Source organism: Polyergus mexicanus, unplaced genomic scaffold, assembly GCF_030449975.1.
Source record: "Polyergus mexicanus isolate NDT 795.1 unplaced genomic scaffold, iyPolMexi1.0 SCAF_7, whole genome shotgun sequence".
Classification (NCBI taxonomy): Eukaryota; Metazoa; Arthropoda; class Insecta; order Hymenoptera; family Formicidae; genus Polyergus; species Polyergus mexicanus.
The window spans coordinates 526,098-780,381 of NW_027223327.1; the positions used below are offsets into that span (position 1 = coordinate 526,098).

The 254,284-nt window shown below is 36.0% G+C and overlaps 36 protein-coding genes and 2 long non-coding RNA genes across 68 annotated transcripts in view; 19 read left to right on the forward strand and 19 right to left on the reverse strand.

Annotated features, from left to right (window-relative positions):
- LOC138934757 (dihydrolipoyllysine-residue acetyltransferase component of pyruvate dehydrogenase complex) overlaps positions 1–537 on the forward strand; it is a 3,184-nt gene extending 2,647 nt beyond the window's left edge. Inside the window, exons 10-11 of the mRNA XM_070298810.1 lie at positions 31–131; positions 207–537. Of these exons, the coding sequence (XP_070154911.1) occupies positions 31–131; positions 207–382 (277 nt within the window). The 3' untranslated portion in view covers positions 383–537. The remainder of the gene's footprint in view (positions 1–30; positions 132–206) is intronic.
- A 658-nt stretch (positions 538–1,195) lies between these two features.
- Pak3 (p21 (RAC1) activated kinase 3) lies at positions 1,196–4,878 on the reverse strand. Its single transcript, XM_070298811.1, has 2 exons — positions 4,819–4,878; positions 1,196–4,718 (listed from the first exon to the last, which is right to left on the reverse strand). Coding segments are annotated over exons 1-2 (1,554 nt in total). The 5' UTR covers positions 4,821–4,878; the 3' UTR covers positions 1,196–3,166.
- A 3,130-nt stretch (positions 4,879–8,008) lies between these two features.
- On the forward strand, positions 8,009–13,212 carry Bcat (Branched chain amino acid transaminase). Its single transcript, XM_070298875.1, has 7 exons — positions 8,009–8,512; positions 9,645–9,752; positions 9,838–10,047; positions 10,648–10,878; positions 11,988–12,294; positions 12,426–12,580; positions 12,684–13,212. The coding sequence occupies exons 1-7, from the start codon at positions 8,492–8,494 to the stop codon at positions 12,873–12,875; spliced, it is 1,224 nt and encodes a 407-aa protein (XP_070154976.1). The 5' UTR covers positions 8,009–8,491; the 3' UTR covers positions 12,876–13,212.
- A 926-nt stretch (positions 13,213–14,138) lies between these two features.
- LOC138935082 (elongation factor-like GTPase 1) lies at positions 14,139–44,955 on the forward strand. Of its 2 annotated transcripts, none has more exons than XM_070299427.1 (6): positions 14,139–14,625; positions 14,901–17,423; positions 17,691–17,813; positions 17,897–18,045; positions 43,488–43,675; positions 43,962–44,955. In XM_070299427.1, exons 2-6 carry the CDS (start codon positions 14,908–14,910, stop codon positions 44,148–44,150), a joined length of 3,165 nt encoding a protein of 1,054 aa, XP_070155528.1. In that variant the 5' UTR covers positions 14,139–14,625; positions 14,901–14,907; the 3' UTR covers positions 44,151–44,955. The 2 variants fall into 2 exon arrangements, with proteins under 2 accessions (XP_070155528.1, XP_070155529.1); XM_070299428.1 differs by lacking the exon at positions 14,139–14,625 and having other exon boundaries at positions 15,342–15,510; positions 15,612–17,423; positions 43,962–44,949.
- Dsx-c73a (doublesex cognate 73A) lies at positions 18,788–32,854 on the reverse strand. Its single transcript, XM_070299430.1, has 6 exons — positions 32,661–32,854; positions 28,767–29,502; positions 20,685–20,939; positions 19,694–19,844; positions 19,230–19,352; positions 18,788–19,136 (listed from the first exon to the last, which is right to left on the reverse strand). The coding sequence occupies exons 2-6, from the start codon at positions 29,382–29,384 to the stop codon at positions 19,054–19,056; spliced, it is 1,230 nt and encodes a 409-aa protein (XP_070155531.1). The 5' UTR covers positions 29,385–29,502; positions 32,661–32,854; the 3' UTR covers positions 18,788–19,053.
- Positions 35,972–42,088, reverse strand: Aos (protein argos). The gene is made up of 4 exons (XM_070299432.1): positions 41,401–42,088; positions 37,600–37,820; positions 37,220–37,391; positions 35,972–37,038 (listed from the first exon to the last, which is right to left on the reverse strand). Exons 1-4 carry the CDS (start codon positions 41,656–41,658, stop codon positions 36,793–36,795), a joined length of 897 nt encoding a protein of 298 aa, XP_070155533.1. The 5' UTR covers positions 41,659–42,088; the 3' UTR covers positions 35,972–36,792.
- LOC138935084 (serum response factor-binding protein 1) lies at positions 44,417–46,353 on the reverse strand. The gene is made up of 2 exons (XM_070299431.1): positions 46,110–46,353; positions 44,417–45,991 (listed from the first exon to the last, which is right to left on the reverse strand). Exons 1-2 carry the CDS (start codon positions 46,134–46,136, stop codon positions 44,810–44,812), a joined length of 1,209 nt encoding a protein of 402 aa, XP_070155532.1. The 5' UTR covers positions 46,137–46,353; the 3' UTR covers positions 44,417–44,809.
- A 289-nt stretch (positions 46,354–46,642) lies between these two features.
- Prosalpha6 (Proteasome alpha6 subunit) lies at positions 46,643–49,047 on the forward strand. The gene is made up of 5 exons (XM_070299251.1): positions 46,643–46,781; positions 47,301–47,551; positions 47,721–47,880; positions 47,974–48,183; positions 48,330–49,047. Exons 1-5 carry the CDS (start codon positions 46,779–46,781, stop codon positions 48,537–48,539), a joined length of 834 nt encoding a protein of 277 aa, XP_070155352.1. The 5' UTR covers positions 46,643–46,778; the 3' UTR covers positions 48,540–49,047.
- On the reverse strand, positions 48,658–51,161 carry Las (lipoyl synthase, mitochondrial). Its single transcript, XM_070299249.1, has 6 exons — positions 50,970–51,161; positions 50,525–50,836; positions 50,189–50,345; positions 50,045–50,102; positions 49,779–49,934; positions 48,658–49,620 (listed from the first exon to the last, which is right to left on the reverse strand). The coding sequence occupies exons 1-6, from the start codon at positions 51,030–51,032 to the stop codon at positions 49,254–49,256; spliced, it is 1,113 nt and encodes a 370-aa protein (XP_070155350.1). The 5' UTR covers positions 51,033–51,161; the 3' UTR covers positions 48,658–49,253.
- A 195-nt stretch (positions 51,162–51,356) lies between these two features.
- On the forward strand, positions 51,357–54,447 carry Usp12-46 (Ubiquitin-specific protease 12/46). The gene is made up of 8 exons (XM_070299250.1): positions 51,357–51,743; positions 52,289–52,369; positions 52,500–52,716; positions 52,790–52,870; positions 52,943–53,238; positions 53,317–53,454; positions 53,652–53,795; positions 53,888–54,447. Exons 1-8 carry the CDS (start codon positions 51,741–51,743, stop codon positions 53,993–53,995), a joined length of 1,068 nt encoding a protein of 355 aa, XP_070155351.1. The 5' UTR covers positions 51,357–51,740; the 3' UTR covers positions 53,996–54,447.
- A 180-nt stretch (positions 54,448–54,627) lies between these two features.
- Positions 54,628–55,832, reverse strand: Rpl21 (ribosomal protein L21). 2 transcript variants are annotated; one of them, XM_070299253.1, is made up of 2 exons: positions 55,612–55,832; positions 54,628–55,157 (listed from the first exon to the last, which is right to left on the reverse strand). In XM_070299253.1, the coding sequence occupies exon 2, from the start codon at positions 55,141–55,143 to the stop codon at positions 54,664–54,666; it is 480 nt and encodes a 159-aa protein (XP_070155354.1). In that variant the 5' UTR covers positions 55,144–55,157; positions 55,612–55,832; the 3' UTR covers positions 54,628–54,663. The 2 variants fall into 2 exon arrangements, with proteins under 2 accessions (XP_070155354.1, XP_070155353.1); XM_070299252.1 differs by having other exon boundaries at positions 55,599–55,822.
- Positions 55,833–56,037: 205 nt separating this feature from the next.
- Positions 56,038–61,158, forward strand: LOC138935013 (sterol regulatory element-binding protein 2-like). 2 transcript variants are annotated; one of them, XM_070299245.1, is made up of 8 exons: positions 56,038–56,365; positions 56,882–57,427; positions 57,585–57,802; positions 57,877–58,267; positions 58,346–59,275; positions 59,462–59,766; positions 60,362–60,523; positions 60,670–61,158. In XM_070299245.1, the coding sequence occupies exons 1-8, from the start codon at positions 56,266–56,268 to the stop codon at positions 61,021–61,023; spliced, it is 3,006 nt and encodes a 1,001-aa protein (XP_070155346.1). In that variant the 5' UTR covers positions 56,038–56,265; the 3' UTR covers positions 61,024–61,158. The 2 variants fall into 2 exon arrangements, with proteins under 2 accessions (XP_070155346.1, XP_070155345.1); XM_070299244.1 differs by having other exon boundaries at positions 56,049–56,365; positions 57,573–57,802.
- A 1,437-nt stretch (positions 61,159–62,595) lies between these two features.
- LOC138935015 (lymphoid-specific helicase) lies at positions 62,596–66,179 on the forward strand. The gene is made up of 7 exons (XM_070299248.1): positions 62,596–62,815; positions 63,273–63,613; positions 63,705–64,300; positions 64,441–65,093; positions 65,248–65,642; positions 65,741–65,999; positions 66,095–66,179. Exons 1-7 carry the CDS (start codon positions 62,743–62,745, stop codon positions 66,145–66,147), a joined length of 2,370 nt encoding a protein of 789 aa, XP_070155349.1. The 5' UTR covers positions 62,596–62,742; the 3' UTR covers positions 66,148–66,179.
- Positions 66,180–66,240: 61 nt separating this feature from the next.
- On the reverse strand, positions 66,241–70,595 carry LOC138935014 (SANT and BTB domain regulator of class switch recombination). Its single transcript, XM_070299246.1, has 10 exons — positions 70,411–70,595; positions 70,068–70,297; positions 69,000–69,783; positions 68,455–68,835; positions 68,053–68,319; positions 67,678–67,972; positions 67,291–67,519; positions 66,941–67,202; positions 66,699–66,883; positions 66,241–66,616 (listed from the first exon to the last, which is right to left on the reverse strand). The coding sequence occupies exons 2-10, from the start codon at positions 70,156–70,158 to the stop codon at positions 66,507–66,509; spliced, it is 2,604 nt and encodes an 867-aa protein (XP_070155347.1). The 5' UTR covers positions 70,159–70,297; positions 70,411–70,595; the 3' UTR covers positions 66,241–66,506.
- Positions 70,596–71,123: 528 nt separating this feature from the next.
- Ift52 (intraflagellar transport 52) lies at positions 71,124–73,469 on the reverse strand. The gene is made up of 6 exons (XM_070298702.1): positions 73,143–73,469; positions 72,790–73,007; positions 72,579–72,687; positions 72,231–72,513; positions 71,861–72,109; positions 71,124–71,762 (listed from the first exon to the last, which is right to left on the reverse strand). The coding sequence occupies exons 1-6, from the start codon at positions 73,271–73,273 to the stop codon at positions 71,496–71,498; spliced, it is 1,257 nt and encodes a 418-aa protein (XP_070154803.1). The 5' UTR covers positions 73,274–73,469; the 3' UTR covers positions 71,124–71,495.
- Positions 73,470–73,795: 326 nt separating this feature from the next.
- LOC138934808 (serine/arginine-rich splicing factor 7) lies at positions 73,796–77,579 on the forward strand. 3 transcript variants are annotated; one of them, XR_011447185.1, is made up of 4 exons: positions 73,796–74,084; positions 74,346–74,725; positions 75,383–76,020; positions 76,653–76,742. XR_011447185.1 is itself a non-coding variant. In XM_070298896.1 (4 exons), the coding sequence occupies exons 1-3, from the start codon at positions 74,076–74,078 to the stop codon at positions 76,870–76,872; spliced, it is 609 nt and encodes a 202-aa protein (XP_070154997.1). In that variant the 5' UTR covers positions 73,804–74,075; the 3' UTR covers positions 76,873–76,876; positions 76,949–77,579. The 3 variants fall into 3 exon arrangements, 2 of the variants coding, with proteins under 2 accessions (XP_070154998.1, XP_070154997.1); XM_070298896.1 differs by lacking the exon at positions 75,383–76,020 and adding an exon at positions 76,949–77,579 and having other exon boundaries at positions 73,804–74,084; positions 76,653–76,876; XM_070298897.1 differs by having other exon boundaries at positions 75,383–76,743.
- A 333-nt stretch (positions 77,580–77,912) lies between these two features.
- On the forward strand, positions 77,913–81,568 carry LOC138935000 (serine/threonine-protein phosphatase 6 regulatory ankyrin repeat subunit C). Of its 2 annotated transcripts, XM_070299221.1 has the most exons (4): positions 77,913–78,297; positions 78,446–79,398; positions 79,850–80,190; positions 80,371–81,568. In XM_070299221.1, exons 2-4 carry the CDS (start codon positions 78,527–78,529, stop codon positions 80,931–80,933), a joined length of 1,776 nt encoding a protein of 591 aa, XP_070155322.1. In that variant the 5' UTR covers positions 77,913–78,297; positions 78,446–78,526; the 3' UTR covers positions 80,934–81,568. The 2 variants fall into 2 exon arrangements, with proteins under 2 accessions (XP_070155322.1, XP_070155321.1); XM_070299220.1 differs by having other exon boundaries at positions 77,913–79,398.
- A 3,849-nt stretch (positions 81,569–85,417) lies between these two features.
- LOC138935002 (fibroblast growth factor receptor substrate 3) lies at positions 85,418–88,852 on the reverse strand. The gene is made up of 4 exons (XM_070299222.1): positions 88,599–88,852; positions 88,030–88,328; positions 87,567–87,937; positions 85,418–87,490 (listed from the first exon to the last, which is right to left on the reverse strand). The coding sequence occupies exons 2-4, from the start codon at positions 88,315–88,317 to the stop codon at positions 86,749–86,751; spliced, it is 1,401 nt and encodes a 466-aa protein (XP_070155323.1). The 5' UTR covers positions 88,318–88,328; positions 88,599–88,852; the 3' UTR covers positions 85,418–86,748.
- Positions 88,610–90,362, forward strand: LOC138935005 (uncharacterized). Its single transcript, XR_011447202.1, has 4 exons — positions 88,610–88,811; positions 89,042–89,122; positions 89,652–89,959; positions 90,266–90,362. It is a non-coding gene; the product is annotated as an uncharacterized lncRNA (long non-coding RNA).
- A 715-nt stretch (positions 90,363–91,077) lies between these two features.
- Positions 91,078–105,367, forward strand: Syt1 (synaptotagmin 1). Of its 4 annotated transcripts, XM_070299224.1 has the most exons (11): positions 91,078–91,507; positions 95,240–95,373; positions 96,021–96,141; positions 96,370–96,492; positions 96,935–97,080; positions 97,162–97,260; positions 97,690–97,884; positions 98,078–98,254; positions 98,462–98,713; positions 98,880–99,096; positions 99,428–105,367. In XM_070299224.1, the coding sequence occupies exons 3-10, from the start codon at positions 96,024–96,026 to the stop codon at positions 99,072–99,074; spliced, it is 1,305 nt and encodes a 434-aa protein (XP_070155325.1). In that variant the 5' UTR covers positions 91,078–91,507; positions 95,240–95,373; positions 96,021–96,023; the 3' UTR covers positions 99,075–99,096; positions 99,428–105,367. The 4 variants fall into 4 exon arrangements, with proteins under 4 accessions (XP_070155325.1, XP_070155328.1, XP_070155324.1 ...); XM_070299227.1 differs by lacking the exon at positions 95,240–95,373 and having other exon boundaries at positions 91,080–91,507; positions 97,168–97,260; XM_070299223.1 differs by lacking the exon at positions 95,240–95,373 and having other exon boundaries at positions 91,082–91,507.
- A 1,687-nt stretch (positions 105,368–107,054) lies between these two features.
- LOC138935004 (pancreatic lipase-related protein 2) lies at positions 107,055–111,082 on the reverse strand. Its single transcript, XM_070299228.1, is given in 7 exon segments — positions 107,055–107,257; positions 107,465–107,633; positions 107,851–108,042; positions 108,375–108,629; positions 109,074–109,222; positions 109,627–109,738; positions 110,911–111,082. Coding segments are annotated over 7 exon segments (1,164 nt in total). The 3' UTR covers positions 107,055–107,142.
- Positions 111,083–118,668: 7,586 nt separating this feature from the next.
- Vglut (Vesicular glutamate transporter) lies at positions 118,669–126,446 on the reverse strand. 2 transcript variants are annotated; one of them, XM_070298766.1, is made up of 9 exons: positions 126,284–126,446; positions 123,753–123,885; positions 123,252–123,472; positions 122,704–123,020; positions 122,179–122,353; positions 121,790–122,088; positions 121,266–121,646; positions 120,864–121,073; positions 118,669–120,644 (listed from the first exon to the last, which is right to left on the reverse strand). In XM_070298766.1, the coding sequence occupies exons 2-9, from the start codon at positions 123,824–123,826 to the stop codon at positions 120,396–120,398; spliced, it is 1,926 nt and encodes a 641-aa protein (XP_070154867.1). In that variant the 5' UTR covers positions 123,827–123,885; positions 126,284–126,446; the 3' UTR covers positions 118,669–120,395. The 2 variants fall into 2 exon arrangements, with proteins under 2 accessions (XP_070154867.1, XP_070154868.1); XM_070298767.1 differs by lacking the exon at positions 126,284–126,446 and having other exon boundaries at positions 123,753–124,058.
- A 1,863-nt stretch (positions 126,447–128,309) lies between these two features.
- Positions 128,310–132,359, reverse strand: LOC138934900 (uncharacterized; the record flags this gene model as incomplete). Its single annotated transcript, XM_070299049.1, is given in 3 exon segments — positions 128,310–129,275; positions 129,345–131,661; positions 131,887–132,359. Coding segments are annotated over 3 exon segments (3,756 nt in total), but the record flags the coding sequence as incomplete, so codon positions are not given.
- Positions 132,360–136,507: 4,148 nt separating this feature from the next.
- Positions 136,508–139,189, forward strand: 7b2 (Secretogranin_V domain-containing protein 7B2). Its single transcript, XM_070298405.1, has 5 exons — positions 136,508–136,664; positions 136,964–137,057; positions 137,458–137,818; positions 138,099–138,280; positions 138,408–139,189. The coding sequence occupies exons 2-5, from the start codon at positions 136,980–136,982 to the stop codon at positions 138,477–138,479; spliced, it is 693 nt and encodes a 230-aa protein (XP_070154506.1). The 5' UTR covers positions 136,508–136,664; positions 136,964–136,979; the 3' UTR covers positions 138,480–139,189.
- Positions 139,190–139,517: 328 nt separating this feature from the next.
- Positions 139,518–141,129, reverse strand: Trf (TBP-related factor). The gene is made up of 5 exons (XM_070298700.1): positions 140,734–141,129; positions 140,561–140,667; positions 140,212–140,455; positions 139,926–140,124; positions 139,518–139,805 (listed from the first exon to the last, which is right to left on the reverse strand). Exons 1-5 carry the CDS (start codon positions 140,830–140,832, stop codon positions 139,729–139,731), a joined length of 726 nt encoding a protein of 241 aa, XP_070154801.1. The 5' UTR covers positions 140,833–141,129; the 3' UTR covers positions 139,518–139,728.
- LOC138934694 (uncharacterized) lies at positions 140,740–145,215 on the forward strand. Of its 3 annotated transcripts, XR_011447168.1 has the most exons (6): positions 140,740–141,211; positions 141,612–141,843; positions 142,060–142,271; positions 143,192–143,393; positions 143,509–144,241; positions 144,320–145,215. It is a non-coding gene; the product is annotated as an uncharacterized lncRNA (long non-coding RNA). The 3 variants fall into 3 exon arrangements; XR_011447167.1 differs by lacking the exon at positions 142,060–142,271; XR_011447169.1 differs by lacking the exon at positions 142,060–142,271 and having other exon boundaries at positions 143,549–144,241.
- On the reverse strand, positions 141,927–143,363 carry LOC138934693 (uncharacterized). Its single transcript, XM_070298701.1, has 4 exons — positions 143,283–143,363; positions 142,412–142,626; positions 142,229–142,323; positions 141,927–142,150 (listed from the first exon to the last, which is right to left on the reverse strand). The coding sequence occupies exons 2-4, from the start codon at positions 142,607–142,609 to the stop codon at positions 142,024–142,026; spliced, it is 420 nt and encodes a 139-aa protein (XP_070154802.1). The 5' UTR covers positions 142,610–142,626; positions 143,283–143,363; the 3' UTR covers positions 141,927–142,023.
- LOC138934691 (chymotrypsin-1-like) lies at positions 143,146–145,386 on the reverse strand. Its single transcript, XM_070298699.1, has 4 exons — positions 144,420–145,386; positions 143,952–144,259; positions 143,600–143,851; positions 143,146–143,443 (listed from the first exon to the last, which is right to left on the reverse strand). The coding sequence occupies exons 1-4, from the start codon at positions 144,463–144,465 to the stop codon at positions 143,309–143,311; spliced, it is 741 nt and encodes a 246-aa protein (XP_070154800.1). The 5' UTR covers positions 144,466–145,386; the 3' UTR covers positions 143,146–143,308.
- A 3,548-nt stretch (positions 145,387–148,934) lies between these two features.
- Oaf (out at first) lies at positions 148,935–153,037 on the forward strand. Of its 2 annotated transcripts, XM_070298398.1 has the most exons (5): positions 148,935–149,185; positions 149,438–149,551; positions 149,635–149,953; positions 150,046–150,285; positions 151,616–153,037. In XM_070298398.1, exons 1-5 carry the CDS (start codon positions 149,090–149,092, stop codon positions 151,636–151,638), a joined length of 792 nt encoding a protein of 263 aa, XP_070154499.1. In that variant the 5' UTR covers positions 148,935–149,089; the 3' UTR covers positions 151,639–153,037. The 2 variants fall into 2 exon arrangements, with proteins under 2 accessions (XP_070154499.1, XP_070154500.1); XM_070298399.1 differs by lacking the exon at positions 151,616–153,037 and having other exon boundaries at positions 149,080–149,185; positions 150,046–150,656.
- Positions 153,038–153,768: 731 nt separating this feature from the next.
- Positions 153,769–195,490, reverse strand: LOC138934959 (putative transcription factor SOX-15). Of its 12 annotated transcripts, none has more exons than XM_070299132.1 (11): positions 195,409–195,490; positions 194,564–194,778; positions 187,830–187,958; positions 176,707–177,169; positions 169,979–170,171; positions 168,765–169,038; positions 157,220–157,442; positions 156,602–156,798; positions 156,204–156,418; positions 155,697–156,003; positions 153,769–155,290 (listed from the first exon to the last, which is right to left on the reverse strand). In XM_070299132.1, exons 4-11 carry the CDS (start codon positions 176,877–176,879, stop codon positions 154,737–154,739), a joined length of 2,136 nt encoding a protein of 711 aa, XP_070155233.1. In that variant the 5' UTR covers positions 176,880–177,169; positions 187,830–187,958; positions 194,564–194,778; positions 195,409–195,490; the 3' UTR covers positions 153,769–154,736. The 12 variants fall into 12 exon arrangements, 10 of the variants coding, with proteins under 10 accessions (XP_070155233.1, XP_070155236.1, XP_070155234.1 ...); XM_070299135.1 differs by having other exon boundaries at positions 187,826–187,958; XM_070299133.1 differs by lacking the exon at positions 195,409–195,490 and adding an exon at positions 194,849–194,942.
- Positions 195,491–199,481: 3,991 nt separating this feature from the next.
- On the reverse strand, positions 199,482–202,477 carry Gclm (Glutamate-cysteine ligase modifier subunit). 2 transcript variants are annotated; one of them, XM_070299148.1, is made up of 6 exons: positions 202,108–202,477; positions 201,867–201,929; positions 201,648–201,765; positions 201,380–201,579; positions 201,168–201,282; positions 199,482–200,012 (listed from the first exon to the last, which is right to left on the reverse strand). In XM_070299148.1, exons 1-6 carry the CDS (start codon positions 202,195–202,197, stop codon positions 199,960–199,962), a joined length of 639 nt encoding a protein of 212 aa, XP_070155249.1. In that variant the 5' UTR covers positions 202,198–202,477; the 3' UTR covers positions 199,482–199,959. The 2 variants fall into 2 exon arrangements, with proteins under 2 accessions (XP_070155249.1, XP_070155248.1); XM_070299147.1 differs by lacking the exon at positions 199,482–200,012 and adding an exon at positions 200,021–201,090.
- A 703-nt stretch (positions 202,478–203,180) lies between these two features.
- On the forward strand, positions 203,181–204,051 carry LOC138934965 (transmembrane protein 14C). The gene is made up of 3 exons (XM_070299149.1): positions 203,181–203,426; positions 203,585–203,774; positions 203,848–204,051. The coding sequence occupies exons 1-3, from the start codon at positions 203,351–203,353 to the stop codon at positions 203,906–203,908; spliced, it is 327 nt and encodes a 108-aa protein (XP_070155250.1). The 5' UTR covers positions 203,181–203,350; the 3' UTR covers positions 203,909–204,051.
- Positions 204,052–204,757: 706 nt separating this feature from the next.
- LOC138934963 (calnexin) lies at positions 204,758–210,631 on the forward strand. Of its 2 annotated transcripts, none has more exons than XM_070299146.1 (8): positions 204,758–205,096; positions 205,453–205,708; positions 205,828–206,123; positions 206,348–207,007; positions 207,095–207,235; positions 207,943–208,062; positions 208,281–208,478; positions 208,628–210,520. In XM_070299146.1, exons 2-8 carry the CDS (start codon positions 205,462–205,464, stop codon positions 208,682–208,684), a joined length of 1,719 nt encoding a protein of 572 aa, XP_070155247.1. In that variant the 5' UTR covers positions 204,758–205,096; positions 205,453–205,461; the 3' UTR covers positions 208,685–210,520. The 2 variants fall into 2 exon arrangements, with proteins under 2 accessions (XP_070155247.1, XP_070155245.1); XM_070299144.1 differs by lacking the exon at positions 204,758–205,096 and adding an exon at positions 205,153–205,211 and having other exon boundaries at positions 208,628–210,631.
- Positions 209,723–214,076, reverse strand: Mtmr6 (Myotubularin related protein 6). 2 transcript variants are annotated; one of them, XM_070299143.1, is made up of 13 exons: positions 213,792–214,076; positions 213,419–213,532; positions 213,164–213,326; positions 212,817–212,974; positions 212,613–212,738; positions 212,409–212,543; positions 211,979–212,111; positions 211,650–211,876; positions 211,168–211,418; positions 210,930–211,073; positions 210,719–210,845; positions 210,361–210,612; positions 209,723–210,287 (listed from the first exon to the last, which is right to left on the reverse strand). In XM_070299143.1, the coding sequence occupies exons 1-13, from the start codon at positions 213,813–213,815 to the stop codon at positions 210,144–210,146; spliced, it is 1,998 nt and encodes a 665-aa protein (XP_070155244.1). In that variant the 5' UTR covers positions 213,816–214,076; the 3' UTR covers positions 209,723–210,143. The 2 variants fall into 2 exon arrangements, with proteins under 2 accessions (XP_070155244.1, XP_070155243.1); XM_070299142.1 differs by having other exon boundaries at positions 213,419–213,550.
- A 958-nt stretch (positions 214,077–215,034) lies between these two features.
- Ric8a (ric8 guanine nucleotide exchange factor A) lies at positions 215,035–220,715 on the forward strand. 3 transcript variants are annotated; one of them, XR_011447220.1, is made up of 11 exons: positions 215,035–215,321; positions 215,572–215,711; positions 216,158–216,270; positions 216,452–216,747; positions 216,830–216,996; positions 217,086–217,335; positions 217,637–217,781; positions 217,882–218,029; positions 218,106–218,225; positions 218,465–218,689; positions 219,969–220,715. XR_011447220.1 is itself a non-coding variant. In XM_070299619.1 (10 exons), exons 1-10 carry the CDS (start codon positions 215,229–215,231, stop codon positions 218,589–218,591), a joined length of 1,599 nt encoding a protein of 532 aa, XP_070155720.1. In that variant the 5' UTR covers positions 215,035–215,228; the 3' UTR covers positions 218,592–218,850. The 3 variants fall into 3 exon arrangements, 2 of the variants coding, with proteins under 2 accessions (XP_070155720.1, XP_070155721.1); XM_070299619.1 differs by lacking the exon at positions 219,969–220,715 and having other exon boundaries at positions 218,465–218,850; XM_070299620.1 differs by lacking the exon at positions 219,969–220,715 and having other exon boundaries at positions 215,037–215,321; positions 216,701–216,747; positions 218,465–218,848.
- A 760-nt stretch (positions 220,716–221,475) lies between these two features.
- LOC138935191 (B-box type zinc finger protein ncl-1) lies at positions 221,476–231,396 on the reverse strand. The gene is made up of 9 exons (XM_070299618.1): positions 229,710–231,396; positions 228,826–229,157; positions 228,501–228,705; positions 227,912–228,419; positions 227,350–227,520; positions 226,956–227,209; positions 226,497–226,854; positions 226,153–226,385; positions 221,476–225,861 (listed from the first exon to the last, which is right to left on the reverse strand). The coding sequence occupies exons 1-9, from the start codon at positions 230,394–230,396 to the stop codon at positions 225,757–225,759; spliced, it is 2,853 nt and encodes a 950-aa protein (XP_070155719.1). The 5' UTR covers positions 230,397–231,396; the 3' UTR covers positions 221,476–225,756.
- A 1,217-nt stretch (positions 231,397–232,613) lies between these two features.
- Positions 232,614–234,528, forward strand: LOC138934623 (FGFR1 oncogene partner 2 homolog). 2 transcript variants are annotated; one of them, XM_070298577.1, is made up of 5 exons: positions 232,614–232,629; positions 232,736–232,940; positions 233,498–233,632; positions 233,729–233,980; positions 234,064–234,523. In XM_070298577.1, exons 3-5 carry the CDS (start codon positions 233,498–233,500, stop codon positions 234,292–234,294), a joined length of 618 nt encoding a protein of 205 aa, XP_070154678.1. In that variant the 5' UTR covers positions 232,614–232,629; positions 232,736–232,940; the 3' UTR covers positions 234,295–234,523. The 2 variants fall into 2 exon arrangements, with proteins under 2 accessions (XP_070154678.1, XP_070154679.1); XM_070298578.1 differs by lacking the exons at positions 232,614–232,629; positions 232,736–232,940 and adding an exon at positions 233,434–233,464 and having other exon boundaries at positions 233,529–233,632; positions 234,064–234,528.
- Positions 234,529–251,157: 16,629 nt separating this feature from the next.
- Positions 251,158–254,284, forward strand: part of LOC138934553 (chondroadherin) — a 12,070-nt gene continuing 8,943 nt past the window's right edge. The window contains exons 1-2 of the mRNA XM_070298434.1: positions 251,158–252,230; positions 252,391–252,476. Of these exons, the coding sequence (XP_070154535.1) occupies positions 251,168–252,230; positions 252,391–252,476 (1,149 nt within the window). The 5' untranslated portion in view covers positions 251,158–251,167. The remainder of the gene's footprint in view (positions 252,231–252,390; positions 252,477–254,284) is intronic.

Sequence of the window (254,284 nt, forward strand, 5' to 3'; positions counted from 1 at the left end):
TTATGCTAATATATAAATTTTATTATACAGAATTTCAAATTTGGGAATGTTTGGTATTAAGGAATTTTCAGCCATTATAAATCCTCCGCAAACTGCTATTCTTGCTGTAGGTTCGGTACATGAAGAGCTAGGTAATTTTTTTACGAAAAGTATTTTGTGTGCAGCGTTCTTTTTCTCTTGTAACTAATAATTGTAACATCTTGCAGACTCTTCATTAGCAAAGATAACAAAAATGACAACCCAATTATCTTACGATAGACGAGTAATTGATGAGGATCAAGCAGCTAATTTTCTGGCTATTGTAAAAGCAATGTTGGAAGATCCAACTTTTCTAGTAGCTGGAAAGACACAAGCATTGAGGTATAAACGTGATACATATTAATTATTTTTAATAAAACAATTGAAAGTGTTTTATTGCAAAAACAGCTTGTTCTCTTGCTTATAACAAGAGAATTAAATATCATTGTTTTTATGTAATAATGCTACTGTGCTTTTTAAAACATAGAGATTTGGAAAAAACCTCAGTATTAATTTATATTATTGCATAATGTATATAATTGTTGGCTGTTTTTGAAATAAACATAGAAAAAAATAGTCAATATCAGTTGTATTTTTCGGATATATTGTTAAATATAAAAAATTCGATTTATATGAAAACATATTGCAAATAATATTATTTATTGCTGTTATCAAACTTTATGACTCAAGAATATAATTTATACATTTATACTGCCAAAGAAAAATATTAAGGACAGTTAATATTTTATATATAAACATAGTCTCACATTTATGATGTTTATTAATTATTAGTAGTAAAAATAAATTAAAAGTTAAATTAAAAATTAATTTTTCTTATGAGATTGTCAAAACATTCATATTTTACAGTCCAACAATAGTTAAATTACTTGAGATTAATATCAAAAGGTTTGAATGATAGAGAATAAGAATCTTTATTTTTTATCTTCTGTATTTAGATCTTTGTAAATAATTAGAGCATTATGTAAAAGTTCTTTCTATCTTTTGTAAATATCTGCAAATTATTATATCTCTATGAGATATAACACATGTGGAAACCATATAAATATGTACACAATACATTTTTTCTCAGTCGTATCATAAAATATAAATATCTTTATTATATAATTACATTATAAACGTTTAAAAAGTTTATATTCAGAAATTCTTAAAAAATTTATTGGGTAAACCACATGTATCTGTTTTCATTATATAATACATATATATATAATTAAATGACTCATTTGTATATATAATGTAATAAATCTGATGAATAGAATTATATTCGAGTAGCTTAAAGATATATATATGAATAAAAGCCATAAATTTACGTGTTGTAAATAAAATATTTATTACTTAGAATACGTGATATTTTTCACCAGTATATCGGTAAATATTAATCTTTTTCCCTAATACATAAATCAATAATATAGCATGAATTTTGTACAAATATTTAATTTTTGTTATATATAACTATAATTGATTATAATATTTTTATATGTGTCTGTTTGTACACTAGTTAAAATCGTATGTGTTTGTTTGATAAGGCACACAAATGTTACTCAGAATACTCTATAATACATCCTTCGCATTTCATTTTGGCCTTTGAAATACTTTTCTCGAAATCTATGAGAGTATAAATCCTACAAAAATTTAAAAAAGTCGATAATGCATTCCTTATTGAAAATTGTGCAAATGATTACAATACTTTTTAAATATATTCGTTTATATGCATGTTATTTTTTAATGCTCCATGATTGACAAATAATCCTTGGCCAGCTTATATTATATAACATGTAGCAATTGTACTTCAAACTGTTGTCTCACAATTGGATATTTTCAGTATTTGATAATTTATCTTAATATAATTTTTACGATATTACTTGTATGGGGTATAGAGCACAAAAAGTATAGTATGACTTAACTTTCTTGCTTATCACAGTCGTGATTTTATATATACTTGATATTACTGCTCAAATTTTTTTTATCTTAAATATCTAAACATTCATTCTTTAGAATAATCCCATTACATACATAGGTATTGCATTACAAATCTTTTTTTTTATAGAACATTAATCTATATACATATCAATTATAAAATAGCTATATGAATATGATATTTAGTTGAGCAATATTGCGCTCTTACATAAAAGTTTTCAAAAATAATATATGTTATAAAAGAGTGGAAGTAAAATCTTATAAAATTATGTATTATTGCAATAATCTTAAAAGGGATGCATTGTACAATGCTTGCTGCGTCACACTCGATTTATAATACTTAATTTTAGACATTTGTCTTATGATATTAAATAAGAGGTTGCTCAATTTCATACTTAGAACTTTTAAAAATGATTTCATACGTGATCAATAATGATTTCTCGATATAAACATGTTCGATTCTGCTGTTTTTTTTCTTTAACAGCTAAAAGTTTAATATTTTATTTGCCGACAGCAGAGATTATATAACTGATTCTAATATTGTCTTCCTTGATACATATATTTTTTTCTGTGATACATATAGTATTTCTATTCCCACAGTGATCTATATAAGTACAGTTTTAAGAAAAAAATTATAAAATCCTGTTATATATCTTTTTTTTATGACAATGCTATAAAGATACAGTATATAAAAATGTATATATTCCTTTCATCTCTCAAAAATGATACAAAAATTGTATTCTATCCACAATCGTTTACAATTAAAATATTCTGTTGCTATTATTGTTTTGATAAGTATTGCATTTGAATAATAACATATAGTGCATTAGTATATTATTGAGCGAAATACTTGAATAAAAGCCTAAATTACAATAAATTGTATTGCACATAATAAGATAAACTCTTTAGAAATTAAAATTGGAAATAAATATATCCGCATACTATTTTGCCACAATAATTATAAGTAAATAAGAATAACTAATTGGATTTTTTGTGAATAAAATAATCTTAAAATGACTATTAAAAGTGCACTGTACGCTTTGGTTTCTAAACCAGCATAGTAAAAATAACAGGCAGTCAAATAAGCTTAAAATTAATAATTAAAATCGAATAATAATCATGAAATACCTTCTTTTTAGCCTTCAATATAATATAAAGAATGACGGAGCATGAGACAGTATTACGAATACAACTTGGAATTCTGTAGAAATATTTAATGGAACGCTTTCTGGAGAATTTTCTGCGCCGCACGAATCAATGGAGTAAGTGTGGATAATTCCGCGCAGTTTTCTAAGAATGGATGAGAAAGTAACTCATCGGCGGTTGCTCTTTCATCGACTTCTACAGCGAGGCACCTCTCTAGAAAATTTTGGAACGTTGAACCGAGATTATCCCATCTTGGAATGGATGGTTTACCAATGGCAGCGATCAAATATAATGCTCTCAATGGTGTTTCTTTCATGTAAGGTGGTTCTCCTTCTATCATTTCTATAGCCATTATGCCTAGCGACCAGATATCCACTTTCTTGCCGTACTGTTTTCTCGTAACTACTTCTGGCGCCATCCAGTATGGAGTACCGACCATAGTCTGTCGTTTTTCATCACCGTCAATATTAGCACAAAAACCAAAATCTGTAACTTTCACCGCACCGTTCATTCCCAATAGCACATTATCCGATTTAATATCCCTGTGAATAATACCTCTAGTGTGCAGGAAGCTTATCGCTTTAAGGACTTCTCTGCAAACGGCTGCAATTTGAACTTCCTTCATCACGGTCTCAGTGACCACATCTGTGAGCGGTCCACCTTCCAGTAATTCCATAACTACCCAAAGATGTTCGTCGACGAGATAGGCATCGAGAAAATTCACCAGGTTTGGATGATGAAACTCCTTGAGAATTTTGATCTCGGTTAATATCAATTCTTTTTTTGGCTGCTTGGACAAATCTATATCCTTTATGGCTACTTTCCGATTGTGTTGAAGATCGGTAGCTATGAACACAGTGCCCGAAGCACCGGCACCCACCTCTTTAGTTCTTTCAAAACGCAAATGAGGATCCCCGCGTTGACAGATAGCCCTGAGTTCCTCGTATATCTGTTCGTCACTGAGTCTCACACCAATACACTCGGTTTTCCTACGCAGAATGGGGCTCTCCTCGATTCTGCTCGATGTAATATCTCTCTCTGATGATAAATCGTCATCTATCTGATACGTATTCAAATCTTCCAGTATCTCGGTGAGTGTTTTCTCCACTCGATCGTTACACTTGCGCGGCGCCGGTTTTGGCGGTGGTTTCGGCGGTTTGTTGACTTTTGGCGGCAACACGGGTAACCTCTGCGCTTGACCGCCCGTAGATTGTCTCTCGGAGATCAAGCCGTCATCGGAGCCATCCGATTGATACTTCTTGGTCAGGATATTGTCGATTTCCTGCGACTCTTCCTCGATCAAGTCCTGCGTGACGAATGGCTTGAAAACTTCTTGATCTTGCGGTTTTCGCTTGATCGAATAGTTGTAAAACTTGATCGCCTGAAGCGCGGCATCGGGATGCTCGTCCTGCTCCGACTTGGAGATTTGCGTGTTGAGTAAACGTATCCACGGGTCCGGCAGACCCTCCAGCTGACCGGTCTCAGCATTCTTGCTCACGTGGAACTTGTGCGAGACGTTGGTTGGAAAACCGATCTCCGTGACTACGGTGTCAACTTGACAGCTCTTCTTTTTCGAGAAAAGCTTCGTCAGGCTGAGACTCATCTTCAGATTTCCCCCCCTGAAAATAAGAAAAAGGAGAGAGAAGATACGGATGATTCGCGAGCTCAATTTACTAGTATAGATAATAGACTAGTGCTAACTAATCTCGTATCGCTAACATCGCGAATTTTCACGCCCGATCGCACACTGACAGACAGGACGCAGGACGAACATTCTTCAGTATTGCCAGTATGCCAGTTCGATGATTTCTCGTATCACCAGTCAGCAAACGTGCGATGAGCGATAACTCTAGTTGGTATCGCGAGAAAAGTCGATTACTCGCTGCGTATTCGATAGTTTGAATCGTAGCGTATAAGGATACACACACATCTCTGCTATGTATCTTAAACACACGTACACACGTACAAAGTAACATCTATAATACATCTTTATATAATATAGATACATTAGATATCTATATTTTTATAATATATCTTTATATATCAAATACAATTTTATATCTTACAGACATTCACATGTCTATCTCGATCATGTGCGAGAATGTTTCAAATTAACATGGGCCAAAAGGTAAGAATAAAGAAAGAAAATTATTATCGCGTAAATGTAAATTTTTTTATCAGTTAATCATTATATTCGATCAACGACTATTGTCTGTTCTTGTTTAAAAATGTTTAGAAACGAGAATCGTTCGTGGGTAATCGAATAACTTATAATTTGCTAAAATCTAGAATAAATTTGCATATAAATACGCACGTGTGTCCATTAATAATGTTACGTACATGTATGTATTCAAACACGACAAAAGTTTATTCAATTAATTCTTTCTTTTGCGTATCTCGACATTACACATTAAAATATGTTAATTTGCGATTTATTTTAATATATTATTCTGTGACAATGTTTAATTCACTCAGGAAATAATACGTAATCTCCATCTTTTTTTATGAACTCCGCATTATATTGTAGATATAATATAAAATAATCAAAAACTCGAATGAATTGCGAAGGCAGAATTATATATTATCTGCGTATAAACGCATCTTACAAACTTGAACTTTTTTTTTTCTATCATTTTTATAATAAATAGAGAAAATAATGTTGAAAGTTTTGTCATTAACAGACATGTTAAGCGTTTTTGTAATTGTACTTCAAATTAGTTTGTAAAGAAAATTAAATTTTTAACTTAGTCATTATAGATACATCATAATTAATAGTGATTAAATTAGACGAAGAAGCTTCGTGGATGCAACGTTTCGCGAATTTCTATAATCTGTAGTGGAAAAATTGCATTCCGTATTGACGCAGTCGCTGAAATAGAAATTATCTCGTGTACGTTACACGAGATTTGTTAATCGACACAGAACGCAACAATAATTTTCTTTCTTTATTCTTACCTTTTGGCCTATGTTAATCTGAACGTTCTCTGACATTAAGCACTACGCGATTCGCAGTGACGTAGAATAGATCATTGGCGTATGCATATATGTTTCCTGTTACTTATCATAACTAGTGTTTAAACGAAATAATGGATAAAATACATATCACACAGAATGAATGATGTCGTTTGTCTATGAACTGATTTTTGACAGGATGAATATGAAAAAAAAAAAAAAAATGTCAAACTCCAATATATCGGAGCCATCTTTAAATATCTTAATTATATGAATCGGATATATTATATTATTCATAATCTCGCCTTCATTTATTTGTTAATATTTTCTTTACTTATTACTACTTTTGCTCAATCTATATAATATTTAGTTATTATATTCCAGAAGATAAAAAAGCACGCCAGATGCATGTTACTGCAAGCAACTAGTCCCACTTTCTTTTTAATTCGTCTTCATTCTTGTTTTATCTTCGCTTTATTCATTATATCATTCGACAGAAATAAAGAGAAAATAAGATGAGGGAGACCTATCTCTTAAAATAATAAATACGCAATAACGTGCATTGGAATATATAGTTTGTCAAAATAATATTTGATAATTCAGCTGCCACATTTTAGAGTTTATTTATGTGTTCTTTCTCTCTCTCTCTCTCTCTCTCTCTCTCTTTAATTATTTAGAGTTTTTAATATATTTTTTAAATAAAATTATAAAGAAATTGGAAGAAGCTTATACGCATTTAAAAGCAGATATTTTAAATTACAATCTAATGAATTGCATTTTATACAATATTATATGGATATGTGAATACAAATATGAGAATGCATAAGAATTGAAAATATGTGACGTAATGGGCGAACGCATCTTTAATTTATTATGCATTATGTTATTCGCATGATATAATCACAATGCAATTGTGCGTCTCGCAGCTCTCGTTATATATTTTGTTAATTTATATATTTTTTATTTTTGTCAATTCTACATAAATAAAGATTAACGAATTTTTGTATCTATGAAAGTTAAATATGTCTCATGTTTAATTCAGATGGAATAAGAAATAGTAATTGTAACATGTCTAAAATAGTCGTGTAATTCATATTTAAAACGCAATAACGCAAAACGCACAATAACGTTTTATTTATTTATTTATTTATTTTTTTTTTGGCTTGAAGTTGATAAGTCTTAACTCTCTGCGCGACTATTTATCTTCTTCTTGCAAATGCATACTCTTGTATCATTTATTGATAGTGATTAATTAGAGGAATTAACGTATCGTTGTGTTCTTTCTTCTTTGCCTTTTTTTTCTTTTTTTTTTTTTTACTCGTCATCAAACTTGTTCTTTCCAAATTGAAAATGAAAGTATGCTGAATGTATTTGAAGCAAAGTCGTCAACAGCGTATTTCAATCGTCGTTACATACGTATGGACGACGATGTTACGTTGCGAAAGATAGAAATAGGATCAACAATCAGCAATTTAGCATACGACATATCATTACTAAAATATACTACACCGTCAACTTCTTAGAAAAATTATAATAAAATGGGATATATTGCGTCGGTCCTACGGACCACGCCTTCGTAAATATATATCCGTGCATTTTTGAAGAATCTTACGACAGCTTATTAATAATAACACGCATGTTGCTCCTCCTCCTCCGCTTATCGAAGGGAGCTAGCCGATTATCAACATGTTTTTAATGCCCCGTTCGTGCGCGAGTGAGCTTGTGCCCTGACGCAATTTTTCCTCCCCTTTGCTATGATCGCGCGATGCCGCTGTTAATGCAACATCTCCTTCTCCATCCATTTAAAATTGTTCCATTTTGCCCCCACTCATCATTAAAGACCATCGACAAGCGTAGTGATTCGATTAGGAAGAAAAAGAGGAAGCTGATTCTCTCCTTCCATCTATCTATTGCCCCCTCTTGTGCGCTTCGTTAATAAATAAAATATTAACCAGCACTTAATTCGAGCATGCCGTATTGTGATCAAGCTGCCGAATCAACAATCAGTGAACGAACAAACGAGCGAGCGAGCGAGCATTCTACACGAATAGAAAAAAATACTTATTTTTTTATTCGGCAACATCTCATAATCACTGTAACAATGCAATTCATCAAATTTAACAATACTTCAAGAGACCCGAGCTTTTTCAGTTTTTGATCGAAACCTCTCCACTTTTCTCATCGCTCGTCAACGTTCACTCACCGTGAAAACTAGTGACTTAACATAGACGATATACGGCTTATTTCATTTCCTAATCTCTTTTGGACGAGATCTTCGTCTGGGATATGCGTGCCTAAAAAACGCGCGTGAAGAAACTCGAGTTTTCGTCCACGTAGAATGAGCTGCGAGGATACTTAGGGCAGCATAAACGAACAGCAACGATTGTGCATTTCCTGTTGATCGTCTTTCTACACACGTCCGTCAGATATTCAAATCAATATGGTTCATCTACGGCGCAAAGTAAGCAATATACCTTTACAATTATGTATATTTATCCCTCAACGAGATCGTCGCCTCGAAAGATTTTTCATGGCAATGCGACGCGATCCGTTTAAAAAAAAAGGAAAAAAAATGAAATTTCTCGATCAAACAAGATTTTTAACAAAAAATATTAATATTATTTCGTAAAATGAGAAATTAACACAAAGATTATTCTTTTTCTGCATATATTTTTCTCGACCTTCCTTCGCATTGTGTCTTTTTTACAAATTTTATTTTTAAACATATAAGCTAGATTTATGTAATAAACCTTGCATTTTTGCAATTGTCACGCAACACTACTCGTGCTCTTCGTTCTAATTCCAATTTAACAGTAAATATCTGTCTTATTTAAATTAATTAGACTTCTTATATACGCGAGAGTTACGCGCGCGCTGAATTAAAATAATTAAATATATAAAATACATATTATAGATAGATTATTTATATTATATTATTATATATTTTCTTTCATATTTTGCATTAATTTATATTAATATGCTTGCGTCTTCTTCGTTGCGTAATAAATCATATCATCAATGAAATATATAGATCTAAACACTTGTTACGAAATACCTGTTTTCAGCATGATAACGAAATAGTGACATCAGTTTCTGTTGAAATAAATTTGTTCGATAACAATTTAATCTAATTAGCGAAAGCAAGCAGTTTATTAGAAATTAAAAAAAAAATCAAACAACAATTTTATATTTTTATACATCTAGTCGAATATTAACTTAATTTGTAATTTAAAGGCGATTATATTAAGTGATACTTGCAAGATTTTATTAACAAGAATAAAATTATTAATTTTTTATCGTTTGATACATGAAAAAAAAAAAAAGATTAGATTAAAAACAACAAATTACATATTGGAACTTTGCTATATTAGCCCCTTACTAGATGAATTGATCATCGATTAAGAGTTAAAGTTAAACATTGATCAAAGTTGCTTCAACACAAATATGCAATATTTAGCTGTTATTTATATCGATAAATACGTAAAATTTCAATATCTTTGAATATTGTTTAGAATTTCTGATTTCTCGAAATCGTTTATGCATCTGTTCATCATAGATATAAATTAATGTATGTTTATTGTATATTCATATAGATTTTATCTTTTGGAAATTTCGTTAATCAGCTGCAACAAAATGTAAAGTGGAGCTCTTCCTTAAAAACTAAAGATAAAAATTCTGTACAACCACAACGTTCTTTCAAGGTATTTATTTTTCACTATAATAATATTTGAACAGTTTATATGTAGTACATATGAGAGTAAAAATATAATTTTTGTATATTTGCAGTATGCAGACTTATCAGTTCATCTTGCCGGTCTAGATCAATTAAATCCTAAACCTGATGTTAAAGAACTTTTATTTGGCAAATATTTTACCGACCACATGCTTAAAATACATTATTACGAAAGCATGAATGGTTGGCAAACGCCAGAAATTATGCCTTTTGGAAACATAACTCTTCATCCGGCTGCAAAAGTATTTCATTATGCCATAGAGGTATATACATAATTTTATATATTTGATTTTATTATATTATAGATAATTGTGTAAGATTAAAAAAATTTTATCTTTGATAGATTTCTTTTATTTTAACGAAAAAAATATTGCTTATCTAATTAAAGAAAAAGAGGAATTGGCATCTATTTTTCCTTTATAATTTATATAGTATATAATTTAATAGCTGTGTATGTGTGTTTATAATATCAATGGTGAATTTCTAATTTTAATAACGTTTGTTGTTGACCCTTTTAGTAGGAAGCATGATTTATAAAATAATATTATCTTTACTGTGTTGTATTGTATACGTGTAATCGAGGCTGATAAGCTTTCTTTTATCAGATAAAATTACAATGAAGAAATATATCTTGAAATATCCTTTATCAAAAATATTCAAGCGATCAAATCAAATCATGATTCTGAAGACTATTGTGTTACCATCTTTGTACTACTAGACTCAAAATCTAAAAAAATGTGTTTAAAATTGTAAGATATATATATATAAATTATTAGACTTGTACTGATATCAGAGAGAAGAAAAACTCTTGTTATATATGCTTTAGTTTGGCAATAGTAATACATGTATAAATCTTTCTTCAGTTATTTGAAGGTATGAAAGCTTATAGAGGTGTTGATGGCAAAATAAGATTGTTTAGACCAGAGCTAAATATGGAGAGAATGAATAATTCAGCAGCGAGAATTGGTCTGCCCCCTTTCAATGGTGAAGAATTAATTAAGTGCATTAGCAGATTGATTAGTATAGATCAAGAATGGGTGCCACATTCTACTGCCTCTAGTCTTTACATTCGTCCTACGTTTATAGGTATTGATGTAAGTACCATTTTGTATTTTATTATGGACGTTTGAGAGAGAGAGAGAGAGAGAGAGAGAGAAAGAATAATAAAAAGTAACATGAAATACTATATAACGTATTCTGTTATAGTATTTAAAATTTAAATTTGCGTTATATCTACGTCATATTTTACAATATATAATGTAATGCATATTTGTTTGTACATTAAATACCAAATAAACGGTATCACTTATGTCACATACGTCATCACGACGTTTGCTATATGTACATGAGAATAATCATTAGGTCTTGAGAAATACCTAATGATAACACTTGATAAATCAATCTTTTGTTGACGCGTGCTCACATATATATTTATATATATATATATACGATCGTGTTTATATAGATATAGTTTTGAGTTATTATAAGTATATTTAATATATACACACACGAGAATTTTTTCTATCTTTTTTTTTTTTTTTTGATAGCTTTGATGTAACAAACGTAATTTTTATGTATTAATCATAATTATCATATGCGTGTTTTAGAGTTTTTATCATATGTATATGCAATTGAGACTAGTTACTTTTTATTATTATTATTAAAATAATATATCATATGAATAACTATATATGGCAGTAATTTCACATGCAAAATCTTTTTGTTTTTCAATTTTAAACGTTCTGACGGAAAAATAAGTTGCCTCAGAATATTTGTGTTGAATTTTATGCTTAGATAACATCCAGAGAAACTCCTTCTCTTTTTGTTATCTATCATAGACTATAAATAAATGATGTCTAAGTTATCTACTGTATATTAACGATTTTCTTGAAGCATGATATTATTTAATGAAATTAATGCTGATGCAATAATTTTATGTTTATATAACAGCTGATGCAATATTGTAATTAATCTCATATCTTATACGAATATATAACTATATATTTATATATAAAATAGTACACACAAAAATATAATTTTGAAATAATAATAAAAAATTTGTAACGTTATATATTTATATTAAAATATTTAAAAAATATACATTTTAATAAAAACACTTTTGATTATATAATAAAAATTATTTATAATTCTAAATTTTTTCATAATCTAGCTTAAACATACATATTTTATGTTCCTTTAACAGCCTACACTTGGAGTTGTAGCCTCGGACTCGGCTTTACTGTATGTTATCATGTCTCCAGTCGGATCTTACTTTAAAATCACAAAGCAGCGAGGGATTTCCCTACTTGCGGATCCTAGATATACAAGAGCATGGCCAGGCGGTTGCGGTAATTCTAAATTAGGCAGCAATTACGGACCTACGATTCATGTGCAACGGGAAGCAAATGAAAAGGGCTTACACCAAGTACTTTGGCTATACGGAGAAAATCATGAACTCACAGAAATCGGCGCTATGAACATTTTTATAGTTTACATAAATGATAACGGAGGTAAAAAGCGTTTCTTTGCGATCTGTATGTGTGTATTATAAAACACTTGTTTATAGAAAAATTGTCGACGAATTATTTTAACAATACAATCTTCAATTATTATTTCTAACATCTTTTTTTATTTCTTACAGAAAGAGAATTGCTCACACCATCCTTAAATGGCTTAATCTTACCCGGAATTGTGAGACATTCGCTTCTAAGTATAGCAAGACAATGGAACCAATTTAAAGTTTCGGAGAGATCTATCACCATGAAAGAAATTATACGATTACTTTCAGAGAACAGAGTAAGATTTACACGCATATATGTAGCTTGTTATTTTTTTTATATTGTATATATATAATGATCTTATATTGTTCATTTTAATCATTCCTTTTTTTTTCGCATAGCTGTTGGAAATTTTTGGAGCAGGCACAGCAGGCATAATCAGTCCCGTATCTCGTATTGAATTTCTGGAACAAGAGTTGCATATACCGACGATGAATCAATCTGAACCAATTTATCAAATGCTTAGAGAACATTTACTGGATATACAATACGGTGTTATACCTAAACATCCATGGAGTTTAATCGTCAAATAAAGTACAAACGACAAAAAAATTGCATGCGAAATTATTTGATTTTTTCGAACTATATATTGAACATTATATTTATAAAACATATAGCATCTTTATAATTATGATGCGCAGAATGTGAGTTAAATTATAATATTTATTTATATTTACGAAATATTATATATCGCGTACGCTTCTATAAAGAAAGCCTTCTATGCCTTCTATTTCTACTTTGAATTTATGTTGTGTGTTTAAAACTCTTTATTTGACTTACTACATTGTAAAAAAAATGTGTTATCTTTTTCTACAAAAGATAATTGCATGTAAATTTTATACATAATGTTAACTATTATATATAGATACATAGAAACATATATTTATATACAGATTTATTCGCATTTTTGTGTATATCTTCAATATATATGTTTTTAGTATAATTTTATTATCTTTCTTTTTTTTGTGTTTATATATATATATACATATATGTGTGTGTTAGCATACATCTTGATCGGTTACAAGCACTCGCATTGGCCGATGCTTACAATTAGAGATTTTTATTACCTTAAACTCTATTGATCAATCGCAGGGTTCTGCGTCCAATCGGAACATGAGCAAATAGATGTTACTCATCTATTTATACTATGTCTATGGTTATAGAAAAATATATCTCCCGCTCAATGTAGAGCTTCTTTGCGACTGCCACCCCGTATATTATACAAACGCAAATGGTCTGGAACAAAAGTTGGTTGAATTATTTCCATCGCTTGCGGTAAGCGAAAAATCTTTTTTCCTCCCCTTCTTTTATCTGTGAATAATATCGATGCGAATGACACATGTCCGTCTGATTTCTCCTCGTATCATGTATATTAAACAGATAGTATTGCGGATAAAATTATAATATTACAATCTTTCGCAGCTTTTTTCACAAGCTGCGCTTTATTTCTCGATGTTTACTACGTTTCTTTTGTCAGACATCTAAAGTCATTGAATTATATAGATATTATATAATTCGATATTTGATATAATTATAGATTATTTTTTGAATTATATATATATATATATATAGGTGTTCCATTTAAAATGTCAACATTTTGTTATTATCGTAATTATATGATGATAATATGATAATATATATTATAAAGCGTTTATAATTGCAAAAATATAATGTACTGATATGATCGTTTCAAATATTAGAAAATTCAAAATTATTATTCTATCACGCGCAATGTGAATCGCACGTTCTCTCTGCGCGTGCGCATTCTAAAGCAATATGGCCGTGCTCAGCTGCGAATTTAGCTGCATTTAGCGGATATTACTCATTACTCGTTTGAGATTCGTGTGAGGTACGAGCTTAAAAGTCGTATCTGATCAAAGACGCGGATCGTTAGCGCATATTATCTCACAGAGAATCGATCACACGAGGAAACACGCAACGCGAAACGAGCGGGAAATTACGGCGCAGTCACATTGATGCGCACCTAACCTCTCGCAAGTGTCAATCACGTTTTCTGTCCCAGCGAGCCGCTGCTCGAGCGTGTCGCGCTCGCACATCGACGAAAAGAAGAGATCCCGCACGTGCTTGTACGCACGTTCTTGTTCCCCGTGTGTGTTCTATCGCGCCGATAACCGATGTCCGCTGGCATGTTCCGCGCGACGAAAGCGAGGCCATTCAATCTGCGATACATCCTCGCGTTCAACGAACCTTACGCACTTTGTTGGAGACAGAATAGAGTGAAATAGTGTTTACTGCAACTGCATACGTGAATGTGCGATCGAGGTTCGAGATTAACTTATTTTTTATAGATATAGTTTATATATCCCCTATTGTATTTATATTATACGTGTGCGACACACTCGCCCATTGTTCATTGTTATCACAATCTGCTACTATTCGACATTGCACATAATATAAAAGCATATATATATATATATATATATATATATATGTATACATATATATATACATATATATGTATGTATATATACATGTATACATATTTGTATTATATATACACTGCTCAACGTTTCGCATTTTCCTATTATTCTATCTAGCTTAACGATGCGCTTTATCAGTGTTGAGAAACTGAGCGAAATTCAGAATGATGCTACACGTATCAGGAACATATGTATACTGGCACATGTCGATCATGGGAAAACAACCCTAGCAGATTCTCTCGTTGCGAGTAATGGCATTATTTCCAACAAATTGGCTGGCAAGCTTCGATATTTGGATAGTAGACCAGATGAGCAGATACGTGGAATCACAATGAAATCCAGTTCCATAACGCTGTGTCACGTACACAATGAAACAGATCATATAATAAATCTAATCGACTCTCCAGGACACGTAGATTTCTCCTTTGAAGTTTCAACAGCAGTTCGACTCTCCGATGGAGCTTTTATCGTGGTCGATGTAGTGGAAAGTGTATGCCCTCAGACACGCAGCGCCTTATCTATATCATATGTCGAGGGTTTAAAACCTATTTTAGTACTTAATAAAATTGACAGACTCATTATAGAAATGAAATTGACACCATTAGATGCCTATGTTCGTTTGACACAGGTTTTAGAGCAAGTAAATGCCATTATGGGTGAGTTATTTGCAAGCGATGTTATGGAGCGTGAAGAACGAGAGGAAACAGTTACAGTTACATCAAATAAGGTAAACGAAAGAGATTTAGCTGATTGGCAGTCGGTACTAGAAGAGATAGACGACTCAAATTTATATTTTTCTCCTGAACAAGGAAATGTTCTTTTTGCTAGTGCAATAGATGGCTGGGGATTTGGTATAAAGGAATTTGCTAAAATTTATTCCAACAAATTAGGATTTAGCGAGAAGATCTTGCGTAGAACATTATGGGGAGATTTTTATATAAATAACAAAACAAAACGAATCATGAAAGGAGCTCAAGAGAAAGCCAAAAAGCCGCTTTTTGTACAATTTATTTTGGATAATATCTGGGTGTTGTATGAGACCGTAGTGATACGAAGAGACAAGGATAAATTGCCAACTATGGCTCAAAAGTTAAATATCAAATTAACAACGCGAGACTTGAGACATACAGATCCGAAAGCGCAATTACAAGCACTTTTCTCGCAGTGGCTTCCTCTGGCAAAGACTTGTCTTGATATGGTATGCGAGAAGGTGCCAGCGCCATGTAACTTAACCGATGAGAAAATTGAACGATTGATAAGTGGAAACAACGACTTCTCTGCTGTACCTCTTGAAACGCAGCGACTTAAAACAGCATTCTTATCGTGCGATCCATCTCCGGAAGTACCGATTATTGTATTTATATCAAAAATGTTTCCAGTGGAAAGAGACATGCTACCTGAAAATAGACCGAAATCTTTAACATCAGAAGAATTGGCACAAAGAAGAGAAATTGTTCGACAGAAGCATGCGGAACAACTGGAGCAAAAAAGTATTACCGAGAATCATCAGAAAAATACATACAATTCGGTTGTCTCTCATAAAGACATGAAACAGGAGGATGTGACTGATGATAATTCGGACGGCGCATTAGTAGCCTTCGCTAGAATATATTCGGGAATTATCAAGAACGGAGACGAAGTATTTGTTTTAGGACCGAAACATAATCCCAACGTTGCCCTGGAACGCGAAAAGGCGGGCGAAAAAGTGGATACGTCACTTGTGCTCAAAGATTTGAAACCCGGAAGACATATCACGAAGGTGACAGTAAGTAAATTGTACATTCTCATGGGAAGAGAGCTCGAAGCTGTGAGCAAAGTTCCAGCAGGTAATGTCTTCGGAATCGGCGGCCTCGAAGAACATGTACTAAAGAGTGCGACACTTTCAACTACGATCGCTTGTCCTTCTTTCACGGAGTTAACTTCGCTCGCGGTTCCCATTCTACGAGTAGCTCTTGAACCGAAGCATCCGAATGACTTGCCCAAGCTTATCAATGGCTTAAAATTGTTGAATCAGGCGGACGCTTGCGCCATTGTTCACATGCAAGAGAGCGGTGAGATTGTTTTGAGCACTGCTGGTGAGGTTCACTTGGAGAGATGTTTGGAAGATCTCAAATTGCGATACGCAAAAGTCGATATTAACGTATCGGATCCAATTGTGCCATTCCGCGAGACTATAGTGCCGCCTCCGAAACTCGATAGGGTCAACGAAACGATCGAGAAGAAAGTGGAAGAAGGAAAACTCGAAATTTGGACATCAAATCGGCAGTGTTACTTCGAGATAGACGCAAAGCCTCTTCCAGAAAACGTAACGAAATTATTAGAGAAGAATACTAATTTGATAAAACTGTTGGATAGTTATTGCAATAAAGGCGTAGAAAGAAATGGAGAACGCGAGAATTTTTCTGGTGAAAATCAACCGAATGAAAGATCTATGTCCGATAAAAAGCAGAAAGAAGCGAAAATCTTTAAGAACAGCTTGGAGGCAGCTTTTCTCGAAGCAGGATGGAAGGATAATATATTAGATAAAATATGGTCGTTTGGGCCTCGAAAATGTGGACCGAATATCCTATTGAACGAGACCGACTATAAGCAAAAGAAATACTGGGAGCAGCAAGCAACAAACGACGATTCTCGAACGATGTAAGTATTCTTTAAATATATTTTTAATTCTTTAAAAGTATTTTCAACGCAACATTTTTTTATTTTTATTAGAATGGATAAATCTTTAAAATCGTTACAATAAAAAAGTAGTAATTTACTGTGCAATATACGTATAGCCAATAATATTTTGACGATATACATATAATGCATAAATATTAGATAAGACAAACTTTGACTATTCTCTCCTTTGTTGCTGAGATTTGTTTCAAGTAATAATAATATGTGTTGGGGTTGCAATTATTTCAGATACGACAGCAGCTTAGTTAATGGATTTCAATTCGCCACTTTAGCTGGTCCCTTATGCGAGGAGCCTATGATGGGCGTCTGCTTCCTTTTGAAAAAATGGGAAATTTTTGACACTCCACAAAGGTAAATATGCATCGATAATTTTAAAACAAGATTTATAATGGACATTATATTCGCGTGGCTAACATTTATGCATAATGTTACAGCGATTCTGGTGGTCAAAGCCAAGGACATCTAAGCGTTCAGCTAATGTCGGCATGTAAAGAGGCTTGTCGACGGATTTTTAGCCTGCGGCATCCTCGATTGATGACAGCAACATACAGTTGCAGCGTTTTAGTCAACTCCGATGTTCTCGGTGAGTAATAATATGCGATATTACACCGATAAGAATCCGTCTTGTATATGGTTTTATGTATTCGTATAACCTCATTCGAAAGTACATGTTTCTCCGATTTTCTTTTAAGTCATGCAGAGCATGACTAACATGTTGTCATACAAATATATGCGCATTAATGTTTTTCTCTTATCTACGAGAGACGGATTATTGTCATAGTGAATCGAATTTGAATTAGGAATACAGGCGGAATAATATTTGATATATTTTTATGATTGTCTTATTTGATAATGAGAGAGAGAGAGAGAGAGAGAAACAGAATGAAGATGTTTTCTAGACACAAGAATGCATATGTTTTCTATGACAGAAACTCAGGTACCATATATTTCTATCTTTTTTGTTAAATAATGCGCCATTAAACAGTTCTTTACATTGTTACGGAAAGCAAAGCCATTCGTCTTCTTTGTCGTATCGTTAATCAATTTGTCGGAGTTGTGTATCGTATATAATTAATCGCGACAACTCTCATATTACGAACATCTCATATGAATGTAGAAATCATAGTATAATGAATAATAAATACAATGAATAATTAAGTGAAGATGATAATACAAATCACATAGGCGATTTCATCCTACCGTATCTACTAATTCTCGCGCGGGCACACTGGTGTATAAGTATTTGCAAAGTTTTTAATTAAATTAATTACAAAATTAATTTTTTGTATATTTTATTCATTCTTATAATCATCATTATGCGCAAAAATAAAATTATTCGTATATTTAACAAAAAATTACAAAATACATAGAATAGAATTAATAAATAATTAGTATGAATTATATCATTTTTTGCATCCAGGTGCCCCCGTTCGGAAATTAAAAAAGCGTAAGAGTACTAAGAGGAAAACGGAAAGGGAATGTAGAATTCGAGCGAGGAATAGCTCGAAGAATTATAAATATAGTAGCGTTATTAATTAACGTGTAAATTCGTCGATGGCAGAATATGGGACGGAACGTTGCATCGTGTTTGCTATTCCCATAAAGACGGCGTTGTCATCAGCTGTCGCACCTTGTGCCAAGGGAAACGTGGTTTCTCTTCGTTCTCTATGTGACCTAATAAGAGATCGAAATGATATCAATTGCAAAATTTATATCTCGGATAAAGCCTCAAAGTATAATATTATATAACGTTTAGAATGTACATACTTGAGATGCTGCGCGAATATCGCAACGGTCGTCCTCTTCTGTTTCCCTGCACGCACATCATCCCGTATACTCGAATGCCCGGAACGCTAGCATAAGTCGGTTGATCGTGACTCATAGGTCCTTCTACAAAAGAACACAAGATGTAAAAGCATAAAAAATTACACGTGAATTAGTAACTTTTCTTCTTTGTGAATTTTAAAAAAGTTTGGTAGCTATGTATTTCTATTATAATGAAATTATTCATTAGAATTAATTATAATAATTTACGAAAATGTAAGAAAGACTCTCTCTCTCTCTCTCTCTCTCTTTCTTTCTCTCTCTCTCTTTCTTTCTTTCTTTCTTTCTTGCTTTTTATATCATTTTAAATCTACGTATCAATTCTTAATTATGAGATCCATTGAACTTTCTTCAATATTGAAATTGTAAATTAATTAAGCGGAATTTTTGGAATGATTCTCACTTACCGAGTATGTTTGTATCGGGACATCGGCATATCACGAGATAATGGGACTTTCCCGTACGCACGTTCTGCAGCGCCAGTAGAGACCAGTCTCTCGACGCTCTGCATTCTCGCATCTCGGCAACCGGCTCGCACGTTTTTACTAAGGTCAAGGCCTGAAAAGAGTACGAAGGCAATGAGCGTCATCGTTTTACGAGTCTTTCTTAATCAGATATATACCGTGTGTGTTTGTGTTATATATATATATATATATATATATATATATATATAATCCCGTTGGAAAATAAATATGCATTACATAGCGTTATAATGAACAATTTAAGGAGATGAAAATCGAAAATATTATCGCGAATGCGATCGATATGTTTGGAGATAATCATTAATTATGGATTATTTCTCGTAAAAATATTGCTAAGATCTTTCTTTATCGCAAAATTAAGATATATGTTAAATTTTATGGTATGTTATAGTAATAAAATTACAGTGATATTGAAATTGGATGAAAGTCATGTACGTGAAAGCAAGGTCGAAAGCAAGGGACTATCGTATCGAATAATTAAACTCGTTTCTCGGATTTCTGCGATAACTGTCTTTTCGAGCGATGATTCTTCGGTGTGCAAGTCACGGTTAAAACACGAACGAAAGTGAACGAGTTTTTTTCTCGCGGCGGGAAACTCGTGTTTAAGATCATCCGAGCCGAGTCGGTCATACCGGGAATGGCGTCTTGTATAGATACCGTTTCCGTGACAACTCGATGTCTTAAGTACTACAAAAATACATAATATTAAAATTATTAATAATTGATTAAGTAATATTACAATTATTAACAATAGTTTTATAAAATCATGCCTTTATCAAAACGCGCAAGTGATGTCGGATTCTCGAGTCTCTATCCCTCGTAGTAAAAAATCGACGATATTATAGAACAGCTGAGAGAGATGGTCTTCTTTTCGATTTTCTCGATCGCCAAAGAGAGTCGGAAAGTTTTCACAAACCTTGGTTCGCGGATCGGTCACCAACTCGGTCGTGTGTAGATCGTCGCTGTCCAAGGACGCGCTGCACGGATCACGGTGTCGTCCGGGACAGGCGCAAAGCGGCTGCGTAAAGTTTAATCTGACGTAAACGGCGTTGCACACTTGCTGGACCGCGCACTCCGGCAGCAGGTAGATATGCTGATTGTGCGGATAGTAGTGATACCTGGTCGGTTCCTTAAGCGCCGCGCTGGCCCCCTCCGGCAGTCGTACCCCTGTCTTCGAAAAAGATTGCGTACTTTGGCAGCGTCATGTAATCACGCCGTAATAACATATCGCGCGATTAAGAGATGTCCGGATCCGATTTTTCCGAGCTACAGCTAATTACAGGGTTTCTTCTCTTTAAAAGGTATCGAATTCTTTCGTCGATTGATACGACTGTTATCGGGTTCGCGTTCGTTTAATTCTTTCGTTTATATGTTTGAATTACGAATGGATGCGATTTCGAGATATTTTCTAAATATAATTTCCTTTTATAATAATAGATTCTCTAGCCAATTTTGAGATTTTTTTTTTCCTTTTTTTTTTTCTTCTTTCTTGCAATTAGGGAAAAGGCATCGATAACTTTCGAGTTACAAACGATTGAAAAAAAAGGACTTCTCACAAACTTTGTTCAAAAGATTAAAATTACATTCTTTAATTTCAAGGATAATTTATTTTAATAAAATTTTAATGTTCAAGGCTTAAATACAAAATATATGACAGAATTGAAAACTTGCATATAATGACTTTTTTCGATATTTTTGCAAGGGAAAATCGATTTTAAATTGGTGAGAGAATCTGCTATTAAAAGGTAGAAAGACTTACAATTAGTCTGATTATGAAAATGCTCTTATTTCAATTGTGTCATTACATTTGAATCAAATCAATACATCGTTACCGTAGCATGATTCCGCGGTAAACGAGATTGTATGTGGTATACAGTGCTTCATTAGCAATGTTTCTGTATTACATAGACGATTATGCGGCATCTTTTCACTTTTGCAATTCACACTTTTCCTTTACTGTTTCACGAACAATTGACGCGACATATGTAGATTATTAAAAGGAAACTTAACTTTTATTCCGATATCGATCCAATTTCGTGAAATGTCAAGATTATTAAAAGAACACGTGTATTGTCAAAGAATTAGGCGTCAATATTGGATGCATCATAAAAATTTCTCACTTGTTAAAAAAGAAACACATTGTCAATCGCGAAATGATTAGCTTGTAAAATGGCAAATCAGTTTCTCGTGAAATATAAATGTTGGATATCTATTTCGGAAGAACACCGTCTGTACGTATCGATCGCGTGATGAAAATTGTTAGTAGAGAAAGGAAGCGAGCTACGGAGAGGAATAAGATGAGGCAAAAAAGAAAACGGACGGAATTCTCGGAGTGAGAGAAAAGAGAGGCCGGACAGACAGGTAGAACGCTTGGCAAATCAATGGGGGTACACCGGTACAGAGGATGGTTCGTACGGATATCCATCGCCGATCAACTTCCTGGAACGTGAGACTATGCTCGAGAAGCGATAGCCTTCCTCGCCTTTGCCTGGTCTCGCTTTTTCTTTACTGTGTATCATTTATCTCATTTACTGCACTCGAGTCACAATCATCTCGTTCGATCTCGTTTCTTAAAAAAGCTCCAGGTCCAGAAGAGAACGACGATATAAATAGCTTTACTCGCTTTATCGTGAATTTTGTTACAAACTATGGGAAGCTATCAGGTTTTCTTTTTAAATTAATATTAATGTAATTCTCAAAAATTATTAAACACCGGTTGAGAGAGAAATTATAGGAAACGATTAACCCTAACTTCTTCTGTATATTTTAGAAATATATAAAGAAGTAAAATGCTCGCGAGAGAGGGTGGGAACGCAAAGAATGCGACTGTTAATTGTCATAATTTTAGCCCAGAAAAATCTGTAACGAATAAAAAAAAATCAGGTATTCTCCCCTCTTTTCCCCCCGATCCTGCGAATTTCGATCTTGATCGCGGTTCTGTTATAAACGATCGGTTTAGTATATGAATGTAGGAAAAATGAGGACGGTTCGCGGAAAAATACTGGCAAAACTCTGAAGCTCGTTTCAACGAGGAATCCTCGACTTACTTGGTGAACTTTGCCTGTGTTTCTTTCATTTCCGACCATGTTGACCGTGCGACATAAATCGCGCCGATCGTAATCGACGGTGGTGATCGGCCCAAGTTCATCCGACTTTGTATCTCTTATTCTCCGGTATCGAGTTGACTTGACCCCAGAGAGGCGTAAAAGCGTCCGACTTTAAAAATAATGTCATCGCGTGCTGTATATAATCCACCACACGTAGCACTCGGGCTACGAAACGCTCGTTTATAAAGCGGTCGTTGACCGAAACGCGATCGCATTCCCTCGAGTTCTCCGGGGTCACTCTTTACGCCGGGTTTACTCCGTGCGATTTCCTTGGAATTTTGCGATACTCCGTTTTCTTTTTTTCATCATCTCGCTTCTTCACTCGTATTTCCGTACTTCGGTATTTACTCGTAGGAAAGTTCACTTGCGTTCGTTCGAAAACATCACGGTTTTGATAAGCGATGAAATGAGAAAGATAAGTCTGAATGGCAAAGCCAGGTGAAAGAAATAACGACGATCAAAGAGATAGATGATACGATCAAAATTGCGGTAACTTTATGAAAAAAAAATATTTTCTTTGATAATTAATTAATAGCTAATATAGTTATACATAATATGATAATTGTCTATAAATTATTGAAATGATTGACAAAAAGAAAATACAAATATAAAAACACAATAAAGTTGTTTAAAGTGACGAAAAAGTTCCATAATAGAAAATAATCACATCGTTAAAATTATTATTCGAATACTACACTTGTATCTTTCTTTCTTTCTTTCTTTCTCTTTGATGGTGTTCACTTCTCTTTTCTACGTCGTAGAAGACGCTCATAAATAAAACTTTGTCGACGAATCGCGGTGAGTATTAAAACGGAACCGCTAATTGATTTGCCGTCTTTGTTCTGCCTAAATACAGAATCACTATCCATGGACAAATATATAACACGAAGTAGCACAGAGTGAATCGATTAAAGCTAGACGCGAATAGGTCGTGGTAAATTGTCCGTAGCGATACCGGCCTCTATCCTGTCATCGCCCCTTATCCTTATCTTTTTCTTCCTCGTCGCTCTTTTCTTTTATTCTTCTTCGCATTTTCTTTTCGTCTCGACATCGTCACGTTCCACTACCGATATTAGCACCGGCTGATCCGTTTGCGTCACGACCGTGAACGCTCGCCCTCCTTTCGCCGTTTGTAGATTCGTCCAATACATCTTAAGATGCAAGGTGCATCGATGATCCTCGCAATATTATTCGGACATGCTTGTCTCAGCGAGCGTGAAGGAAATGGATTTTTCAAGCAGGAAAAATAATTGGTCGAGATAATCGATGAATTATAATGTGAGGAACGAATTAAGACCGATTGAGATCAATCGCGTGAATTCGCGTCATAATGAAATCTTTAATTTGGCGATTTTTTTTTTTTTTTGCGCGCGAGGAAAATAAAGAAGAATTATTATACACACATTGCCGCATAACACGTTATTGTTTTGATACACTGTCATATTGTTATCATTCGTACGGCGAAGCTCGAGCCGGTCGGCAGCGGCACGTGTCGCTCCGTTTGTCATCGCATTATGTTTCGAAAAACGTACGATCAATTATTACAATTTGCGATTAACATTTTTTTTTCCTCCCATAGTCGGGTCGTATACATGTATATAAATTTTTTTTTTTTTGTTTGTATTTATATAAATAATTTTTAAATAAAATTGTATGTGTGCGTACAAGGATATAAATTCAATAAATCAATTGAGTAAATTAAAAAAAAAACTATATTTCTGATACTCTAATTCCACATTATTCTCATGTTGCAGTTGCATTTACTATATTGAAAGAAAAAGATTCTTAATGAGGTTATCGCGAAAGTGTCGAGAAATCTGGTTAGGATTACGGTTGTAAATATATCTCAAGGTATACAGTTGTGTGTAATTCGCAATGTTCGTAATTGAAACATCATTCGTTTAAGAATTAGATGGTCATTATCTGACAAGTTTAATTTCTGCGGTTGTAAGTCTCGGATATCGTAATATTCGTCGTGACGAATCCTCGCGGATGCCACGCGTTTCCGAGAGATTCTTACAATACAATTATTAACCTTAGTGGAAAAGAACCCAACGGTTCGTTTACCGTTGCGCTCTTTTCATGGTTGTTTTTGTTAGATTAAGCGTCTGTGTGTGTGTGTGTGTGTGTGTGTAGAAACGCCATCACCTATCCAGTACTATTATTAATCGCGCACGAAACGGCAACTATCATTGCTTCAATTGTCACATAGATGAAGATTTTTTTATATTTCTTTATATTTTATGAAATGAATGGTGGGGAAGGAGTAGTATGCGAAATTTTCGTAAGAATGTGACACATTTCCGTCATCTATTTTGCTTGCTTCAATTAAACACATGTTTTTCTCCAACGAGAAATCTTTAAATATAAAATTATTTTTTTCCTTTCATGAAATGTGTGCGAAACTAATAAATATCAGATATTTTGAATGTAAACTGCGGCAAAAATATCATCGTCGAATGGTATTCTTATCAGAGAGAGAGAGAGAGAGAGAGAGAGAAAGGGGGAGGGGGGGGGAGAATTTTTAATCGCGAGATATTAAAAAAATATGAAAATATATATTAAAAGGACAGAAAAATATTTAAAAAATAAAAAAAAAATAATGGGGCGAATTTAATATTATCCCTATTATTCTTCAATTCGATCATCTTCTAATTTTGCGATTATTCATTTCGTCATCGCGCTCGGAAAAACTGTGTTAGAGCAACAAGTCCGTTACGCGCGTAACTCGGAAGCGTGCGTAGCGAGGGCAAAATTCCTATTCGGGACCGTTAGTGAAGTTCTCTATTTCTATCTCGCTCGTGCTATCGTACGCTAATGCGGCGCGAGCCGTCGACGTTGAAAGGCCGGTCGTAAGTATCGGCGGGATACGCTCGCAATATCCCGATACGGAACAGTAAACAGATCCAGCATCTCTGAAATGCTATTCGTAAGATAGAAATTGACGATTTTGTTACGAGGGAGGAGGGGGGGGGGATCCTTATTTAAGGATCCGTTTTAAAGCGAATCCGCGATCTAGAGAGGTAATAAATTCGTATTATATTTTATAGGAAGCGTTATTATTCTCGGATCTTAATAGGCTCTCGTTATTTTTTTCAAACTAATTACGCAGATATATAATCTGATATCGCCCTCCTAAAAACACTTGGAAAGTTCCATAATAACGCACATTTTATAACTCGCAGCATAATATTTTGTACATGGAAACTTTTATCGCGTGTGCAAGATGTTTCATCCTTGGCATTTTATACCGCTAGCCAGGGGTAACATCAACCAGGTGTTTGTCTTCGATAGAAGATTCAGATTAAGCAAGACACTTGGCTCGTTTTAACGCGTGTTACCTCGATCATTTTTCATTAAGAAGAAAGTATTTACGATAACAATAATCGCGAATAATGAATTCATAAAAGAAAATATAACAGACGGAACGAAAATCGGGGTTATAACGCAGTAAACTGAAGAATTTAACCGCACGTGTTCAAGACACACGATTGTTACCTTTAGTTTAGACATGCGTGACTAATGCATGCGTGTACATTGTAATAATGGTCTCTCTGACCAAGCGTGCTTCCTTTTTACGATACTGTATAAATGATCGAAGAGACTTGTCTTTGAAGAAATATGTCATGGAATTAGCATTAACTTCGCATTAAAAAAATGCGCTCCTCGCTTTTTCCCCACCCCTATAAAAAGAAAAAAAAAAATTACAATATTTCCGCCCCAGTGACGATATCCAATTCCCATACGCTAGAAATCGGTATTCGTCGACGGTACGTTGCACGCGAACAATTCCCAGCGATTTTCCATTCGATATTGAATGAATGGTGCGACTCGTATCACCTCAACAAACCCCTCATTACAGGTGGAATCCTTCTTCCTCCGCGCACATTGTATGTTTATTCGTACCAGTTTACCGCAAAACTTTACCGCGTGCCAATTAAGTCGAAGTCTCAAATCGGCCGGTTTTCACCGACGTCAGTTAATTTTATAATCGCGATTCATAAATATTGTACTTGTCCGTTTTTTTCTTCAGTATCGGTAACTGCCTATATACATGTAGAGGAAGCGAGTTCAATTAATCATGGGTAATTAAAGCGTTAATAAATTAAACCGGTTAATCGAATTTTCTCTTCCCGTTTCTTCTATCGTATTATAAGTATAAGAGAAGTGGTTGCGATTTATGAGCAGAAAAGAATCAACGAAATAAAAGTTAATTAAATTGACTTTTGATTAGATTTATATTAAATTTAATGTTGAAAATACTTTGCTTTGTTCGAAAATAAAATATATTCCGATGCGATGAAAGAAATGTAACGTGTGACGCGTTGTAAATGTATTTGTACAATTCGAGATAGCGTTTCTTTGCGCGATGTATATCCTTTTTCTTTTACGCTTTCGGCAAGGCGGTGTAACGTATAGACAAATAATTCCCATTAGCCGAGTTATTATCTATCCAATTTGCCGTCATTTGTGCGGTTATTATAGATACGTTAGAATACTTAATCGTTATCAATGTGATCCCCCGCTCCGTTATGCGCGCGGCGTATTTACCGTATTCCATGGAAGAAAATCATCCGCTCGTAATCAAGAAACGCGTTATATTCATTCGCTTATTTGATCGCAAATGACTGAACGGTGTATGACTTTCGTATACATCATCGGTATATATCGCCGTTATCTCGAAAGAAACGAGAGGAAGAAAGAGAGAGGAAAATCATGTAAATTAGAGCCAATTGCTTTACCGAGCAGAAAAAAAATTTCTCCCTTCGGTTATAAAAGATTCGCCCGAGATGACCCGATTGCCTGATCGCCTCCTCTTGCTTCATCGCGAACGAAGAAGCGAAGCAACGTACGTATGGTATACGATGTACACACGATTAACTTGGATAATTACGACGTATCCCGGGCGCCCAAGTATCTCGTATCTCGTATCGTACTCGAATACCGATTTACTTTCTCGTTTTTGTCATTTCGCACGTGCACCCATCTACTCGTTCACTCGCGTCACTTGCAGCACGTAGAGCTGCATATTCTCTACATACGGAAGAGAGATACGTACGAAGAGGTGCATACGCTACTTTCTCGGTCGACCTATATGCGATTTTTTTCCTCAAACCCCATACGATCCTCCACGATGGCTGTATAACTCGAATCTGGGTGCCTTTCTATCGCGCATCATCGGATACACGCTTTTCTGCGCTCCTTTAAAGTAGGGGAAGCGATATGGGATTTTTCTATTAAAATAGAAAAAAGAAAAAAGGTAAAATTTGTTTAGCTTACGTTAAATCCAATACCTTTGACAATATCTAGGATGTTATCTTATATTCTGTTTCTTATCTCTTCTCGATCTAATTGAAATTTAATTTGTAAGCTGTAATATATTCACTCCGTGAAACGCGAATGAACAACAACGAAAGCATTTCTACGTTGGGTTTTACATCGTTATTTTCTCGCAAGACTTGTTCATTTATCTCCCGAATGATTTCTGATTTTCTTAGTGAAATTCGCCAAGTTGCGAATGACACGCTACTTCAATCTTTAACGCGTTAAACCGTATGAAACGTCGTTGACGTTTCGAAAATCATTGCGTCGCATTGCGTTTCGGTCTATACGTCGCGGAACGAACGCGTGTAAGGACAAAATTTCTGCGTGAAATTTTGTAAACTTATTGTTAGTACGCTGGTGCGAGATCGACTAATGTACGATATAATTCAATTGAAATTCGATATCCTGTTGGCGGTTCTCCGTCAAATAATTACAAGCGGGAATTTGTGCCGGGATAGTTGAAAACGGCGGTTTTCGAGACAAAAGCGAATAATACGAGGCACACGACTGCAGCCGGATAGACGGAACAGTCGAAGAGCCCGGTCATTCAGGATTAATGCACTTACCTCGCTCGTGTAATTTGTCGTCAGCTTGATTTGCGGTCTAATCTTGCCGGGCGACTCTCGCGTTTCCTTGGCCGATGTTAAAGGTACGGTCGTCGTGACATCGGCGACAGCGGAGACTGCTGATTTTCTCAACGACAACACCGTGGCCGCGGTGTGTTGAGTGGGCGAGATTATTCTCGGCGATGTTTCGGTGAAGGCGGGATTCGAGCCTGGGTTCTGCGGGTCACCGGAGATGGTCGCGAGGCTCGCCGAGATCGTCGTCGTCGTCGTCGTCGTCGTCGATGTCGTTGCGATTGGCGTTGGCAAGATCGTCGGCAGCTTAAGCATCGTCGTGGCGGATGTTACGGCGGTTGCCGTTGCCGTTGTCGCGATCGAGGAAGGCGACGATGAATGTAACGTCGCGTTCCTTACGGTGTACGGTAGCGTCGCGTTGCCTGTAATCGGTCTCGAGACCGCCGTCGTCGCGGTGATTACCGAAGCGTTCTTGACAGGTGTGATCGGCGTGGTCTTCTTTCCTTTAACCGAATCGTCGGGTCGACCACCCTTCGATGATGACGCCGGCACGGCCGACGCTATCATCAGCAGTGCGAAGAAAACGCAACATTGGACGGTCCGCATTCTTGACTCTCGATATTACGGGAATAAATTGCTTCCGCTAACGTATGTTCCTTTTTCCCTCCGAAAGTAATCCCTCTTATCGTAAGAGCTAACGAGGTTTCCTAATATCGCTTAGAACCTGCGAATAATAAAGGAATCATACGTTAATAACTTATCGAGATGCATATGGTGTTCGTGTCTTTAGGAATTGTCTTTCCTACGCTATATTTGAAAACTAAAAATATTTTAAAGGCAAATAAAGAGAACGCGTGACGCGACATTTTCACGTTTCAGCTTTCTTATTTGCGTGTCGAATCTTTTTGTATTAAATTACATTTTTATTTCGCATTTAAAAAATCATCACTCTCACTTTTCCGTTTCGATGTCGTCGAATGAGGAAAAGGATTATAGATCGCATATCTCTGCGGTTTCTACAGATTATGTGATGCGATAATATAAAACGTAACACACATCTACCATTACTCGTTATCCAAGGCAATATTTATTGTCTTAACAGGTGGAATACTCTCTCTCTCTCTCTCTCTCTCTCTCATAATTAATTAATTAATTTGCATATGTGCAAAATTTATATTTTACGAAATACGGAAATTGGTCCAAATATCAAGTTTATCTCGAGAGAGAGAGAGACGATAGTTTTATCGAAATGTTGCAATCTAATCGCGATATAATGGATCGTGTTTAGCTTCCATGGAATGTATACAAAATATTCTGCAATTGTAGCATCTTTTCTTTCACCTGTTCTTTAATGACTTCAACGCATTTATCGCGTGACTTTTATTTTCGATTTCCATTTAAATAAGCCGATTATTTCTCTCGCTCTGGAAAAATGATTTATGTCGACACGTAGAAATTAGACGCGGACGAGGAAATATAACGGGGGAGAAAGAGAGAAACGCGCGCATTCGTTTTGCTCGTCTTTCTGAACGTTCACGCATTGGTCCATGGCGAGCTGACCACTTCTTATCCGCTTCCCGACCTACGTATTTTCCTTTCACGTGCTCGATCCTGTCTTTCGCTGCAGCGATTATCGCACGTTTGCCATACGACACTCCGGTGAAATTGGGTCATTCGGTATAAACACCGCCTCAATACGAGCCGTTATCTCGTTGCATTTGCAAGGCCGTATCAAACCGCGCGCGCGCGCTCCGAGCATCATACGTTTGACATTACGCATCATTAGAATATATCTACGTAATATGCATATGTATCTCGTGCTGAATATACGATAGAGAAATATTTAACGGAAGTGAGAACGCGACAAGGAATGAGATACGCATCGTTTCGACCGAGATGACTATTCGCGTAACGACGTGATAAACGTGATACTGATTAAATATAATCGATGAGCTTGAAAAGCCTATCGCGTATATAAATTACGTCGATGCATTCCTCTACCGGACGTAATATAAACCCGGAATGAATTTTTATTGCACAAATATGTCTAGATTTATTTCCAATGAATAACATTATTTATCGCACGTGAGAAATTATCTTCTATTTCTCCGACCCGCGCCTTCCGCTATAACGTTCCCTTCCGTCACAGGGTGAACCGCACGATGTTTCTAACGAACAATGAGTTTCCGCGCTTAAACCGCAAACGAAGCTCTTAAATGTCCGCGACATCGGGTATGTTTACGCGAACAATATAGTAATTAGATTATTTTCTTAATGGAGGGCGGCGAAAGAAACGGTCTAAGAGAGGTCTAAGAGGAGGCGAACGGGTGACGAGAACACAAAAGAGACGGTGAATTCACGGTCGTACGTTTACACGTGTCACGATAGTACGACTCGCGAGAGAGAAAATAAAACTTAAAATTGTACAATGTTAATATGTACATATTCGAAAGTTTTGACGTATTTAAAAGAGAAAAAGTCATTTCTATCCAATTGACGATTTGATTTATATTCGATACCGCATTGGACGCGAGCGGTGAATAATTTCGCCGCTTAATCGAATAACGAGCATTAATTCTCTCGTCGGAGTAAAGGGAAGGAAATTTGTCGGATTAATGAGACTGAAAGGAAAGCCGGGTCGAAAGTGCGCGATTAGTGCTGGATATAAGTAAGTCCGAGAGGATCTCGTAAAATTCTTTTCGCGTTCGCGTTTGCGTTTTATGTTCGCGCAGTTCAAGAGACGCGACGAGAAACAAAGGAAAACAGATCCGCGACGATTCGCCGACGACGACGACGTTACTGTCTAACGGATCTTTGATTTAAATTAGCTTAACGTGTTATGGTCCTTTCCCTTGTCCTCGTGGTTCATTGTAACGTAGTTACATCATTCGCCACAGTGAGATCGCGAATGATCGTGATATGAAAGAAACGTACGTCACATGTTAAGCTTTCTTCGAAATAATTCGAAAGACCGGCTTATACGCAATTAGCTGTGTTGATTTATTCTTAGAAATATAAAGTTGAAAGAGTAAGCCGAGAAACCAGTGTCTATCGCTAATGTCAAAGTAAAATGAGATTTATTTCTCGAGAGAGTATACTTTGTTTCGCAGATGATTCGGTCATAATAATGTATCATCCGCTCGTCCTCTAAAGAGCAAGGAGGCTAAAGAACAATATTTCTCGAAGGTTCTTCGAGACATTTTCGTATTTGAGATAAGACATTCAATGGAGAATACATCCACTGCCCCGATTCGTATCGGTAGTGCTGGTTGTTGGACATGTTCCATAGATTATAACGGAAATACGAAGAGCGAAGAGGCGATCGGAGAATGTATTGCTTCTTCTAAAAAAATATCTATCTAGTTTACGTGGCGGAATTATCGATGTCGAATGAATATCATAAATTATATCATTCGCAAATAGAGCAAATAAAAAAAAAGACATTATTTGTTCTCCATTCCTTTTCAATTATATTAATTCGCATATTCCACAATGTTGCGCGAATTTATCGCATTGATACGATAGTAAATATCATTTATAGAAATAATACTTAGCGTCGTGGTGCGATCATCCCTTCGTATCTATAAAAAAAATAAAACGATAGCAATTGTTTTATTATCAAAGTGCAATAAATTAATAAATACCAATAAACATTATATAATAATAATATAAAATGATAGATATTCTAATATATTGACTTTTATAGAAACTAGAGGAAAATAAAAAGAGTATTATAAATTTATACGGATATATAATGAATAATATGTATTCGTTTTCAAAATGATGAGTAGACGTCAATTCTCGAACAATACCAAGTATGACGTGTCGTCGTCTCGTGCGCGCGCGTGTATTAATATTTAAATTGAAAATATGATTTCGTACCTCGTGCAGCGCGTAAAGACGGACTGACCCTCGACCTTGACTTTCGTCCTCGCTTCGCTTCGACCGCGACCTCGGTAGCGATCTCGACCGCGATCCCTGATAGGAAAGAAGGAAGTTGTACTCCACTCGACAAGCCGGTAGAGACCAATCGGTTTTACAACATCCAGCGTCTGCGATCGATCTAGCACCTGCTTGTCTCTCGGTCGATTCCCTCTTAAGAAATTGTTCGCACTATAACAATCGAATACGCGGGATATTCTGGACCGAACCGACACCCAAGATCGCGATGACAGTTCTAGTACTCGATAGCGCCCGTGTTCACCCGCTCTCCCGCCTCCCTCGTTATTTCGTGATGAGCTGTGCCCTGGCTGCTATCGTGAGTTTCTGCGCAGAGGCTGCGGTGAGATGTGAGGATGAAGGAAACTCGCGAGATGTAAGATTGTTTCGGGGTTTGCGCCCGACTGTGGCCTCGCGTAGGACGCTCCGTGCCTATGAGTCCCCGCTAGTCCCACTTACCAACCAACCAGAAACTGCTCGGGTATACTCGGCAATCCTAAGCTGTGCATCTCCACCAATCCACCTTCCACTTCTTCCTCCGCTTTGCGTCTTGTTCACTTCGCATATACATAGGGTTCGCGCACGTCCGAGATTTACTTGTGCTTTTCGTTCTTTCGGCGCAATGAAAGAGACGAGCGAACGAGTTTCGCAGCTGGAACCAATTGATTTCGCTAAGAATCTTTAATCAACCGCGAATACATCTTATGATAGACTGTTGATTGATTTTAATAAATTATCAGAGAGAGGTTTCTTTTTTTTTTTTTTTTTTGTTTCTGCTAGTTGGAGAAATTAATATCTAGATAAAAATTATTCTTAAATAGCTGTCGATTATTTCGCCTATTTGATCTGAAAAAAGTCTAGATTATTATACTGAGATTTATTGCTGTGCTACAACTAAAATCGCGCGTATCTCTTCACCTTACGAATTATACGCGAAAGAGCAAACCTCGCGATTGTTACTTCCCGTCTTGTCGACGGGCTCTCGCTTTATCGCGACTTTTTGATCGTAGACATGGTCGAGTAGCACATTGAGTACATGGCCTTTCTCCAAAGATCGAATGCGTATTCTTCTCGACTTGGCGATGCATCTCGGTGAAAGTCTGCGGCTATCTATTATATATTAGACATGAGATTGATTTGACATAAACGCTAATCATTGTCTGCGGTGCAACGTGAGGGAGCTATTCGGTTACAATTTGCGCGTTGTTCCTCCTGAAGCAATAACAGCAACGAGAAAGGCAAGAAATGAGATACTCGACACGAGATACCGATATCGATTGTATTCTATTGGGGACATGGCACCCAGCCGACCACTGGGAATCGGAAAAACTCATCTGTTCTTTACGGTCTAATTTTTTTACGCTCGAGCGCGGTCTTTGAAAAGAGGAAGAAATAATGTAAAGAATTCTAAAAAGTGTGTCGACGAACAGCTTCAATCATGCGACGACGTGTTTTTCGTGCGAGGATTTCGACACGAGGAGACGTAAAATTCTGCACAGAAAAGTTTGACTAATAATATTTCCTTTAACGTCCATCCAAATGGGAGAGTTGTGAAAACGCGCGATGTCCGAATAAGTTTTCACCCGAAGAAAAATTCTCTTCATATTCATGAGAGAATTCGCTTTCTAAAATTTATACAGGTCTCAACGATAATGCTCATCCGTATATATACGATGGCGTGATTATGGTATAAACGCGCAACTTTTACGGCAATTATCGCGAGTGATATATAATCACTGTGTATTACGAACGATCGGGTAATTAGCGAGCAACTCATGGAAATTTATACGAAGATGCGATCAATTATTTTCATGGCAATTAATCATTGAAGAATATTTGAACGGACGGTACTTTTCTATTATGTTGTCGATTTTTATCTCAACTTTAATTTCACGTTAAATTAATCCCTTCACCCTTGACTGCTTTTCTCTTCAAATTTATTGAAGAGATGAAAAAAAAATATGCATCAAGCTACTCGCGCGCGGCATCTCACGCACATTTATAATAAAAGATAAGAAATGAATAGCTAATTTCAAAAAATATAATTTTGCAAAAAAGTCTTATTTCAAATCTCGTAATACAAATATATTCTGACAATATATTCAATAGTTGAACCTGCGGATAAAAAAGGATTATTTTTTTATCTATTATACGGATATTTAAAGAAAGGGTGCTGTGTGCGATAGATCAAGCAGTCTTTCCATTTAAACGTGTATCGCTGATGCCGAGTGATTTTGACCGATTGTCTGTCTAAACGAATCTTAAAAGTACATTTGTGTACGCTGGGCAAGAAAAGGCGATTCGATGATTCAAAGCAGTGAAGCGCAATGCGGCGGTAACGGTGTCGTGCAGATGGTAACGTGCGACTAGAGCATCCGCGGCTGATGGACCGTAACGTTCTCACAGATAACTCGTGGCTTCCGATGGCGTTCATTCGCGTTCTGGTTATGTCTAAGTTATCCGAAGATAACTCGATGGAGAATGAGAGAGCAGTTTGTATATCGAGTAGGGAGAACGGCATTTCTTTGGAAAGTAACCGATATTTAAATTTATACATTTATAATAGCGCGTTTATATAATAATATTCTCAAGCGTTGCTTTCCCGACAGATATACACTTTTTTTTTTTTTTTAATTATTATTATTGCGCAGTATACATTTTGAAAAAAAAAAAAGAGATAATAATATGACAAAGATTCTAATATAGTTTAATTAGTACCACTATTATAATACAATATATATATACACACACACAATTTTTTACATAATAGAAATTATATAAAAAATTAGAATAATGCCAGATATATCGCGATGTTATTATACCGTTTATTATATTGTATATATAGTATACAGTAATTGATTGTGTGTGTGTGTGAAATAAAAAGTTACGTAAGCTTTTATCAAGATAGTACTGTCTAAACCACTTCGGTTGTGTTTTATATCAAAATATTTAATTGTTTCTAATCAGGAATATTTTATTAAAATACACATGATTATTTATCGTTGAAAGCATTATCACAATCCTCTTTATCGACTCGCGGCGCAGATTGTAAATTCTACGATCAAAGATCGATAAATCTCTCGCTTCTCTTTATCATATATACATATAATATATTTTGCAAACTTTTCAAAGATTTATAAATTTTATTACAAAATTATCGTTAAATCTCCTCGTTTGTTTAACATAAAATATATGAAAAGAAAGATATCTCGGGAAGGGAAAGGAAAGCTGAAGAAAGTAAAGCACAATATTGTCATATTTTTTATTAAGTTAAAGTAAAATAACAAATGTAACATCGAGAGAGTCTCATCCGAATCGTCTTACAATGCTCCCCCCCCCCTCTCTCTCTCTCTCTCTCTCTCTCTCTACCATGTACAAATATACTCCTCGAATGGCATTTCGAGCATATCGGAGACAGATATATATACAAGTTATATCGACTACAGTGATATTTAACTGCGATGTTTGTGTAATATTCTGCAAAGGGATATACAAAGTGGATAGATAGCGCTAAAATGGAAAAACTCATTGTTGCTACAAGAGATGTACAATAACACGATCAAGTTATTAATGAGAATAAAGCGAGAAAGATCCAAATATTATATTATACAAAATTGTATATGTGGCACGGGCAATTTTCTTATCTCTATATACTTTTGTACATACTTTTTACATTTAATATTTTTTGCCAACGCGCCATTAAAGATGCTACATGGCACGGCATTGTACGGTTAATGATACACGATCCAAGTTGACAAATATATCAATTTTCTGTCGTCGAGGCTTTCGGTGTCGTGTCGATGAACAAATTGGAGCGCGCTTTATTCGCAAGGAAGAGATGCCGCAAAGATTTTTAGATTATTATTGATATTATTGGGGATAGCGTCGATACGACAATTGGCTAAATATGTTTGATTAACGTGCTTTTAAAAGAACACTAATACAATCATGATGCCATTCTTTACGAAAACGTGTAATTTAATTGCGATACTGTAACGTCACGCGTGGCAAAAATCCCGAATCATCGACACCACCGATACATTGTTGAGCGAAGGTACATGGATTCTACGATTCTCTAGATACCGTAGGTCGCTTTATCGAAGCTGTGGGCTGGTATGCAGTAACCGCTGTAGGTCTTGATTTCTAAGACACCGGCGTAGGATCTCGCCGGTGAGGAGCCAGGATCCGTGTGTCGTCGCGGGCATCTGTGTCCTCGGGGACATTGGCAAAGTGGCGAGGCGTTCACCTCCTCGAGTTGCGAATTACGCCTCTTACGTACGGTAAATAGACGACAGGGCTCTTTATGCTGGCATCGTAATCTCTGAATCAAAACAAAGTACTTCTTTTAAAAGCAAGTTAATTTTTCTATTATATTAATTAACGTAGATATCTCGAAAATACACCTTTTCGACTTTAACAAAATTTTAGAAATTGCGTTTCTCGAAATAAACGCGAAATTTTTCTTTCTATTTTTGCCGCGATATCTCGCATCGCTGACTTACGCTTTGAGGTGAGCAAGCGAAGGCGTAGATAAAGCCTTGATTTCCATCCGGTGATCTATGAGGTTGCCTACGAACTAGATACGGCACACTACCTGGCCGACATCGGCAATGAACTCGTTGTACAGTCGCGTTTGCTGGGCCTCCTCCGGGTGCTAGGGTCCACGTAATGTCTCTGCAGTAAAAAAAAAAAATATATATATATATATATTTACTTGTCATTACGAAGAAAGAACGTTAAGTTGCATATTTACAGGTGTTTTTAAATTGAAAAATTAATTTTTTATAAAAATGTATAAAATAAAAACAAAATGTCAGGTACAATGGAGTAAAAAGAATTACGAGGAACGAACGAGGAGAATGCGCGACGTGATCAAACTAACTTGAAGTAACGACAGATAGGAAGTCGTTTCACGGGTTCACAGAGCTTGTAGCGGCGCGTTTTATCGATGATGGTGTGTCCGTCGTCCTCGTGAAGACTGCTGGGGCAAGCACGGCCATTCGGACAACGACATTGTCTCTCGACCCACGGTGCACCATATAAATCCACCTTGCTACATACCTCGCTCCGGTCCTCGCACTCCGGTAATTCCTTCTCGCTGTCCTGCGCAAACAAACAGATAATTCGCGTCATGAATAAAGAAAGCGATTGATCGTTTTCGCAAAAAATCGCAAAGTGCTTTTTCCAATCGTGCGAAAAATTCTCGAATCGGTAAAGATACCGATTGAATGAACCGAAAAATCTCTATGTGCGTGTCTCCCGGAAATGTATTATCACGATTGATCGTATACGCGTCTCGATAAATGATAACGGAATTATTATTAGAAGGGCGATTAAGATCGCAGTGATTGTCTGAACGTGTGTCGCGCTATGGGACACGGCTAATGAAATAAATGGGGACGATTGCGCACAGACTCGTAACTAAAATATATCCGCTCTTTCCTGCGCCGGCGATACAAAGTCTGCTGTAACTGGACTATTTAGATGTTGCCAGTCCATTCATTGAGGCAATCGCGTACGTCCTGTTCAGCCTATCGTCATCGACGACATCAACTACCGTAAGGCGAGATATCTGTGTCGAAGTATACGCGTCAAATTTTTCGCCCGATTCCATCTCTGCGATTATTCCATTTGACATTCGAACCGCTCGATAAAAAAAAAAAAACACCCTCATTATTCGCGATGAGACTATTAGAACGATATCGAAGATAATTTTATTTACGTTATTGAATTTGGAAATTGATTCTCTTCCAGTTAATCGATTCATCGTCTTCCACGTCTTCCCGGATATATTACGGTTTCATAAGAGGAAGAAGAAAAAAAGAAAAGAAAAGCGAAAAGTCACGCGCATTTTCGGTTTAACGCGATACATTTATCGAAGTGTGCGATAGTGCTCGAGCAAAAGTAGTTGAGCAACGTGCCATTCAACGAAGAAAAGGTTCGAGGAAATGGCCTTCCGCCGTTTTACCGTCGACTGTGAGCATTCGACTTTTTGCCACGACCATCCTCCCGTTCATCACGTTTGTCTTTTTGTGGCTTCTACTACTTTACTATTGCTACTACTATTACTACGATCATCTCCGTCACGATACAACGGATCGCACGAGCAGCTTTTTACGAGGAAAATGCTCCTTGATCTCGTTCGCTTGGATTATCCGTTCGCGCTAAAGCTTCTAGCCTACATCCGCGAATAGCGTCAAGCGACAAACTACGCGATGGTCGAATAAAATTTTTCCATTTGCTCGCGAGATATTCCTTCGCCAATTTTTCTTTGCCGTCGTAGAAATAATTTTTTTTTTCCCCACGTTATAGCATTTTGTCTAATAAACTTATAATAGAAAATATTTTTTAAAGGCGTAAATCTTTTAACATATAAAATAAGATATATAGATAATGAATTTATTTGGACTCGATGCGTTAATTTTTTTAAATCATCTCTATTCAAATGCGCTTGATTTATCTATCGAGAGGCAGGTAAATTTGATTTGTCGAAAAAGAGATGAAATCTGCAGGATATTTTAAAAGCGCGCCTATATAATCCATCTTAATGCATTCCGCCTTACTCGGATTTCAAGCGAGCTTCCGATCGTTAATCGCATTTCCCGTATACGACGCATTTTCTACGCATCTCTTTATCCTACTTCCGTCGGTCCCAAGAGCGAAAGAAAAGACGAGCGTAACGAAAGGCGAAGGAAGTTTTCGAAGCTGATATAGCGGAACCGGCGGGGATTCACACATACAGAGCGGTGGTAAACTAAAATGGGATAATAGAAGGACCGGAAGGGCGCCGTAAACCATCCGGAAGTTCTCACGCGTCTCTCGCTTCTCGCACGGCCGCAATGAAAATGACACCTGGCACTCGGGATGGACATGGACATACCACACGAAGGCAAAGGAGGAGAAAGAGACGGAGGTGGAGAAAGAGCGGGAGACGGTGGTCGCCTAGAGGTACCGCCGCGCGAGGACGACGAGAAGAGAAGGAGGGCGCGCGCGAGACGAGGTGGAAGCTACGGAACAAAAAAGAGAAGAGAAGAGAGGCAGGAGACGCACGACGACGACGCAGGGAATCTGGTCGGATGGATGGATGGATGGATGGATGGATGGATGACGTTAGTAAAAAGATCGCTCGTTCATCGTACCGTACAGCTATACCGGATGTTTCTAAGAGAGAAATCTCGAAAATCTCGTGCCGATCGAAGATGTGATAATGAAACCGGATGCATGATATAATTCGATATAGGATAATTAATCGTTGCAAAATCGCGATTCGTATCGTTCCGTGGCATACCAAGAGACAATTATAATACGGAGTGAATCGTACGATCGTAAAGAATTTATCGCGCAAAAATAAATCGAAAGCGTAGACTCGAATTTTTTTCGCACGAGATTTCATTTTCGAGAAAATTATTAACTTTGAAAAGTTGATTCATGTTTCAATAATCTCTCTAGCTTATCTTTGCATAAGAAATCACTTTCTTTTCCGTTCGCTACGTTCTCCGACCAATCCTGTAGTATACGATTTATTTATTAATGGAGCGATCTGCGGAAAAGGGCTACTCTCCGCTCAAATCGCGCCTCTTCTAATTTATCCGGATAAGTTAAAAAGTAAGATGTATAATTAGCGATGAAGAGAGAGAGAGAGAGAAAGGAACAACAAATACAGAGAGAATACAATTAAAGGAGAGAAAAATTTTCAAGCGCCAACATGCCAAGTGATTCTTATAGGATAACGACAAACCGGCGCGAAAGCCGCATGACTTTTGTCCGATATAAAGAGAGTACATAGAATCTTTTTTCTCCTCTCAATGTATGCAAGCGCGCGCGCGCGCGCACATAGACGCGCGTACTCTCGGCCCACGTGCGGAACGTACGTATTTACGATATGTCGTACTTGGGTGTTGCGCTTTATCCCCGCGCGTGTAAACCTACGTACCCCGTACATGCATACACGCGCGTACGGGCGAGATACGTAGGTGTTTACAGCTACGACAGCAACAGGTTCGAGCATCGAGTGGGCGCCGCTCTTTGCTAACGGCCACGTTTCCCTTTCCCCGCGATACTTCCTGCGCGCCCGTAAGCGGACGATTTAGCTTCAAATCCTCGGAATGCTACCCGAGAGAATATATGAACTCGCATACGTGTACGTTCTTACGGGCACGTGTTGTTAAATTTTCTGAAAATGCGAAGGAATGCGCCGCTTGTGTCGAAGAAAAACAATGGAAGATCGAGGGCAACTCGAAATTCGATGAAATTTAAGAGAATAAATAACGCGAAATATATACCTTTGCCGCGACGTGTGTTTTGCCTAATCAATGCAAGACTCATTAATATTTAATCGCTTTGTAGACGATAATTTATTCGCAAAACTTGACGAATAGTAATGCGCGATTCTAACAGAGTAAAATTGACTTAAAGAGACGCTAACGTATTCCATGTAAACGTCTAATGTACGTTCTTCATTAATTGAAAAAAATTAATTGGAAGAAGAATACGCGAAGGTAGCGATAAAGGGGACATTATATACAATAAATATAAATCCCGTTATCGGTCTCACATACTCTTTAATTTAACTGATAATATATATCCACACTTCCGTAACAAACTTATCTAGAGATAAATTATTAATATATAATTTAGGAAGATTAGAGAATCGAAAAAAAAATTATATCGTTAAGTGCCTTACCCCGACTTGGTAGAGCACCCTGGGCTCCTCATGCGTCAATCTGTGCCTTCTATTACGATTGATAAGATCGATCTCAAGCGTTGTATCGTCGAATTCTTGCAATTCGGCGAGATATTTGCTCTCGTCGAAGAGTAAATACTCGTTTAGGTAATCGTCGTGTTCGATCCTCTCGAGGAACTCGCATTTGCTCCGATGAACGATGCCGACGATGATGGTCAGCAGGATGTACAGCAGGTGCCGTATCTCTTTGCCAGTCATCTTGTCTCGCGAGAGACGAGAGTCGAATTCTTCTCAATAAAAAAAAAAAAAAAATCCCACCGATCGCTCGTTTGTGTCTTTCTTTCTTTCTTTCGTTCGTTCGTTCGTTCGGAGGGAAATTTATCGCGTTTTACTCGTGATTGGAAAACGGATCGGAGATGAGATAAAAAGGTTTTTATTTGCGCGATGTGGCGTTTGAAATGAGCGAGGAGGAGGAGAGAATCGAGGAAATATTCATAGTAAAAATATTCGCAGTAGAATAATCATAGAGATAGATTTATAGATATTATTAGAGCTCGTATAAACGTTGATATAATTCGCTACTATTCGAAGTGCATTTTTGCGACTCTCATACTTGAATTTTTACAAGTCGGTTATCGAGAAAGAGAGAGAGAGAGAGAGAGAGAGAGAGAGAGAAGGGCCTTTCCCCGATGATTTCGCGATCGAGGGATATTAAAAAATAAGAAAGAATCTTTTGGATAAAAGATCGCGAGAAATGGGGCAACGCGCAATTGGAATCTTCTTTCTCGAATATTTGTCGATGCTTCCTTCTCTAGAGTTATTTCAGCCGTTACAATTCGTCAACGCAAACGTCACGTGTCTCTGTTTACCGTGACTCGAAAATTCTCTCTTATCTTTCTCTTACGTTCCACCACCGTTCGATTTCTAGAAACATGAAAGATCGGTGCCCCGTGGCAATCTCCTGTGATCCTCCTATGGACCGATAGAGCGTGTCGCGCACTCTCACTGAATTTTCCAATCGTTGCTCGAAATTATATTCGTCGTGTTTATCGATCGATGCATCTATCGTGTCCAAGCGAGACTCCTTTCCATGGGATTCTTACGTGTCCTCCTCGGGAATGAAACGAGTAAAACGATCGCCGAGGTCGAGTGAAACGGAACGTCGGACGAGATCGACCTATGCGCGAAGGTATGCCGTCCGCTCGACTGGACTCTTAAAAGCCAGAAGTAAAGCATGAATGGACCCCCACCTCTTTTCCTTCGCCCTTCTCCCTTCTCTACCCTCCTTCTCTTCTCATTCTTGACTGCCTCTATCCCCTTCCCCCTCCCCATTCTTTCTCTTGCTCTTACGTCATCCCCACTACTACTCTCTATCCGGGGGCCTCTCTATCTCTCCTCTCCGAACGTTTTCATCGTCGCCGTTTTCTTGGGACGTGTCGTCGTTGCCGCGTTTGTCCTTGTATCGCATCCTCTCTTCTACGACGCTCCCCGGTCCCCGGCAACGTATCAGCGTTTTACTTTTTTTTCCAGAGTCGAGTTTGCATTCTCGCGCGCGCGCGCGGTCTGTTTTGCCGCAATTTACTACGCCCCGCGTAACTTTTTTATGCATCGGTGTCCGTGGTTTCCTTTCCTCTTCCCTCAAGTAAGCCAGTTTTTCATCCACGATTCCCTCCCTTTCTCTTTACGCGTATTCGATCAATCTTTAATCATCAAATCCATTCCTTTCTTGCAATTCCAAACATTTCTCATTTCGCATCTATGTATCTTTTCGATACGATAAATCATTCATTCTAGGAGTAAACTATATCGAATATGTTACCGAAAATTATCATTACGTTTCGATACATTTTTATTCACGACGGTTTATCGCTCGAGATCTTTATTCAGGTATTTGCGATCCCTTTGTATCTTTGTATTCTTGAAAAATAGGCTTAAACGAAAATATCTTGTACAAATGTAACAGCGATAATAGCATAAGTTTTGGCTTGAATTATCGTTATTTGGTCGATATTAGAGACTATTCATTACGATATCGTTCGTCCTGAGAAATCGAAGATAAAAATTTACGATGATTATTCTTGTTGCAGGAAAATTGTACGCCGTATTCGGTAAGAGGCAAGGTCGCATTGTATTTACGGAAAGTGCTTACGGCTTTGGTGGACAATTCAGAGTTTTGGCCACCCTACCGGTTCTGGAAAGTTTCCACCTTGCGAGAGAACTGCGGACGCAAACGTCTGGATTGGCCAGTCCGCAACTAGTTTTTAGTCATTGGGAGGTACATAAAAGCTGTCGAGTGTATCTTTTGTATCTACCGCGTCTCATCTTGTTACGTAGTAAAATGTTCTTGGGAAAAAAAAAAGTGGAAATATATAGAATTTTGACGTCCTTTTTTCAAATATTTTGTTATCTTTAATCATTATTTAAAAAAAAAATAAATAAATAAATAATAAAAGGTCGAAATTTTTAGTTTGAAGTCGAAGAGAGATGTTCTTCTTTCCTTTTTTTTTTCTAATTTTCTAATTTGTATTAACACTAATCATTTAAATATTTCTGCGATACAGGTTATCGAGCAGGATCCTTACTGGGTGCCATCTACGGAGGAAGAATATCTCCATTTCGGCGAGAAAGCGGACAGCGATAATCGAGCTAAATGCTACATGGACACAGTTCGTCGAAGGAAAGGCTTGTCTGTAGATTCCCAGTTAGTTCCGCACGCCGAGAAACAACGCACTCTTTCGAAGAACAAGTGATGTGAAATTTCTTTGCGTGATTATCACGTTCGGAAAATGCATTTACTCTAAATTTTCTGCTCGTGGAGACTCGATTATCTTATTATATTCATTAAATTTTCTATCTGTGGAGGTATATAATTAGAGTGCGTATGTACATGAGAAGGAAAGAATAATGTTTACTTCTCTTCCTTCATTATACATTGTAAAGATTAAATATTAATTAGCTAAGCAATGTTAAATTTTGTTAATGAGAGAAGAAAATTAGATATTAAACCGAATATCTTCTTTATTTAATTGCTTAAATTCATATTTTATTCGCCTTTATTCGTTTGACTAAATATTATTTCCAAATACATTGTTACATCCATAACATATTTTGCATAATGCAGGATATGTTGAATGAAAATGTATATCGACTCGCACAACTGTATCTTGTATAACAAACATTATAAATTATTTATAAAGTAAAAAAAAAACATCTTGATATCATAGAACGTTTGCATAAATTACATTAAATAAATGTATATATGTAAACATTTGTGTCAAAATAATGACAAACATATATCATAAATTCGCAATGTACTCTCGATACAAAGTCCTTGGTCAGTTCTTTAAAGTTTTTTTGTTATTATAATTTTACAGAATTGTTACTATTATAAATTATTACAGATGTTAATCTAATCATCGGTAAATACAATTTTTTTTCCTTGAAATTGTTGGCTCATGACTTTCTGCTCTTTTCTTTTAGCCAACCAAGAGGGATGCAAATCAGTATCTTTTTCTTTGTTATTGACATCATTTGAATTACTCTTATTTATACTCTTATTAATTTTGTCGGATGCTCTATTATTTAATCGCTTAACAGAAGGTTGTTTATCTTGATATCTTTTATGGAAATTTGAATCGTTTTTGTACTTTATATTTTGCTTTTTAGCTCCGTTACTTGACTGGAATGTTTTTACTCGTGTATTATGTTTGTCAGATTTTACATATGATGTCGAGGCACTAATACTACTCGTGTGAGAATCTTGATTATCCCCTGTAATGAAAAAATCATCATATATTTTTGCTTGTTCAATTGTGGAATCTGGAGACATTTTGATAGACATCTCCACATTTTTGCTAGATTCTTGTTCCTCTAAGAGTTGGGTAAATTTTTTCACAGTAGCTTCTTTTGTAACACTACATGATTTAATTACATTTAATTGCTTATGTACAACTGTATCGTCCAATGTATCATCTTCTAACTTTGACACTTTGTCTTTTTTCAGGAGTCTATTATCTTCATTCAATGATTTCTCGCATTCATCCAAATTATTAGCGGCTTCAAGTAATTCGGTATTGCATGTTTCTTCATTTTTAGATTTATATTGGGACTGTGTAATGTTTTTATAAGAATTAAATTTTTGTTGCTCTGAATTTTCATTCTGAGACTGAGGATTTTCTTTTAAAGACTTTTTAGTTTTTGCAACACCTTTATTCTTTAACTTAACATTTTTCTTCTTTTCTTCTACTAAATATCTTTTACAGTCTGGGAACTTCTGCTTAAATTGCATTAGTCTTCTGTACAAAGTTTTATAATGTACAACTCTTGCTATTACACGATCGTTATGACTTAAAGACTCATCTTGTAACATTGTAGTCAAATCTCTTTCATTTATAATACCAAACTTGGAAATATCATCGTCTTTAATTCCTTTCAACGCATAAATTTCAGCGATAAGTTTATCAGCTTTCTTTTTACATTTGTCCTGTTGCGTTTCATTTCCGTGTCTGTTTCGTAAGAGTTTAGCTTCTCTGATAAGCTTATTCACTACGCAAACTCGTGCTTGACGAACCGTATGTCGTAGCAGAACAATCTAAAAATATTACAAGAATGAATTACGAAATGAATAATACATCTCTGTAGCAATGACAATTGTAGACGGATCATGCGCGCTTTATTTATTCATATTATAAATCATATATATATCTCACCTCGTTATTTATTTCAACCTTTGCCATTTTGAGTTAAGAAAACAAATTTCTCTACAGCGAAAATCACTTAATGATTATTTAGCGTAAGAGTAAGTATCTAAATAAGTATTGAGCCTTTTCTTTTCTTCTTACGGATATCTATCTCTTCAATATCACATTTCCAAATAAATAATTAATTACAACCTCAAAAAAATTGTTTCAGAAACTCCTCTCAAAGAGTCTACAAGACTACAAGCAACTACAAGAAAGATGGAAACCATGATGTTAAGAAACCTCCCAACCTCCGTCGATCTGGCATGAATTACGTATTTTTTATATGGGAGCGTTCCATTTGATCAAGTTGCGATTGACCACAGTCATTCACAGCGATTGGTGCTTGGAGTTTTCCATTAGACCAGATCAGCCAATCAGAAGATGCTGTGTTGAATTGGCCAATTGACGACGTGGATGCTACTCTTTCATGCGCATATCCAAACGAACCATCACATTATCGTTCTTCATGAACATGAGTCAATAGTGACAGGACGTATCTATAGTTATAATGCTGGATGACTGTTGATTTACGAAAGCCAAGCCGCGAGTATTCTGGAATTGTGTGAAATAATTTTGCAACTAATATTGCTCTCTTATTATCTGCATCCTCACGATTAAGAGAAACGGCTTATAAAAATGGTAGGTACCTGATTGATTTCCATTTTTAATAGATCTTATATATATTTAATTATATTGTAAAGAAAACTTATATAAATCTTAAAGTCTTGTAATTGTGTGGTTATGTATGAATTTATGTCAATAAAAATGAATAGAAATAATAATAATTAAAGATATGGAACTTTTTTCTGTAATTCTTATTTTAATAATCAAAAAACGAGAGTATTACATGTACGCTTTTATTTTATTTTATTGATATTAAAAAGATGAATAAAAGAAAAGAAGCTAAATATCAAGCAATAGATCATACAAATATAAAATAAAATAAACATTCTTATAGTAAGAGAAAAACAAATGTTGTAGGCTGTGTTTGGAAATTGCTGCCAGCATCCTTATTTGACACTTGATGAACATTAAGAATGACAATATGCTGGCAATATTGCCATGAATTCCAGAATACACAGTTATAATATAATATTCAATCAATTTGTGAAATTATTTAAATAAAACCTATAAATTTATTAACACTATATTTTTTAGTTTCGTAATCAGTATGACAGCGATGTAACAGTATGGAGTCCGCAAGGACGTCTACATCAAGTGGAATATGCCATGGAAGCTGTAAAATTGGGATCAGCCACTGTAGGTCTCAAAAATAAAACACATGCTGTTCTTATTGCATTGAAAAGAGCAACGTCGGAATTATCGGCTCACCAGAAAAAGATCATACCGATAGACAAGCATATGGGGATTAGTATCTCGGGTTTAACTGCTGATGCAAGAATATTAAGGTACTATCTACTATTTATTATTTATTTTGCTTACTAATTCTTGTCAAATCTTTTTGTTATATAATATACGAGGCATACAATAGGAAAAGATTTGCTCTTTTAATACTTCTTTGGTCATATATATTTTGTTATCTCACAATTTACAATAATAAATTGTTGTTGTTTATAGCCGTTATATGCGAACCGAATGCTTGAATTATAAATATGCTCATGACGATACATTACCTGTGAGTCGCTTAATCACATCTCTGGGAAATAAAATGCAGACATGCACGCAGAGATACGACAGACGCCCGTTCGGTGTCGGTTTACTCGTGGCAGGATACGATGTAAGAATTTATTGAAGATTATATTAATGTTTGCACAATTTATACATTATATGCCAAATATGATGTTTCTCTAATGATAATTATTCTTAACAGGATCAAGGCCCACATATATATCAGACATGTCCATCGGCGAATTATTTCGATTGTAAAGCAATGGCTATAGGATCTCGCTCTCAAAGTGCAAGAACGTACTTGGAGAAACATCTGAATGAATTTTTATCGTGCGATCTTGACGAGTTAGTAAAGCATGGCCTTAGAGCGTTACGCGACACTTTACCTAATGAAGTTGATCTATCGGTGAAGGTAAACTTCTCGCCTAGTTTCTAATGTAAATCTTTTAATATATTGCAAAACTTGTAAATAATCTATAATAAGCAACTTTAATCTTGCCAATATTACTTTTATATATATATATATATATGTCAAATCTCGCTAATTATACGTTTCAGAACGTATCCATTGGGATAGTAGGAAAGGATTATGATTTCACGATTCTCGATGAAGCCACGACAGCCACCTATTTGTCTCAAATCGAAGGAGATGACAAACGCGGAAGACCTGCAGAGCAGGTAGTGCAAGATGATAGACCTCCGCAAGATCCGCCTGCCGATGAAGCTCCGCAAGATCCTCAAGTAGCCATTGCCATGGATACAGATTAAACAATAATATAAAAATTAAACACAATATATACAAAATTTATCCTATACAATTTATATATAAAAATTAAAGCTCATTTTATGCTTAAATATCTGTGTTTTGTAACAATAATTAATCCGATAAAATATTTATTATCAGTCTATTTACATAGTAAAATATGTTTTAAATCAGTCTACGATTAAATTAAGATATGATTTTTTTTTCATGATGTAGCTTTTGTCCTGAGTATCAAGCATTTTACTTTTTCCTTAAAGCGGAAACGTGAAGAGTGAAAAATATTATCATTGAAATTAATGGCAAAATTTTTCACTTTTCACGGTTTCGCTCTAGGAAAAAAGTTACATGATTGATACCCTGGATTAACGTCCTGACAGATATACATAGTATTCGCTTCAGTATCGTATCCTTGTACATACATTGAAGTTGTCTTCAATTGCTAATTACATTCGTTTTTCTATTACACATATTTACAATATAAATAATTAATAAATTAATTAAATAAGAATTTAGCACATTTACAATTAATCGTAAATATTCAATTTTATAATTTTTACAAATTATATACAAGAAAAATAAGAGAAAACTCTATTAAATTATATATATAAAAATCCAAAGCTATATACATATTTACTAAAACATTATATAATCGAATGCCATAAGAAAAAAGACAATTTAAACTTATTTTTTACACGACTATATTTTATATTCTTTTTTCACTATGCAGTTTGGTCATTTATCTGTTGCATCTTCCGTTTTTTCAATATATTTGTTAAGAAATATTCTCCAGCTTTATATGATGACCGCACTAATGGACCGCTAGCGGTATACAAGAAACCTAATTGATTTCCTGCACTTTCCCATGCTTTAAATCTCTCGGGCGTTACATATTCGATGACCTTTAAATGCCTTTTAGTGGGCTGCATGTATTGTCCCAATGTTAGAGCATCCACACCAACATCTCTTAAGTCCCGCATTGCTTGTTCAATTTCCTCATCGGTCTCACCAAGGCCCAACATTATCGATGATTTTGTGATTAAATCGGGATTAAACTTTTTAGCCGCTTTTAATACGGCCAGTGATTGCCTATACATAGTAAATAATAGATATTTTTTTATTTGATTTAATGAATGGGTATAATATTAATAAATACACTTATGAAATTATACATTATATATAATACAATACTTTTATGTATACTATATTATTGTATTATATGTAATAATAAATTACAGTGAATATACCTATATTGAGCGCGTCTATCTCGAACGAAGGGAGTTAGACGCTCCACAGTTTCGATATTATGTGCGAACACATCTAGATTGGAATTTACAATCGTAGCGACGCAATTTTCGTTCCCTCTAAAGTCTGGCACCAGGCACTCTACTAGAATATTACTCCTGTACAAAGAAATGAATAAAATATATTTACAATATGATACCTAAGCACAAGCCACTTTTTTATTTTACACAAGCTAATATTAAAAAAATAGAAACGACAGGTAAATTACCTCTTTTTTATCTCCTTAACAGTGGATGCGATATGACTGGCCCCACCATCCTTTAAATCTAAAATAATTAATATGCATTAAATGACCTTATAATAATATAATTTAAATATGCAATTTAGAGAAAGGCCTATGTAACCAACTAACCATCACGATCCACAGATGTTAGAACAATATAGTCCATACCCCAGTCTGTTATCGCGCTAGCGGTATTGATCGGTTCTTCTGCATCTAATGGTGGTGGTGTTCGTGCAGTTTTAACGGAACAGAAACGACAACCACGAGTACATGTGTCTCCCATTAACTAAATAATCAATTATTTTATCTTTAATAAGATTTTTCTTCATTTCATATAAGTTTAAAATTTATTTGATGTTATTCATATTAAAGTAATTCAATCTGTATATTATATTATTATTTTGGGATAATTCAAATTCTCTCGAAACTTTTCAACCATGAAAGTTAAACATTTATCATACAAACCATGATGGTAGCAGTCGCTGTACCATGAGTACCTCCACCCCAACATTCTCCAATATTTGGACATCTGGCTTCCTCGCAGACCGTGCTCAACCGTAATTGTCTTAATTGTGCTTTTATTTTACTATAACTTTTGCCTATAGGTATTTCTGTTTTCAACCATGGTGGTAGCCTCAGTCGTCCTGATTCACCCTTTTCCAATTTTAACTTTCCATTGTACTCTTCAACAGTATCTTTTAGAAAGTCCTCGAATTGTGGACCATCTTCTAGCTTTTTTGAAAATGTTGTATTGCTTTCAGTCGAAGCCCGTGCACACTGTAATAAGGCATTTTTATATATTAGATGCAAACTCTTACATAACTCTATATTGCGACAAATAATAAGAATTATAGAAATATTAACTTTACTGTAATCTTTTCATAAATAAAGACAAATCGTTAAAATTTACCGTCAGATGAAAGTGACAGCTGACAGGGCACTTTGGATTCGCGATGCCGAATATTCGTAACATCTTTGATATAAATTTTGAAACGATTTATCAGAGCTCAAGCTCAGAAACAATCAGTTGATATCCATGTGTTTTGATACAATAGGTCATAGGTCACGAATTATTCCATTTAACTTAACCTTGATAAACCTGCTTTCAGAATTGCGTTAAAAAATCCACTCATAGGAATAGAGTAGCATATTGACCAATAGGGACTTTACTTCTGATTGGTTAATCAAATATGACGACTAGATTTTTGAACGCAACCTTCAAGTTGTCAATGAACACGGACGTATCTAGCTCATTCGAAAACTTTATGACATAATCAGACAGAGAGCAGTGGGTAGGGGTAGGTGAGGGTGGTGCGTTTTGAGTGCTGAATAGTTTGCGGAGAGAGGTGCGAGGTGCGGTGTGGGATAAGTCTGTTTCGGCTAATTCATCGTATCGCGAGAACGAAAGCGCGGAGTGCGAACCTCGCACGATCAGCTGGATCATTCGTCGTCGAATCGTCAAAATAATCTGAAATAATCGCGCGACGACGTTTTTCCACGGCCGACACGTGGAACGCGGGGAATCAGGAAAGCGCTGTGTCGCGACGATATCTCATCCCTATGGAAATGCTCTAGCTAAAGAAAAGATTCTGCATCCGTCGATATACGATGGAGTTTATGCCACTGCTCAAGTCCGTGCTAAGTGCTTGTCAGTGTCACGCTCGAGTTACTGTATCATAAAATGGTAAGTATATATGGTATCACACATACACATTTATGTTCATGCATATACGGAGTCTTGAAAAATGATGTTTGGAAAAATAATCTCTGAAAACAAAGATATACGAATCTGTTCGATAACTTTAAACACTTATTATCAGTTCCTATACGTATGCACATTCCTGCAATTGTGCATCTTTTTACGACCAATGTCACGATCAATGTGCATATCAAAAGCTTATATATTGTATTATTTTATATAAAATAAAGGTACAAAATTAGTGAATTGCATGTTAATGTTTATATGTTTAATTATAATTATTTCTACAAGATTTTTTTCAACAAGCTGCATTATATTGATATACATATATCGTATAATAATTTTATATGTTGTCGTATTTCATAAAGTTATATTTTATTATTATATTTTGTTGTTTATATATATATATATATTGTACAAGAAATTATTCTAATGAAAAATTATCTAATTTATATAAATTTAATATTGTGATAACATTATATATGTGTTACAAATAATAAATAATATATTATCTTTATCTACAATTTTAGGGTGCAAACATCTCACAATTAGAAAGAGATATTGGCTCTGATCAGTTTCCACCCAACGAACATTATTTTGGTTTAGTCAATGTAAGTGTAATATTTTATCTAATGAAACTATATATGTAATATTCGAAAACTAAAGATTCATAAGCCTATTATAAACCTATTTAATTTATACTATAAACTTTATTCAACATAATAAAATTTATTCTTGCAGTTTGGCAATACTTGTTACAGTAACTCAGTGTTGCAAGCTTTATATTTTTGTCGGCCGTTTAGAGAAAAAGTTTTAGAATACAAAGCTAGAAATAAGCGAACTAAAGAGACACTATTAACATGCCTAGCAGACCTATTTTACAGTATTGCAACACAAAAGAAAAAAGTAGGTTCTATAGCACCAAAAAAGTTTATTGCCAGATTGAGAAAAGAGAAAGGTTAGTATACAGCATTATTATGGATAAATTTATATTTTATAGTAAATGATGTAATTCTAACATCTCTTTTCAGAGGAATTTGATAATTACATGCAACAAGATGCGCACGAGTTCTTAAACTTTCTCATAAATCATATAAATGAAATTATTCTAGGTAAGCATTTTATTTTTTTTTAGTAGCATTTATATAGTGCATCTTACTTATGATTATTATTTTGTGTATTAGCGGAGAGAACTCAGAACAAGCCGGCCGGAGGAAAGTGTGGGGCAGGAGATGCTGCTGGTTCGCCACCGGAACCTACGTGGGTTCACGAGATATTCCAAGGAATATTGACCTCGGAAACACGCTGCCTTAACTGTGAGACTGTTTCTAGCAAAGATGAGGACTTCTTTGATCTACAAGTTGATGTAGATCAAAACACTTCGATCACGCACTGCCTCCGATGTTTCTCCAATACAGAGACCCTGTGTAGCGACAACAAATTCAAATGTGATCACTGTAGTAGTTATCAGGAAGCTCAGGTATTAACCATACAGTATTCTATTCGTTATCGCCTTTTGAATAAATTATTTATCAGAAATAATTGTTTTGATTTATAGAAACGAATGAGAGTCAAGAAACTACCTATGATCCTAGCATTGCATCTAAAGAGATTTAAATATGTGGAACAGTATAATCGTCACATAAAAGTATCTCACAGAGTAGTTTTTCCATTGGAACTCAGACTTTTCAATACTGTAAGTATCTTGTTTTATAAAATATCTTAAAATCCAAATCTTAGTAATATATATGATTATTGCATACATACATGTGTATGTAATATAATAATCACAAAGATATTCAGAAATAAAAATTCTTGTCACGTGTTTCTCTTAAAGACAATAATATATAATTATTTGATGTTATTAGCAATATGTAATTGTTTTAATTACAGAGTGATGATGCTGTAAACCCAGATCGTTTGTATGATTTGGTGGCAGTTGTGATACATTGTGGAAGTGGGCCTAACCGAGGGCATTATATTTCTATAGTTAAAAGCCATGGATTCTGGTTGCTCTTTGACGATGATATGGTCGATGTAAGTTTTTTAATTTTTAATGTATCTTATGTAATTAGATATTACCAAAATACATTTAGAACAAAAAAAAATAGACATCCTTATATTTACAGAAAATTGATGCATCAACTATAGAAGATTTTTATGGACTTACGTCAGATATTCAAAAGAGCTCTGAAACTGGTTACATTCTGTTCTATCAATCGCGTGATTGTAGTTAAAGTTTAATATAAATAGCAATTGTGAAGTTAAGCATACTCCTGCTAATTTTCGTATTGTAACAAAGTGCGCGGTGAATATGAATGTTCTAATGGTATATTAGATTATTTATGAGAATGATATATGATTGTTTGATTATGGTTTGGCTCCTAGAATATAAATAAGAAGAGATGCGATATAGAATTTCATAATTTATCTAAATTTTATAGAAAATTTTTGGTTTGTATAAACCACATTGATTATTTCAGAAAAATTGGGAGCAGTTTATGTGTAATACTTTATATATTTATTTATAATGTATGTCCGAAAACTAGTCCATCTTTGGAAGAGAATGAATAATTTACATTATTACAATAACTTGTGTCCAGATATAGAGAGAAACGTTGGAAGCACTATCAGATTCTATACAAATGTAAAGAAAATATGACTGAGAATAAAAATATTGTTATCAGAACATGTATTTCATTTGTTACAGATTATACGGAATGATATATTTATAGTCTGAGATTGAAACAAGATCAGATTTAAAAGCAGCATATTAATATTTCATGATATTTGTTCTTCAAAGATAGAGCATTAATTATTCAAACTCTTTTTAAGCAATGTTATGTGATGGTAATATGAGAATAATAGATTTTTATTTTAAAAATTTTATAGTTTATTCAATATTTTAAGCAATAAATTCATATGGAACTGGTGCGAGTAAGATGGGCGCTTCACGTCCCGATACAATATGTGCTTTAGACGGTTCGGCCGGCTGTCGTTTGAGCTGAACGCGAACATTTTTCTCCTTTGCCTCTTTCCTGAGTCTCTCGTTCTCTTTGACGCGCTTGAGGAAGTCATCTCTGCACTTTGAATGGCTCAGATGTTCGATGCGAACATTAATCCTCTTGGCAATGATACGTCCACGCACTCTCTTGTTCACGATGACTCCCAGGGCGTGCGCAGTCACGTTGAACACGCGACCGGTTTTGCCGTGATAGACTTTATACGGCATACCCTTTTGTACAGCACCGTTTCCCTTAATATCGACAATATCGCCGACTTTATACGTTTTCATATACGTGGATAAGGGAATGGTTCCATGTTTACGGAACTTGCGGGAGAACAAGTCCCTCGTGCCACGTCTGTAACCTTTCGAGTTAGTCATGACAATGTGTCAATCTGTAATAGAAAATTGTACATAACTATTAAGGATTAAAAATATTATATCTCATCTTTCTCTCTCTCTCTCTTTTTAGGGTATCTTATACAGAACTTAACCTAAATGTTTTTGAAATTTTTCAGACGAATAAAGTGAACGTAACGTTACATTTCAAGTTCCGTGTGATATCAGATTCTTAATTATAATCTTAATTGTATTATTTTTACTATTATTCAAAGGATCTCTGCATGCAATATGTAACATACAACGCAAAATATGCACGTGGCTTGCGTGTAAAATAAATTAAATGAAATTTGACATTTTGCATTTTCCGGCCAAGTTGATGAGGTTGCCGTATATCAGTGAACGAGAATATATATTTATTTTCGACGTACAGCGAGAAATTATATTTTAACTTGGTCCAAATCTTAAAAAATCTTTAAATATTGACAAAAACTTACATAGAGAACTCACGTTCTGACGTCGCCACGAAAGAAGAGACTTGAGAGATACGATGAGATATGCGATATATGTTTCGATTTTCGATAAGCCGGAATCAATATTTCGCAACGAGATATCGATAAAAAATCCGTAGCTCACGTACGTTCTTGAAGAATCATAGTCTATGATTATATACTTGAGCGCACGGATCTGTTCTTTATAACTGAACTGACTGCACTAGTTCAGAGGTTATCTTTCTCCTTCCAATGTGGAGAGAAAAAGAAAAAAAATTTTAGATCACCTATTGTATTTATCACTGACTTATCACTTTTTTCGCCTCTCTATTAAACAAAACCGACAAACAACACTGGAAAAATGAACGACATTATTGTCATTTTTTTTGTAAATTGACAAATTGAACAGATTCTTGTATTTTCAATCCTGTCAACAAAATGCCGTGGAGGTGGAGGCGTCGATTTTACGAGTTTATTAGTATCGCGCGCGATGACGCAACATCATCCGATCTGTAGCGGCGCTTGGATTGGCTACGCGATGATCATACGATCGTTTATAATTTTTAGTTATTGCGTTTGACATATCGGTGTTGCGCTCGCACGAGCTATCTATCGTTCTTGGATTTATTCGATGTGAGACAAAATATTTAAAAATCTGACTACGCAGGGTACAATGGCAGACCCAGGTGGATGGGCGCCGGCCCAAGACAATGATTTCTCCAATTTCCAATCGAATGACAGCTTCAATTTGAATGAAGTCACTGGCATCGATGGTAGGTCTCGTCAGCAATATATTTTCTTGTTGAGCATTTTTTGTTAAGATCCCAGAGATATACAATACTAACGAGAAAAGTTTTGTAACATTTATTATTTTATTAGGCAGGTATTATTTTGCCTGATTGTTACATGCATCATTTGTACTTTATCTATCATAATACTGTATACAGCTGTACAAAAATAACAAAAAATGATAGAAAATAATTGATCTTTAATTAACAATTATTTGTGTTCTATGAACTTATATGTATACTATATAAACTTATTCACTCAAGTGCTTTAAAAATAAAGTTTTTTATATTTTATATTATCATAATTGATGTATATTTTTTTGCTTTATTATATATATATATATATATATATATATATATATATATATATATATAAGCAATTAAAACTAAAAAGAATTGACAATATATAATTCATAACAAAAACTGGCATTTAGTATTAAATATTTACAAATATTTTATTATATCGTCTGATTATAATAATTATCTATTAATATATTGCAGATCTTTTAACAAATTGCGAAAATGAGTTACTGAAAAATGAGCTTTTTAGTGATGAGGCTCTACTTTCTGAGCTGGAAGATCCTATATCAGTGGATGGAAATACATTTGATTTCTTAAATGTCAACAATGATGAGTTTAAGGATTTTAAAGACTTTAAAGACCCAGCTATCCTTGAATCACCAAGTACAAATGTTATAGTAACGCAACAAGCAGTGACGGATAGTAATCAACCTGTTGCTTATATGCAGCAAGATATTACATCAATACCGCAAAATAGATCACAGAGAATATCAGTGGCTTCAACAACACCTACAGTATTTAGTTCACAATATGCGATACCACAAAATGTGAATTTTAATGTTCAATCTCCAAATGTTGTAACATTGGCCCCGGTTGCCCAACAACGGCAGCTACTTCTACCAGCTAAATTGATAAAATCAGAATCTCTTGTGTATTCTAAAAATGGACAGACTATTACATCGACCCCCGTTCCACATCAGATACATACTCTTGTAAATACTGCAAATGGAGCAGTGTTAACTACCGGTAAGAAAAACTAGATAAGCTTATTTTCAAAATATTTATAATCTAGCTTAAACATAATTATTATTATACAAAGATATGAAAAATATATATAGTTATACAATTTTATACAATGCATTGATATATATTTAATTGTGTTCTATTTAAGGGATTCCTGTAGTACTGGACACTGACAAAGTACAAATTAATCGTCTAAACACAACTACACATGTGGGTGTACCAAGAGTGAGAGAAGTGAAACGCAGTGCTCACAATGCTATTGAGCGACGTTATAGGACATCGATCAACGATAAGATAATTGAATTGAAGAACATTATAGTTGGTGTCGATGCCAAATTAAACAAATCAGCGATTTTACGAAAAACTATCGACTACATCAGGAAAGGATAATTAATTTTATCTTACACGTATATTGATGATGAACTTTCTAATTATTTTTCCTGTACAATTGTAGATATTTGCAAAACATGAACGCAAAGTTAAAAACCGAGAATATGTCGCTGAAAATGACCGCTCAACGACAAAATCTTCGCGATCTGTTAGTGTGCGGGCAACTTACGCCTCCGCGATCAGATTCGAGCGAGCCGTCTTTGTCACCTGCACCCGCACCAATGTCACCGCCTTCTCCGTCATCGGTAAAAGATGATTCGGATATTCTACAAAATCTTCATTCCGTGTCCAGTTCTGGAGGCATGAGAGATCACACCCGATTGACGTTATGCGGATTTATGCTGCTCTTCTTAGCATTCAATCCTCTTGGTATTCTCATGAACAATGTAGGAAAATTCAATTATGATTATTTAAACACGAGATTGGATGGACGGACGATACTCAATTATCAAGGTACACAAGTAAAGATTATATTTTATTTTACTTTAATGAATTTATTATCGCTAATATTTTCTCTTTTTTGATTACCAGATCAACCAGAATCAGACAAACAGTTGTGGAGCAATGTTATTATCTGGTTCATCAATCTGATACTTCTGGCGGGTGGTCTCTGTAGACTGTTGCTATACGGTGATCCCGTTTTTCCTACCGGCAGCAAGATCTTCCTTGAATTACGTCGTTGGAGACGTCAGGCCGAATTTAATATATCCAAACATGAGTACAATCAGGCGTATCGAGATTTACATCAATGGTTGCAATACTTTGGTCGATCTTTTCCGTTATCGCGCACAGAAATTTATCTCGCGACCACATGGCATATAGTGAGGCAAATTCTTCATAAATTATGGCTGGGAAGATGGGTCACGCTGATCGGCAAGTGGTTCTCGGAGAAATCGGAACGGGAACAAGCGGAAATGTCCGTAGAAATAGCAGTTGTCTATCAACACATGCTCTGCCTGCGTCTGTCCGAAGGTACGAAAGATTCGACACTGTATCTCGCTTTATGCGCCGTCAATTATGCTGAGGTCGCCGGCGAGAGTATGCCGAAGCCACTACTTGCGGAAATATATGTGAACGCCGCGTTATGCTTGAAACAATCTCTCTTCCCATACATACACAAATATTATCTGGGCAAAGCGCGTGTCTTGTTGTCCTCATGTGCCGTTCCTCCGAAATTAAAGTGGATCATGATTGATGAAGGTGCGAGATTCTTGGCATCCCAAAAGTGGCAATACAAGAAACAGTCCGACAGCGAATTCACATCGCAAAGCAGTCGAGCGGATCCGCTATCGTACGCAGCCCGCGCCTACAGAAATCATCTAATTGAGCAGTGCTTGCGTTTATTGACCGGTATGGTCGGAGAATGTCACGCGTCCACCGTACTCGAATTGGGACGAATCATCATGGCTTCTGCAGAAGTGGACGCCTGTTTCCCATCTATTGACAAAATCAGTGTAGCAAGTACGAGAGAATATTATTTAAAATTTTTAAAAATTTTATATATAAATGATATATTTTTATGTTGTATTTATATGTATAAAGTTGATACTTTCCAAATTAAAAATTTGATAGGAGATAAAGATGAACTATTTTTTTTTTTAGCATATTAACTTGTATATCATTTCTTCTTTTTTATAATTTTTATAGCGTGCGAAGATGAGATTGGATTATGGTGGGGAGCAGTGATTTGCGCTACCGCGAGTTGGAGATTAGGAGAGGAAGATTCAAAGGCATGGAATATCGTGGAGAGTAAATTTCCTTATGAAAGAAATTTCCAAATCAGCGATAATAGCAGCAGCAGTCCATTACCACATGCTGTACTCAATGTTCTACAGGCAGCAAAACATTCTACAAAGATGGCTTCTATGCATTTCATTGATCAGGCAGGATTACTGCTCGAACAGTCTATGGTGTACTATCATTGCAAGGAGCAATCATCGCAGCAAGTCTTGGTAAATTATCAAATTAATTGTGGTAGATTTTAATTCACGAATAATTACTTTATCAACAATATTAAACATGTGATATTAGTCTATTTCAAGTTGAAATAGCAAAATTAAATGTAATGGCAGAATTATTGGTCGCGAAACTTTATATTTGCGAATGTCTCTTTGTGTAACAGAATCTATAGAAAAAAATTATATTAATATTGGCTATGCATTTTTGTTTAAAAGAGATCAATATATATTTGTATACAGAAGTGATTGCGAATATTTCGAGAGTTTCATCATTGATTGAACATTAGAGATATTTAAAATATTTATATTTCTTTTAAAGGTTTTTTTTTTCTTTTTTTTTTCCCCCAAGTATAATCTGTGCTATCGTTTATCTGTTACAAGAGTGCATTGTAGTTGCATTGCATGAAATATAACTATGCAATACTCCTGCAGTGCAACTCCTGTGGCAGGTTGCAGCACCATGTACAATAGTTTAATATCTACCTGTGATTCATATGTGTGTGTGTGTGTGTGTGTGTGTGTGTATGAATGTACCTTTTATAATGAGACTCTGCCCTATGCTAATCTCTGTTATGCTTTCTCTTTTCAGTTTACTCAATTATGGATTTGTGACTGGCTTCTTGAAATACGCACAACATTGTGGCAAGACTTGAATCAAGATGCAGAGTTGGAAAAATCTGTCGCGAATATATCTCTTGCGGGATTCCAACGTGACTTGGCATGCCTGAGACAACTGTGTCAACATATCCCAGTAAGTGTAAATTCTTATATATGTTCTTATATATATTCTATATGTTTGTTTTCAGTGAAATTGATACAATGTTATAATAAAATAAAATTTGTTATACATACGCATAATTATCTAAGATACATATAGAAAATATTATCTATTTTTAGTCTGTATTAGCAAGAGTGTTTCTGTATGAAGCTACAGCACGCATTATGGCTGGGGCGACACCGATAAAGACTCAGATTTTGCTGGATCGGAGTCTGCATCATAGAAACTCGCGTTCCTCGATTATATGCGGCAAGGATCGATCACAGGAGCAGAACAATGGCGAGCGGGAGCATGCCGTCGCGTTATGTTTAGCATGCAGACATTTGCCAACGCTACTGTTAGCTTCGCCGGGAGAACGCGCCGGTATGCTCGCGGAAGCCGCCAAAACGCTTGAGCGAATAGGGGACAGGAAACGTCTTCAGGAATGTTACAAATTAATGCGACAGTTAGGCTCAGCGATTACTGTTAATTAACGCATCAATGCTTTACGAATTTACGCGTATATATTATGTATAAAATATTACATATCATTTCTAGTATTTATATAAATATTAATTTATGCACATATGTATACAAATATAATTTTATTATTGTGCTTCTTTATCTTATATCATTATTTTCTTATACTCTTATTTTTTTAAAATACATCTTATCTATTCTCTTTAGCTTTTGTTTTCATTCGTGAGTAATTGATTAATTACAATTCTCTGTGTATATGTAATTAAATTAATATTTATTATATTAACTGCAGAGAAAAAAAGGATTATTAAAAAATATAAATTTCTCTAAAAAAAATATGTATTAATGATAAAAACAATGTGAAGCAATATATTAAAATAATTATAAATTTATAGGTTTTCTCGATTTAATTATTAGATTGTATAAATCGCATAGATCTATGGATTGATATAAATTCCTTATAGCTATAGCCTGCGGTCAAAAAAACATTAGAGATGTCGAAGTGTTTGATTGACCAATCAGAATAAAAAGATTAGAAGATTTCTTTATCCTGATTGGTTAATGCAATACTTTGAAACATTTGTAGCGTCCACTGAACTATGTACCATACTGAAACCCGCACGGCTCTGCTGATTGGCGGCCAGAAATGTGGGACTGCGAGAGTTGTCACTTCTCAGACCTGTTCTTGTCTAACTACGTCGACCACGTGACCAATGTACTATCCATTCTAAAACCATTATCATAATTTGATGTGCAATTTTTTAAGATACACTTTACCATTTTTCATATTTATTTTAATTCTCTGCTTCTTAACATTTTCAACCATCTAGCATAGAAATAAATATTTGCGTGGTATTAAAGATCGCATGTGATTTGGTGCGATTGCGTGGCAGGACGATGTTTTCAATTATGATAGTTCACGGTAAAAAGAGACAGCTCTGAAAAGCTGCAGCTATCCTTTAGTGGCCGCGGTAGTAGTGGTGGGGGTATAGCCATCGCGTTCCAGACTGGATGACTGCAACATATTGGAACTTCCAGTATGGTATATAGTTCAATGGTAGCGTCTTCCCGACCGCAACTATAAAGCGGCGTCTACAATAGAGATTTTAAGCCCTAAGTCTTAGGAAATTGACTAATTACAGTCGAATATTCTTCTCATACTTGACTGTGATTTGTCAATTTCTTAAGGCTTAGGGCTTAAAATCTCTATTGTAGACGCCGCATAAGGCTATGATCGGGAAGATGGTCGTTACAAATGCTTCGAAGCGTTTGATTGACCAATCAGGACAAAAAGAGTAAATATTTCTTTATTCTGATTGGTCAATGCAATACTTCGAAGCATTTCTAGCGTTTTCTCGACCGCAGCCTAAGTAATAAATCTATGGTAGAAACAATTGCAAATCAATATGAAAACAGTAAAAAACTAAGCTTCGAAGCGTTTGATTGACCAATCAGGACAAAAGGAATAAAGATTTCTTTATTCTGATTGGTTAATGCAATGCTTCGAAGCATCTCTAGCGTCTTCTCGACCGCAGTCTAAGCATCCATTTTTTTCTTATATATTATTGGCGGCAATTTATCGTACAACTGTCTTTTGTATTTATACAATCCGCTCATGCTTTCAATCACGCATGCAACCGCTGTTCTTGTTAACCGTTCTTAACATTTCGAACAAAGTTTTGTTTTACTTTGAAGGAGAAACTGATCTTTAATTATCTTATATCATTACAATAATGGAAGTCGATCTTTCTGTTGACGATAATTTGAATATGATTGATCCTGGATGTTCTTCAACTTCCTTCGCAGGTAAATTTATTTTATTTATCGATATAGAAAATGCGAACATTATGTGTGATATATTCATAAATATATAGCATTTTTTTAAATAACTTTTGCTTAAAACTGTTGAGACATACGTGCTTTTAGCAAGAAATCTACATTGCTTTTTTTTTGCTGAAATATGTTAATATAGTGTTTCTCAATTATAAAATCATTTCTCGCTCTGATTAGAGCAGAATTGCCACTTATTATTGAATTTCGATTTGTTAAACGAACAAGAATCGCGAATTTTATCTAGTTTTATTAATCAAAATAATTTATAAAATTTTTTTCTATTTTGCTCTCATTTTTATATACTTTTATTTTGCTGGAATAGTTCCTAGCTAACAATGATTGCAAACAATTATTTTATAAATAGAAAACATTGTATATGTATATTTTATTTTAAAATATAATTGGATATTTTTATTTTCTCTTATATAAGATACATCAATCATCAATAATGTCAAGTTTAATAATACACCATTAGAAGAAGAAAAGGCAAAAGGAAGAAAAAGACACTACAATGAGATTGAAGTTGAAAGAAAACAACTTATGGAAGAAGAATATAATCGTGAAATACATGAACAAAGATACAAGCGATTGATGAACTTGTTGAACAAAAGTAAATTTTATTCTTCTTTTCTAGTAAATAAAATTAAAAAAGGAAAGGATGTTAAGAAGAAAGGGAAACCTATTATTAATAATGAAAATGTACCACCATCGAATAAGAAAACAAACAGGCTCGATGTAGAAAACTATAATATACAAGAATATATATCTCCAGTAAGTAATGAAAAAAAATTCTAATTTTTATCACAATTTGTAATATTATTTAAGTATAAGAGGATTTATAATTTGATCAAATTATATACAGATCAGGAAACAAATGCAGGCTAAAAAGAAGCAAACAAATCTAAGTCAAGAAGATATAAAAGCAGAACTGCTATCTGCAGATTCAGATATTGAAACAGAACCATCTACTATACAAAACACTGCTATTTTACCAAAATATTTTTGTGGCGAATTATATGATTATCAGCAAGTGGGTTTGGAATGGTTAAAGGTGCTTTATGAGAATGCCTTGAATGGGATTCTAGCTGATGAAATGGGGCTTGGAAAAACAATACAAGTGATAGCTTTGATATGTCATCTTATAGAGAAGAAACAAACAGGACCTTACTTGATAATTGCACCCCTCTCCACTATACCGAATTGGCTGTTGGAATTTAAGAGATTCGCTCCTGACATACCAATTGTGTTATTCTATGGTACACGAACTGAAAGAGAAGCTATTCGTATAAAAATTAAAGATAAACACCATGTTACAAATGGTTATAAAACACAACCTGTTGTAATTACTACCTACGAAGTGCCATTACAGGAAAGTAGATTTCTTCAGTCTCAAAAATGGAGATATATCATAATAGATGAAGGACAGAGAATCAAAAATTATAACTGTATGCTAATCAAGTATGTTGATTGCTTAATTAATTACAAATATCAACATTTATAAGTTATTTCTAAAATTAATATACAAATTCAGAATAATAGTTTTAATTACAAATATTTTATTTTTTTATTTTAAAATTAAGATAAATGAATTTTTTTAGGACCTTGAAAACGATGCAATCTATGAATAGACTAATACTGACTGGAACTCCACTTCAAAATAATTTATCTGAACTATGGTCCCTTTTAAACTTTTTGTTACCGGAAATCTTTGATGATTTAGCTGTATTTGAATCATGGTTCGATGTTAAAGAACTCGAGCAGGAAGGCGCCGAAAAATTTTTGAAGCAAGAAGAAGAGAAACATGTATTATCATCGTTGCGCCAAATTTTGAATCCGTTTATGTTAAGACGAATAAAAGCTGAGGTTCATTTGGATATTCCTCCTAAGAAGGAAGTAGTAGTCTATGCACCGCTCACGGAATTACAACACGATCTTTACAAAGCAGTATTAAATTATGATTTAGAAACATTGAGCAAAATTGAGAAATCGGATCCGATTATACAGACTTCAGATGGTAAAAAATCGAAAAGACGGGCTTTCTTGAGAAGTAAATACGGATCTGCCAATGATAATTTCGAAAATGAAATGTCACCAAGTACTTCGTTACAAGACCTTGATACTAGCTCTAATACAGATGAGTGGAAAGCAATGAAACCTATGGACCAAAAAAAATTGTCAATATGGAAACAGTATACTGATGTTACAGAGCGTAACAGGGATTTTCTTGTTCGTATTCAATTTCAAAATAGAAGTAAGTTATCATTATAATATGTTTCATTCATATTTTTATACATCATTTATTTCATTATTTTAATTTATGTTATATATATATAACGTATATATAACAATATATAAAAAAAAATATATATATATATATTATATATTGTTATATGTACATATTTTAGTATCGATGTATAAGAAGATTGTAAATCATCCATATTTGGTTCACTGCCCATTGGATTCAATTGGTTTGCCGAAAATCGACGATGATTTGATCAGATCCTCCGGCAAGCTTTTAGTGTTAGACGCTATGCTGGCGAAACTTAAAGCGCGGGGTCATAAAGTTCTGTTGTTTTCGACAATGACCATGATTTTGGATATGATTGAAGATTATCTTTCATTACGAAATTATAATTATGTAAGATTAGATGGTAAAATTAAAATCGAAGAGAGAAAAGAAAATATTCAAACTTTCAACAATGATCCAAATATGTTTATGTTTCTTATATCTACTCGAGCTGGTGGAGTTGGATTAAATTTGGCGAGTGCCGATACTGTTATTATATACGACAGTGACTGGGTGAGTTAATAATCTCGCTGTTATTCTTTTTTTTTTTTTTTTTTTTCCATGTCCATATTTATATTTGATTCGCGCTCGCAAATTTTAAACGCTTACAGAATCCCCAAGCGGATATACAAGCTATGGCACGATGTCATAGAATAGGGCAAACGAAACCTGTGGTTGTCTATAGGCTGTGCACTAAGGGAACAGTTGATGAAACGATTCTCAAACGTTCCGAGGCTAAACGTGTTTTAGAAAAAATAGTTATTTCAAAAGAATGGCGTGGCATAAATATTTTTAATAAAGATGTTTTATTAAAACTGAAACAACTAATGGAATCTAAGGAATATAAAGTTATTACTTCTGAAAATGAAGGTAAGTGTTCTTTTCACCACATAATATACACATTGTTCAAGTAATATGTATGTAAAGAGTTATACCAAGATTAATAAATCAATTTCTTTTTGTAGTGTTTACAGAACTACAGTTGAACAAATTATTAGATAGAAGTGATATGAATTAATAAACAACCCTTACATAAGATTCAGGAATAAATCAAGAACATATACAATATAATTACAAATTAGATTGTTAGATAAGCAAATGTTTATTCCATAAATACAGTATTGAATATATTTTTGCAGTAATAAAATTTTACAATGGATCTTTAATAATGACAAATGATAAAGATGCATATTTATTTTTTTATAAAAACTATTCAATTTTCTAATGTATTTAAATTAAATATATTTATTAAACAATGGCATTTATAATATTGTGGCAGTGTCTTTTCCTTCTCTTTACGTTCAATCACAACAAAATAATTTTTTCAACATATTCCAGATATATCAGATGAATTATTTAATCTTGTGCATATATAAATCAAGACTTGTTTGATTTCATGCGAGTCTTCCCTATTAAAGGGTTCTTATATTTATAAGATTGAGTTAACTGTTCGCGGAATTCAGCTTCTAGTTTTATATATGTTCCACCTATTTTTCAGATATCAAGTATTATTTCTGTGATATTATTTCATTTTTACTGAATATATAATTATGTACATGAAAAACATACCAATAGGTTGCTTAGTTTTATAATTGTGTTGTTGCTTGCTGTAAGATTTTGACAGCAAATTCTCTGTCATCGTTCTCTTTGTCAGAAGAATTATCATTTGCGCTGCAGCTCTTTCCTCAAAATCTCTCTGATTATCTTGATTATGTCTTACGTTTAAATTGCCGCTCCAACATCTATTGTTGTTTCTAAAAGATCATAAAGTGATTTTGCGTTATAAAAATATTATCAATACGATTTCTTACTTCTGATTATGTATCGTTTTATTCATTGGTTTTAAGGTGCATAATGTGTTGAATTCTTCGCTATAATACGATTCGTCGTCTATACTGCTATCTTCGTATACAGTTCCGTCGTCGTCTTCGTCGTCCTCGTCCGTAAACGAAGAAGCGGAAGACAAAACATCGGTTGTAGTTGTGGAAATCTGTCGACGAAGTTTCTGTAAAGACTTCTGCGAATCTTGCGTTTCAAATAATCGGCGGAATCCCGAACTTCCCCAAATTTTTCCTGTTTTTGAAAGAAATAAAATTTGCGTATGTATTATAATAATTTATAAGAGATAAAAGAAGACAGAATTCTTTCGAAAACAATTTACCGAGCAAACCAAGTTTCGGTCTCGGTGGCACGAGTTCTATGCCATTCCACCACATTATATCCTTGCATACTAATTTGCTTGGACGAAGAGACGGATCGCGTGTCACCAATCGTATAATCTTTTCCGGGAAAAAGAGCTGGGGCGGTTCGATAGTTATTACTTCTCTATTCGCTGTCAAAATATTTAAAATATTTAATTCTTTCTCGCTCTTTATATCTGGTACATGTTCCTAAAACAAATATATAAAAGCATATAAAAATAAGAATCTTATGTAAGCTATATTTGTATATATACATTACGCGATCCTATATAATTAATAATAATATTTAATATATAAAAGAAATTTTTTTTTTAAATTTATAAAATATATAATATATTGATACCAACTTTGTACCTACATCCGCCTTGACTAGATAAAACTTCGAATCTATAGGCACGTTGACTGCAGCACGGATATCTTCCTAGAGGAAAAGGCGTAGGCCTCTGTTGCTCATTCACGAAGAATTGTGCAGATTCTGGGTGATAACAGCACCAGTCGATCTGATGTATTGAGAAGTACAAATTACACTGCTGGCAAAACAAGAAATGGCAATCTCCCCACAATCTCCAATAAACTTTGCGCCAGGAGCGTAACTCTGATCGTAAGGTAATGATGTAATCATTCAATGTCCAAGTCAGATCTCTAAAATAATGAGATATTTTCCATTTTTCCATTTTTGTAATAATATTTATATTGTAAAGTACTGTATATGTCATATGTACCTTACATGTTTGCTGCGTATAGTTCCCTTGTTATCAATTTTTATTGCGCTTGGAACGCAAGGCACAAAATCGGAAATCGATTGTATAACATTCCTACTGCATTTTCCACATTTAAATAGCATAGCCAATGAACTGTAATGCCCTTTTTTATTATCCGGAGAAGTTTCTACTAGTGACACGATCAATTTGCAGAACAAACGACTCTGAATTTTATCTTTTTTGTCTTTTAACATTTCAACATCCTCATTTGTAAATAATTCAGCCAATCTGTTAATAATCGTAAATGTCAATAAAATAGTGGGAAAGAAAAGATTTTAATAGCTACTTATTATTGTTTGCCATATGGTCAGAATATAATCAAAACTATAATTAAAATTACGACGAAAATAATGAAATACATGCCTTGTAAGAAGATTATCATCTAGACATGACAGGATTGTCGACGTCTTTAAAATATCTGACATGTTGTCGTGGCAATATTGAAGACAATTTTCCAAAAGTGGCTCCATTTGCAGAAAGCAGGCAGATACCATAATCGGAATGACATTACTCGCCTCTAGAAGTGGCCATTCAGACTTTTTTATGATGTCCTTTTTTACCCATCTCATTAACCAGTCAAAAATAACGACATCACAATGTACTGATATGTCTATCTCATCAAGTTTCTGCCCTGCTGTGACGTCAGCAAAATAACACATTTTTTGTATAAGAAGTTTTTGTGGACATCGAAAGTTTTTTTTGATATTCTTATCTTCATCGCATACATGAATTTCCACGTCGTTCCTAAGATATACAATATGATAAATATAATGATAATATTATCATAAACGATAATATACACATAAAACATTTATGCAAAAAAATGTTACTGTACGGTGTATTTTTTTGTTCAATTTGTATATATTTTGTATATATTTATTATATATTGTCACTCAAAACACACTTACTCCAATGATTTCTTATTTATCTTATTTTTCTCCTTCTCTCGTTCTTTATGAATTGTGATTGTTGCTTTATTCTCAATTACATTACCCAATGAAGAGTTTTTTTTAACATCTGTGACAACAGTAGATTTTTTAATAACAGGCTGCGATAGGGACGATTTTGGTAGCATGTATGGTAAAACAGAGTCCAATAATCCTTCGTGCAAAATATCTCTTAGACTTTCCTTCATGACTTTCGCTAAGCCATGTTCACTTTCTTCTGAATGCTCCTTAAATTGTAAAACTTTCCTCTTTTCATTGAAGGTTTGACAACTTTTTAACAACTGATTTACTTCTCTGATATTATCTCCTGTTTCTAAACATCTAGAAATACTTTCTGCATTATTAGATTCCTGTGTAAAATCATCCTTATTGCATGCCTCATAAATGGTATTACAGGAGATTGTAGAAGATTGTGAGCTTATCGTACTATTTGATATAGACGAACTTGCTTCTTTACTACTTGTTGTTTGTAGCAATAACTTCTGTACAGAATCATTGTGTTTGTATTGTTGTTCTTGAATATTGAGATTACAATTGTCATTGGTTACTTTATTATCTTCATGTGTTTTTAAATCTAAACTAATCTTTGTTAATTCTTGCCAATCAATTTCACTATTAGCACTCAGTATTGTAGCCAAACCTTCACAACTGTCGTTAACTTGGTACGCAGTTCTCATAAATTCGAAGAATGCTCCAATCGTTAATTTCGAGTGCTTTTCTTCTTGGAGATTTCGTAATCTTTCAGCTAAATTCAAAGTTCTATTATTACTATCATCCACAATTTTTTGTATCATAATTATGATACAGTTTGACCCATTTTTGTGCGATTATTAATCGATTCAGTGTGTCAAGCTCCTGTGTAATCTGATATATCCAATTTACTCTATTAATATAGTTCAAACATAGCAACAAAAAAATTGTGCTAGTGCCACTAGATGCAGAAATCATTGAAATACTTCAAAATAAAAGTGTAGCATCCGGTACCTAATTTTGGTGCAATCTAGCAGTCTACCGGTGATTTATATCTACCTTCATTAGTTGTTGAAACACATGATCTTAACACTGCATGAGCATTTAAAGCTACATTATTAGTTACATTATTAATTTCATGTGACTCCATGATTCTCCTTTTAAATGAAAGAATATTTGCATTGCAATTTAATTTTTGCACTTATAAAGGTATTATTCTCTCGTATTATATGTAACATCGAAATATTTTACACAGATTACATCGTATAACTCCGATCTGCAATGTATAACTGTAAAGTTTATAAAAATTGTTGCAAGAATTTTAATGTAAGAGGGTAACGATTCATTTAAACAATTATATCGTTGCGCAAAAGTTATATATATAGATAGTAAAAATTCTCACTTTACGTTTTCGAAATACATCATTTGGCATCTTTGACGAACCATTCAGTTACGGAATGCTTATCTTTTAATGATAGAATTATTTAATGAGATATATTTATACTATGTTATCACACAGCATGATTATTGTGGCAGAGAAATTATTGGTGATGTAAGAATTGACAACGTCGCAAAACAGCTGATTTGATCTGGAAAAATCACATGCATCTGATTGCGTCCGATATATATATGTATATATATACGTAATAAAATGCCAGTGGTATTATTGTATAATAATAAAAATGACTGTGTGCGCATGTACAAAATATAGCGTAACAGCGGAAGCGATTGCGTCCAATACCCGATATGTATATATATGATAATAAAATACCTGTGTATATATATATATATATTAATAACAAAAATAATTGCGCGCGCGCATGTGTGTGATGCTAAATGTAGTAGAACAGCGAAAGCGATATTAATATATGCATATAGTGTTCAATGCATTACGTAACGAGAATATCTCTATTTTACACGTATTGCGATATCCGATGAATTAATGTATACTTTTCAAGATTTTTTCTAGCGCGCGCTATTCTGATTTCTAAATAATTTTATTTTAAAAACTTCAAAAAATGATATTTTAAAAATTTCAACTTTATTTTCTTTTATTATTTACATATAGTGAAAATTACTATCTAAATTTATCTAAATTTACTATCTAATTAATTGATCTTACAACTTATCTCTCAATTTTCATAAATGATCGCTGTACAATTTATAAACCTAAGGAAAAAAAATGATATAAATATATATAGAATATGTTGGTATATATATATATCGGCACATTGTCACAAATTGTCATCAACTGATAATTGCTACAAATATTATATCAAATTATATTTGATAATTGATTCAAATTTTCTATGTATCGATACTGTGTTGATAAAATTTTCTATGTCGATAAATGTCGCTAGATAAAAAAAAAATGGAACAGTAGAAAATTTAAATAAAACGCAATAATTTCTTCCGATAAACATTTACTTTTAATAGATTGTCTTATAAAATCAGTGATAATCTCTAATATTTTTCTGTATAATAATTTCAATCGTGCATCGCTTTGTAACTGCAGATTTTTTGAAAAATGAAATTCAATACTTCTTTAGCAGTATTGAAATTGTTTATCCTTATTATAATACTTCCAAATTCTCTGATATAATGATCTAGTTCCTTATCGTTCGATAAATCTTTCGTCGACATATATTTGTTAGTAAGCTGTGAGAGTCTCAAAAAATCAGAACTGAAAGCTTCATTTAGATCAAAGAGTTCCAAAGCAGGTGGCGATAATTCTTGAAAACTCGGGGGAAATACCTACACAGGATAAGTTCAAAGTTATATACATAATAATTATATGTGATAATATATTAGAAATAGAGATAAATTTTTTGAGCACAAGATGCAATGCTTACTGATGCTTGTGTGGGAGGTAAGGGTGCCTCAAAATGAGGTGGGATTAATGTAAGTGATTCATGTTTCACCCCCAAAGCTTCATATGCTTTTATGCAAGCTGGAATCATATTCAAATTTATGGAATAAAAATGCTGCTTAAATAACTTTGTATACTCGCGAGGAATATCGATATTATCCAAGTCTTGCGTGCAAACTTTTGGATTATTTGCCTGTTGTGTTATATCTGGTACAAAGTTGTATTCCCAAAACTACATAAAAATACATACATAAAAATACATTTTGTTAATTGCATTTTATAGATTTTTTAAATTTTAATATAGCAAACTTTATTCTTTAAATTATATTAATTTATAACTAAAATAAACTTACTTCTATATCATCTGTGTGATGATCCACTATCCCTGTGATATCCAACTCAAAAAAATCAAAAATTATTTCACGCAAAGCATCATTATTCTCTTTTTCTATATAAGTATCTGCTAGCAGTTTAGATGAACCTAATACAACCAATTTGCCACCAGTTGTTTTTACACAATGATAGGCACAAATGGGTCTGTTCATTGGAATAGCAATTGATCCACTGGACAAAACGACGACAGATGGTTGGACTACATTTAAAGTAGCACCATAAGGATACAAAAATTTCATACCACTGAAACAATTATATATTTAAAAAAGTTGGTAAAAAATATGGAATATTAAAACATTATGTCTTACATGTACTCATCATGATTCTTTAAAAATATAGACTTGTTTGACAAGCCTTGGCATATTAGAGATTCCTTAGGATGCATTGTTTGACTGTAACTCATTCGAGCTACGCTATCTGGAATTAGAAAAATGAAAAATTGTGAGTTTATATTTATATATATATATATAGGAAGTTTTAATGAAATAATTTTTTTTTCTTTTTAAAGATTGTACGTACCATTATTTACCATAATACCGAATTCTTCTAACAAAAAATTGATATTTGTATTGGATTTATTTTCGCCACCTTCTCCAAGTGTAACAAGAACATTACCACCAGAATTCAAAAAGCTTCTAATGGAATTCATTTCAAGCTCAGTAAATTTACCTAATGGTCCTGGCAATATTAGAATCTTGACATTTGCCAATAATTCTTGCGATATCACTTCATTGTTTCTGAAATATATACATTTTTAGGTATAAATTTGTTTTCACTATTAATGAAAATTTCTAAAATATTGATATGTAATGAAATTAATATGAATATATGTAAACAGCTGTGAGAATTTTTTTTGGCAAAGTCTCACTTACTCTACAAATTTCCACTTTGCTTTCAATTTTCGTTGAAGTACTTTGAACTCGTCGTTCAATTTTCTTTCATTTTTCGATACGTCAAAAATAACAATGTTATCAGTTTTATCGCCACTTCCGAAAATCGACATTATAAAATTATTATTATTATTATTATATAAATCGATTTAATAAATTATTTATGTAATATAATACAGCACACACAATTCGACATTACATTATTACATTATATTACATTCAACAACTGTCACAATATATATTACTGTCAAAATATTCCATTTGTGTTATTGCTATGACAACCGTAGTAACATCAAACATATATTCAATTATAATCGGTAATTATTAATGATTTAATTATTTATCATATTCATTGATATTTTTGTAACAGTAAAATAATTTCTGTAATATTTTTTTATCAGAAAACATTCTGATAGTTTTTTATTTCTGATTGTTTCGCGCTATTGCATCTTTGTTATGATAATATGCAGGATGTAATGTCGATAATATCAATACTCTTCAATTTCGTTTAATAATCACGAAATTTTTCTCGTTAGTGTTTCATTGGTAACTAAAAGATGTCGTTGGTGTGATATTCCTTTAAAAAAAAGAAAAAGATCACTTTATACATGACATCAAAATCAAGTCCTTTTCTGTGATTGGTCCGACAAATTAAAACACGTAGCGAAGTATCGCTTGGTATTGGTGGACATCATCGTAAATATCGTATGGTGGAAATGCTATTGAAAAATTGGTTCTATGAAAAGCGGTTTCTCTAATCAATTCGTAATTTGTTTCTCGAATCGATATGATGTACATGAAGAGGTGAGAAGCCATCGCGCTAATCACGGAACGATCACATATTTTCCAAAAAATACAGTATAGTTTCAGCTCCATAGTTCTTTATATTTACGAATAATCTACGAACCGAGCAAAATGAGCAAGGTATACAAATACAAATGAATTATGTCGTCGATAGCTTAATGTTTTAAATTAACGAAACGTTATTGTTTTATTTACAAACGATTGACTTATCTATATTTAAATATTTCTTATCTTAAAAAAAAAATTTAATATGAAATATATTTACACACATACACACAAGTTCCTCTTTTCTCCTCTTATGCTTTTATCCATCTTATTTATTAGTATCTTGCTTTTAACTGTTTTTGTTCAAATCTTACATATATATATGTGTGTGTCTAGATGTCACGTTATCCCTCCGATGGCAAAGTCTATGTGGGAGATTTGGGAAGTAGCGCTAGTAAGCAAGAATTGGAGGATGCATTTTCCTATTATGGATCTTTACAAAATGTCTGGGTTGCCAGAAATCCTCCTGGATTTGCCTTTGTTGAATTTGAGGATCCTAGAGATGCAGAGGATGCAGTAAGAGGACTGGACGGTCGTACTTTATGCGGAAGACGCGTTCGTGTAGAATTGTCGAACGGAAAGAAATTGAGAGATAGAGGCTCCTTCAGGAGAGGCAGTGGAAGACCCTTTCATCCGGAAGATAAATGTTATGAATGTGGTGAAAGGGGCCATTACGCTAGAGATTGTCATCGTCACAGGATTTCTCGTAGAAGAAGGTAAGTTTTCTAAAAATTTTTTATTAAATAGAGTTAATAATTATTTCTTATTCATAATTTCTATATATAAAAACAGTTTTTAAATTATACATATATTAAATTTATATATATCATGTTTAAAAGATTGTATATTGAATTGTTTATATTTTATACATAAGTTTTTACCTTTGTACACGCACTATGAGGACTTAACTTGTTGGATGAAAAAGGATCATAGAATAATTACAGAAAGATATACATTTATATCTTGCTATATGAGCCAAAGTACAGGTTCAAACTTACAATTGCTTCAAAGATATAATTTTACATAAATCATTAATCGTATTTAGATTAAGTATTTAAAACATGTAATTAATTATTTGACATTTAATAATTAGGAGAAGCATAAAAGCACTGCTATATTTAATATATCTCCAATAAGATGGTCTATATTGTTACACATAAGACATATTTGATCAAATGACTGTCAAAGTATCGCATTTATTGTGTAAATGTTGCATTATAGTTGTACAAAAAGATTGTGTAGGTTGTCTTATTTGTTCAATAGCGATTATAAGTCATTCAGATGATCAATGATTAAGAGAAAAAAAATTATTCCTACAAACATAAAGAAACTGTTTGTAAGGCGGCAAACATAATACTACCCATTATTTATAGGAGTTGCGGCTGAACATGCGGCACACGCATGAGAAATGTGTGTTGCCGCCCGACATTGTCGCGCGAGATTCGCCTTGGGTTCACGTGTTCGTGACACACACATCGCGCGTCGTAGTTACAGCGTAGAGCACCCCACCTACTTTGGGTTTCCCTCTGCACATCTCTGCGAGCGAGAAAGCGCGGCAGAATCATGGGGGCCGGATATGTGTGACGGCTACTAGTTCTGCGCACTACTACGATACCGCTGACCACTGACCATCACTGATCTAGATCGAGAGTTTACGCACGTCGACGTTCTTCGTTCAGCTATCTGTGATTTCTGCCTAGTCGTCGTTGTCGTCGTCGTCGTCATCATTGATCATCATCGTCGTCGTCGTCGTCATCATTGTCATCATCATCGTCGTCATCGTCGTTGTCATCGTCGTCGTCCTCGTAATGATACCTAATGACCGCTGAGAGACAAACTTTCAGTGTTTCCATCTCTAGCCACTTTTCATCTCCGTTCATCTCCGAACCTCTCGTGATTTCATCTGCATAAAAGCGCTTGTCCGCTCTCCTTTCCCGGCATAGCCATCGCAATCTACGATTATCTACTATAAGTACAGCCCGGGGAACAGGATGGTACATAAGTAGAACCAGTCAAGTATATATTCTACACATGGATTAATGTATACAGTGATGCAGAGTGAATTTTGAAAGCGCGTAATGAAGAAATTTGTGTTACATTATTATGGATAAGCTTGCATGATTAAAATTAGTTGTATACATTTATGGAAATGGTTGGGCAGAGAGTTATCCAACAAAGATTGAGCAGAAATTTCGTCGATATATTTTAAAGACTAGATCCTGATAAGTAAAACTAACAGTTTTTATCTATTAAAGCTCGGATAATTTTACTATTTGTTATATATACACTAATGTATATCTTTATTTAACAAAAAACTTGTATGATATCGAGATATTTCAATATTTATAAGAATATTTTTTAGACTTTTATATATATATATATGTAGATGCATGTGTGTATATACATATTAAAGGTTTAACAGAAACAGATTTTACCATGTTGGCGAAATCGGAATGCGCGCAATTAATAGTTTTGGAGATAGCACATGCTATATAAAAGTCTAATCTCGAGTTATAAAGACAGTAGTAAAATTACCATATTTTATGTTTCATGCTAGTGTTTCGTAATGGTAGGATAGGCAAAGATATACGCGCACATTGGTCATTTTACTCAAACATTTATTCATCGTGGCTTTTACTTTAGGTGTTCCCGCTCGCGATCAAGATCACGATCGCGCTCGCATTCACGTTCCCGTTCGAGATCCCGTAGTAATCGTTCGCGCTCGCGTTCATCACGGCGCAGCCGATCCCGCAGCAAGAGTGCCAGTACCAGAGATAAATATCGTAACAAGAAACGCAAGTCTGTTTCCAAAGATCGAACCAAGTCAAAATCTCGATCGGGCTCTAGGTCGCGAAGCAGGTAAACGAGTGAGTATCACAAATATATCGTTTGTAATCGTTAAATCGAATGATAATATATTGTGAGTATTTTTGTTTTAGTGGAGATATGATTTAAAATCGACGCGCTTTCAACGGACTCTCCCCTTTGATTTAATTGGAAAGCTGCGATATATGTCTTTAATTTATATCACACACACACACACACACACACATTTAGCGCATACAGAAGTTACCTGTTTTCGGAATATGGATATATAAATGACTGAAAAATTATTTTGTACACAAGAAAGAAGGCACATATTACTATATTGTTCCTACTGCGGTTTTCTTCGCTCTGTGTTCATCGCTCGTTTTTAAGTTTCTTGTAAACCAGTGTTCAATAAAGGGGTAACTTTTCAGACATGCGTACGCTTATACATTGAATACTTTGCCTATACGTTCGATTAATATCTCGCCGAAATCCCAAGTTTCCACACTATACAAGTACATGTATAGTTTAAGCTCCTCCTTTTTCTACCCCCTGGGTTCGCATGTACATCTGTGTGTTTGATCGCGATCACAACTCGGCGTCGCCGAGAGTTTCCTTCTCTCTTGAAATTTTTTTGCGTTATCATTACTCGACAGAAGGCAGAGCGAGTTAATAGGCGTAGCATCAACGGCTACGATTTAATTTGCGAGCGCATCACGTTGCGCTTCGAAGAATTGCATTAACGAATAACCGGTAAAAAAGATTAAATATAGTTTCATTTTTTTATTGATAAAAATATGCTATAATATTTTTACTACTTCTATATTTTTAGGTTTGTATTGTCAAATTTCGTTGCCATATATATATATATATATATATATATATATATATATATATATAGAGAGAGAGAGAGAGAGAGAGAGAGAGAGAGAGAAAGTGTGTACTAAATATTATTTAAAATCGTAATGCAGAAGAAGAGAATGTATGCGCAAAATATATATATCAAATTGAATGACTATATTTTATTAAGTAAGCACTTTTAGCGTAATTTTGATAATTATTCTTACTTAATATAAATTATTACTTAATAATAATTATTATTATAACAATAAGAATGTAATCGAAAATTTGATTTTATTAATATTGTTTTCAGCTTTAGAACAAATGCAATTCAATCATTTTATACAACCACAGAAATATGAATATGAATCGGCGATACGATATTCATCAGCGTGATCGGCCTAAATTCCAATGGTTCGGCACCTATGGCTTTGCCAGAGGATTAAAAAGCCGGTGAAGTGGGGCAAGCAACGAATGAAGGCGAAACGCGCTACACTGAACGCAAAATACTGAATGTAGTGCGGAGAGGAAGCAAAGAGAGTTAGAAGAAGAAGAGAAGGAGGAGGAAAAAGAAGGGATGAAGTCGGTGCAAGCATCGATGGAGTCTCTTGTTCTTTAGCGAGGAGTTAGTAAAACGCCGGTAACGTTTGCTTCGATTCTGTTCGATCAGTCTGTTTTGTTCATACTACGTTTCTTTTATAACATACGGGATTTTACTGTACGACGAATGCGCGCTATATCGCGTAGCGTAGTTTAACTTTGATCTGCGAAAGCTAAGTGTTTCGCAGGCTAATTACGTCCACTCGCTGTATCGTCCCGCATCGAGCCAATTGCACGAGCACGAATAATCGAGATCAATTAAGCACGCGATGACTTCCGCGTATGAGGCGACGACAGAACAGCAGAAGACGATGACTTTGCGCGGCTCCGCGAAAGCTCACTTCGACGGTCGAGAGCTAGACAACCCGGACAATTTTGTCGTTGATATGGAGGAGACGTTATCGTCGTCGTCACGACGAGCCAGTCTCACAACAGGTAATTCCTCTTTCGAGGAATTCGCAGTGAAAGTTAATGTTTTGCCCGGTGAATCATTTCAAGAGGATTTGAGCGCGCTCGACGAAGATGCACAAAGGATGACGGAAAATGTGTGCAAGAAAGAGGGTAAAAATGAAAAAAGTATTGATACTTCGCGAATGAATAGAGCCAGGAACGAGTTGATCTTCAAAGATAATGAGAAACATGAGGAGGAGGATTCGGTTTTGAATTTATCAGTGAATAATAGCACCGCGACGGAAAACTCATCCACGTGTCATGCGAAAAAGGACGGACCCGACGACGGAATCGAGAACCAAGAGAAATTCAAGAATCAGAAACAAAGAAATAGGAGCGTGCTGGAGATTGAAGTACAAGAACGACATATGACATACGACAGTAATGCTTGTATCGGAGATAAGTCCCGAGATTTCACGGCGGGAGATATACGAGCTTGTTACGAGAAAGTGGCGGAACTTCGTCTGGATACGAAGGCCGAGATGCAGGATGAGAGGACTGAAAGGGAGATTATTATCGGTCGCCAGGACAGCGATTCGTTCTACGATGCCGTGCGATCGGGAGACGTTAAGCGCGTCTCGGCGTTGATCGCCAGCGGCTGCGTGCAAAACCTGGATGAACCGGATTGGAACGTGTCGGGTGATCCACCCCTATTGATGGCGGCAACGAATCATTGTTTGCCTGTGCTCAGGTAGATTTTTCAATCTTGTTTTCGAAAAAGAATTTAGCCGGTTATCGCGGCCTTTCCAATGGACTTGTTTAAGATAACGTTGTATTACTTTACGTAATTATCTCCTTCCCAAAGTTTGCATCAATTTAAAGACTATATGAATCATTCACGAGTCATCGTGTAGCTTTCTTCTCTCATATCCAAAAGTCCATTCATTATAAACTCATAAATTAATCTAAATATCACTATTATTTAAATTCAAAATTAATCTAATTATTATATTATTATACTACTTTATTTTTGCGTAAATTATTGCAATGTATTATTAGATGTAATTATATTTTATTATTATTTTTTTACGTGCTATTATACACTATTAAAATGTTTTACTATATTAATTAATAGTAGTAATAATAAAATATGCGCGATTAATGATATATTATATCTTTTTTTATCGTCGTATATATCACAGAACGCTGTTGACGAACGGATGCGATCCAGCTGTGCGTTCGCCGCGTGGTGAGACGGCGCTTCATAGAGTGATCCTGAACGGCGGGCCAGGCAATGTATTGAAATTCGTGGAGGATCTCTTGAGGCATGGCTGTCCGCCAGGCGTCAAAGAGGCCGGCGGTGGGTCGACAGCGTTGCACATGCTCTCTCGTCAACTGGCACACGCACCGCTGAAGTCCCACCATCACGATTTCGACGCCGCCTTGAAGACATTGGAATTGTTGGCGAAAGCGGGACCCATCAATGCCAAGGATCACCAAGGTCGAAGCGCCCTGCACATCTTAACATCTTCGACCGTCTTCGGTACGATTAAGATAATATTAGTGTTTATATAAAATTTATTTGTCGCTTAGGTGCGCATCCTTCGAATCGCATTTTCATCGATAACTCGATAAACGTATTTTTATTCTTTGCGTATTTTTTCTACGTAATTTTCTATGTAATTTTTACGAAAGATTTTTAATGACGCACGATTATGCGCAGATAACAATTGCAAGACCGACATCGAGTCGGTGATCGGAACACTCCTGACTGCCGGGGCGGACACCGCGTTGAAGAATGATCGCGGCGAGACGGCGTTGCACGAGAGTCTGGAGTGCGGCACGTTGAACACGGCGACGTTGTTGATGCCGCGCACGCCGACGGGCATTGTATCGCGATATGGTGAAACCCCGCTGCATATAGCTGCGCGAAAGAACCATGTCGACATGGTGATGTGGCTACTGGAGCACGGTGAAGATCCTGGGACGCAAGATGCAGGCGGTAACACGCCGTTACATCTCGCATCGGCGAGAGGATTTCATCGGACAGTGTCGCTGTTAGTCACCTCGCCCTTGGCTCAATTGGAGAGAGCCAACGTCGAGGGTCTGACAGCGCTACAGGTTGCCGCTGAGAGCGGATTTGTCAACGCCGTTAAGGTGTTGCTCAAGGCCGGCGCCGATCCCAGTCAAACCATGCGCTATTGCGCGACGATCCTGCGCCGTCATCCCGACATCTCAGTTCTTATAGACTACGAATTGACCAGACGTCGACAGCTTGCCGCCTGATCGCGTGCCCCCACCTTATGATTTTCACCTCTGCTGGTATTCAGTAATCGCTTCAAATTACTAGAGATTACTATGTACAAAATTGTAATTGTCATACACTTGTTATTGCTCAGTATCGCGATATGTATCGCGGATTTGAAATTATACGTGCAATCGTAAGCATAATATAAAATCCTGTTGCCATATAAATCCCAGTTATAGATTAAAGTGCAACTTAATTTTGAAAAGACTGCGATACGAGAGAGATTTACTATTTAAAATATATAAAACACCGGAATATTATGTGCACAGGTATACATTTTTATATCGTTGTTGTCGTCTTAATTTCAAGACATCATATTATTATTACATTTAACATTTCAATTACGTTTACATTGTCGAATTATTTGAAGAGGGATTAATAAAATGACATAGTTTTTTTTATAACATTAGTGTATATTTTATAAATCCATACAATCTGTAAAATAAAGCGCGGAAATGAATAAATCGGGAGCATGTCTATATATACAGCTATATAAGTGTAAACATATTTTATATAAACCATTTTCCTCAAAGTATCACGTGATGTCTGGAAGGCTGTGTTAGAGTTATAACATAAATATTATATAATAATCTCTCTCTCGTACACAATGTACATATAATGTATAATTTACTATACTTTGCTACATTAAAACGTCAAGAAGACACTGTATAAAAATAAATACGTCTTCCCTCTATTTCATATAGGCTTCTTCCTATTACATGCACATAGAATAGAATAGAAATGAATTTACAAATTCTTTTTTGATGCACATCTATTATAAAATGTTTTACAGCTGACATTTTAATTTACGTACATTTTGCACTGTCGATCTTAGATCTCTTTGTGTATTGCACAAAAAAGAAGAAAAAGTTCACGAAGACAATATTTGCCAATCGTTCGTGTAAAATATTATATTAATTCGCGAAATATATATATATATATATATATATATATATATATATATATATATATACATATTTAACAAATCAATATTAAAAACATATTTCAATAAATGCATTCGTTACGAACGTATGCATTTTAAAGAAAATCGGAAAATGTGTGCTAGCATACGTAATACTGCCGCATAATAAATTCTGAGACATCTTGCCCACTTTTCGTGGCTGCTACTGATAAAAAGCTCTTTCTTATGATATCATTACATGTAATTATGGTACGCGCATTTAGTGTAGCATATACAATTCATACATCTATATACACACACAAACACACATTCTTCGATAAAAATTCAATTCGATGTATCTGTCTATAATACAGCTGTTATATTGCATATTCAAGATTGACATTATCATCGTTATCGGCCATGTTTATTTTAAGAAGCTCCGTAAGTAGCACAAGAGAGAGCATATATATATATATATATATATATATATATATAAAGGTTTTCTTGTGCTATATGCGAGTATTTAAAAAAAAAATATATATATATATATATATATATATATAAACTAACCTGAAGAAACATATATGTATAAACAAGTCTGAATATATATATTACAGCTTTAAACTTTGAACATCATTATAAAAGAGGTTTATACTTTTTTTGGCACATTCTACTTGTATATTTATATAACAATCCACAACGGGATTGTATTTACATAACAATCCCATAAAAATGCTCAATACGCATGTTTATCTTTTCGATAACACTTTCTTTCATTTTACAGCAGTTTTTTAAATCATAGTTCTTAAATTTTCAAAAATTTTAACCTTATTAAATCACTATAATGCATAATAATAATCTGGCACGAGAAAAACATGAATTGCATTATCAAAACTCATGTATGGCGCCACAAACATGGCTATAAGAATATTATTGTAACAATAGAACTCGATTATATATTCTGTATCATTTAAGATATCTTAAACCATACATTCTTAAAGACAGATTCTTTGGATAAATAATTGTACATTTTTTAAATGTAAACGTATACATCTCTCTCTCTCTCTCTCTCTCTCTCTCTCTCTCTCTCTCTCTCTCTCTATGGTATTTATGGTATTTTAATGTATTTGAGCACTGATGATAATTTTGTTAGAATTATAGGCCATGCTAAAAATGTTGCGGTATACATTTATAAAAACTAAAATACACGAATTAATGCATATTTAATAATTTAGAAAAAGAATATTTTTTTTACAGTTGAGGCCTTTGTATTAGATTTGTTGTGTTTGTAATATTCTACATAGAGAACAAAAATCTTATCTATGCCAAGCACATTGCATATTGTTACTTATCGTATGTTTCCTAAATTAACATTAATTGTTCTAACTTTCTCTTCAATGTGCACGCATATATTATACAAATTATATTACATAGAATTTTCTGGCGACACTATACTACAATATTTGTTAAAGATGAGCATTATCTATACAGGTATTTCATCATGTAATATTTTAATATATTTCATTTGTATATTCTAAAAATTAGTTAGAATCCGAAAATATCTCCTAATGAAGATATCGTCGTCACAATATTTGCGAAGTTACAAAAATATTGATAAAAATTAGGATATCTGTCGAATTTGAAATTTTGTGATCTTAACATTTTGCCCATCTTTGATATTTATTATAAACTGATTTATAGGCCTGAATTCTTTTTGCTCTGTATTAAAATGGAGACTTTCATGTAATAATATATTTAATATATATATATATTAAATATATTATTACATGAAATAAATTAATAAATTTTATATATTACTTTGATACGCATGTATATCCAACAGAATTTTTTTATATCCTCTATCAACAATATTTCTAAAACGTCTCTCTCTATATAAGGCCAATTTATTCATTTTCTGTATAAAATTATTGAACGTTAAAGCCAGAGAGATCTCATATTAACTTATTCACTACCAATTTTTAATCAATTTATAAATTTATGTAGAATCTTCAAAAAATATCCTATTTACAAAATTTTATTTATCGCGGAAAATCATAAAACAGATCGTTCAACATTATTGCTCAAAACCGCTCGTTTATTCTTCGTTGCATTAAAAAATATTTAAAATTGTACATTAATGAGAGATGTACTTTTTCTACGGTTGTTTTTAAAGTATTCTTTTCCTGAATTTATTAATCTTCCTCTTTATGTATCATTTAATTCAGTTTTTTATCAATTAATTAAGTTAAAAGTATTCATTCGTATTTTTTGAAAATATTCGTAGCATTGAAAAATTTTACATACACGCACACACACACATAAATAATATTAATGCAATAGAAAATAAATAAGATATTCAGGGTAATGTTGTTAAGTTTTTCAAAATTATGCATTGTAAATATTATCACATTTAATTATTTGATATATATTGGTTTTTTTTTATATCAATCAATTATTTTTTAAGCGATAAACTGCGAAAGTACTACATTTTGTTTGTTAAGTATTTATATATGGCAGTGAATACGTTAATATTATCAAACAATGCGTATTTTTCAAATTTTTATTTTTATGTACGATATCATTGTCTTTGATCCAAAAGTTCGAAAATGTACTAATTCTGTTCTACAATTATTAAGAGAATCTTATTAATAAATATCTAAAAAAATTGTGTTTATTTCGATATCATTATCATTTATATCTTTTCTCTGCGACATAAGCATTTTTTAATAATTTTTTGATAAATTATAAAATAAATAACAGGAAATTTTGTATAATAAAAGAATGATCTATTTCTATATCAAGTAAACAATCCCCAAAGTAAGCGAACAAGATTAGAACAAGGAAGGCAGAGAAGAATCTTCATCTTTGTTGTGGATTCGCGTCATTTAGGAATGCAGATTTCTTTGATATTCTTACGGATAATATTAAATTTAAATGCATAATAAATTGGGTCATAATAAAGAAAACAAATATTGAAAACACTGATTTTAAATGTCGAGTGTAAAGAGAACGTAAACTATATAAATCTCGAGAGAAATAATCCACATATGATTGCACGCGTGGCGCTCAACATACAGGAAAATTCGTAATCGAATGGATCATATATATATATATTACGATAAATAAAAGTAGAGGGAAATCCTACCCATAATGCAGGAGAGAATGTACATAATAAATTAGTTATTCTTTTCTATATAAATAGAGAATAGCCAAAAGAAAATAGGCACTATATATTTGCAAAAAATTAATTATATGTCCGTCTACGTAAATTTGATATTATTCCTTTTTCGATTATTTCAGGATTTTGTTGCTCTTACGGCAAACAATTCTTTATTGTCGCTACGACTTAAAGAAATTCTTTTACATAAAAAAATATATGCGATATAGAGGCAATCTAACGCAACATATTTTAAAAGGAATAGATAGGAGTAATATATCCCGTACATTAAATAAAATATTTTTTCATAAAATAAAATTTGTTATTTCTATGATTTAATTCAATCGACACAATTGAATTATCGGAAATAATGGTTCACCGACTAAATTTTTTCTAACGAGAGAGAGAGAGAGAGAGAGAGAGAGAGAACTGGAATGCAATTTATTTATTTAAAAAAATAAAAGTCTAATATGTTTTTTTGCAATTATTTCTACGTATCTTTTAACACACGCGATTATAATTATATTCCTATGTGTGCGTGTGTGTGTCAAAAAATATTTTATGACTGATAAACAGACTCATACTTGATTCGATTATATCTGTTTCCTATACATACATTTTTGGTTTAACATAAAACATGTAAATATATATATATATAATGTATTTGGTTTAAATTTCACTTTTTATAATAAACTGTAAATATAATAGATAACAATATACATATCTATAAAAAAATTAATGATTATTATATCCATAAAAGATGTATGCTTATTTACATCTTGGATGTGTATTGCAGCGTTTTATTACAGCAGATTAAGAGTTTTATCAGAAGAAAAAGTTGGTAAATCAACTTGAATTATTAATATCTTAGTGGATAAATAATGCTAAATACATCGCGTATATAAATTTTTACTATATATGAAAATATATATAATCTTTGGAACATAATAAATTCCTGCATCAACTATTTTTAATATCATTAATTGTTTGCATCACAAATATATCAAACTTAAATAAATATGACACTCGCAATTTTATTTTAAGTGATTACTTTGTTACAGAAATATTCATATTATAAATTTACACTTTTTTGTTATTAGTTATCTTCGCGCGATGGATACAATAACTAATTAATGACAGCAATCACTTAAAATTAACCATTATATTATGATTCCCGTTATCTCAGTGAAACTCATATATATTTTCTTTACGTATATTTTCATACCACATTGTATCTCCATTACGATCATTTGAGCCATATTAATCTCTACAATATTTACAGAAAAAAATTAGGGCACTTTAGCTTTCAATTCCTCCAACATTAGTTTGTAAAATACTAAATGTAAAAAATCTGTGTGTGAAGTACTAAAAACTTATCTATATGTGTCATATATATAAAAACATTTTTTCTCTATGCTGCCTTAGTCCAACTTGGAAAAAAAGACTTATTATTTATGAATACTGTTGCTCTGATAAAATGCACTGAAAATTTGTATACAAATCCATACGCTAGAAATATATCTTGTGGTATATCAACTATACTGTATGTAGCCTCCAATATGCTAAGAAATGTCGAAAGTTTAAAGCGTAACGAGTTCATTAAATGAGTAATTAAAATGAGTTTAATGACTTTCAGAAGCTTATAGTGAAACTAAGTCGATTTTCTCCAATTTCTTTTTTTTCAAAACAGCGAGGAACACGATACACTGTCTCATTATAAGAAATATAAAATATGTCACTCACTTATTGACGAATTGTGCTTGTACGCAGTCGTCACCAGGTCGTCTATTGTGGAATTGTGACGAGTCTTCCTCGAGCCCTCGTTATCGTGATTGGGATTGACAGAGTGCGAGAGAGCGACCGTTTTTTCGAAGTCTATTGTAACATAGCCTACCTGCGGTTTGTTTGGAGATTCGGGAGGAGATGGCGGCGAATTCGCGTTGTTATCGGACGTACCAGGTGAATCTCTCGTATCCAGATCCAAGACCGCATAATTCATTTCCCTAATCGGACATTCCGTTGGCGTGGAGGGAACTAAGGGCGATTTTTCGTTTATCGAAGTGCCAGAGAATCTCTTCTTCAAAATTTGAATCTCGCTCGCCTCCAAATTGTAGTAACAATGCTTGGAGATTTCCTCGACATCCGGTTGCAAGACGGGTAATGGAGGCGGACGTGCCCTGATAGCGATCTTTTCTATGTGATCTTGTCCAGGACTTACATTAATATATGCATGTTGAGATCCGCTTAGGTTATTCTCTTCCTTGAATTGATACGTTTCGGAAGTACTGTGCGTCGGTGAGATACGATTGCAGATGGTTTCGCTGCAGATGTCTATATTCATGTGAGGCGCTTTAATCGGTAACGGCGATGCTGGGTCACAGTTGGTAGTTTCTACACTAGGCTGAACAGATATCAATTCTGTTTCTGCGAGTCCATTTTTAAATATCATATTCTCGACAGCAGTAATCTGTGGTGATCTATGACAATAAAAATAAAATGTTAGTACTACGTTAGATATTGTGTTTTATTCAATCGATTTAATGATTGCACTACCTTGGTACTGCTCTTCCAAGGTTCTTGTTATTGTTGTGTTCTGTAAGGCCAGATGACAATACTTCTTCATTGATGTAAGAGGACGGATGAGGCTGAGAAATCGGTGGCGGAGGCGGCAGCATAGGAGGTGGCGAGGGTGATCCCACAGTCCCCTGGGGTGATATAGGACCGCTGCTGCTTCCGACACTGCTCAATCTTCCGATACCGTTTTGTTGACTATGACTAATTCTAGAATCCATGCAACTGTTACTTCTATTAGATGATATTGGATCTAAGTAATTAGGCTCTACTGCCACTCTTGGTACTGCTGGAGTAGGATGCGATGCAATTGAAAGGTCTCTCGACAGTGCGTCATCTCCATTTTTGGATACCTATTAATAAATAAATAAAAAATATATTTTTTTAAATATATATATATATATAATATTAATATTAGAGAAGAAAAGGTTATGTTCACACAAACCTGAATTTTCGTTTGTACAAGATTAAACAAATCTCTCGCCTTCCTACATTTGAAGGCATATATGCCTTCACCTGTAGGACAACGTCTACCAGACTCAAAACTAAAGAGTTCCGAATCATACCCATAGCGCCGTAAACAGCGCAGTGGCCATATAGTCGGCTGCTTGCTATCCTGGTGGAATATTATGTCTATCTCAGTGATCTCCAAACGTCCACGAGCAATGGGTTTACTTTGGTCATTAACGTTCGTCACTTGAAAAACGTTCGTCCTACTATTGATGCAACCCATCCTTCGTTTATCTAAACAAAAAGATCACAATAATCTGTAAAATTTATATAGATTCGTTAACATTACGCATCACAGGAAGCATCGGCATGACGAAACGAATAGAAAAAATAAAATACAAAGGTCTCCGATCCTTATTTATCTCGCATATTGTCTGATTACAATGATTTAGAGCTATTACCAAGAAATAAAAGAAGAACAAAATCAGACATGTGGAGTAATAAAATACAATTCTCGCCTCGTGTGTCATCGATGCGCGCGCGATCAATTAGACATATACACACCAAATGCGACATAGCCAAAACGAAACGATAGAAGATCCGTCTTCCGACAAGTGCGTAATCGCCGACCGCGTATACCCGCACGTCAGCGCGGCTATGCCATTTCACCATAGTATCGAGGACCGCTCGAGAGATCAATGTACAAAATGTACGACGAGATTAACGATGAGGACTGCGTCAAATTTGTCATCGTTCCAGGCGACGAAGTGTATATAGGTAGGCACGTTTCAATTACAAATTACACAAATATTTGATAAGCTTGGAGAGGGGACGGAGACGTGGAAGGGGAAAGACGACCGCTTAGGGCGCTTGGGGCGAGACGGACACCTCGAAATTATCTCGGCGCGCCATCATCCGGAAATTCGAGACACTTCGCTGAGCTCTAGAGATTATATACCGACAGTTTGAGTATAATCGATAACGCAGTTTCTCTCTGTTTTATCCAGGGATCTAGGACCGTTATACTCGCGTTGTTGCGATCTTTTTCATCATGGCGCCTGGCGGGAGATCACGGATTTGAGGAGCACGTATGTAATATCGTATTTTATATAATATATAAGGCAATATATGTTGTATATAGTTTGCACAGGCTATAATTTTTGATTACTTGATGATTGTGTTATTAATACATACGGATATCTTCAAATTATATGTGTATCTAGAATGAAAACCAAGATGTTTCATCTGGAATCTCCCGCGCGCTTTTTATTCACTTATCGTCTAAAAGTCTAAAATGCAATATAAACCATATTTAGAGAGTATTATGTCGATCAAAATATTAATTAAAATTTCTCGATGAATGAATGTCGATGGATTAATTAATAAATGAAACTAATAATTCCAATTAACGGAATATCTGCCGCCATCATAAGATTGAGAAAGTTGATATTTTGTATTATATATATATATATATATATATATATATATATATATATATATATATATATATATGTTTCTCGCAATAACTTTGCGTCATCTATTGCGATCAGATTTCTGTATATAAACAGATAACGTACAAATGCAAGTTATACTCATTTTAGCTCGTTACTATTTCAGACAAAAGGATTTACATAGACGTTACGAAGCTTTATATAGCAGCCTCTTCCACTCGGCTACGTGAGAGAGAGAGAGAGAGAGAGAGAGAGAAAGAGAGAGAGTGGAATAAAATTACGGATCGATTTCCTTCCAATCGCAATGTTTTATCTCTCGAAAAGAATCGTCGCCCATTCGCATGAGTTCTAGATTATATTAGTCTGTGATCGATATATCGCCATTAAAATCGCTATTTCGAGATTCGATACAATGTACAATGTATTATTAACATTAAAATGGCGTTCGGATACGGATCGCCGCGCGACCTATAAGTAAGTAAGAATCGTCAACTTTTATTGTTCAATAATAATGTTTAATAACATAGTAGAGAATAACAGAGATATTCGGATACTCAAGTTCCTTTTGACGAAAATTAAAAGAGCCAATTTGTTAATTATTTATTATACTTGATGGATAAAAATTGAGAAACTTTCGCCAACAATATTGCAAATTACACTTATTATAGCTATTTCGTTGGACTACATCTGTGTGTATAATTATTTTTGAAATTTCTTATTTATATTTTTTCTCAGAAAGTTATTCTTTATTATTATTTTTGATTTTATTTTCATTTTTAGCTCAAGAATACAACTTGATGTACCGTAAATATCGGAGGATCTCTATCGCAATAAATACAATAGATTCGGGAATGTGTCAAATTAGGGTGCGTTTCTTGCAAGTTTTATACACAGAGAGCTATACTTTTTTTCTGTTTTACACAACACACACACACGCACACAAAAATAATGTTTCCCTTTCGATATATCCTCTATTGAGAAAAGACCGATTCCTAATATACTCAAAAATGTTATTTTTTCGCTTATACAACTTTATTTATCAAAGATGAGAGAGCTCCTTTACATATTCTCGGATTCAAAATAAATATTAAAATAGGTGTATTCGAATATCTTTCATAATTACGAATACACGTCGAATTTCTGAAGAGAATTAAATGTTATAGTTGCGTCATGAATCTTGCGTAAGAGCGTCAAACGCGTTTAAATGAAAGACGTCTATTGGGAGAAAGAGTGATCTCTTAATTATTAATTTCATTATAATCAACTGTTCGTGTGAATTGTTCTTCAAACGCTTTTTGCTCTTTTACGTTTTTTACCGTTAAGCTGAAGAGAAACTAATGAACCGTTAATTAAAGTCGGTAGATTGTGACGTCACCGATAAGCATCATCGTCATTACCGGAAAACGGCGAGAATTTTTCGAAAAGGAAGGATATCATTCTACGTATCGAACGTCCGCGCGCACCGATGACGCCGATCGGCGCTCGTTCCTCGGCGTCGTCGTTGTCGGAGCCAGAAGTACGGACTGCGGGGACGGGGGTGATAAAACGACGCAGAACGTCGGCTCCAAACGGCGCGTCGAGACGCCGCCGCCGGAAAACGTAACGTGTTTTATCGATTTACGTTGGGCGGCCATGTTCGCGCGTTCACCACCACTAGTCAGGCGCACTCGGCACGTCGTCGTCGCCGTCCTCGTCGTCGTCGTCGACGAGTGATCGTCGTGGCAAGATAGATTTTCATCCCCTTTAATCGTTCATCGCTATCGTTCGCGGACGACGTAGCGTGCGATGCATCTGTAAAACATTGGGAGAGTGATAAAATCTGTCCCGCACGTTTTTTTCGCCACTATTGTTCGAGCTTTCGAACACGAGAAATCCGTCAAGTAGTTACAGCCGAGTCGAGGCCGCCGTCGAGTAACGCCCAGGGGTGGAAATAGCTCGAAGAAAGAAGAGAGATAGAGATAGAGATAGAGAGAGAGAGAGAGAGAGGGTGCATATAGAACCCATTGAAACAGCTTCCCTATCGTGAGTACCATTCTAAACGAATCAAAGCCCGTCCATTTCTCCAGTTCACCAGTCCGCGACGAATATAAAATTAGCAATCGATCACCCTTCGCGAAGATACAATCGAAAACGTACTCTTGCCGATCGTCTCGGTTCACGGAAATGCGTATAAAGTCTTTAATTATTACATTATTACAATTATTATATATTGCTTTTTCGGCAAGATTTGTGCCGAGGGTAGTGATACAAATTTCGAAAAGTAAACTATACAGGAGGGTAAACATTTCAGTCGAAGCGATATAATTGTTTCCTTTCGGAAATAGTCTACTAGACAATTTCCTTCTGTTCTCGTCGTCTTTTTAGATTCTGATTACTTTTGTTAACTGCACATTGCGTGTATTTTTCACACGCAATCTTTTTCTTTCCGGCTTGAAAATATCAAAGAAAATTGGGGATGGTTTGAACAAATTATAGCAATCGATGAAACTGTTTAAAGCTCTCTCAGAGTTAGAAGGGAGAAAAATGTTAAGAATATAAGACCCGTCATGAATATAATTATAGATAAATAGATAGAAGATAAGATAGAAGAATCTATTATATGATTCTCGGACGTTTCTTGACGGATTTAATTATTATTGATATTTGTAATAATAGCGCGCACACGATAATTCGCAGGTGATTAGAAAGGATAGAAAAATCTGATTTATTGTTAACAAAAAATGAAATTAACATATTTTTGCTAACATAACTTTTAACTAACATAATTTTCATAATGGGTCAAATACAAATTATAAAGACTTATAAAATTCCATCAATGTACAAGTAGATGAGTATCGCGTTTGAAAAAATTGCGGATTTTAATCTGAATTTTTATTTTTTAGTATATTTTATAATATATATCTTCTTTAAATTTATATTAAAAATATTACTCCGTAAAATATAAAATAAAACCGTGTTTTTTCGCGGGATACAAAATAAAATATGTAAAATTCTTTTTATTCGCAATTTTCTCTGCAATATTCACGACATGTTAAGCATTGACGTTAAATCGCAATTTTTTCAAGTACGAGATTTTCCAATCTTCAAGAACACAGAGTGCCGGTGAATTTCGGCAAAGATACTGTACTCATTAACAGACCCGCGCTAATTGCTACGATAGCCAAAATAATTAGGCTACTGTTTCGACGGGATAATTAGCGATTTTTAAATATCGATATGTATTCGTGCTGTGAGTGTCATAGTATGCGAATGTCATAGTATTCGCGTACATACATATACGTTACGTTTGACGGAAGATCCTTTCTCCCCTCTCCGCAAACAACATTTTTGCTCATGCTACAGCAGTCATGGGAGGATGTTCATTCATGAAAAGGGCGTTAGATACTCTAAGAACGATCGTGCTGTAGCCGTCCTTGAGAAGGATATAGGCCAGTCGATAGTCGAATGACCGTTATCTTTTAAAGAGGGAAGATACCATTGACATCCGATTTTTTTATATTTCGATAGTTTTATATTTTAAATATTTCTACATTCCTAAGATAATAATTGATGAAATTAGCTGCGTAAATTTTTCGAAATTGTTATTTTAACATTACTTTGAACGTAAAAGGATACTTTTGTATCTAACTTCTTACAACTCGCGCGCATATTGTACGTTGCATGAGTTGCGTGAGTACTCTTAATCACATTTGCATATGTGTGAGAAAACATTTGAGTCGAGAGAGATCTGCGCACTTGAGTAAATTTCTGTCATACACTCAAATGTCATTTTTGTTGGAACTTCGTTCTATTGACATTCCTCATTATATGACCGCGTTAAATGCATCCGCACACTCATAATTGTTTGCGAAATTACACGGCACTCTTGCAATAAATTGCAACGTGCATTTTTCCAACGGTTTAAATGCCTGTCAGGTTTGTGTGACAGATGTCCCAACTACGTGACTATTATGTCAGTAGCTAACGGAAAATTTTTGTCGAGATGTCCACGCGCGAAGACGAGAGGAGAAAGTGACTTCCGTGTACCATCATGTAAAAGGATCGCTATCAAATGGATTCCGGTTATTTCGAGAAAATGATGCACACGTGGCATAAAAGAAAATAATACAAATTTCAAGCTTATCGCGTTATATATATATATAAAAATTTACATCGTCAACAAATGCAAATAAAAATTATTATATATCTGTTTTAAAGATTTATGGAATAATATAATGTAATTCTTTCTTACATATTTTATATATATATATACATGATATGACTTTGTATATTATATTAGTTTTTAGTAAGTTATCTTGTTGGAATAAAATTGATTTAAGAACGCAAAGGGGTTGCAGACGATATCAGTCGATCTACTTATCAGTAGCAAGTTGTATTGATTCGCACTTTAAATGTTCGCTCATTTACGCACACGCGCGCATCTATGGGGCCGTTTAGACACTCGTCCCCGATACGCCAATTAATGCATAGCAAGGCTTGTTCGGCTAATCATAAGAACTTAGGATAGGCACTTTTACCTAGTCTGATGATAGGTTGAATACAGTTTATAAATGGTACAGAACTGTAGAGGGTCTTCGATTATTTTGATCAAAGGGTTTCGTCGGTGTCATTCAAGCTTTCGCAAAAAAATCTCTGTGTTAAAAAAATTTGTATATATATATACATTTTTAATATATATATATATATGTTAGGTACACAAAGAGCAAACAATATGCTATTGATAGCGACAAAAGTCTCCGGAAAAAATAAATTTTATATTTGTTCGAAAGAGAATTTCAACTATGAAATAAGTAGCGAAAATATTTTAATCTTTTCGCAGCGCTGGGTTTGAATGTACAATGCGATAAATTAATCCTTTACGCCTGAAATAATTTTTAATATCATTTAATAGCAGATCTGCGCGTCTGAATGCAGGCAAGATAGAAAGATAGCTCGAATCTTTGTACCGTTAATTGAAATTATCTATAGCAATTTTGCAAGAATATAGACGCAATTTCCGATGACGAATAAATGAACAATTAAGAAAAATTGATGATTTTGCAATCAGACGTATGATGCCAAATATGAAATATTTATTTTGAATTTATAATGACGGCTTCTTTAACTAATATATCGAGATATTTTTAATATTTTTAATATTTATCTCTCTCTTGAAATTTTCCTCGAGAAAAAATGTTTATCTGAGCGCGCTCTTCAAAGAGCTATCGACTTTTATCAAGACAGACACAGGTAGCATCTTACGAGCCTGTTGTATCTGGGATAAGTAATCCTATCAAGAGTTATCGATCCTGTACCTGTACACCTATTGTGTTTGTGCAGTCAATTGTTTATAAAAAGTGTAGGAACAAAACGTATGTTTAAATTATAATTATATTCTTGCAAATTAATTACGTATTTTTTTCTTTGTTGCATAAATCGATCTCTCCCTTCTTAATATTCTATGCATATTAAAATTAAAACATAAAGATAAAGTTATCGAAGAATAATTTAATATGAAACCTTTCATATTACTATTCGGACTCAAGTTCCACCTCGTGCTGATTTATCTTTCTCGTTTTTTTTTTACTTCTTGCTTCTTTCTCATATATAAGTCTATCTTCTCCCACTCGTCGTATCTTCTTCCATCTCATCTCTTTTTATTTCTTACGTCGTTTAGTTATAGAGTGAGCCCATAAACTCCCACGCGCTGTTCGATAATACATCGTCGTGCGTAACAACGTATCGCCTATGTACATCACACTTGTTCGCTTTCAGCGACCTGTCTCAGCAACCTTTTCGAGCAATTGTTCTCTGTCGTTGCGAGAATCGAGGCGCTAAGGTAACAAAGCTGTCGCCGAGGTTTTGTCAGAAATTGCGCGACAATTCCTGGATCATAAGAGGAAGCTCTGGTAATGGAAATTAATCGAAGATTCTCGTCTCTCGTATAAAAAAATAGCTAGCACATAATGTCACGTTCCTTTAAATAATTTCTTCTTTGAAAAAGCCTCATTACGCCAAGGCCGATATCATTGTAACGGGAGTTCTTTAGTGACTTTAGCGATTTTATGAATGGCTACTGTATTTACGCTACAATGCTATTTTCTACTTTCTGAGAAATAGCACTCTGATGCCATAAAATATCTCTATGACGTCGTACAGGAGTATCGTATTGCGTGCTCGTTAATAACGTACGCTGACTTATACAGAGGCGAGTTTTAAAGTGAGATACGCATGCGGCTTCAACCACCGGAAACGCGCTTGTAGATTACGAAATCGCCAGCAATGTCCGTTGTTAGTTGCATGTTTTATCGTCGTGTATTATATACATTATGTCGCATCACGTCGAATATTCATTAGATCCATCTGTCATAAAAAAAGATAGACGATTGAACTTTATATATATATATATATATATATATAAATTATCTTATTCCGAAATTATTATTAGTTATCGAACGCGCAGGCATCGTTATTGGAAAAAAATTATTGCGTTTAACATTTAAAGCGAATTGCCTCGCCAACTCTGTGGATTTATAATAATATCTTCCTGACGCAGAAAATGCCATCGTTGGTCAAAAGAGACGTGAACGCCGCTGAGGCGCGCAACGAGGAAGTTAGCGATGCCGGTATCACCGAGTCCAACATTATTTTCACTACAGAAATTGAAGAAAGGGCTGGTAAGTATTATCGTAATCTTTAATTTTATTTTTCTTTGAAGAATAATCATCGCTTCCAAATTTCTGTTCTTATCTGTCGCGGAATTAAAATTTAATTGTTATCTATTAACAATCATATATGATGGACTTGGCGGAGTATTCCTTAAAAAACGCGCGTATATTCTATATAATTGATCTTTGTTTTCATTAATTTAATATTAATTTAAATTCGCGCTGTGTTGCTTTTAGGAACAGATGAAGCCATTACCGAAAGTACGACGAAATCATTGAAGACTAAAATGATGGAATTAGAGGAAAACATCGCGCATGATATGGGAATACCTCCTTGGGGTCTTGTTGCTATTTTAATAGGTAAAAAAGCGCATGCCCCGTGCATGACACATACACATTCACAAAGCCGGCTTCTAATCTCAATCAATCGAGAATAATCGATCCTCATTACCTGTGAACGAAAGATTAGTCTATAACTGATTTTTCTGCGAAACAACGTTAAATATCGAACAAAATAATGCATTACATTCAGTCATGCAGTCATTTAATTTAAATATAGTATCATGCATAAAGATTAAATATTTTATTTTTTTTTACATATCTTTTATACATTTTATTCTAAAAATATTGCACAACTATGTTTTCTTTTCTCTGTGTGATATATATATATATATATATATAAATTTCTTCCTTTTAAATAAATTTCAGATATAATATGCAACTACGTGTAGGTATGCACATGTCAAAAATCTATACTGACATATTATAATAATACTTATTTACATTTTTCTCTCCTATGTAGGAGTAGGCGTAATCGTTCTCGGAATTTGCTTCTGCTGTATACGAAGATGCTGTCGCAAGAGACGCTCCAAAGATGGCAAGAAGGGATTGAAGGGCGCAGTAGATCTAAAGTCCGTGCAGCTTCTGGGCAGCACGTACAAAGACAAGGTATGTATTCGGTGTGCCGTGACTTCATGTAGATGTTAGAGATACATTCTACACTCGTGGAATCCACTTCGATATGCGAAGGTACAGCCGGATATGGAAGAATTGACGGACAATGCCGAGGAACCGGACGAAGCTGAAAGTAAGCAGAGCGAAGTTAAACTCGGAAAACTACAATACAAGGTACAGACTGTTATTTATCGCATTTTTTATTTTTCTATTTTATTTTATCTATTATTTTATTTCATTTGATATACAATATAACCGCTTTTCATAGTTTATTTCTTTTCCCCCTTTATCTTTCTCAATTGTTATAAATGGAAAATCAAATCAACAAATTTTTTTAAATTAAACTAAATTCACATCGAGAAAATTATGTCAAAGAAATTAATGCCATATCTCTAATATTGATTTTTATTAGTATATCATACCAATATGTTTTTTATCACGAGACTTGTATTTCATATGACAAATAATCCACATCTTTTTATTTTATTATTAATACAGCTATTTTTAATTTTATTTATTTTTAACATTATTATCTTTATATATATAATACATATATGCAATGTAACGTGGACACTTTAAAAAATGGAACGTGCTTGGTTTCAGCTCGAATACGATTTTAATTCAAACAGTCTCGCCGTGACAGTAATCCAGGCTGAAGAATTGCCGGCATTGGACATGGGCGGCACATCAGATCCATACGTAAAAGTATATTTATTGCCAGATAAGAAGAAAAAGTTCGAGACAAAAGTTCATAGAAAAACGCTGAATCCGGTCTTCAACGAGACTTTCACCTTTAAGGTCAGTCAAGAATTAATAATATTCCTGATAAAAAATAATAAAAAATAATCAATTAACTATATAATTAATCTGGAATGCAATCTTTAGACAGTTTCGAATTTTTATTTCTTTTTTCATGTTCTAAATGCAAATGTGTGCGAAAGCACAATTTACTGCGATGTTATTGTTATTGACAAACGTACTTGTATCGTAGAGCGTCCCTTATGCCGATGCCATGAACAAGACTCTAGTCTTCGCTATCTTCGACTTCGATAGATTTTCGAAACACGATCAAATCGGAGAAGTTAAAGTGCCGCTCTGCCAAATCGACTTGGCGCAGACGATCGAGGAGTGGAGAGAACTACAGAGTGTTGAAGGCGAGGGTGGACAGGTGAGTCGATAAAATTGTAATACACTATATATTGTATAATAACAATGAGAATGAAAAATACAATATTAAATTAAATTAAATTAAATTAAATTTTGTATTCCTTTGTGAGAATAGGATAAATCTTAAATATAAGAATTAAAAATTTGACATATTTTTATGATCTATTAAAAATATTCATCAAAGATTTTTTTTTTTTGTTAATTGCAGGATAACAAGTTGGGAGACATATGCTTCTCATTGAGATACGTACCAACGGCAGGAAAACTCACGGTAGTCATTCTGGAAGCCAAGAACCTGAAAAAGATGGATGTTGGTGGCCTCTCGGATCCTTATGTTAAAATCGCGTTGATGCAGAATGGAAAAAGATTGAAGAAGAAGAAAACGTCGATCAAGAAGTGCACTCTTAATCCGTATTACAACGAATCATTCACCTTTGAAGTACCTTTTGAGCAGATACAGGTAGAAAAAATATATTTGATCATTATTTTATAACATTTTTAAAAATATTTATTTATGCCAATTCATAAGTCAGTGACAGTTTATTTATTGAAATATTAAGTGATAATAATATGTGATTATTAATTTTAATGATTGCGACACTACGTGATTCCGTACGACATTCCAGAAAGTACAACTTGTCGTCACTGTAGTCGATTACGATCGCATCGGCACATCAGAACCGATCGGAAAGGTGGTCCTGGGATATAATGCGAGCGGAACGGAATTGAGACACTGGTCTGACATGCTAGCGTCTCCCAGGCGCCCGATCGCCCAATGGCATACGCTAAAAGACCCCGAAGACGGAGATAAGAAGGATTAAGATCGTTGACTTTTCAGTTAAGGTATGGCATTCAATATCAACACAAAATTGAATACGCAGAATGTTTCAAAATAGATCAAAATTCCAATTTTACTTTTAATTTTTCGACTAATTTAAAATGAATTTTTCCTTAATTACGATTTTACAACATTAATAGATTCTGAAAAATTAAATTTAGAATTAAAATAAAGATTGATTAAGATTAAATTTCAGTCACATTAAGAACGGGGATTTTTTGAACATCCTGCATAATCAACGTCAGCAATTTTCTTTGCCTTTATCTTGCTTACTCGAAGATCTAGAAAAGTTTTGTAATAAGGATTCTGTCTCTGAAAGCGGCTCTCTCTTTACAGGATAATTGATTGGAAAAAGGGTACGGAAAAGAATAGGTGAGATGTAGGGGATGGGGAGAAAGAGGGGGAGGAAAGGGAGGAAAAAAGAGAAAGCGAATAAATCCAAAGAGAGAGAGAGAGAGAGAGAGAACAAATACATACTTAATAGATATTAATACATACTTAATAGATATTAATAATACTTAATTAAATAATAAAAATACCAACCATGAAGGATTTAACATTAAAATAATATTCCCATGTGGAGAGTGTAGTGTCTTGTGTATATATATATACGTATGTATATCTATAATATACTTCTCTCTGTAGATGTAACGTTGAATGATTTCAAGTAACGCGCAGCGTCCTTTTTGAGCTATTGATTGAACAGAAACGAAAATGTTGAATATTTACAAAAAAAAAAAAAAAAAAATATATATATATATATATATATATATATATATATATAATATATATCCCCGAAAAAATATCCACGTCATTAGATATCCCGCAGATAGGCTTCCATCTTGGTTCGGCCGATCGGCGCAAATTTCCGTCATAAACTTTCTCTATAAATGCGTCGTTCAAGTTATAAATATTATATATAACTATTTCGGTTGTATCGTCCGTAAAGGTAGTGGCATAATTTTCTTCCAAGCGAAGAAACATGTAGCAAAAGTGGTGTGAACGTTCACAGTTGTGTGCGAAATAATAATGATGGATGTGTGTGTGTGTGTGTGTGTGTGATGATAACATCGAATTCGTAAAAGACCCTGAAATATGGATTATGATTGCTAATTAAGGGACTTGGTAAAAGAAAGTGTTGTACAAAGTAATAAATGTTGGCACGAGGCAAAACTATAATTGAATTAACATAAAATCATTTTTTTCGAAATTTTGGGCAATTGTAAAATTATTTCTTTTGATAAAAATAATTATGGTATATATATTTGTATAAATTTTTTTTTAAATTTATCTTCTTTCTCATTCTTTTGCACCGTTCCTCTTCCTTTTTACGAAGGCCTTTAATTAAAAATTGCCACTGGCCATCACATCTTACGCATTTTCGCAATCCATCGCGTCATCTTGAGCCACTTCAAAGAGAATCGAGATCGCGTCGTGCACTGAACTCTCTCGTGCGCTCGAAAGGTCACAGCGTGGCTCAGTGAACGTGCATAAGCTTTGCTCAGGGACGGTGGACGTTTCCATATCGATCTTCGAGTAAAACGACACCCCGGCATATTTTCGTGCAAACAGGCAATGCTTGAATCGGCGATATACAACCCCGTGTGCTATAGTTAGACTACTCTCGCCACTCATTATGCGCCACTTGTACGGAGAACGATCCACGATACGAAATAAAGCACGCGAGTAGAATTATCTTTCGATTTTTAAGGTGATCAAAAAGTAATTTTTCAATTTTTCTTATTGAATAAGAAAAATATGAAAAATATAAATTTTTTTAATAATATTTTGACACATTATATATATATATATATATATATATATATATATATATATATATATATAATTTACATTCTATTATCTTATTATTAACACATTATTAACTGTTATTGTTTTATTCCTATTATGATTACTCGTATATTCATTGCATAAAACATTTTCAAAAATAAAGAGATGCAACTCTGATGAATTGATTCGAATGTCGGATGCAGATCTCAAATCTAGGAAAGTTCTCGTTGTAGAAATTCATTGAGATTGTAACGTTTCACATTTACCATTTCCTTCGAGATCATGCCCGGTTTTTGTAGAAGAAGAATCGTATCGTATATCGCAATTGTACGGTGTCTTTTCGCGCGTGACTATACGCAATTTTCTACTCGCTGTCATCCATCCATCGCTCGTAATCCGTGATATATGACGGACGTGCGCATCTGCATGCAACTGTGTAAAATATATACATATATATTCATATATACACACACACACATATATATATATATATATATATATATATTATATTATATGCATAATATACATTATATTGCGAGTTATATATTATCTGCAAATATTGTTATCGTTTTTTAGTCGTAAATCGCGAACGGGCCTATTCATCTCGACTTAATCCGCATCCATTAATCATTCATAACATCGTCGAGCGTGTTGGATATCACAGATATCCGAGGATATCTATGTGGGGAATTACGATCAGTGTGAAATACAGACGCACGGGAAACGGGGAAGTTGAAAGGATTGTACAAGCATCGCGGTATGATAAAAATATGGAGCAAAATTTTATAATAATATTAATTGCAGACATTCCAATGTTTACACGAATATAAGTTTGTTGGCCATTGAACAGGCCATTTCTGCGCAAAATATAGCTTGTTCGTTTTTGCGACAAATTTTTGAATCGCGAAGAATACTTATCGATACGAGTTCGATGCGATTGGTCAAAGTCGTTAATATTAAAAAGGAATGCCTTCGTTTCTCTCTCTCTCTCTCTATGGTCTCTCTCTCTTTCTCGTCCGATTGAATTGAAAATCTAATTTCTTTTATAAATATACATATGTACATCAGCTGTGAGTCCTTTCAGAGATTACGATTCCTCGCTGTTTGTCAGTTTTCACTCTGTTCGATTATATTGTATATTATTAGCTAATGCAATTTTAGTTTTAACGCCCCCTCCGAGAGAGAAGTTATATATATATATATATATATATATATATATATATATATGATATATCAAGTTCTAGTCACAATATAAGAATATATGGTAACATCTGATAATGATATACTTGAGGCAATCATCAATCTCGCAAACAGGTCTGCTTTTCTTTCAGCTATTTTTGCAAATTACAAGAATTATGTAAAATCTTTTAATGTATATTACAAAAATACCTTAATCAAGTAGATATTAACTCTCTCTTTCTTTCTACAACTATAAAATATATTTCATTAGCAATTTTTTTACTTTATCTCTTTATCTATATATATATATGAAATATATATTTATTTTCTGTTATAATATAAACGATTTATTGTCGCTTTTATATATTTTCTTGTAACAAATATATAATAGAATTTCAGAATCTTTCAGAATTCTTGTAATCAAATTCTTTTTAAAATTTTTATAATAGTTGCACTATTTTCTTAATCGCGCAATAGAAAAAATGTGATCACCTCAAGTATAACGATATGGATGATCTCTCGATAATATATAATGATAAATATATAATAATAATCATAATAATGTTAATGGTTAGCGAGAATGGAGACTATTTGGCGATATCTATTGATTTTAGCTTTGTATCGTAGCGTTTACTCGATATGTAAGATTATATAATTACGCGTTACATATATATATCGTTATAACAAATGAAGATTAAAGTAATTTATTATAGAATGAAATTCTCTTATACGCGGGAAGGAAGAGGAAGGGGGATACGCTATTAAAAAGGTATCCTCGGAGTCCTTTTCCCGTATCTCTCAACTCTCAATGTTTCGAAATTAATTCGGTGATATATGCATCTGTATATTTATCCTAATTAACGAGAGTTGTGTTACGGAAATCCAAGTTTATCTTCATCAGCATTTACTTCCGGAAGCGTAACGCGATGAGAATTCACGTCAAGATGATTTTAAAATATTAATTATTTAAACATTTTTTTTTGCACTTTTTGTATAATTTATATGTTTAAATAGATCTTAAAATAATTACATCCCTAGCGAGGATTGTTAAATCGTCACTTTTTTTCACTCTCAATCATTTAGTTTTATATCTTTGGTGAGATTTTTGCAGTTTTAACGATACGATACGTCTTGTTCTCATCGCTACGTTTCGATTCGAAGCATAAGATCGAGTGAGAAAACTGGAAATTCACGCGTGTAATAGGCCGCTAATATTATCAGCCGTTTGAAAGGATATTTTCACTTTGCGAATTATAATCGCCAGAGGTTGCTTCTCGTCAGCGATCGGAATCCAAGCAACACAACGCATTAATTATCACAACGCGCATTATTTAGGAACCCATTAATCTGATCGCCGAGTGATTAGAGAGAGAGAGAGAGAGAGAGAGAGAGAGAGAGGGGGTAGAGTGTAGAATAACGGTGTGTAAAGCGTCTTTTAGTCTCGTAGCATGTCTTGTAGTAGGCCTTGAAAGAGAATTTCTCCCCCGTACTTTTCACCTTCGAGAATGCAATCGTCACAGGTCAATCGCGCGATATTCGCGACGATTGCGAGATCATGATCGTGAAAGACCTCCCTTAATTGCGCGTTACTCGGGTTTGGTTCTATCGTTTATCCAGGACCAATTATCGAATTAAACGATAATGTATCGGTATATATAGCATGTGAGATGGCACGCTATTACTCAGCAGCATTGTACTTAAAATACTTTAACGAGAATTCGCGAATTAACATATATTGTTGAAAAATGATTGAATGGCGTCGACTGGGTACAACAACTGCAGTATTAATTTATCCGATCGATGATTGCGAAATCGTCAATCCGTCATTACGAAAGAGAGGGAGATAAAAGAGAAAACGGGGAAAGAAAATTGTAACCTTTTTTCACATCGGTCCCTGATCCGAAAGTATCGAATTCTTTTTTTCGCGAAAAAATAAATGTCTTCTTTCAATTTTACTACTATTATTATTAATATGATCGGGTGTGTCTTTCCCCTTCATTCGCGAAGTAATCGTATTAGAAAATGATTTTCACCATTGACGACCTGGTCGGCGCCATCGATCGCGAGTTAAAAATTTAGCTAGAGATAGATCCGTTCTCTTCGGCTGCGTTTCTTTTTGCACTTTCCGTATTTGAAATAAGACAGATCTTATATTCATGTTACACAAAGAGGGGATTAAAAGAGAGAGAGAGAGAGAGAGAGAGAGAGAGAGAGAGAGAGACAACAAGCGTGCTGTCGAAGAGAACGGAATTGGTATAAGGAGAACCATGTACGTCCTATATGTACAATGTCGCCCGCTATTGACACCATTGATATCGATTATCTCATCCCATCTACCATTTACGAGTAACATATTTAATTAGAGGCAGTAAAATAAAACGCGTCGATTGTCGCGATTGAAATAATAGAAGGTAAATGTAATACGCGCACCGTGATATAATAGATTGTACGTGTGAATATTGTGGATCGTGCAGAGGGAAAGTTGCGATCTGTCCGAGCAGGCTCGTAGAGAGAACGAAACAAATATAAAGTAATGTACACACGATTGTGCACCCGAATATTATATATATATATTTAGTATATATCGCAACTCATGATACGTATAATATCGATGGAATCCCGAAATATCTCTCCTAAAAATGTATAAATCGCTTGAAGACAACATTTCGAAAATGTATACTTTTATGATTCATTGTGTATGTCTATTTCGAGAATATCATTACGAAACGTGCGATCTTCGAGAGAACGATCTGGATCGCGGATCAAGTGTGATTTTGTGAATGCATCGAATTGGAGAAAGAGAGAGAGAGAGAGAAAAAGGAAAAGAAAAGCGAATCTCTCCGCTTTTAAATATGTAATATCGATATATATTAGCATTAAATCCGTTTATGCACATTTGTATGCCGAGCAGCGGTAAACCGCATCACGAAGAAGAGATGTAAATAAAAGAGAGGAACATGCGCGCGCGCGAGAGAGAGAGAAAGTGTATTTGTGAAGCTGTAGTTTTTAGTCTGGAAATACGTCCTTGATGCAATCAGCCCGAAATTATGAGCAACGTTGCGTTTGTATCTCTCTCTAGATTTCGTCTCACACGATTACAAAAGCAATCCGAACGACGATCCGACGATGATCTGATATGACTTGCAAAATAATCAAGAACGTCTTAAAAAACCGATCAAACTGCTTTTTCTCGCTGTCAAAAGAATGTCAAGGGAAACGTAGCGATAATTTTTTTTTTACGTTATAAATCAAAATGTTATAGAGTTTAACAAGTATCTCGTGAATATAATATAATACGATATAAACCAATTTTTCAGAGGAAGAAAAGAGAATAATCGGACAGATGATTATAATTTATCGAACACGACTATCCTTAGGCCCAAGACGGTAAGACTAAAATCTGGTCGACAGGTGTGCGATTATTTTCTTTTCAAATTTATTAATCAATTTACATCGATCGTCCATGAAAGAGACTCTTACACTGACAATGAGATTAAATTTTGACGATACGGAATGAGCTGAGAAAGATCGTTACATTTTTACAGTTTACATTTCCCCCAATTGACGTTCTCTAAAATATAAGATATACGATACTTAATTTCTAATTAATATGAGATCACGTAGCATGAGAAATCTTCGAGAGGACGCTATGCTCGTCGGGCGTCGAGCGTCGAATCTCGAGATTGTAGGGCCGACACTCGAAAACTCGGATGCACCTTTGCCTATATACGTACGTACGTGTGAGTGCTAGTATGTATGTGTATAAAAGAGAGAGAGAGAGAGAGAGAGAGAGAGAAAGAGTGCAGATCGACGTCCCGAGCATCGCGATCATGGAAGGGCCATGCCTTTCCGGAGAAACATACACGAAATATCCACCTAAAAGAAAAAAAAATATCGCCGAGAGGTCATCGAGGAATCTCTGGCTTGAAACGAGAATGTATCTTGTAATCATTACATTGCATATTATATATATATATATATAATTAAGGTTTAGTGCGACACAGTGTACTGTAAATCCATAGAAGTTACTATCGTATCTCGTAATAATTATTATGTAATAAATATTGTTGTTAACATAAAAAAAAACAAGGGGCCCGTTGTTGCGAGGTGTTGCCGCACCTACGTATAAGGATATTTGTTGAAACCAAGGACAACAAGTGGGATCGTGGATATTGAATAAAGCATCTGCACGTGGTCCTTCGAGCGGTGTCTATATTATACAAAAAAATCTCTTTTACGGGAGTCAAAGGTATCTTTCCTGAATTATAGATTTAAATTATGATTACAATTACAGGTTACAAAATTAATTAATTACGTATCATTAATGATATATGATATGATGACGTAAAACGGGATTAGAGACTGATCAGAGCAAGCGTAACTCTGCGCCGGAACAAAAGATGATTGATGAAAAAATTAATCTCCCGGTTTTTAACAACAGAAACTAAAATTTATTTCCCATTATGAAATAACGTTATAAATTTTAATGAGGGACGAATTCTCAAAACAAACTCGTGCCACTTTCGATACAATCTCCGTTCATCGTTGCGTAAAACTTTTGCTCGGTGCGATTTGATCCCGATTTTTACTCTTCTCCATGATACACGATGTTTCATTGAAACGATCGGATATTGATTGAGTGATAAGTTGATCCGCCTGTTAAATACATCGTCGTCTCGTTAAAAAAAAAATTATGCGCCACTGAATAAATATAAAACGCGGTAAATGAGAAGAGCACGGTGAAAGTATTGACCGCATGAGGAAACTGTCTATTATAAGTACCGGTCGATCGGATGTCGCGAAACGCGGTCTAGGAGACGCGTAATTTCTCGCTTTTCGCGCAATATATATAATACAATCGGCGGAATATCTGTTACTTGATAAAAAAAGAGAAAGAAGGCAAGATCCTTTCGAACGATTAAATGTATAAAAAATCGCGTGCGACGTATAAAGATAAAACTTATATATCAAAGTAACATATATCTATACACACACACACATATACAATATATAACTTAACTTTGATTGATTCATGTCCAACACATATTATTCTATAATTATGTTGATCAGCTGTTTCAACAGACTCAGTACTGGCGGGAGGACGATTGCTTCCGATTTGTCCGTCGCTGGCTTTTTCCGGGCAGTCCTCGGGCGTACGGTTTGCGTGCGTTTGTTGACAGATAAAAGATGCCGCGTGCTCTGTCAAATTTTTTTATAAACGCCCGCATGAATATTTTCGTGTGATGTCAATGCGAATATTCTATTATTTTTCTTGAATATTTTTTTTTCTTTTTTTTTTTTTTTTATTTGTTGACACACATGTATTTTCAGGAATATCAAATATATCAATCTATTGCAGCAACAGCATGCAGTTTCATGGCGTAAATACGAATCTGCGCTACTTACGTATGAGGGGTATCCTCCCCCATCAGGATGTGCTCCTCTTTCTTGGGATTGCACCACCCGATCAGGTAAGAGAACAGATTTGCGCAGGGTGCCGCCCAGAATCCCTTTTTCGTCGTGATTGACTCTATGTAATACGGCGTCACCTTCGTGTGATCGCACGAGAGCGTTTCTACGAGAATAAAGAAAGGTCCATTCATATTATCGATATTTTATGCATGCACGCGCGAGAGCGAAAAAAAGAAACAGAGAGAGAGAGAGAGAGAGAGAGATTTGGATTCTTTCCCGATTATATCATTGTTTTAATTAAAGAAAGAACGAGATGTTTTTTTAATTTTCTCGTATTTCCCACCGTGATCGATTTTTTTTTTTTTTCGCTCGTTACTTACGGAGTATAGAAGAAGTGGCGCATCCGGGCTGACTCGAACCACCGTTTACGTAAAAGTCCGCGTGGCCGGTCGGCCCCCACTGGCCTAGGATGCCCGCGGCTGTATGGATCACGTCCACAAAATGGGCATCCGTTTCGTCTAAATCCATCGAGCGGTTGCCGTTCATGTAGAAAAATATCGTGGGATCGAGGCCTGCAAACAGAAAGCAGGCGCGAATCGTGAATTAGTGTCGATGCTATATAATGAATTATAGACACTCTCTCTCCGGACGTAATATCTTAGATGAATAGATATGAAAGTACGATTAAAAGATACGCATTTTTGTTCTAATTTCGCTCGTTACATTATTTTCGAGAATTTAGAATCAAAATCCAATTTTTTGGCTTTAAAGTAATTGGGAAGAATTGACACCTTGGAAAAAAATTCTCTCTGACTTTAGACTGATAAAAAGAAAAACGTGTATTAAGTCCAGAGGAGATTTAAACATTGCGGGACAGCTGATCGAGCTGCATACGAGCAATTACCCGTAATTCTTCCGAGTTTGTCATTGGGTAAATAATTTGCGATGAGTCCAGCGATATGCGCGCCCACGCTGTATCCGAGCACGTGTACATTCTCCGCCTTCGTGCCGCGCGGATGATCCCTCAGATACTTCACCAGCTGAGCGATGCACTTGGAGCAGAAATCCGGGCCCCATGAGATCTGCGAGAGACAGGGCTCGCGTACCAACGAACCGTAATCCACGATTATAATATTGTAATCGCCTCGCGCGAAATACGCTGAAATCGAATCGTGATGGTACTTTTGGCTATTTTGATCGAATGGTTGTTTTCCGCGTTTTTCCATTAACGTTTCTAATTTTCTACGTTTTAATATGTAGATAAATGATATCGTTATCATTGATATTGATGACATTTATTTTATATACAATATTTTCGCGGTTCCCTAACTACAAGATTTATTACATTGTACCCTTGTAAATTTTATGTATGAAAAATTGATTTTTCAATTATTCATTTTTGAAAACGAATCTTTTTTTTAAATGCCTAATACATTTTTAGTCATATCCTATTATTCATTAATTTTATATTATACAATTTTATATTATACATAAACAATTATTTTCTTTATATTATGAATAATACAATATTTTTTGTTGCAAAAGCTTGAAGATGAGCTACGATTTAAATATACAAGAATTTAGAGGAAACGGCTGTTCTTACCATCTCGTAAATCTGTACTGGGCGCTAAATTTCGTCCACCGCCGAAGCCGTGAATAATGATCTTCGTCGGATTGGTTTTATTGAATTTGGAATTGCGGAGAGAACTAAAATCTCGAACGTCTAATAGCAGCGGATTTTGTTGCGTTTCCCTGAAATTTACGAGGTACGTATGTATATTATAATACTTCGTATGAATGCAACTTTTCGCCGATGCAATTCACGTCCGCTACGTAAATATAGAGACGATAGTGAGAGCATTGGACGATACTATAGATGCCGGAGAAAGGTGAGTCTGAAAAGGAGGTTACTTTCAATAGAGAATGAAATGATCGTGATCTTGAAACCGAGAGTAACGTTGACTATTTCCTCGTCACGAGTCTTTTTGCTTTTCGAAACTTGGAAACAATCGATAAAATCGATACTTTACTTGAGCGTTTAAAATGTTAAATTAATCTTAAGATCAATCTTAAGATTTAAAATATCTGATTTATACATTTAAATCGTAATTTTCGTTAAATAAAAATTTAATCTTGAAAGAATAGAAAAGGGGTACCTGGTGTACAAATAAAACTCTATCTGCGGATGTGGACAGATGTAAGGTGGTTTTGCGCAGGACGTGCTGTTGAAGAGATCTTTAAGGGTTTTGTCCTGAGCCAATGCATTGTCTGGAAAAATAATTATAGATCGATCGATTTAATCTTCTTTTCCTTTTGTTTTTCAATATACGAGTGACGCTTACATTTAATCGTCGGTTAATCAATCAATCGTATAATCTGAATTACATGTCTCGTGGGTTAGAAATAATTAGATCGTTATACGAAAGTGGGTGAAGGTCCGCGTTCTAGTTAGTATTGCCGATGCTATGAAGAAACTTTAGTCTTAGAGAGATGGAAAATATTGTACTCGTACATTCCTTCATCTTTTCGCTAATTTTTAATCGAATCGTTTTTTTTTTTAACGCGAGGATAATTCTTTCCTTATGTGATAATTAATCATGAGCTTCAGGATTCATGTTGGATACGATTTTTTTTTACGATCGATACACGTGGGTAGCACTTTATGATAATTCAACAAGGAACCAGAGTTTGTTTTGCTCACATCAGTGAAATAAAACTTAATTAAAGTAAAAGTCAAACTCATCGAAAGTAAAAGTTATCGCGAATGCTACAGTTTCAGTCTCGAAGAAAGTTATATTACAAAAGCGGAATTGCTTTCCATGTTAATTTTCACACTGTTGTGCAAAACGTCTTTTACGATATAAAATGTATGTTAAAATAGTACAAATTCTGAGAAGCTAATAAATAATCAATAAGAATTAATAACAAATAGAGGAGAATTATAATTACGAGATATACTTGAAGAATAATCGAAAGATGTAAAAAATAAAAAGTGCATAGATGTCGAATAAAAAAAGCAGTTAAGACTAAGTGGACATTGATGTAAACCGGAACTGTTTGACAATATTCTTATTCGAAACATAGCTCTTTTTTTACAGCAGGAATAGAAAAGTCTTTTACCTCTAATTTAAAGTGACAAACAAGATGCCTTATCGCACTTGTAACAAAAAGCATTTTTATTTTCCGACTTACCACGTGCGTTGACTTTGTGTAGAAATATACAGGCAAAAACGGGCAGCGGAAGGAAACGGGAGAGCAAAGGGAGCTCTTATTTTATGTAAGATGCCTAGATCGCCCTCTTAGATAGAGATTGGCATCCGCAAAATCGACAACGCGCACCCACGAAAAATTGACATTCCAGAAATCGAACGTACTTATCGAAGATGAATGAATCGCGGCAATCGAGAGTATACGAGACGACCGACTACTCCGGTACTTACGATACTGCAGCAGAGCACAAGAGAGCACGAGGAGAGCGTGGTATCTCACGACACTGACCGCCATCTCCTGCGGTGATCCCGCGATTTGTCATATAACATTCAGGCACGAAAAATCACCGTACGGATGCGAATCCTGCCGCCGTGCGTATACGATTGCAAAATGCAAAGTCATCGAGGGATATATATCGCTTGTGCGCGCGGGGGGAATTTAGAAAGTGACGAGGAATAAAACTCGCACGACGGCGACGCTTTTACGGCCATATCTTACAGGCCGCTTCTCTCCCGCTTCGCATCCCGCGCGCGATGCGCAAACGCACGCACGCACGCATATGACATACGCGTGCGACGAACCGCGCTGAGTACGCACGCGAGCGTCCTATGCCGCGCGATACGCACGTGTGTATACGTACATTCTTTTTGCCGTACGAGATATACGACACATAGATTAATCTTATCCTCCTGGTAGTAGTCGCGATAAAGCAAGGACTCGCCCATCCTTTACGCATACGTATCTCTGCGGATCCTTTCTTATTAAATGAAATTTAATTTATAATTTTATTTCATAATGAATTAAATAAATATAATCATTTAATTTTTTTACTTGAAAGTTTTCGGTAATTCAGATTAAGCTTTGTTTAAAAAAAAAAAAAAAAAACTTTTAATTTTACGTAACTAAAACTTTTAATCCTTAAAATTCTCAATTACATACAATGTATTTTATTATTTTGAATTTTTTTAGACTCTATTTTTTTTTTTTTTTTTTTAAGATGTTAAAGTGGAAAAGCATTATTTGAAAAAAGAAATTCGATTTCTTTTAAGGAACGAAAATTTTGTCACATTTTACGAAAGCGCATGATTCTGTCAGAAATGTGATTTGTGCGTCTACATAATCCTTGGATGTTTCACAAATGATTACAGACATATTAGGAAATCATCTTTCCGCGTGCGTAATAGATTAATTTCACGGGATATTATTAGAGTTAATTCTCGCGTATGTGCCTCGCGGAAATGCTCTCTGCATAACTACCAAATGGTACGTTGCCATAAACAAAGCATTATGCAACATTAGAAATGATTTCGAAGCGTCTATTTAACGACTGTCGCACACAAATTACTATTGTGCTTATGACAAATTGAGAGAGATCTCTCGCGGTATTATCTCTTTCAACTGTCGCAAGCTACTTGTCTTCGTCTGCTCGACATCATAATAATATGCATATATTTTAGAATAATAATATACGGAAAGATAAGAAAAAGTACTAATCACACGTACAATTGTGTATATTTAATTCGTTAAATAAACATTACGACGGTGAGACGTGCAGAAATATATGCACAGGCATCTATATGTAAATATAATAACGTAATAAGTTGAAAAAAGATGCAAATGCGAACAAGAGTATATCTGTTTAATACCTAATTGCTTCGAGGCTAAGCAAGGATCAATAATTATCAATGAGATTTGTTTACGATAATAATGTCAGTTTTTGTGTCCGCGGATTGTGTCTTTTCTTTTTTTCAACTTGCATTTCTTCTTCTTTACGAATACGATTTGTAGGTCGATCGGTTTCCTCGGGACTGACACGATATACAAAATAAATCGCGAATCTCTGGTAATAATTGTCGCATTTATTATATCTTCCGTTAATAATACGCGCTTCGCTCAAAGATCCAGGTGGAACGAGTTTTGAAAAGATTGGCTTACGATTTATTGTCAATTTACCGCCAGAGTGTGCCTCTCGTTTTAATTACATGATACATTGAAAATTACAGTATTACATACATATTTTACATAATAATTAGCGTTGCGATAATCAGTAACAAACCAGACTGCACCGGCGTGTGATAACAATAATCTCTAACAATGCGATACATAAAATGCCTCCTAATACACGTACAGTATAGAACGAGCCGGCTAATACAAACGATCAAAATAGATTCTTTTGTCGTATTCGCACTGTTGTGTGTACAATCATCTCTCGTTTGGAAGATTATTAGAAAACACATCTCCGGAATATATAATATTATTCTCGTAAAGAGGCGAGATTATAACAATGGACAAAGTATATAGAGTTGCATAAACGACGAGAATATATCTGTCGACGATTAGAATCGACTTCGTTCTCTCGTGAGTTACAATAAGGAGGGGAAAAAAACACGCTGTCTCTGGTAGAGCTTTTTGTCTCTCTAAACATCCAAATTTGAGTTGCGCCATTTCCATAAATCTTTTGCGTCAAAATTCGCTTCCTCTAGACGAACAAGCGAAAATATCACTGAGAATCGATTAAATTTCCGTTAATTTCTTAATCGACTCTTATGGAAATCGCGTCGAAAAATGTATCTGCTATCGACGCTGAATTTGTATTTTGCTCCAGCGTAGGAAGAGCAGATTCTTTTGATTCACGCGTAATCTTAATTAAATCGATAATTCTTAACAAATGTCTGTATAAGTATACGTAGTTAACATCATATTATTGTCTGCTAAGCTTCAACGCGCAGTATTTCTTAACCAGCAAGACATACTGAAAGAAAACAATAGTCAGTACAAGACGGAAGTAACTCTTTTTCGCGAGAATGAAGTTTTTAAAGTAAAATCAGACGATTAATATTGCATTTGTAAAAGGCAATTTACACAATGCAATTATTCGTATATATCGCAACGCAATCTCTTTCGGTTAATGGCGCTATCCCTGCAATCGCATTTTTCAACAGAGAACGATGACAAATATTTCACGTGACGCAAAACAGTCTTCTCGGATCCTCGCTCGAGAATATAATCGAGAATATAACTATGAGAGTTTCCCACAAACGGAAATAGTAACAATGAGAAAGTTTACTAATCTACACTTGATACGTAATATCAAGCCATCAAAAGCTTAGTATGATAACACTTATTGATTAATACTTTCTATATTCTCGGCGTGAAATTCTCGCTCCGTTTCAAAATATTGAATAAACAACATTGCAAAGAATAAAAGATAAAAAACAGATGCTTTTAATAAAACATATATATATATATATATATATAAATAATATATAAAATAAATATCAAAATTTGACTAACTAGATATTTCTAATTAAAAATATTTTCAAAAAAAGGAATAAATGGATCATATAATCTCAATTGCCATGATTATGTAATAACATGTACGAATTTCGCGAGAATTTCGCGTCGTTTTTACAATTTAATATTATATATATATATATCTGAAACTCTCTTTTTGTCTATTTATTGTACTTACAACATATTACTTTCATTCTTCCACGAACTTTCGTCGTTATTGTCGATATAGTAATTGATACACTTTCGTAAACACGTTTAATCGAGAAATATGTAAATTAGTATTACTTTAATTACATGCCGCGCGGAGGATGTATACATACAAATATACGCGAGGTATGTATACAACATTGTGTAAGGTATATACATACACATATAAGAGTATATCGTGTGTGTATATATGTATATAAATATGTATGGTGTGTATAGAGATGTTCCATATCGTAAACTCTGTCGAATGCTCTTGTGTCCCTTTCCAGAATTATAAGTATAATGTATCTTCTTCTCCTTGCTAAAAGTTCGAGTCACGAAACTACATATCTTAAATTGATTCCGATAATGAAATATCTTTTTTAAATTACAATCGCGTTTCAAAGCTAAGAGGAACAGTAAAATATTGCATATATAATTTTTTACTTTATTCATATTCTTCGTCTTCGTGCGTCTCATGAAAAGATATTAAAAATTGTACGAGATTCGCATAGAACTGAGAGTACGAAAACGATTATCGATTGCGTACGACACATAAAATCGTACATTATTCTTATTATTCCGTATCGGAGAAAGATGATACTGAATTTACAGTACCTATATATCTTCGCAATTCAATAACGCATCGTTTTACTCGTTCCACGAATGTGTCTTTGGTATTGTCGTAAAGAGATCTGATAATATGATATTGCATGATACGAGATTAATTCCCCCGTCTTATTCTCTCCCATGTCATTGTCACTTTCGTGATACAATGAAAAATAATCTCATGCGAGCTCTTTACAAAAATATATGGAAACAGGCAGAAATGTAAATACAATCTTGAATGACTTATTATAATTTGCATCATACATTCTCTCGTGCGTTTCTCATGAAATCATCTTTTGTACTAGAAAAAGTACTCCTGACAGTAAGCATAATTTTCGAATCTCTCTTTCACGCACGAACGAAAACAAAAGGATATATATTCTTTAGTTAAGTTTCTCTTATTTTTTGCTCTATTGGAACTCGCAAAAAGCAAATATGAATCTGTAATCTTGATTACATATTGAATACATATATATATATATATATATATGTGTGTGTGTGTGTGTGTGTGTGTGTGTGTGTGTGTGTGTGTGTGTGTGTGTATATGTATATAAAGCTAATCGTCATAAAGCGGTACAGGGTGTGCCGAAAATGAAGCTCTGCTAATCCCTCTAACGTAAGCAATAATCTCGCAATCGCAACGATAGTTCGTAATGTACGTTATCGTGACGACGACTTTTTTTTTTTTTTTTTTTAGTAGATGGTATTTTGCATCTACTACTGGCATCGACACACACCCCGTGTTTAATTTATCTCTTTATTGTCGTAAATTATTATTGGAGCTATACGTATATACGTAAGTATTATAGTATCGGTATTATTGTTCGAACAGCATTAGAACTTATCCTAGGTTTCTCGTAATATAATTACGCTCTATATAGATAATATCTCGGATATCTCCCAGAAAAACAACTCTTTCTGGTTCGGTGAATGAAGTCGTGAATAACATTAGGCCAGTCACTACTTCGATATATATAATGATGAATATATCTATATATATAGAGATTCTTAACGTAACGTTATCTGTCGTACAGGACGAGTCACGATTGAAGCAAAAACACCGAATTAAAAAAAAAAAAAAATACGACAATAGAACAATAAATTAAATTTTTACATTTTACGCCTTTTGTATTCCTTATATATTTTTTTTTTGTATTCCATTACGACTCCTTTTGTAAGATTATGATAATCGTTTCGTACATATCTGGTCAGGGAAAGCGGTGCCCTGCTTTTTTTTTTTTTAAATTTTGTTTTTAAGCAGCTTGTCACTGTGAGGTTTCAGATCTGCTTTTTTCCCAATGTCCCAGCTTGACAACGAATCGTTTCTCGCTGGCGTAACAGTTGGTATATAGATGGTACACAACGTTTAGATGACTGTTATCACGCGCGTATCATTAATTTCAAGCGTGTTGCAAGTGTGCTTCCGACTTTCCATCATCCTGCGTGCCCCTTTTTTAAAACGTGGCGCGCACGGTCGATGCACTGCGCGAAAAAAATGCGCGTTGCGACATGGTCATTTTCATGTTGTCATTAATGCGAGCGTTCTAATCGTGACCCGTCATTATAAATATATCCGTCCCGCATTGTCACGAAGTGAGATTATTACCGTTGCGTGCACGGGGTGTTTGGTAATTCGTCGTGACTTACGATGAACGGGCCGATGTTCTTCCTTTGTCGAAGACTCAAACGGCTTCTCTTTCTGCTGCGAATTTGTTGAATTAAAATTACTCTTAAGCTAGAAATTAAATCTGATAATTTTCAAAGTTTCAATTAACCGAAAGAGCATGACTTGTAAAACGATTAAATGATCCTTACTTTTCTTCTGATATATAATTTAATGAAGCAAATTTTTACTTTCATTAATATCTTTCATTTGAAAGATTCATCTCAGAATTTATTTTTTATTAATTTTCTGAAAATGTTCACGTTAAAAATTTATCCTATCTTGACGGGATTGAATGTCGAAGTCTGTTCACCGAGCGCGCGAATTCTTAAACACCCCAATTCGCAAATATCCACGTAATAGAATCACACGTGATTAAACAAATAATTAAACTTTCAATCTGGTGCTCTGTTGTAACATGTGCATCAGGCTTTAGTTTAAATATTATTGTCGTACAGTGAAGCGCCCGATAATCAATACTCGTAGCGTCTTTATACCTTAATGTTTAGTAATATAATAAATTGCAATACTTCTCTTTCGTTCTTTTTTTTTTTCTAATCGAGCATTCTCGAATATATCGATCATCACACGTACATTGCTGTCATTAATATATGTATATAATATACATCTATGACATGTGTGTGATTTATATATATATATATATATATATATATATATATATATATAAGTAAATCAGTATATATATAGTTACATTTATATTAACGTACAACATAATAACGCGTATGACATATCTATATATAATCTTATTCGCCGACGAGAATGCGAGACGATACTTGCCGATATCATAAATGTCGATACGTGCATATATCATATCGGTATGTATTTTTAAAAAGGTCTCGCATAAATTGACTAATTTTGTGGATCCTCCTTGGAAGGAAAAACGGAAAATTCAGGCCACTCAATTCGTAGGCTCACATACACACGCGCACGTGGCGTTCAATACACTTGTACTACACGTCAGCACTAGACGGTTGAATCGGTTAATTGCGTCTTCGTTTTAATTTTCGTTATTATAAATATTCAAAAGTTATTTCTGTTTATTTGCAACAATTGGATAGACATAAGATACATATTTCCATAAATGTTTAATAGCATATGTAAGTGTTCCTGCTGGAAAACTGAAATAATTTTTCTCCCTACAAAGTTTTATGGTTGAAAATATATAAAAATTTAATATTTTTTAATGCTAATTTTAACGTTAATTATCCGAGTCATGATTATGTAAAAGCAAAATTTATCTAAAATTAATCGATAGATAAAGCTTTATTACTCGCGATTCTTAAAAATCTTTTGTCTCATCCCGGTTATAATGCATAGATTTACTTCTCTATTAGTTTTGTTCGTAGTTCGATATTTTCGTTAAAAACAAAAAAATATGTAGTTTTAATTTTCTACAAGAAAGGGATTATTGTCGGGTACATCGAACATTGAATATTCTGCATATAAAAAAATGAAACAATCGAAATTAGCCGTTTCGAGAGCCCATTTTTTACCACCATTCATTCGTAATATTCGACGCAATGCGCCGCATGCTTTTCAACCTGCTTCCTTGTATGTGTCCCGTTTTTACCTTTGATCACGCACATGCGTGATCATGAAGGACCTACATATATATATATATATATATAGAGTGAAAGATGTATGTATATGTATAATATACGTATGTATACGAAATACATCTAGACAATGTATAATATTTTATTTCTTTTTTTCTAAATATTTCGATCTTATTTTGATCTTTGTATATTCACTTTCGTGATTTGTCTACTTAATAGCTTATCGATACTTTCTTACGATACTTTCATTTCGTTATCACTTTCTTACGAATACTTTCATACGTTTCAAGTTATAAGCTGCTACGTGAATGTTTCCAGACTTGTCTCGGATATTAAGAAAATTCGCGCCAGATAATCAATTTAGAATCCAATTTCTGTAATCATGCGAACTCGTCAATTTTTACGATCGTCCTCCCCCTCCCCCCTCCCCCCCCCCCTTTTGCTATCTTTCAAATAATTCGCACTTTGTGTTTCTGGCGAATATTAATGGAAAATTAAGTAATAGTTCCACTTTCCCCTTGCGGTTTTTCGCGCTTTTTATGCTTACCAACTTCGCACACGCAATATCCATACATCATAAATATCCTGAGTGAATATCTCTGAATCTTTGTCAGTATGTTGCTGTTATTTGTTCGTATAAACATTTTTTTTTTTTTTTTTTTTTTTTTTTTAATTTTATCTAACTCACAGTCAATATATGTCCGAGAATTAAGAAGTATCCGAAAAATTGGATACTGTAACTCGAATATTCAAGTGAATAGATAATTTCTCCGAATATTTATGCTGTATAGATTTCCATTATTTTATTCCAAATTTAATTGTACTATATCCAAGTGTGCGTAAGATCTCGCGCGTCTTTGCGTATAATTTTAATTTCGACAAACGATTTACACGCCGTTTATTATATCGATTTCATAAACTTTCTCTCTTCTTTATTGCTATATTTCTTTGCGTAAGTAACTTAATTGTAAATCACGAAAAAATTCGAGAGAAGAGGGGAAGAAATACCTAAAAGTTTCAGCGATTGAGCTATGTCGCGCGCACCGAGATCTCTCGTGATTGCTATTTCTTTTTTCTTTTTTTTTCCCCAAACCTTGCCATTAATTATTGTCCATAGAGAAAATTATTGTCCGCAACGGTTTGAATTATTGTCGATTTTGGGACATATCTCGTCGCTAATATAAGCAGCATCTTTGCTATTAATACTTTTTATAAAAAGGACATTCGCAAATACAATATTTTGCGGATATCATATATCTTAATCTTCCTATAAATTAGGGCAATGTTTTCTTCCACTTAATATCCCATGAAAAAATTTATGTATTCCCCGCGTTTTGAGTTATTGCATTGCAACTTGCAAAGCCTGACTTGATAACTCGCTTCAGATTTTTCCAAAAAATATAAATACGGCTACTTGTACATTGCATAAGATACATTTTCAAAAATTCTGTCTGATCAGTCGTTTCTCGTTTACTTTTATTTTAAAGGAAGCATGCAAAGGTCGACGAATTAAAAATATAAAATCCTTCCTATAATAGAAGCTTCAACTAGAGAAACATCTTTAGATTCAGTTTTAGGCATAGCGAGTGACTTATTGTCGTTTTCGAAATGATAAAGTACTCCAAATTGACTATCTTATTTATCGTAAAACGCTGTAAAAAATATTGCACATCTCCAATAAAGTTTATATAAATAGCGATCGTTTGATCATCTATCGATGAATCTCGTTAATTTTACGACGTAGTCGAGATAAAATTCCTCTGGTGTCGTTACGAGTCATTCGCGTGGCCATTCATAGCATCATTCTCTGTACTCTTAGATATTACGCTCAACAGAAAAATTCGCGGATATTTTTAGCGAGAAACTTAGAAATGTGCATTTTAACATTTAACTAGCTGCACCCTGCAATTCGTAGAATCATCAAACCATTGAAACTTTATTTATATATACGGTCCTCAGACATACTGCGAGATTTGTTAAACAATTCATAATTTATATCAAACGGCAGTTCTAATTAAAATTAAATTACATTTAATAAATATATCTCACACATTTTCTTCGAATTATTATCATAATTACTAAACAGGACAAGAGACCCCTATGTTGTTATATAATATTTTAAATTCATGATTAAGCTTCTGTTTTATTTTCCTTGACAAGAAAAACAAGATGGTTACGACGACTTTTTTCTCTCGAGGGAAACAAGATTACGAATTTATGATCTTTGTAGACTTTACTTCTGCGAGTTTTGATATAATATAAAGACGCAGTATGTCCGAGCGGGATTGGCGGATTGACGGCTAATTGTAACGAATGATCTACAACCTCGGGAAAACGCAGTCTACTCTTCTCGTATCTGATTGCACTATCCGGAGGCTGACCATTCTCAATTCCATTGCTGATTATGCACGACGTCGTGCGCATAGTTGTCCGTTGCTGGCGGCTGCACGAGAGACGCGCTAACGTCGCTGGCGAACGGATTTGTCGAATGGAACGGATTGTTGCTGTTGGTCTCCGTCGAACCGTAGCTTATCACGGGAGCTTTATTGTCTTGTTGCGCGTATAAATGATTCTCAGGCGCCGGTTGCTCGTAAGTGTTCCAGTTGTCGGCGACTCCGTCCTGGGACGGTTGTTTCTGGAAAGACGGAGATAATTTTTTGATCCCGTATTCGCGAAATAGATACTCTTATTTTGAAAAAAGATAAAAAAATCTTGAATCTCTTTAAAAGAAAAGATTAATTAAAAATTTTGACGTTTCTTTAAAAATTATTTGCTGATTTTAATAAGCGATCTAAATGATTACGTTCTTTAATGACACGCGATATCTTCTGGAGATAATTGTTAACGCACTTACTATAAATTCAGATTGCATGGTTTTCGGCGGTGGTGGCACAGGCGGTTTCGTCTGTCCGAACTCGTCCATCGGATTCCAAGCTTTTTGCTCCTCTAATGTGGGATCGGCCCAGGGTTGTAACTCGCCGGAGCAGAAAATCGCATAAAACGTCACACCGAAGATGTGAACGCACGCTGCTATGATGAAAACGTTTCGCCAACTGTGCGCATCCTGCGCAGAATTTTTTTTTTATTTATTTTTTATTTTTTTCCCCTTGTAATCAATCGTTCCTTCTTCATTTTCGAAATTTAAATTTATGTTATTTAAGCGCAACCCGATATTTCCTTAATTTTAAATTCACTTTTTGATACATATCTGCCAGAAAATAAATATACAATTGAAAATTTTGTTTCTTTCCTGTACCTTTTTCTCCGTGATGTTATCCACGAAGAAAGGAACCAAGAGACCAGCGATGGTACCAATCCCGTTGGACATACCCATCAGGATGCTGGCGTATCTAGGCGCGATGTCCAAATGATTGACATTGAAACCGGAAATGGCGAAGCCGCTGCACGCGACGCCGATCGCGAGGGCAACCGTAGCCGCGGTTCCATTCTTGGACGTTGTCGCGTGTGCTACCACCAAGAAGAAAAGCGCTTCCATACCGAAACCACCGCAATTGAAAACTTTCCTGACATTCGTCGTCGACATGATGCCGCGTTTACGGAGATGATCCGCCAACAAACCGCCGCATGGTACGATCATCGTCATCAATAGATGCGGAAGCGAACCGATGACTCCAGTCTGTCGTAAAACGATTAAAGGCGAAAAATTTTATTTTTATTTAAATTTTAAAATATTATTATTTTATTAAAATTTTATTTAAAAATTATTATACGTATTCGAGAATTTATTATACAAATACGTATGTATATTATGATGCTGACCTCGACGAGCGGCATTTGGAAGGACTCGTGCATGAAACGCGGTTGAAAGAGCACCAGCAAATAGAAGTTCCACGATCTGCAGAAATTGGCAACGATGATGGCGTATACGGGCATGGAGGTGAGAAATTTTCGCCAAGGCGTTGTCGCTAAGGTAGGTACGGGCACGGCCATCTGCGATTGTCCTTGACCAAGCGAATCCTCGATGTAGCGTAACTCACGGGCCGAGATGCACGGATGTTTAGACGGCTTCTCGAACGCCAGCCACAACCAGAAACCGTACCAAATCAGACCGCAGACGCCTACAATTCATCGGGCGAAACGAAAAATTTTGTATTTTTCACCAACTGTGAAAATAAATGCGAGGATGTGAGAACGATGCGCGCCCTTACCGTAAAAGTAAAACGACGCCGTCCAGCCGAACCAGGCACTCAGGTATCCGGAAAGCGGCATACCTATCACCATCGCGGCGTACGATCCGCAAAACGCTAACGTGGCCAGACGCGATCTCTCCAGAGGCGGCGCCCAGTATTTCCAAATACCGTGGCACGCCGGATACGTAACGCCCTGCGAAGAATAAAAATACGATCGTTACTGCGTATGATTGAGGAATCGCGAGAGAATTTAAAGATTTATAATGCTTATAATTTATAATTTTATAATTTGTTTTTTATCATAATTTTATTAATTTGCTGTCTAATTTAACTAAATGCAACGTTATTGAATCACATGTTATTAAATTTTATCGATACTAGAAAATTTTTCTTAATCATCGTTGCCTCAGTCATGATTGCTAAGATAATCAATCGCGTAAAGCAGACTTTCCACGCGAAAACAAAATATTTCTTAAACGGTAGAGCATATTCTTATTATCACGTTTTATCAATTTTTCAAATCTCGATTTTTTAAATATTCACCTCCACCAGTCCTTTCATTACTTGCACGATCATGTCGACGATAGGATCCACCTTTAACGCGCCGGGTACCAGCAGATTCAAGAAGGAAGATATCGCGATAGCGGCGCCGAATATCTTATTCGCGGGATATAACGAAGCGACGAAGCCACCGGGTACCTGGGTTACCAGGTAACCCCAGAAGAAGGACGAATCAAGGGCGCTTTCTATGCCTATTGTCCAATTGAATTTGACACTGCTGTTCTCGCCCTCCGTGCTGTTCTTCATCACCAATTTGGCCATCCCCATATTACATCTCATACCGAACGAAATAACGAATCCTGAAAACAAGATTAATTAAGGTAAAGTAAGATATTTTAGAAATAAGCTTTTCGTTAGAAATGTAAAAAGGATCGAAAATATTTTACCGTCTTACATATATTCTCGATAACGTTTTATATATTTTTTTAAATTCTTAGTTTATCGCGTGAGAAGAGATTGAGATTTTTTTTATATGACGAAAAAGACGATTTAATTAATGACGAATTGTTTTGTTTATTGTTGATTCTTACCTACGCAAGCCAGCATCGCGATAGTGTACCTCTTGGAAAGGCACGGGCATTCCGGCATGCAATATGTATCGATATGACGTAACGGTGGTCTCTCCGGTTCCGGAAGTGACTCGAACGAGGCATGTCTACTATATTCCCTCTCATCCTCGAACGCCCTATTGTCCTTGCTACCCTCGTGCGGGCCTTCGAACTCCTCGTAACCGGCCTTGTTTCTTCTCAGTCTAAAGAGTCAAGAATTCTTTCAAAAGAGATTACCTTTTTTGTCGCATTCGACATTTTTAATAACTTTTATCGTTTTCGAAACGATTTGTTTTCATAATAAAAAATTGCATTCACGGCACAATATAAAAGATGTAATTAAAAGAATATTATATATAAATTAAAAATAATTGTCCAAAACGATAATTTTTCGCGATAATTATTTCTATATTATGTCAAAGCATAAAATTTTAATTTATTATAATTCTAAATACAAATATATGTGTATATATAATATGTTACCCGGATAATTTCTGCGACGCTTTCGTCTTGAAGGAGTCAAAGGCTACGAGACCCGCCGCTGCGAATCCGGACATTTTCCAATTATTGGGGTTGCTCTGGGATTTCGTACGATTGCGATGTTAATCGGCAGCCCCTACAGAATACACAGTATAACCAGAAAAAAGTTCTCTCCTATATAGTTTTATAAAAAATTCAATAATATACGCAACTACTGTAACTTTGCACAAACTAAATATATTAAATAATTCAAGTATATATTGGAACATTGTGTGGATATCGCACAAATTTGAAAAGAAATTTCTCAAAATGATATCAAGATTAAAAATTTTACAAACATATAATCCGGCAAAGTGTGAGACGCGTCAAAAATAGCTTCCGCCTCGCTACCGTATCTCGGTCATCCACAGCTCCTTTCGGAGAAGAAAGTCTGCTATATATATATATATATATATATATATATATATATATATATATATATATATAGAGAGAGAGAGAGAGAAAGAGAGAGAGAGAGAGAGAGAGAGAGAGAGAGAGAGTATCTCTACATAGAACGGCACACAGCGAGGGGAACTCTCGGGTAGGACTGTTTATTTGGAGTGGCAGTCTCTCCACCCCTAATCCCCGAACTCTCGAGGGAGCATCTTCGGAGGGTAGAAAACTGTGAGAAGAAACGTTTCGTCGGCCGTACACCGAGATCATATTTTTCACTTAGAGTCCGAGATATACACGGCGGTTAAAGTGTAAAATCTTAATCAAATCTGTCCTTAATCAAGACGTACTAGCGCGTTGAAGAAAGATACAATAATAAATGCAAATTTTGACGACTTCTTCGAGCTATGAAATCAAATAAGATAATCTAGGTTGAAATTGCAAAAGTGCACAACAATGTAAGTGCTAAAAGCAATTCATGCACTTCATATTTTCTTTCCAACGTGCAAAACTATCTCGATTACAATTAGTATTTTGTTACACATTTCTTTCTTTTTTTTCTTTTTTTCTTTTTATATCTTTAACTTTGACATATGTATTCTTCTATTTTTCTCGGCGATGCATATCCAAAAATAGCTATTTTTTGTATCTATCATTGTTGTGCGCTTCCAATTTACAATTGCAATAGTTTCGTTGTATCATCGTCATCCTTGCACGACGGAGCCTGCAAAAATCGTTACGAGGGTGCTGCGCCGATCGTAAAGAGGCGCATCGGAGGACAATGGCTCTCGGGATATTAAAACGGCACGTGACAGACAAGAGACGCAAAATGCACAGTGCGTGTTAACGAATCGGGGTGGAAAATGACAAGTATGGATACGCTGACTCAACTTAATGGACATTGAGCGACATTCGACAAACGACGTTTTCATACTCTGAGTCGCGACTTTGCATTTCCCGTTAACAGTAGCAAATTTTCAGGAGACGAATTTGAATGATATTCAAATATTAGACGCACTGCGTTTAAAGAACAGAATCGAGATGTAATTTTTTTGACAATTATGAAATGTCACGTATAAGAAAGTTAGCAGAAAATATTGCTCTTTTTTTGAGATTCTCCATAAAAGAGTCGATATACTTTTTTCGAATATCAAGAAAGTAATAAAATACTCAGAATTCCGGCATTGTGGGATAGAGATAAAGCTAATTTTCATGAATAGATGATAAATAGTATTAATAGAAGTAGGATTCTCTCTATTCGGAGAGGATCTCGATTAAAGCAGAAACTCCAATTTACAGCTAATCAGGGGAAGAATGGCGCAAACGAGCTGACTGAAACATCTCGCAGCCTCGGGCAACCTCGTGTAATTCAAGTCGAAATGTAAGGGATGCAATGAACGTTAATATACTCGCAATCATTCATTCGCACGATATCACGTATCTAAAAATTACACAATCGACGTCACTGAAATGTTTCGTCAGATTCTCTAGCAATTCTACGCTTTCCACATCACAAAACACACATCAGATATGAATCACTCTCGAAAAGCGAATACGAATAAGATCACTACTCCTCGCGATCTATCTCGCTGAATTTCTTGGATAAAAAGTTTTTACTTAAAATAAACATGTTAAGAAGGAACCCTTCGATTATGCCATCAGGGAAAAAGGTACGAATATGATATAAATAATTTTATTATCACTTTTTTTTTAAATTCCATTTGATTCCAGAATCACAGAATCTTTCTCGAGATTCTTGCTCAAATTAAAATGGATGGACTGAAAAAAACCGAATAAAACAATTTAAACATCTTCAGTTCTTTCAGAATTTAAATAAAATTATCATTACTTTGCGATTTTCACTCGTACCGAATTCTCAAGATCACTTTCGAATGTTTCTCACCATAGGAGAGAGAAATAATATTAACAACACTTAGATAGAGGTTTCTCGTTCCATCTCTCTCGAAAGATCATGTACGTTCCCCATTTTGCTCGCAAGCAAAATGGAATCGGCACTCGGAATTTTTTTTTTTTTTTAATGTTTGAAGAGAATAATCGAGAAAGCCGGGAAAATGCGATGAGAGAATTCGCGGCACACTCACCAATAATTAAGTCCAGACGCGATTACGAACGGATTGGGTGACAGTAGCGCGGGGTACGCGACGGAGAACGTCGTCGACGTCGCCTGACGTCGTCGTCGTCGTCGTCGTCGTCGTCGTCGTCGTCGTCGTCGTCGTCGACGTCGTCGTCGTCGTCGTCGTCGCCGCCGCCGTCGCCGCCGCCGTCGACGGTGGTGGCGGCGACGGCGTCGGCGTCGGCGTCGCTGGCAACGAAGTTGACTTTCACATCACGGCGTCAGCGCATCCCGGAGCGACGATGCGATTGGATCGCAGGGTGCGACGCATCTATATCACTGGCCAATTGCCGACATTTACAACCCCCTTTAGATTGACCCCAGGCGGGGCTTCCCGGCTGCACCCCCGGGGCCAAAAGTTTTGCAACAACAAAACGGCACCGGAAATAAGCGATCGTAACGGCGTTAAGGTATTAAAACAGGATAACACGCGCGTACGTTACTTTAAGTCTCAGTGCTCAAACCTTCTTCCCCCGAGAGACTTGATAATCGAACGGGGCTATTAGAGGGGGTTGGATTTGGTTTCTAATTTGTAAAGGGGATGAGAACGGAGTGTCATATTTGCACACTTTGCCTAAAAGCTTGAGACATGCCTGTGATTGTAAGACAAAAGGTCATAAAGATTAATATAATTTAACATTAATTAAAAAATTAATATTCTAAAAAAATACCCAATTTTAATTTCGATTTTAAATTCTACAACCAATGTGTAATCGACTTTTTATAATTAAATTCTCGAATTATAAGCGATTAAACGTATGTGGAGATTTTTCAGTAAACTGAAGTTTTTTCAGTTATAATTACATGATATATTTTTTATAAAAGAGTTTGGTGTGTCAAATTTTTAAAACTGGAATTGCTACGGCATCCGTCATTATTCCAATCATTTCATATCATTCAATATTGTCGTACAATAAAGTCGCGAAATTAAAAAGAAGAAAGCAACTATATTAGCGATACAAATTTCCTGTTAGATTCAATAATTAAATCTTATTGTTAAATAGATTATCAACTCTAAACAGGTGTAAATATCTGTCATTAAAGCAAATATCAATGATTCTGTTATATCGTAGATTTTAATTATTTTATTCCATCCGATTGTACGAATTGAAAAGATGCTAAAAATTCAGAAATGACCGTATCGATAGTAGAGAATTCTCCCCCAAACTCCGTAGCAGACTTGCATTGTTACAAACAGAGAGGAATCGGCGGGAGGGGGGAGGGGGGAGGGGGGAGGGGGGAGGGGAGATAGACACTCTTTCCGGTGGTTGCCAGGAAATATCGATCTGTCCGGAGGGACGGGATGCTGTATTCTCAATGGCTGGTATAATACTTTATCTTCTCTTTCGGCGTCGCGGTGCGTCCTAAATAACTCGGATTTCACTATCATCCTGAAGTGCCAACGAACGCCTCTGCGGGAATACAGATTAATTCATAAAGCAGAATTGATTTGTCAAGGAGCTTGTAGCGCTTGAACAATTCTAACGGGGAACAAAACGAATATTTTCTTTCGCCTCTTTTAAAAAAATGTTCCGAGGACTTGAATTTTATTTGCAATGTTCGCGCTTTCTAGCCAGGAGGATTTCGCTTAATTTGATTTCCGGTTTAAAATCTTGAGGGGTTCGAAACGATGATATAACTTTTCTTCATTTCGAGACCTTGAACAATATTTCGTCATCTCGGTCAAGTTCGAAATATTGCGCCATATAGAAACAATATAATAAAATCGGCGCCAAATCCACAGACACTTTCTCCCGTGTAATCTTCACAGATTTATCTTTTGTAAAAGTAAAAAAAATGATAAGAGAATAAATGTAACATATTTAAAGAATATTTAAGAGAAATGTTACTATTATTATTTTCTCTATCTCTATAAAAAGATAGATCCATGGAAAAATATATTGAGCAAGATTTCTAGACAATTCTCTCTAGCATCGATTATAAAACGCTATTAATGTCTCGAGAATGTTTTATTACGCGATGTATTAACAATATTATTTCACAGCATTGCGCGTCGACACGAAATCATCGCTTCGATCAAACTTTTTCGTAGATCGCAACCGGGCACTCGACATCGTGTCGACTTTGTAAAAATCGTCGTTGGATTGAAGCGTCTTTATCAACGCTCGTTTGACACTCCTGCAGAGTTGGACGTATCGCAACAAGTGTAACTTGAAGTCCAAATCGAGATCATCCGCGTAATCGTTGCAGATGTCGGTTAAAATCCCGAAGACGCGTTTCTTACGTAGACGATCATAGTCGGAACGATCTGCGTCCTTCTGCCAATTCTTGCCCGAAGATGCAAATCCCCTCGTGTTTCTCGCCCTCGATCTGCCAGATCGAGATTGCTTACGCTCGTTTCTAACTCTCCCTTGCCGAGTGTACGACAATGACTCTCCGAAAGATTCGTTGCTAGAATATTTAATCGGTACTTCTCTCTGCGTCCTTTCACGTCGTTCGCATGCACGTCGCGCCTTCTTCCATCGATCTTGATTACGTATCCCTTCATAGACACGTTTATCGTCACGTGTGTCTTTTCGCTGTTTGCACGTGTAACGTTCGCGATTTTTCGAATTGTTTCCGGATATTTTTGCTGCTCGCGATGAAATTATTATACTTGTCCCATAATTTTTAAAGTCGCAAGAATTTCGGCTTTTTACGATATTTCGCTCGATCTTTTCCTTTTTGTTGCATCGATCGCTTCTGCTCAATACATATCTTTCCATATCCTCGACTATTGTAGGAGTCAACGAATCGTCGTAAGTAGTTTTGATCGAGCGAAAAGTTGACAAAGTCTCACTGCCACCGATCAATCGATCGCGAAACTTTATCTCACCTTTGCTCGCTTGTTTACATCGATTTCTGCGGATTGACAGAATCACGTTCGAAGACTCACACGATGAAAGAGTACAGCTGTGTCCGCAGCAATTACAAATTGAGCACGAAGTAATGCTGTAACCCTGCAAAAGATAAATGGAACAAAAATTTTGAATCATTAATTTTTTTCCCTAAGAAGTATATATATATACCTGTCTGACGCATCTTCCGCTTGTCATCCCTCTCGTAGTATCTTCGGACGATTGTTCGTTCTTCCAAAAGCTTCTCGATGCATTCGTCGTTTTGTTTCCATCGTTGAATAATATTTTTCTTAGTTTCGCGTGAATCAGACGCTTTATTCTACCGACAGACCTGTCGACGGACTCGCGAAATTTCGTCATCACGAGTATCGCTTGCGGTCGTACTTTGGCAGAATCATAATCATTATCTTTACGTGATGCTGTTCCATACTTGATCGTAGTGAAAGAAGTTACGCTGCGAAAATCATTCGATGAGCTTACGCAAAATTTTGAAAGTCTTGCGGATTTGTGAGATTTTTCAAATTCTTCTCGCCTGTCGCTCGCGGTAAATTTACTCGTCGAGCGAGAGCTGTGCGACGTATTGGATGTTCCGCGAAGATATTCTTCCGTAGAAATATCGAGAGATTTTCCCGATGGTTTAATAAAATCTCTTGTTTTGTCGAAAACTCTTTTATTGCGAAGAATCTCATGTCCTTTCCTCGGAACGATCAGAGCGGAAGGATTCACCACGCGGATCTCGTCACGTGTCTTCGTAGATGTGCTTCCATCGTCACCGGATGCCAACCGAATTACGGCTCGAGGATAACTCACGTTCACACTTATGCCTTTCGATGACACTCGTAATCTGGGCGTTTGAACGGAAACCGCCAACGAGTCCTTGTTCTCGGATGATACCTTCGGCTTGAAACAATACGCGCTCCAAGATTTCGTCGCATCAAGATCATCTTGAGATGAAATATTATCGACGACCCTGATGTCTATAAAATCGTCTTCACGACTCGAGGAACAGCTCGAGTCGTATCCAATTTCTGTCTTCACCGAATTTAACGAGCCATCGTCCTCCGATCGTTTATCGATTGCTTTGATATCATTGTCCAAGAAACGATTGCAATTCAATTCCACCAATTGTTTGTCGCGCTCGGAATTTTGTACGAATGACACGATACTACACGTATTAATGTCGCAATCTTCGTCTCTCAAATTTGATTTTTCATCCGGCGAACGAGAACGATCGTGTTGCGAGAAATTGTCCGAATCTTTGTTGCTACGAATACTCTTCGTCTCGTGGTTCGTTTCGATGAGATTTTCAGACGATAAGCACACGCGACTCACGCCGTCGATCAATCTCGTAATTGTAATTGAATTCTCCGCATCCTTTTCACGATCGATTTCTATCGAATCCGAGATATTCCGACACTTTCTATTTATTTCCTCCGAGTTATCAACGTGCGATCTTACATCACATATTTCTTCGGCAATGTTTTCGCGAGATTTGTTACAGCAGAAGGTCGTAAGATCTCGAACACGCTTGGGAACACATTCCGTAATCGTGCATGTAATTGCTTCTTTATTTTCCTTTTCAGTCTCGTATCGTGACATATTTATTGTGTCATTTACGTTTCGATCCGATGAACAGCATGTGTCATTCAACTCTTGACTTTCTTCATCGATACGCGCGAGTGTATCAATATCGTCATCGTTGCATCGTTTACAACACTTTGATTCTTTTGCATCCGTATTCAATTTTGATTTGCGAGTCGAGATGGCCGAATTCCGTAGAATCGTACGTCTACGAACATTCTGACATATCGGTATCCTGGCGACGAATAAGCATTTATTGACGTTACCGCTTTTCAATCTGAAGCGTATATATCCGGGATATATCTCACAATTCAGATACAACGTCCTCGTGAACTTGACGTCTAATTTACCGAGAATATCGTTGAGACACGAGCAGACGTTGTACACGCTGATTAGAAATTTTCGCTTCATCACTATAAAGCAAGATTCGGTCAAAGACGGATCGGCCTCGAAGATTCGCCCGATCAAATCGCTCGGCTTGCAAGGTAAGGCCAAGTGAGTGACGATAAATCCGGAAAGTGTCGGGCAGCTGTAATCCTCTGGATACATCTTACGGACGATCATCTTTAATCTCTTATCTAAGCTCCGTATCTTCGCGGATTCGGCATTGCAAGGTTCCTCGTTGACAGATTCGACCATCTTATCATCATTTTGCGATATCGTTGCATTGCGTATAAAATCGTCTCCTGTTTGCCATCGATGAAAATCATGATTCGCGTCGACGATCTGCCGATACGTCGTCGGTTGACAATCCGATGTCGTCGGTTGCTCGATGTTTTTCTCACGATAAGGATTGGGCGTCGCTAATTCGATAGCTTTTATACATCTGGCCGGCCTTTTCGCATCGCAGGACGATATCGTCACGTCGCTCGAATTCGCGTTACAATCCATCGCGGTATCGGGATTCCTATGTAAATGAAGCTCGACGTAATTTCTTTTTTTTTTTTTTTTTTTTTTTTTTTGGCATGATAATAAGCGAAGAATAATATTTCGAACGCTCGTTTCATTTTGACGTAGGCAAATAACTTTTCAATTAAATTAGAATTTTATTATAAAGACTAATGCAAATAGTCAGGACAGCCGTGTCGACAGATGCACGTGATTTTTTTAAATTATAGCGATTCACACATACGTGATGTAATCGTGGCCCGCTCGATAATACTTCTTCTCGTTGACAAAGTTCCATACGTTCAGACTTCGCAAGATATTGTCCTCGATTCCTAGCGCGTCAAGTTCGCGGCAAATTTTATTCAATCTATAATGCAGAGTAATAGAATCCAGGAAGCTGGTAACCAGGTTGTCTTTCACTACGCGTTTGACGGTACTTCTTATCGCTTCTTCCATCGTCCCGATATCGTATTCGGCCGCTTTAATTAAAGGATCTCTCCAAGTGGTTATCGCATCGACGAATTTCTTGAAATATGGAAATTGCATTGCCCATCGAGAATCCCTCCTGTACACGAACTCTTCTAACAAGGAATGGATTCTGTATTCCAGACTGGGTACGAAGAGCTCTCGAATCTTGTCGAGATAAGGTCCGTATGTTTCTAAATCGAATGCCGCGCTTCGACTTGTATATTCGCATAAATTTATCTAAAATATAAGCGAGACGTGAGAGAAAAGTTTTATATTTAAGAATTATATTTTCCTTCTGTGATGATTTTAATTTTTATTACAGCAAAAGAGCACTATATTTTACGATTTAACGCGAAAAAGATAAAATACTAAATTTTATGTCTCATCATATATTTATTGTTTAATTATTTAATTTAAGTAATTGAATTGATTATATAAACAATATTTTATTACCGATAATGTTTGTTCGTTCCTAAATGATACATATAATTGGTCGTCTGTCATGATAAGAGATTAAAATTTTGCACACGATTATAATATATATATTAAAATTTTATAACAATTTTCTATACATATATATATATATATCTTAAACAGTCTCTGGATATTGCCTATACAATAGGCATTCTAAATAATGAACAACAAATATATGTACAACCTCTAGAAATGTCACTAGCAATTCCTTCTTGTGATATCTTGAAGATAGGTTTGATAAAAAATTATGTCAGCTGATTGAATTCCTTTCCTATATTCACGGTTTTATATATCCGTTTGTATGGATATAACATATTTTTTTTTTTCGTGCAATAAACAAGACATTTCGTATTTCTAATATCGTATAATAATGTCCTCAATACGCGCGCTGGACTCTTATATCATTTTTAAGACCGGCTGACGCAATTATACGAGACAATTTGCCCTGTATATTCCCTTCAGTTAAACTGCTTAACTTCGTTATTACCGCACGACTCGCTAAATATGCTAATATGCTTGCTATTAGAAACGGCACACAGTATATATGTATTAAAACCCTTAAAATAGAAGAAAGAAAATATATATATATACAAAGCGAAAAAAAATTGCACCGAGTCAACTTTTAGTAAAGTTAATGTAAATCTTACGAACAAATCTACAATTTGGGTGGCTCTAAAAATCAAAGATTAAAAAATTTGATTTTTTTTTTTTTATAATAAAATAACGACAATATATATATATATATTTTTTATTTTTTTAAATAAAATGAGCTTTATATTATCCCTCTACGATAAAAAGGCAATCTGTACTTTCTCTCTCTCTCTCTCTCTCCCTCCCTTTCTCTCGCAAGCCGCGCATTCGACATCCCATATTATCCGCGATAAGAGTACGCGATGCGCGACGCGCGTTGATATCGGTGGCACCCCCGCGCGCGCCGGGGTGACCAGCAGCGAAATATACAAAGGCTCCCTCGGGGAGCCAAGATGGGGGGAAGGGAGATGGAAATCTCGAGGAGGCGAAGGGCGCGCGACAGAGAGAGGAACGTCCGAAAATTCTGCGATATGGTGCGAGACAGCCGTAACCCATTCACATAGCGGCCCCCGGGCGGGGAGATCAATACTCGTGACGGCGAGAGAGCGTAACAACCCTACGCAGAGCCGACCACGCACGCGGCATACCGCTTTTCTTCCCCCACAGTCCCCTTCCCACAATCGCGCCGACAGAGAAATTCCGAGATGTCCCGACGCCAGAGGAACATCCTTTCTAGAATCGCGATTCGCTGCACGATATTAAGAATACTTTGTGTGGGATCGACTTTTTATCTATTCGTATATGCGATAGTAAAAAGAGAGGTAATAATAAAGTAACTTGCATGATTATTAACGCAATTGACTGTTTGTAGAGCAATTAATTGTTTGCAGGTAAATCCTTCATCTTTGACTATGCAATCAAGAATTTCATTAAATGATGACAATTGTCTCTGAATATGCAATTGCTGCAAGAGCTATTCTCGAATCGCAGAGATGTACAGAATTGCGTCAACAGAATTGCAGCTATCGCGCGCAAATGTCACCGCATGGTAGTAAATAAATCCGGAAATCTCTAAATAAAGAACATCGGAACATATCGTCGACCGGATACGTCGATAGTAGGTTCCATCATCGATCCTTCCGTACATTAAGCATGAAATATCGTGCCTACGATAAGCACGATCGGTTGGTTTTCCTACTTCCGGTTACATTATGTTATCAATCCCACGATTCGTCGTACGATATCCGATAAGCGTTATACCGTGTGTAAAAATAAAAAATGACAGCAATACGTGGTTCGTTTGCAGGCATTCCCCGGAATAATTCGACATCGAACGGATACAATCCACGCGGATATAATTCCGATTGTGTGCAGGAATCTTCGGCATCAGGACACGGAGATTTTTTTTTTCGAACCGAGGATATGTCAAGAATGTCCCGATATTCCTTCTGTCGGTTGACTGTTCGACAAATCGCCATGATACATTTGCCAATCATCGCGCTAATAAATAATGTCGTATCGCGCGCATAAACCTGGATAGAAAATGCTCGATCGACCAAAGCAAAATTGGATCGCCGGGAATTTCGGGAGAAATAAAAAAAAAAAAAAAAGATTCCGCTTTTAATTGAAGAAACGATTATTCCAAGTCACCCGATATACATATTAATTCTTATCGTTTTATCGATCATTATTCGTTAAAGAAGCGCATACTGAAATTTTTGAATAATGTGATAAGAAGGAATTTAAGAACATTTTTACAGAGGGTGTATCAACGCGATAAATATAATCAATCCGCAGAGAGGTACGAGGGAAAATTTGATTTTGAAAATTGAGTTGTCGGCACGCAATGCGCAACCGACTATAATGGACGTTTGTATGCGACCGTAACAACGAGGGAAGGATCTTTTGATCTCCCCTCTCCTTTCCCACCACCTGCGCATCGTATTTAAACCCTCCTATATATATATATATATATATATAACCGATACGCTTAATGAAAGTATCGGCTTGATAAATGACCGCTACTGTACTTGTTCACAAATTTTTTTATAAAATTTGATACTTTTTATTTTCTTCACAATTTTAAACACATGGACAAAGAAATTTTGCGATGGATACTTATATTATGAACAAGTGATCCAGCAAATATATGGTATATAACTCCGAGATTTTTTACAAACTTTGTTATTCATATTTTTATCTTCATCATTCTCTCTTCTTCGATTTGTACTTTTATTTTCTGCTACAACATCCACGAGTGAAAAGAACAAAAAAATTCCGTATCTCGTATAATTCAATATTTTATGAATTAAAGATCAGAAGGATATTTCTCTCTCTCTCTCTCCTTTTATTACTCTCAAAGTATTAATTTCAGATATTATGATTCTTCCCTGCGCATTCTCATAGTACATTGTCAAAAAATTGCTACATAAAGCAACGAGTATTCGAGTCAATTCGTGTAGCGAGTATTAGTATATATGATTAATATGCGGAGTGAAAACGTGACGTAGTTGGGGAAACGAGATTATTCCCTTTCTGGAGGGAATGTCGTTACGAGAAGAAATTATATTTTTTATGACGTTAACTCGCGCCTCATGTCCGCGTGAAACGAAACGAGCTTGTACTTTATAGCCGCGCGCGGCAGGACTTCAGGATCTACGAGAGCTGTGGCTTTTATATCGGATTATCTAAACGACGTGTTCCGCACATAAATCACATTTGCGTAACCGTCGCTCACGAGTGCCATTTAGATAAGCAAATAACAGATACGTCGTTAATTAATAGGATAATTCTGCATCGAAGAAAAATATATTATTATACAAATTGCAAGATTAACTGTATTTTTAAATTACGCGCGGAATTAAAGAGAAAACTGCCAATAATAAAGGAGATTCGCGAAGAAATGGAGCGATTAGCATATCAAACAGAATTTTAATCTTTATATTCCGATTTATCCGGAAAAATATCGTCACGAGATTCGCCTCAAGCTGAACCATTGACGTTGAATAAAAAAAGGATGCATCCTATATTATGTACAAAAATTAAGTCACCTTTAAATCAATCTCTTTTTAAAAAAGAAATTTACATTTCATACGATATAAAAAAATTGACAGCGCGTTCAGTATCAGTGCCATTCATCAGCGTTCCGCATCTACCGCTACCAAAAGATGGATACCATTTCCGGACCACGTGACGCACATCGGTCACGTCGAGTGACCTTTGGCAGCGGCCCGATTCTACGAATGTGGATTGGTTGGCGAGAGAGGATCGGACCGTAGGTGGTAGGCGACGCGACGTAGGTAACACGTCGTCGAAACGTGGTCGTAAACGAGGGGAAAACCACGACGACGATGGGAAAAAGGGTAAAATCAATACTTTGGTGCTCGTTGGGATCGCGAACGGCGCTCGTCGCGACGACGAGGAGAGGGAGGTACGCGTGTGCGTGTGCAGCTGGAACGCGAAGACCGGCGCGGCATCTCTCCTCGAGGATATTTGGTCCACATCGGGCTGCCCCTTGTCGTACCGAGCCACTTGTCGATCGGTCAACCGGTGAGTTTTTTTTATATCGAGATCATAGCGTGAGAAAAAGAAATGGAACGACCATCCCCACCGTTGGCGTTCCCCATCTTCCTTAAAAACATACCTGAATAATTGACGCAAGAATGTGCTCCGAGAATCTGTGACGGAAGAAACTCGTCGCGTACAAGACGAGTTCTCAGCTCTCTCGCAATCGTCAACGTTACAATATGCGATGATAATAATATAATTAAATGACAATATGTACTTAAAAATTTTTTTATATTAAAAAAAAGATATTAATGACCTTTTACGTTATATTCTCTTTTCAGGTGTGCATCCATCATCATGCCGTACTGCATTTTCCTCCTCTCGCTTTTGATCGCTGTCGCTACAGAGGCAAACGTCTATTTGCCCTCGATCAAGGTAATTATCAGAACAGAGTCCTATATACAATATAAATAGTGGATGAATTAAAATCAATCGAGAGAATTTATTTCTGTGAAACAAAACGCCTTCGAAATCGGAGAGTGATTGAAAAGTTTCTGGGTTTCTACTTTTCCCCTTGAAAAATCATATATATCATTATTGTATTTCGATTAGGAACAAGGAGATACACAAATCTACATCTTAATTCTGAAAAGAGATTCTTGATAGTCTCTAATTATTATTTCTTCTACAAATTAAAAAGAATAAAAGTCTGTAAATGAGAGAATGACCAAGCCAATCAGTCATTGATTTCGAAGGAATGTAAATTTCTCTTTCTTTGATTCATCCGCACGGAGCATCCAAAGAATATACGACTTAATTATTCGAATGTACCCAGGAGGAAAATTTGTTGACCGATGCCCTTCTTCGAGAGCTGATCAATCAGATGGGAAATGATCTCGCCAACGCAGCCGACACATACCTGGAATATCCGGAGAAAGTCAAGGAACTGCCCGTAGAGTTGCCGGCCGATTACGACGGCATGGATACGCTGAATCCGAATCCGAGTATACGGGATCAAGAGTATCTGCGACATAGCACGCTGTGGAGTCATCAACGTATTAATAACAATAATAATAAGGGCAACGACAGACACAGGATTCAATCGACCGATCTAAAAGGGATCAAGGACGAAAAGACGGAAAATCCTTTACCCGCTTATTGCACCCCTCCGAATCCCTGTCCGGTCGGATACACTAGTGAGTGAAATAAAATTCATTTTTGATAACGATTAGACGAGATCGAGATAATAAATGCCGTTAGAATTTTCCAATCATAAAGATTTTACTCTATATACGCGTATCTTAGGTTTATATTAAATATTCTCTCCTCTCCTTCCGCCTTTTTATCTTTAATGTATCTTAATATTAAAAAAAATTTTGGGAAATATCTCTGCTCACTTAAAAAAAAATATATATATCTCTTCTTTTCTATTAGAAAACAATAAAACGAAAAATATATATGGTTTAAAACTTACAGCCGAGAACAATTGTCTCATCAATTTCGAAAACACTGCGGCTTTTAGCCGCGATTATCAGAGCGCACAGGACTGCATGTGCGACACGGAACACATGTTAGAATGCTCGAGCGAAAATAGCAATGATCTGTCAAACGTGCAAATTTCGAATTCCGATATCGATCAAATTGTCGAACAATTTCAGGTAACCGAGGCACATTATCGTGTATGTTAATTTTAACGAACAATCTAATCAGTCGGAAAAATTAAATATTATCTTCACGTAGGAAAGAGAAATATGAACATTAAAATTATGTTAACGTTTCTTTCAGGAAGAGAACCCATTCTTTCAAGGGGAGAAGCTACCGATAGCTGCGAAGAAAGGTATACATGTGATCGATTAATTAGAAACTGTAAACACACTATCGCTCGAGGGGAAAATGAAAACATATACCATAAACTTCATTGTTAAAGTTTCGGATGTATACTGACAAAAATCGAAAATTTTTAATATTTACTTTTAATTTTGACATAAACAATCAGACGCGTAATAGTTGTAAACGATTCACCTAAAACAAGATAATAAACAAAATACACGCATTTACGCAGCGTTAAAGCGTTAAATATTGTGAAGTATTGTACGTTTTCCACAAGTCTAATGATGTACGCGAACGAAATTCTTAAATGGACCATGGCTCTTTATCAGCGAGTATTAAATTATATGTATATATACATACACATTTTCTTCTCACAGAGCTGTTAATATGTATAGAAATTTTGTCAGATATATATAATTATATAAATGTGTATACATTTTAACGTTATAAAGTCTATAGTTCAATACAATCATTCAGTTTTATGAAACAGCGACAATTTTTCGGCACACATTGATATCCTTTCAATCTTCAATCGAGAATGCATAAAGATGTTTTGTAAGGTTTGCAGAGTTTGGAGAAATACTTTGCAATATTTATAAAATATTTCCTGTATTTGATAGCGATTGAACGCTCCATTAAACTTTACATATCCAAATATTTACATCTAAATTATACCTGAAGGAATTTTACTGTTATGTAAATGTTAACATGTACACATATAAAATAATCCGGGTATAGTAAAAACTGTATAAACTATCTACATATGGATTTATGTTTATCAATTATATATTTTGATATAATATATCGATATATATATATATATATATATAATGATGTTTATTTTATTGTGTAAAATTTCTGAAATATACATATATTTTAACAATAAACAAAAGCGTGTGTGTTCTCTTAAGTTTTCCTAATCATTATTAGTAAAATATATCCAAGAAAATATATACAATTGTATACACAAACTTTGTAGCCAAAATTAATAATTTCAAATATTTTCTAACATAATTTTATGTCTAAATTAGAAACTGCGTGTATTACATATTAGAATCGCAGAATATATAAAACACATCAATTATACATGCTCATCTTATATCATTACACAAAAAATGTATAAACGTACAAAATATAAATTCTTTTCTTTCATCTCGTAGAGATTTTTAAATATATTAGATACCTAATACATATATTTTTATCATATAATTAACTTTTATATATTTACATCATATTATTTTGTTTATAACAGCATTTTTTTCTGTGTACAGACAGATTACATCTTTCTGAATTGCATTAATACTGGATATATAAAATTCAATGCACCTTTTAGTTCCGATCTATTTTTTGCTCCTGTAAAATATCACACTAATTTATATAAAAGAAATTACTTACCTCTTTTACAAAATATCTCATTTTTGTATAGTCTTTTTTTCTCTATAAAATATTACATGATAAAATATTCAGACGTACCTGTTAATACAACTTTACCATTCACGAATATCAGTAATACTACTCTAGGATATAACACTCTGTATATCAGACCAGGATATAATTCTGGTTCGTAACTACAGAACTGAGCATGCTCTCGATACAAACCCTCCAGTTTAATTGGAAATTTTACGTCACATGTTGCAACAATGTTTTGTACTTTGAAAGAGGAAAATTTTACCTATAGAAACATAAAAAAGTATAGTGTGATAATTAAAAACTCAAGATTATTTCTACATAAGAAAAAATTATTGTGAATATGGCTTACGGGGAATCCAAGCTTTTGAATTATTCTGGCAAACTTTCTTGCTGCCAAAAGTGAATCGTCTTCACTTCTCGCACCAGTGCATACCAATTTTCCTGAGCTGAAGATTAATGCTGTCGCTCTAGGATTCCGTATTCTCATTATCAGTCCGGTAAACCTTGCCGGATTATATTCAGAATTCCTCGTTCTTATGTTAATATAAGAGAGTTTCAATTCTGTCTGCAAGTTAACCGTGGAGACTACGTTTCTGCAAAAATAATGTAAAAATCAACTTTAAGGATACTACACATAATACATAGCGAGATGAGTATCACTATATGTATGCGATGTAAACGTATGATTCAAGACTCACTGTAGGCAAGGCTCCCAAACATCCTTTGCGCTGTTAGCCGGTGTCATTGGGCTCATCGTCGATTGCGGATTGATATTTTGTGACGTGCTTGGTCTTGGTACATTGGTCTACAAATGAAATTTATGTTATCTTAGAAATTTCGCACATGTGGTCAGATGTATTTTATAACTTACCGATAACGGCGGAGCCATCGATCCATCCTCGCACACATTTTTCGCTGGATTATTGAGCAATCTTTTTAATTCGTTGTCCTCGTGCGCGACTTGTGTCATTTTTCACGAGACCGATGTTAAACAAGCACTCCAATAATACTCATACGTGCTTGAATCGAGGCAAAAAATAATCGCCTAACCTCGCACACGCTGGAGACCAATATCAATGCTAGGAACTAGTAACTGATAACTGGTCATGCATCACACATACGCGGTTCACGTTCACGCTTGTGTGTGTTATCTCCTTTATCACACACCGCACTGTGGCCTGTCCTGTGGCTTTACTGCCGAGTCAGTAGCCAATGAGCCGGAAGCCGGAATCCGTTTCTGGCAATTGGTAAAATAGCATTATGAACTGTAAACTGTGAGCGTGAATATGCGCTAATTTCTTCATATTCTAATCTGTTTTATTAACTTGTAACAATAAATTGTATTAAAAGTAAGTACAAATAGTTTTTTAGCAATATTACAAAAAATAGACGCTTTGACACATTGCATTTAACAATATAGCAACGATATAATAAAAGTGGTGTCTCATTTTTGAAATTTTAAAATCTTAAAACTCAGAAATATTTCCTTCTATTATAGTCAAGATAAATGTTTTTTCTCCTCATCAAAATAATTTTAAACTGTCTTCATTTAATACTGGCTGGTAAAATATAAATTACTATTTATTATAAACATATACAATTGTTTGTGCTTAAATTATTTTGACAAATCGAGAATGAATATACAGAGATGTATATCAAAAATAATGATAAAAATTATCTTGTTCAATATGTTTTGTCTTAGATTCTTGCTAAACTATTGATGAATATGCATGTAACATTTTTTTTTAGATATGCGACAATACTGTTAGTGTTGCTTTGCGTATTCGACCATTATTGAAAAAAGAAGTTTAAAAAAAATCTCAAATATGCTTAGATGTTACATCTGGAGAATCACAATTAAATTCTTATATGTAATACCGATAAAGCATTCACGTTTAATTATGTCTTTCCTTCTAACATTGGACAAGAGGAATTTTATAATAGTGCGATTAAACGATTGAGATAAATGATATTTTTCAAGGTAAATATGTCTATATATTCTTTATAATTTGAAGATATACGATTTTATTATATTGAAAATAAATAATTTCTTTATCAGGCTATCTTACAGGAATAATATCGCTTTAGTATATTTTTTGATATTTGAATTTACATTTATCATCATTATTGAAACGAAATATTCATATGATTTTACATCTCATCACTTATTTTTATGCGCACTTTTTGTACTATAAAGGACGCTGCGAGAAACGGATACTCTGTCTTCTTCACTTATTCGTGCGGTCGATGATATTTCCCTCGAGGATTTACTCAGTACATTGTCCTCTCTACAAATCAAATATATTGTATAACTATGTTATATCTATGTGATACTTAGAGGGAAATAACGCGCGAGATATACTTACGAGAATTGCAAATGTAACGCCGATAAGATGCTTGGGATCTCCGGTAATCGCACAGGTTTCAAATCGTATACTTTTAAATGAGCGTAAACGGGAATCTACAAATACAATATATCTTTTGTTAATAAATGCCAGGTTCATAATATTTAGTTATATAATCCTTACGGATATACCGTTGCATCTTACGTGTAATAGAGATGTATCTAAAGTTGTGGATGGTATATAACTCGTTGGCAAATTAGGAAGTTGATAACGATAACCAAGTATTGGGGATTGCAATTCTTTACCGTAGTTTACATCAAATTGGTCAAGCTTTTTCTTCGATTCCGAATGATTTATAAAAGGAATTTGTTGTTTCACTTCTTCGCTGTTAGAAATGTTCATATCCGCGATAGAAATATCTATAAGATATATTTATAAAATAATACATATTAATGATGACACACTTTCTTTAAAGACGAAGTCGCATATCGAAAAAATATAGCTTACTATTTTATTAACATATTAAATCTATTTTTGAATTGTTAACAGCTGTTTTTTGCAACCTGAATATGCACGGCAACATGTGTCACTTTTGATGTTTGATCGATATGATACTTGTGTTTCCATAACGTGCATTACATTTGAAATAAATACTTTGTATCGCGTAAAATTATATTCATAAGTAAAACAATAAAATGATTGACAATAAAATTATTTCTTTTAGATTAAAATTTTTTTCTAATTTTGAAAATCCCGGACAAAACTTGCGGAAATTGCATAAATCTTCCATATGAAATAACTATTCAGCCGAGTTGACAATATTATATCAACTCTTATTAAAGAATTAAATTATATTTCTTCTCAATAAAAATTTTTATAGCAAGAGCCATTTTATACATTTATCAAAGAAATATCAGTCTGTTAGATTTAATGATAGTGTTTATTTGTTAACATTTGAAATACATAAGTTTTTTTGATTTTCAGGATGCAACTACCGCATTGCGTGTACTTCGACATCGCAATAACATAGTCTTTCGGCGCGTGAACTTAAATGATAAATCGGATAGGTTTATGCCTCATATCGTGTCAAGATGTGTCTGCCTATGATGATAAAATGAAGCTGCGTGCAGTAAAGACGTTGGCGTAGGCATCTGGTTCACCAGCAGCGCAAGGAACAACCCAAGAAGTAATACCGATTTGTTTACCGTTAGCGACCAAAGGACCGCCACTGTCACCCTAAAAAATACAGAGAAACGTTTCCATTAATTTTTTATATAATTTTATCTTGTAATCATTTTCAGCAATCATAATGCAACAACTAATTGATTAATCATCTACCAGAATATAGGAGATTATTTCCATATTTGACAATGGATTTTGTTGGATATTCACCTGGCAAGCACCAATTCCACGACGGTTAAGAGCGCACAAGTGGCTGTTATTCAAAGGCATACCGTAATGTCTCTGCCGACATTGAGCCAGCGAGATTACGGATTGGGTCATTTTCAGAAGAGTTCGCGCGAGTGGTCCATTTGCGCTTGTCTTACCCCATCCGGACAAGGTACACAGCGTACCGGGAGCTGGCTCGGAATCGGCCAAAGCGATGGGAGATTGATATTGATTGTATTGAATTGGCGCTTGAAGCTGAAACGATAAAAACAGATAAATGAATAATTGAAACAAAAGCAACAAGATGAGGAAAGAATTATTGTACCAAAATATATTCTGTAATATATGGACTTACAGTGATCACAGCGACGTCATTCTTCCAAGCACTTCTTTGTAGGCCGTCATAATTCGGATGTTTTCGGATGCTTCGCACGGCGTGGAATTGTCCTCTAGAGGAATCGATGGTTCCAGTAACAATTTTTAAATTGTTAACATTTGTTATGAAATCCACGCAATGGGCAGCGGTCAATATCTTGGTAGGAGAAATGATGGAGCCGCCGCAGACATGGCTGCTTTGATAATTCAAGGAGATTTGCCATGGGAATTCACCTAATGCGGCAGGTGTACCACCGACAATTGCCTCAGGTTCGTCAGCGAACGACTCTGTAAATCGAAATATATGACAATTATATATAGCTCTCATAAATACATATATAATTTCAGAGCATGCGATGAAAGTAGTAAGATATGAACAAAATGTTTATCGGAAGTAATAATAACGAAAATAATATTTCATTGAATTATACGATTCGGTTTTACTTACGTTGTGCGAAAACGCCGACGAACAAGAAAATCGCTAACGGCAACATGCTTAACAATTAATACGAGCCGGTTCGAAAATAAAACCGGGAATGAAGACAACAATTTCTATTCCCTTTTTATATTAGATTTATATTTGTCTATGACCTCGATGAACAGCTGATCACATTTTCGACGATAAATAAACGCTTGATGTATTGTGCATTTTGATGAGATAGATATGAGAAAATCAAGGAATACAGACTTAATTATATAACATATAAGTTAAATGAGAAAGAATGATAAAACACGATAACAGTGTGATAATTAAAACGTACAATAATGATGATTAAATACTAATAATGGTGATGATTAGCGAAATGTATATAAAATATGTCTCTTTATTATTATTGAAAAACTAATTGTTTACTTAAACATAAAAATATCAAAAAGATTAACATATTTAGTTCAGCATAAATTAATGAGGAACAATAAGGCAAGCTGGAATTTAACTAAATAGAAATAGATGAATATCTAAAGGAACAAATTATTTTTTTAAATGAATACACAAATCACATTCTTTATTTCTTAATTCCCATGTCTTTGAGGCGTTTTGAAATTGCTTGTTGAGTCACTCCCAATGATCGTGCCAATTCTTTTTGACTTTGACTCGAGTCTTCATTAAGTAATGCCTCTAATTCTGCATCTTCGAAAACCTTCTCTCTTCCACCGCTATGCCGGTCTTCGACGTGAAAATCACCGTTCTTGAAGCGTTGAAACCACTCACGACACCTTCTTTCACTAATAACGGCTTCACCATAAGTATTTGAGAGCATTCGATGAGTCTCAGCCGCAGATTTCTTCATATTGAAGCAGAAAATTAAAACCTCCCGCAAATGACGAGAATTTGGCTCGTAAACTGACATTTTCAATCGAGAATAACTTTATGATGCGGACACAAATCGACTAATGTTTCTATGGGGTTATGTTGACAGATGCCCAAGTTTATTGCATGACGTCTATGATCTATTTATTTCGACCACTACTTACCGCTAAAGCCATCTATAGGAAAACGGCGGAAGCAAAGTTGTACACCTAATAATTTCTATTTTCTATGTAAATTTTAAAATTTATATAATGTATCAGTTTATGATCAGTAACTATGTTGTACTGATAACTGTAGGAAAAATTTTGCATTCGTATTCAAGAAACATTGATATTAGAATTGTTATGGCCAGTTGATTATCGATGACATACACTTTTTTAGTCTTATTAGCAAGTTTTCTTGTAAATTCATAAATATTTGTAAAAAAAAATTATTATTTTAACAGGTGAACGTCATTTCAACATACTTAAGAATTACAAATGTATACCTATATATTCAATATTGTGGTTGATATATAATTTGTAGGAAAATCAGAAAGTTGATAACATAATAAACCAAGTATCGGAGATTGCAATATTTTACTACATCCGTCAATTTGTTAAGCTTTCTTCGACTTCGAATAATTTATAAAAGGAATATTACGAATTATTATTTTGCTTTACGTTAAAAATGTTCATATCTAATATTTGTTATCGCATAAAGGTATTGAATCACAGAAAAGAAAAAAACAAGCTCAGAAAAAATTTGAAGTAAATTTTTAATATTGATATATTATTATTAATCTCTTTTTTTCTATGAAATCGATAGACAGTTCGAAATAAACAATTGTCGTAACAAAGGACAAAAATATCTTCCTTTTTCAAAAGAGAAGATTGAGTGAGTTTGTAAATGTAAATGATACTTTTTTGAACGTGGAGGCAATTATCTGAAATAAAAGATTGAATGATTTTTATTACATTATCTAAGAAGAGCAATTTGATATAAAAAAGAGAAATAAACTAATTTTTAAAATTTTTTTATATAAGGATTTATATTTTATAAGAGACTTGTATATTTATGCTACAGTGTGTATTTTAGTGTATTTTACTACATACACATTATACTTATAATATTATATATGATTAAGTCTTTTTATAAGACATTTTTATTAAAAAAAGGGCATGTTATTTCAGTTGGTTTTTATCAAAACGTGTGGCTTCTAAATTGATTGAATGAGGTTTTAATGTTTAACGTTTCTTGATACGTTTTATTTACTAAATTCAGAGTAGCAGCTGTGTTAATATAAATAATGATGTTGAAAGAATCTAATGTAAGAAATATCCAAGTAAAAAGAGAACTGATGCATACGTTTATGATGTCGTTTAAGAAAAGAGATTAAAATTTTAAATATTATATCATAATATTATTTATTTAAGTATCATATTATAATATTTGGGGAAATGTATTGTATTTATAACATAAATTAATATAAATTTTAATACATAGGTGTGCGTACATTTAAAAATTAACAACGATTTAAAGGCTTCAAAGTTATATTTATATTAAATTTTTAAATCACATTTGATCGAATAAATTAATATATTTATATTATTATATGTGAATATATTAATATAAGTGAATTTATATTATATCATGATATTATATTAATTAATCATAATACAATAATGATAACCCAAATTTAATAAATTTAATAAATATTAAAATTAAACTATTTCATGATTATTATATCGTTAACAATATATTTTTGAGATTATATCTTAGAATTTATATATGTCACATTTTAATTAAGCATCTTTAATTGTAATGATCTTATCGCCTATTTCTTTTAAATTATAACATTACTATGTACACGAAAGAATAACAATAACAATAATAATAAAGTTAGAGTTTTTGGTATTATAATGCTCTTGGAGATTTTATTTGCGTTCCGTCTTATCTAATAATATGTTTTTTGCTTTATCAATTTTTTGAAGATTAAATTTTTAGATTTTAAATATCAGAAGTGCTTGCAATTGCAGTTTTTTTAATTTTAATTTTAATACTACCTTTTTTATTTTATTATATTTCTTTAATATTTCAGATTTTAAACGTTTGTAGTTCGCTAATTGCCGACATTGATAATCTTTCTTCGCTGGAAACGTATTCTGAAATATTAGGAAAGTAACAGGAATATATGTTTGAGTTGGAGGTAGCACAAACTAGCAAAGTTACCAACCACAACTTATCGACCGTTGAAAAGTAATAGGAGAAACATATCAGGAAGGAGGTGGCACAAAAAAAACAAATAAGTTATCGACGGTCGGAAACTATTAGAGGAATATATGAAAAAAGAAGTGGCATAATTATCATTTGCAGGTAATGTGTTACAGTATCGACGGTTGGTAAAATTATACCGTCGATAAAATTTTACCGTCGGTAATTTTATATTTAGATAGCGTTACCTCCTATCTCATCATATTCGCCTAATACTTTCCTAATAAATTTCGGAATATATTTGCGGCTCGAGAATCACCGACGTCGTGTGAATTATCAATCAACTTTGGTAATCCGCAAACTATAAACATTGAAATTCTAAATTAATAGCAATGTATCCGACAAATATATATAATCAGATAAAAGATAATACTAATTAAAAATTCAAGAACTGCACACACACACACACACACACACACATTTACAGGTACTCTTAAAATCTTAAATCTAAAAGTGCACAACGAAAAAGATTTTAAATTTAATATATCTATTTATTTGACTTATATTTGTTTCTTTACAAAAACATAATTTTATACGAAATATTATTTTGTCGAACAAAAATTTAATAGTTTCGTTGTATTAAATCATATTGTTTGACGGAAAAATAACTATATTATTTGGAATAGTAATAATGTATAAAATGTGTTAAAAAATGACATAAGGTGTGAGAATGGCAGTTGCGCCGATTACGCGATATATAAAAGTTATGGATATCAGTGAAATGAAAATTTAAAATATCAAAGATGCATTATGTATATGGCCCAGGGAGAGGCTATATATTGCAATACGTCTTCTTGTGGGCTTCTCCCTGGGCCCCGTATTGTAATGCGTCTTCGGCATTTTGAACTTTCATTTCACTCATATCTATAACTTTTATATCTTCTCCTTTTTCTCTGATATTTACTAGGGATTTGTGTGTTTCTCGGCTTATTGGATAATAAATTATTAAGATTTTCCTCGTACAATTTCATGAAAGTGATAGATATACTTGAAAATTGCGATCTTCCTCTAAATTAATTTTTTTTTTTAAATCGTGTATTATCCTTTGCATTACGCCCTTCTGTCCATCGTAAGATTTGCCACTTTCTCTTTGACTATAAGCTAATATGATTACATTATAGCCTGATAAAGAAATTATTATTTTCAATATAATAAAAATCTCCAATTTTTCTTTCTTCTACGAAAGTTTGTTTTTATTAGTTCATATCTATCATCATTCTTTTTCATCTTTTTTGTCAGATAATTTTGATTATTTATTCTAAACCCACAATATTATTCTTGTTTGTAATTTCATCACGATAATTTAGCCAAGCAGATTTTCAAACTTTGCGTTTCAGTTTTAAAAAAATGCGAACTTTTGTCTCTTTATATCCATTGGTTGCTTGGCTGAGAACCGAAAACATGGTGGTCATGGAAGGATGTGAAAAGACAGCTGTTTGCTGTCGTTAGGTTATATTCAATGGAGTGATTTTTTTTCTTAAGCACAAATATCGGTTCATCGCTATCGGCTCATTGTCAGACGAGGAGACGAGTGTCGATAGTAACAACATGCGACAATGAAGAGGTTCAACGAATTTCTCGCGACTTGTGTCATATTGCAATACTTTTGCCATGTATGCACTACACATTTGCTCATAAATGTCAAAAATCAGGTACGATAATATATATGTAAACGCGCAACTCTATCAATAATAACCAATAACACTGCTTTATATAAGTACAAAATTTTGATAAAAAGATATCATTCCTTTTTCCAATATATAATTGAATATAGAAGTGTTTTTCAAATTAATCTCTAATACTCTTTGACATAAGTGTAGGATATTTTTCCTACAACAAATTGACATAGGCTTTAAAGGAGTAATACTATTATTAATATTAAATGAGCTATATTTTATTTACAGGGTGGTGATATTCTTCTAGAAACAATCTCGTCTAATGTTACAGAAGATTTGATTACTGTAGAATTCCAACGTTCCGATGGCACGCTAGTCACACAACTCATTGATTTCAAAAATGTAAATATCCCCGAAACAAACTGAATTTCCTGATAAATTATTTTTTTAAACTATATATTCTTTATTGATCATATAAATCGTAGGAAGTTCAAGTTATAAAAGCTTTGGTACTTGGTGAAGAGGAACGCGGACAAAATCAATATCAAGTCATGTGTTTTGTGAATCATTTTTATAAAGTAGATTTTATATCATCTGATGCAATGTCCAAACTGCGTCAGAAAAATCCAGGCACTGTACGTGTAGCTGAAGAAGACAGAGGTCATGTCAATTATACAATGGACTTGTTTCTGGATGTATCTCAATCTAAAGAGATCTCGAAGCATGTTGCTACACTTTGTACAGAAGCAGCTGGATCAACTTATACTAGGAACGATGATATAAAACAGTGGATTCAAAGACCAGGTAATTATCCGCCAACTGTTAGTTTTATATTTGTATATTATAAGCTATAGAATAATTAACTGTAAAGTTATAATTTTTATGATATTGCGAAGGCTCTTCGGAAGAGTTACTCATGGCAGCTGTATATAATTTTACAAATATGCCACAAACGAACACAAATGACACGAGATCACTATTGGTCTCCAAATGCGCTGACACATCAAATCTCTGGGCACCTTGCACATGCTCTTTGGAATTATGTATTGGTTGGTATCCATGTGGTTTAAAATTCTGCAAAGGAAAGTCTGATGGCAAGAAAATAGCCAGCACGTACCGATGTGGTATAAAAACCTGTAAGAAATGTTTTATATTCTCATATTATTCTAAAATGAAACAGAATTGTCTATGGGACGAATGACGTATAAGGACACTGTAGATTGAAATTTTTAATATGAATAGAAAATATTAATGCATGCAGCATAATAGAAAAGAAACTGGAAAAGAGAATGAGAAAATTATGTTAAGAACAAATAAAACACGAAAAAGTTCAAGAGAATGATATTATAGGTATAGGTAGTTAGAATATCAAACAATTTGTAGAAGAACAAACTAAGACTTTTATTACTCCATTATTATATATATATAATGTGAATTTATGTATATATTAATAATTTTTTATATTTTTTCCTCTGACAGAAATACAAACTAACTTTAGTTTCTAAAAATTTCCTTTGTGTGCAAAATATAATTTGAATATAAAAAATCGTTGTTATATATTTTTTTTATTTTAATTATATAATTAATATTAAGCTAATGAAACAAAAATATTTTTGCATTATATATCAGATTTATATACTAGGTCTCTGGAAAAAAATATATAACAGTAAATATAAGCTATATTCTAAAAGGAGTTATGGTAAGAAGATACGACACAATTTTTATTTAATTTGAGTCAAAGGGGAAAGTCATTAAATATTTAAAATTTTTATTTCTATTTTATCTCTGGTGGAAGTTTTACATCAAATACATAATTTATATAATTTATATATAATTTATATAATTTATATAATTATGTAGATGTGTAGATATATATTTTATTGCATGAATGGATATTTGTAACATTTTTCCATATCCACTACAAGAGTGGATATTTGTAATTTCTTCGCCCAAATTATATCGGAATTTTAATATTTAATACATTCCAACATTTGTAATAAAATATGTTAATATATTATTTTTAATTCTACTCTTGTAGAATTTAATCTTTCTCTATAGAAAGTTTAGAAAATGCAAATCATATAAAGATACATACATAGAATACTGTTTTCTGTGATCAATTACGATATATTCCAAAAGTTTTCTATAAATGTGTTTTTTCTTTCATTAAATTTATTTAACATTCCTTTCCGACTATTATGTTATTTATATACCTACGACGAGAGTGAAACCATTCCAGTAATAATATCCACTAACTTTCATTTGTAAATCTAGAATATTCTTCATGATTATATGTTACAAATAATCCATTCGAAAATTTAGAAATATTTTGTTTGATTTCCTGAACAAATAGAAATATAAGGATAATTTGTACGTAGAGTTTTATACACATGATTTGTAAAGCTGCTATTTATACATTGTATATGTATACATTACAAGTTCTAATTGTGTATATATTATATGCAGGCATGTATGCAGAGACACAATAACGATAAAACGATAAATATCTAACGATGATCTAGGCGTGTACATATAAATTTTTGTGTGTTAATAGTTGAAATAACTGTACAGTCAATATAAGATTTGCATCATTGTATGTATGCGTATATCCGAGACTTTATAAGAATATTGTTAAATTATACTTTAATATTAATATTAATTAATACTTTAAATATCAACAATCTGTAACAAATGTTCTTGCATGAGAGAATATTACTTAGTAAATCATTGTGAAAAAGACTGCAAAATCTGTCCATTTAATGTTTAATGGTTAAACCATTATGCTCTCTGAGCATAAAAATCTATACATTGTATACATTGCATTTATAATAAGAAAGAAATTGTTCAAATACGGGAGAATACATACGTATACTTACGCTTGCAATCCGACATTTGCGAAACATTTATAATAAATATCTAGCGGTATTTGGTGTCATTTAGTCGCAATAACTATGATGATGTGAAAATAGAAGACGTAACAATGCAATAAATCGAGACATTTATGACATATTATATTGATAATAGAGCTGGGATTAGGCAAATAAGATTCTAGGAATAGAATTTATTACTAATCAATTTGAAAGATTATTAAGTGACAAAGTAATAGTTAAAAAATATTTCATAATAATTTTCATAATAAATAAAGTTTCATAATAAATATAGAAGAAACTTTTAAAGGACTATAACTTCAAATGAGAAAATCTTTGTTCTTTTAGTAAAACATCCAATTTTTTTATTTCTTTATTTCGGCTATTAAAATCTCGATTCTGCTATGGATGGTTGATAATTTGCATTAGGTGATGTTGGCATTATTTATACGAATATTGCAATAGTAAAGCAACATGTAAACATCGCACAATTTTGTTAAATAATTATATGTAAATCAATGGGGATTAATACATAAAATATGTGAGAGAATAAATTTGTGAATATATAAAACAATATTACTATTTGTAAAGAAATATGTATATAGATTCAGCAGAGTCTTCAGAGTCGTCAGATTAATTTCACAATTAATAACTTAATAATTAGATAACTTTATATGCATAATAAATAATAGAAAAGGGTAATATGTGCAATAAGAGAGAATTTCTCTATATAAATGAAAGATTATAAAATATTTATAATGATTTATTTAATATTTACTTTCTTGATGTGCCTATAATTTAATTAATATAAATATATTATATTTGTTTGTATGTGTAATAAAAAAGATTTTATACACTCGAGTTATGAGAACTTCTCAGATATTAGAAGCACAATTATGTGTATATATATGAAAAAGGAAAAATATTTATCAATGTTTAATCACTCTGTATCAACCCCCTTTGATGTAATTTATGGGTATTACTACACTATGTATGTTTTCAGCTTTACATGTAATGTTGTATCTTATACACATATTTTTTATATATATATTTAATAAAAAGAATTAATATACATACACATAGATGTGTTTTAATGATGCATAATTTTGAAACAATATTATCCTGTAAAATATTATTTTTGGTACATGCTTCATTAAAATGTATTTTCTTATTAAAAATATATTATTATTTCGCACATACAAAAAAATATTAAAGTTTTTCAAAAGGTTCATCATAAATTTATCGTGTAAAAATTTCTTAATGGAAATTTTCTCGTTTTGAAGTGTGGATATATGAGGAGCATATAATACTTTATAATATAATATATGTATATGTATGTGTGTCATACATATGCTACATCTATCATATATGTGTTACAATACAATAAACAATATATAACAATGATAAATTCGATAATAAATCTATCATATCTTTTGTAGAGAGATATTCTTTTGTAAAAGAATATATGCAGATAAATGTTCGTTCATAATTGGTTCTATTAAGTACGATACATTAATAATAATCTTAATTATTAATAGCAAAATAATAATAGTAATAATTTAATTTAACTCAAAATTCTTTACACATCTCTATACACATCAAAGATGTTTTGCATCATTCACATTTTTATTAAACTTAATGTGCAATATGCACAGTAGAAATATCACCCTGATAAGCAAGAAAACAATTTATTTATACAAAAAGAACATATACATTTCAGTTTTATATTAAAAATATCTCTATTACACATTATATTAAAAGTATATTTTTTGAATAATAAAAAATTTTAAGATAATTGATTTTAATAAAAATAAATGTTATTTTGCAGAGTAAAAATATATGTGAATACTTTTTGACGCAAAACATTTTCTGATATGTAAATTTTCTAATTTGATAATATAAATTTAAAATATCTCTCGCTATCGCTATTATCTTTGCTACTATATTACCTTTGATAATGGAGAACTACGGAAGTGACATCTACAGAAGTGTACAATTCTCTCTGCATTTTTATGCTACATTAGATTAGCAGTGCACCATCAGCAGCCTGTCATTACGTTTTATATGAGATCCTCTAAAGTGTCTATATTATTCATATAAAAATATAGATAATTATTTCAGATTTTTAAAATTTTTATCCGACGAAATCTTATTGTATAATTGAAATAAAATAAAATATAACATGCACGGTAATTAAAAAATTTGATGATTGACATTGGCCAATATGTTAAGTATATTATTAATATTATACATTTATAACATTTCATATTTTAGTTTTATTTTATTATCTCGTTTATCTCAGCTCAACAGATGATAATTATATGTTACTGACTCGATGTGAATAAACTTCAGTTGAACTGAAATCTATAAGAAAGATCATGTTTTTATACACAGAGAGATATGCAAAGATAGATAAAATTTCAAAAGATAAAAACTGCGAAATTAAATGTTGTCCATGCCAGAATTAAATGAATCAAGTTGCAAATCAACATCTTTCACTTGTAAAGATTCAGAATTAAAATATTACTTTTGAAATTGACATACCTTCTATCGCGAGACAAAAATGTTTTGATATATTTTGGGTAGCACCAAACACGATGACGTAAAACATTTACAAGCGTTTCTTGTCTTTTCCTATCACGATCGAAAACAACTATCCCCACATCAAATCCACACGTCAATCCATCAATCCCAAAAACGTATCCGTAAAAGAAGAAACACTAGCTACTGTAGCAAGTCTTGCGCACATCCGCAAGTATAACACTGAAATCGTCGTCAGCCTTGGACATATGTTCCATATTTTGAGGCTGCTGCTGCTGCTGTTGCTGTTGCGATTGCGGCTGTTGATGCTGTTGTTGCGAAGTCGAGTGATCCGGATACTTGGATACTTCTAGATTCTGTTGATGATATTGCTCCATTGTATGACCGATCGCGACGTTAGAACAACGAGCGTCCTTACTGCTCTGTTGATCGTCAACGATGCACTGAGAGTTTGACATATCCAACTGGGACGGTGCCCCGTAATAGCGTAGATCACTGGCGTAGTTATGATTGCTGTCCAACATACTCTGCGAGGACAGGCTCGAGTGTGTCACGCTCGTCGGATGAGAATATTTGAAATACTTTTCCAACTGTAATGCCTGCTGCTGATGATCTTCCTCAGCATTCATGCCGGGATCGATGTGACCGCCAAGAATCGTGTGCTGCTGAGCGCTGCTCGAGTCCGTCTGATATTCCTGATGATGCGGCATTTGGTATCGGTGTGTCACTGTGCCTACAAGAAATTACAAATCAAACGACAACGTAATGACATAATAGAATCGAACAAATACGTGAGATGCATATATATATATAGACTGCTCCAAAAATACTTTTTAAAAATATTAATTACGTTTTATATTATTTTAAAAATTATTATAATTCTTTCTGATATAATTCAGTAATTATACATATTTTTGAGAAAATCCAAGTATTTTTTTTTGGTATTCATACGTGGTTTCTGAGAAAAATAAATTTATTTAAAAAAAATATATATAATTATTGATTTTTCCAAATTCTTTTACAACATATATTTTTCTTGTAAAGGATTCGCTGTCGCATCTCTTGATTGTAGATGAGTACTACAAATCTCTAAATTTGACGTAAACAAGACGTTGGAGTAAACGAGAAAAGAATATTACCGGAACAACTTTCGGCTCCGCGAATCCCTATGGACTGCTGTCGATTGCCGGCGCATTGGACCGGATTATAATTGCTCTCGACAGTGGACTGCATCGAATAGTTCGTCGCGCTCTTGGACGATTGCGTGCCGCTGTAATGCTGCAAAGATTGATCGTGCGGCGAGGCGACCGGTGGATAAAACGTGCCCGTGACGGAGCCAACGTTATCAAAACCGGAGCGTAACTTGTTGCACGATACCATCATACCATTCGCAATGCCCACCGCGGCTATGCTCGTAGATTGTCTCTCAAAATTCAAATAACCCACCTAATGAAACCAAGAAATAATCGAGATTGTTATATTCAAGAGATAATTTCATGTAATTTATTAAATTAAGAAATTAAATTGATTTGTATATGTTATGCTGTTTTTAAAATTGCAAGTCACATTGTAAAATGATAAAATAATTTATAGATGGAAAATTATAGCCATCGTAGAAATGTCAGAGATATATGTAAAATACGTACGGATTTTTTATATGTTAAAGTATCCGTATAACCGCCGGAATTCTGACACGACGATACGCTAGTATTGCTAGCGTGACCAGTGTGCAATTGATTGTCGCTACTCATAAAGGTGTATCGTTTCTGATCGGTCATATCTCCGTGTTGCTTCGAGGTACCTTCCATCAGATCTCGTTCCGGATCCGGATTCTGAGCAGACGATAGATGGCCGCCGTCACCTGGTCGATTAGATCATCTCGATTGTGTATGCGACGACTTGTACAATTGCTCTTGGTAATAATTTAATTATTCTACGATATCGTATATTTTATATATAAATTTTAAATAATATGTATTTAATATAAAATTCTCGAATAAATTTATTCAGGCATCCGATTTATTTTTGCTTTAAAGATTCTTACCGTCAGGCTCGGGACTCGCCACCGGAGATATGTCCGGGGTGTGAATGATGGGCGTGTATGGGCTGCCGTAAAGCGAATTATTTTCCGATTTGTATTCCTGGATACTCTGCTGCTGTTGTTGATGATACAGGGATGAGATCGGGGAATGGCCACCCCACGGGATTTGAGATATGCCCTGGTAACTGTCCATCTTGGACCTTAAAACGCATTTCGATTACGCATTACATTTGTGGAATACAATATTATTACTTTGATTATATCATGATATTGAGACAGGGTGATTCATAAATGTCTCTATACTTTACAAGATGAATCTACGCGCTAAAACGCATAATTAAATGTTACATAAGCATAGAGATGATAATCATTTCTGAATTATGAAGATTAAAGATAATTTATTAATCACCTTGTCAACGCATATTTCTTCATCGAGATGAATGTTTGGAAAATTCAAATATTGCTAAATCTGGAAAATATAATGTCAATGTCGAGAGAATAAGAGCCGTCGTCGTCGGCGCGTTTCGCTTCGTTTAAATTTTGCCGAGATCTCTCAATTAACTGGCTGTTTTACTCGTACGTGGCTTCATTAGCGGAAAGTATGAGCCAATATCGACTTACATGGAATGATGAATCGTCGGGCCAGTAGGGTTGGACCTGTTGCCCGCGGTGTTGGTCGCCGAGGGAGGCGAAGACGGTGCACCGGGTGTCCGTTTCGCGTGCTTCCTACGCCGCGGTCTGTACTTGTAATTCGGATGTTCTTGCATATGTATGACCCGAAGCCTTTCGGCCTCTTCGACGTAGGGCCTTCTGTCTTGCGGCGTCAGTCCTCGCCATTTCTTTCCTGAAAGAAAAAAAAAGGCCATTCAAATTCAATAAAAAAACGCGAGACATAGAAACAAACGAAAGCATGAAGATGATTAAACGACACACGGTACATACAGCATGATTCTTACCGGTCGTGGCAGGATTCCCTCTGCGTGCCGCATAAACAGTCGAAATACAAAGGATGTAATACAATATTTTATCAGAGTACAAGTACAGTATACATATATCGTTGCTTTAATGTAATATTAAAATATATTTGAATAATGAGATTTTAAGATATTTTCATAACTGTACAACAAATTGGCAATAATAAAAAATTAATAAACATTTATAAATAAATAACGGTAGAATAATAATTTGATTTTTTTTTAAATTAATTATTAAAAAAATTAAATTTATATTTGTAATATACTTACCTCTTTCCCCCGCTATTTAAAAATTTCTTATCGTATTTGTAGTAATGATACGTTTGTCATGAATTTTTTAAATTAAATTTAAGTAAATTTTTATCGTTACGTATTACGCCCTTTTTCCAAAGATAAAAATTCATCGGGCAAAAACGTCCGAAGATGTTTGCCGATGCGCAAAGTTACGATGCGCTTTAATATATCGATCCTCGCGTCCGTAAATACTCCGATAAATTACGCTGCTCGACAATAATGGGGCGAGCCCCCGGTGTATACATCTCGATATCCCGAATCTCGATAAAATCGTCGGTCGATCCCTTTAGCTAACGACGCGCTTAATTCGGCCCGCGAGAGAACACCCCCTATCTCTCTCCTTCTCTGTCGTCGCCTCGATATACGAGGCGCAAAACCAGCACAGAAATGGTCCCTCGTATATACACAACGTGTATGTACGTATACGTACAGATACACACGTATCCGTATTACAGGTGGGCTTGGTCGGCGGCGGCGGCGAGTCTTGGTCTGACGACCAAGCCTGGAATCTGCCTCAGTTGCGTTCAATATGCCAACATGGTAGGCCGGAATATCATTAAGCGAGGCATAGGGTTAATACGAACATAAGATGTTTGCGACAAGAATGAAAAAATTGAGCGCGAGGCGGGTGTATATACGGCATACACATATATGTATACATATATACATATATACATGTATAAATAATATTATATATATATATACACGCGAGATTATATGTCGGTAAATATATATATATATATATATATATATATACAGATGTATATGTATATACGTATCTTGTATAGGTATATAGATGCATGGGGGCGTAGATATGGGTGCGCCCGTGCCTTCAGCCAGCCACAAGGCACGAACCATTATTTCATATTTCATTTTGTATATTTAAACTCTGCGGAGGAGAGAGACGCTAACCCGGAGGACACCGGAAGAGGGGCGGGAAAATAAGAGAGAAATCGCACTTTGGCACGTCAGACCCGCGTCCACTTTTATTCTTTAATGTTAATGAACGTCATGAACAATTGCAAGAGCATTCTTTTACACACACACACACACATATATATATATATATATATATATATATATATATATATATATATATATATATTCTCGAAACGCTATCACGAGACAAAGGAAAGTGAAGAGAGACAACGGAAGAGAAAAAGTTATTCGCAAAAGGATATCGCTTTTGTCACAGCACGATTTCTTTTTCCCGTCAAGCGACTCCTCGTTTTTTTTGGTTTTTTTTTTTTCGGGGTTCCCGACCAGCCGAGTATTCGACTTCTTTGTACGAGGAAAAAAAAAAAAAAAGATCTAGAAGACTCCACACGACAAAAGGGACACAAATGAGATTTTCGGCTAACAATAAGTAAACTTAATTTAATATTCCTGGGCGTGCGCGCGCTCGCGGTGAGTTAGCCGGCGATGATTCATCATGACACCCGCGCACGTCGCGTCCCACCGATGATGTCCTCGTTAAGTATTCTAATGGTTGGCGTGTACCTCTAATTTAGCGCGCTTAGACCGAGGCCTTGCCGGACGACTTCATTAATTTCGAGCAGAAAGCGTCGGATTAGGAGCGTCGAGGATCGTCCACTTAAACAATTGTGAAGCTTTTTGCTCGATCCTCGCGTGTAATCGGTTAACGGATACAGAACGTTGAAATGCTCTCTTAATTTAACACGGATATTTATCTGAATCTCTCTTTGTCTCTCTCTCTCTCTCTCGCGGATACTCGGTTTATCAAATCGCGCTACGGGCACGTGGATATTTCGTAAGAATGTTCGATGCTAATACAGAATTCTCGCATCGCAATTTCGATGGATTCGCGCGGATCTATTTGGTGTGAATCTAACGGAGAATGTAAAATTAGCATCGCGCATCGCGACAAATTACGAGATTTCTACGATCGTGAGCGAAATCACGCGTGTCAAAAGGTCCTAATCGAGTCTCTTGCCGCACGAAGGCGGCATCGGCACGACGGCAAGAATCTCGGCGAATGCCGCGGTTTCCCAGTCGTTGACATTTTCCAGAAAGCTCGTTCGTTCTACCGCCTAATTAACGATTCCGCGGTGATTTATGCACGCGATCGTCGGTAATTCACTTGGCCGGCCGGCTTTGATTAAACTCCGCCGTTTCTTCCCCCCTTCTTTCTGCGTCCAAACATCACGGGAATTTCGTTACGCTCGCGAATGCAGACACTCGCGCGGATTGGCACGTGACATTCTCGAGCAGAATCGAGCGAGAAACTTCTCGTACGCGGCATTTAGAATATTAACGCCCGAGTTAGAACGCTCGTAATCCTCCCGCCATGACTTTAATTACACACGATACCCGATAAATCTTCCTTACAACCGGATTAAAATATTCCTCGCGCGAGCTAGCCGTCGTAAAGTATAGCGTCAAGCACGCTCGTAAATCTATCGTTCTTGAACAGTGATCGCTCGATCGACACGCTCGGTTCGAGAGGAAAGCGCCGATGTTAACAGTCTTTTTATCGCGCCAAACGATTTTCGCGTATCCGACGCGCCTCCAAATTCGCGTCGGATACGCGCATAAATACGACGCGTTGTACCGACGATATGCGTCTACGCAACGGAAAAGAGACGGAGAGACGACGAAGAGAAGACGAAGAAGGGAAAGACGAAGAAAAGGGCCGGAGTCGAGGCCCACATCGGTGGGACCGCATCGCGCGCACCCCGCCCAACCTGGGTCGCCCACTGTCACCATTAATAATACGTCTCCGGTCCCGTGATGTATCTCATCTCCCGACGGCGTTGCGCGCGCACACACACACCGACGCGACGCGTTCGCTTTTATACACAGATGCGCGGCATCGATGATGCAGCGTGGTATTTTTGTGTACGAAAAGGAAGGATCGCGCGCGAAGAATTGTCATTTCCGATACGTTTTCTCAAATTCGGTCAGAGATTCGAAGAAAAATAAATATTAAATAGGAGGAAAAAAAGAGAGATATGAGATAGGTATAAATGGACCTGTGTAAAAAAAAAAAAAAAATAAGCCGCTGCTAAATTTTTTGGGACTTCTTGGGAGAATTTCGAAAAATTCGCAGGAATTTCATTGTGCATTTACGTGACGATTGTCGAACGATGACGTTCACTTTGACAGTTACTTTCAGGACAAAGACAGGTTCGGTAGGTAGGTAGATGCGTGCAATGTATACGCCGAGCCATTCAGACACGTCGAGGTGCGCGACACCGATTCGAGCATAGCTGGCACGTGGACGAGAGACGTCTCGCCTCTTCGGGGACAATCTCGACGAGAACGAAACTCTCGCGCGTCCCCTCGGCACGAACAAAGACTTATCTGTCAGGGGTAATCGCCATGTGCGCGCGATCTTAATGAAGTATCTCGAAACTCGGAGGGAGGCGTAAAGCAATCAGCAGTTTCGAGGTACTCGACGATGCGGATGAAAAGGAATCATAACATCCTTTGCTTTAAACCTCGCGATTTCTCCCACACATTCTCGAGAACGATGAAACGATTCGGCGAGAGAAAGAGAGATGGACGTTAAACGTCCGTCTCTCGGATACCTCGATGAAGAATCGGTGGAAAAAGGGCCGCGTGTTAGTCGCGGCTTGTTCCTTAGAACGACGCGTCGCTTTGCGAAGGAACCGCGTAAAGAAACATTTCCGCACTGCCAGACAGAAAGACAGTGACACGTTCCTGTCGAGAGTACGCGTTACGTGGACGCACGTAGACTGCATCATAATCGCGTGCCATAAACTTCGGCCAAACTTTACGAAATTTACGGGATGACTGACAATCGGCGTGAGAAACCTCGGCGGATAAATCGTGCGATTTCGCGTTTATAAAGAATTCTACGAATATAATAAATCCGGATTCTAATATTTAATATCTTTCATCAATTCTCGTGTATAAGATACGCACAAATGCGGAAGAAAAATTTTCTCCCCTCTAACGTAAGATGAAAATTATCTCGCGTCGACGTTGGTCGTACAAATTATCATATCACTCCATCTGTCATTTTTCTAACCGACCCGGGATATAGGCGTGGTGTGGACGATCCGCGCCGGAGATCATCCGGGAGGACAAAAATCGTAGTCGTCGATAAATCGCCTACAACGCCACGTCAATGCTCGAGGGCTCTTCCTCCTCCCTCTTCCCCTCCTCCTCGTCTGTCTGTCGTACCACGTGTATTTTCATAAATATAATAATTTATTTCTATCTCTTCGCAACCGAGCGAGGATACATGTTGCAATCACGATTCGTCTTCGTCGTCGTCATCGTCATCGTCATCGTCGTCGGTCGTCGTCGAGGATAGGTGGGTCGATCGTATAAGCGTCGTCGGAAGGTAAGGTAAGGTAAGGGTGCGGCCAGACTCCGCTCTCGACTCCACCTCATTACCCGGCATTCTATGCAGAGACCGCGCTTATGGCTTATTATTGCCTTAGCTTAGCCAACCCGTCGGTTCCTTCGTCCTTCTTACAGACGGATACATGTGTACGCGCGACCGTATATATACGGATACAATGTATACAATGCATGCGTAAGATATAGGGTGACGCGCGCGAAACGTGATAATTTAATATCGTCGAAATTTTACGAGAATAATAATTTAATTTTAAACAAGACGTTTTTTCTCGCCAAAACTTGCATCTCGAAAAGAGAAAAAGAAAGAGAGAGAGAGACAGAGAGAGATAAAAGGATTTGTCTCGCTTCATACTCATATCGACCGATCGACGTGTGCGTGCACTCGTAGCAGCACGTGTTCGAGTGTACGTCCGCGTCCGTTTATCCATTCCTTCGACGATCCTTTCCTCGCCTGGGCTCATTTTATATGTATGTGCAATTATTGGTCCCGATCTTGTCTCACGGTTCGTTATGCCGCGTATCGCCTACTAGCGGCTACTACGACTAAGGAAGGTTCTCTCTCTCCTCCGTCTGTCCGCGCGTAATGCCGGACTCGCCACGCCGAGACTTTGTCGGTACGATGATCGGAGGGAGAGAAGCGTGCATAAAGAGGTTGCTCGCAGAGATTTAACCAGGTGCAACCACCACCAGCCGGTCAGCGGTTTCGCAAATAGAAAAAATTACCAACGATTACGCCTAACTTTAAATAACTCGCGACTATTTAATAACGTAAACGCTACGCGTGCTCGATTTACGGTCGGACAACTTTATTAATCGATCGATTATAAGGACGGTGGCGATTTAACCCTTTCGCTACTAAATTGCCCGATCCAAGACACAATCGCTCCATGTTAAAATAACAATCATTCGAGTATAAAATTCTACGATGGTAATCGCCTTCACCCGTTTATCGCACAAAATAAATAGACATTTCACTTTTGTTACTATTACGATCGAACAATGTATCCTTCGTGGTCAATATTATTGTTGCAAAAATATTCTTAAAAATATTGCATTTCATTAAAATATTAGGTGTACAACTTTGCTTCCGCCGTTTTTTTTCCGAAATTCGAGGCTTTATTGTAAAAAATTGGTTACATGTCTTTGAGGCGTTTTGAAATTGCTTGTTGAGTCACTCCCGATGAACGCGCCAATTCTTTTTGACTTTGACTCGAGTCTTCATTAAGTAATGCCTCCAATTCCGCATCTTCGAAAACCTTCTCTCTTCCATCGCTATGCCGGTCTTCGACGTGAAAATCACCGTTCTTGAAGCGTTGAAACCACTCACGACACCTTCTTTCACTAATAGCGGCTTCACCATAAGTATTTGAGAGCATTCGATGAGTCTCAGCCGCAGATTTCTTCATATTGAAGCAGAAAATTAAAACCTCCCGCAAATGACGAGAATTTGGCTCGTAAACTGACATTTTCAATCGAGAATAACTTTATGATGCGGACACAAATCGACTAATGTTTCTATGGGGTTATGTTGACAGATGCCCAAGTTTATTGCATGACGTCTACGATCTATTTATTTCGACCACTACTTACCGCTAAAGCCATCTATAGGAAAACGGCGGAAGCAAAGTTGTACACCTAATAGATATATATATATATATATATATATATATATATATATATATATATTAAAGTTGATTTTGTTATGTATAGTATATAAAAATGTTATAGTTTTAATCAAGAATATCTCATCTCGCATATTCAATTTTACAAGCAAAATTATTTTACTATCAAAATTGGATGATAACGATTGCTCGCGGTCTTGTTTGCGCGATTGGATGCTGCTATGTACGAGATGTTCGGTACTGCACGGTCGTTTTTCGACCAGACTCTGCCATAGGCGAAAGGGTTACATACGCTAGATCGAAACAAGTTTACTAATGCACAGTGGACCCAAGCGCGCGCGCGCGCGCGGGCGGATGGTATAAAGGAACAAATGAGTTTCGTGATCGTACGAGAGGCCGATCTTGTCTCGGATTAATCGAGCAACGCTGGCGAACAAGTTTCTCCGTACGTCGAATTCCGATAGAGCATATAGGAGAGAGAGAGAGAGAGAAAGAAAAAGTTGGATAAAAACCAAGTCTAATTGAAGAGAAAGAAATAGAGAGAGAGAGAGAGTGCAATTTCGTTATCAAAATAATTAAGAAAAATTCGGGCACGAATTTCATCCTTAATCCTAGACGAGAAACGAGACACTGTAAATAATTTGACGATAATAATTTAATTCAAAAAATTGGAGCACGTTTTGCGTAAAAGGGGAAATAAACAAGAGGGGAAAAAATATATCAGCGACATGTTACGGATTATTAAACGCATCGTAAATCGTAGCGGATTGCGGTGGCTTGTTAACGTATTATATTACTTTAGAGACCGATGTTTACGATACATATGAAATATTTATTACGACCAGCGCACTTATGATTTTCGCTCCGTTGAATCACGATTACATTTATTGGCAGGTGCGATTGACAAACTTGAAAAGCTACACTCGCGCCTAAATTTCGTATAACGTATCGAGAAGAAAAGTGTTTTTATTTATAGAATATTTGGCGATAGATGTACCGTATCAAAATTTTTTTTCCTCATTCATCGCGCTTTATACTACGCGCCGCGCTTTCCGCTTAACGGGGGGGAATCAGCGATCGAGACCTATATAGTACAATATATATTCACGCTGCACTTAGCAGGATGTAGGTTGCCGTTTGAGATCGACCGACCTCTTTTCCCTACGAATACTTTTACGAAAACGCAATTTACAGAGTGGGCAGAGCCGATTCCAGTCTCAGAGGTTCATCCACCGTGCAGCGGTGCTGAGGTGCTGCTATTGTTCGAGAACCGCCCGATGAAGGAGAAGCGGAACGGGGAAGAGGAGGAGAGAGTTAGGAGCGGGAGGATGGTATCGGGAAGGTGATATGTATATGTATTGTATGTAGTACCGTGGAGAAAAGTGGGCCTTTCCCTCGGAGTTCAAACGTAGTCTCTTACGCACTTCTCTATCGCGCGCGAGAGCGTATTAATTTCAATCGACTGCCAATCTTTTCCCCGTCTCTTATCCCGTTGCCTCGCGGCAGTCGCGAAAGGTCGCCGTAACGTTGGTACGTCCTATTACGCATTACTTATCTCTCTTTTGCGATTACATCTTTTAACACTGAAATCGATACAATTTCGGTAAATTCGATCGAGATGCTCTTTCAAGGGAATTTCTGAAAATGCGTAATTATGGAATTATTTGACCTTCGAGAATCGGAAGATCGCTATCGGAAACGCTCGGTGAAGATAAATAGCGCGTGAGGTGGCTAGTATCTACGCGACCAATAACTTTCAATCGGCGCGCCGTCCCTTAAATCGACCAACGGAGTTGTCGACGAGGTTGTTATCGTCCCTTCCGCACCGAGCACCATTACAGCGAGATACCGTACACGCTGAGATACGTCGTTTAAGGGCCGCGAATCGGCCGCGTTCGGAAGACAGTTTGGTACTTTACGAGAGAAAGAACGTATAATCCTACTCTCGCGGGGAGGAATATACAGGGTGTCCCGTTATCGTCTTTCAATTATAATATGGAATCAATTTGTCTTGTCGGTAAAGAATTAGACTCATATATATTGGTAGAAATTTACAATTTTCAATTTATAAATATCTTTTTTTTTTTTTTAATAAATTGAATTTTTGTTGAAAGAAAACGCGCGGTAAAAAATGAAGTAAGAAATCAGATACGATTATTCGATCAATTATCGCCATCAAATTTCAATGCTAATTAGCCTTAGTAACGAGTTCGATGCCTCGGCCTTTTTCATACGTTTTTCTTCGACATCCGCGATCGAAGGGACAATCCCGAAATATATATATGTCTTTCGTAGGAGAGTAAGGGAGGTAATCAGAGGCACTAAACTACGATACCGCGTTGGCAGTTAGAGCCCCTGTATCTCCGCTGTCGCCAGCGGTACGAAACACGCGCACGCCCCGCGTATTATTCGCGGGCTGCCACATATGTCGTAGGTGGTCCCCCTCCCCCTGTTCCCGTGACACGACGCAGTGGCGTCGCGTCGTCGTACCGTATAAAGGACGATGTGGATGAGCGGCGATGTGGTTTCTCCTTCCGCCAGACCCGATCGTCCGCGATACGACCGTGCGAATCGCCGCTTCGCTAATTAACAACGAAATTAACGACCGTCGGAACGGCGGGAGCGAAGGGGAGAGTCGCCGATGACGAGAGATGATAAACGAAGCGACGATAGCGACGATAATCGGGTGACCAATATTCGAGTGAGCGCGAAATTAATTTCCAGATCTTGTTGACAGATCTCGAAGGCGGGTTAACGGTTGGGAAGAACGATTAATAAAGATGCACGGGCACGCGTGTCAGCGGATATAAGGTGCCCACACGGCCCCCCTCCCCCCCCCTCCCCCGCCATCGGTGGTATACGCCCGCTCCACACCGACAAACAACAAACGGCAACACAATCGGCGTGTGCGTATGCGTGTGCCGATGCCAAACACGCTCGCACGCTGCAGCACGCGCGGATGGACGGACTAACGGACATTACGAAGGGATGGATCGACACATAGCACGCGCATGAATATGTAGGATGTCTGGAAAGAAAGAAGGAAAAAAAGAAAGAAAAAAGAGGAGACGCGAGGGAGAAGAGAGTGGGGGCGGTAAAGGCAACTCGGCGCGCATAGCAATCGGAGCCGCGTCATGCCAATAACATCGCGCCTAATGTTCGATCGATAAACCCGACGACGAGTTTTCCTTACTCCGCATCGATAACCGGCGCCAAGGGGAGGGAAATGCGGGGAAAGGGGGACGGAAGGGAGGAGAGGGATTGGTGATTTACAGGTTTGGCTCGACGAACAAATCAAGAAAGACCGAGAAAGAGAGCGTAAGATGAGGGGGAGGGGAAAAAGACGCGTTATAGGAGAAACAGAGAGAGGAGAGGAGGGGAGGGGATAGGAGGGGAGGGGGGAGAAGGGAGAGAGCACGCGTGCACGCATACACGCGCGATTATAAACATACACGACACACTGTGCGTTGAAATGAGCACGGGTAGAATAGGTAGGTAGGTAGGTAGGTAGGTAGGTAGATGGTTACACGCGAGAAGAGAAGTTTACAATTTTCTGCACGACGGCCGCTCGATCGTTCAAATGCCAATAATGTTGCGGATGCCAATTGTCGATAATTCAAGGTATACCTTGCTCACGATAGCGCGCGCGCGCGCGCGCGCGAGCTCCGGTCGGCGCTGACAGATCGTTAGGATGGTACCGGATGATGGGTTCTCAGTTTTAACGCCGGGGAGACACGAGACATGCGAGAATAAGAGAGGGAAAAGAGAGAGAGAGAGAGAGAGAGAGAGAGAAGAGACAAAGAGGAACAACCGCAAAACCACCGTCTGCCGCTAAAAGCGTTTCGGTTTACGCGAAATCGACGATTCGCGTATATCGTGCGACGAATGTGCGCTAACACGATAGAACGGCTATCGTTTTATCCTCGGAATGTCTGTACCTGCGCTGCCTTAAAGAGAGAGAGAGAGAGAGAGAGAGGAAGAGAGATGTTACTTGGAAATCGCTAATGCGATAATGCAGCGATCGGAATGAGATTTGACAAGAGGACTCCGATATACGGCTTGGCGCGATAAGAGAACAATTTCCCTATCTCGATCGCGCAGGTGGCTGCTGGTGATACGAACGAGATGCCGCGAGTTATATTCGCGGAGACTGGTATCGGCTACACGCATTTGCGACATAATAAACATTAGCGTTAACGAGTCGAGTTGGGATAACGTAACGCTTTTTTTTTCCCCCCTAGTCCGTAATCTCCCCGAGAGCGAGGTCTCTCACCTCTCTCCCCCTCGTTTCGTCCAACATCCCTCCCCCCCCCTTCCATGTGTGTAGTAATTAGATTAATTCTATTCGCTCGACGTTGTAATTAAATTAATGATGACGCGCCACGCGAGCGAGCGAAGATTTTTCCCTGCTTTCTTATTCCCAGAGTCAGTTTCCCGACGGAAAAGTCTCTTTCCCGCGAGAAACCGCCATTGTTTTCTCACCGCGTATTTTTAAAAGGCAAGACTCCTTCTCTCTAATCTCGCACGCTTCATCTTCGTCGAATCCGAGAACGAAAAGATTTTTTCACGACGGGTTAGGTTAACACAACCCCGATACGTTTTAATTGCATTTTTTAACGATACGATATTTATTTAATCAAATATCATCTGTTTTGCGTTTTACGCGAGAGAGAGAGAGAGAGAGAGAGAGATTGAATATTCAGGAATATCCTAGTAAAAGCAGCGGATTTCTAGATCAATGCAAATCGTGAGAATTTATTCCTCGTTAAGAGAAGAAAATAACGTTTCTTCTCCAACAATTTATTAATTAATATATAATACAGCTAGGTCGAATTTGAAAAATCTCGAAAGACAATTAATAATAACGTATAGATTAGTTTCTCTCGCGAGAAAGAAAATAATGTTTTTCACTCGCGCACTTACCGAGCATCTTGCTGAGATCGGCGTTGTGGAGATCCGGATTCTCGTCGGCCAACTTCTTGCGCTCGACCTTTGCCCAGACCATGAACGCGTTCATCGGACGACGTATCCGTTGCTCCTTGAGGCTCCTCTGGGCAGTGCCGCCGCCGGGATGGCACATCTTTACTCCCGCGGGGATCGGCGAGATGCCCTGCTGGTATTCCAACGACGGACCGGAAGCCAGCCAGGGCATGTCCTCCAGCCGCTGCTGCGCCGGACCGCTTAGCATGCTCGGTATCTGGTTTCGCGGAAACAATGTCACGTAAATATTTCGCGAAACGTATTTCCCGCTTATTCCCGGGCGTTCGAAACGTTGTAACCGTCCGGCGCGGCCGGTGTGTTTTTAAGGGAGGTAGCGCGCCGGACTAAAGATACGACCAAGCGACGCGATCAAACAAGTACGAGGATACCGAGGGACTTTATACCGTACCGATTTTAGCGAAAGGGATGCAAACAATAGATATTTATTTAGCTATACTAGCCGATAACGCGCTGTCGTTGAAATACAAGCGACCGGATTAGCGACGGGACAAAATGTGAGATTAATCAGAGTCTCCGATTTTACTATCGTGCCTCCGCCATTGTTTCGCGCGGCGCAAACATTTTTGACTTTATTCTCACGCATTCGTCCGCGAATAGGATTGTAACGCGAACGAATCGTCGTGAATAACGTAGGAACGTAGGTGTATTTACAACGCGCGTGACAATGTATAACGATGCACTAAACTTTAGGAGCGTATTCTAGAGGTCGAAATAAGATTTTTTTTCTTCTTCTTCTTCTTCTTCTTCTTCCTATGAACATGGGTCCGCAAATGAACCCTCCTCCGAGCTAGAGGCCCCTAAAGTTTGAGGAAAAAAATTACAAATGGCGGAAGGTTGAAATTTGGTATATAGCCCAGTAAATTATGAAGTAAAGTAAGCCACTAAAATGAAAAAATAAAAACGGATATTATGAAAACATTAATTTTAGCTCGGTGGGGGGAGGGAGGGGGTTCATTTGCAGACCCATGTTCATAAGAGAAAAAAAATAAAAGTCTTATTTTGATCCTTAGAACGCTTTACGCTTCTAAAGTTTAGCGCATCATTTCAGATACACCCTGTATCATACGATTGGTATATGCGCGAATGGCGGAGAACGAGATCCTGTTGCGATATTCGAAATTGACGGGAACACGTACCGAGATGATTTGGGTATCGATGGGCATCGAGCTGTCGTTGCCATCGATGCCGGAGTCGATGTCGTAGGCCCTCGACGTGGGAGTCGCGTAAAGCGAGGAATGAAGTGCCAAGAGTCCGGGAGAACCGCCGTAACCGCTCACCGATGGTGGTGGTGGTGGTGTCACCTCACCCCTGTCATAATTATCCAGCATCCTGCGACAAATAGATTAACCACGCTTCACAACATATATATATATTTAACGATTGTCGAACGGTGATGAAAAACGCGGCGAAATAATGCAGCGTGAGTCTCCGAAGGAACGAACGGGCGATAAGCGAGGAGAGCTTTCGATCGATTCGAACACGGCGTTCGATTTCTTATCGAGACCCGATAGCCAGCACGATAATCGCGAGCGACGACGAGAGATCCATTTCGTATCGCGGATCGCGCGATAGTAATTGACTTTGGCTGCTTTCTCTCTCGGTCTCGACGAACAAGCGAGACGCCGAACGTGCAGGAGTGAAATCCCGTGGGTCGCTCGTCGCTCTCGTGCCCGAGAGGCCGATTGATCCGTCAACCGTTCCATTAGGAAAAAGAGTTGATCGACATGAATGAACCATTCAAGGCCACTTAATGGAATTCCCACGATTGTCCTTAAGGCATTATGCGACCGTGCGCCGAGTATAATGGTACGAACAGCTGTCTGTCGCGTACGCGCACGCGCGCGCTCGCACGTACACGGACGTCTATTTGGTCCTAGGCAAGCCGCGACGACACGTGTAACGTACTACACGTGCGCACCACGTACGATATTCCACGGAATGTATTGCGCGTTTGCGCGCGAGTGTTCCATATATAATGGCCATTGTTTCATTCGGTTCGGCGAGACGCTGCGACTCACGGGGACAAAAAACCCTACCGGCGGCATTTTCATTCAATAAACTTTGCAACTATAACGCGCGCGCGTTTTTGCCACCCCTTGTACTTGCGTAATGTGCGAGAAATTAGCTCGCCCTCCGTCGTGTCGGTCGCGCTGATAAAACCGCCGCGCGCTCTTGTTTCGACGTATCGATATATGAAGCCCGATACGAATCGCACGACTTACCAAGGCGAGAATGCGATTTTATCGCGATTAAATGAAATAAAATTCTACAATATATGGGGCGATTCTTAAAAAATATTTCAAACAGTGCGCCAATCTAAAAGATAAAAACGATATAAATTCCAAGACAAAAAACTGATTCGTATTGCGAAAAGTATAATAATGTAGTAATAATAATAATAATAATAATAATAGTAATAATGATACGAGTAAAGAAAATATGCTCTTGAAACGCGGTGCTTCGCGATGGTACTCTTCGTCGCCGATAAAAATTCCGCCGTGGGGCCTCTCGAGACGATACCAGATACGATACAAAATTAAAAGCCGTTAAGATTCCCCGGGTTTCGCCCGCGTCGGCGCAGCTGCACCACCCACGCGTACGATAGATACGCCACTGCCTTCAGCATTGTTTCTTTAATGATTCATGTGGGGTGATTGTACCGCGAGTTGAAGGAAGCACACGGGTCTCCAACCGCGAATGCAACGAGCACGCGTCGTTTCGAAAATATTAATTCGCCAGGAGCCATCGTCGGGCAACTGATGCGTCGCGTTACAAGCGCGTAACGTTCGCAAACGAATTTTGCAAGTTTCGCGATGACAAATTTTGCCGATTTCGTGCGATTTGGCTTCGCGATAACTACGCGTCATCTAAGACAACCATCTCCATCATCCATCGAAAGTCTGTCCGGAAAGAAAGATAGGGAGAGGAAGAGAGAAAGAGGGGAGAGGGAGAGAGAAAAGGATGCGCTTGTCGGAAAAATCTCGGTCCGAGCGTTGGTAAAAAATGATTCCGCGACGGTGACGAGACGCGTTCCGCAAAGCGTGTCAAGGAAAAGCGACAGTTATCCTTCCGCGCATCGACGCGCCCGCCACGTTACAAATAGCTCCGAGAGCTGCCGAGCCACGATCTACCGGAGCGGATACGCTATTCCGGGGGCGCGTAAGAGTCGGCCGAGCGAGGAGACAAAGAACAACAACAACAACAACAGCGGCGATCCTCTAAATCGGCACGTCCGTCCGTCGAGCCTCATGAATCTCCGACGTCGCGGAGCTCTCCTTCTCGGAGAGGGAAGGAGAAAAATCGCCGGTGAGTCCTGCACGGTTCGGCAACCAGAGCAAGCAGGCACTCGTGCACCATTCGTTCTCTTCGTCAACGACACACTTGTTCCCCCCTTGGATAAATTATTCCTTCCTTCCCTCCCCGTCCCCCTCCTGGGCCAGACCCGAGGGGGAAGAGGAAAAAGGGAGGGGGACATGAGGCTGTCGAAGAGAAATATGGAGAGAGAGCTTTCGAAACTCGCGTCTCTGACGTAGTGGCGCATTTTATTCAAATAATCGCGCTGATCGAACACACCCTTGCATCGCTCGATGAGGCGACGCGACGAGACGAGACGCGATATATTCGCATAAAAGTGACGAAAGGCACGCACGCACGCACGCACCCGTGTATACGCGTGTGTACGCGATATATGTATATTATTGCGAGCCATTACGTACGCAGTCGTCGCGTACACGTGTGGGTGGTGAATCGATCTGTATTCGCGCCGATACGCGAAATGCGCGTGTGGAGCCAATCGCGCCAATCATAAATAAATCGCACGACGACGGGAGAGATGCGCCGTTATGACTGGGTCGCTTGTTTATTAACGCGTCGCGCTGCATTAACAATATTATCAACGACGATGATATTATATCGGGTTCGATTCGAATCAAAATGCAAATTTCGATCTACATTCATATATATATATATATATATAGATATATAATTGTTATTATAAGAGACGGCGAAATTCGTCGCCGCGCGAGCAAACAAAGATGCAGAGAGACTATAATTTTATAAGCCCCTGATTAAACTTTTAAATCGAATGCCCAATGCTGGTTCGCTCGGTAAACGGAAGCGACGACCTCAGCCGCTCACCTCTGCACTACTAACGCTCCGGCGCGTTTCAGATTCGAGAACGAAGAAAGCGCATCCCCGAAACCTTTACGGGTTGTTTAAGGCTGCGGAACGGACACCGCAAAGTCCATTCGTTCGTCTCGTTGCGCGTATCCCGTCTCGTATACCTTCTCTCTGACCTCAGAGCCAACGGCGGAGAGCCATTATACGTACGACTTCCTGCGACCGAGTAAGGAAGAATCGAAGATTTCTACGCAGTACCTCGGCAAGAGGTGTCCGCGCGCGATACGACCGGAGATACCGTCGACCGACGAAAATTCCCAGGCTAACTTCGAGAGGATATAGCGGCCGCTTAATCCCCGGAATAAGGTTGCGTTAATTGAGGAACTGTGTCTAGACAGAGACGACTGAGAGCCGACATAACGGTCCGTAAAAATTCTACGCTAATATTTAAAACGACGGTGCAATTTTTATTTAAAGATACACGGCCGTGAAAAAAATTACATTGGAATTATTATCTATTTATATATTTATACGATACCTTGAAAATATTTCATAGATTTTTTTTTTTTTCCTTTTTCGACGAAGCGTGGATCAGAGGATTAGCGTCCGGTATTTGCCATATCATCTGCCGAGACATTTAATTATCTTAATTCATAATCCACACGACCGTTGTTTTCAACGATGCGAATTTACGTAGCTGCAAATGAGTTTGGATTCGTCTATAAATTGCTATTGCTATTACTATTTAATGCACTATAGATTTACGATCGTTCTAAAATAGCGATGGATAGCGCACGTGTAACTCGCATACGTTCTCACCAACGTATCCGCGAATCGAAAACTGATCGTTCGATGCGGCGTCATTTGCGGAGGCCACAAGCTTGCTATCAAACTAAGTTTATTATCTCGTAATCTTCTTCTTCGTTACAAAAACGATAATTATAGCATTAAAATAAGAAAAAAAAAGACAAATTTTAAGAAATTAGGCTCTCATGTGACATTACAAATTTCAAATAATCGCGGGCTAATAAGAGCCAGAACGCGGATAGTAGTGCGTTAGTTTTCATAGAAAAATAAGTTTTATATGAAACTGAATATGTGCACAGGGCACGAAATTTACTTGGTGCTATACCAAGATTTTTAAAAATAATCTATTTATCCAGGGGGGTAAAGGAGGGTTTATTATATATCTCGAATTGAGATTATTTTTAAAAATCTTGGTATAGCACCAAGTAAATTTCGTGCCCTGTGCACATATTCAGTTTCGTAGAAAACTTATTTTTCTATGAAAACTAACGCACTACTATCTTATTAGCCCGCGATTATTTGAAATTTGTAAAAAAAAAAAAAAAAAAAAAAATACGCATACAAAACTCATGTGCTATTCTCTCGTACATAATATAGAATGGAAAGAAAATTTTTCGTTGACTAATACAGATGAAGAATCGGTCAGTCGTGATATTGACACGCAATATCTCGCAAGATGATAAATGTGTCGAGCGTCTATTTTTAGTGCGTCCAAATAACTATAACTGACCATTAATCCGTAATTAACTGCCAGTCATTGCTCAATCGTCAAGTCACCGATCTGACTCACCGCAATCGTAGAAATGACAAAGTCGTCAGCGACACGCACTACGCCAGGGGTCAAGCGCGACGTCGTCGCTCCGTAACAAGTACTCATTCGAATTCGTATTCAGAATTGAGACGCGGCGAAGCAAAAAGCTGAAAAATCCCGCTGCGAATCCATCAAGCCGACCGAGTCGTAAAAACCTCGACAATTTTCGATTTCCAGCTACTCGAGTATCGAGAAAAACCGGGACCTGCCGGATGGTGTAGCGTGTCGTTCACGGAATTATTGACGTTTCGCCGATATAATCGATGTTTGCAAATTGAGCCTCGACTCCGAGTCGAGTAGGCTAGCGCGATACAAACCGCATCGAGATATTAATTCTTATCACGCGAGAGAACAAAAGTTAAGCTCGCGTGACATAATTTGCCTTTGCGCGAAACGTCAAATTAAAATGCAGCGGCACGTAGCGTAAGGATACTTGAAACAATTGTGACTGATATTTTAAATTGACGACTAATATCGTTATCTCGAGTGAGACGAAAGGAAATACCCGCTGATGCGACGAGAATTAAACGTTTCCGAGATATATCGCCAGCAGATGAAAACGTTTGACGCCGGAGCGGAAAAACTTTTCAATCTCGTTCGCTCTCGTATTCGATCGCAAAATTTTTATTCAGCCTCGTAAATACGAGAATCGATCGATAAGCGAATACGTATCATTGCTGAATCGCGCACCGAGGTATTAAATTGATCGAGTCATCGTAAATTCACACATTGACCAAAGATAAAGATGTTTCAACTTTTCTTTTCGATTAAAAAAATTAACTCAAGTTTTGTATCTTATAAAAATCTCGGCAAAAAAAAAAATAGAATTTAAAAGTAAATTACGAGTTAAAACTCTGTAACTCTTTTGCTAAAATTTCGATTGTCTTCCGAAAATCTGCCGGAATATATGAAACGAAATAACGTGACACGGCGATCCTCGCGATCCGTGCGACGGCTGGCAGCTGGGAGCAACAAATGGGAACCGGACGGAATCATTTTAATAAAGCTGATTTTCATCGTCGAGAAACATCGCGGTGGAAAAAAGTTGGGTCGATATCTTTTTACACGGTATTTTTAGCCGACACGCATACATATGCGATAAATTTAAATTAAATATCTGAATTATATATAAAATATTTACGCGCGCAAGCACAAAGAGCGACGAATATTGAACGTGAAATTCTCGCAGCATCTCGCAAATATGTGCCGTAAGAAGACGAGCAAATAAGACTGCGGGCAGACGAGATAAGAAATAGCTGAAATTATACGATACGTTAGAAACGCATACCGGCAGTGCGCATGCTATTTTCTCAACCTCCTCCTTAACAGTCTCAAAGGGTCGGGAGAGAAAGAGGGAAAGAGAGAGAAAGATACTTTTATTCTCTTTGCCTTCGTACGACGTAATGATAGTGAAACATTGAATCTCGAGCGTAAACTGCAATTTAATGGATTTTCAACACACCAACATCTCGAGGACGCGGGCGCGGGGGAGGAGAGAAGAGGGAAGAGAAAGAGAGAGAGAGAGAGAGAGAGAGAGGAAGGGAGAAGTAAGAAAATTTAAAAAGGAGGGAAACGAGAGACGCGCGCGATCCTTAGAGAGACGAGGGGGTTGAGAGAAACGCCATCCATCGCTTCGTATGTACGTACATGTGTATGTATGTATGTATGTATGTGTATCGTCTCGAGAAACTCGCGCGGATCGGCGATAGCGCGATTGGCGATTATGTTAACCAAACACGCGCGGTATACGCCCCTGCAATTTGCCCGGGGATCATCTTCCCCTAATCGCCGCGCTAATAACAGGATTACCGGGGGGCCTGACCGCGCGGTCGTATACTTATCCCTAATTCGCCGTATCGTTATTAATATATACGCGATACAATTGAGAGAATCCGGGGCCCCGGACGGGGTTTCGCGATAAGTCCGCGATACGCGGGGCCCGGCCACGCGCGCCGAAACGCGGGGCTCGTCTCTTCGTTTAAAGAGTCCCCGACGACATTTGCGAGAAAAGTTTGCGAGACCGTCAAAGTACGTTTATTACGAATTTACGAAAAGTCGATTTATGAAATAAATATGAGATTAAAAGAAAAAAAAAAGAAGAAGAAGAAGAAGAGACTTTTGACTTACGTGTAGTGGGAATAAGACGGGCTGGCTTGATCGATGTGCGTGGCGGTTGACAAGCCTTGCACGATGGCAGCCGAGGGATCCCTAGCTGGCGAGGAATTCTGCGCCGCCGCTGCCGGTATAGCGTGATGGTAACGCTGGCACATTTCGGCCAAGTTCCACCCATGGGCATCCATATATTAGCACTGCTTCGCTTTTCCTTGGCGTACCATCCATTTCACCCGCATTTGATGCACTTCTCTTTCTCCCTCTCTCGGTCCTTCCGTTTTCTTCTTCCTCTTTTTTTTCGCTCTCTCTCTCTTTCTGTCCTTGTAATTCACTCGCACTCTCGTATCTACGTATAAGGAAACGCGACACTCACAACAATAACATCGTCCTGTCGGCGAGTATACGTATATACATCCGAGCTCGGTGCGAAATCGTCCGTTTAACTCGCAGGGCGATCCTCCACTCGCACGCGCGTCGCCTGTTAATCATGGAAAATAAATTCATTTACTTAGGTATTAATGACATGTACGTATTTAGACGGATGATCGATAGGCGATTATTAAAAAGAGAGACGGACTCTTGCGCGACTTGCATGCGGATGATCGTTTTTGAATTTAAATTCGAGTTATTTTTTTCACCCCGCCGGGTGAACGAAACGTGACGACGCAGCACGCAATTTCGCCCGATGATTTAAAAAAAATAAATAAATAAATAAATAAATAGTCATTACAGCGATTAAACGACGACGGGGATTAATTTTTCATACTGCGCGATATACGAATGCAATTTGATTCAAAATACATTTATTCGCGCTGGTGAATCTTAATTCCTCGTTTCCGGTTGCACGATCGCGTATCAAAAGTTTAGATTCGTGTCGTTGAGGCAGAATTATGGAATGTTTTCGCAGGCGCAGTTTCTTCAATGGCTCTCAAATCGCGCGCTCGAATACCTCTAACGGAGCGAGTCCCGGGTTATATAACCCCCTCCCTCCCCCCTTCTCCTTTTCGATCTAAATGTAGTTTAAAGTCGCGGTTTTGATGAAAGTGTCCATTTAATTTCTCTAACCGTAAACAGGTTAGAGAGAGAGAAAGAGAGGGGGGGGGGGGGGGGGCTCGTGTAATCGAAGGGCTCGAAAAGTCGCGTCGGATAACGATCGGCATCTGGATATCGATCGACTTCCATTCGTGCTTCAACGTTTAATAGCCGTCGTGTAAAAGATATTCTACGAAAATGACTATAATCACACGCGTGTTTCTCCATCGTAGAAAAATAATATATGTCGAATCGCATTTTTTTCTCACCCGTGATATTGAGAAAATTATGACGGTAAGAATTTAAACGCGAGTCCGAGGGATCGAGAACGGCTGTGCCGTATCTGTTGGGAATTATCCAAGATATTTATAATCGCTAAAAAAAACATCGCACAATTAAGATACGATACGATTAAAAAGTTTAATTAATAGAATGAGAGAGAGAGAGAGATATATTGGTTAAACAGCTATACTGATTTCCCGCTTGAATTTTTTCTATTATGTTGGCTAGCAATATTTGCAGCTTGTATAAAAATTCTTATCATCCCCATTAAAATTAAAAAAAAAAAAAAAAAAAAAAAAAAAATTTAATATTAATAGATATCATGATAAAACAGTTTTTAAACAGGAACAAGTACATACATACGTATTATATTTTTGAAAGAATTTACGATAAAACTTGTAATAATATTCGGAATAGTCGATTCTTCCAATTGAATCCACAAGGCGTGAAACGACATAATATCCATCGTCTAATTTAAATAAATTATAAATTCCACCTGAGTTAATAAATTTGACATTGGCAACGTAAACAAACAGATAATAAAAATAGATGTATATATAGTTTTACATTATGTATACGTCTATTTTTATTATCTGTTTGTTTACGTTGCAAACGTTGAATTTATAATTTATATAATTATATATATATATGTGTGTGTGTGTGTGTGGTAATATATATCAGACTAATCGTTAGTAAATAACCGGGCTCGCGAACGGTAAAACGCCCGCAACGTTTCGCTACGCGAAACAAATGGCAATTGAAGGTGGAATGTTACGAATATACGAAACGTCTCAACACCGAAACCTATGAAACTTGATACTCGCGTGATCTTTACGTTCACGCACGATTATCCGAGTAGTTACGTGGATGTAAATACACGACACGATTATCGGGCAAACGTAATCGGAGACTTTGTGGAATATCTTCCAAAGAGAAAGAGAAAGAGAGAGAGAGAGATTCGTATTTCAATATACGCAGCGTTTAATTAAAGACAGAATCGAGCGGAAACGAGTCGCGTAACGAAAAGAAGGAGAAAGAGAGAGAGAGAGAGACAATTGTCGCACGATAATACGTCGTAGCGTCGCGAGTTGAACGGCACAATGCGTTCGCCGACGGAGATGCATAATACGCATGTACATACGCGGTGAAAATCATAAAGTCGTGCGTATACGCGAAGGCATAACACACATCGCTACAATTCGCGTTCGCGCTTAACGAATGCACCACACGACACGTACGAGACGTATACGCAATAATATCACAATGACAGATCGATACATCGCGCGAGGATGCCGATGAGAAAGTCGAGAGAGGAATGTGCGCGACAACGAGAAAATGTTGTCTTTAAATCTATCTTCTAACTTTATTATTTTACGATTCACCCCACCCCACACACGTCGCGTCTGTTTTCGTTTGGCGCGCGCGACGACTTTGGTATGTCGCTCCCACCCCGTGTTTCTCTCTTTCTCTCTCTCTCAACGAAACTCGACGTATCGCGTAGAGTCGTACGTATTCGCGGATATAGGCACGCGTAACACGCGTAATCGCGACGAACGTGGCGATCCGTTAATGAGCACGCGCCATCACCGCTGATCGAGACGGATATCTCTTGATATATAATCGACCAAGTATAAATCGATATTACGGCATTACTTTCTAATGTCGCGATCTTGGTGTTTTTCGCGATTCGAAGAGAAGGTTCGTTTGAGGAGACTAGACACGCCAAATGTTGTTAATGTTCGAAGGTGGTTGCGCGTGTACGCAGTTTCCGAATCACTCCATTCGGATTTGTTAATCCTGATTTATAATATATCCCGAGGGCCAAAGTTTCGAAATTTTCGAGAATTAATATCGAATTATGGAGAGTTAACTCATGCGTAATTCGCTCGATGCGTCTGAGAAATTATACGAAGGTTGTCGAACACAACGCGCACAAATGCGACAAAAAATTTGCTTAGATCTTTTTGTACACCACGTGTGAGAGAGGGAAAATGCAATAAATTACATTTAGATAAAGAAAACATCGACATTAAATCGTATTTCTATGGGAATAAATTTTCGAGAAATACGTTCTTCCTTCGTTCGATTTTGAAATTAGTTTGCAAATGCTAGATTAGCGATAATCGTTGAATTCCTATACACGCATTAGAGACAAGACGAAACTATTATTATTATTATTATTATTATTAGCATAATCGAGAATAGCGTGATGCCGTCTCGAGTCGCGGTAAGACGATGCCGCGCATCGATCGCGTGCACGATTCTATCGTGAATTTTCAGAAGTCATTCGCGTAATCGTGACAAGGACGAAGATCCGCTTCGTCAGCGATTCGAACGTCGATATTTTTCACGCGCGATCCTGGATAGAGCGATCGCGATAATTTGTGCAATTATTGTGCGAAATTATCGAGAATATATAAATCATTTTTATCCCTTTGTCAAATAATATGGAATAATATCGTTGTTGACCGAGTGCTTCTCGTCTCGATATCGGCCGCTTTCGCCTATCGCATCGACGATTTTCGAGTCGAATCGATTCGATCGAAACAGGATTATCTGCCGCGGGCGATGGACGGCACGCGGATAGCTACGTGCCGTCTAAACCGAACGTTAACGAAGGTTTCACCGTGAATTTTTCAGAAAATCGCCTCTGTACGCTCTGTCTCCTTCTCTCTTTCCTTTCCCCATCTTTTCTGCCCGGATCGTCTTTCTCTCTCTCTCGTTTACGCCCACGCGCGCGCGCGCGGCCAACCACGGAACCGGCCGGCGGGCAAGAGAGAGTGTATTTCTCGCTTATTATCCTTTCCTTCGATTTTCTCTAACGAAGGGAAAAGAATACGTAGCCGAGGAGAAGGTGCCGTCTACGTATATTATGCGCGTACGTATGTGTGCGCGCACGTGTGTCGGCGGGTGGGTATCGTCGGTATCTGTGACGCGTGACTCACCCGCATACGCGGTTCGATGTACACGTCGGAGATTTACAGCTCATTACCGATTTCATATCCCGGCGTCACGATCGATCCGCCGCGCCGAGCCGAGCCGAGACGATATACGCAGCGAAATCGTAGATATCGCGTGCCATATCGATACGTGACACTGCACGATGCTTACGCGCTCGCGCACTAAACGATCGAGTTTCGATCGTGGAAAAGGCGCGCTTACAGCGCGAATGATTTTTTTCCCTCTCTCTCTCTCTCTCTCTCGTTACCTGTCAAAAGCCGTTAGAGGATGCGTCTGATCCGGGAATAATCTTCCTCGAACCGACGATTCGCGATGACAAGTCACTGTCGATCGGCGCTGTTTTATCGCATCGCGGAAAACACTCGGGGAAGATGTCTCTCGCGTGAGATGTCGTCGCGACGATCTCGAGATGTACCAGGGCGGAACGAAACGAGCGTAACATCCGCAATGGAGCGCGTGATCCGTCAATCGCTGCACGCCCGCAGAAATGTCAAACGATGAGGATGTTGGGCCTCGCAGCAGCAGCAGCAGCAACAACAGAAGCGGCGACGGCCGTCGCTCGCGTGGGAGTGTGACATAATACCACGTTCCGTTTCTGCCTGCGCAGCTGGCCGCGGAATCTTTGCCGAGCGCTCAGCGCCCACCGCTTCTCGATCTCGTCGCTCCGATATATATATATATATATATATTAGAAACTCCGATCCGTCTCTTCAAATTCCTCTCCCAAACTCTACGACGAATGTTTTGGTATTCGCGCGCGATAATTGGCGTATCACGCGTGTCTCGTTCGTATGATAGCGATCGCGCGCGGTCTTATCGGGAACGGTGCAACGCGTGCGTGCATATGTCGGGGCTCGCGCGCGACAGCGAGCCGGCTCGCTTGCCCGCTCTCTGCTTGCGCGTTTCGTGTTGCACGTTGCACGACGACTCGAGCCGAGCGGCGGACGGCGGACGGCGGACTGAAGTCGGGACCGAGGTGAGCGGAGGTGACTTGCTACTTGGGCCGGGGCCGGGGCCCGTAACGCGGCGAACCACCACGAGCACGGCGGCGGTGTTGCGACCGGTCGAGCGTACGAGGAGGAAACGGATCTCCGTGTGTGTGTGTGTGTGTGTGTGTGTGTGTGTGTGTGTGTGTGTGTGTGTGTGTGTGTGCGTGCGTGCGTGCGTGTACGTTGCGCGTAGATCAGCGTAGACACGTGTGAGAGCGTGCGTTTGCCCGTGTTGGTGGGCACGGGTGTATCTGGCGGGAGAAGGTGCCCCGCGCGAGCGAGTGCCCCCCTCGCGAGGTAGGTACCGCAGCCTCGCGGATCCGCCCGTGCAATAGGTGGCGCGCATCTTCTCCGCGCTCCCGCCGTCGCCATCGCCATCGCCGCCGAGAGTTTCCGCGCGCGACGAAACGAAAAATGGATGAAGGATCATCGTTCGACGAAGGGGAAAGAATATTTAAAAAATTGTACCAAGGAGCGGGCGGCGAGTTTTGATAAGTATTCGACGGAGTATTGAGGAAAGAAAGGCGCTCTCAAATTGTTTTAACGATAATTGACGGATATATATACAATATATACTAGAAGATAACGAGCGTAAAACAATGGCTTGGGAATATTTAACGATCGTTTTTTATACGCACGTCGAATACACTAATTATATGTTACGCAATATTATAATTTGATTGGAGTGAATTTTAATGGTCGCCCAATGCGAGCGATTTGAATCGCCTCCGGTGAAACGCGCCAATAATAAAGTGCGCAGCTTGTAAGCGCGGCGTTTCGACGGTCGATCCCTCCGGTACTCGAAAGTATCCGCAAATGTCATTGGAATATGAGATATCGTAAAGACACGGAGACCCAGAGAGCGGCGATTACGGCACGTCGGGAGTTCGCGCCGACCGCGCGTTTCGCACGTCGTGGTGGTTCGCGGAATGCGAGGCGCGAGATTCTTGATTTCGTCTTTTTTTTTTTCCTTTTTCATTTTCACGCGAGGCTAGCACAATGCCGCGATTACGTAATCGTAAAAGCGTAGGAAGCGCATAGATTGATTAGCACACGAGAAGGAGAAAGGTTGCGGCCGTATAGAATATTGGCTGGTGGCTCTCTATGCGAATCGCTCGCGTGCGCGCGCGCCCAAGTCGCGGCGAAGACCACGTGGGTGTCATCACACGCGCGTGAAAAAAAAGCCGAGAAAGATTATATAGACGCGCACTGTACTCTCTGTCTCTCTCTCTCTCTCTCTCTCTCTCTCTCTCTCTCTCTCTCTCTCTCTTTCTTTCTCTTTAGAGCAGTGATTCTCAAAGATTTAAACGTTACGGCATTATCGCGGACATCTCGAAGGGAAAGGCCTATATGTATATATCTCATTCTCTTTTGTAGAAATTTTGTCTCGCGTTTCGCGTAATGAAAAATAAATGCGGTAAATGATCCCCGAGAGAGACGGCGACTCAACTGTGCGCCGCGAGCGAAAAAAGTTTGAGAACCATCGACGTAGAGGAGTGTAGGCACAAGCGCAATATCGCCAAGGGACGGTGCATAAAGGATCCCGATAGCAATGACTATAAATTCACTCTAAGCGCGAGTCTAAATATAAACTACGCGCGAGAGTGGATAAAAATCGCATCTTTATCCCATTATTATTACTAATACGACCTCTCCCGTATGCGATTATGCGATTTTATATTCCTCCCGGTCTTACTACATTAATGCAACACACCTGCCTCGCTTTAACGCTTCGTTAATGTCGGACGCTTCGTTACGTCGAGCTTTATCCCGTGTAAAGTAAGCGTGTAAGAGGGGATGTGTTAATTATTCCGCGCGCGCAAAATCATGCATCGCAAATTAACACATAAGTCTTGGAGCGCATTTCCTTTTATATCCTCCATCGGCAAGATATTTTTCTCGACTAGGAGAATTTTATCGGGAATACGATATCATCGTCAAGGATAATGTTTAATATTAATCTTCATAGTATCCGTTTGAAAGAAAGTATCGTCGAGATATTTAATTAATAGTTTAATTAACGACGAATCGAGAGAATATCCATAGAGATCCTCGAGAAGAATCAATCGTGGATCAGATCTAATACGATCTGAAAATGTGTAATTGTTTTTTCATATAAGTCGAGAAACATATGCGTGCACGCGCGCGAGTTCGTCTAGCGTAGCGGCCGATACGCTATATAGTGAATGTAAAACCGAGCGTGCAAAATTGAATATTTAAAAGATTACGAACCAAGTCGCGCGCGAGAGAGGATGCGGGGCGGTTATCGTGCTATCTCGCTCGACTCGCATACCGGCTGCCCTTTCGATAATACGATCGATACCAATCTCGATGACGTAGCCGTCTCGCTCTATACCTCGCCAACAGAGACGAAAATATTCGAAAAGAAAATATTCCTCGCATCCCTTCACGCGTATAATAATTTAACAGACTGTTATGTCGGTCCATTTTCATCTATTTACGAAATACATCGTATTCTGTAAATCGTATAATGTACGGTGGAGAGAGAGAGGATTTTTCCTCCATAAATAGAAGGGAATTAATTAAATTTTTTACAATAATAAATAAAATCAATTTATATTTTTCACAACAAGAGTCACACCGTTGTCGCCGATTTTATTAGCCTGTATATTGTTAGTCCTTGAGAAGATTTATAAAAATAGAAACGATGATATATATATATATACGGAAGAAAGCGACATCCCCGAAGAACCGTAAAGTAAACTGAGAAAAACATCACACGCTCGAACGGCCGTCACTCACCTGAGCAGTTGGATATGTATATGAAACGATATAGGTGCATTGTGCCCGTTAATGCGCTGGCAAGCGCGTAATGCTTGCGTACGCGCATAAATATTTATGCTATTCGAACAATCCCTAAAACGAAATGAAGTCTCTATAGCCGTGACGAGAGAAGGCGCTCGCCGTATATTATCATTGATATTCCGCGTCTCGCTTCTTATTATCAGTCCCTACAATGATATTTTCTTTCGCTTATATACGCATGCCAATAAAAAATGACTAAATTTATTTTCGCAAATCAAATTTATATCTTTTCAATTTGATATTTTTGCAATTAATCTCCTTCTTTCCCTCTGACACCTCAAATTATTATTATTTCAACAGTCTCGAAGAATTCTAATAAATATCAGACACGTATCTTTGCCTAAATGTATCTATTACCAGATTATATTATCCCCCGCACAATCAGTTATCGGTTAACATCAATAATCTCGAGTACGTCAAAATTTTTATATTTTTTCGACGAAGTATTGTTCGTTGTATTTTTCTTGCTCGCCGATTGACACGTTTACATTTAGGGATGCAACGAGAACAGAATCTATTGAACAAAGTTGGAGAATGAGTGTGTATTCATTCGCGATTATGCAGGCATGTATATACTTTTGGCCCGTAAAGACCAAAGGGAGAAACAGAGGCAAAGAAAAGAAGATATTTATTATATTTTTTTTTTCTTCGGCAGAATCTTTCCGAGGATAAGAAGAAATTATATACACGCGATAGAAGAATAAAGAAAATTTTTATAAAATAAAAACTATAATGTATGATAAAAATAAATATACGATAATTACGTGATAAAAAAGGAGAGAGATAGAAGTATCAAAAATACGCGATCTATGAGATCAAATGTAATAAGACGATGAAGGAGAAAATCGAAAAACAGAGAGCTAGCGAGCGATGGAGGGAAATAGAGAAAGGCGAGAGAGGGAGAGAGATGCGGATCAAGAGAGACAGACTCGTTCAAGCCGAATGCCGCTTCTTTCCGCGACGGGAGCAAAGAGACAGAGAAGGAAAAAGAAGAGAGAGAGAGAGAGAGATTCACGGCGCACACAACGGCGTGCATACGTGTCCCCTCCACGCGGAATTTATCCCGCACGTGCAACCCGTATAGTACGCGCGTGTGCGTGTACAAAGTAGGTCCACGGAGCGGAGGAGAGACGACGGAATGAATATCGCCGTCCCCTCGCGGCCGGTGCGACCAATCCGCGTTAAGCGCGAGTTGCGTGAAGGCGGAACGCGTTGCTCTTTCGCGTACATACATCTATGGTATTTATTATTCAGTTTGCAAATACGTGGCAAAAATGATCTCTCTCCGGACGCGCCCGCGAACCCCGCGCGCGGACGTTGCCACTCGCGCGGCTCCTCTCACGAGCCGGCCCGGACACGCCGGAGCCGGGAGGTGGAGCCAGAAGGCAAAGGAAGAAGGGTAAACGACGAGAGATATCGGCCGTTAATTTGTTAGAAACGCCACTGGCACGGGAACGATCGCGTAGTCGTGCGTGCGTGCGTGCGTGCGTGCGTGCGCGTGCGTGCACGCGTATCGTCACACGTCACGCATTGTTGGCCGGCCCCGTTTCGCGCGACCCTAAGGACCGAGACTCGCGACACGGGAACGATGGGAGAAGGATCGATTGGTTGGTCAAATATTTTCAAGAGCGAAAATTATCCGTTATCAGCAATTAAGGTCGATACGGTAACATATAGCGTTGATTAGTTGTCGCAACGTAAAGACGAAAAGAGAAAGCATGCTCGTCGTGCTCGTCCTATGCAAAATACCCGTATATCCCGCGTTTTTCTCCGAACGCGTGTATTTGCACTATGGTCAGTTGTCTTTTCTCTCTCTCTTTTATTGCTCACGCGCGTGTTCTCTCCGCCACGCCGCGCAACATTTCCGCGCTTCACATACTCGTAGCCGATATCATCTCCTTTCTTCCGCGCGTTCTTTGAAGTTTGCCACCACCTCGGATTCCAAGGAAAAACGCCACTTAATCGCTCGATCGTAATTACAAAATTGCTCGTCCGATCGTGATCATCGTGCGTGTCGCTGATCGTTTAATCGCGATTTTCAAATCTTTCCCGCGTATACGCAATTTATAGCTAATACGAGACAGAAGAGAGGACTATCGAGAAACCACCAAGTGATGCGCTCCATCATTGGTCAGACATTCGCCAAAATTAAAGCCACGTGGATACCCGCGCGTGTAAGTTTCTATCGTAATTTCGAATTAATTAAAACCTTTAACGACATAACTGTTTCGCTCTAGCATATTTCTGGGAAGCTAAAAAAACATTAAAAAAAAAAAAAAAATTTCAATGGCTCTAATTTCCGAAACACATAAAATGTAGAATAAGACTAAAATCTCTACGCAATGTTTTATAATGAATTATATCGTGAGAAAATTTTGATTACGACATCAAAAACAGAAATAAGATAATAATTACAAAAACGCTGTGCTCCCTCTCTCTCTCTCTCTCTCTCTCTCTCTCTCTCTCTCTCTCTCTTCGATTTTTATGCTTAACGTTGTTAAGAATATTAATGAATTATAAGGTGCTGACATAGAGATTATCGTGTTTCCCATTCCCCTCTTAATTAAAAAAAAAAAAAAGTGCGGTTCAAAGTTCAAGGCACTTTACGCCCTACTTCCTCCGCGGATGCTTCGTTCGAGCCGTAAAACGGCCTCTCCCCGAGGATAGGCGCACAAATTAGAATCCTCCGTAATTCGCAAAATTTGGCAACCAGTCTGTGTGTGAATATAAACCACGTGGTTTCGACTCTTCTTTCGCCGACGAGACTTGTTTACGTTGCAATTGTTCCAAATTTTTTTTTTTAAATATCGAGTGATTTTTATTGTATTTTTTTCCATCTGTCTCATTACCCGCTTTTCCTCTTTTTTTTTTTTTATCGTAGAGTTTAGATAGAGGTAGCTTAGGAACGTGATTCTCAAACGAGATTCTCTCCGCGAACAGGGCGACAATATGCAAGAGGACGAGACGTATCTCTCTTCCGGTTGCGAGAGGAATATTAAAGGCCGATTTTCCGAGCCGTGGAGAATGCGTTAGCGGCAACTTACTCACTTGACGGACGCAAAACGGGAACGTTGCGAAAGCCCCAGGTCTTCAGCCTCCCCGTCTTCGTCCTCTCAACGTCCCCTCGTGTACCTTGCACGGCGGCGATGGCGGTAGCGGCGACGGCGGCCCTCCTCGCTAGGAAATAAGAAATTTTCTTGAGAGATGCGAGACTCTCCGTGCGAGGGAGGAGGCCTAGCCAAGCGAACATAGTTAATTTAGATTGTATCGCGTGAGAAGCAGGAAATGACGAAATATCCTGAGTGCTGACTTATGCACGACCGCCTCGTGTGCTGTGGCGTCGCGGTGTACCGCGCCGCGCTGCTCCTCGACCTCAGCCGCGGCTCCGACACGCAAGGATGATACTTTTTTTCTTTTTTCTTTTAATACATCCTATTCCGAAAGAGAAAGAGAGAGAGACTTGACCCGAACCGCACGGTGTACTGTCGGCGAGAACATGGCGCGACGCGTGCGATGTTGTTTGCCATTTTGACATTTAATCCTTGAAACGCACCGGATTGAAAGTTTTGGATATGATAGACATTAAAAATTCAATAAAATACGCACATGATTCGAAAAATGTCTAAAACTTGTTACGTCATCTTCTGTCACTCGTCTCGATACCGTGAGAGACTAGAGAACTAGAGAACTTCTCTTCGATAAAAATTCTACAAGAATTATATATAATTTATTGGTAATCTTTTAACTTTCGATATTAAATATATTCCAAATAATTGAGAGTCTCGAGATAAAATTTAATTCAAAATTCAATTCTGAAATGAGCTTTTATTTTTTTAATTTAATATCTTCAATTCTCTCTTTGCTTTAATGAATTATATCTGATTAATTGTAATTATTATTATTTCGTTACTCTTTCATGTAAACGCGTATATATTATAGAGAATTGTGCGCGCCTCTGTCAGACTCTATCTGTCAGGTCGTATCCCGTAGAAATCTCGACAGTGCGTTAAAGGAAGTGACGCGCGAATAATTTGTCACACGTGATTGGAGACGGCGCATAATGAAAGTTCGAGTTCCCGGTACAACGTCATCGATATTAAACGACCGTACATATGAGATTGCAGGCACGCATAATATATTTTTATATACGAATAAAAGTCGCCACACGTTAAAACATTAATACGATTTGAAATCTAAAAAAAATATCTTGAATTGCAAATAGATTTAAATAGAAAGTATAAAGATGTAGGGGAGATGACACGTACGATAACATTTCGCTGTTGGCAAGGTAATATAACGTCGATGGATTCCACGTTTCAAGGACATTCCATATTTTGCTGTCGCAAGGTGAGAAGATATTCGTCTATTAGGTGTTATAAATAGAGATATGGGTACTGTACTTAATTACGCGCACTAAACCGGGTTCTTTCCGTCACACTCCCATGGAGCTTGGTCACCTGAAGAGTTACTATGCCCAATTAACCCTTTGAGAACCGTACGCTCTCGCCGGGCATTGCCACTTCCGTTGCAATAGTTTTTGCTGAGCGATTTTAGCGAGACCATTATTCGAATCATGCCAAGAGAATATTCGTGTCGTGATCACGTTTATTTATAATGCGAGTTTAATTCTTTTAAAATTCTCATATAGCTAATTAAAATAATTATTCGTCAATGCGTAAATTTTTCCTATCATCCGTGAGAAAAATAACAAACGTACCATCCAACATTCATCGTTTTATATCAACGCATCTTAAATCGATGACGACCACTACGGTTGCGTGCCAATATAATTCCATTTCCACGTGAGCTCTCAACTGGAGAGAAAGAGAGAGAGAGAGAAGTCGGGAGCGATTCTTTAATCTCTCACCTGTGACCCAGACACGATACGCGTCGACGGATGACAAACAATTCGACGAAAGAGAGCGATCTTTCGACAGATTATATATATATATTTTGCAATTGCAAGATCCTTGCGATAATTTAAAATTGAGAATCAAAGATTTCTTTCTCTCCACGGAAAAATATCGCTACTTTGCCTTACGAAGCAACGACAAGAAATTAATCCAACATATGTTTATATTTATTATTTAAAACCTGGAAAAGAAAACAAAGGATTTCCCGACGATATCGTTGGAAAAAGAAAATGTTCGTCCCCGGGGAAAAAACAAAAAAAAGCGGTTATAGGCACGCTACCGTACGCGCATCGATAATATTCCAGAGAGGCTCGTTAGCGATCCAGGAACGTCTATCCCCCGCCACGCAAGTAATTATCTGTTACAACGCAGCGCCTCGTACGGCGTATAACAGCAGATCAGCGCAACGATTAAGCTCAAAAATAGTTCATGGGAACCCAGGTAAGCTAATCTCTATCGCATTAGTGTTGTTCCATAAGTATAAAATGCTTTCCGAGGAGGAAGCAGCTGCACGCACCTTTACCGCTCGCGGGGTCATCACTTTCGAAAGACCGCGAACGCCTCGACTATATGTATACAAACGACTTCGCGAGGAGTACCGCAAAATTCGTTCTATTTAGGAATTACTCGTCTCTCTCTCTCTCTCTCTCTCTCTCTCTCTCTCTCTCTCTCTCTGATCAATCGTTAATTTCAGTTATTATTAAATCCGTTAATTTCACATATATTATTAAATCCGATCAAATTTGATTTCGATTTTTGTTTCCAGTTAGTCTCGTTAACGCATACTTTTATTTTTATGATAAAAAAATATATCGCTTCTCTAAATTCCTTTTCAATTATTATCCTGCGACATAAAGCAGCTTGTTTCTAGTCTATAAATTAATACAAGTCTATAAATTAATACAATCGCGAATCGCTACCGTAGGATAATCGAGATGGCGTGCATCGGAATCGTGCGCATCGTTCGGTGTCTTCCGAGATCCACGAGCACTCCTGGTGAGACAGGTCGCGGGTCCACTTCGCCGCGGAAAAAATGACGGGTTCGCTATTTGATAATCCATCCCGGCATGTATACGCTGGATATATATCTACTGTATACAAGGTGTTTGTATGCAACACGTTCGAAAAATGTCATTTGTCGTTTATTATTTCGTCGCGACGAGTCTCTTTAGATATTATTTCTACTCGATCGCACGCCTCTAATATATATATATATATATATATATATATATCGATGTTCTTTAATATTTTTCAACATATCAAGTTTAAAAAAAAAAAAAAAAAAAAAAAAATGAAAGTCGCTTAAAATGAATCTATTCGCATCTCCGAAGAGAATATACATTTATCATATTCAATCGATTCGTTCGCTTTTATAACTCAAGAGTCGTTTCAACATCTATCGCGAGAAAAGAAAGATTTCAGATCGCAGGGGAGGAGTCCGCGAACAAGTTTCGTCGCGGAACACCCTGTATAAGCTAGCTGCTGTGTACCTCTACGGTACCTAGCTACCTACCACCCGCAACCGACAGGCCAAGCCAGGGCAGAGAGTCTTAGGCCAGGCCAGGCCGAGCAAGAGTCGTGTATAAGAAGGGGTTAAGAAACTCTCCGACTGAAGTGCCTACACCGGAAGCAGGGGCCTTGCTTTCTGGGCTAATAACCGTACCCACATCGACACGTGGGATCTGCGTGCGCGTGTACACGCTTAGAGGAGAGAAGAGAAAGAAAGAGAAAAAAAAAGAGAGAAGGAGAGAGAGAGAAAAAAGAACGCGAGAGGGAGGAGGTGACGAAGGAGAGGGTCGGAAACGAGGGGAGGGGGAGAGAGGTGTAATATAGCGCGGCGAGGTCTCTTTTACGCGTGTACGTTGTATACGTGTAGACGAGAGAGCGGCATAGTGTGACGCGCGCACACAGATGCGCCGGACCCTCTTATCAGCATGCAAAGCTAGATTTTATGTGCGATCGAATGCCGAGCCGTCGGGATTCGTACGCAAATCGCAATCGAGTTACATGCACGCGAGTCAATCGCGGGAAAATTGCCGCGGCGACGATATTTAGCAGCGAAAAGCCGACGTCGTTGTCTAGATTCGGCCGAAATCCGATATGTATTTATAATCGAAAGAGAGAGGGAGGAAAGCCTGTATATATATTTTTTTTTCTATATACGAAAAGAAAAATAACTATTATCTACGATTATAATAACCTCGATCAATGAAATGATCATTCTCATATATTGTGCTAGTTATTGTTTATTCTCTATAATCATATATATATATTTAAATATATTATAATTGTAATAAATGCACACACAATTTCCTGTGCTTTAATTATAAGCTTGCTCTATACTGTATTAATTATTCCTTACGTTGCTACAATTATAAACTACATATCTACAATGTTGCAGCGCATAATTTTATAAAGTGACGGTTCTCCTTAAAGTGGATCTTCTCACCGTTCCCGGTGAGATTGATTATCGCTCTAACTGTATAGAGGATAGGTCTCGCAAACAGATAAATCTGCAATTAAATGCGAAATTAACCTGAATATGAAGTATGCGCGATTAGGCATCTCGCGGACGAAGTAACGTTACGGGATAACAGCAAAGACCTCGTAGATAAGCAACATCCGCTTGTGAAATTCAGAGAAAATCCAGAGAATGTGCGCGGCGTGTGTTTAATTTTAATAAGTTTCAAAATATCTCGATCAATTAAAATCAATTTAAATAAATAAAATTTAACTAAGATTAAATAAATAATTGGCTTTAAAAGGGAGAAAGAGACTGCTATATCGATTAACGACATTCGCTAATTAGATAGATATCTCGACCTTGTACATAAAAATTGCTCGACGCGTATTTTAATTGAATTTATCTACAAACGGCGAGAGAGAGAGAGAGAAGATGATGAAATCAATCGAAACGATTGCGCGATAGTCGATGTAACTCTAGATCCGATTGCGGGGACTATAATTCCGAACGAAACCCTTATCACGCGCACGAAACGGTACGCTATCCCGTTTTCCGCTTCCTCCGGTCTCACGGCTAGTCATAAACCGAACACCCGTATGCGTACGAAGGGGATTAGAAGGTTTCGGTTCCTCACATATGTGTCCCTGTCTTTTTTTAATTCCTTCCTCTCTTTCGGCTTCGCTCCCCTTCGCTCCTTTCTCCCACACAACGCTCTCTCTCTCTCTCTCTCTCTCTCTCTCTTTGCCTTCCCGTCCATCATCCCCTTCCTCCGCGTCTTTCCCTCCCTTTGACACATTCGCGCGGAAAAAATGCAGCTAGCTTCTCCCGAGAGTACTGCCGTAAATACATATATACATATAGGAAAAGAGCGGATGTCTGGTGTGTAAGGAACCGCTAAAATGGTGTTTGCTCTTATCCGAAGATCTAGAGCGGCGATGCGAAGAGAGGCACGCGGAGGGCTATACGTAAGGTAAAGGGGGGGGATCATGACTGGTCGGTTGGTTGCTGCTGGTCGTCTGGTTGGGCTGGTTAGTGCCGTTACCAGAAAGAGGCCACCTAGGTTCGCAACAAGTGTGCTGAGTTATGTCTCGAACTTTCTTTATAATGAGACATCGGGCTATGAAATGACAAATGTAATTAAAGCGAGCAGCCACCGGAGGTCAGGGATCCCCCTAGGGAGATTTTCACAATGGGAAACGCGCACTCTCTCTCTCTCTCTCTCTCTCTCTCTTTCGTTTCTCGTCATCGTCTGCCCCCCTGCCCCCTGTCTTTTTTTCTCTCTCTCTCTACCGCAATGTCTTACGCCCAGAGATCTCAGAATAATTTTTTGTCAAGAACGGCGTGCATCTCGTGATCGTCGTAGAAAGTTAATGTCGCGCAAAGTTTTTCTAAAATTAATGTCGCGGGCACAATTTGAACCGTTGTAAATATTGTCTCTACTCTATGTAAAATTAAATTAAAATATATATAGAGCCTCTCGTAGAGCTCAATCAGTTAGTCAATAATTAATATTGTAATAAAATAACGTAAATAATTTATATTGTATAATATACTATAATAAAAGAGAGATAGAGATATTTGGCGCGAATACGAAGGATTCGGGAGCGAATCGAACTTGTATGGGATTTTTTTCCAAACAATCGCGAATGCAACCTTGCCCCGTTTTACGCCTCCCCGTGACACAACAATGGAAACGCAATGGTACAACACATTTCACTTTTTCGCAATGTGTGGGCCCGAAAAGTATTGCGCGATTTCCTTACCGCGCAAGAATTCACCTCAAACACACAATGTAGATTGGAATTGGCCGTGTACCGTAAAAAGCCTAATTATCATTTTGCGAAACCGACACGGCACGTCTCGCCGTGATTCGACTTCTATTCATGAGCAACAGACGGCTCGAAACGCCTAAGTATCGAGATAACAGCTTTTCTATTTATCTCTCGCGTTAGATCGATTCGATTGATATCAACAAACATGCCCTAAATATAAGATAATACGGAGAAAGGAAGGGATAAAAGAGTATATATATACTCGAATATATCGGAATCGCGTCTCTCGCTACAGCGTGCACGGAGAAACGCGCGAGATGCCGAAGCTTATTTATCGGGTCCCTGCGTGCGGAACGACGTGGCAAATATTTTTCCACCAAGCGCGATCTTCGCGCGGATTCGCGCCTCGAGAGGAAGAGCGTTACATTCCTGTGTCGCGATCCCCGCGCACACAGGATCCACGGAACGATATAACTTCCCCATCTCGGCAATCGGCTTATTCGCGCGCCGCGGGGGCTCGGCATAAAACTGCTCCCGAGTTCGGTGAGGTCAGGGATCACGTTGCCCGCCCGCGATAAAGATCTCGCGTGAATGATCGCCGATGATATTTCACTTAGCTGGGGATCGTCAAACCTTTGTGTCGAGCGGTGTATCTCGTACCGATACTGGGAATTCCGCGGGAAACGGCGCGACGTGCGAAATGCCGAGTCTCTTTCTTTCTTCGAATTGACGCATATTGAGCATGTATCTTTCACAGTGTCCGGATGATGCAGCATCATTCGGCGGATGTAATCTCCAACGGTGGAAAGACGCGCAACAATTATCCAAAGCTCCGGTGTTGATAGAATCTAAAAAGACAAGAGAAAAGGAAATATAGCTAAATATACATACATCTATATATATTTGTGAATAAATTACCTGTTATTCGTGAAAGCAATCGTCTAATTAAGAGTAAATGCGCAAGATGTGTAGCAACTTTGTAACGGAATATCAAAATATTAAGATGAATTCTCTCCTTCGATATAACCAATCATACTAATCGCTTAGCCTCTCGGACCTCCTTCATATCGACTATTTCGATTGCACATTCAAAGTTAAATACACAATAATATAAATTTTATTATAAATGACGAAAATCTCGGAAAATCATTGACCGAAACTGCGCGTACACTGTAACCTGTCGCCGTTTGCGAAACTCGACTTTTCAAATTGAGACTGGTGGCGCCTACGCGTGTTTCGGTGGCGCCACCTCTCGCAATTTGAGCGGATTAACGACCGAGCCGCGTGTATTCGGGCGCCATTACTAATTTCAAAGGAAGAGAATAATTCGTATATGACAATGAAATTTCGAGAAATTATATCGTTATCATTAATCCGCTGATTAGCTTTCGCTACGAGAATCAAGTTGCCTGCAAACTATCGTCCTTCCATTAATTAAATGCGGCATAATCCGATAAACGTATCAGCTATAAACTCACCCTGGCGTCGCCGATAACGCTGTCGATCGTTTTTCCCACTTGCTCTTTCGTCGGGGGCACTCGGTTGGCGCGCTTTTACACGCGACAGCGATAATAACGACGATATCGCGCACTGTTGATTCTGTAATCAACAGTATCCCGGCACGACGAGCTGTCACGTAACTAAATGTTCATCTTTCCAACGATGAGACAAGAAAAACGCGTTCACCCGACTGACTGACGAACGTTAAAGAGCGAAGCTAGTCGATGACATCTCGATCTCGCGTGGCTCTCTTCACGGGCATATACGTCATCGAAAGATGGCGGATTCGTTTTTGTATGATGGAAAATAATTGGAAATGATGGAAAATCAACTCATCTCTCTCTCCGTCCTTTTTTGTCTTATACTCGTTTCAAATTAAAACTCGTAGATTTGTTATGATATATTAAAAATATCTCACACAAGACGATCTTAAAATTCTAAATGACAGCAATAATAAACGCGCAGTCATATTATGTATTCGTTTCAACCCCGGCGATGACGTAATCGAGCGCCGTGCGCTCGTCCCGCCGTTCTGTCGCTCCTCCCGCGTATACTCGCAAATATAAATCAATCAATTAAATGCGGCATAGTACGATAAACGACATGTATCAGCTATAAATTCATCCCGGCGTCGCCGATAATGCTGTCGATCGTTCTTTCTACTTGCTCTTACTACCAGAGGCATTCGATTGGCGTGCTTTTACACGCGATAGCGATAATAACGACGATATCGCGCATTGTTGATTACAATATATCCCGACACGATGAGCTATCACGTAGGGAAATGTCACATTTTGAGCGAGTCAAGAAAAACGCGTTCAACCGACTGATCGATTGACGTTAAAAGAGCGAAGCTAGTCGATGACATCTTGATTTTGCGCGGCTCTCTTTACGGAGATACTGTCGTCGAACGAGCGTATTTTTATACGATGGAAATGATTAGAAATCAACTCATCTCTCTCCCTCCCTCTTGTATTTCTTTTACAGATCTAGACTCGTAGATTTATTAGGTATAACGTTGAAGATATCTCGCGAGAACGATTTTAAAATCTTAAATGACAGCGGTAAACGAAGCAGTCATTATATGCGTCTGTTTCCCATCAACCCTACGATGACGTAATCGGCGTGCGCTACCGGAGGCAACTTTGAATATACGCATCCCGCTCGGTCGCTCTTCCAACGTGTACTCGCAAATACATCCCAACAGACGGGTCATTAATAATTCCCGTCTATGTGCTTTTAGCATCGAGAGACTGTCCCCCTCAGCGCGACCATTTCTAGAGGCACGTTAAAATCGCGGCTTCTGTGTGCGTAATGCGGTGGATGCGCGCCTCGGTCGTCGGTTTGTCCGATTCTCTTGACTCGATTTCGCAACCGCAAAACTCTGCCGGGAAGATATATCTCTCCCTGTGTGCGCCCTGTGAGCCTCTCGTCCGACCGCGCCGGCTCGCGTTTCTTCTCGTCCCCTTACCGTACAGCCGGTGCCACGGACTATCCGTCCTTTTCCCGCGCGAGGATGCCCCGCTAACCGGGAGGGGGAGAGGATTGCCAGACCCCGTCGCGGAGACAACATAAAGATTTAAGACTGGGAGATGCGCCAATAAACATGCTGCACCCCTGCCGCAGTCAGCTCGCGCTTCTCTCCGTTGCGTTCGCCGCTGTTCCGTTTCTCATTCGGTTCCGCTCCGCTCTGTTCTGTTCTGTTCTGTTCGTAGTCACCAAAACGTACACGCGTGCACACGTATACAGAGTGTTTCCTCAGCAATTTCAATGTTAGATTCTAACGATACAAATTTTAAGAAATTGTCTGTCGTACATTTAAATATCTTTTATGTTAAAAGCGTATTTTGAAAATTGAATTGAAGAAGAATCAGTTTCTGAAATTAAATCGGATTAAATGGAAATCAAAACTTGCATATATTTGTTTCGCGGTCTACCGAAAATCTCTTAATCTTGGATACCAATATAAATTTCTGATTATTCGATTAAATTATTATTATTTACCTCTCTCTCTCTCTTTTTCGTTATTTATTTGATTTTCGATGTATCCTTAAATCCGTACTATAATTCGAAAGAAGTGGTCCTACGGATAACGAGACGCGAATACACCTGCCAGGCTGCTGGTTCGACTTTTGTACACGGCGGAAATAAAAGCTTTCAATGCGAAAGGACGGTCGTATACCGCGAAAGTAGTAGATCGGGACGTTGGTCGAGCGAAGCGACAAGGGACTTGAGAGCTGGGACCCACTGCCGATGCTGCCGAGTCTCTTCTCTTTCTCTCTCCTTCTCACTCTTTTTTCACTCTACGCGCTCGCCTTCTCCCGACTTATTTATTCCTTTCTCCGTCGCTGGCTCCCTTTCTTCCTCGACTTCTTCTTTATTTCTGTCCTTTTGTCCGTTTTCTGCTTCCGCAAACGACAGCCGCTTATTTATACCCCGTCTTTGCATCGCGCCGGACTCGAGCGAGGGTGCTTTTGCGTTTACTCGGCTACTGCCGAGTTGTCGTTGTGTGTTGTCGTTGCTGTTACCGTCCATTCTCTCGTTCGATCCGCTTCTCTCATTCGATTTCCTTCCTCTCAATGCCTTTTTAAAATGCGCACGTAACTTGGATTATGTCACACACATCGTCTCATTAATCATATCCTATACTGACGTCTTAATATAGCTTTATTAATTATTAGTTATTTATTTTTTACGCTGTAAAACATTACAGTTATTTTCGATACTCAACTTTACAAGCCTTTGACAGTATGTTGTAACAATTTATATTTTTTACTTTTGTGGTCTCAGTTGTTTCATTTATTTATTGTTTTTTTTTTTTTTTTTTCAATGGTTCATGTAATTATATGTTCCTCGACTGTCTTCGACTTGAAAAAGGATTCTATGCCAGGCAATAAAGGCGATTCCTCCTTTCCTTTTCTCATTCCTCGTTCCCTCTTTATCTGCTCTCTTTGGTCATATCTCTTTCTCATTTTCTTTCAACGATAGCGATGAGGTATATCACTTTGCTCGCGCGACACCGTCGTCATGCGGTCGCGTATTGCAAAGGGCAATTCTACGCGAGACCGCATCACCTGTCAACGTAAAATCGCAGGTCTATATCGTGCGTTACTCGGCCGACTTGTGGGAATTTTGACGCTGATTTGTCGTCCAGGAACAATGAACTCCGGTGACGAGTTGGGCGACTCGTTCAAATTTCCCATTTTAACTTATCGCTTTACGTGTTTGAACGAAAGAAAGAGAGCGAGAGGATACATTTAATAGTCTAAATAAAAAGAAAGAGTCGAGGTAGCCGCTTTCCTGTAATCTCGGTTCGTTTTTGTGAGGCGCGACTATTCTCAGAAGATAAATTTTGCCATTCAACTCAAAATCCTCACTCTTTAAATATCAGAGCGATCTCTTACGAATTAGATCAAGAGACTGATCGAGAGGCAGTGATACCTGGTACAAACATCACGTCGTGTCCACGCTCGCGACAAAAGCGGCCGTGCGAGGGAGAGCCAAACAAATAAATGCTGAAAAGAGGAACAAAACCGACATTATGTAGCATTAACATACAAAGTATGTCAGACCCGCAATCCGTAGGCATAACATAGTATCGCGGCATTCGCATATTCTGCTTCTCGACGCAGCGACTGTGCGCCCGCGCGCGGGTATGTATGTATGTGTGTGTGTGTGTGTGTGAGTGAGAGAGAGAACGAATATATTACGCGCTTGTACGTGCGTATCCGAGAAAGAGAAAGATGGTAGGAAGGAAAAGGAACCGCCGTTGAGTGTGTGCGAAACAGAACGAAGAGGGTGGAATGACAAACGCGATAAAGTGTGCGTGCGTCGACGAAGGGCTCGCGCGACAAGGACGAAAGAGGAAAAGGCAACAAAAAGAAATCTGCACAGTAGCGGGTTTCTAAATAGATATACATTTTAGGTACTCGCATCTAATCACAAAATGTTGCTAATTATCTTACATTAATTATTTACTTTTTATCATAAGACAATGAATACATCTTATTAAATCAAACAATATCTCAATATTGATATTAATCATATGTCAATGTTGTATAAAACGATCTCTTTAAAATTTTGAATGATTTTATTCATCTGTCTTCAGTTTTTCGCGTTCGCAATCTAACATTCACGAAATCCGTCACTGAAAAGAAGAGAGAGAAAGGAGAATGAGGTACAGTGAGTTTATGCTATTTACCAGTCCTCCAAAGATACGGTCCTATCGCTTCGTTGTCGTCGTTCTCGCAGTATATGTGTGTGCCACGCGATGCGGCTTAACGTAAAAGGGCTCTTGGGAGCGGCGGAGGAGAACAGAACGGGCGGGAAAGGAAAAGATCCGAGAAGGCAGCAGCAGCAGCAGCAGCAGCACAAGGCGGTGATGGCAAAGGGAAAAAACGAAGCGCATATATCGAGGCCGGTCTACGACGACGACGAAGACAGGGACACCGGGAACACACACACACACACAAAAGGAAGGACTCTCCTCCGGTGTCACCGCTGTCCACCGGGCTCCCGATCGGCTACCGCTAGCAAGGGCTACGAGCCGCTCGAAGGATGATAAAACTATTATATATACAATCTGCACACAGAATAAGATAAATTAGATGATAAAACGCATATAAAAGCATAACTCGTTAAAAAACATTTCTTTAAAATTGAATATTAATTTTTGGGAAAGATATTTTAAGTATAACTTATGGTGTAAAGGTTTTTCGATAATAATATACTAAATGGTCATTTTTTATAAACGGCTTCTTTAGACGAAATTCAATTTTCTGTTCTATAAAATAAAGTTTTTTATTATAATCGTGTAAATTGCATGGAAAATAACATGTATCGTTTTGCTTGCTTTTGGTTTTTTTAACATTTTTCAATTCTGATGAGATCTTATAATTTATATTCAATACTATCAAACAGTTTCGCACCGCTTTTACAATTATGTTAGTTTGACGGGCTACTAGCGTAAAGTTATATATGTATATGTATATCTATCTGGAATCTATTTCATGACACATTAAAAAAATGTAGTTTTTAACTTTATACAAAACCCAATTTAATCGATTTTTACTCCCGACTGCTGTTAACTGCAGATTGTTCATCTTTCGCATAAAATCGAACAAAGTATTAGTGCGCTTTATATATTATTATTTATTTTTCTCAAATAATTTATTCATTAATTATAAAGAAGCGACACTTGACAACATATTCGCTAAAAAAACAAAAAAAACGCGCAACTTCTCTACATGTCTTTTTTTATAAATATTTATATAAAAATTCATTAGATCTAATTAATAAGAGATGAAAATATAAAATATATATTACAGTGCTCTATCTAAACTATAAAAATTATGTACAAAATATTCAATGCTAAATCACAAAATTTAACAATATTAAGTTTTCCGTATAAAATACTTCATATTGATACAGAATAATATGAAACTATATGTATCACATATTAAGCTGTGTACCGACAAATAGAAATAATCTTTAGCAGTACTACCAACATTAAGATTTAAAGCTTGACTTATTAATATACAATAAGTATCCTTTCGATGATAAAATTCCACGACATTTGAGATGGATTTGATATCTTATCAGCCAGCGCAAGTGAGCAGTACTGCCAAATATACCCTCTAATATCTCTTGAGGAAATATTTCTATAGAGAGGTATAGAGAGATAGATGAAGCGGTTGTTACATTTAATAATCGATAGTTTTAATTGGAAGATACTCACCACTCGAATCACTGTGTGTTAACAACTGGATATCATTTTCCTTAGTGAATTCTTGCAAAGCTGGTGGTACCACGCAACATATGGCTAAATTAATTTGTACAATATTTGGCTTCACCTACAACATAGAAATATTAATTAGAATCTATGTAAAGGTAAAAATTGAATTAAGAAAAAATAAGTAGATATTATTTCATATAGCGAATTATCCTTACATCAGCCCACTGAAACAGTTCGATGAATGTGTTTGTATTAATGTCGCTCAATCCGACACTAGATAATTTATCAACTTTTACATATTCCTCTATCACAGTCCATATTCTTTTCAATGATGACAACAAATTCGGTGGATCTTCATCACTTTGGTAAGCTATCACTAAAGATTCTATGATATTTGTACCTAATGCTTTAAATGCTACAATAAAATATAATATATTAGAAATATATATATATATAAATATATTAGTATAACAACAAACATACCTTGGTCTAATGCTTCCTTCAACAAGTCAACATCGGGTGAAGAGATAAATACTTTTACAGTAATCTTTAAGTCTTTCCTATCGACATCTTGTAAGCTTGTATCCTCTCTTCCATTGATCTACAATTGTAATTAATAAAACTTTTTCAAATGTTCAGACATACCAATATGCATGTACACATTTTCAATTAATAATTACTAGAAATTGCACATATACGTACAACTGTTGTACCATCTCCTTTGTTGTGCTTATCATTTAGGATAATTTTTAATGTCTCACTTAACTGAAATAAATCGATAAGAATATCAATTTTTTCAAAGAAACAATTCCGAAAAATGTTATGTAGAATATAACCTCGACTTCTCAACGATTACAAACCACCGAGATGACAAGAGATATTATTTAATTACACGATGCTAGGGAGAGAGAGAGAGCATATTACGCAATACTTGTCAACTGACCTCGTCCGTGGAATTTTGACTCGCCTTTTGCCTCGCCTCGCTTAGGGATAGTATATTCCCGGTGTTGACGAGTAAATTATGCGAAAGCATATTTAAGGATCGATATGAATTTCTCGCGACAAGTCCGTCTCGTTGACAATTCTACGTATATTTATACACTTGCGGTGAAAAGTGATGTCATCGCGATCATGACTGTTCAATTTATGCTAGAAAATCTGAAACTCTACGAGAGATTACATCGAATTACATCATGTCTCGATTCTTGAGATCTTTAAACAAGTTATAGAACTAATTAAACAGAACAAATTATACACAGTTGTTGAGAGTACACAATTTCCTTCGATTGTGAATGTGAAGGATGGAAGTGAAGTCATACGCGAAAGAGAGAGAGAGAGAGAGAAAACTTTTTTTATGTAAATTTTTTGTTAACGCAAAGAAATAGCTCAACTCTTTCACATTAATGACAACAAGTAACAAGTTTATTATAATGTTAAGTATTAAAATGCTTGATTGATTTTTTTCTAACGAGTTATTAATTACAAATTATAAAGCACATATTCTCCTGTCAGATGCTTAAAATATTTCAAATTTTATATTTGTTTAAATGGCGGCTTAACAATATTTAAATCGGGGTAAACCTTTTTGATTATACATAAGACAGAGTTACTTTTATCTTACAAGTTTTTTTATCACGACGGATCTACATAATTCATTTATATATTTGGGAAAAAAGAATCGACTGATCGGCGAATCTGAAATAAAAGTTAAATTATTCGTCTGGATAGATAATATAATTTTATTCACACATGATCTCTTTATATAAAGATATTTTTTCGATATTATTTATAAAAGCTATCAATATACGAATATCGCTGCAATGATTGGTCGACAGTCGACAAACGATTAGTGATCATAGCAGCACTAAAATTACTGTGAAAAATCATGCGTTATATATGACATACACAATTCATATTCATTAAATATCATAAATTATACCGTACTCATAATATATAGAATATAGATGAATATATGAATTTTTTTGCTTATTACAGAACTATTTATTAAAATAATAGTTTATCAAAAAGCAAAATAAACGAATAGGGAAAAGCTCCTTCTAGGAGTTTGCTACACCGGCGTTAACAGTGATCGGAAGTAAATCTGATATTTTGCTTGTCAGCTTGTCACTCGATAGTGATAGCACACGAGATACAATTGAAGAGATTCGAAGTGTGAATTTTTAGAAATGCCCTTCGATATCCCTGCGTTCGCGTATGCTGCTGCGGTGGCTGGTGGCGGAATATTAGGTTACGTGAAATCAAGTGAGTTATTTATTATAATTCTCTCATCCAAATTCATCATCAGTCATACAAGTCTTTACAGATATATATATTTTGATGTTTAATAGTTTTCTCAGATAAGAATTTCAAAATAATAATATAATTCTAATATTTTTTTTTTTTTTTTTTTTTTCTTAAAGGTTCTATTCCATCATTGGCAGCTGGTCTCCTTTTCGGATCTGTTCTGGGCTACGGGGCTTATCAGACTTCTCAAGATCCAACCAATGTAGCAGTTTTTCTAGGAACTAGTACAGCCCTTGGAGGCTTGATGGGATATCGATTCTACAATAGTGGAAAAATAATGCCAGCTGGAATAATCGCTATTTTAAGGTATTCTAATAGAATTTATATTACGATCTGTGCGTTATTTGTGTAAAAGTGTTAATGTTGGAATAATTTTCAGCGCTGTGATGGTTGTAAGGACAGTTACGAGATATTTCTCACCACCGCTGAAGACTCAGTGAATATTAACTTGAATGTTATATATTGTGCATTTGTTATACTATTCTTTGGTAAAAGGATAAGAATATAATTTGACGGATTTATAAGAATTGATGATATTTAAGCAAATGTAATTATAAATAATATAGTTGAGAATTAATTTCAATAACTTTATGTATATAAGGTTTATAAATTAAGTATTATGAATTTAATATCATTTCTTAAAATTCTATTCTTTTCTTAAAATAAATTTACTTGTTTATTTCAAATTTAATTTAAAGTGTATCTTTTATCTGTTATTTCTAAATTATGTAATTCAATAAAGATACAACTTTTTTAAGAAAACAACCTTTAAAGTTATTCTAAGGAACACAATTCTTTTAAAATTATATATCTAAATCATATAATTCATTGTTGGTAAAGATACAACTTTCTTCAGAGAAAACTAATATATTTATCATCAATGAATAAAGAGTGACATTCTTCTGTAAGCATCTCAAAGAAATTATCTTTTAATCTTTTATATTTAATTTTTTATATCCAACATGAGAAAACCCGTTAGAAATTCAACCGCCAAACTCAAATTTGTATCATGATGCACGAATATCTAGATATTCGATTAAAATATCTGATACGAAAACATAATCGACTTCACGTGATAACGTTACTGTTCCATAGAGATTGCGTTCGAAAATTTACTAGTCAGGTAACAGAGTAATTTTGATCGACCAATCGGAACAAAAATATTTTTGCTCCTTGTGTTCTGATTGGTCAATAAAATATTACTCCATGAAAAGATTTTTCCGAGAGCAAATTTATATCATTCGAGTTCAAGCTTCATATGTCATTGCTGAAAGTGAAATTGCTTTTCTACACGTTTGACGTTGCACGTTTAGTTCATCGTTGAATATGCGTGTATAGACATATATAAGCAATTGCGTAGATTGATAAATTTGATTATAGGGTCGATTAAACGCAAAGAGAGAGGGGGCATTGCCCTGATTAATACGATTTCGCCGGTAATTTCCGGAAGTGCCGCTCCTTTTCGGAACGCATCGTGTATGCGGGTGTCTTACGTGTTGTTACGTGTGTAAATAGATTAAATTATCGTTATTAAATAATTGAATAATACGTATTCCGTTTTTCTCGCATTTCCCACTTTTAGACGTACCCTATATCTAAGGAATCTATGAACTAAGATCTTCGTACCGGTAAGAATACATTTTTTTCTACGGAATATCACTACGTAGAATGTAAATGTAATTTAATTGAACACGTAGAACTCACGTTAATTCCATGCAAGCTTTTACAGTCTCTTTTGCGAAGGTATACATATAATTTCATAATCTTGTAATTTTGAGATTAAGTTTCGCCTTAGAAATATAACTAAATACTTTTTTAAGATGAATGCATTATTTTTTTTATTAATCTTGTGATTTTTTTTTTTTTTTACTTAGATATATTTAGTAATACCTTTGATTAAATGAATTTAATAATGAATTTAATGATTAAATAAATTAATGAAATTGGACGAAAAGGGTGAATACGTTTTCTTTCTTTATTTTAGGAATATGAAATGGCAAGAATCGTAGCGTGTGTCGTATTAGTTTATTTTAGTGCATATTGTAATATATTAAATGCAGATGAGAATCATGACAGCAATGTCAATGCTGAAATACAGAAACCATCTTACAAAAGTCCAGAACCTTCCGGCTTTGCTTACTTAGCGGAGAACTTTGATAGCGAAGAGAGATTTAGAAAATCATGGCTGTTATCGGAAGCGAAGAAGGACGATATCGACGAAGATATTGCCAAATATGATGGTTAATAGAGAATTTTCTTACATTTCATGATTTATTCAATATAGATTTTAATCAGCAAAGAGTATAAAATAAATTTACTTAATATTTTTATTTATTTAACTTTTTGTTATTTGTATTAGGAATTTGGTCCGTTGAAGAACTTAAGAAACACGCAGAGAATGGAGATCTAGGATTAGTGCTTAAGAGCAAAGCTAGACATGCTGCCGTTTCTACTTTATTAACTAAGCCATTTTACTTTGAAGACAAACCCCTAATTGTACAGTATGAAGTTAATTTCCAAGAGGGACAGGAATGTGGTGGCGCCTATCTTAAGTTGCTCACATTAGACGATAAGCATAAAGACTTGAAACAATTCCACGATAAAACACCATATACTATAATGTTCGGTCCTGATAAATGTGGCAACGATCATAAGGTATTGTCTTACAATTTCTTATATATATCATATAGAATATGCATGTATTATGTATAGATCTGTTTTCATAAATATTAACTAAAAGTAATTGAGATTTAACTCTCTTGTTTCTGAATCAGTTTGTGAAAAGAAATGAGGGATAAATATCAGTTAATACCTGAGAGAAAACAAGTCAAATATTTACATGTATCTATCTAAAAATTATATTTATTTTTTATCTCTAGCTTCATTTTATATTTCGACATAAAAATCCATTGAATGGTACAATCACAGAGAAACATTGTAAGAAATCAAAGGATCGACTGGAAGATTATTTCAAAGATAAACAGCCACATCTATATACTTTAAGCATACGGCCTGATAATAGTTATGAGATTAAAGTGGATAATAAAATCTTAAATTCGGGTTCATTATTAGATGATTTTGTGCCTCCTGTGAATCCGCCTTTGGAGATAGAGGACCCTGACGATAAACAGCCCGAGGATTGGGATGATAGAGAAAAGATTCCCGATCCATTGGCGGAGAAACCTGACGATTGGGACGAAGACGCTCCAGCACAAATAGTCGATGAAGAAGATATTATGCCCGAAGGATGGCTCGAGGACGAACCGCCAATGATACCGAATCCGGATTCGATTAAGCCCGATGATTGGGACGTCGAGATGGATGGCGAATGGGAAGCTCCGGAAATATCGAACCCAAAATGCGCGGACGCTCCTGGTTGCGGTCCCTATAAGCAAAGAATGAAGAAAAATCCGCGATATAAAGGAAAATGGCTGGCACCACTTATTAACAACCCTAATTACAAGGGAAAATGGAAGCCTAAACTTATACACAATCCTGAATATTTTAACGATGAACATCCCTTCAAAATGTTACCAATTGTATGTGAATAACAATGTTTTTCAACTGTGTTAATATTATATTAACAATTATGAAATATTTTACTACGTAAAAATATGTTTTATTAGAGTGCTGTTGGTTTTGAGCTGTGGTCAATGTCACCCGATATATATTTTGACAATATAATTATAACAGATAATGAGGAAGTTGCAAAGAAATGGGCAGATGATAGTTTTGAAATTCGACGTGTTAAAATTGCTGAGGAAAGTGTAAGTATATTTTTATCTATAGTTTAGATAACATTTCGCCGTTATAACAATATACAATAGTTTTACAATATAAACGTGCATATTAAAAAAGATATGCAAAAGAAAATATTGTGTAAGTATATAGGATCTTAAGCCATAATTAGCTCATTGAATATAACGTTTAATACATTTGAAGATTGATAAAATTAATTCTACATTAGTATGGGTTGTAACATGCAGGATTCTTTATGGGGTCGAATGATGAAAGCAATGAATTATAAGCCAGGCTGGTGGGCACTGTACTTTTTATATTGTATAATACCAGTTATAGCTTACATCTGGTATCTGTACAAACAAATTCGCGAGGTACAATATTCGCGTGTAAACATTAAAAGTATTTGTTTGATAAAATGTAACATCCTATACACATTAGTTCTGCAATAATGGATATGTTATAAATTGTACATTTGTATATAGCATTTATTTTACATTAGATTTTTTAAAAGTTACATAATCATATAGAAAAAAAAATCAATGAATTATATGTACGTACATATATACACAATCCTCACCTGCCTTGAGTAATAAAGGAATCATGTTATCGTTTAAAGTTTAAAGATTAGCAATAGCTTTGTTAATGCTATGATAGAATTTACATATACTTTCTGCGTATATAATAGGCTTTCATGTGTACATAATGTATAGCATTTTACGATTATCTGATACAGTGGACTATATGGAATCGAATCGCGACATTTACTGCGGATCATCCATGGATATGGGCAGTATATATATTGCTAGCTGCGGTACCTGTAGTATTGATAATATACTTTTGCTGCTATTCAGAGGTACAATATGCTCAATATAAAATAAGCATAATAGCATAAATATTTAGGAATTATAAAGTGAATATTTTTTTGTTGATTGCTTTGTAGATTATATTAAAAATCATTATCATGTAGAGTTATTTACTCATTGTTAATATTATTATATGAATGAGAGAAATATTTTTAAAAGTTATTTAAATGTAATTTAAATGTAATTTATATCGTTTTAAATATATCAGGATAAATCAGATTTCAAGGAAGAAGAAGAAGAAGAAGAAGAAAAAGCACCTTTAGGAATAAGCAATGATATTGCGGAAGATGCAGAAAGTGAAAATCAATCTTTGAATCCTGAACTAGCTGAGCAAAAACCTACTACAGAAGAAACTAAAGATACAGAGAAAGAGACTGGAACAGAGGAAGTAATTGAAAGTGATAAGGTCAGTAATGAAATCTTAAAGTATTCCATAAAAAAAATTGCAATCTTAATTATCATAATTTTAAACTTTTGTAATATACACAACGCATTCCCTTTCTCTTTTTTCATTGTTGTAATCTTTAGCCATGAAAACGTACATAATTATTGCAGGATACATTGCCAATCAGTGGTGAAGGACCACGACGAAGAAAACCAAATAAAGAATAGAAAAAGGAAAAATTATAAAAAGAAATTATTATCGCGTGTGCACGCGATTTTTGCTGATATTTATGTAATACTGTCACATTCCACATCACATTTGCTACTGTGGATAGTAGGTGGTTACCAGTCACTCTAGCAAGTTCAGTCATTGCAATGATGTGATCGATAAGTATTTAATTTCTTGTCTAAGGATATCGACATTTGACTTCATATATATACATAAATATATACATGTGTGTATATATATATATATATATATATATATATATATGTAAAAGTTTTCATTGATATATTTGAACAAATCATTCTCAGATTACCTTTCGTGTAATGAGTGATATATGATGCATATATATCATAAATTTGCAATAGTTCTGTCCCGTTAATCTGGACATTGCCTTAATAATATATTGTATTTATGTATTCTTGCTTATGATCATGAAATGTGTTTTAGAACTAAAGATTGAAAACAGATTCATCTTACTCAATTTGTATGTTTAATGTCACAATGGGATAAATTTAATAAAAGATAGGGAAAAAGCTAATGAACCTAAAATGTGAATGTAAGAGATGTTAATTTACATCGTAATGTTAATTTACATATCCTGTAGCGGGATTCAACAGGCAGTAACTTGCTATCGACAGTTTTCGATATCGTTAACTAATGACAATCAATGAGATAAGAACAATTCAGGGGGTTGATTATGTATCTTAACACGATGTAAAAATTACAAAAGTGAGTAAATTCACTAGAGTATCTACGATTTCATTTGTCAAAATCTAGTAAATCTGTTCACTTTTGTAATTTTCACTTTGTTTCAAGGATACACAGTCAATTCCCTAGTGAAAAGCGCAACTCTCATAGGTTATCGCTCACTAACGACAACGATAATCGTCGCTAAGACATTAGAGAATCCCGCCACTGATGTCGTAAAATGATTTTTTCATAATTCAATAATTATTGTATCCTTCGATTATTATGGCAGAATCAAATCTAGCTGCGATGCAGACAGATTATCCAATGGAAATTAATTTTTGTTTTTGTAATTTTTAATAACTATATATATACTATTTTTTCTAATATTAAAAAAAAATACGTAACTTGAAAAATGCAATCAATTTATCACTCACTGTACTATAATAGTTGATCGTCAATAATTTGCCGTTATTATTACAATTATTTGGTGTAATATTCACGAACTTTAATGTGTTATCGAATCATTTAAGTTAAGAATAAGTCTGTATGGTATATATTACTCTAATCAGGTACTACGTTGTTTGTATTAATTGACCAAATTGAAGAAAATAAAATTTAAAGAAATAGAAAAGCCATATGAAATTGAAATCATACAATATACTGTTTGATAATATATGCTAGGTTTCTTCATTATTTCGCTTGGGAGACATATACATATAAATATAGATTATATAAGTATATGTCGGCATTAAAAGTTATCAAGTATCAAGTTTATGGACTAGTGGCGGATATTCCAGAACTCTGATAGCATATTTTACACGTAGGTACGGCGCGCTGTGATAGATGTCCGGGTAGTTTCGTGTGTACCGCCATGCATCTTGTGCATAATACATCGCCACAAGACCAACAATGATGCTAAAATAAAATCATCGCAAATACAAAGAACGAAGTTATAAGTTACAGTCCGGGTCAACTTTATCAAATATACCTTTTTGTTGAAGGCATCGAATGTGGTGGAACATCCGCATTCTTCTATATTTCGTGACGATTTCCATTCCAAAGCAACAGTTTTCAATTCATTTTCCAATTGACTCACTTTTAATTTAGCTTTCATCTTTTCATCATGGTTGTCTATTATAGTCTCCGATAGAGTTTCCTTCATAAATTTATTATCAAATTTATGTTTTCCTTTCTTCTGAGAATTATTTGTATTTAAAAATTGTCCCAAAGAATTGACTCGCTGTTGAAGCAAAGTATAAATTAACGAACATTTGACCCATTTTTCTTAAACTACAGTTTAAAGCATTATTTTTATATATGTTCTCTGTTAAAATTGTGATATATACTTTTAGCAGAAGCTTCACATGATCCTCTAATGAGCTTGTATGATCATAGATTGTCAGAAGTAGATCTTCGCATGTTTCTCTAGGATGTATTCCATTCTCAAATCCGAAGTACAAACCTCTCCAAAGACTGAAAAGTAGCTTGAGTTACATTCACACATCATAAGCTAATATATCTAAGTTTCAGTTTTGTACAAGAGTAATTATTTATTACATAATAGATTGAGGTGCCAATTTAGGTTGAAGAACATCAACAGAGTCCTCATTATTATAACGATTGCATCTATAAATTGGATTGATATACTCATTTGTATTATTAGCTAAGTAACCCCACAATGAATACGTTCGCTCGGATAATCTGAAATAATAATTCACAATTTTTATCAAATTTTTTTTTCATTTATATCACACATATATGAAATAATATAGAATATGCAAATGAGAAAGAATACCTTAGCACTTGTCGTTCCTTCTCCGAATTTCCAATGAATGTGCCATATTGACAGCTATGTACATGATCGTGTAATGTTAAAAGAAAATATTCATTGAATTGAAATTTGTATGGATACTGTTGCAACAATTGATACGTCGCATCTATAAACTGCGTAAATATCGGCGCAAGTTCTTTACCGTCGCTGCTAACGTAGCCGCAACGATCGCTAAATTTATGACCAAACGACAGCCAATCCTTTTCTATTAAAGCCTTAAAAAGTGAATTTCTTAAATAAAACCATATTTATATATAAAGAGTAAAATATATAAATTTAAACAGATAATTGAATATATAGAGAAAAAAGATAGAAACTTAAACAATATGTAGAGAAAAAGAGATAGAAACTTGAACAATATATTATTATCTTATGTATTTATTGTATAATAATATTCATTAATATATCTATAATGACTTTAAGAAATAAGTTTTACGTTTACTTACTTGAAAACCTTGGATAGTTCTATAAAATGGATCCAATAATAATGCAGCCAGAGAGCATACTTGCGCAGTGCGATCCCATCCGTCGCTACAATGAACTACTACGCTCACACCGTTCGCAATTGCCCGTGCAATAAACCAAGCGGTTTCCAAGATGGAACGAATATGCTTTAACCAGCCGCTGCTTTCTAGACCGCTTAAAAATGCACTCATGGAGGTTGACCTTTGCACTATTTTTAAATAAAGAGGTTAAATAGAGATTTAATAATAACGTGAAAGTGACTGTAATATTTCTTCAATATAAGTAATTTTCAGGAAAGTTTTATACTTACAATCCAAAAGTTTATTTAAGCTTGTCCTCATCACATGAATGTTTTCTATTCCAAAAAAATGAAACTTGATATTGTCATAGAAATTTTCATTTTCGTATCCTTTCCCTGCAGCTCTATTAGCAAAGGCGTTAATCTAATCCAACAAAAATTATAAATTATGTTTTGACTTTCAAAGATATCTCTTACATTTTCTATGAAAATAATAATCCAAATTATTTCATATATTTGTAATATATTCATTAGAATATTGATTTGATCTAAATAATGATCGAGAATAAGCTTTATGCTTTCCAAAATTTTAGAAAAAATTTTCTATTTTTAATTATAAATAGAAAAAGATAATATAAAATATACAAAAATACAATGTAAGATTTAATATCTCCAATTTTTTACAACAGAAAATTATATTTTAATATAATTGAATACTCACCCGCGGCCTTGTATCCACAACATACATATATCTCGAATTAGGATTTGTACACAATATATTGTACATCATTTGTTCATCTTCGGGACATCTTGCGCTGAATCCCGAGAGTGGTTGACTGCAGCGACAGATGGCAGCCTAAAAAAATATTATTTTATTTGAAATGATTTCATTCTCAAATGCTATATCCAATTTATCTTTTTTTACCTTATTTGAATGTAAATATGTTAAAACTGGTAGTCTTCCTCTGCTTCTAAACTTTGCACTACCCAATAAAATATTGTTAGTACATGTACTAGGAACATATAAGTACCTTGGATAAGTATCGCAAAGCTGAAAGAATTGATACGATTTAACAGTATTGAGAATAGAAAACGCATGTTGAGAATAGAAATAGAGGAAGATATATACCTCATAATTAGTATTTAAATATGAAAGTGACCATTCTTCGTTCGGTACACCCTGCCGTTGAAATTCACTCTGCACATTGAAGAAATTCCATCCTGCATGTTGAGGTAGTGTATCTTCACTCTCTTGATAATTAAAGCAATACAAATCTTCTAAACTAGCTAATATAAAAAAGAAAAGATAAATTATCATACCAATATATGTATATATAACTACTTTTTAGAAAATACATTCTATATTATAGAATAAATAATATAGTTTAATATTAAAATTTAATGTGCTAATTGATGTTAATTAAAAGATTCTTAGAAGATACCAATGAGGAAAACTGAGATATAAACATTTGTTACCTGGGCACGATAATTTTAATAATGTGAGATAAATCTCATGACAATCGCGTTCTTTTGGAATAACAAACGTGATAATGAAGAAATGTTTACACCTAATATATAATGGCGATCCTGTGGTTGTCAATGGCTGTTTCTCTATGTTAGAGATATGTGTATATAACACCTGCAATTATGACATTATGTAAAGAAAACCATTACTTTTGTCATACAAAGCGATCAATAAATATAATTTTTAATGAGCCTGATATAATTTACCCATATTTTTTTTTTGCCACTTCTTTCAACAAAAATGAGATGTGTCACTGTTAAGTAAAGAGTACCGATGGAATGATTATTGCTATATTTGTCCAACATTCTCACATTTTCTACCTGCAAACGTATTGTTTCCTGGAAAACTTATACTATGTATATAAATATAAAAACAAGGAAATTTTTTTAAATCGCTATCACATTTTTGGACAAATTAATTATAATAAGAAATGTTAATAAATATAAAAGTCATATGTATGATCCTAACATTCACCTATCTTTATTAATTAAGCCATTAATTCGTTATTGACATAATTACGCAAAGCATTAAAATGAGTATTATTAACATTAAAATAAGATTATAAATCGAGCTTAATACCTTAGGAATCTTTATCTGCTCCATCTTTGTAGTCTTTGAAAAAAAGTTGTACACGTACGATATTAAATAATTGTATTTTATTTAGGCTGCAACGATTAACATATGCGCGATAAATACATTATTTAATTTCCACAAATGGTTTAAAAAAGTTATTTATTCTAAGTATATATCGCTTGTCAGATAACTAAAACTAATAGGCAAGATTGCTGCTACGCTGCTACTCTCATCACTTTTGTCAAAATGACAGATTGCAATCTAACACTACACGATAACACGATACGAACACGAACTTCTTCTTCTTCTTCTTTGATATGGCTGGGAGACTTTCCGAAAGGAATTGTCTATACACCATTAACTAGGTATAGGTATTAGATAGGTTAATATATGATAAACTAATATAGGTATTGGATAGGATAATATATGATAAACCAATATAGAGGCATTATATAGGATAATGTGTAAAAACCTCTTTTTGAGTCATATGGGAGGATGGGACCCGAACGGAATCGAACCTGGAATCTTTCGATTACCAGCCTGCGACTCTACGCCCGGCGCCACGCATCGACTCCCTACGAACACGAACTGTCAATTGAACCTTGTATATGCATTTATAGAGAGGTTTGAGCTTCTTTTTTTAATTATAAAAAGCTGCAGAAAATAATGTAGAAAGTCAAATGCATCGATATATTATTTTTATAAATTTATCGATCGATGCTGAAAATTATATGGTTGATAAGTCAATAAGTCGATAGATGGCGAATACAATCGATGTGAACTAGAGATATTATAATAAGAGTCGCGAAATAACATCTTGTAACCACTGAACTATATATCATGCTGGAACGCGCACGGCTCTGCTGATTGGCGGCCAGAAATGTGAGACCGCGAGAGTTGTCGCTTCTCAGATCTGTTCTAGTCTATCTAACAACGTTGACCACGTGACCAGATGTACTATCCGTTCTAAAACCATTATCATAGCTTGATGTTTTCAGTCATGGTAGTTCACGGTAAAAAGAGACAGCTCTGAAAAACTGCAGCTATCCTTTAGTGACCGCGGTAGTAGTGGTGGGGGCATAGCCGAGCGCGTTCCAGTATGGTATATAGTTCAGTGAGGAAAAGTGAAGCGGATCTGTTCTCTACTCTGATTGGTTCCGCCATTTATAAATTAAAACTCATATATATATATATATATATATATATATATCTACATACACACATCATACAAATAGCGGACTTCCGCTATTTTCGGAGTATCCGCTTCACTGTCCCTTGATTCTCTGTAATGTGAACCGTCGAAAATATTTCTAGCTAAATGTATTTCCTGTGCACGAAAATTCATTTGTCAAACTTTTATCCAACTCGGATTTATTATAAAATAAAATATATAATGTGATTCAAAAGTGCCTATTATTAAAAAAAAAGAAGAAAAAAACGGATATGGAAAAGGTTAACACAGACGAGTTGATCTCGAAATTAATTTCTGGCACATACGAGGAATTTTCTGACAGTATTGTTGTGTTTCTAAAAATTGTGAGTATATGTGTGATGTGATACATTATTGAGAGAAATAAATATATTTTTCTTATAAATTTATATTGAAAACTTTACATCAATGTGTGATAAAATTTAAACAATTTATATCATAAAATAATCATTCAAAAATTGATTTCCTTTATTTTAATCGTTCTATTCTATGTACTAACATACAAAAAGATATTTTTCATTCTTTTAAAAATAGTATAAACGATAAATTATTCATGTTTTGCAACTTATGTTTTAGTATGATAAGAAGACTAATTTTGAAGAGTTGAATAATAACTGTTTACGAGAGAAGCTATGGAAAAGATTGTTTTATTATTTAACAGATTACACTCATCTAGATCATCATCATCATTACTTAGCTGCTTTGAGAATACTCAGGTAATTTGATTATGTTATACATATACATATATCTCATAGAATAGTGCAAAATATTCATAATAGACCATTACTGAGAAACCACACAGTGACTAATAATTATCATAAAATCTCTTTAAGAAATAATTCATTGATAAATTATATTACAATATAATAATACAATACAATAAATAGATTATAATAATTTATTATTCTGTCATTGAATATTATATATAATTGCAGTGTTATATTCAGACTAATAATTGTTACAATTATTTTTTCTGATTAATTTTATATTTAATATACATAAAGAATTTATATATCTATTATTTCATAGATTTAAGAAATATTAATGTCATACAGAAAGATATATATCTAATTTATTATTAAAAAAAAAATGTTTTAAATTTATAAATGAAGGCAATATTTTTATACACTTGCTATGATTTTTATACATTTTCATGTTTTAGTCGAGATAAAACCAATTTGAATGAATTAATTACCGATGAAGCAATAAAAATTATATTGCAAAATGCAATTTTGACAAAAATATGCGAAGAAGAACAAATCTCATATACAGCTGGTAAAAACGATTAGAAAATAATTTTCTTATATAAAGTAGATAAATAAAAATAATGTATTTTTAGATTAATAATTTAATTTTAAAGATAAGGTATAAATTTTATAGAATAAATTCTATATGTATTCTATATATCTTCTACATTTATCAGTATATGTATTATTATAAATACTTTCAATTGCAGTTACAATAGAATCACTAAAGTTGTTGTGCAACTTGTTATTTAACAGTGTAAAAGTGCAAAAATCTAAAGTATTAATATCTTCTTTGCCTTATCTTATTGATCGAATCAAAAATTATTCAAATAATGTTCCTCACAATGTCAAATTATTTGACATGAGAATAATATTTCTCTTAACTGCATTAAATACATCTACAAGAGAAATAGTAAAAGTTGATTTATGTGGTGATATATGTCTTATTAAAATAATAGAGGAATTTGTAACACAAAATCGTGATAATAGGACAACTGTAATTAAGGTAAAGAGATTTATATATATGTCAGTAACGTTTATACATATTTGTATTTAAAAATGACATTAAATCTTTCTATTATTTTCAGAATGAGGAAATAATGGTAGTTTTTGAAGTTTTGAAGGTTCTATTTAATTTGTACGTACATTCTGATGATAGTGGAGTCGAAGATCAAGAGAAATACAGAAATTTGGTGTTCATTTTGTATAAATTATTAGTTTTTAAATACTCGATACAACAAGATGATCTGGAAAGGTAAAATATATTTGTGATAAATATAATAGTTATCATGTGTATAAGAAAATTTATATCTATTTCGATACATTTTTATTATCCTATTTTAGCAATGTCATCAACTTATTGACTGTAATACCATCTAGCTGCTATACACCAATTGTACAACCTGTTGAGAACGACGATTGCAAAAATGTACATCAAAATATGGATATGAGCGCTATACGCGTTCTACTTAAATTTTTAGATCAAAGATTAGACTGTAAGATAAATTTGATAGAAAATATCTCTCCAGTAATTACCGCATTGATCAGACTTGTCAAGTCGGAAAAGATTATACGTAAATATGTGAGATTACAGGTAAAATTTCATAATCGAATTAGCATTGAGATATAAATGATTTTTATAATAATGAAATTTTCTCTTGAATAACTTGGAAAAAGAATAATAAAAAGAAAAATTTGAGTAAAAAGCTTTTGTTTTTTCAGAAAAGAAAATTACCATCAGAAATAATAAATTTTTCTTAACAATTTTTGATCTCGTATGTTATATACATATAATTAATAATTATAATATAGAATTAATATAAATTTAAAATTACCCCAAATATATTCTAAATATAGTAGAAATAATTTACAAATATAAAATACAAATGTTTCAGATTTTACCTCCATTAAAGGATGTGATGAATCGTCCTGAAGAAGGGACGACATTAAGAGCCAAGTTATGCAAATTACTAACTTCGCCTCTCACGGAATTGCGTGACCTAGTTGCAGAACTTTTATTTATCCTTTGTAAAGAGAATGGTATTTATCTCTGTTGTATTAAAACTTGTTTCACACAACTTTTACAGCACACCTTTCAGAATTAATAGCGCAGTTATTATATAGTAAATATTATCTACAGTTAACCGCATGGTGAAATATACGGGATACGGAAATGCGGCGGGTATGTTCGCCAAGAAAGGACTGTTAGGGCCTAGCCAGGCGGAAACGAATTATTCTTCGGAATCGGAAGATAGCGAAACGGAAGAATATCTAAAGTTTAAAGAGCAGTAAGTATGAGATTTATTTCAGAGATGAAATTCTATTTTGTATATTTTACAAATAAATAATGTTCTTCATGTTAAGAATAAATCCAGTAACCGGATGTTTCGAAAATCCCAAATCAAATCCACTTGAAGGTATGACGGATGCGCAAAAGGAATATGAAGCCTTACAATTAGTAAATCTTGTTGATAAATTAACGAGGTAAGTTGTGGATATTGATTGAGACTTTATTTATTCGTTACAAATTAAAAAGATATGCGCGAAATATACAATCATATCAGTCGTCTAATCCTAAAGCCGTCATTTTTACGCATTTGTAATATTGCTATTTTTCAGTGTATATACGTAAATCTGTAATATATTATCAGTTGTAAACGCTACAATGTGTGGTCATATATCTTTCCATGTATAAAAAAATATTTCGAAACAATGTTGCTTAGGGAGGGAATCGTGCGTCCTTGCCGCATCGGCGACGATGGGAAACCGAAACCCATAGAACACGTTCTCGAATTACAGAGCGAATTACCAAGACAGCAATATGGCAGGAAGGATTCCGATTCTGAATAAATATATTTCCAAAATACAGGATATGATCTGTATGTAGATATATCGATATCCTTTCGAATAAAGATGTCTAAAGTGGATAATTTGTCTCTGTCATACATGTATGTAGGCCTGTACAAAATCGTCACTTTGTTAAATAAATATTACTAACGATTGTCTAAATGATGTAGAATTACGTAAAATATACCCGTAAACATAAAAATACGATGATAAAAATATAGTGTGAAAAAAAACCGAGTTGAAAATTCATAAGTCGTTTCGTATAAATTAAATCGCGTTCCAGGAGATCGCTGTCAATAAAAAGAATTCGGCATTCAGTTGATTACTTTATTGAAAAAGAACAAAGAACAACATTACAAATTAAACAATTGACAGGAAATAAAAAATATATAACAGTTTCTCCAAAATCACATGAAATATTTAAACATTACAATTTTGGTAAAATGTGTTATGTGCTTTGTGAGCATCACAATATATTATTATTGCATTGCAGCCTATGCGCAGACAAGAATGTATATCTCTATACGTTTCAAATAACTGCATATAGTGATATATCATTTGAGAATATCTTAGTATAGGATAGTACATATGAATTGACAGGCAATGGCAAATTGAGTTGATATGATGAAGCAATGTACGATCAACGGAGAGCATTTATCTTTTTTTAAGGCTAAATTCTGTGTCCATCCTATAATAAAATATTTTCAATACAATACATTTGACAAATATATATAAGTAGCAAATGTCCCATATCTTTAATTATGTAATACGGTATGTAGATTAAAATATTTTTTTTCCTTTTTTTTTTGTAAAAGTGTATATAGATGTGTATACGTATAATACCATTAAATTTGAATATATTTTATATAAAAATGAAACTTAAAATTTTGTAGATAGATACAAGATATATAGAAAAAAAGCTCTGATATGCGATAAATAAAAAGAAAGATAAAAGGAGGGAAAAAAAAGAGTCTTAGATCTGTTACAGATATCTCGGGGACTAGCCTTGACAAACTTTGGAAGATTAAAAATTCGTAAACTAAGAGATAGATACATATTGAAATACTTTGAAATTCAAATAGTCCGATAATAGGGGAGGGAGAAAGTGCTTAATACAAAGGCTGAGTAATAGTTTTCGAGGAAACTGATTTGTGTGTACACAGTCGCGCGATCTGGACGTGTATAGCTCTAAATAATACATTACAAGGTGACCATGCTCCTTGGCATCTCATTAGCATATAAAAAATATATCGGTATACACGCTTTCCATATTGCATTACAATTTACCTTTTCTCATCATCAGTTGTACTATTCTTATACAGTTTACATTTTGAAGTAGAAGTGTGATGTCGAAATATTTAAAATCTTTTCCTTTTTCAGAGATATAGTTCGTTTCTTATGCAAAATACCAATGGAGGTTTCAGGAAAACATGGTTTACACAGCGTAATCCATAATCAGTTTTCGCACGCAAGACGGTTCTATTACAGACATAATGCATATAACACAAGTTAAATAATTGAAAAGTTCATTCCGAATACATGTTATTCATGTGTGTTAAATATAAATCCGAGAGAAACTAATACTAAATTAATTTTGCATAGATAAATGTATCGGAGCCAGGCTTAACTTTTGGTAAAGCGATCGTTCTTGATATTACAACAACAGATGCTTATTTTTCGCGCTTATGACAAGTCAATCTGTTGCTAACAAAAAAAGCATTTTACGAAACCGATAATACCAAATACAATAAATAAATGTAATCGCTTTACCGCAAAAAGTTGTTCTTGTTCAGCCTCGCAATTGCTACTTAAAAAGTAAGATGGAAACGTGGGAGAGATCAGGGATATATTCGTGGGTATGCTACTTGAAACGTCGACACCTTTTAGCATACCAAGTTGGAATGCAACTGTATGTAACGCGTGTTTAGTGGTCAATTTGATATGTAAACAAAGTACTTCCAAAAGGAACATGTATTGTAATATTTAAAATAAATATTACACGCGTATGTGTGTCGTGTGTATGTATATACGGGGCAATGGCGAAAGCATTTCTCTTTTACCCTCATTTCTCAGCCTGTTAAGTATTACATTGTGTAAACTAATGCAAATAAATAAAGCTAGTGCTGTTTGAGGAATGAAACCAAGTAACAGTATATACGCCTTTTAACACGCCTTTCGCGTTACTTATCATCTAAAGATAGAATATATTAAATATTTGTACTTTAACTGACTAAGCAAGGATTTAATCTTATAATTTTTGTCTTCTTACTCTAAAAACTTCGATATCCCAACACGACGCGAAAAAAAAAACTCAAAAGAGACGAATAAAATAAACTCATAAGGAATAAAAACAAGTCGTAAGCAATATACATGTTATATAAATACTCTGATTAGTCTGTTTTGGCACTAAAGAATTTAATTTCTCTATCTTATAAAATGTGTGTGAAGGATAAAATGATTGATTTTTGGAATGCAGTTAAATCGTAAAGTTACAATTAACATGAATATTCATTATATCTATATGAACTATAATTGCTCTCTTCTGCTCCTTTCAATGAAGTAGTACGACAATTTAAAATACAATTCGTTGTCATGCCACCTCAAATTGAGTATTTCAAACAAAGAAAAAAAATAATAATATGACAACAATTAAAAAATTAAAGCAAAAACGAAATAAACGTGAAAAAGAACACAACTAAAATGCAAATAAATTGTTGTGCAATAGAAACCGATCGCGATAACGTTCTTTTTCTTATCTTCTCTCAAATAAGAGAGAGATACAACTATATCAAGAAGTTTATAAAACCAATTAAACAAAACAATATATAAATAATATAAATACACATTTATATGGAAGCAATTCGGTGTTTTTTTTTTTTTTAGATATCGCGTAAATAAAAATGTGATAGATCAAAATGGAGCGAAGCTCAACCATAGACCTCTGGCAATATATCTGCCGAAGGCATTATTTCTAATGTATCCGGGTAAGAGTACGCTATAATAACGTCGAAAACAGCCAATCGAACACATAATGCTTGCATAAAGTTAAAATTAGTGATATATAAGACGGTGTATATGAGCGCGTGAGTAAGGAATAAAAATATTGTTACAAAAATAATGCAGAACGCTTACCACATAATAAATTACAACTTTTTCTTTTTACGTTTTTTTCCTTTTTCTCTTTTTGATCATAGACTTTCCTTTCCTCTCTTTCTTTTTCTTTCAATATATAACTTATAAATATGTATAAATATATATAACTTAAATTATGCTGAAGATATGAAAAAAAGAAAAATAATCACGGACCTTTAATGTATAAGCCATGTATAATAAAATGTAATCATTTGCTGTTAATTTAGTGTACGATAATCCTCTTTTTGTTACGCTTCTTTCTTCATTTATAACCAGCTATATAATGTTAATTGGCCATGCCCTAATCAATATAGCAAAGTCATAACTCTTTTTTTAGGATTCTAGGAAGACTATGATTAACCGTAGGCTAGAATTCAGTTTATGTCGTGTCATTTTACTCCTATCATTTATATAATTGTAGATGTCATTATGAACCTGCACAGAGCAGTAATTCTTATTATATAATATATGCGACTCTTTTTCTTTTCGAAATCAGGAACATATTCGTGTCTGTGTATGTGTGTGTATGATATATAGCAACAATTTTTCTCTCTTCTTCGAACACACGACATATTTTATGATTGATAAGTATTCTGTCTTGCACAATTTCAAATTTTATCTTTAGATTGGAGTAGAGCAGCTCGAAGCGCTCGAATTGTCTCCCCCCGCCCCCCTTGTGTGTTGTAAAATAGTGTTTGTAAAACGGCATGTTAAAAGCAAATTTGAAATTGGGAACAAATATAACATATTATTTGCGCCAACTTTGAATTATAAATAAAAGAAATGATAACTATTACAATTATAAAAGGAAATGGTACCGTAAATGTGAAATTCCACAGCACGAATACAGCGCATAAAAAAAGAAAAATCCGGTCGTACGCAAAATCAAATAATTCTATTTGAAATTATATCGGAGAGAATCTCTGTGGCACTTAAAAGGCCTTGGAAGTTTTGTATAGCAATAAAAACAGTACTGCTAAAGTAATACGCGGAAACCTATTGCATATATCCAAAATATGATCTTTTCTTCGATTACACTGTCAGTTGTAAAACTGTTTAGTGTGGATATAGTTATATGAGAGCTTCTGTTTTTAAATATTAGTTTAACAATGTAAGCAAAGTTTATCTATTACGTACAGAGTGACTATATAATTCTATACATATTAGGATATAATAAGACTTTTGAGATTGTAAAAATCATCAAAAAATCTATCACAATTACCATTTACATAACAAGTAATTCTCGTTCTTTATTATTCCTTTTTCTTTATATTATTGTTGTAATTTAAACATCAAGGCAAATAAGGGGTGAATTTCAACAGTGGCCTAAATTAGCCAAGTAGTCTTCCACAGATAAAAATATGTAAATAGAGTAAATCTATACTAAAATATTCAAGTATATATAAGGTGTGAGCGTAATATAATAATTTTGTGAGGTAAAAGACCCTCTCGTTAATGGTCATCCATTCGTTACACGCTATGAGTTTTTAATATGACTGGCAAAAATTTTTGAAACATGTGTTCTTTCTTTTATTTTAAATATCTTTTTTTTTTCATTTTATATTTAATGTGTATCATCGGAGAGACGATTGATGGCTCTCTGTATTTAGGTGTTATTGTGCTTGTGAGACACACCTTTCAGACGGCACCAATGGTAATCTCACATTGATACACTTCTAATCAATATATTTACCTAGCAACAACATCAGAGACTCTTTAAGGACACAACTTATCCTGACGATACTATTATCACAGGCATTATTTATATAACTCTGCTAACCATGACTATTAAATATTTCAGAATTAGTTTTTCTTTTGTTTTTTTTTCTTTTTTACATATAAAATTAAAACTTCTAACATTACACGAGAGATGAGTACGACTGATTAGCTTAGGTGTATGTATACGTAGGCTTCGTGCAATTTACTACAAATGTTGATGTTATATGCGCGAGCTTTAAAATAGCCTCCTAGTACTGTTCTCTTTTTGTGTTTGTCATTCGTCTGATTTTTTCTTCTTCTTTACTTGTCTCATATAAATAATGAAATCAGATATTATCGAAAATTTCCTGTATACAAACGAATCTGATAAAGCTAGTCAAGTATAAATATAAACATATATACATACATACATACGTGCATATATATATATATACATATATACACATACACAGTATATACATACATACGTGCATATATATATACACACACACACAGTATATACATATATATAATATATTTATGTATACATATATTTATATATGCATATATGAATATATGTGCTACCTAGCATTTAGTATGGCAAGATAGTATTCGTAATTAAACATTATTGTAGATAATGTAAGGTAACACAGTGTGTATGTGTGTGTGTAGCAATCTGCCAAATATCCGATTTATATATGTTGTATACACATTGCATTTTAGTTCAATCAAATCTTAAGGCTGATCATGTAAACAACCCTAAAAAATATGTATATTTCTATATATGTAGGTGTTTTATGTGGTTTTACTTTTTTTTTTCAATGGATCTCACGTTAATTATATACATAAATAGAGGTTGTTTAGCAAACTGTACGTTCTTTTTTTTTCTTTACATAGATAAAGTATCGTCCCTATGATACCGGTGGTATATGGTATTTTTATGAATCTTATATAATATATTACGCGAAATCGTTGCCTTGCATTTTGTAAAAAAATGCGCGGAAGCGATTTCTGTAATTTTATAACAAATACATTTACACGGTATGGATACATTATTCACTAGCACCACAAACCAATATAATTCACACACGCATATATGTTCATATTCATATGGTGGACCACACATATAATAAAGCATCCTGAGTAAATATTGTAACCATTATGTGTCTCGTCTAATTTTAACAATGCACAAATGGGATCTACTCGTTTTTTTTCTTTTTTCCGTAAATGTAAATATTATAATTATAATGTAAATATTATAATTATTTCCCTTTTCTTTTTATGCTCAAAGTTTATCCTCTCCTGTACGACACTTCTTATATAAGATATTAAATGTTTGATTTTCAACATACCGTAATCTATTCCTTGCATATTAACGTTGTTTTTATATTATGTTCTCAACTATCATTTTCAAACGCACAGAAAGAAATCAGGAACATGGCTCTTATTAAGCTTTGTGCCTGCTGCAATGAGGAGTATCATTTCATTCTCTCTTCTTTAGAAATACGATATGATAAGAGCAGGAAGTACTATCAACTACCTCGCAGCATGCAACATTCTTTTTTTCTTTTTTTATTTTTCTGTTAAGCGAAAAATTTTGATCCTTTTATCATGAAATTTTTATCCTGTGTGTGTGCTACGAGCTTATTAGTTACTTATAGAAGCTCTTAAAGGAAAACCTTTTAAACATAATCTCTGTACTTATATATGCATCTTGAAGCATCAGTTAGGACTAAGAAGACAAACATTCTTGATTAATAAAAAATCAAGACGAGAGAACGTCTTGTTTCGAGCACAAATCGAATCAGCGCGCAAAAAGTGCTCGTCGGAGACTAGAATAATTTGATTTATAAACATACTTAAAATACTGACATATGTCAAAAATGATGTACAACAACCAATTTTGACGGAAGGCCATTGTAAATTGCTTTCGCTACTACAAACGACCCAACTGACTGGTTGGTCGATTATAGCTTACCGCTCCTCCTTTTCTTTCTTTCTCTCAATAAACTGGTTTCACTTAGTTAATTTAATTTACTTTGGCAGTTTACCAAAATGCAAATTGCTAAGTTACTATTATACTGTTTGGTCGGAGACGTACATTATCTTTCTGCTTTTTTTTTTGTTTTCAATATTGTTACTTTCATAAAACGGGGACGCATTATATTTTTACAACTATTAAAGCTGCATGCTGCACTTGTTTCTATTGCTTCAATAGGCCCAAAATTGGAACGTAATGCCTTGGGCATGCCTTTCCCATTCTTCGTTGAGAGCAGTTTTTAAAAAAATTTCCATTTGCAGAAGAAAATTACAACATACTTACTCGTCTGATGCCACTTCACAATATATAAAGAGTGTTTAATACAAGGACATGATGGTTGTTTTTGGCCAATGTTACAATATATCCTTCCGAAGTTATTTTCAAGCCGCAACATCGAGACACCTATAACATACAATATTATATTATCGGAACATGCAGATATTGTTGTAAAATTTTTTTTATATTGTTACATCTATAAATATATTTCAATAAGACAATAAATAAAACAAAATGTGAAATGTGATATAAATTATTCAAATATTAATTTTATATTATTTATCAAGCATCTCTCTTTACATATCTGATGGACCAGTACAAGAATACATTATTACTGGCATACCCAAATAATATATTTAAAAAATGTATATGTATATAATATGTCTTAAATCGATAAAATATATAGTGTGCTCTAACCTTTACATATGGACATTCAAATTCTGAGATTAAAGAGCCAGCTCTGGAGAAAACAGCTACATGGAAACGATTACCATGTGAATCTCCAATTAATACATCTCCTGCATCGCTAATATCAATCCCGTTCGGGAAGTTTGTTACATTCTCACAGCCAATGCGACGCAGGAATTTACCCTCTTCATTAAATACCACGACACAATGTCCCTTGAAGTCGCAAACAAAATATTCTTTGCCTAAAGATTGGGTTATAAAGAATTATATATTATATACATCTCTATACGTGCGTTATTTAAACTTTTATAGACAAAAATTTATTAAGGCAAAAGGAAAAAAATGATACCTACCACTGATTGCGATATCACTTGGTTCTCTCATATAGTCACTGCAATCAAACCATCTCAAAAGATCTCCTGTATCACTGATTACGAACACAGTTGGCGACACACTGTCAACAGCCACGATATGTCCTTGGCTGGTAACAGCTAGGCCAGCTACGATATCGATGTAACGAATAGCGATCTTCTTAATGAAGTGACCGTTCTTTGTAAATATTTGCATCCGAGATCGTTCATTTCCACGATCACATACAACAAATTTGCCATTATTTCTCATAACAGCTACTTTCCTGGGATACCACAATTGTCCTTCCTCTTTACCAGGAACACCGAATTGAAATTTGAAGGTACCAGTCTTATCAAAAATCTGGAATTAATGTGTAAGTTATATAATTTAGTGTAACATTTATGCAGCTTTTCCTTATAAAGAGATAGTTATCGTTTCTATATATTTTATAAGGCAACTACCTGAATCCTATGATTATTCGTATCTGCAACAATAATATCTTCATCAGTTCCCAGACAAAATCCATGAGGCGAATTAAACTGCCCTTTACTGGGTCCTAATTGTCCAAACTTGCTTCGGATATGCATAGGCGTCAATTTCGTATTTTGAGACCTCGGGTGAGCAGGGTAATTCCCTGTCCCTGATCCAGTTACATTGGCAACGGTATTTCCTACTACTACAGGCATGTTATGTATAGAATCACTTATTAAGTCATCTAAAAATAAAATATCGATATTAATAAAAACAAATACAATAATTTAAAACCATTTTCTTATTTTTGTAACTGTTATTTATGAAGAAAATTTATTTCTTTTTTTAGCAATATCAATCATATAGAGATTAGAAAAATCTTACCAGCACCCTGTGAAAGTATCGGCGAAGTAGAAGAGGACAATGGTTGAAATCCTCCATTTAATAAACTATTGGCAGCCAAAGGACCCAGATTTGGAGTGTCTACAATAGCTGGCGAAGGTCCACGCCCCAATACTAATCCACCACCACCATTAATAGTAGCATTTCCAAGATCTGTATTGTTGAAATAAATTTGTTAGATGCATTATAATAATGTGACACAATGGAAATAATATAATTCATATATAATACATTTAGAAAATTTTTCAATGTATGCAATAAAATAAGATTTTTAATTTTATAAAGAGAACAGAAGTAACGTGTAAATAAAAAATATGATTAATAGCAATTAAATATCAATTAAATATTAAGCAGCAATAGCATTAATATATATTGTACATAAAATGTGTGTACAAAACTGAAAAATATAGACTGTAATAATTCTAGTATATCTGTTCCCTAAAAAATTGTAGCATTACATTTGGAGGAGATAAGAGAGAAGTTTGCTGCAGCGCAGAAACGTGCTGCAGCAAACTCATAAATTTTTTAACATTGTATTCTTTACCTTGATTACCAAGAGTATTTCCTAATTTTGCAAGAGCTTGTAAATTATTCATGGCATGGCTTGTTGAACTTAGGTCCCCAGTAAATAAGTCTACCAAAGAAAAGGACGGAGTTGGACTAGGGTTCGAGCTAGATCCAACTACACCAGTGTCACCCACCATCTCTACCTTCTCCGCTAAACTGGCCAGTTGTTGTAGATTGTATTCTTGGATACTAGTCAGTCCATGGATAGGAACTGTACCTGGTGGAAGAGGTACGGGTGGTGGAGGTGGCGGAATATTTTGAGGACTCGAAGTTGGCGGTATAACAAATGAGGGTTCACCTTCAAAAGAGGATTGCATTGATGTGGGAAGTGAAATAGGAGAGCTTGTGCTGATAGAACTTGGACAACCCATTGAAGTGGTATGAACAATTTGCTGATTTGTAGAGACACCCGATACCGTTGAAATTGGCTCAGGAAGAGTTTTCACTTCCAGTGTGCTTTCAGTACGAAATTTTCCAAATACCTCCTGTAATAATACCACACATGTGAATTTGTGAGACATTAATTTAATTTGAGCAAGTGTACAATAATAATTATATATGTTTACCTTTACAGTATTCTCAAATTGATTATAATCCGTTTGAAATTCGATAGAGAATGTTACATTGTGTTTTGGTGTATTTTTAATTAAATTCATCAGTTGAGCTCTTACAATACGACGAAGAGCCAAAATCTCCACTGCGTCACCATGTTCTAGGAGTCTTGAAGTGAAACGACAAGCATCCTCTATTTTTTCTACTATCTTTTCAACGCTATAACAAAGTTTGAATGAAATTTATCTTATTCATTTTATTGAAATATGTTAAATAAATATTATGCTTTCTGTCTTAATTTGTTAATAAAACATAGACAATTATGGAATATGCATATACCTGTGAAAAGTATCCATGATTTCAAGTTCTCTGTCCGAATGTAATTTCTCAAGGTCGGTTAACGCATTATCTTTACATTTCTCCAATATAGCCTTATAACTTTGAAAAGTCTCTATAATTAAATCTTTTGCTTGGTCATGTTGTATTTGCAACTCGCTGAGGGCATTCTCCAATTGTACTGAAACCTGATCGCATTCAACGATTTTTGCTTTACTCTCAGTCATCAAATTGACTAACTCTTCCTTTTGCCGTGGTTCTACATCTGTCAGTCGTTCATATTGATGCTCTGGTGCTTTGTGCTCCACAAGCAAACATTCATTGCAAATAGGTTCCTAATCATACAATTTAATTTTATACTTGTAAGATTCTATTAATATCAGAATTAAACTATGAGATAATTATTCCAAGAACAAAAAATAGTGCAAATATGTAAAGATAAAAATATAAAAGTTGTTAAATCAATTATTAATTCTTCTCATACAATGAATTTTTTTCCTTATTAAAATATTTAATGCCTTTTCTACAATCAGTAATTTGGAAATTATTTAAGAATACAGTCAATGTCTCAATTCTTTTTCTATATGTGTGTACAGAATAAAATATACAACTATATAAATTATAATTTGCAATTCCGTATATGTGTGTATATTTAAAAATATTGTGTGTTAATATTTATACAAAAATTTAATTTAAAAAAAAAAACTCATTAATATAGAATTTTTAATTTAAACTGCAATGCATTAACATCATTACTATCCTAAATATTTAAATATTTCAACGATAGAAAATTTATGTTTGACAATTTCTTGAGATTATATTAGTAGAGCAATATTTACGCAATATATTGAATTTTTATCGGAAAAATATTCACTTCCCACACATACCTGACACGTATGACAATAGAATTTCATATTTTCAGCGGGATGGGATTCGCAAAATATTGGCTTATGTATCGGAATAGCTTCGTTGGATTGCTTCAAGTCTTCAAAGGCAACTACTTTATGGTGCTCGAAGCAACGCATAAACTGATGCGCCGTATTGCAATTTGGACACAGGAAATTGGCGCAATCCGAACAACGCGCCACGGCGCTCTCTTTGGCCTTGCAGGAGGTACATAGTACTGCCATGTTCTCGATAGCGGACATGTCCAATATATTGGTAAGAACATAGTCGCATGTGAGCGACGCGGCGCCCTTAGAACTAACGGAAGTCTCTTGATGGCATACGGGACAGCTTATGATGGAGCCGACTTTGGAATCCCCGGCCTCGTCCATGAGAAGCTTGTCCAAACAAGTTTCGCAGAACACGTGGAGGCAGGAGAGAACCCTGGGCGAGCACAGCTTGCTCGTACACAAGGCGCAACCCTGATCATTGGCCTCGCCGTTACCGCACGTTATCTCCTCCAGGGCATCGCCGGGGTTGCCACTGTTGTAGCCGCCGACGGAGTTACGCTCGCCGAATATATCGCCACCGTCGATCTCCTCGGTGCCAGCCCCGGGTGCGATGCCGCCGTTCGTGGTCGGCGGTACCGTGGCGGCCCCGGACGGAACGGCCACCGTGGACGATGCCATCCTGCGATCTCGTCGACGGAACGATTAAGAAGGAGGGAGGGAGCGATGTCCCGACGTCCTCCGACCGTGCTTGTCTCCGGTACACGCGGATTCGGATCGTCGCGAGAATTCTTCTTCTCCTCTCTTTTTTTCCCCCCCCCCCTACTTTTTCTCGCCTCTGCACGCTTCTGTTGGTCGAGAACGAGAGCGAACGAGAGCGAATGAGAGGGATGGCGAAGATTCTCTATCTCTAGGATCTTTTCTCACGAGACGCGCGATGCTTGAAACATCGTACTGTCGTGCTCGCGCTCGCCACGCGCGAGAAACAAAACACGGGACGATTGACCGGCTGGTCCTCCACCTCCTCGTCGCTCGTCGCGCGCCAAGAAGGCAGGATGTCGCGCGAATCGCGAAACGGGCCGCGCCAAGAGCGTATACTCGGAAAAAAAGAATCTCTTTCTATCTTGCGCGAGCTTGGTCGCGTATACGTATACGTGTGTGTGTATATATATATATATATATATATATATGTGTGTGTGTGTGTGTGTGTGTATGTACGTGTGCGCGACTAACGGTTGTTCGTCTCGTATATAACGCGCAATTTCTTACTTCGAGATTGCGTCCTTCCTCAACGAGGACCACGAAAATCGCGCAGTCGGAATAGCAGCTGATCGCGCGCGTACATTTATTTACATCACAGTACCAATCACGCGCTCCGTCGCCGTCCTCGTTGTCGTCCTCGTCCTCCTCTTCCTCGTCGTCGCGTATCGTCGCGTTGTGGTTGCACTAAAACTTCCCGATCGTCGACTTGTCGTTCGACACTGCGGCTCGTGTATCGGGAACACTCTTAAACATTATTAGCCTCGACGTACGTTGCGCGGGATCCTTTTCTTTCACGATCCTTGACGGTGATGATTATAAATTATCTCTTGCTATCAACGCGCCTCATCCGCGAATATTTCGCAGTCCTTCATACGTGGAACAAACGAATAAATCATTCGAACCGAGAAGAGCTCGTCCCCTCGATGCGGGAACCTTTGGGTAGTCGATACTGAGATAAGAAACGCGAATAACTAATAATTGCTCGCGCATGCGCGCTTATACGACGCGACAGCCAATCAACGTCGCTTCTCTTTGAATATTCGAGAGATTTTGACGCTATCGGACTATGCATTGAAGTTTTGAAATTTGAAATTTTAGCTTCTTTTGTTTCGATCTTTAGTCTTCAATTTTTAACGCGTTATCTGATACGGACTTTACGCAAGTCTCTAGGCTTTAAATCTTAGTTCCTTTTATCTAGAGTCCTATAATGATCGGAGAAGCGACAATGGCATTCCGTTTGCTGATTGGCTGACAGCTACGGGCCCGTTTCACTTAACGACCGCAACGCTCACGGTATTATTTTATCTTTGTGTTCACCGAAAGTTAAACAAAGACAGACGGTGCTCGCGAGCGTTGCGGTCGTTAAGTGGAACGCGTCCTATGTTGGCACGTAGTGAATCGTGCAAACTAATGGCATTAAAACCGGCGTACCGTAAGTGAGAAAAAAGCATATTTGTAATGTTATTTAAAAAAAAAAAAAACATTTTAAATATCTCCGAAACATTTTTAAGACATTTTAGATTACAGATGGACACCTGCGGGCCCAATATGGCGATCATGGGAAGCATGGAGGGGGTAACGATGTCGCTTCTCTGATTATGGCTGCGGTCGGGAAGACGCTAGAAATGCTTCGAAGCGTTTGATTGACCAATCAGGACAAAGAGAGTAAAGATTTCTTTATTCTGACATAGGACTATATAGTACTCTACTTTCATCCTCTAGCCCTAGCCGAATTTAGTAACTTGCTATCGTTTTCGGTATCGTTAACTAGCGACAGCCGATGACAAGGATCTAGTGAAATTTTTTTATGAGCTGAAAATTTTTATTTAAATACTCAATAATATTGTAAAAAAAAGTTTTTATGGAATCATTGCGCCGCAAAAAAATCTATTACTCTTTACATCACCCTCATTATTTTTACTAGTTCTTGGCCGGAATGATCTGATCATATCCTAGATCAGAAAGAAGAAAGAAAAAGATGTATATTATTAGAAATATGACGTATATTTGAGAAAAAGAGAGAGAGAGAGAGAGAGAGAGATCAATATCGAGTCTTATAAAAAGATCGATTCCAGAGGCGAGTTTTTCTCGCGGGCAAATGTTAAATTGTCTGACGGCCATTTTCTTCTCATCGTCCTGTCTCACATACATGGTATGTATGCACGTGTGACGTGTTACGTATGAATTAGCACACACACACACTCACACTCGTGATACACATTTACGGACATACTTCATTTTCGCGCGATTCCTATCAGCTGACGTTGCTGCACACGGTACAGGTGTACCAATACGACGTTGAGGCCTGAGGAGTACACGCGCGAAACGGGACCACGGTACAGCAGAGGGGAATTGAAACTTTGTACGATCATCCGCATAACCTCAACGTCATCGGAGACGATTAATCAACGCCGAATGAACTTGGGAGTCGCGCTGAACCTGGGCCATCGCCTTCTGTAAAAGGTATGCGGGTTTAATTCTATCGACTATCGTCTGCAAACGGTAACGGACGACAATTTGCACGACGTGTCCTCTCGAAAGACGCGTTTTAACGGGTGTTTTCCTCGCGATACTAGCCTCCGAGCACATACAAAAATCTGAACACCGAAGGAATAGTAGAAAGCATAAAGCAGATATCAAGGAAGCACGAAAGGCAAGACGGATATCATTCCAGATGGAAAGATAAGTCATGAATGCATTAAAATGATTCCTCATTTTAATGCATTCATGACTTATCTTTTTTTCTAATTTTTGCACTCTTGAACACTCTTGAGCTATATTTAAAACTTTTACGTTAAAAGACAAATGCGCGCGTGTGTTTTGATATAGAATGTATCGAATAATTAGCATTTGCAATTATATTCTTTATTATTTGAATTATTTCGCCTTTATTTGTTTAAAAATTAGTAGTATACATATTTGTTTTACTATCTAATAAAGTGATAAATTCCTAAAGATTGAAAAGATAATTATGTCAACTTTGGTTGGTAAGTAGAAAAGCTATCTATATACATTTACAGATGTCTTTGACATTTCAACAAATTATATTAGATGCCAAAAAATTGGTCATTCGAATTTCGGACCATGAAAATACAGCAGATACTCTGATAAGCGAAGTAGAGGCAGTATGTGGACAAATTGATAACATGAAACAGGTAAATATTATTTTTGTTATATGTTATGAAAAACAGCATATATTATATATACCTTATTCTGTTATATATTTCTAATATCGATTTTTATGTTTGCAGTATCAAGAGGAAGTAGAAATTTTAAATACAGAAGCTAAACAAAGGCCGCATCTGCAATTAATTGCTGGGATCCAAAGGGAAAATAAACATTTGCGAGAAATACAGGCAGAAAATAAAGAATTGAGAAACGCATTAGAAGACAACCAACACGCACTCGAGCTCATAATGTCCAAATATCGACAACAAATTGCCTCTTTATTACATCTCAACAAAACCGATTTTTCATCCTTGTACAATTCAAAATATGCCAACGTAAGTTTACAAATAAATTTACTAGTTTAAGATATAAATTACAGTGCAAAATGCAATGTTTCCTTTATATACTTTTTATACAGATAATAACCAGTCAAGCTGAAAAAATTAATGAAATGGCAGCTGTAATGAAAACAGCCGCTGCCTTAGACGAGGAAAATGAATTAAAGGAAAAGGAAGCATTTCATTCTTTGAAAGAGGAGAACAATACGCTTCGAGAAATAATAAATATTGCAAATAAATATGATTCCTTAAACAAAGAATGTTCTGTAGAAAACAAAATTGTTCAAACGGATTTACAATCAATAGATTAAAGAAATTTGCTCCTAGATCATTTGATCCTTTTTATAAGAAGTTGACAGTATTTATTTCACACACAAAATTTCATGATATATATTACTATTAGATAAAATCTATTATAGGCAAGAAGTGTATGTGTGCAAGTTGTAGTATGTATATATATATATCTCTATTAAACATTTGTAATAAATTGTATAATCCATTTGAAACTATATTTAATTTCTTTTACAATTTAAAATTGAGATTATTTTTATTGTGCGATTTTTAATTATATACATTCCTTCATGTTTTATAAAATGCTTTATTCCTTAAAAAAAAAATATATATATATATATATATATATTAGGAATTCTTATTTTACCTTTTTATCTTCTATTGAAGAGAAAGTTTGGCATGTGCCTGTTGTTTGACGCGGCAAATTTTTCTATTGGGACGTCGCAAATTTCTCCCAAAGAACCGTTTTCTTTTTTTGTTATTTTTTTAAAGAAAGATCCAGTAAGTTATAAGGGCTGAAATTGAGAATAGTGTGAAAAAAATGTTTGAAAAGAAGAACGAGCTAGAATTTATTGCGGTTTTACCGTTAGGAATGTAGTTTCGGAATATCTTTTCGAATTTACATTATTACATGCAAGATGTTATAACAGTATACAACGAGCGATTTTGAGAATTGCTTTTAATGAAAATATTTTGATCAGTATCGATCGCAATGTATATCTATTATTCGTGTGTTCAATATATAGATAAAAAATAAATTTCATAAAATGCATAATATAGTATAAAATATGTTTACATAGATATAAAATCTGTTTTAGCTCGTGTTCCTACTTTGATAAGTCTTATCTATGTGGTAGGAACAAAAAGATAAAGAAAATTATATGGCGATCATGTGGTCATGTATATTGTTGCGAATTTTTACGTTTTTTCAACTAAAGAATATTTATGAACTTTCCGAATATTATGAGCCACATTTTCTCATTTTTTATTAATGTCTTTATTAATAATAAATTTGTTTTCTTCAAGACATTAATTCTTTTAATAGCGAAGATTTTACTAGTGTTTTCGCATTTTTTTTAACGCTTATATTGTCTCTTTAATTTTATCTGAAAAAAATACGCAATAAAAAAAACTATAAATTATTTTCATACCCACACTTAAATGTGGCAATTGACCTTAAAGTCACCATTGAGGTTGCAAAGGTAATTCTGTTCGTATTGTATTGTGTTCGTATTTTGTTTTTCCGATGAAATAGAAAATTTTATGGCATATTCAATGAATACAGCGCTTTTTTGCTTTTTTTAAGATACCGAAATTCTGAACATTTAGCGCGCCAAGTTAGTTAATTATTCGAAGATCAATGAATAAAGATTATATATATGTCGCTAGAAACGTAATCCCATATGCAGAAAATCAATCACGATTTTCTAAATTTGTGAAAATATTTTCGGGAACAACAATTTTCTGATTCGAGAAAATAAAGATATAAGACCATCTCATAAAGAATAAGAAACTGTATCGATTTGTTTCCAAAAGATAAGAGACTGATTATAAAAAACATACACTTTGCATCTACATGTGTGTGTATGAATATTTAATAATAGAGAAAGACTGAGTGAAAACTCGTGATATTATTTAATTTTGTTTTATATAATTTCTTTATCGTATTATTATATTTATGTTACTGTCTCCGAAAGAGAGAGAGAGAGAGAAAGTGACACGTCTAATAGTGAAAATATTCATATTTTACTTTATTTTTCAAATTTTTATGAGTATAATTGCAACAGACCTATCCCATAAATACATGCCTTTTGAAAATCCTTTCAGGAAATGAATTTAATGAAGATTGAGAAACACGCATATATGACGTTTCTAGTCTATTATTATAATATGCAATTGTGAAAAGAAATTGAGTACAATCTGATACATTAACCGTGTCCGATGCATTCGCATTTACAAGGATCGATTTTTTTTTGTTCAAGTGCGATATTTTTAATTATACAGTTAATTAGATATGCTTTTTAAATATTATGAAGAAATTTGATAATTGAACGTAACATATTGTACACATATACATTAAATATTAATACATCCGACTGCACACATTTTTAGAATGCATATATTGTATATAGCGTAGGGGAACCTGTGAGTGTATGTGTGTGTATGGTGCGTGGGGCCCCGATGTCGACCCGATCTAGGGAGCGGGATAGCGTAGTAACTTTAAACCGGCCCCGAATTGCAGTCTGCGGTTCCGTTTATATAGCTACAGGGTGTTCCACTTCTACTCTAATAATTATATATTAATATTCACGCAAAAATGTCATGCACAACTACGTGTCGATTTTCTGCTGGTCAGACACAAATAATGGAGAATCGTCTCTTTCTAATATGGAGATCTTTACTGTTACTATCTTTTTCTAATTGACGTGTTAGATATATATAAATTGTCAAGACAATTTTGAAAATTTCATTTTATTTTTTTTTTTTTTACAATAGGTATGACGAAAGCAATACAAATATTATGTAGATCATATTTAGATAAGATATGTTGAGTAACATTCCTTAGCGATTCTGTGAAATCTGTTAAGGATAATTTTTTTTTTTTTTTTTTTTTTTTTTTTAAAGTTCTCCAATCTTATGTTTGCTTAATATAGATTTTATGTCCCAACAAAACAATTGAAGATAAAATATATCAGGTTTCGAAATACATTAGGTTTTAAAATTATTCTCCAACAAGAGCTTTACAAGATTTATTCAAGGTTTATTTCCTTTTTTTCGCAGACAACTTGTAATTGCAGACTCCCTAAGGTGACGGCTGGAAAAAGATTACACGAGTAAGAACACGCCTTGGGAAAAAAAAAAAAAAAAAAAATGCGTTAAACATTTTTATCTTATACAAAATAATCGAAAAGACGAAGGCAAACATTTCTATATCGACAATTAATAATGACGAACGTTGTTGCGAAAATCAATAGAGAAATAAAGAAGCGAAAAAAAAACGCGGTTTTTGCTTATGCATTTTTTTTCTCGTCACAGTGGGACACCCTGTATAACGGACGTGCACATTCACGCTTGTTCACTTACGTGTACATGTACACGGGAAAAGTGACTTACACACGTATATGCGAACGGGGGGCCAGTGAGCGGTTCACGCACAATTCACTACGCATCTATGCGTTCTTTTTCGAGTCCTCATTGGACAACCCTATCCACCAAGGTCAACCTCCCACCCCTCTCTTTCTCTCTATCTTTCTTCTTTCTCTCTCACACTCTCTATTTCCCCTCAGCTTTTTTTTTTTAATACTTCTTCTCGGATGCGATAGAAGGGTTTTTATAGCGATGTGTCGTTGGAATTCTGACAATGACCGGCTAGCATTTCCTGCTCTATCTAACAGCGCGGCACCTGTTACAGCCGCTGCGCTTTTTCGATCCGATTGACGATCATCGATTTTCTGCTTCTGCTTTCTTCTTCTACGGATTTGTATCCCTACTCAGACAGCATTACTTTTTCTCCCCCTCCCTCTTTCTCCTCTCTCTGCCTTCGTTCTCTTCTCTAAATTAATTTATAATCCTCCTTTTACCAGACATGAAAATTTTATATCTCAATATGAAAATTTTATTACGAAAGCTTTCTGAAAATTAATAATTCAAGATTCTCTGTTTCATCGAAACTTTACAAAATCATTTCATATAATACAAACATATCAAGTTGCCTAATATATTATATTAGATACGTCACGCACACAAAATCGCTTTTGCTTTTGCGATAAAGATTTCTAAAAGGAGGAGAGATGTATAAAAATCAATCCGCAAACAAATTAAATTAATTTTCTATTTTTATTTCAAAATAAAAATAAGCATATCGTATATTCATCTAAAAATTAATAAAATAATATGAAATATAATAGAGAGAGAGAGAGAGCTTTTTGAGAATTGAATTTTATCCTAGAGTTTTTCAACTTTCGAGCCGACCGTGGCAACGCTCTTAAGACAATTCCCTCTGGAGAAGAATCCTGTCGGGAGTCGTTGCTCCGCATCGCTCGGCCGAAAAAGTCGTTGAACGAGAGCGCCCGGTGCATCGACCACGGGGTTGTCGAACGGGCGGAAGCCCGCAAATAGAAACCAGTTTCTCCTTGATCGCGAGCTCTCCTTTTTTTTTTATTAGATTCTTTTACCGCGAAAGTGTTACAAGGTCGTATGCTGAAATTGCACACGTAACCGGGATCATCCTTCCGCGAATTTGCATTCCCCGTAAGGAGAGCCGACGCGAAAATCGGACATCGTATTTCGCAAAAATACCCTTTTCCACGACTATTTCGATACATTAAACTTTAAGGGCAAAATAAAATTCTGACAATGGGTCTTAATTATTGATTTATGAGATATATGTGATTATTGATATTAGGGCAGTTTTATGACCGGATGCGATAATCGAATTTGGAAATGAAACTGACGTTGCTACGTCCAAGTGTATAAATGTTTGACAGTCCAAACGTTACATGTTTTTTCCAATGTAAAGTCGACATATTTGTACAAATTATCGAAAATTGACTAAGAAAATATCGACGTTTGTTTAATGATTCATCTAGAAGTTGTTACCGCAATGTCAATGCATGTGCAGTGTAAGAATTTTCGGCGGACAAAAGCGATATAGCTATTGGGAATTATTTGGAAAATGTAAACAAAGTTTATCTTGATTCGCTACCCCGCTTCGTGTTTCGGTACGATAACAACTTCCTCTATTGATACATGAAAGAAAAGATCAGAGATCAAAGGCTGAAGGGAAGAACTTCTGCTCAACTAATTCACACGCAGTTGCAACAAATATATATACAACATATATATATATATATATATATATATATATATATATATACATATGTTGCATAAATATATGCTTAAATATACGCCCTTTATAACCGGATACACATATATTATACAATATACATATTTTCTCCTTCTTCTTCCTGGGAAAAACATGAATCTATATTTTTCAATATAAATTAATTGCGGGCTCGGGTCCTATATTCTTTATATTCTCATCCTAATATCGCATATAGCTTAATGTATCAAAATTTAATAATTTATTTGCAAAGAGATATTGCACATTATTGTTTCTGATAACGCGATTCTAAATATTAAACGTAAGCAGTCGCGAACGTATATTTGAGTTTGTAGGAGCATTTTTTTCGTTGCCTAAACTCGCGTTGGCGAAGACGGAGAAGGAGCGGCAGCCGGTCGCGAGCGAATAGGTCGGGAAAAATCACACGCGCGTATACGCGTATACATACGCGTGTGTGGACGCACGCGCGTGCGTGCGCGCGCGCGCGCGCAGCCAGCCGCGCTGGCGTAGATGCAGTTTTAGGAAATCACGCACATATACACGTGGCAACATCGCCGCCGCGGGCTAACATTCCACGTGATCCAGGACCGGTTTGCGGGTTGCCGACCCACTAACACTCGCCTAATGCAGATAAACCCACGCCCTATATGTGGGGTACACACGTCGCTTATTTTTTATTGCGACCCGGGCCCGAGCTGCGTTGCCGCGAGTGAGCTCGCGAGGCGCTTCACCGATTTTCAAAGTCGAAAAAAAAAAAAATAAAATAACTCGTTGGCCTAAAATTATATGCGGCTTGTATGTGAGAGAATAAGAAAGAGAAAGAGAGAGAGAGAGAGAGAGAGAGGGGTCGGGGGAGAGCTGGTTGGTCTTGACGCGCCACTTGGCGATGCCAGGTTTCGATTAATAACGCAAGAAACTATCTATCGACTTTGATAATTATATGACGGAAAACGCTAATGCATTTATAATTTGCGTGAAGATTTAAACGATACGGCTAATTATTTTCCAAATGTCATCTCGACTTTCTTTTTTATAGGTAGACGTATTTGGCGCGATACGCTCTATCGCGTCTCTCCTGATTACTACAAATTTGTTATCAAATCTTGGAGAGATATACAAAGATATCTTCTAAGCCCTTTTGTTTTTTTGTTTTTTTTTTGTGAGCAGTGCGCAATTATGTATACTTACAGTTGTCATTGAATTATATACGATACCGAAATTAAATTATTAAATTATCAAACAATCACGTCACGTTTGATTGATTATTTGTAATTAGTAAATCATTTTTTAATTATTCGAAAGTTTTAATATTAATATTGATAATATCGGTATTTTATTATATTATTAAGTATGTAAATTATTATATAGTATTAACACAAGTTGATTACCGCGGTGAACGAGATTAACTTTCGAAAGATTTTCGACATCATTTCTCTCAAGTGCGGGGTGTGTCTTTCTTTCCCCTTTCTCTCTAAAAATTATATAATAATAATTTTACAATATATTCTTAGAAAATGCTATTTCCCTTGCTCAGGGACACACATGCTTGATACAGCTGTTCGTACCTGCTGTTTCATCTAATCCAAATTATAAGTGGCATCTAGGGGATCTGCCAGCTTGAAAATATCAGGGTCCGGCAAACGGTGAATGCTTTTTTACCACAACATTTTGTCTTGCTAGTAGACTTTTTTCGAGACATCCCTTTTCATGCGCATTTCACTTCTAAATTCGCCTCTAAAGGCTCGGGATACGATACATTCTATCGCACTTATAGAGAGCGCTACAAGTACATTATATGTATTGTATAATCTATATATAAATATATCTTATATATTTATATATATATATAAGAAAGTTATCTTTATCATATATTTTTTCTCGTATTGCGTTGTAGAATTACATTTCGAAAAGACAGTCGGAGGTTTGTTTTTACGTGTGCGTAATATATCGATTGTCTTTATGCTATCTCGCTAATGATTTACCGAAATGCGATAATGCGACGATATTGTATAATCGTCAAATTGACATACGTCATTTACATTTTCTAGAATGTCTGCAGTTTTGTGTCAGGAAACTACTCGTGTTTATTCTGATTCATCGTATCGTGCCGTTAAACTTGACATCAGAGTTTGTACAAGAAAGGCGCGATTTTACTTAAGGATTCGATGGATTTAACCGCAGGATATGTCTTTCGTGACCGGATGATTGGCGGAAGTCGGTGAGTGCAGATTGAATGCCGTTGCTATAAGATTTCTAACTTTGACGTGATTATCTTGCGACAGGAAGCGGGTATATTTAAAATTACAATATATAGCGATAATTTAACTATTTTCATCAGTCGCTTTCCCACTTACGATTATAATTTCATGAGATGTCGTTAAGCGATTAAAAATGAGAGGATTTATTTGAATTTCAGGAATGCAAATTGATAAATAAAATTTTGTCCCGTGTTTATATTATATATATCCATAAATAAAAGTTTATTAAACAAGTTCAACTTTTTGCATCGAAAACTAAAATAAAATTTCTTTTCCCTTACGACAATAATTGTCGTTTAACAATAAAACTCTAATGAAATAAATACTCAGGATAATCAATACATTTTAAACATATTCAGATATTTTACGTTCATTACATACTTGAGATGCCAAATGTGTGTAATTATATTCTATGGAAATACTATAGTTACTATAGTTTATTAAAATTCTATATCGCGTGATTTAATCGCAGGGAGGCGGAGTCGAGCGTTGAATTTTTTTTTTCTCGAAATCGATTTATATATAGCACTTTTGCACGGCCCACATTTCTCCCGGAAGGGGAATTCCCATCTCGCGTTCTGCATTTTTGCACAACGTGAGGTCGACCTACATAACACCTGTTATAGCACGCCGGTAAATAGGGTATTACGGTCAGTGGTTATGGTCAGTATCGAAAGGCGTCGAAAGGCAGAACGAATCCGAACGGATATACATATATACACTAGAAAAATAGAGAATGAAAGAAAAAGAAAGAGACGGCCTAATACTCTTTCAGTCGTAAGGAATAATTGCACTTGACACTCGCAGGGGTGCGGTATTTCTGCCGAGGGTGCCTATGCCACCAGACGAAGGGTATACCTTTTCCATTGTGTCGGCGACAATGTATCAGCAGGTAGCTGATCATCGATCGGGGACCGCGCGGTCGGTCAATGGCCTTGCAACGCGCCCGGCAAAGGGCGAGGCCGCCTTGTTACGTCCGTGAATAGTCCGGGGTACAGTCGCATGCGTTAATAGGTCTACGGTAAGTTTACGATCGACGAGATCAATATTTCTCCCCTCGAATAATTGAAAAGATTAATCTCTTTCTCTCTCTCTCTCTCTCTCTCTCTCGTTTGCATAAAATCGATTTGATCGTTTGACGCGATCGGGAAAAACGCAAAGAATCCACGCGTCGTATTCTGACGTACCGCGTACTATTAATGTATCCGATTGTACGGGATTGTCGGTGTTTACGTTCGTATATATGCATGCGTATTTATGCATGTATCGCGCGTGCTGGACATTGAACGTGTGGAGGAGCCGGGAACATCGCACACGCATCTCTCCATGCTCCTCGCCTACGAAAAAGAAGGAAGAAAGGAAGAAAGAAAGAAAGAAAGAAAGAGAGAGAGATGGAGAGAGAACATCCGAAAAGCCAACTGCGCGATACCAAGCAGCTTCGGGGCTTATGAGGAACCTGTTTTCCTTTATACGATTTCCACCTCGTCCTTTCTCGCTCGCTGGCGTAACACCGTAACGAAGGGAGAGTCTTCTCTTTCACGAGAGAGAGAGAGAGAGAGAGATGTGCTCGAGGAGAAAAAATTTCTCGTCCCCTTTCCATTTTGATCGAGACTGTCGACTTTTGTGTCGATCAAAAATCCGATTCCTCCGAATCGGAGACGCGTACTCGAGGAAGATTTTATCCATCGATTCTGAAAATGTGCTAACAATCTTCGCGCTAACAAACTTATATATTAACGCAACCTCCCTTCAGATTAACGTGCTTATTATAAGCGATTATATGAATTTTTGTATAGTTTGGAGATTGTGCAAGAATATGAAATAAAACGCGCGTGAATGAAGGTCAGTGATAAAAGAAGAAACGCAGGTAATTTTTTTCGCAGAAAGAAAATCTTTACTTTATCGTAACTTTCGATGTGTATTAAGTTATTTAATTTATAAGTAATCTGAACCAAGCGTTGCATCTCTGAACCAAGAGAATATTTTTCGTCTCTTATTATAAAAAAGAATAGCAAAGTCTAGGGCAAGCCTCATACTTGCCCAAACTCTTCTCTATCTAATTTAGTTTGAAAGTGGGGATAAGGCGCTATCGCGCCAACAACTTTGGCGTCTGTTAATTGGTTCGAACCGAACCAACGCAAACTTCTATCCGGGCAAAAGTCACGTTTTTGACCTCCCCGAAAAAGATGTTTGTGCAATGATATTACAGCGCGATAAAGTCTATATAAACCGAAGTCTATTAGTTGCATAGTCAGTATTGTTTTCGTATTGCTCGCAAATTGTGTCCCGTTTTGTATCATCGATATCATTTGACGACATCACTTTCGTAAAGTCTTTTCAAGGGTGTGATTGATCCTTCTCGGAAAATTTAATCAAAGGTATTGTCCTCTACTTATTTTATTTAGAAAGAATATTAACATAACATTCGTCTTTTACGCCTATTCTTAGTGATTTTATATATTTCTTTAAGATTTGAATATATCAGCGACAGAGTATGAAACTTGTATAAGAAAACTTCATCTCGATATTCGCTTTCTAATTTTTGATTTTATTAGCGAAATAATTATATCAGAGTTACAAGTGTAAAAATTTGCTGCGATCATTTTACGATATAAAATAAAATGGAAAAAGCACGAGGAAGGGTAACTTCAATAATTTTTCTTACAAAGATAATTATGTGGAATTTACAAGAAATAATGTGTTCAATTTTTATTAAGAATCTTTTATCGTTAGGTAATTATAATATTTTCTAAAACATGATTAAAACTGAAACATACGACGTTATAGAGATATATTTTTTATAATTTCCCTACTGCTTTTATAGAGACATTTCGGTCTTTATCCAAGTGAAAAGTACAAAAGTTATTCCTCACGACGCAAACTTTCTCTTGATTAGAAATAATAAGAAATCTATGGGAGAGATTTCGTAGATAAGGAGTAATAAAGATATATCGATTGCTTGTACACTGTTGTATTTATTGTACGAAATATTGTATGCCAAACGAATGGAGTTTGGGTTAATGTACTAATAGTTTGCCGTTATTGTGCGTACACGGAAGATACGCGCAATCATGAAAACCCTATCAGTCCGTATTCGGGCAGTCTCGATAACGCAAACAATCGGTGCCGCGCTTCTCTATCGCCGTAGTCGCGATAATGCATAACGTTTCTCCCGTGTCTTATCGCTCGACGATGCGTTTTGTAAATGTCGCCGATTCCTAGTTCGCTGTACGCGTGAAAGCCTTTCCCCGAAAATCTTTCACATTCAGATGTAAAATATCGTGCATAATTATATATCTCTCTTGTAAAGAGAAAAAGGGCAAAAGGGGAAAGAGAGAATCGAGCTATATGTATAAAATCTTTATTTCTCCAAAATACATATATTTATAGTAGCTGTTTTCTTAATACTGGCCATTTTAATATTTTTTTTGGTAGTTTTCTTTTTGGAGTACATTCTTTGTTTCCCCCCCCCCCCCCTTATTAATATCTAAACATTAATAACTTTCGAGTTATAAGCGAAGAAGAAAAAAGAAAACTTCTCGCGCGAATGAATAAAAAGATTATTACGTCCTTCGTTACAAAGATATTAATATATTTAACACACGATAGTATTATAAAAATCTATTTTAAATCCAAAAATAATATAAATCTATTCTATATAAATAATAGATATTTTTCTTGCAAGCCGTATTTACGAGAATATATGAAACTGGAAATTTTCGCGATGAATCACGACTTTCTTCGACATTTTGCTAAGAGAAAACTAACTGCGGCTCAATTAGAGAGCTTATCAAGATTGAGTCGTTACAAGGGCCATTATTCTACATTTGTACTAATGACAATGAGATAGATCATCGAGATATGGCACAAAAATAGGCTGTAATCACTACTATATGAATATCACAATCCTAATCCACGATCGGTGGGACGCGTGACGGTATGAAAATATGAAAGATGCACCCTGCGGCGATCAGATCGACCCTTATGCACCGATTGTTGTCATAGCCCGTATATACGCATCTGCCTGTACCACCTCCGAATATAGGTAGATTTTTTTTCGATGGCGCAACAGGACTCTTTACCTTGCCGTCGAGGCATTTTCTCTCTCTCTCTCTTTCTTTCTTCGATATTGCCGTCTTCGTCTTTTCGGTCCCCTCTACGAAATCGTCATCAGAGTCGACGTCGTTGCGTAGAGGGAAACGCGCACGCTCACCCACACAAACAAATAAACATACACGAATACACAACGTGCGTTCACTTGCAGGCACGGTTGTGGAAGCGATTTTTCTTCGACCAGCGTTCGTTTTATCGTCGCTCTTTTCTTCTCTTTTTAGACTCGCTCACGAGATAAGAGGAATCAAGCCGCATATTTTCGGCTATTTCCTAAGCGCACGATTGTGTACGCGTTATAAGCAAAATTGAACGTAGAACGACATTCTCGGCAAATGAGATATCAGACTATGCTTAATCAAGACAATATTTCTCCCGTCGATTCGTTAATGTCGTTTCATTTTGCGTCGCGATATTTAATTTTTAGATAAATAATGAAATTTCGGGATGCGAAAGACTTTGTAAATACATTTTAATACGGCCGCGTTATCTCTTTTCTCTTTTTCTTTATAATGATTTAATTTTTATAACGCGTTCAATTTTTTTCCATAAAGGATATTTGATAAAATATTGTGCGTATATGGTATTTAAAATTATTTTTTAAACTTGACACTACTTGAAAATAATGCGTGTATATTAAAATATGCGTGCGCGCGCATTTCTTGATATTCCACAATTAACGGATCGACGAACGTAATTAAGACTGAGGGCGATTTTTCTGTTCCTTCCCTTTTTCCCAGAACTTTGCGATTTTCTCACGATATTCGAGTGGAAGCGCGTCATGCCTTCATCCCCCGCATGGTAACGTTACCCAATTTGTGTAGGGTTCTTCCTGTGTGTGCGTGCGTGGGGTCGACGTGCGTGTTGCCGAGGGCTACGCGCCGAAATTACACACGCACGCACGCACGCACGCAGAAGCCAACGGCGGATGCATCGTAGAATTTGGGCGTGGTCGCAATTTTCGTGAACGTACACTCGCTTAAGCGCATTTCTCTGGTCTTTTTTTTTTCCGTCACAATCTTCCCCTCGTTTCTTTGCGCGCTCGCGTATGTACGTTGCTATGCGCGTATATGTGTGGCATCGTGCTAGATCGGCCGTGCGGGAAGATGATGTGGGTGCGGAATATAATCTTCGTGCATCGCCGTGTGTAAACACGCACGCACGCACGCATCTGTGTACGTGCGCGTGATATTTCCCGCAGGATATTGGCCTAGGAGCCGCGTGATTGGCCGATAGTGCGAGCATATAGGCGAATAGTGACGGCGATGGCGGGTACGCGAGTGCTGTGCGTGATCCGCGTGCACGCGTGTGATGCGCCGAAATGCGTCCCTATCGCATACGCACGTACGGACAATGGCGTAAGTTTTACAAATTTTTCCAAATCGCACGCATTAATCACAAGAGCTCGCGTGAATAACGGATGATGAGCGCAAATCACGAAAATCAGAGTTTACGGCTGATAAAAATTCCATTCTACGTTTTATTCAAATTCTATACTTATAACTTTACTCTTACTTTTTACTCGCCCGTTATCTTTATCGCCTTATATCTATGCGAGACATATAATCGTTACGCGATTCTAATCACTATGATTATAATAAAAATATCGATTACAACGTTACATGTATATTATATACTTGCAAATGTTTAAATTATTCACGCTATAATCTATTCGTAATAATAGAATAAATTTATTTAATATTTTGTGCAGCAGATAAAACTGCATAGAAGACATATATATAGTTTTTATTTCTTTCTATAAAGAGAGCTTCGATGCATTAAAGAAATATCTTCGAAGATTTGGATTGCAACGGGACTTTGTTTATTTGCACCTTAATGTAAAAGAATATGCAGATATTAGAAAAATAAATTACTAATTCGTAATTTGTCGTAATTTTCGACTAATGTTTCGACAAATTATAGTTTCCTAAATATATATTACGAATGCAATAATTTTTATGGTACAGTTCATTACTCAAGCTTGGGAAGGGTATACGAGAAACATTCGAGCTTCTCGATCCTTTTGTCTAAAGCACGACCCGTTATTTTGGGTGACCTTCTGAATATTATCAGAATCGACGATCGAGAGCTTGTAAATCTCGATCGATGAAAAGATTGTTATTCCCTAAGTTTCACGTATACCCTCGGCAATCTCGTTTCCGATTCTCGCGCGTTAATCGATCTCTCTCCTTCGCGATGGCAAATTACATTGAACTTCGGCGCAGGGCCATGGTCGCGGCCTTTACAAGGGCCTTACGCCACTGCTCCCTATAACGACAACACCGAAAAAGCTCACGGACGCTCACCACCCTTATGACCGTCGCCGTGTGACGGGCATCAGCACCAGCAGCCCACAGGCAAGACGGGCTGATTCGTGCGCGCTCGACAGTGTGGGGCGCACTGTGGTGCAGTTAGTCCAAGTTAGTCGGCGTCAGTGGTCGTCGAGCGACGGTCAGGAAGAGAGATCTTCCTCGTTACGAAACAGAACTCCCTCCGGAGGATTTTTTTAGCTGCGCGAGTGCCTCTCGTCGGCAGTGGCACCCTGGCGGCGGTGCGCTCTACGACGAGGGGTTGGAAAAGTGGTACGTGAAATAAGTGTGCGCGCAACGCTCATCCGCATGTGACGTCTCTCTTCTGTGTGTGTTACGTCGCGCCAAGATGCACGCATCTATACGCACATGTACATATGATATATACATACATATATATATATATATATATTATACGGAAAGAGAGAGACAGCGGCAGCGTATCCTAAATACATATATTTGTATTTTTCACGAAACACTCACTAAATTAAATTAAAATTAAAAGAAAATTAATCGTATAGTAATAACGATACAATTGTAAAAAGTAGCCTGTCGATTACTAAAGAACTGTATTAAACACAAGACACGTTTTCTGCTGTATCTCTCAACAATTATACATAATATATCGTGCGTTGCAAGGAAGATGACGAAGTGATTAATTTAAATGACATATATCTTTTCTTTCGCCTTTTTTAATCTAACTAGCAAGAAATGAGTGAATTAATTCGATTTTTTGTCGTCTATTTTACTTGACAAGCGCGCAAAGAATATTTAAGAGTAAATAAGCCTTCTTTTTAATGAATAATTGTAAGATATAAAAAATTGTAATATAGAGATTTTTTTGTAAATGTTCAGAGAGCGAAAAAGATATACCAGGGCGATCGAATCTTGGCGATTGAAGACTTATCCGGCAATTGCCTTTATAACTAAATTATCCAGGTAAGCCAGGCATCGATATAGCATCTATTTGGCTAATATCATTATGCTACATTTATAATTTTTTGTCTAGAAAAATATTTATTTTTCCCCCTTAAGACTGAAGAATATTTAGATGTTTTTTTAAATATTTTATATATATATATATTTTTTTTTTTATATTTGGTTTTCGAGTTTACTTAGATCGAGCTGCGAGCTTATCGCTTTTATCATCTATTTTTTTTTTTTCGTCTTCTCGTCTATCTTGTCGTTGTTTACTGAACAGATTGGTCGAGATTATATAATCTCTAAGGATAATCTCAAAATACAAGCGTCAAATTGATGATAGCTGCTTTCAAGTGTGATGCACATGATTTCTTATCGGTTAGTTTCAATTTTTACCGAGTCGACCGCGGGATGAATATGAAAAGTTTCGGTGAAAGCGCGATGATTCATTCATCTGTCGCGAGAAATGCAAATATCGACTGCTTTACCCCCTGGCAGCGCGATCGCACCCCAACCGTAAAAAATCGATCGTTTCATTTTCATTATCTCGTTTATTCAATCTTTCAATGAAGGGCAATAAAAAATGGAAATGGAAAAGCGAAGAATTTGTGATAAATAAATCTAAGAAACTGAATCTTTGGAGAGAAAAATATGCACAAAGTAAAATACAGATAAATATTGCAATTAATAAATATCGTAAAATATAAAAGAATAATAAAATAAAAATATAATATATAGAAGTATATGTAACGAGCCATAAGTTTCTTATACGTCCGATATATATATATATATATATATATATCGAATATTGCATATACGGGAGAGATATTTTCTAATACACTGACATAATTTATTAGATATGGATGTAAAAAAATACATTATACAAAGGTTTATAAATGAAACCGTTACCTTCCACGAGACTTTGAGTCCATTAAATGCACCATGATATTAATCTGTCATTTGTCTAATTTCATATTTTATCTTTGAGTAGTTTTATAATAAATCTGTAGAGAAATTTTCGGCACGTATAGTTTTTATCACATGACTAAACTGTGAGTCTTTTGTATAAAAGTTAGAAAAATATCCACGAACAGTCAATAATAAAATATTCACGAAACATACGCCTGAAGTATAAAATATTGTTTGTAAATGGGAGGGTACGCACAATCTCTTTCAGTTATGATAGCGCGGTTCGTAAACTCTCTTCCGTAGCGATAATAACTAAAAAGAGAAATTACTTTTCCAAATAAGACGAAGGTTCATGTGTGATTCTCCATTTCTTATTTATACGTGCTACGAATTTACGATCGTATATTAGGGAATATTTCGTGTACCATTAGCCTAGAAAAGGTTAAAGAAGTCACGCTTACATCTCGATGAGTCAATAAGACACCGTTACTCGATTACACATTCGCTTACAATATGCTTGTATATCGTAATTAAATTTAGAAAAAAAAATCACACGTAATTGTCAACGTGGAGTTATATTTCTTAACAAGGATTGCGTGTAATTTAATATAAATATTTTGCGATGACACATCGAACATTTTTTCCGTTAATCATTTTAAAATTTTAGAACGTGACACGTAATCTTCTTCACGTAAATGCGAGTTTGGAAAGCGGCCTCGAGGCTAAAGTATTCGAATGATTAACCAAAGTAAATTAGCGAGGAGTGGCAAGCGAGGAAAAACAAAATATTTTCCGCGTATCAATCAGCTGTAGTTTGTATATAGAATGAATTTAAAACTTTATTATTTTGAATAATCATACATTTAGATATACAATAGATACATATTAGACGTCTAAAAAACATAATAATATTGTGTGTAACTATTTTATAAATTTGTTTCGACTAAATTATATATTTCGAAGAAAAAGAGTTTTCTGCAATTTATAGATTTATTAATAATCCAAATGAAATCATAAAAAGAAAAAGAAATAGAATTATAAATTCTTTGATAAATGCGAGTATACGATGTTTTTTTAGCGCAGCAAATTTTTTTCACAATTTTCTATAATATTAAATTTATTTGCATTCCTAAAATTAAAATTGTTTTCTTTTTAATTGCTTCTATTCGAAAAACACGATAATTTGACATCGATTATAGGAATGGAATTCGCGTTAATGTAGGTTTTAATGGTCGAGAGAAAGCGTATCATTTTCGGAATACACTTGTATACGATCGTGGAAAATGGCAAAATAATACCCGAGTAAGGACATTTAGACGAACTTTGGCCCTTAACTCCCTCTAGCCCTTATCGTTAAACAAACTTGCAATCAGTAAAGATTCCGAGATATGATAATTTTCCGGGCAGTTTTCGAAGCTATTTAACATGATTCATACTCTCAGTCTAGCAATTGGAAGAGAAAGCTCGTACGGTGAACATCGCATCGAGTGAATGATAAATGTGTGCAACTTTTTCGTCGCAGGCCCTACACAAGAGAATAATTATGTCGGAAGGCGCGATCCCACAAGAACACTCTCAGAAGTACAGCCTCCGCTGGAATAATCATCGTTCGAATATGCTAACCGTCTTCGGCGATCTGTTGCAAACCGAGGCGTTCACGGATGTGTCCCTCGTCGCGGACAGCGGTCGGATCATCAAGTGCCACAAGATCGTCTTAGCGGCGTGCTCGTCCTACTTCCAAACTCTGTTCGTCGCTCTGCCATGTCCACACCCGACGATCATTCTCAAGGACGTTAAGTACACGGAGCTAAGGGCGATACTGGAGTTTATATACCGCGGTGAGGTGACCGTGCAACAGGAGCAGCTGAGCAATTTGCTCAAGATCGCAGAGATGCTGCAGGTGAAAGGTCTGGTGGAGCACAATGGTAGCGACAACGTTGGAGAACGGTTCTCGGCGTATAGCGATTTTCGTCGACACGAGGACATGATGGAGACGTCGTTGTCGCCACCACCGGCCATCAGCACCAGCACTAATGCCAATAGCATGGCAGCGCACAGCAGCAGTCACGTGTCACCGCCGCATTCCACCGGTGACACTTACAGTGGTTTTTACAGCAAGCCCTTGGGGACGACCTCGGAGATGAGTCAAATCCAAAGTCATCTTGCGTTTTGGCCTCTGTCTTTACCGTTGCACCAAGGAGTTTCCGCAGGTCATCAAATATCGCCGCACTCCTCTCCTGCCGCCTCTGTTCTCTGTGCTGGCGGCTCCTCTCACGATAACAGCTTCGAGACAACCTCGCCGCTCAAGCTCGTAAAGAAGACGCTGCATTCGAACCTGTTGAATCACGACACGCCGATACTGCGCACTGTGCTTGGCCAGGGTCATGTTGACAGTTCCGTGACGGGTGTACCGTTGTTGCAGCCTGACAGTCACGAATCGATGCATTTTCGAGCGAACAACGGTTCTGCAAACGACAATGACAATCGTCGCAGCAACACCGATTTGGCCCATAGCGAGGCGGCCCACAGCTCCTACATGGATGTCCCTTCTATGAATGAGGATGAAAAGCAACAGTCGCCGCAATCGCATACCGGTGACAAGACAAGTAATAGGCTTTTTTTAAATTATATCACGGAACCAATATATCCGTTTAAAATTTGTATGACTTTCGAATAGAAAGACTAGTTTTTCTTTGAACTTTTAGGAAATATTCTTAGGTATGATAAATACATTAACACATTATTAATTCTCTTGTATATGTTTAGGTAACGCGACTCATGTGCAGGCGAAGCCCGAATGGAAACGATACAAACAATACACCCGAGATGACATCCAGGCAGCCATCCAGGCAGTGAAGTCGGGCATAAGCGCTGTGCAAGCGGCGCGCGAATTTGGCGTGCCGTCTCGCACGCTCTACGACAAGGTAAAGAAGCTCGGTATCCCGACATCGCGACCGTTCAAGCGTTCAGTGAGCAACGGTGGGAGCGCGGCCCGCTTCCCGTACGGCATCGGTGGTAACGTGAACGGCAGGATTTACAGCGGTAGCAGACTGTCCGAAAACGAGAACGAGAACAGTCTCAATGTCAACATTGAGAACTTGGCTACTAGCACGTCGAGCGCTAGCTCGTTGGTCGCCGCTTACGTCAAACCGGCGTCGAAGGACGCGTCGCAGGATCGTGACTCGATGTCCGACTCGATGGCACGCTACAGTCCAAGTCCGGTCATACTCTGTGCCAAGCAAAAGCAACAACAGCAAAACATGGATGATGAGGTGGAAGATCTATCGGTGAGTCGCAAATCTGATGTTCCGGTGATAATGCTAACATCGTCGGACACGGTCAAGGATGAACCACAGGAAACTGGGCCGAACAACAATGATTGTTGCGACTACAGTTAACTTTCCTTTTTTTTCCGATCTCCATTTCCGTATCGCGCTCGATACACATTAAAAAATTATAATATAGAAGGGGAATAAGAAGAGAGGATCAAAAATAGTGCTTCCGTCCGAGGGGCGGCTTGAATATAATTTTTTAAATAGAGTATATATATTTTTGTTTTTCTTTACGCAGCAGATATATAGAGGTTCGGATTTGCCTCTTATGCGTATCAGTAATGTCGCTACTCTTAACTTTCTGCCTTGTACAAGACTGAATATGCGTCGATAGATTCAAGAGACTGAAACATGTATTAGCACGTATTTGGGTCGCAAATTTGTTAGTTAAAGCATAATGCTATTACGGTACAGATAAATCACACAAATTAATTTATCGTGAGACGGGAAAACGTTTTCAGAAACTTAATATACTTAATATACATTCGTAAATTAGATTTATCCTTTTTTTAATCGGATCGACATACATATAAATGTATTTTTATTTTAAACCTAAGTAATCTCTCAGCAACGAGATATTTTTGAATTTTTATAAAATTTCAAAATGTTTTTATCCGTATATTTATTTATTTTTTTTATTATCATCATGAAAACGATCATTGTCTGACAATGTTATCTTGTACAGGTAGTCGCTTTATAATACATCCCGTAATTTGCATTAAACTTTTTAAACATCTTTGGGATCAGAGTAAATACGTCTTACATTTACTATCTATTATTATTGTGATTCATTTTGATTTGCGATTTATTAGCATAATATTGTAGAACAAGAAGAAAGCATAGTAGGTAAAGTTTTCGAACAAGTGTGCAAGGGAAAGTAAACAAGTATGTGAATAACAAACTGGAAGAGTTCATTGTTCCAAAAGTTTTTTTTTTATGCTTGTGCATTTTTATCCTTAATTTTTATTATAAAAGATATTTCGTCACTGTCGCATTTTCGTGTTGAACGTTGATGCGGCGAAAAGTCAGGAAATATTTTGTACATAACATTAATAATTGTGTAGTTCGAGATTTCGTTCGTAAATTTCGTATAATTTTGTTAATAATCGAGATATTGCTGTTAATTTGTTAGTAATTGTAGGTACTTGATCGTGTAATCGTTGTATTTCATCGTTAACTGACAATGGCTCTGGGATACAATTGCAATATTGCTCAATGCATATCAACAACAATGATAATACGAACTACCTCATTATATTGTACAATGAATAACAAGTTCATTAACGTAAGACTGATGAGATGAGTACTCTGCGTTGATACCACTGCTT

Excerpts from the sequence above, each read along its gene's own strand:
- Prosalpha6 (XM_070299251.1), top strand. Across the intron at positions 47,552-47,720 it reads GCTGATGCAAGAATATTAAG|CCGTTATATGCGAACCGAAT; the intron begins GTACTATCTACT and ends TGTTGTTTATAG. Across the intron at positions 48,184-48,329 it reads AAGTTGATCTATCGGTGAAG|AACGTATCCATTGGGATAGT; the intron begins GTAAACTTCTCG and ends TATACGTTTCAG.
- Ric8a (XM_070299619.1), top strand. The coding sequence starts at position 215,229 with ATGGAAAAGGTTAACACAGACGAGTTGATCTCGAAATTAATTTCTGGC. Across the intron at positions 216,271-216,451 it reads ACAAATCTCATATACAGCTG|TTACAATAGAATCACTAAAG; the intron begins GTAAAAACGATT and ends TTTCAATTGCAG. Across the intron at positions 216,997-217,085 it reads CAACAAGATGATCTGGAAAG|CAATGTCATCAACTTATTGA; the intron begins GTAAAATATATT and ends ATCCTATTTTAG.
- LOC138935082 (XM_070299427.1), top strand. The coding sequence starts at position 14,908 with ATGCGCTTTATCAGTGTTGAGAAACTGAGCGAAATTCAGAATGATGCT. Across the intron at positions 18,046-43,487 it reads AGTCAACTCCGATGTTCTCG|GAAAATTGTACGCCGTATTC; the intron begins GTGAGTAATAAT and ends TTCTTGTTGCAG. Across the intron at positions 43,676-43,961 it reads TAGTTTTTAGTCATTGGGAG|GTTATCGAGCAGGATCCTTA; the intron begins GTACATAAAAGC and ends TCTGCGATACAG.
- Trf (XM_070298700.1), bottom strand. The coding sequence starts at position 140,832 with ATGACACAAGTCGCGCACGAGGACAACGAATTAAAAAGATTGCTCAAT. Across the intron at positions 140,456-140,560 it reads GTTTGGGAGCCTTGCCTACA|AAACGTAGTCTCCACGGTTA; the intron begins GTGAGTCTTGAA and ends TTATTTTTGCAG. Across the intron at positions 139,806-139,925 it reads TGGTAAAGTTGTATTAACAG|GAGCAAAAAATAGATCGGAA; the intron begins GTACGTCTGAAT and ends GATATTTTACAG.
- Oaf (XM_070298399.1), top strand. The coding sequence starts at position 149,090 with ATGAAGAGGTTCAACGAATTTCTCGCGACTTGTGTCATATTGCAATAC. Across the intron at positions 149,186-149,437 it reads TCATAAATGTCAAAAATCAG|GGTGGTGATATTCTTCTAGA; the intron begins GTACGATAATAT and ends TTTTATTTACAG. Across the intron at positions 149,552-149,634 it reads AACTCATTGATTTCAAAAAT|GAAGTTCAAGTTATAAAAGC; the intron begins GTAAATATCCCC and ends TATAAATCGTAG.
- Syt1 (XM_070299224.1), top strand. The coding sequence starts at position 96,024 with ATGCCATCGTTGGTCAAAAGAGACGTGAACGCCGCTGAGGCGCGCAAC. Across the intron at positions 96,142-96,369 it reads AGAAATTGAAGAAAGGGCTG|GAACAGATGAAGCCATTACC; the intron begins GTAAGTATTATC and ends TGTTGCTTTTAG. Across the intron at positions 97,081-97,161 it reads GCAGCACGTACAAAGACAAG|GTACAGCCGGATATGGAAGA; the intron begins GTATGTATTCGG and ends CGATATGCGAAG.
- LOC138934808 (XM_070298896.1), top strand. Across the intron at positions 74,726-76,652 it reads AGGATTTCTCGTAGAAGAAG|GTGTTCCCGCTCGCGATCAA; the intron begins GTAAGTTTTCTA and ends CTTTTACTTTAG.
- LOC138935000 (XM_070299220.1), top strand. The coding sequence starts at position 78,527 with ATGACTTCCGCGTATGAGGCGACGACAGAACAGCAGAAGACGATGACT. Across the intron at positions 79,399-79,849 it reads CATTGTTTGCCTGTGCTCAG|AACGCTGTTGACGAACGGAT; the intron begins GTAGATTTTTCA and ends TATATATCACAG. Across the intron at positions 80,191-80,370 it reads AACATCTTCGACCGTCTTCG|ATAACAATTGCAAGACCGAC; the intron begins GTACGATTAAGA and ends GATTATGCGCAG.
- LOC138935015 (XM_070299248.1), top strand. The coding sequence starts at position 62,743 with ATGGAAGTCGATCTTTCTGTTGACGATAATTTGAATATGATTGATCCT. Across the intron at positions 62,816-63,272 it reads TTCTTCAACTTCCTTCGCAG|ATACATCAATCATCAATAAT; the intron begins GTAAATTTATTT and ends CTCTTATATAAG. Across the intron at positions 65,094-65,247 it reads TATTCAATTTCAAAATAGAA|TATCGATGTATAAGAAGATT; the intron begins GTAAGTTATCAT and ends TACATATTTTAG.
- Rpl21 (XM_070299253.1), bottom strand. The coding sequence starts at position 55,143 with ATGACTAACTCGAAAGGTTACAGACGTGGCACGAGGGACTTGTTCTCC.
- Mtmr6 (XM_070299142.1), bottom strand. The coding sequence starts at position 213,815 with ATGGAGCAGATAAAGATTCCTAAG. Across the intron at positions 213,551-213,791 it reads AGCAGATAAAGATTCCTAAG|GAAACAATACGTTTGCAGGT; the intron begins GTATTAAGCTCG and ends TAAGTTTTCCAG. Across the intron at positions 213,327-213,418 it reads GTGGCAAAAAAAAAATATGG|GTGTTATATACACATATCTC; the intron begins GTAAATTATATC and ends TCATAATTGCAG.
- LOC138934623 (XM_070298577.1), top strand. The coding sequence starts at position 233,498 with ATGTCTTTGACATTTCAACAAATTATATTAGATGCCAAAAAATTGGTC. Across the intron at positions 233,633-233,728 it reads AAATTGATAACATGAAACAG|TATCAAGAGGAAGTAGAAAT; the intron begins GTAAATATTATT and ends TTATGTTTGCAG. Across the intron at positions 233,981-234,063 it reads ACAATTCAAAATATGCCAAC|ATAATAACCAGTCAAGCTGA; the intron begins GTAAGTTTACAA and ends CTTTTTATACAG.
- 7b2 (XM_070298405.1), top strand. The coding sequence starts at position 136,980 with ATGCCGTACTGCATTTTCCTCCTCTCGCTTTTGATCGCTGTCGCTACA. Across the intron at positions 137,819-138,098 it reads CTGTCCGGTCGGATACACTA|CCGAGAACAATTGTCTCATC; the intron begins GTGAGTGAAATA and ends TAAAACTTACAG. Across the intron at positions 138,281-138,407 it reads AAATTGTCGAACAATTTCAG|GAAGAGAACCCATTCTTTCA; the intron begins GTAACCGAGGCA and ends CGTTTCTTTCAG.
- LOC138935014 (XM_070299246.1), bottom strand. The coding sequence starts at position 70,158 with ATGGAGTCACATGAAATTAATAATGTAACTAATAATGTAGCTTTAAAT. Across the intron at positions 67,520-67,677 it reads AAGGCGGATGTAGGTACAAA|GAACATGTACCAGATATAAA; the intron begins GTTGGTATCAAT and ends TATTTGTTTTAG. Across the intron at positions 66,617-66,698 it reads TAAAACTAAGCAACCTATTG|GTGGAACATATATAAAACTA; the intron begins GTATGTTTTTCA and ends TCTGAAAAATAG.
- LOC138934691 (XM_070298699.1), bottom strand. The coding sequence starts at position 144,465 with ATGTTGCCGTTAGCGATTTTCTTGTTCGTCGGCGTTTTCGCACAAC. Across the intron at positions 143,852-143,951 it reads ATGACGTCGCTGTGATCACT|CTTCAAGCGCCAATTCAATA; the intron begins GTAAGTCCATAT and ends TTATCGTTTCAG. Across the intron at positions 143,444-143,599 it reads GTGGAATTGGTGCTTGCCAG|GGTGACAGTGGCGGTCCTTT; the intron begins GTGAATATCCAA and ends TGTATTTTTTAG.
- Vglut (XM_070298766.1), bottom strand. The coding sequence starts at position 123,826 with ATGTCCGGATTCGCAGCGGCGGGTCTCGTAGCCTTTGACTCCTTCAAG. Across the intron at positions 122,354-122,703 it reads TAATGAAAGGACTGGTGGAG|GGCGTTACGTATCCGGCGTG; the intron begins GTGAATATTTAA and ends TATTCTTCGCAG. Across the intron at positions 120,645-120,863 it reads CCATGCAATCTGAATTTATA|AAACAACCGTCCCAGGACGG; the intron begins GTAAGTGCGTTA and ends CCGTCTTTCCAG.
- Las (XM_070299249.1), bottom strand. The coding sequence starts at position 51,032 with ATGTTACGAATATTCGGCATCGCGAATCCAAAGTGCCCTGTCAGCTGT. Across the intron at positions 50,103-50,188 it reads AACATCTGTGGATCGTGATG|ATTTAAAGGATGGTGGGGCC; the intron begins GTTAGTTGGTTA and ends TAATTATTTTAG. Across the intron at positions 49,621-49,778 it reads GATAGACGCGCTCAATATAG|GCAATCACTGGCCGTATTAA; the intron begins GTATATTCACTG and ends TACTATGTATAG.
- Dsx-c73a (XM_070299430.1), bottom strand. The coding sequence starts at position 29,384 with ATGCGGACCGTCCAATGTTGCGTTTTCTTCGCACTGCTGATGATAGCG. Across the intron at positions 19,845-20,684 it reads TGACCGATCCGCGAACCAAG|GCCTTGACCTTAGTAAAAAC; the intron begins GTTTGTGAAAAC and ends TACTCTTTTCAG. Across the intron at positions 19,353-19,693 it reads TCCCGATACAAACATACTCG|AAGGACCTATGAGTCACGAT; the intron begins GTAAGTGAGAAT and ends GTTCTTTTGTAG.
- Usp12-46 (XM_070299250.1), top strand. Across the intron at positions 52,370-52,499 it reads ATTATTTTGGTTTAGTCAAT|TTTGGCAATACTTGTTACAG; the intron begins GTAAGTGTAATA and ends TTATTCTTGCAG. Across the intron at positions 52,871-52,942 it reads TATAAATGAAATTATTCTAG|CGGAGAGAACTCAGAACAAG; the intron begins GTAAGCATTTTA and ends TTTGTGTATTAG.
- Ift52 (XM_070298702.1), bottom strand. The coding sequence starts at position 73,273 with ATGTCGATTTTCGGAAGTGGCGATAAAACTGATAACATTGTTATTTTT. Across the intron at positions 72,688-72,789 it reads CGGTATTATGGTAAATAATG|ATAGCGTAGCTCGAATGAGT; the intron begins GTACGTACAATC and ends TTCTAATTCCAG. Across the intron at positions 72,110-72,230 it reads ATCACACAGATGATATAGAA|TTTTGGGAATACAACTTTGT; the intron begins GTAAGTTTATTT and ends ATTTTTATGTAG.
- LOC138934965 (XM_070299149.1), top strand. The coding sequence starts at position 203,351 with ATGCCCTTCGATATCCCTGCGTTCGCGTATGCTGCTGCGGTGGCTGGT. Across the intron at positions 203,427-203,584 it reads ATTAGGTTACGTGAAATCAA|GTTCTATTCCATCATTGGCA; the intron begins GTGAGTTATTTA and ends TTTTTCTTAAAG. Across the intron at positions 203,775-203,847 it reads GGAATAATCGCTATTTTAAG|CGCTGTGATGGTTGTAAGGA; the intron begins GTATTCTAATAG and ends AATAATTTTCAG.
- Bcat (XM_070298875.1), top strand. The coding sequence starts at position 8,492 with ATGGTTCATCTACGGCGCAAA. Across the intron at positions 8,513-9,644 it reads TGGTTCATCTACGGCGCAAA|ATTTTATCTTTTGGAAATTT; the intron begins GTAAGCAATATA and ends ATATTCATATAG. Across the intron at positions 9,753-9,837 it reads AACCACAACGTTCTTTCAAG|TATGCAGACTTATCAGTTCA; the intron begins GTATTTATTTTT and ends GTATATTTGCAG.
- LOC138934693 (XM_070298701.1), bottom strand. The coding sequence starts at position 142,609 with ATGAACATTTCTAACAGCGAAGAAGTGAAACAACAAATTCCTTTTATA. Across the intron at positions 142,324-142,411 it reads TAGATACATCTCTATTACAC|ATTCCCGTTTACGCTCATTT; the intron begins GTAAGATGCAAC and ends TTGTATTTGTAG. Across the intron at positions 142,151-142,228 it reads GCGTTACATTTGCAATTCTC|AGAGGACAATGTACTGAGTA; the intron begins GTAAGTATATCT and ends TTTGATTTGTAG.
- Gclm (XM_070299147.1), bottom strand. The coding sequence starts at position 202,197 with ATGCTTTCGCATAATTTACTCGTCAACACCGGGAATATACTATCCCTA. Across the intron at positions 201,930-202,107 it reads GTCAAAATTCCACGGACGAG|TTAAGTGAGACATTAAAAAT; the intron begins GTCAGTTGACAA and ends GATTTATTTCAG. Across the intron at positions 201,580-201,647 it reads GAAGGAAGCATTAGACCAAG|CATTTAAAGCATTAGGTACA; the intron begins GTATGTTTGTTG and ends ATTTTATTGTAG.
- LOC138935191 (XM_070299618.1), bottom strand. The coding sequence starts at position 230,396 with ATGGCATCGTCCACGGTGGCCGTTCCGTCCGGGGCCGCCACGGTACCG. Across the intron at positions 228,706-228,825 it reads ATCATGGATACTTTTCACAG|CGTTGAAAAGATAGTAGAAA; the intron begins GTATATGCATAT and ends ACTTTGTTATAG. Across the intron at positions 227,210-227,349 it reads GATACTTTCACAGGGTGCTG|ATGACTTAATAAGTGATTCT; the intron begins GTAAGATTTTTC and ends TTTTATTTTTAG.
- LOC138934959 (XM_070299132.1), bottom strand. The coding sequence starts at position 176,879 with ATGGATGCCCATGGGTGGAACTTGGCCGAAATGTGCCAGCGTTACCAT. Across the intron at positions 170,172-176,706 it reads CCGTCTTATTCCCACTACAC|GATGCTGGATAATTATGACA; the intron begins GTAAGTCAAAAG and ends TATTTGTCGCAG. Across the intron at positions 169,039-169,978 it reads TCGATACCCAAATCATCTCG|ATACCGAGCATGCTAAGCGG; the intron begins GTACGTGTTCCC and ends CCGCGAAACCAG.
- LOC138935084 (XM_070299431.1), bottom strand. The coding sequence starts at position 46,136 with ATGGCAAAGGTTGAAATAAATAACGAG. Across the intron at positions 45,992-46,109 it reads AGGTTGAAATAAATAACGAG|ATTGTTCTGCTACGACATAC; the intron begins GTGAGATATATA and ends TAATATTTTTAG.
- LOC138935013 (XM_070299244.1), top strand. The coding sequence starts at position 56,266 with ATGGCAGACCCAGGTGGATGGGCGCCGGCCCAAGACAATGATTTCTCC. Across the intron at positions 57,803-57,876 it reads GAAAAACTATCGACTACATC|AGATATTTGCAAAACATGAA; the intron begins AGGAAAGGATAA and ends CTGTACAATTGT. Across the intron at positions 59,767-60,361 it reads AATCATCGCAGCAAGTCTTG|TTTACTCAATTATGGATTTG; the intron begins GTAAATTATCAA and ends TTCTCTTTTCAG.
- Aos (XM_070299432.1), bottom strand. The coding sequence starts at position 41,658 with ATGACTGGCAAAGAGATACGGCACCTGCTGTACATCCTGCTGACCATC. Across the intron at positions 37,821-41,400 it reads GGGTGCTCTACCAAGTCGGG|GACAGCGAGAAGGAATTACC; the intron begins GTAAGGCACTTA and ends TTGTTTGCGCAG. Across the intron at positions 37,392-37,599 it reads CCTATCTGTCGTTACTTCAA|AGACATTACGTGGACCCTAG; the intron begins GTTAGTTTGATC and ends TTTTTACTGCAG.
- LOC138935002 (XM_070299222.1), bottom strand. The coding sequence starts at position 88,317 with ATGGGTTGCATCAATAGTAGGACGAACGTTTTTCAAGTGACGAACGTT. Across the intron at positions 87,938-88,029 it reads TTGTACAAACGAAAATTCAG|GTATCCAAAAATGGAGATGA; the intron begins GTTTGTGTGAAC and ends ATTTATTAATAG. Across the intron at positions 87,491-87,566 it reads CTTGGAAGAGCAGTACCAAG|ATCACCACAGATTACTGCTG; the intron begins GTAGTGCAATCA and ends TTATTGTCATAG.
- LOC138934963 (XM_070299144.1), top strand. The coding sequence starts at position 205,182 with ATGCAAGCTTTTACAGTCTCTTTTGCGAAG. Across the intron at positions 206,124-206,347 it reads AATGTGGCAACGATCATAAG|CTTCATTTTATATTTCGACA; the intron begins GTATTGTCTTAC and ends TTTTATCTCTAG. Across the intron at positions 207,236-207,942 it reads TTAAAATTGCTGAGGAAAGT|TGGACTATATGGAATCGAAT; the intron begins GTAAGTATATTT and ends TATCTGATACAG.